The 288,358-nt window shown below is 46.6% G+C and overlaps 1 protein-coding gene across 2 annotated transcripts; it reads left to right on the top strand.

Annotated features, from left to right (window-relative positions):
- Positions 1–1,034: 1,034 nt before the first annotated feature.
- RNASEH2C (ribonuclease H2 subunit C) lies at positions 1,035–150,718 on the top strand. 2 transcript variants are annotated; one of them, XM_069644819.1, is made up of 6 exons: positions 1,046–1,136; positions 54,604–54,700; positions 77,631–77,853; positions 142,465–142,577; positions 147,655–147,774; positions 150,133–150,718. In XM_069644819.1, the coding sequence occupies exons 3-6, from the start codon at positions 77,688–77,690 to the stop codon at positions 150,157–150,159; spliced, it is 426 nt and encodes a 141-aa protein (XP_069500920.1). In that variant the 5' UTR covers positions 1,046–1,136; positions 54,604–54,700; positions 77,631–77,687; the 3' UTR covers positions 150,160–150,718. The 2 variants fall into 2 exon arrangements, with proteins under 2 accessions (XP_069500919.1, XP_069500920.1); XM_069644818.1 differs by lacking the exon at positions 54,604–54,700 and having other exon boundaries at positions 1,035–1,136.
- The last annotated feature ends 137,640 nt before the right edge of the window (positions 150,719–288,358 follow it).

Raw genomic sequence — 288,358 nt, forward strand, 5'->3', positions numbered from 1 at the left:
ATGAAAGATAAAATCAATTATATCACAAAAGAGAAGAAAAAAAGGAATACAAAATAAAATAAAAGAGTATATGGTTAATCATATTCACATCCTGCATTACTTCTCACGTTTCCCATAAATACGTAGGTGCTAAGTGACTATTTCTCATGTTAAATTCAAAGATTTCAAAAATGCAATTGCTCCAAGTCTCACAGATGTCAAATGTCTGCTGTGTATCATTCCCCACAAATGTTCTTGAGTGAGTACTTGGTAGTCCTTTCTAAGATGCTTCAAATGTTGGACTCTCTTATCACTTAAACTGGAACACTCTACCAGTCCATGTCCGGGGGTCTCCTTTTGGGAGTTATTCTTACAATATCTACAAACTCACTTGCAAATATTAATTTGCGTTTTGCTTTCACCTCGTTAGTTGACCATAGGTTAAAGTGCAATTTCATGAAATCTCCTCTATGAGCAGCAAAGGGAGATTTTAAAATATATTGCTCAGGTGTGCTATATTTCTTAATTTGAAAGGGGTTTTCATTGAAATCAGCATACATCTTACATTTTGTCATATTCTTAATCCAATCAGCAGTGCTTTTGAGTTTGTTTGGAAATTACTTTTTCGTATTTAGGTGTAAAATGCACATTTGAACAATAACGTGCCCAATGTTTAATTCCTGCATTCAACAGTGATGTTCCCTTCCTTCCCCAGTGTTGTTCATGGCCCATTGATTCCCTGGTGTGCCTACAGAAAACAAACGGGGTGAGCAAACTGAGCCAGGAAGTATGCAAGTCATGGCTGGGGAAAGGAACATAGGGTAGATTAGGTCATCAAGCCACCAGCTTGCAAAGCTTGGTCAGGCTGACTAGAGGGTTGAAGAGGAAGAGGGGGGGGACAGTGAAAGAAGCGGACTGCTGTTGTATGATATCCGGCTGCCCCACTGCAGATTGCAACCCACACGTCACGACTCCTTAAAGGCATTTCAGAAACTGTCGGCAAACTTTTAAACAGAGACACAATGCTATCGAGTCTCATAGGGACTTTAATTGTGTTTCAATTGATAATGAAAGCAACATAAGGCCTCCCTTCACGAAACGCTCCTTTTTCAATTTCCAGGCAGCATTGGATGAGTGCATGCGATCCAGCTCTTGTAGTGAGTTTTATATTTCTTTTAATATCCATTAACTGAGATCGTTCTGAGCCCTTTTGCAACCTCTGGAAATGCACGTTAAAGTAAGAGGCGGCAGCTGAAGCTGTAATTCGTTGTATTGTACTTATCACATGTTGAAATTAATTGTAAGTACGTGACTTTCTAAACATCTGGTTTTGAAATTACGAAGGGCAGGCAGCCTATTGTTGGTAGCTGCTCCAAATCTCATTTACGGTACAGTTGAGGCTCTGGAATGCTAGCAAAAGTGCAGCTGCTACACAGAACGTGATCTGGTGTGTATATATGTATATACCTGCGCCGGCTAATGATTGCAGACGTGTACTGTATCCAGTTCCAGTGCCTGCTCTGAAAGTAATGACTCCCCAGGGCCAATGGCTGCAGACCGGTACTTTCTCTGGGTCTATTGACGTTTTTGTGGGAAATTGCAGGCACGGTGAAATTGCAAGGCCCATCACATCCTCTGGCTGGAGCGAATCAGTGCAGACACACTACTTGCTCAGGAGCTAATGACTTCTGATACAGCACTTACCTGCTCATCAGCTACATCTGACAATACCTGCCCTGGGGCAAATAATTACAGACACAGTAGCGGATCTGAGATACCGATTCCAAACACAGTACCTGCCCTGGAACTAATGACGTTTGATACAGCACCTGCTGATCCGTTACAAATGACAGAATACCTGAATGATGGCATGCACAGTACGTACTCTGGGGCTAACGATTCCAGTCACAGTATCTGCTCTGGAGCTAATGGTATTTGACACAGTACCTACTCATGAGCAAATCTGGGGTTAATGACTGCAGAAACAGTAAAAACCCCATGCACCCTTTCCTTCTCCTGTGTCCTTTCCCATTCCTAATTCCCTGCTGACACCTCGAACCACACTCTCTGAAATGAACGTACAGCGTAAAGAAGTGATCAGTGGGGATAAACCATCGTGCCATGATTTTCAAAACATGTTTGGTGCAACTGACGGGATGCTCATTCACTTTACATGCGCCAAAAAGGGGGTGAACCGTGCACAAAAGACATTAAATGTGTGCATCATAGCTGTGCACATTGAGGTGCTCTTTTGATATGCTATGATTAGTTATTTATAATGCACTTCATACCCAGAGGTTTCTAAGCACAGACCCAGGGACCGAACTTGTTTTGCTTCCAAGGCGAGCACGTCGCCCCATAGCTATCCTCCGACCAAATGTGCAACAGTGCAAGGCAGAGGGTGGAAAGGGTGTTCTGGGCATTTTCAAGTAAATCCCGATTTTCAAGAGGGGCACTTTTCAAAGCACAGGGAAAAAAACATTTCTTTGTGCCTATTTGGAACAGGTGCAAGGGGATATAGAATGTTTGTTTGTTTTTATTATTTATAATGCGCACATAACCCAAGGGTAAGAAGGCGCAGGAGTAGCAAGAGGATTGTATAGCTTAGTTACACAGGGCATATTGGATATCATCGTCCTATATGGTTACAGAAGAGGACGGGTTATCCAAGACAGTTTGCATGTGGATAGAGTCATTACAGTAATTCGCTATACATATGAGAACATGCAGATATGGGAAGGTCACTTCTGATCCTCTCATGCAATGACTGATCGAATGCTGTGTGTGAATAATAAGCGAGTGAATGTTGAGTCAAAGAATGTGTGTGGGTGTGTGTGCTGGGACAGGATGCTGATTTGGACTGGTGAGGGCAGCACAGTAACAAGGCACTTTTTTTTTAAAAAAAAGGTGCTTTTTATTGGCATTTTCAACAGTAAGAACACATGTAATCCCCCCATCGATCCCAACACATGATGTGTTATGGCATTTATAACGCGCCTATAAACAAGTGGTTCAAGGTGCGACGCGGCAAGGGAGGGGGAACAGAGGGAAGACAGACCACAATCTTACTAGGCCAGGTGGCATTGAGATTACGCAAGTGCGTTGGAGGTGAGAAGGGAAAAGTGCGGGGGGGCGAAGGGGCAGTACATAGCAAGGCATAAATTAGTTTTCAAAAATTGATTAGCAGATTTTGCAAATTAACATTTTTTTGATTAGCAAATGAACTAATTTGATTAGCAATTTTTTACTAATATTGAATGTCATCAGAATTAGTTGCACCCCAAGATGTAGAATTAGCAAGAATGCAGAAATTATTTCTAAGTACCTCTGAAGTATAACATCAGTGCAATGTCTGTAAAATTTAAAGGTTCGCCGCATGAATGACGAAAGAAAGCTCTAAAAACATTTTTCAGTTCAAGGATGTGTGGCTGGGTCATGCAGTCAGTGTTGAAGCACAGTGATGCGTCCTTCATATTGTTAACAAGACATCAAGACATCAATTAAAGACTCAATAGTGTCTGTGCGTAACAATATTTTTCGTACAATGCTATGTGATGCTACGTCCTGTTTTGTCAACGGGTGAAAGGTTGTGTTCCATCGCTTAACAATTAATAACACAGCCTCATACTTGCCAACCCTACAGATTTAGGCAGTCGGCTACTGCTTTTTAAGCAGTCCTACTGCCTACAGATTTGGGTGACAGATCCCACTGCGTTTTACAGTGGCAGGTAATTTATGTGACTCTAAGGCAGGCTGCAGGACAAAGCATGCAACACCTTAATTAGTATGTCTATGCAGTGGGCTGGTAGGTGATTACTTTGATTGGGCTCATACCAATCCACTGACCTGACAGCTACATGACTCTGCCCTGCACTGTTGCCAGTACAACCCTTAGGTGAACCACGTAGCATTTCTCTTCTCTGTATTTTTCTAGTAGTGGAGTGTGTCATGTTCTCTTAAGCGCAGTTATTGTGATAGGTGGGGAAATGCAGCAGTGTGATTCTGCTTGAAGCAATCCACGTGAAAAACATACATGGAAATGCCAGTGTGGCGGCACGTGATTCTCCTATGTGGGCCTACACTAAAATGTCATGCCGCATGAAAACACCCATGTTGCCCTTCATGAAACAGCCCTGTGGCGCCACAAGAAATTCCCATTGTGCGCAACATGACACTGCCTAAGAGCGCCACTTGACAGTACACAATGCCCCCCATAGGTTGCTTCTTGAATCTCCGGGCCCACATGAAGTATCCATGTGAGGCCACATGTAAAACGCCCATGCAGCGGTCAAATTAAAACGCACCTGTGACATTTCAGGAAATGCCCATGTGCCTGTGGCCGAGCTTGGTACCCATGAAAGACCCATGTGTATAATTAAGTGGAACACCTATATAGTTAGAGCTGCACGAAACATTGCGCCTTGAAACACTTGTGTATAGGCGCGTTAAAAGTGCCATATCATAACACCCACGTGGGGCCACATGAAGGAATCACCGATGTGAGGCCACTTGCAAAACATGAAAGACCCCTGTGGCGCTATATAGAAGAACTCCCACACGGCGCTACACATTGAAGAAATTAATGCACGTTTTATTTGCCATGTCATGCATTAGTAAACCCCCCAGTACCGGGAAACGGAAACGGCCGACACCTGCACCACATTCCAATGAAGGAACCCGGGACTGGGCGGGCCACTCCCATCTGATCTCCTAGTATTGCGTGGCGTGCCTCCTGGTGTGCACATTTCTGTCATAACTAGGCGCTATGTGCACCCTTCTGCATACAAAGATTTTTCGCCGCTATTTACCAAGGTAATGTCAGTATTTAAAATGTCCGATCTTGTTTTGTAGTTCCACGTTTTCATTGACGGCACAGTACTACTTCGGTATGTGCAGAACTTTGTTGAGCCGGCAAGAAGCACGGCTGCAGATCTGCTAATAAATGGAGTGTTATAATCGGCAACTTCTACAGAATCACGTGACACACACATACATTGGAAACCGTTTTATTGCTTTAATTGTTTCGGAAATTGTTCTTGGGCCCATCACCATGGGGATGATTGGACATAATTGCTTTTCCGAGTGAACGAGGACCCATAGTTCTCTGCCTGCATGATTCAAATCTTCCACGTCAAAACATTCCACCTGGGCACCTTATCTTTTTCCATATACGTTTGTTTCCCAATTTTTAGTTTAGTTTAATTTGTATTGCAGCAGCGTGCCATCGCTTTTCCTGCATAATGGAATGTGAGGCCTTTTACGAGCAGCGGGGTGCGTTGATTACGGCAGGTGCTGGATGTTAGAGGTGCTCTCTAACATCCATCACCCGTCGTAATAACGCAGCCTGCTGCTCGTAGAAGGCAACAGGCTGTGTTATTACGGCAGCAAGTGCTGGGTGTAAGTGTCTGATGATATTATTTCTCAGCCACTTGCTCACACCCAGCACCCGCCATATTAACGCAGCCTACTGCTCGTACAAGAGGCCTTCTACGAGCAGCAGGCTGCGTTATTACGGCGGGTTCTGGGTGTGAGCAAGTGGCTGAGAATAAGAACCCCCCCCTTAGCCATTGGTTGTATCAACGTTGTGTGGGCTACTCTCACTGGTTCCCCGGCCCATAAAAATTCCAAGATCAGACCCCTCAAGTGCCTAAAGAATCCTCCAGGAAGGAGCAGGGGAACGTTGACGAACAGATGGAGAAGTTTGGGCAATATGATCATTTTAACTATGGAGATGCGCCCCAGGAGCGTAAGTGGGAGGTGTTGCCACTGTTATTGCCCCCCCCCCCAAAGTGTTTCCGTGACTTTTCCATAGTTGTCCCAAGACAGTCCCTTGTGGTCTCTAGAAAGTGATACCCCAAGGTACCGGATCCCAGTGCTCACCCATCGGAGGTCGACTCGTCTCTGGGAATGACCCAGATCCCTTCTTGAGAGGGAACGCAACCGACTTGTTGTGGTTGGTTTTGAGACCCGAGAAATCCCCGAACCTGAGAACCTCCCGCATCACTGGTCTTAGATTGGTTTCTGGGTCACTAATGAAAAGAGCCACATAATCAGCATATAGTGATATAATGAGCTTGTGTGGTCCCAGGCTGAGTTCTCTCTAGATTTGCCTTTCACTCAGCCCTGCGGCGAGTGGTTCGATCGTGAGGGCAAATGGTGCTGACAGAGGGAAGCCATGTCTAGTGCCTCTTTCCATTACAAATTGCGTTGATTGCGCTCTCCCTATTATGATTCTGGCGGCTGGGTTTGTGTATAGGAGAGAGACTAGTTTAATGAAATAGGTTCCAAGTCTCAGTTTCCGCAGTATTGTGACAATGTATGGCCCCTCGACAGAATAGAATGCCTTTTCCGCGTCTAAAAGTAGTGCTACTGCACGTGCCAATGGGTTTAGGGCTTCGATAATTCCAAAGAAACGATGAATACTGAATGATGTGTTTCGTCCGGGAGTGAAGCCCGCTTGACCAGCTAGTACTAATTCAGGCATTAGTGGGAGTAGTCGTTTGGCTAGCATTTGTGCGAATGTTTTGTTATCTATATTTATTAAAGAGATTGGCCTGTAGGAGGCACAATCCTCTGGAGGCTTCCCAGGATTATGTAGTAGTAATACATTGGTCTTCACCCAGCGTGGGGGCCGTGTACCCTGCTCCAGTGTTTCTTCGTACACAAGGAGCAGAAGTGGTGCCAGGTTGTGGGCCAGTGCCTTAAATAATTCTCCTGTGAGGCCATCGGCCCTGGTGATGTGGAACCTGGAAGTTCCTTGATCACCTCCAGTATTTCGTCGAGGGTAAGAAGTTCATTTAGAGACGCCCGCAGGTCTCCCTCCACCCAATATAGTCCTATTTCTTCGAGGTAATCGTGTAGGGATCTGGAGAGTTCTGGGGATCTGGAACTATACAGGTTCTGATAGAAGGCGCAAAATACTTCTGCTATGTCCTCTTCAGAGTGGACTATTTCCCCCTTTGGGTTCGAAATGCTTTCTACGAAAGATGGGCATCTATCCGCTGCTATCAGCCATGCTAGAAGAGCTCCCGGCTTCTGGCCTTCGCCATATTGACAGACTAGGTGTCCACATGCTAGGAATCAAATTTTACGGTCTGAATTTGTTCTAAATATGTGACTGTACCCCCAGTGGAATCCCCCTTCCTGAGACACTAGGAGGTAGTCTAATCTAGAACTTGAGCCATGGGCCCCGAGTGGTAAGTGAAGTCTCAGAGATTTGGGTGGTGGATTTGCCAGGCTTCTATTAAGTTATATGCTGAGCAGATCTCCTGGATCTGGAGTCCAGCCTTGGTCATTGCACCTGGGGTTGCTCTTGATCTATCCCGCAGGGGATCTAGGGCGGTATGCACATCTCCTCCCCAGATGATCGTGACTGTGCGGAATCCGACCAACCAGTTGTGTCATGACCCAATCAAATGCATTAGCACTATCTACATTTGAGCCATATTAGTTTACTAAAATGGTCGTCCCTTCGAGCACATTCCGTGTACCAGAACTGAGCCAAAATGTTACTCTCTTGCCTCAGGTCTGCCACTCCCCTAGCATAGGACGAGTAAGAGAAGTATCTGTGGCACTCCCAGCGTACCCCCACCTCCCTTCAGAGGGTGGAGTGAGATGTGTTTCCTGTATCAGCGCCACATCGACGCAGTGCCTCTTAAGGTATTGCGAAACCCTCCAAATCTTCGCAGGGTTGTTACTTCCCCTTAAGTTCCAGGTTGCTACCTTAAACCCCATTGGACCCTGCTGTTACTATGTAGTGAGGTGCTCAATATCTCCATTATTGGTTTCTCAGTGTGAGTAGAGCCTGCTCGAATCATCAGGTAAGCCAGTGGGATGGGCTGGCAAGAACCGGACTCCCAACTATTACTTTCTCTGAACCACTCCCAACTATCCCTTTAGTCTCCCCTCCCCCACGTGCAACCCCCAACTAGCCCGTCAGTGGTTCCCTCCCCCCCTGACCCATTACCCTGGAACATTGCAGAGCACGGGGCACTAGTGCCCAGCCAATCTCGCAAGCTCCCTTGTTAACTGTGTAATGTGTGCATTTGGGCTGCGAGCGTTATGTAACAATGCCCTAACAAATGTATTAATTGTAAAACTTCCAGTCTTCACCCGTTGTTATGGAGCTGATTCTGTCAGCCCAGGGTCCCCTCTGTCATGTTCTTCCCTTCGGGGGCTTGTTCTGTTTCGGCGCGGTCGGCCGCCAATCTCGTCCAGGAAGGAGCTTACGGCCTCCGGTGAGGTGAAGAACTGTTTTTCTTGCATGCTGGATCCAGAGTTTTGCTGGGAACAACATAGAGTAGGGGATGTTACTGTCTCTCAAATGCCTCTTCACTCCGGTGAAAGAGCAGCGGGATTCCTAGACTACCGCAGAAAAGTCCGGGCACACCTGAATTTTATCTCCATCGTATTGAAGTTCCCCTTTTCCCTTGCCAGTCGGAGGATCGTGTCCCGGTCTTTGTATTTAAGGAGATGTGTGATGATAGGGCGGGGGGGCTGCACCCGGTACTGATGGGTTGCCGGCACACGGTGGGCTCTCTCCACCACAAACGGCAGAGACAGCTCTGTCTCCCCAAATATTTCCCTGCACAGGGTTTCCACAAAGTCCTCCATTTTGGGAAGGTTGTTTCGCTCTCTGATCTCGACGAGCAGGATGTTATTGCAGTGCGCCCTTTCCTCCAGGTCTTCGTTCTTTGCCAACACTGATTTTGACCTGCACTTTGAGTGCTGACACTCTGGCTGCGAGAGGGGAATTCCCATCTTCTATCCCGGATACCCTTTGCTCAACCTCATCCAGGCGGTCGCCATGTTTGTCAAATCTATTCTGTAGCTGATCGACCTTAGAGGATAGGGCGAAAGTGGCAGCAAAGTGGTGTTCGGTGTTGGTACATTATACTGCTGCTGCACCTTTAAATTACCTGGAAGCGGACCTGCTGCTGGACACCGTTACATTGCATAAAACCACTTCCTACTGCGAAAGTGGTAGCAAAGTGGTGTTGGTCGGTGTTTGTCAGTGAGCGTCGGGAGCACGATACCCCATAACATAAAGAGAAATAGGAGAATCTATTCTACTCGTACCGAGAGGCGCTGCACAACGTTGAGAAGACTAAATCTGTAAAAGTCTCAGCTGGTGCCGGGAAACTGAAAATGGAGCTACCGAAGGCGGCCAGAACAAGAAAATGGGTGGGACAGCTTCTCCACCGTGCGATGACAATTTGAAAATGCCACCGCAAACAATTCAGGGAAAGGAGGGTGGAGGCGGTGTGACAGAAAATAGTAATTATCCCCGGCAAGAGATATCAGAAGACTTACCTACTACTCCGCTACTGGTGAGTGACTTGGGCCTGTTAGGGGCGAGTGGGGGCACAGGCGAGTGCCGACTTGAGCCAGAGGGGGAGACGAGTGACTCTGCGAGTGGCGACTCCCAATCTGCCTCCCTGCAAACCAAATTGCATAAACAATTAACCTGTGAGAAAAGGTGCAAAAAGATGGTGGAAACTGGGAAGGAGGGAGTGGTCCCGCTAGACGAGGTGGAGGGGCCATGTGATGGAAAAGATCTCACACGCCCCCTAGAGAGTGACATGGCTACAGCCGAGAATGATTGTGGCGCAATACAAATCCCAAAAAATAACGTCCCACTCGTCACAAATGAACCTATAGATGGTCTTTTGAATGGAACACGAAAAACAGTCCCTGAACAGGAGCTCGAGACAAAAGCAGATCCTAAAGGGCAAGGGGAAGAACCAATTGACATCCTCTGTGGAGGATCCATACAGGTGACAGATAAGGCAGTGGCAGATGACTATGTTGAGCCCGCCCCTTTGTCCCTCTTCTGCCGGTTGTTCCTCATCTCAAATTGATATTAAAAATTGAGTAATGACAGCAATAGAAATGCTGAACACCTCAGTACGAGTAAATAAGGGAAAGTCCAAAGAAGTTAAACTTGCAAGACCGTCGCAACTCCGACTGATGTTCAGAAGATGACGAAGTGGAGTGGGGAAAACCTTGAAGCTAGATTTGCGACTGCCGTAACTGCTGCCTCGATTGAGGAAATGGAGAGCCTAAATAGAGAGGACTTGGATGATTGGGACGATTCAGAAGAGCTAACCTGGAAGACGCACGGGCCAAATGAACCAGAAAAAAGCCAGTTAAGAAAGAATCGGTTTAGCGCTGATCCGACCTCGGTTAACCAAAAAAAAGGTAGTGAGCTGACTACTACCGATTGTCAAAACAGTAAACGGGATGAAGGGGCGTCAACCACCTCTGCCGAACCACAGAAGCTTAATAGTTCGACCCTCCCACCGAGGTTGGCACGGGCACCTGGATATTGACCACAAAGGTAACCACATGGCAGCCAATGGGGGGGGAAGAAGGAAGTTAGGGAGAGGGTGTGGACCGATAAGGGAAAGGTAGCGAAGAAAGATTATGCACATACATATAAACATATACTTCTGAGACTGCTCCAAAACCTGTAATCCTATACCTAACCTCCAAAGCCTGCCATTTCCTGCTTCAGTCTCCGACCTTCAACTTAACGTAACCAATACATCCTATCCGATACTTCCTCAGCATTGTTCAAACACAAATGCACATGTAACACAATTTTGACTCGTATAAACAGGATGCCACATTACGCCCAACATACAAATTATGAAAATCACAAAGAAAGACATATGTTGGACATCAATCTGTATGACACAAACAAGGGAAGCTCCCTGTGATGAAAAAACAGTACATATGGCCCATAGGACTAGAAACATAAAGCCACATAACATTACATTTAACAGCCCTCTTCGTAATCATCCCCAAAAGAGCAGCACTATTCGCATGTAATGTTTCCTGCAATAGCACCGATTACATGTTGCTGAATCTCAGAAGAACATGTGTAGTCCCTTAATGTTCACAAAATGAGAATCGAAGGAGCGTGACCATGATTTTCTTCATGTATGCTTATTAACCTAGTTGATAGGCTCAATAATGCATGGGGCCCATAAGAAACACTCGCCCCAAGTGGTTCATGCTGTAACTTTTCCCAAAATATGCATGAGACAGTCTGCAAAGACCCAAGTTCACATTAGCATAGTGTGCGTACGAGATAAATACTAGCATTGATTAGTAGATAGGAATTATATTAGACACTTATCTGAGTGCCTTGTAACGGCACAGAGGCACAGTGGAAATGAAGCGCGATAGCTGGCAGTGCCATCGCTGTTCACGGCCGGGGAACTGCCTTAGCAAGCCTCCGTTCAGAGAAACAAGAGGCTGGTGCTGCTAACACTCGCTGCCGCAGGCCGGGGCATAAATTCAGCATTCCTCCCGCTTAGGGTGCTGGGAAGTGTAGTTCAAAGGCCACTTGCCACATTTTACTATTCTTTTTTTGCCCCAAATCCTATTACTGACACTGATAATCTAAGGGCTAATGAAAAACAATTTAATCCGAGAGAAGATCTAAGAAAAGCGACCCCTCCCCATTCTACCCTATAGTTGTAAGGAAAAAAGTAGGTGAGACAAGTGAAGAGCTGGACTGTAGCACGTATTCAAATTCGACATTGGCGGAAAAGCTAATCAAAGATATTCCTGCCTTAACTGGGAGGATAGTGAGAGAAACGTAAAAGTCTATCCTTCATCAATGAGAAAATTGCCACATTAGATGACAAAGCATAACAGAGGACGCAAAACTAGGAGAGACAGGAATGGAGATTAGCGGATCATGCCAAAACCCTTGCAAGACAAGCTAGTCACCTTGAAGTAAACAGCCAAAAGGAAATGGAAAATGTAAGGACTGTACTTGATAATGGTGAGAGAAATACTGAAATTCCAAATGGAAAAAAGTAATAGGAAAGGATTCATTACCAAAACAAGAAAAAAGTGATGCAGGGGAAAACCTGGCTCACATGCAGAATACGGTCATGGCAGCATTAGCTATATCAATGGCCCCAAGACATTAAACACCTCCTTGCAAGACCTGCAAACAGGAAATGAAAGGACCCCCGTTCTGCTGCTGGTATTGGAATGCATTGTTAAGAAAATAGAAGTGAGGCTTGACAAAGAAGCTGTATCAACATACTCGTGGCAAAATCGCTTCTGCAATATGGCCAGAAGAGAAACGAACGATAAATCGCAACTAATGCAGACAATTTTAGATGAGGCAATTTTAGATGAAGTGGATGAGGCAGTGCCATTAAAAAAGCTTAGACTGTCAATTTCAAAGTAAAATCTACTGAAAAGCCATAGAATTAACATTAAAAGAGACAACAAAATTAAACTCCAAGACCGCTGCAATATCAATTCCTAGTAGTGAAAATATTGATAATATAGTATTAAACAGAAATCCAGAAGCTATATTAATTGAGGAAAAAGAAGGGTCAATCCACAATCCAACGAAGAAAGAAGTAAAAGAAAAGGAGCGGGGGAATGAAGGAAGTTTCCATGAATCTCAAAACCAAGATGAAGAGGCGAACATTAATTTTCCCATTTTCAAAGGCTTATTAACCAAGGAAACCTCAAAAACAGGAAATAAGAAAAAACCAGAGACAAAAGAAAGTCCATTGAGTACAGAATCAAAAAAGAAATAAAAATAAAAACTGAAAGCCCCCTAAAAAGAAGTCAAATGGATCAAGAACTTTCCTAAGGAATATAAGAACTCCTCCGAAACTAGAACTAACTCAGTGTGCAAAAAAAGACAAGAAGGGAAATGGTTCTAAGAGGATCTAGGGACCATCAATAGACCTAATGCCGCCTTCGTGATAAGGGACGATATGGATGAATATGATTTACACAACACTGAATCAAAAGCAGATTTGAGTGACCTGATTGAGGCTATTGAAAAAAATCAGGTGGAAGATGAGTGGGAAAATCTCAGCTCTGGAGAATGGGAGGAAATTGAGGGAAAAGTATGAGATCTTATGGCAACTCCGAAAGTAAAGGATACCCTCATAAAGGGGAAAGGATAAGACAAATTTAAATAAAGAAGGGGGAAAAAACAAAATTAAAAGTTAAACAGGAAAAAACAAATAAATGAAGATAAGCTTGTCAAGTTTAGAACACTGGAAGACAAACGAAATAACTGCATAAAAGGAAGAATAGCAACACAGAATAGATCGTTAAAAAACTTAAGAAGAGATACTGACGAGGAATATAAGAAAGAGACCAGAATGGATAGTGATGACTGTAAGAATAAATCAACTTATGAACAAAAAAGTAAGAAAAGAAATGAACAGAGAGAAAGGGAAAGAAGTCAAAGTAACCCGCTGAGAGAAGGGGGTGGCAATAAGGTTAGATTGGAGAATACATCATATGCCTTCAAAAGATAATCCTGAACAGAGAATAAATCATGAAGGTTTTTAGACAAATCCGGAAAATTAGAAATATATCATCTGATCTGGTGAAATTTATGAGCGAGTAGAAATCTGACTTAGTAATACTGCACCTGACCATGCCAAAAAATAAAAAAATGCTCCTGGAAGCAAGAAAAGAATTAGCGTATTTTGGATATGAAATGACCGATATCAGTGAATGGAATACACAGTCAGGGTACACTGTTAGGTCCCTGAAGAGGAGGATAAGGTCGAATTGTGAAAAAGATGGATTTACGAGGAGAAAGTCCAGCTTTGAAGAAAATTAAAAAAAAGATGAAGATCTTTATAAAATTCGGGGGAAAATAACGAAAGCAGGAGAGAAGGATATAAGGTGAAAAAACATGAGGAATTGGCAAAAACCTTGCGATTTACTATTGACAATTCCAGTAAAATGGCTAAAACCGAGTGCTCCAGGTAAAGAAAACGATTGGTCATGGATGGCAGGAGCTCTTGCAACAACTAAAACGCAGTAGAATGAGAAGGGAGTATGGGAGGCGAATGACCTGCGGTTCATGGAATACCTTTGTTTTTAAACATCTATACTCAGGAGAGGACATCTTGATCAATATGAAATACGATGTTTACAGGAAACATGGGTAAGGAAAAAACCACTGTGTGAGAAATATGATGTTTATATTAATCCCGCTAAAGGAGAAAAAGGAAGACCCTATGCTGGTTTTAAAACCTTAATAAAAATTGATGCAGGATTAAAGGTAATTGAACATCAAATCCCTAACCCCTTTTGTGCAAATATTAAAACTAAGGAAACCACTAGTAAAATAGCTTATTTAAGTTGCTATGAATAAACACATATCGGAGTGAGAACATTCCTTAACCAGAGGCCTATTTGGCAGACATAAGGAACAAGGTGGACAAATCAATGTTGGAAGGAAAAGATCGGTTAATTATGATCTTGGTGACCTAAATATACAGCTGTTAACAAAAAGCAGGACCCCGATAACTGAGTCTGAACTCAAGGGGAGAGCTTTACGATGGATAACTGAAATGAAAATCAGGGACATGAAGATGTTAAATGCCCAAACCAACTGAGACCTAGACCAAGCTGATACCTGGTCCAGGGGTGCACATCGAGCTTGTTTTAGACTATTGCTTCGTGTCTGAAAAATCAATCCAATGGATTAAGTCTTTTGAGGATCAAGAACAAAAGTGAGTGATCATGATCTGTTGGAAATTAAAATGTTAATACCCGTGCAAGAAACAAGGGTACAGATGATGCAGCAAGTGGAGGTGTCTGGAGGGCTAAACAGATTACGGATAAAACAAAAAGCTACCTAAGCTTGTTAAGAAATATGACAACCACCTGCAGGGAAATCCGGAAGAAGTGGAATATAGGTAGCTGTTTAAAGAATTTGAAATAAAGAAAGGAAATAAGAAGAAATAAGAAACCCCTAATGGAAAGGAAACATGCCTATGGTAAGACTTTAGTCCAAAAAAGAAAAAAGTACAGAAGTGAACTAAAAGTGCTGTCGACAATTGAATGTGGGGATAAACAAGAAAAGATCAGGAAATGTAAACAAAAATATAAGAAATGGCTGCGAGCTACCAGAGAAAGTTGAATCCAACAGGTCGCAGAAAAAAATGTTAGCGGTTAATACAAACAATACCAGAAATCTCTGGGATATCCTCAATCATGTAAATGACTTTCAAGCATCTACAACTATAGCACAGATATCAGAATAATGCTGGGTAGAGCGCTACAGACTTATTTAAGGAAAAGAATGCAAAAAAGGCTGAGTAGGTCAGTAAGGATGCAGAACCATGGAACCTGACCTTTGATAGGGATGACCTTCTAAAAATGATTTAAGATCTTAGTAAATTGAAAGCAGCTGAACCGGACGGTATCTCAAACTATGCCCTCAAGGAGAATGAGGAAAATTGGAGTGACTTAATTACCTCATTGTTTACACAAATATTAAGAACAAAGACTTTACCTGCATCATGGAGAGAAGCATCAATAGTCCCTATTTTAATTACTGTCCGATAGCCCTTTTGGATTTGATGGGGAAACTGTTTGCTTCGCTACTATTAAGAAATTTGAAGAAATGGGCAACAACGACAGGAATATTCGACCCAAGACAGACGGCCTTCATTGCAGGAGTAGGTACTTCATTAAATCTTCTTGAACCTACTTAAACACCGAGCGCTAGCTTCAAACGCAAGGTTTACTTTGGTTTTATAGGCCTTGAACAAGCGTTTGACGGAGTTTGTCGGGAACACCTGTGGATGAAATTTAAGAAGTGGAATTGCCTGAAGAATCTAGTTGAGGCAATACAACCCCTCTACTCTGTTACTACAATACGCTGCGCCTGACACATGAAGGAATTCTGTCAAAGATTCAAACATATAGAGGGATAAAACAAGGCTGCGCCTTGGCTCCATTTCTGTTTGCCCTGTATATGGCAGATACGGAAGAATCTCAAGAGCGTTCGGGCATTCCCGCCGAAAATGAATGATGGAGTAATCCCATGGATCTTGTACGCAGACGATCTGGTCTTCATATACCATCCTGAAATTGGTCTGCAATGATGACTAGATGCCTTCAAAGCCTATCTTGATGAGAAAGAAATGAAGGCGAATGAAAAGAAATAGAAAATCATGATATTGGCTTCAATGAGAGGTGCAAGGAACAAGAGGAAATCATTCAATTGGTCTATTAATAACCAAAAATTGGAACAAGTTGACTCTATATAATCTATCTGGGAATCAGGATAAATAAGAACCTGAATGAAATGGATCAATATAATGTGATCAGAGAAAAACTTGTAAAATTGAAAAATGTGGGCAGTGCACTCCATAACAGATATGGGAAATTTTCCATGAGCCCAATATGGATCTTTTACAAGCAAAAGGAGGTGGCTGTCCTGGCTTACGGATCAGAGTCATTATTAAATCTCGCCTGGAAGATCTGGGGTGTTTGTGAGTCCTACTTTTGGAAAAAGATCCTGAGATTACTAGGATTTATGATAAGGCATGAACTCCGTCTCAAATCGTTGGCATCAATTATCATGTCGAAGATAATCTCCCTCTTTGGTAAATGTGTAATGATCACTCCACCGGCTCCATTTGAAATCTTAAATAACAAAGCAGATCCAAAAAGTATGCATCTGAGGCTGTGGGGCCATCGCTGTAAGGTGTTTTTGAGGGGCTATTGAAATAGAAACATTGATGAACGATACTGCTAAAGTTAAGAAAATCCTCCAAAAAAGGACTGGATAGAAACTTTAGAACTAAAGTTCAATAGTAACTATGGTTTTTACTCAATCTGGGAATTGAAAAAAACTCATCAGTTGCCGAAATATTTAAAGAGATTCCCGTCGCTCTACTATCGGGATGTATTGATGAGATGCAGACTAAACATATTGGGCCTCATTATAACTCCGGTGTTAAGGGTTAACGCTGTCGTTAACCCTTAACGCCTGATTCCGATTTTAACGGCTGCTTTTAGCAGCCGTTAAAATCCATGGCGCTAAACCGCCTTGGTGCTAATTACGCCACCGTAATTTACGGTGGCGTAATTAGCGCCTTCCCCACTCCCATTATGCCCTATGGGGCAAAAATGGGAATGGGGAAGGGTAAAATGGGAAATGGGGATTTACCGCCCCACTCACCTTGGAATGGGGCGGTAAATCCGCCATCCACCATGGTGTAAACGTAGTTTACACCATGGTGGTAAAGTTGGCGTACTTACCGCCTGGGTCGTAATGACCCCCATTACCAACAAAAGAGGTCCAGCTGTACAGAAAACAGATTAAGCCTCAGGAAGCCCTCTGGTGTCTCTGTAAAAATGAGGGGGAAATAGACTATAAAGCACTTTATATTAAATTGCCCAGGAATTACTGCAAGTTTCACTTGGGTGATTACGTAGGGCAGTATGATTTGCTTTCTGACGATGAATGGGGGTAGGGGCTGATGATGGCTGAAAAAACAGGAATGACAATTGCAGCCTTAACTCATAGTTAGCACTGAAGGATCATAAATTGATACAAGAAGGAATGTGAGATTAATTGTCTTGGAATTCTTGTGAATTAAGTTGGTGTTTATGGATGAATTGGTATAATGTTAAAGGTTTAAAAGTATTATAACCAATAAAACATGTATTAAAAAAAAAAAAGTAGGGCGTCCAACTTTGAGTCGAGACCCACAATGCCTGCCTTGAGGCCCAACAGGATCTCCCTGATGTCTGCTTCTGGTGTCCATGCAGAGCACATTTCTACCTCACTCAATGATTTGGTAGGCTCTTCTTGAGGATGAGTCCTGGGTGTCTTGGAGGTGGCACCTCCCCCGAAGTTGAGCTTTCGTCGTAGTTTGTCCACTTTTCCCATATTTCACAGGTAGCTCCTTTGAGATCAGAGCTTTGCCCTGGGACAGGCTGCATCGGGTCCCGGGTGTACATCCCCTCCTGTGACTCAAGAACGGTGCTCTGGCTCCATATATAGTTCAGGGTGGACAAGTGGGTATCGGTGTGCTCATGGGCTATGACTCTAAGGGATCTGTGTTCGCTCTTGGCTGGACCAAATTATCGTGCCGTTCAGTTTCCTGCCGGGTCGTTTTGGATTTTGTGCTAGGCTGCTTTATGGTCGGCTGTGGTGCTATCTGGCCTCGGTCAGTGAAATCTGGTCCAGTCACGTCCTTTCTTCACCATCCCCCACGCTGGTCCCGGCCCCCGACAGCTAGCACCTCAGCCCCAATCAGTTTGTTGGTCAAAGTAGGAGGGTGGGGGGCCCTAACTTTTGTCTTGCATCCGGCCCGGGGTGGGGAGGCAGGCAGTGCCGGTCGGCTTACAAACCCGCCAACGCTGCGTTGCTGCTGTCCAGCTGCTTATATCTGCCTCCCCTGCTCTCCTGTCTATCACGATTAGCAGATGCAGTCCGGGCCACTTTGCCCCGCTCTCCCTCTTTGTCGTCAGGATTCTCTAGGCCTGGTGATACGTGTTCCCAGGTGCCTCCATGCTACCCCTATCCACTGAGTTTGTAAATGCCTGGATTGGCCTCCTGTTGCGTTGGATTGCCATTAATGCAGGGGGCAATCGGCTATCTTTTCTCCTCTCGCTTCGTGCCACGTTCCTCCGGGGGCATGTTGGGGGGGGGGGGGTCACACCTATCTGTTATGCCCACGGAGCCACGGCTATGATTCACTTGGCTCTTGGGGCTGTGCTCTGGGCTTGGATGTCAGGTGAAAGGCTGACACAACCTGCCTCGGGAGCCCAGGCGGGCCCTGCCATGAGATTGCTACGGGTCTTGCTCCTCCCGCTCCCTCCAGTCGGGCCCCTGTTGAGGGTGTGTCTCGCTGCTAGGGGGGCAAGGGTCAAGGCTAATCACCAATCTGGCGGGGGTCTAGTTAGCTGCTTTCAGGGGAGGGCGCAGAGGGACAGAGCAGATCCAGGTGTATGGCCCCTACCTTGCCCGTTCACCATCCTATGGACGCCTCTGGCATTGTCTCCTTCCCAGGCAGTGCTGTGCGGCCGCTGCAGGCTTCTTTCTTGGTCAGCCTCTCCCGCTGACCAACCCAGACAGACCCTCTTCGCTAAGCTGCTGAGTAGGGGGCCTCCTCTGTCTTCACGCCAGCTCCCTCTATCCATGGTGGGCCGCCAGAGTGCCCGGAGGGCGGTCGGCATCCGCTGCTGTTGTGAGAAGCTGCCCGTCGGATATTTTGATGTCTCTGCCCGCGAGGCTACACGCAGGCTCGCAGCGCTTCAGGGTGGGCAGCGTTCGCCGATTCTGGAGCCGGCTGTCTCCAGCTACTACCGAGGGCAGCAGTCGCTGTGCTGTTTTGCCTGGTCCCAACTGCTCGGGAGTGTGTCTCCGGCACTACCGCACCCTCTGACGCTGCAAACGGAGGCCAGGCTCCCTCTGGATCTCCACAGTTGGGTCGCTCGGGTTCTCGCTGTCACTTCAGGGCGTGTGGCGGGCTTATAGGTCTGCCCCCACACGCAGCTCTTGTCACTGCTTCAATGGGTTCCGCTCTCTGTCCGACCATGGGCGGATTACTGGTTGGTGGGCGGGTCTCGCTTATTGTTTTGCCCTATTGCTGGAGTCAAAGGGTCCCCAGACGCTTCTCTTCGTTGTTAGTATTTGTCTATCTTCGCCCAGTATGCAGTTTTTCCAGGATTATTGGGAGCTCAAAGAGGAGCAGCCATCTTGGTTGGGTGCTCTAGCGCCACCAAGAAAGGAAATTGATGAGGCGCGGGAAACCTCTATCAAAGAGAGGTTGGCTTTAGGGCCTTGGACCAAGACGGTACCATTAAAGTAAACCTTAATGATGACCTTAGATGAGTGGAAGGAGCCCAGGAGGGCTTCCCACCGGGTGCCACCATTAATGGAAGAAGAGAAAGGAGAGAGCACAGAGACCATATGTAGAGTCCATAGGTCTGGCGAGGGAACAACAAAGAGAATGTCGGTGAGGGTTTGCCTGGAGGAGGACTGGTATAGGTATCAGCGACAGGGAGGCCTGGGTTGGAGACCAGGATGTCCTTTTTTTAAACTTCTTCCTACCAGATTTAGTAAGGAGAGCAGGATCGTCGATAGAGAAGCAGTTAGAAAAGATAGGAGAGACAGAGCACCATAGAGTAGGTAGGGAGAGTAGAGAAGAGGAAGGGAGTGGCAAGTGTGGGGGGAGAGGGCGTGGAGAGAACTAGGGAAGGACACAGTACATGTAACTAACAACTCACCCAGTCCTGCCCCTGACCCGAGTCCATAAACTCTGTAGATGGCTCCCGGTCCCAAGTTTCTGAGTGGCCAGCTCTCTCGCCAGGCATTGTATGGGCCCTTGCACTGTTTGAGAACCCCCCACCCCCCAATAGTCTTCGCCTCCCTAGAAACTTCAGCCAAATCTTCTCCCAGCTTCCTGTGAAGGTGCCCTCCCCAAGTGGAGAGAGTACTTGCACCAGCCCCAGCAATCTCATTTTCCTCGGGTACCATGTGGTCCGGGAGTCCCGCTGCAGGTAATGCAGGACAATGTCCCAGTCTGAGAGAAACCTTTGGTGATCCCCTTGAATAGAATAGGTCACCCTTTCCAGTGCCTCAAAATTCCAGATTTTACTAACCCATGTGTGTTCTGTGGGGACAGCTTTTTGTTTCCAATTGTGTACCACCACAAGCATTGCTGCCACTATCAGGATGACGTATGTCTTTCTTTGAGCTTTCAAGGGTAGATATTTTCAGAACCCTGCTCATTCCCAGGATGGCCATCCCTATGTTATCCGGCATCTGACTCCCAAAAATACTATTCATTGCTGCACGGATCATGTCCCAATAAGGCTGTATGACTGGGCATTCCCACCAGATATGCTTCCACAATTCCAGTTCCCCACATCCCCTCCAGCAGAGTGCTGACGCAGTTGGATAGAATTTATGTAGTTTTTCTGGGGTGAGATGCCATTGGACCATTATCTTAACCCACATCTCCTGAATCTGGATGGCCTGCGTTAGCTTGGGGATATCTGACCATAACAGATTCCGAAATTCCCCCTCCAGCGGCTGCCCTACTGCAGCTCCCACTGCTCCATATTGTGCCAGGCCTGGCTCCTTGCCCCTTCTGCTATAATCCCATATAACGCTCCTGTCCATTGTTCCGAACCGTTCAAAGGGTGTTGGATCCCTGTTGGCTGCTGCCCTGACATTGGGTTCATAAGCCAGTGTCTCAGTTGAGAGTAGCGATACCTCTCCCCCCTCATCTAGCCCGAAGTCCTGCTTGCACTGTGCAAAGGATTTAATGTCCTGACCCGAGATCATGGCATGTAGTTTACCTTCCACCCATTGAAGGCACCCCTTTCCTGTGGATTCCTAAACAGCGACGTCAGCAGGGAGGGGTAATGTGGCAAATTTCACCCTCTACACCAGCTCATCCCATGAGTCCCCCACTAGGGCTCCTATCCTGCTACGGTACATGTTTACAGGTCTATCCCTCTTGGGTCGCCACAACACTGCATCCATCGGTAAGCCCACCACCGCCTTGTCCATTCGACACCAGACCTTCCACGATCGCCCCTGAAACAATCCTGGGTCATTCTGATTTGAGCCGCAAGAAAATGGTGGAAGTTTGGCGCTCCCTTGCTTCTGGGAGACATTAGCATCTGCACAGCTACCCAGGGTCTCTTGCGTTCCAAATACATGACCCACATGTTTTTGCAGGGTCCTGAACCCCCATTGGCAGGCCTGCGAAATAGTACAGGACTCTTGGCAAAATCAGCATTCCTCCAGCAGCTGGTGCAGCTTTTCCACGAAAGGCAGGTAAAGAGCACCCAGAGAACCAGTAATATGGACCCCCTGTCAGAAGTTGTGCAGGGCACCCAGGTAGGTTTTGGGTGGCTGTGCTGTTGTAAGGGGACAGGTAAGCACATGCAGCAGGAGGCTAAACAAGAAGGAAGAATAGGCAATGTAATTCAGAACAATAGAACAGGAAGAAAGGGCAGACCTCAATGGTGAACAGGAAGGAATGGGAACCAAGCACTGGACAAACGATGAGGAATACCACTAGGGGTGTATACACAGGTGGGACTAGAGATTATTCACAGATATAAGGGAAGCTCAATGCCTCTGTGTAAATTACTTTTACAGGCACCACTCCTTGCAAGCCCGTGGAAGGGGGAAGCAAGAGTAGCTTCTGTGTCTGGACCCTTGGGCACAAACAAGGAGTGTACCTACACGAGACAAACTGGTATGGGTCAAGCTGGAACCTATAGTGGATGCCTTCTGATAGAACAGAAACACACTGTTACATTAAATTCACTATAGACTACAAGTAAAACGAGGCACAGGAAGGGGCAGAGATTGCCGGCTGAGAAACCCAGCAGCCAAACTCTGAACAAAGGAATAACAGAAGCACAAGTTAGGACAAGAACAGTAACATAAATAACTAGGGAAAAGTAAGAGGTTCAGAAAGAGGAAAAACAAGTAGAAAATATCTAATTGCAATGATACAGGAGACTGGAACTGCAGACCAGTAACAAGTAACTGAAAATCTGGACTGGAATAACAAGGTCAGGACTGAAGACAGATAACATCGAAAGGACTGGAAACTAAAGCAAGGTAACACAGACAATGGGCTAAGAAGAAGGAACAGCAGGCAGGGAACAAGATAATAGGTGGTAGAGAGCGAGGGGCTGCAGACAAGGAACATAGACTGCAACAGGGCAGCAGGGATGCAGTGCAGAAAGCTGAGGAGCAGGACAGAAGGCAAAGGAGAGTAGCAGGGCTGCAAGGCAGGGAGCACAGGGCACTGCAACACGAGCAGGATCTGACAGCCCTGTCCTTAGCCCTAGTTCGACTCATTCTTCCCACCCCGACCTCGGAGCTGCTATGCCCCTTGCCACTGCTGGAGCAGGGTCACCGACTGCGGCTGATGCCAGGGATGGTCCCGTGATGTGCCTATGTCGCTTTGCCATCGTGGAATCCTGTCTACGACGAGAGGATCCAAGAAGCTGCCCTACATCTATAAATCGGGGGGGGGGGGGGCTGCATTGAGGTAGCGCTTTACTGAAAAGGCTCCTCTGATGCCCAAAATTTGCTTCAGTCTCCCTGCCACCATTAGCCTCCACGAGGCAGAGACAACTTCCAAGATGGCCGCCCGCAAATTTTGTTTGTAATACTGCAGCCCTTCTGCAGGCCGCTCGCATCGTGATTGGCTAAGTGTATTCCATTTAGCCCACACATGCACGCCGGCAGGCGAACGCCGGCCCGCCCACTAAGGCTGCCCAACAAGGTAGCCCTGTCCTGAGCCTGTCGTGAGCTGTCGGGGCAAGGGGCTACAAACGCTGCGCCAACTGCATGAGACTGTCTGCAAAGCACTCATCTGGGTAAGTGGCAACCCTGCACCATGTTGACCCCAAGCCTTACCACTATCCATGCTCGCAACATTGCCAGAACCCTGAGGCGTGCTAAACACATGTCCTGCACCGCATGTGACTTTCCACCCTCTTGCATCGTTCCCGTATAACTTGTGTATCACCCGCCCATTTAGTACTGCTTATACGGTCTGCTCAGTATTTTGTGTAACTTTTCTAAAGCCTGATAACTGTATAGTGATACACTGCATTTGACTTGCGTACCCTGCATTGTCTATCTATTAGGCTTGCACAGTTAGTCATTGTAGACTTGTTGCACACAGCCACTGCCACTCACTTGTAAGGCACTGCCCCTCTTTTGTGCTCACTTAGTGTGCCGTCGCATAGCGCTTCTTGAATATACTGCCTTATTGCCTGTTAGCATACTTGTAGTTGTATCTAGATTGTGCAATTAGTATTTTCTGCTGCTGCACCTATGTTGTGTACCTTGTATAACCTACTTGCTTTGTCTACACACTTAGCCACTCTAGGTCTGGTGCACATTGCCACGGTTAGTCACCAGTAAGGCATTGCCCCTCCTTGTGCCTTCTTAGGACGCCTGTTCTTGATGTTAGTAAAGTCTATTGCCATTTTGCCTGTTAGCATTCCGTGCACTTGCACTTGTACTTAGTTCGCGCTAATAGAATACGCTGCTTCAGCACCCTATTGTGGTACATTGCACCATCCACTCGCATAACTCATTCACTGCACCACCTCTGATCGCCTTTCTTGTGCATATGTTCCAAGCAAGTCAACTGTAGTGCACAGCGCACCATTCTCACTAAAATGCTCTGCACCTTGGGTACACACCTTCACTACTGTGCATCTTATGAGAGTATCCTAAAGCACATACAGTTGCCCTTCCTACACTTCGCCACTTACGTACTACTCACCGGTCTCATACTGGCCATATCCAGGTCATGGTTCAGCCCCATTATCGCCCAGCACTATGCGCCGACCGCTACTACAACATGCATAACTGCACCTCACGAGCCACCCCCGCCACCCAACATGTCAGATCCCAATCCCTATCTAAACTCACCGGCTCTCTGGCTACGACTCTTCACCACGAAACTCACCCCTAACCAACCTTGTCCTACTTTCATCAGGAATTCCAGGCTCTGTTCGCGCCTGTACCACTTACCAGGCAGCCAAACCATTCTCCATAACTTAACCTCACCCTACAGTCACAACACTTTACTGACACAGCCCCATTTTACCCCTCTGTGGGTTTTCACTCCTCCCCTTTGCAGGCTTGCACAATCGCCTCTAAACCCCTTCCATCTCGACCATCCAAACTGACCCTTCCCAACCTACCTAGTCAACAGTGTGCTACCTCAGTCAGAAACCTTAGACTAGCATCCAGATGTCACCACTGGTCCTATCACCTGAATAACACCTCTACTGACAAAATTACTAACCCTAGCATGATTCTCACCACTGCGCCACCGGCTGACACAGCTCGGTCCGCACAGAAGTCCAACGCTGCCACTAAAGTCAAATGTGCACTCATTAATGCACGCTCTGTCCCTGCTCATGCATTAGACATCTATGATCTCATCTGCCGTGAACATTTTGACTTCCTTGCAATCACCGAAACGTGGCTGCACGGGGCCTCGGGTCCTGCCTTGACCCTGGCTATCCCTAACAATTATTCCATCAGGTGCGACAGGGATACTGTCACGACCCTCAGCCCTGATCCCCACTGGCAAGCCCATTGGCCAGGTGGAATCAGGGCTCGGATCACTAATAAGGCCTGGCATCCACTTCTCGGGCCCTCTTGGGGCCAGTCCTGGCGCCTTTGGCCAGGCTCATCAGTAAGGAAAGACATCTGCTTGAACTACTTTATTTAGGCTTTCAGCCAACATGGAGGCATCCACATAGCTTGATTCCTAGAACCAAGCTATGCGGTCTAGTGTTTTAGGTGTGGTGGCCTAGGGACTACTTTACCTGGACTACTTTACAGTGGCTATTTAAACCACACCCTACAAGACAACACGCTTCGCGTTACTTTGCTTCTAGCAACGTGACGCTCACCGTGTCCAGCTTTCTCACGAGCCTGGTGAATTCCGGACCTGCAGAAAAACCAAGAATATCGTTGGCAGCAGAATCTTACCTGCATTCATCATCCTTCGCTGCTCGCAGCTCCTGGGCAGCTCTGTTGGTGGAGTTCACCGCCCAGATCGAAGGAACTGAGAAAAGGAGAAAGACATCATTAAAGGAGGTAGTGGAGACATTACAACCACAAAGCGCTTAAAGGCTTGCATGGTTGGTTGCTTTTCGGCCAGCATAGCTCCGGAACTACATCTGCGCTGGGAGCTCAGTGCGACCTACGAAAAGAGAAAAGCAAAGGTCAGTGAGGACAAGACATCGCTGCGCTACGCAAAGCGCCTCCTTACTGCATCATAGCGCTGTAGCATGCCATCATCTCCCGGTGAGAACCAGCATATCCAGTTCTCCAAGCGGACACTCCGCGCTCCTAGGGAGATAGAAAGAGACATTTAGAACAGAGAAAAGGCATGTGTAAGAGGATTCAATTCAACACTACAGCTAAGTCAATGCCTAGTCTGGGATACTGAATGGAAACCCTTATTGATATATCTTTATGTCCAGTTCATGCGTTCTGGATGACTACCCCTATATAACACCCCTCTCTTGGAATCCCCCTGACCCCACTGAGCCAAGAAGTAGTTCTGTTTTGCAAGTTAAAAGGTTTATTTGATAATTTAAACAATAGATATATATATCACACTTTATAATAATTTAATAATTGAATATGACACTTAATATGAGCAGTAATCAATAATGGATAGTCTGGCACTGGCACACTTGTGAATAGGAACAGAAGAATAAGGTGGTAGAGAATGCTTTATATAAGTTCAGATGGATGTAATGTTGAATGAAAATGCAATACAGAAAATACTCAATATGATTTCAACAAAACAATGTAATCACTTTTCTCTGGCAATCCCCTTCCCCCTTTATGCAATGCAAGGAAATGGAAGGAAAGCACACAGTTCTCAGAAATGCAATCAAATGTAATTCAGTTCACCCCAGCAAGCTTAGACTACAGAAGTTTGAAACACAGGCCCCAAAATGCTTTTATATGTGATAGCAATATATTGGAAAATGTGCTAAAATTATTTTAATTCCCTCTGGAGGTTCAAGGTGAGTGGTATCTAGTTAATATTAGTCCAGGCTCACTCTAGCAATGATTCAGGGATGTTTCTTAAGAGGCAAACAAATTTTTAGCAAGGAAAGCAAGAACTGCTGTTTTCACACGTGGAAAAAAAATGTGCAAATTGCGGCAAATTCGCGAGTGCATTATTCGCGATTGCGGCGTAAGTGTAGGGAATAGGAATGCGGTTCTAGGTTTGTTGAAAAGCCAGGATTCCCAGCTTTCAGAGGAAAGTTACTGCAAGTTTCTAAGACAAACGGTCACGGAGATATGAGCGATTTTGTGAAGGTTGTTTTTCGGATTTGAAATTTTAAAGTTCAAAGTGACAAGTGACAGCTAGCAACTAGAAATGACAGGTGACAGCTTTACAAATGACAGGTGACAGTTAGGAGGCAGTTCTACTTAGATTAAAATAGATTGAATTATATTATTTTAACTAAGAGATTGGTTCTGCACAGTCTGCTAGGTACTCACAATATATTTTTGAAATAAATGGGCCTCGCCACGGATCTGGTCAGGTTTTAGACTGGACTCTGGTCTGGTCTCTGCACTTCACAGTGATCTGGGTCAGCTCTGCTCTCTCTGGGTACAGCACTGCTTCTGGATCTTTCTGCACAGCTTTCTCTGGAGATTGATGGATTTGAAGTCTGGATCTCTGGATGTGGTATGGTCCGGCAGCATGCTCCGCAGCAAATGGAATTGAATGTCCCTATCTGTCCTGACTGTCTGCTTTTATGTGTTTTGAAAATGGGTGTGTGTGCAGCATCACTAGGCTCTACCCCTCTCCACTTGTCATTGGCCACTTCATCCTCTTCCCTTTGATTGGGGGAATGAAATGAAGTGTCATCATGATGAGGTCTGTTTATGGTACAGAGAACCCACCCCTGTCAAATTACACACAATCTACATTTTGACCAAAAAGACATATTTGCACAGGTACACATTTGTTTAAAATTACATGCACCCATCACATATCACAGGAGGTATACCCTGTCCAAATCTGCTCTTCCTGGGAGCTTGCATTCAGAAATGGCAACATTTGCACTTTTTAACTGATTTCGTAATTCGGACATTACCCCAAATTTACACACATGTGCGCAAGGAGTATGGACATTAATTGATGAAGTGTCAGATTTTTAACATGCATACATTTTAAGTAATACCCTCTTAACTGCTAGCTTGCCCCCAGATCATACCACCGGTTCTAAAAACCTCTTAAAATGTGGGCAGAAAAATCACAAGAATTATGGTATCATTTAAATAATTTTCACAAATCCGTACTATGAGTTATTCATCTTTTTCTAAAACCATATTCTGGCTACCGGGGTGTGGTATCCCCCCAGCACAAGGTTGAATTTCTGGTTTTTCCAGTTCTGCCAAGCCAGCTTGCTCTCACAGGCAGCGCTCCTCCCCTTTCCTTCCAGGAGGAAGCCACTTTTACGGCCCCATAATAAAACATTTGCCTGAGTCAGGACAGGGCTTTGTTCAATTTCCTGCAGAGCCCAGGTAATTCAATCAGAGAAGTGTCATATCCCTTTTGGTGGGAGCAGCAAAAGGGCAGCTAGGCCTGGGAACACAGCTGTTGTGCAAGTCTCATCTCCTGTCGGGGGTAGCTGGTGGGCAGAATTCAGTTCCTTAAGCCAGGCCCCAGCTAATGTCACTTTTAGTTACCCAGTTTTCTGCATTCAAATAAAATTAACCATTTTTACATATGCAGCTAGAATGCTGATTCTAAGTTTAAAACTATGACATTTAAACAATATGTGACACTCAAAAGTAGGTCACTCATTTCTTTTAAACATTTAGATTTTTAGTGTCTTTCAGTCCAAATTTACTTAAACTGCTGAAATCCACAACTCAGCCAGTCTTGTTATAAACCTTCAAGTCACTTCAGAATATAACTTTAGATTGTATCCACCTCTCAGTAAGTCTTTCTTTGGCATGCTTTGGGTTCATTTATTCAGTTTTACACAAAAAAAAAGTCTGGTGTTTTAAAACGCCGGCTTTCTGATAGTGGTGAGTACTGGTAATGCACCCATTTTTGGGATTTAAGAAAATGAATTCCCCACAATTCTAGGTTGCTTTTGGCAATCAGCATTGCCATTCCCAATGGTTTCAGACTACGGTGTGGGTAGTCCAATGGTGGTTTTAGGCAGTGTCCTTCTGTGCCCATAACATCGGCAAAAAGAGTGGCAGCCTATTCTTCATGCATTTCCCTGTACATTTTCTGGGAAGCTCTGGCCATCATGATGTTTTCCATGTCAGTACTGCACAGTTTTGAGGTAGGGCTCGGATGCATGGATAAAAACATCCTACACATGCAAGAAATACAACGCCATCAATCGCAATCAGACCTACCTGAAAGACACTACAAGGGCAGCAGTCAGTGAAGTAACTGGACCGCCCGCGCCCACAAAAAACACGCCCCTGCCCAGAGAGCAGGACGGAGAGCCCCCCAATTCTGACAACCAGGTGAGAAGAGAACCTGGAGAGGCTGGAAACACAAGGGAGGTAGGGGAAAACGTACATTGGTCACCCAGTCCTAATCTAGTCTTCGTTTCCAGGCGGAATCCCATCGACACCAAGACCACACCAGGGAATCATTGGGAAGGGCACCAACGACCAACTGGCTGGGTGGCGTCCCCGTGGATACCGGGTGAGCGTACCAGATACTAATCAAACTAAGGGCGAGGGGGATGTAGCCTTTATATTTAAGAGAAAAGATTGTAGTTTGCTTAATCTCAGAGTTGCCAACAGCCTGAAGTTGCCATCAGCGGAACTCCTCTCTGTTAAAATACCGATCTAACCCAATCGCACCGCTACAGTGCATCTCATATATAGGCCTACCTCTTCCTTCGTGGAGGACATCTCCTCTATCCTTTCCACCAGCACCAAGCCTAGCTCTCAAATCATATTACTGCGTGACTTTAACTTAGGTTATCTAGACACTAATGATGCCAAAACCATTGATCTGGCTAGTGCCCTGACCGACTTTGGCCTTACCCAACCTATTGGAGAACCCACCCATATCAAGGGCCGAACCTTTGACTGGGTCTCTGACATGAACTGCGCGCTCAACATTACCTCTATTTCTCCTTGTGCCTGGTCACCACATAATACCGTTCTCCATCAATTCCAGCCCACCCATTGACAAACCTAACCTTGCACCGCCCACCTTTACACGCAACAAGGATATCTCGGCTGAGAAACTACTCCAACTTATCCTCCCCTTACTGAACTTGGCTACATCTACCTGCTCAGACCCTACTGCACTAGTAGACACCTACAACCGTGTCATGTTAAAAGCTCTCAATACCATTGCCCCTCTTAAACTGCGCAAACAAAAACCTCGGAACCACCTTAATTCCTGGTACACCCCTCACTTAGGTGAACTGCGCAAAGAAAAAAGAAAAGCTGAGGCTCATTGGAAAAGCTCCCCCTCGCTAGTCAATAAAATCAACCTCACCACAGCTTCCCATACTCATAAAGAAACTATCCTATCGGCTAAAAAAGTGTATGACAGGATTATACAAGCCCAATCGAACACCAAGGAACGCTTTAAGATCCTCAAGGAACTCGAGTCTCCAGTTGCCCCACTTGATACGTGTACCCCTGACAACGAGTGGTGCTCCAACATTCAAAAGGCACTATTAGACAAAATTGCCTTGCTTCAAGCCAAAATTAATACCAAAAAAGCCACCTTTCAGACAGTACGGGTTACCCCTCTTCCTACAAAACCTCCTCACTTAAGCACTCCTTCAAACCTTTCAGCTTCACCCACCTGTCCATTAAGGAAGTGGAAAATATCATGCTGAAGCTCAAGCCCTCCAATTGCCAAGGTGATGTTTGCCCCCCTCCGGTCATAAAGGAAGCTGCACATGATCTTGCCCCATTAATTACCTCCTTCATTAATGCCCCTTTCAAATCCGGCTCCGTACCTGACAACCTGAAGGATGCATGGGTCATACCCCTTATCAAAAAACCTAATCTAGATCCTAGCAACCCGGCCAACTACAGGCCTATCACCACGGTGCCTTACCTTCTTAAAATTCTGGATCGAGCAGCTTATCTCCAAATCCAGGACTATCTTGATACCAACAACTTATTAGGGCTCAGACAATCCGGTTTCCGCCCCAGACACGGCACAGAGACTGCCCTGATTGATCTGAAAACCCAAATCGAGGACCTGAAAGACAAAGGCAAACAAGCACTTTTGCTCCTCCTAGATCTTTCAGCTGCCTTTGATTTGGTCGATCATTAAATTCTGTCTTCACCTCAAGATCTCTGCTCACTTCTCTGATACAGCGATATCCTGGATCAGCTCTTTCCTGGCAAACGGGTCCATGAGGGTCTTCTCCCCCCTTGCTGCAGCTGACCCGGCACATGTACCATGTGGAGTTCCCCAAGGCTTTTTGTGTATCTCCTACGCTTTATAACATATTTACTAAACAGCTCTTTGATACTGGGTGTCTCCTACACTAACTATGCAGATGACACCCAGATACTCATCCCTATCACTGGCGATTATGTAACTGATGTCAAAGCATTAAATGCAGTCTATACAGTCATCCAGGCCTGGATGGCTCATCATGGGCTCTGCCTTAATGATGAAAAAACTGAGTTACTCCTCTTAGGCTCTCAGTCCAAACTTGCTAAACTAGACTTCAAATACAAATCTTTCATTATCGATGGTAACATTATCAAAGTTACTAATGTCACCAAAACACTTGTTATCTACCTGGACTCCACTCTCTCTCCCAACAGACAAACTAAGTCAGTTACTTCAGCGTTGGCCTATACTTGTAAACTGATCACAGCGTGCCGTCCTTTCCTGACAACGGGCAACTGCCTAATCCTTGCCAGAACCCTCATTATGTCAAACATCGACTATTGCAACACCCTATATCTAGGTACGAGTCAAAGAAATCCTGATAAACTGCAGGTCACTCAGAACAATGCCATTAGGGCAGCTCTCAATGGCCCTCATTCCGAGTTAGGACTACACCATGGAGTAAATAGCGGCATGGTGAATGGAGTAATTTCCGGTCCATTCCAAGGTTGGATGGACAGGTAATTCCCCATTCACCATAGCCCTTCCCCATCCCCATTTCTGCCCCCATAGGGCTCAATGGGAATGGGGAAGGAGGTAATTTACTCCAAGGTCACTTTGCGGGTCCCGTAATTTACTCCTGCTAAAAGCAGGAGGTAAAGAGGGACCCGCAAAGGGAACTCGGAATACAGAGGTAAGAGATTACCGCCACCGGTGCCCTTACAGGCGCCGGTAATCCCTTACCTCGGAATGACCCCCAATGTCCCTTGGCACTCTCACATCTCAGCCACCAGACGCAACCTGCATTGGCTACCCATTACTCGCCGCATATCCCTCAAAGCACTCACCCTAACTCACAAAGCCCATAATAACGCAGCACCTGCCTACTTGTCCATGCGCTTTACACAACTCACTGCTAACAGACCCTTGCGCTCGGCTCAGGCTCACGCTCTAGCTATTCCCAATTTCAAGATGCAGACAGCCAAGGGCTCGAGCTTCCCAGTCCTCGCGGCAAAGCTGTGGAACTCCCTTCCTAATGCTCTCAGAAATGTTCCTGCCTTCCAATCATTCAATAATAAAACCAAATTGTGGCTTTATGAACAGGATGCCTTGGCCACCACTCTGTAATCTAGGCAACTGTTGGCATGTTCCTGGCTGTTCACTGCATATACTGTATACGCTGGTCTGTTCTGCTTTCTGTTGCAAATGTTTTATCCTCGCTGTAAATCTGTTTATAATGTGTGGTACCTATTACTGTAACTTGTAACTACCTTCTAAACCTGCGCCCAGATACCCCTGGGCAGGGGGCCCATTACAAATAAATAAACTAAACTGGAAACAGCAGCATATCGAGGCTCAAGGCAAAAAGGACAGGAAGCAAACTCGATGAAAGAGCCCTGTGCTCCTGCAGGAAGCTGCTTAAATAATGCCTTGCCCTGTGCTGAAGCAGGCTAATTAGCAGCACCTGGAGCAGCACATCTGAAGGAAATCTGCCTCCTCCCTCTCTAGGGCTTCTGGGGATTGTGCTTCCAAGACTTGATGCATAGCAATAACCAGGGAGTGACAACTGCCATAAGGTGCATTATGGGAATTGAAGTCCATGTTTTCAGATCTACAGATTTCTGAAAGGAAATGTTAAATAATTATGTAGCGTCTTCTCTGAAGATGGTAGAAAACACCCCGTGCGTCCGCAGACAGCGCCACCCAAAGGCAGAAATGCAGAAGCATGACACCCCCAAATATATAATACCGGTTTCCGATCATCGATTGGGTACTATACCCCACAATTCCTGAATCTTTTCTCAGGGGGCAGTCACCGTAAAGACTGGAGGGGGGTGTCTGTACTTCTTCTCTCTATATGGCAGAGGAGAGGCACAGAGGACCCAGCCAAGATTCTCTATAGGGTAGCGCTGGTCGAGCAATCAAGGCCTAGCTTCTCAGGAGGTGTGCAGGCTGGTTCTTAAGTACAGTGTAGTCCCCAAGCCCCCACAAAGGAATGTCCACACACTGTATTAGTTAAAACAGTCTATATAATTAAGTTCAAGGTTATGTACACATCACAATAACTCACTTTGTGCTCAGAAAATCTACAGTGGCAAATATATACAGTTCTAAAGTGGTACCACAATTATTATTAGATCTCATTAAAGTGCATCAACTATACTCTGGTTAAATGTCACACAGATCACTTCATAAAGGTCCCCCACAATAGACATAGGAGGAAAAACAGTTGGTTAGAACAATTGGCAGAATACTGTCCCCTACCACTAGACACAGTTCTGTATGGAGATCCCCCCCACCACCCCCAACTGGGCAACCTGTAAAGTAAATATATATCACAAGCCCAGTCCGTATATTGTTCTAGAAGTCTTCTTTCCTTCTATAATGTTTCTATCACCCTAATGTACCTGGAATAGCAGAGTTCGACGTCGGGTTGTTGATGGATCCTTCTTGAGCGGCTCCTTTTAAAGCAGGAGCCACGGATCGTCGAGATCCCTCGAAGAAAGTGAACTTGGTGTCGAGGCGGCAGCTTCGGTCCCATCGGTGCTTGTCCACGGAGCAAAGACGTCCTGCAAGGAAGAGGCGTGTAGGGCATTTCGATGTCGATGGTTCTGGACCGCAAAGAGATTGTGAAGAACTGTGGCCCAGCAAGGGTGTCGAGTCGTCCGGCGTCTCTCCGGTCGTTGGGTGGCGGAAAACCCACCGGCGGATGCTCCTCGGTGCATCGACAGCCTAGCCTTCTCGGGCGGGATAAGGCGGGCGGCGGTGCGGATGAGCGTGTCCGTGAATCATAAGTCTTGGGCAAAGGAGTGTGTGGCTCCGGTCGTCAGTGGCACGGCGTCAAGTGGTCCCCTCTTCTGGGTAACACGGCTTCGACGGGCCTCCAGCGGTTACAGCAGACTTGTGAACCCTGGTCGACGACGGTGGATGCAATGTCCGGTGCTGATCTTTGTTCTCGGCGGTCCCAGTCTCCTGTCGGCAGCCTTTCGAGGGGATGACTTCCAGGGCGCTTCGGCGAAGGTTAGCGGTGCCCGATGGTCCCTCGGAGCATGGGAAGAGGGTGCCTAACCAGGTCCTCTCTTGGATCAGTCTCGACGGCTTTTGGATTTCGGCAAAGGGAGACAGCAGTCAGCCTTCTTCTTCAGGCTCGGCTTCGAGGTAAAGCGTCAGTTTCAACTTCAGCTTCTGAACAATTTCCAGTGGTGAGAGGTCCCCAAATATACTCTTCTGTCTCTCATCCACACTGCTGGGTCCCACTCGGCAGCCAATCATACAGAAGGGCATTCATGCAGTTAGTCAGCCAATCAGGCATACAGTGCATTCAGACCATTCTCCTCCCTCTCAGACACTCACAACAAGGAATGTGTATTGGGACAAGTACCCGGCCATTCAACACTACACACTGCATTCATACCAGTTTCAGGCAGGGCTGTCTCAGTTATTGTGTCAAACACCAGAAACCAGACATCCACAACAAGAAGTGCATATTGGTCACGCACTCCATTCACCCATGTCCCACCCACAGTGTGTACCCACAACATACAGTCACTGGGAAGGCTCCAGCCAGTCTGGCCTGGACTTCACAACACCACCATATATGGAACTTCCACCCAACAGCCAGTCAGGGGGAAAGGACAGAGTCGGGGCTTCCCAGGACTTTGGTAAAACAAGGTAATGGGATATAGAAAGTGGAGGCCACAGGGGCCATCTTGTTTCCTATCAGGAATCGGCTGATTCCAATGGCAGGGCCTGGGTATCCCAAAATGGAGGATACTCAGAGCACCTGTCAAATTCAGTATGGAGCTGCCACCAGCCCATACCCTGCTCTGTGGCCACACACAGGTGCCCCAAAACATACACTAGAGGCACAGGGTTGCACCCTCACCCATCGGCGCCATAAGGGTATCCCATGGGTCTGTTAACCAAACCAAAAACAGGAAGGGCTGCACTGCCAGGAGTCCCATGTGGACTCCTGGGCAGAAAACAATACAGAACCCAAATGAAAAAGGACTACAGGAAAAGGACAGGGAGGCCCTGTCCCTCCAATGCATTTCCAGCATCACAGTCACGTTTAATAACTCTGACCTGTGGACATTTATTTTTAACCCTGCCACCTCCCCAAAGAAGTTCCAGCGAGATCCCTGGAAATGAAGTTTCTGGTTCTGTGATCAAGAGGAGCATGTCCTCAGCAAACCTTGCAACTCTATGCTCCTCGCCCCCTAAGAGAATCCCCCTAATATCTGGGGAGGCACTATAGCTGGCCATGAGCGGCTCCAGGTGGATGGCGCATAAGAGCGGGATGAGCTGTCAACCCTGCTTAGTGCCTCATGAGACTCTGATCCTCTGGGAAAGTTGCCTGTTGATTGCCAGGCTCAAAGAGGAAGTTCGGTAGTTAGCTCTTACCATGGAAAGGATCTTAGAACCGAATACCGTAAACGTCATGGTATGGGAGAGGAATGGCCATTCGACCCGGTTGAATGCCTTCTCGCCATCCAACGCTAGTATAAGTGCAGGGGTTCTAGCTTTTTGTACTTTTTCAATCGGATGACAGACCCTCCGAATGTTATAGAGGTCTGCCTATGCCTAATAAATCCTAACTGGTCGCGATCATTCAGTTTGGGGAGGAGCTTATCCAGGCGTGATGCCAGAACTTTGGTGTTGATCTTTGTCAAGATTAACCAGGGCAGTCGGCTGGTATGAACTGCATAGTGACATCCTTACTCGGGAGCACTACAACCTTTGCTTCTTCCAATGTCAGGGTGATGCACCCTGCCCCCCAAAAGAGTTGAAGAGCTGGACTAAGAGCAGTACCAGTGCCTCTGTAAAGGTTTTTTAGAAACACGATGGAAAGCCGTCCAGGCTCGGGGCCTTTCCTGATGGCAAGGCAGCTATAGCTGCCCTTACTTCATCGCGAGTAATGTCTCCCTCAAGTTCTTCCCATTCTTGAGGAGTGATCTTGGGGAGAGGGCACTGGGACATGTATTTCCTTTTGGCTCCCCCCTCAGCAGAATCTGTTGTGTACAGGGATGAATAATAATCTGTGAAGACCGAAATTATGTCAGGAAGTGCAGTGCTTTTTTGCCACCCCGCCTTCATTTTAAGGATTGTCCCTGACACTTTTTTCCTAATCAACCTTGCTAAAGACAGGCGATCCGCCTTATTGGCTTTGACATAAAACGTCTGTTGGAGGTAGAGCAATGAACTCTCTGCAGCTCTAGTCTGCAAAACATCTAATTGCCCCCTAATCAGCCGATCTTCCCTTTGCAGCGTACTGCCTGCGTTATTTGCCATTTGAGCCATTATTAAGTTTAGCTTTTAATTCCTCTTGAAAGACACCTAGTTGTTCGTCCCTCTGGCACTTCTTTGCAGTTAGCTCCCCCCTCGAAGTAGCCTTAAATGCGTCCCACACCACTTGGTAGTGTACACCCTATGTTGCCTTAAGTGCAAAGTAATCCAAGATTTTATTCTTTGTCCTCACATAGGACTCCATCCTTAAGGATGTGGCTAGGGAACTTCCACCACCATAGACCTGGTTCATTCTGCCCCATATTTAAGATCGTTATGGGCGCATGGTCTGACAAGGGAATCTCTCCTCGCTTTATCCCTGAGACCCTACCCAATAGTGACCTCGAAATCCAGGCTTAATTTATCCTTGATAATCTGAGTGTGGGAATAAAATGTGTGCCCCCCCACCCCCCACTCCCTCTCAGTTCCCTCCAGCCATCTACCAATGCCAATTGAGCCATGTGTTCCTGTCTTCTCTTGGGTCCCACGCCAGATTAAAGTTGCCTACCAATATTATCTGCCCTTTGGCAAAAGTTTCCAATTTGGTCAGTGTCGCCCGCAAGAACCCATCTTACCCCGTAGTGGGGGGCATAGATTGCAGCCACTGTATAGGTCCCATCCCCGATTGGAAAGAGGCCGCCAGATACCTACTCTGTGTCCCACTCTGCAGCTTTGACCTGGAAGCCTGGGATGTCCCGAATAGCTATTAATACCCCACCCCTGTCTTCCCTGGGTCGTTGGATTGGAACAGATGGTGGTACTCCATGATTTTTAGCTTATATCTCTTGGGGGGCTGCAATTCCTGACTTCCACCGCCCCAAGGACTGTTCCACCTTCCTTCTCTTAACTGGGGAATTAAGCCCCCTGACTTTTAGGGAGGTCACCCGAAGCACTTCCCTCTTTCCCATGGTCGGCTTACTGTGCGGCTCGCACTAATGAGTGGTTGCCGTTGGGATCTCTCCCTTCGCCCCACCCTGCCCTCTCTGGGCAGGCTCATCCAGCCTCTAGCTCCCCCCGATCCAACTCTGGAATTGAGCCCTTGTAAACAACCCAGAATAAACCTGTGAGGGTCCCCCTAGACCCATGTAGATTAACCAAGACATCCCGTACCACCCACATCCCCCGGTACCTTTCCACTAACTATGTCCCTCAGGCGAGCTACAATATTCCTTCCTGTAACCCCCTTTTCCCTCAGCGTGGCACCCCTGTGTCGATGAGCGTGTGGGCACCTTCCACTCCTGCCCCCTCGTCAGGGGGTTTAACCGGGCCCCTTAGACCCCATTTATTTTAGCCCCTTGTCGAAAACATTCACTTCCCTTCGTCCTCAATCTTCAGTTCCGTTGTACCTTCCTCGCAGGAGGTGACCCCATGCTGTTTCCCTTCTCATTCAAACAGTAGTCTAAAGGGAAAGGTCCATTTATAGCGTATGTCTGCTCGCATTAGGGCGTGCACTACCGGGGCCCATCATCCTATGCTTCACCCGGGTGGTTTGGATTAGCTCCTGGAATAGCTGAAGTTTCGAGCCATTGTAGCTGATCGATCTGGCCCTCTTGGCAGCCACCAGCACCTTCTCCTTCTGCCCGTACTCGTGTAAGGCCACCACTACTTCTCTTCGTCTAGCCCCTAGCTCTTCCCTCTTTGGCCCCACTCTGTGTATGTGATCCAGCTCTATTCCCGACCAGTCTTCCACCTCCAGCATGTCCCCGAACGCTTGCTGCGCCACCGTGCCTAGATCCTTGTCTGCCACCGCCTCATTGAGGCCCTTTTATTCTGAATATGCATCTTCTCGAGAGGTTTTCAAGGTCTTTGTTTTGGGTCTCGATGTTCTGCTTGACCCTTGCTAATTGCTCTACCAGCTTGTTGATCTTCCTTGTGTCCTCTGCAACCTCTTGTATGGCGCTCGCTGCTGCATCGGCCCGCTCCTCTAGTTTTGTTATGTCCCCCTTCACCTCTTGCAACGTTTGGGACAGTTCCGCTCGCATCATGCTCAACTGCGATTGAATGGTGTTCGCTATCTTTTCTCCAAAATCCTGAAAGCATTGGCGAAGTACCTTATGGGTGACCACTTAATCTTTTGCAGTGCCAGCCAGCGCCCCCCAAATCCTCTCCTGCCCCGGTCCCCTGATCTCCCCCAGCCGGTACCTTGCTGTTTCTGAGCCAGAATCTCTGCAGATTGCCTTCCCGTGGTTTCTTCATTGACATGGGGGCAGCTTGCATGTCCTTCCTCTTGTTTTTGGACATATTGCATAGGCAGGTCTGATGAGGGGAGCCCTGCCCCCTCCTCTTCTCCCTGATATCGTGTCACAACCTTTGAACCTCTTCTGGCCACTTTTTCAGGGCGTAGAAAACTCCTCTGTCCACCGCTTTGTGGGTCCGCCCTTGACTGTGCGGGGAGGCGGGATTGGAACTCCCCTCTAACTGTCTGCAGGAGAACCACTGTTTGTCGTCCTCCTCGGGTTTCAAATGACCTTCTGGTCTTGGTGCCGGGATCACTCTGCCCTGAGCCCGACCAAATGGCCTCTCCCTTATTCTTCCTTCCCCACCATAGATGTAGATGGACTCTATGGCCCTCCATTCGACCTAAGGATTGGCCCGGGGAGGCCAGACCCCCACTGGTCACTGTCTCCTTGGTGTGGTGCGCCTCTTGCTCCCTTGTCTCTCTGGCTGTGCTTCTGGATGGGAGTGCGCTGACTGAGGCACTATATGCAGCTCCAAAATCCAAAATGTACCACAAATGGGCTTCCAGCCACCCCGTGTATAACACCACATGGCCTCCCTTGGTCTTTGCAAAGTGCTGGCTGCAAAGCTTGAGCAGGGGCCCTCCCGCCACACCCCCCCCCCCACTCCTCACTGTCACTTTGCTCGACGCTGGTGATCACTGCCTGCTGATCAATGCCTGCACTGGCCACCGCTGCCTGCTTGCGCTCTTTCCTTAGGCCAGGGTGCACGCTGACCTGTGATGGTTGAGCCCCTCAAGGTTGCTGGCTTCCTGCCTCTTGACTTGCGCTGTGCAGGGTGATCTGTGCTTTTATGTGGCTGCACTGGCTTTTTGTGGCACGCAGTCTAGCCTTTCTTTGCTGTGGCATGAAATTTCTTTTTTTACTGGGATTCTATGACAAAGCAAGCATGAGGAGTGTCGTTATGTGTCTGTACTGGCATTTAGGGCAGCCAGTGAAGCCATTTCTTACTGTGGTGTGGCTTTTTTCACTGGGCATCAAGGGTAAAGCAAACACGATGAGCTTTATTACACATCTAGACTCGCCTGCATTGTGCAACCAGTTAGGACATGTTTTCTTTTTATGACAAGACATTTTTAAAGGCAAAGCCAACAGGAGTGTGTGGCAGAGCCAGGGTGGGCATGTTTTCGAATAGTATCATTACTGGCATTATGTTAAGTTGTTGATTTGTACCGTGCACCGCTGCCACCCAGGGGCAGTCTCCATGGGCTCACATGGCTCTGCAAAAAAGGGGGCTAGGAGGCTAGTCTAGTAGGGGAAAGGGTAAGAGGATGGGTTCAGAACCAGGAGAATCTGGCGTCTGAGTGTTTTGCATGTGGTCATTTGTGAGCGGCCTCGCACATTGGAGCAGTAAGATCCCATGCCTCGGGTGTGTGGTAGTGTTTTGTGTTGGTGTAAGTGTTGTGTGGTTACTATGGGTTGGTCGTGTGCACTGGTTAGATCGTGTCCATAAGGGATTCAGAGTCACAGTTGGTTGTCGCTGTAAGGTAGTCCGGCATCTTAGTGTGTTGCATTTTAGATGGTATTTGGCTATGTGGGTGCTTCACGCTAGATGTTGGCATAGTAATGGTTCTCTGTATGTTTGTGTGGCTAGTCCAAGAACTGGCGTAGAGGGATCTGTTACGTAGGAGGAGCAGGAAGTAAAGTTAGTCAGTTTGTTGTGGCTGCTTGACGGGATCTAGCCAGGTTCTTGTTTGTGGTTCTTCGGCCCCTCTCGTATCGCCTAGTTTGTCTGCAGTATTGTTGCCAGTGTCCCTTATAGGTTGTAATTGTCTGCTGAATACCCACATTTTGAGAAGTTTTCTGAAGGTGATGTGGTCTTCTGTGGTTCTAATTACTTTGGGCATGTTGTTCCATGTGTGAGCAATTGGAGCGCTGTTACGCCGAATTTCCTTTTTTTTCGTGGTGTTTGCTACTGGATCTTAGTTCCCTTCCTGGGGGATGCCGGCTAATCTTGTCTTGGAGGTATTACCCAAATTGTTTTAACACAATTGTAAGTTTGGGGTGGGTTTCGGGCCCCCCACCCCGCATATATGTAATAATTGACCTTCAAAATTCAGTCAATTGTGCAATGATCAATTGTAATTCAAACAATTGTAGTTCGAACAATTCATATACAACCGTCTTGGAGGCATTCCGGTCCTTGGTCTGTGTAAGGCTTTGTGGGCGATGCAGAGTGCTTTGAATTTGATGCGCTTTTTTACTGGTACCCAGTGTAGGGTTTCCAGTGCTGGAGTGACATGTTCCCTTCTGTTTAGTCTTAGAAGGATCCTGACTGCTGTATTTTGCACACTTTGGGGTTTCTTGGCTAGACTTCTTGGCATTCCTAGGCAGAGGATGTTTGTGTAGTCAATTCTTGTGAGTATCGGGGATATGATTGTGAGGGTTATGTGGGGGAAGGAGAGGTAGTGAGTAATCCTCTGAGAATTTATAGGAGGAGGAAGCTTTATTTGGCGATTGCGTTGACCGTAATAGTCCATTGCCCATGAGTATTCCTAGGTTGTTTACTACATTAGTACTCTGTTGTTGCGTTCCCATGCTGATTGGCCAGTCCAGTTGTGGGTTCCCTCAGTCAAATCCTGCAGGTGAGAGCATGATTTCTGTTTTTGCTGGGTTCAGTTGAGGTTGTTCATTGTCACCCAGTTTTATGTCTGTGAGGCAGTTGTTGAGGTTTTTATTTTGTTTGTGTTCTGTTTGTGAAAACAATCAGTTGTCTGCGTAGTTGTAGGCAGTAAGTCCTTGGAATCAAATGATTTTCATCAGTGGGCACATGTAGAGGGGCGAGGCTGGAACCCTTTGGGACTCTGTAGTATATATTGTTGGTTTTGGACATGAACTGTGGTAGGTTGGTTCTTTCGGTTTGGTTTGTTATGAATGAGCTAAGCCACTTTGGTGCGGATTCCTGTATGCTACATTCCATCAATCTTTTTATTAGTGTTGCGTGGCTGTCTTTGTGTCAAAAGCCGATGATATGTTCAATAGAAGGAAGGCCGATTGGGTGTCGTCTTCTGTGTTTATTTTCAGGTTGTCCCAGATCAATATAAGTGCTGATTCTGTTCCTCATCGGTCAGAAGTCAACTTGTGCTTGGTCAAGTATTCAGTTTGTTTCAATATTTTTAAGATGGATTTTGTAGACGTGGTTCTCCAGGATCTTCGCTGGGTAGGGTAGGTTTGATATTGGTCTGTAGTTGCTTGGGTCGTCTGCGCTTTCTTACCTTTTTTTAATCAGTGGTTTGATGTATGCTGATTTGAAGGAGGGTGGTACTATTCGTCTTTTGTGTGATAGATTTATTAGGTTCGGGAAGTGTGTTGCTGGGGTTCTGTGGTTGAGGATTTCTATGAAGACGTCCGGGGGGCAGGGGTCCCTTGGAGATCCTGCAAGGTTGGTGTGCTTAATCAGTGTGGCGAAAGATTCCTCTGTGATTGGTTCTAGGCAGATTTTCTGTAATCTGTGTTTCGTCTGGTGTCTGTGGTCCAGTGCTCTCAGTTGTATTTGCCCCGGCTAGGTTGATTGTCTCCTGTATTGTCTATTTTTGCTGTCAGATGGTTAGTGACTTTATTAAAAAGTGTTTGTGTAGGGATGATGGAATTTTTGCAGGAAGAGGGTTTTTCATCTTTGATTTTGAAGAGTTCTTTCTGTGGATTGTTTGCTGATTGTTTTCTTCTGGCATAGTAGTTTTTTTGCTTTGAAGACTGTTGCTTTGTACAGTTTGAGTTGTTTTTGGTATTTTATTTTGTCTTGTCTGGTGTATTGTCCTCTCCATTTTTTGTTTTCATTTTGCAGTTTTCTTAGTTCTTTGAACCATTTTGCTGCCAGTTTTTTTGCTGTTGCTTTGAATGTTTTAACTGGTGCTAATTGGTCAAGGGCCTTGGTGATCCAATTGTTGAGTGTATCTTCTGTTGTATCTAGGTTTGTATTGGTTGGATCTATTTTGCTTGGGACGGTTGCGTCTAGGAGGCTTGTTAGGGCCTCTAGGTCCAAGTTCTTCCAGTTTCTTTTTTTGCTGGTGTGGAGTATTTCCTTCCCGGTCGGTAGGCGAGTTTGGTGTGATGCAGAATGGCATCAAGTAGTGGTCACTCCACACGATTGGTGCAGGTGGCGTGGATGCGCATTGTTTGTCGCTGCAGAAAATTGCATCTAGGGTGTGTCCCGCGTCGTGGGTGGATCCATTTACTATTTGCTTGATCTGCAAGGTTTCCAGGAGTGCGCAGAGTCAGTCTGCTTTTTACTTGTTTTCTTTTTTAAACATATGTTGAAATCTCCCTGTATGACTAGGTTGTCATGGTCGGTTGATAGCATGGCGGCCTCGTCTGCTAGTTTTGTTGCAAAGTTTGGGTTGTAAGAAGGTGATATGTAGATCACGAGGAATACTATGTTGGTTTGGTCGTTGAGGTCTACCTTGATGAGGAGGGATTCATAGTTTTCCACGTTTGTTGTGGTGATTCGAGATGCTTGTGCGTGTTCTTTGTGTATAATTGCGATTCCGCCTCCTCTTTGGTTTTCTGTTGGTGTGTATTTATAATTGTCAGGTATTGCTTCGTTCGCAATGGATCTATAATTATCTGATAGCCAGGTTTCTGTGAGGAAGATCTGTAAGGAAGAGCACATCTGTGCCTCCTTTGCTTAGGAGCTAATGGATTTGATTATTTTGCCATGGATGTAACGTTGAGCAGGCTGCAGTGTAGTTGGCTTGATTTCCCTTTCGGTTTGTTGTTAGTATTGTTTGTTCTGACCAGTGTGGTGCTGGTTGGGTTTCCATTCCAGGTGGGGTTTCCCCAAATGAGTCTGTTGGGTGGGGTGGTTCTTTGTTGGTCTTGGTTTATGGCGGGATTGGTTGGTTCTGGTTTGTTCCAGGTGGTCAATAGGGTAGCTAAACTTCTGTTGTTCAGTCTTGGTGATGTAGGGGGTCTAAATGTGATGGATTCCAACTTGTCCCTTGTTCTGTTTGCTGCATTGTCCATGATGGAGAACGGGTTGGGATGGTTTATTAGTTGTGTTCCATTTGGTGTCCTGGTTGGGTTTGTATTTGTGATGCTTGTTGGCTGTCAGTTCACTGTTGTGTGCCATTTTTGTTTACCATGTTGTTGTATGTGGACAGGTAGCGAGCAATGTAGCATGTCTTTGCTCTGTTATTTGTATGTCTCCTTGGGCCATCTGGGATGTTTGTCAAGTTTTTTTTGGGGTTGTGGGATCATGCTGATTGGTGCCTCCCCAAGTGGTTTGGGTTTTCTTATTATTTCTGTTGTCTGTTCTGGCTTCTTTGTCTTTCTTGTGGCAAGGCATGATGTGTGGGTTGTGTTCCTTTGAGTGTGCATCCTCTTTTTTTTTTTTTTTTTATTCGTGTTTTTCCTAGTCTTGTTGCTGCTTGTATTTGGTAGGTTGTAGGTAGTTGTAACCTCTGGTTGATGGGACTTTATGGTTCAGTTTGCTTAGTGCTGCTTTCTTTTTTGGATCCTATGTCTTTTTTGTTTTTCTAATCCTAGAGGTCTTTTTGGTTATGGTTGTTGATTGTTGAATTGATTGTTGGTTTATGCGCAAAGCAAACATGAATACTTTGTGTATGAATACATGTGAATACTGACAAATAATGTATTGATTGGGGGGGTACTGGGTTACTGCTTTTGACTGGTATGGAAAAGGGTTTTCATGCAGGGGGTGCATGCTTTGTTTACGCATCTGCTTCCACGTTGGCCCAACATATTCTCGAGCTTTTACCGTAGCCACATTGGGGATTGTGAGGGTGCTGGGTATCTGCTTTTGACTGGGATGGCAAAGCATGGTCTCTAAAGTCATCCTTTTAGACCAGGGTAATCACATTTTCACTCTTTCCCAGTGTTATTCTTTGGGACCCTGTCACACTGAAACATTACAATCAGTGATTCCAACTAAAAGCTCAGTATAATAGTGAATCTTTAAGGCATTTGATTCTGTAATGTAAAGTGCTTGCATATAGTGCCCTTCTGGCAATGTTTGCCTTGCGGTGTATGACTCTAAGAAAGGAGGGCAGGGTGTGTTAGTGAGATATCAGGAAGGCAGATCCATGCACCCACCTACCCCAGCTCTATCTGAAATGTCATCAGTCCTAGTCCGATAGTCGCTTGTTTTGTTCCTCCCATCCCTTTCTGCACCCCTCTCACTCACCTTTTTGTTTTTCTCCGGCTCTACCAGAAATGTCGTCTGGCCTAGTACGGTAGTCGCCTGTCTGTTTCCATTTCCTTCCCACTCTCCTCCCCCCCCCCTTCCTTATCCATGTCTTCTCTTGCACTGTCTGAAATGTCGTCAGGCTGAGTACGATAGTTAATTTCACATCCTTACTGTTCATTGCCTGTAAGAAAATCATTGCAATTTCCCTTGTTGCCACACTTGCCTTGAAGCGCTTTGAAACATATTGTGTATAGGCGCTATATAAATAAACTATCATATAATTCCGGTCAGATGTACCCGTTAGCTGTGTGTCGATGTGAACATCTCTGTGGTTGGTACAGAAAGGTCAGGTTAGCCTAATGGGCAGTCCCCGAATTGTGAAGTGGAAACATTAACAGCATGGTTGTTGATAGAAGATAGATAGGGTCTGAATCTGTTAAGTACACTGGACCTAAGTGGTCATGTGTAAGAGTGTGGTAGGTGTAAGAGGATGCAAGATTTTAGTAGTGAGTTAGTTGGGGGTAAGTGGGTGGAGAGCGGGGGTAAGGGTGTTGTTACTTCCTGCATCTTGGTGGTAGATTTCACTCATATTAAAGGTGTGGACCAGTGCCACGCAGATGAGTTTTCCATGTGTCAGCTTGGTTCCCACAGCTGGTAGTGTCAAGAGTTTAGAAAAATGCTTGTCTGTAGTTAGCAGACGTTTCAAGTGGTTGGTTGAAAAGCCAAGTCTTGAGCTGTTTCTGTCAGCATAATGCAGTTATCTCTCAAAGACCTCCATCAATCGCAGATTGATTTTCGTCCTGTTTTATTATATAAGTTAGCAGGCTTTGAAGGAAAGGCGGATCAGAAAGACAAGCAATACTGTGGATACCTATGATCTATGGCTAAACAACGGTGCTTAAAGAGAAAAGGTACTGATGAAGTCTCACAAGCCCCACTGAAACATGTTGAAGGACACATGAGCAGATTGGTGTACAGCTGAACGTGAAACCTGATCATCCTAATTGCTCTGCGGACATTTAGTTGTGTAACTTAACTTCGAAGATTTTACTGAGGGCAACATACCATACCTACCAGTGCTCCGGATAAGATTTTGAAATGGGAGTATTTTACTCCCTATTTTTTTAAGTTGTGAGTAAAAAGATATTTTTAGGGAGTAAAAACAAATTCCAATTCCTAATGGGAGTATTTTAGAAGCGAGTAAAAAATGTTTACCTTAAAAACAGAAATGTTTTAATACGTATTCCTTTGCACCTAGTTACTCATACACATTTAAAAGATACATGTGTATTTCTTCCAATCAGGCAGTAAGATCAGTAGATTCTTCTTTTGGTACTACATGCACTCTGGTCGAAAACATTCATGGAGCTGTGTGGGTGAAAGCCGAGGCTCAAGGTCCACTGTGTCCATTTCCTATTTTTTTGCTTGGAGTATTTCTCCTCTATTTCTTTTTTTTTTTAATTTTTTTTTAATTTAATTTTGTTTTTGGGAGTATCTGCCTATTTTTAGGGAGTAAAAGTGGCCAATACACTCCTTATCTGTAGGGCTCATACCTAATTTTTGGTTGGTTGGAAGGTCTTTTTCCCCTTTGCTAATTGCAGAGTATGGCTCTCTTACTCTGGATTGTTAGTACTCCACCAATTAAATTGATTGCTTGCACAAAGCGCAAATGCAAGGAAATTCGGGCGACCTGAATTTCAATGTATTCTTTGCACTTTATAGTGCGATCCTAAATGCCTCCTACTACCAATATGTGCAGTTACATTCCTGTGGAATCCAGTTGCAAAAAGCTGGCTGTATTTTCTTTTTTTTTTTTTCTTTCCCATGTTAATTTTATGCATATCTGCCACTGTCGGACCAGATGCTGCCAGATATGCATTTGTTTTAGAAAGGTGGAAGGATGCAAGTTTTTGTTCTGGAACTAAACCCGAGCTAGTCAAAACTTTGAGAATACCCTTCAGTGGCAAATGATGCAAAAGAAAAACCTATTTAAATCTTTTACATGTGCTCTTTGCAGTTCATTTACTGCTCTGGGAGATTGGAAAATGACCACATCTGCCTCATTGTTAAGGAGTATTTCTTTTCTAACGACTGCCGTTGTTTGCTGTTACCGCACACTAAGATTAATTGATTTGCCCAGGATCACACAGGTTAGTGGTTAAACCAGGATTTAGCCCCAGTCGGGGATTCAAGCACGATTGCTCCCATGCTCAGTTCTTATAAGTATTTAAGGTTTAGGTTTCAAAAGATAAGATAATAGTTTTACAGAAATGTATTTTAAAGTACAGAAATTACATTAGACACTAACCTGACTTATAAATCGTTTTAGAAACAGATAATGCAAAAATAGGATGATATCATTATTTTACCCTTTCTGAATAGGCGATCACAGTAAAAGCCTTCACGTGTTTAACTGAATTTGCAGTGAAAGCAGCAAAGTCTGGACTTTCTGCTGTCCTGGACAGCCTGTATGTGAAACGCAGGCCAACGCCCAAGGATGGCTGGCTTCCTTGATCAAAACACCTTCCTGGTTAGGGTGGGCCCTAACCTGCTTTGGCGAGGGTACAAAGGCTCCACTTTTTGTTGTGATCTTCAGACAGACGACCACAGGGTCAGTAGCTTTGTTACTGATGTAAATATGGAACCCCAAATAACCTTTTTATTGCCGCTCTGTGCCTGGTCGCACAACTTGGAGTATTATTGGTGATTTATATAGTTATTCATGCTGTAATCCTCCAGCTTCTAAGCACTTGACTAGAGATCTAACCTAGACTTTAGCCTCATAAGATGCCCTGCCTTGTTGGTGCATTCGAACAAGCCTCCAGTAGAACAATGTGGGTAAGCCCATTGTCGTTGTTGTAGGCGAGGATGGGAGTACCTGGATCTGGGCAAGAGTAAGGTTGAGGGGAAGAGCCAAAGCACAGCGAGCCTGAGTGACAGATGGTTGTACTAATGTCCCAATGTATTGCAGCTCTTGAGACCGACACGTTTATTTAAAGGAAGTCAGGATAAGGAAGTTTCAACTCTTTTCCTGAACACAAGATCATTGTTGCCACACATTCATTCTGACAGAGAATTCTATTGTGTAGAGACCAGACAATGCATGGACGGCCAAGGCTGTGAGTGCCTTTTTGAATCTAGGAATGTGTTTCTTAAAAAGTGGATGGAGGTGTGCTGTTTAAGACGATCTTTAATATTCAAAGGGAATTTTCCATGTAGATCTTTGAGTAAGAGTGGGAAGTTTAAAATGAATCCTACATTTTCCTCTGCTAACGTAGTTTTCTGAACATTGGATATATATGCATATACCTTGGGGTGTTGGTTACTATGCTTGCCGCAGTGTTCTTAAGTATTTGAAGAAGTTCGAGTAAATGGGGGTGGGAGAGAGGGTGCTGCATACAGGTTATTTCAATAATCAATCTGTGAAAATATGGTAACTCTTGCAATTAAGGCACAAAGTATTTCTGAGAGCAGGTGACACCGTTGTTTTCAGTAACATAAGCTAATACTTGGTGGAGCTGAGGATAACGTGGATTTGGGGCCACATGGAAAGGGTTGAGTCAAATATCACTCGCAATGTTTTTATCTTGTTTTGGGTACTGATTGTGGAACCTGCAAGATATTACTGGGTAGTTGTGGAGGGCTCAATTCAAAGATTTTGCAGTAGAAACCAGCAGCCTTATCAGAGTTCATCTTGCTCCCACAAGGCTTTCTCCTCCAGTGCTCTGTTGTCCCTTGGATCCTGTCCACACAATCACAATCTGCAAAATGGAGCTGAGGGGCATCATCAAGGACGCAGTGAACACCTATTTCAAGTGTGCACCTTCTCCAGCCTCCCCAACCCCCCCTGATCACCCACCCAATGGCCGGACGTTCTAGGAGCGACTGGAAAGAACTCAGAAAGGGTTCATAGACATCCACTGTGGCGAACAGTAGGACAGCATGGACTAGGATACAGAGGAACGCGTTAGGGAGAATTCTCTCTTTAGGCTGAATTTCCTAACCTAGTGAGTCCCCCAGCAGCTTTGCTGGATTTCTGGAGTTTGTTTTTTTCCTCCTGCCAAGAGTGAGACTCTTTTTCTCCCCCTCACATGATTTATGGTGTTCCTTTGACTGGTAATGTGTTTTATGGGCTACGGGCTCCTTTACTCCATAGGGTCTCATGTGTTTTTCCTATGTGTTACACAGCACCCTCCGTGCAGTAACACAGGGGTGTCATAGTGACGCCCCACCATAGACTCCATACCCTGGGACTGGCTACTGTCTCCCAGGGCATAGAAAGTCACCATTGGCTTTACTAGTCCCAGATTATTAACAGAAACCAGTACAAACCATCATATTGTGGACGTACTGGTCGGGGCAATTCGATTGCCCCGGGGTCTGTTAGTCGAGGGGGCACGTCTCCGTCCCCCCTGATCGAGTTTTGACTGGTGGCAGTGAAAACTACTTTTTATATTCGGCCGCAAATATTTTCCTATGGGATTTTCCCATTGTTCGAGGCTACCAACTTTAATTATTTAATTCTCATAGCCTCGAACATACCGCTGGTTTATTTATTTAATATTAATTCGCTGGTTGGTATTTTTTGCCAGGACTCTATTCTAAAATGGCGTTTGTGTTCTCTTCTGTGACTCCAACCCAAGTCGAGCCCTTTGTTCCACTTTTTGGCGGGCTTCTCCACAGAAGCCTCCAAAAGTGGTGCCACTCTGTCTGGGTACCACAGGGTGTGTGGGAGGGGGTTTAGGCACCCTGGACTGAGTTACCTTGGTAACTCAAGTCGCACTCTTGTGCTCACCACTTAGCATGTTTGATTGACAGCTAGGCTGAGTGAATGGGGGTATGCTGCATAAAAGCAGGGCTTTGGGGACTGGAACTTCAGAAGTCGCCACAGGACCTGAGAATCCAACGAGGGAGAAGCTGAGCCGACCTAACCCAACACCACTGGTGGAGCCCTGCGGAACCGACTCGTCACTTCCCGAAGACAGAGAAGATCTCCCGGCTGGAGAGGCTCCTTCCCCTGACTGGTGGGCACAACCAGTTTTACCTTCTTTCTTCGCACCCCAGACCGGTTTGTGGTCGAACTGTCCGTGCCAAGCACCCCGGTGGCCGAATAGCCACTCACCACTGAACCGCGAATCAACGGACCGCTCCTTGTACCTGAGAAACTCTGCGACTGGTTTCTTCCCTGGCAGTGCAACGGAATCCTGTCTTCCTCCACGACGAGATCCTCTCTTCCCCCGGACGAAGCACCGACTGGTATCCGCTGGCAGGAACAACTGCCCCCGCTTGAGTGTTCTCACCACTTTAAGGTACCGTGTCCGCCAGGCCTCCCTTTCTAAAGATTGCTAAAAGGTAATAATAACCCCTTAACCTTCTGGACTGGGCTGGCCGCCTTGACCCTCTAACTGGTCCCTTTCTTTGGTCCAACTCCTTTTTGAACCATTACAAGACTCTTGAGCACTGCAACCGTGTGACCTTGGACACATTTCGTTTCGATCCTCTTAAAACGGATCCGGCCTACTGACTCTGAATTCACGGTGTTACTTTGCCTTCCCCTCTTGTTGTGTTTGTGAAAAAGTGTTGGGATCTGTTTCAATTTATTCTCTGCTTTTCTCTCCCTTTTTAAAACGAATTATTAGAGTGCCATCTATGTTAAGCGCTCACCGCTGTCTGAAAATAAGTGGGGCTTTACTTAAGACTTGTCTAATATTCTTTTAAGGGAGTGTATATCTTTTAGTGACTGTGTTTTTGAATTACTTACTATTAGTGCCTGTGTTTTTCTAGAGGTGTTTTTTAAATAAATAATTATCTCTTTTACACCAAGCCCTGGTCAGTGTTTACTTGTTCTATTGTGGTCTCTTGACCTATTGTGAATACTCTGTATACTGCCTAACTCAGCCACAGCTACCAAGTGAATCTGTGTGGTACAGACTGCTACCAAGTGGGTTTACTGCCAAACACCTGTAGTCTTAAATCTTTTGCAGTGGTCCCAGAGGGAACTGCACAGGTTTCTGCCTAACAGAACGGAATCACAGAGGGTACAGATAGGAGTGTCAGGCAAGTGGGAAAAGGGAAATATCAGACCGGGGGCGCATGGCAGAGTTGGGTAACTTTAAGGAATGTCAGTAATCAAGGGAAGAAGGTTTTTGATAAGCTTTCAAAGAGCTGGTACCACAATAACCAAGCGATGTTCTGCCATTACTACCTGCTTAGGAATTTAAGATGGCGGTTGTTACCTGGAAGAACCCAAACCTCCTATGTCTAATTATTCCAAGATGGAGGAAAGGGGTTATAGAGTAACTCTCCATTGCTTCCAATCAGTTAGGAGTGTTTTCTAGCTCCTAATTTCCATTTCTCGTAGATCATCCAGGATTTCCTCGCTCTCCTTTTGCATATACCTGGCATTGGTGTTGGAGTATCCAAGATGTGATCACAAGGGAATGGAAGGTCGCAGGGAAGTCTTGCATGCCTAGGGGTTGGTCCAAACTCTTATCGCTTCAGAGGTTAAGTCAAACATTCCCAGAGATTTTTCCTGCCCCCGTTCCACTGGGAACCTTTGTGACTACAGATGATGTAGCTCCATCAGATCCTGTGGACAAGAGTGTGCAATCTGAAGAGGGAACATGTGCCTTCCAATTTCACACTGAGAACAGGCACGTATTCCACCTATGTCACCCTATGTCACCCAGTCTCCTCCAAAGACTTCCAGGCCCTTGTACTTGCTCAAAGGGAGGGCAGGGACTGCAAGAAAAGACTATTAGAGCTCATTGAGAAGGAGATCATGCTGGTTTCCATCTTCTGCAGCATGATGGCCATTACATTGGGGGATGCCTCAGTGGTGGTGTTCAGAATACAGTACTGGGTTACACTTTGGAACCGAGAGTCATCTCAAAATATCATCTTGATGGGTCTGCCCTTTCTGGGTCAGAACATTTTGGAACTCGGATCCAAGTAAGGTCCACACTTTAAACAATAAAATAAATGATTAAGGCTGTCCTTGCCCAGCTTGTACCCTCAAAATCTAAACTTCTTACAGGCACCAGTACAGGCAATCCTTTGAGGCTCCATGCCTTTTCCGTTCTGTAGAAGAGGCTACAAGTCTAACCCCTCTCTAGTCTAGTCAGTGTTCTGACTCCTCGAGACAGGGCCTCCATGTCTCTCCTTTAAGGGGTGGATCGCCTCCATTGCTTCAACGAGACCTGAAAGAGAAAATCAAATACGCTTGGGTCTAGGACACTGTGTAGAATTCCCCCCCACCACACCCCCGCCTCCTCAGGTGAGGTTGTCACTGCATGGCCCAGAGACCACAAAAGATGGCTCTTTGGGAGGTGGTCCTGCTATTCCTCAAAGGTCAATTTGTCCATGCCGCAGAGCAGAGCAGAGTGGCGAGAGTGGTATAGCCTATTGTGATGAATCGTGCTGACTCCTCACAAAGACCCAACATAAAGTCTCTTCCAGATGGCCAGGGGAAGGCAGCTGCTACCTGCCGATCACCTGGGAGGAGAAGGTCCCCAAGGGAGCAGGAGGATTCTGTTAGGAGAGATGTATTTGTTCTCAGAGGAGGAAGAATCAGTGGTGCCGGAATATGTAATGGCTTGTTGTCGGAAGAAGCTTTTCTTTCCTAAAGCGAATTATCCTGATGGTGGTGAAAACTGTTAGAACCAGTCATCTATTAGGAATAATAATCCCCCCTTCTAGAAGCATTCACATTTGTAGAGGTGAAGGCGCTGATGATCAGCAGGAGGAGGTTAAAAGTGAATTACTAAATATTGACATTTTAGATTCTGAATATTACATTTTCTGTTAAACAAAACCCTTCATTAGATCCTTATTATAATCCTTTAGAAAAGGTAATTAAGGATCAAAATTAATTTTGTAATCCCATTAACAGAAGTGAGTTGAACATCGGGGACTTCAAGTCCCACAATGCCCAAAGTACTGGAACGAAGAAGAGGGATGTAGAGGCACTTATTTGCACGTCATTAATAGGGTTAATGACCCACAGCTGAGGGAGACTGGGAGGCATAAAAGGCCCCCTCAGGTGCAGGCCATAGAGATCAGCAGCACTCCACTCCGCCTCACGCTGCTGCTCTCTATGGCCTGCAGCTCTCCCTATTGCTCTCTTTCCCCCCCCCCCCCTGCACCCCAAGTTCTTTCATCTTTATATTGTTCATGTTGAATAAAATGGTAAGCATAATATACTAAACCCTTCCTTGTTGGAGTGTTGCCTCTTGCGGGACCCTGATTTGGTTGCACAACACAAAGTCCTCTTATGATGCTGAACTAGTAGTCTAGTCACCCTTTTCTTGGCAGACCTTTTGAGGCTGTCTGGTTAACTTCCAGGACAATCTGACATTACATGATTCAGTGCTTTTTATGTCCAGTGTCCATCCATACCCACTCTTCTATTAAGTAGTCTTTGTCATTATTCATGTTAATGTATTGCTTATTTCATTAAACCAATAGAACGCGTTTCCTTTATAGTCCATACATTTGGTGAACTGAGAATGCAGGAGCTACTAATCTTAATTTGTGAGACAGAATCTTTGTTCCACTAAAAGAACCAGACTCTGTTCTTGTACCAATCCATCATAAAACAAAAGCTCTTGCTAATGTTTAGAAATGTAAAAGGACACAATTTGAGATGAGCTAAAGTCTTAGGAGGAGAATAGAGCACCCAAATGTCCCTTGAAGTAGAGCTTGTTGTGCCGCCAATTCGCATTCCTCGCTTGCACACTGTGGAATCGGATCACTAAGCAGTTGCTCACTGGTGGGGCCCCAGGCATCACTCAGTTGCGCACATGACTGCAAAACAGCCCCCACACAACTATACTTTGGCGAGCACAGCCCAAAAAAGTTAGAGGGAACATTGCCCCAGAGTTGGAACTGTTTGCCTGCAGCCTGGATTTTCTTCTCCCAAACTTAATGTCAAGGTACCGATATTCCTTAATGACCAGCATGGGCACCCTCTTGCCCCTTGGCCGTCAGCCTCCCTCTTTGCTTTTCCCCGGTTTCCTTTTATCCAGAGGGTTTGCTCCGAATAGGGAGGGAACTGGCTTGTGTGATTCTAATGGCTCCCTCTGGCAGAGCGGCACCCTCCTATTTTTCCATTTGAGTCCCAGGCCCTCCAAGGTCCGGTCTAGCTGCCATTCTGCATTGTCTCCAGTTGTCAGGTTGGTTGCTGAAAGGTTAGGGTTGGAGAGGGAAGGTCTCTCTGAAGGTCTGGCACTGGCTATTCAAGGGTTCAGGTGGCCATCCACCCTTAAGCAGGGTTCAGAATTGTTGGGAGCCTCCTGCTTCTAGCTTGAAACGAACTGTGGCCAGAAGCTACTTTTGGCTCCTTGGGCCAACTGGTGCCTGCATATGTTAGGTCAACTTTTAGTATTTTATAATGTGATTTAAAGAACAATTAGGACATATCTAGTATCTGTTAAAACATAATGGATCACACATAATGGGCAAAAAGTTAAAGGGTGTATCTCCTGTGGAGGTTAGATTTGTGGTGCGCTGGGTACTTGCTTCAGGTTCCCCAGCTGCAGCTCCAACCTACTAGGTGATTTCTGGCACCTAGGAGCTGGTCTTATCTCCTGCTACCTGACTCCTAATTTAGAACCCTGCTAAAGGCCTATGCTAGGCATTGGTGGTCATTTCTCACTTGGTGCTTTAGGATTCATCTTCACACCCCTCCACCCCCCACACCCCATTACTTGCTAACCAGTCAAGATGTTGGAGCGCATCCAGAAAGAGCCTGTCCCTTCACCCTGAGAGCTCACCTTGGGGCAATAAGTGCATTTATTTTTGGCTTATTACGCACATTGAAGAGTTAGCATGCCATTTCCTTAGGGGCACCCCAGGGTTCGGGCTCCCTTCCCCACTTAGGATGTTTCTCTGGTCTTGAAGGCTTTGTCTTCTCCTTTCAAGCCCTTGGGGGACCTACCTCGCCTTGTGTCTTACTAATGTTTCTTTCTGGTAGCCATGGCTTCTGCCCACAGGCTGGGCAATCTGACTTGATTTTTTTTTACTTGTACAGCTTATATCACGTGGAACAATGCAGAGTGTTTCTAGGCACAGATGATAAAAGTAGCTGAACAGGGTGCTGAAACACATCAGAGGTGTTCTTCAAAAAGGTATGTTTTAATACTTTAAGAAAAGATATTGAGAGAATTGATTTTTCAGTTGGCAACCTTTTCGAGGTTTGCAGGCCTATAGAGGAGAAACCTTTCTCCCCAGGAGACGGACCTTGATGGTGGAACCACAAAGGGATCCTGTCCCAGAGATTGAAGTGACCGATTTTGATGATGGACTGCTATCTTTGAAGAAATATAGGTGGGACCCAGGCCATGAATGCATTTAAAAACCATGCAGAGGGTCTTAAACAGTACTCTTTGATGCACTGGGAGCCAGTGGAGACTCCTGCGAAACTGGGAAACAGACGATTTCCTGAGCAAAGAAAAAAGAGTCTGCAAAATTCCTGGGCAAATTGTAGTCTGTATTTGTTTTTTTTAATGCCATATACAGGGCTTTGCAATAATCTAACTTCGCGTTACTTAGTGCTCCAACTACCGCTTGACAGTCACTCTGCAATAAGAGGTAGCAGAGGCTTCAACAATTAAGTTGAAAGTAGACCGATTTAACAGTTTGACCTGCAGTTTGCAGTTCAGATTTGACTGCCAAATGCAGCCAAGGTTCTTTACCTTGAGTGCGAACTTTGTTGGCACTTCAAAAAGTGTTGGGCGTGAAACGGCTTGCATACTGTTAGCAAGTTTCTTCTTTGAGCCGAATACAATAACTTCTGTTCTTGAAGGATTTAACTGAAGTTTTTTTCCAGCATCCAATTGTTTTATTTTGCCTTCACAAGATCACGACCAGTGTCAATTAATTACACTGGTTGTTTTAGCCAGACGTAGATTTGTGTGTCATCAGCATAGGAATGATATTGCAGATCAAATTGAGAGAAAATAAATGCTTAACAACGGACGCATATAAACGTTAAATAATAGTGGGGACAAAGAAGAACCCTGGGGCACACCACAATGGGCTGGTAAGGAGTCAGACGAGTGCGAACCCAGCTTAACTTGCTGGTATTGATCAGTTAAGGAGGTTAACCATTTCAGGGAGTCACCAGACACTGAAGCCACCGAAGAGCGTCTGGAAATAAGGATGTCAAAGTCGACCGTGTCGAAGGCTAACAGGTTGAGCATGACCAGCATGCTAATGTCGAGCATGATCAGCATGCTAATGTCATGCTCGAGTCGGCCCTCAAAATATTGTCCCAGACAGAAATGAGCGATATCTCAGTACTGTCTTGGCCTGAATTCTGATTGGTACACATCCAGAAAATCGTACTTTTCTAAGACGCTCTTTGCATTGTTAGAATTTTATCGAATCTTTGCAGGCCATAAAAGACCTGCAATTAGCCGGTAATTTCAGAGCGCTTTATGGTCTAACTTTTTTTATTTTTTATGGTGGCCTGAGGTAGGATTTATTTGGGTCTACTGGCACAGATCCCTGGGCTAGTGAGGCGTTTACCACAGATAGAATAGTCCCACTCATTGCTGACATGTGTTGTCTGGGCAGGTATGCTGGGATAGGGTTGTAGCTGAAATTGGTCCACTTGAGTTTACCAATAAGATCAGAAACTGTCTCTAGATTAACAGGAGAGAATGCAAACCGAGGCAAGAGTTGATTCTGCTACGGATGGTATCTCCATGTTTGGTGTGGTGGCCTGTTGGTCAACTGGCTGGGAGTCCATTTTTGTCCGGATGAAATTAATTTTATCCAGAAAAAAAGCATTGAATTAATTTGCCAGATTAGTGACATAGGCAGAGTGGGGATAGCAATTTTGGGAGAGACAAAGTTTCTTATGGTCGCAAATAATGTTTTGGGTCCATTTTCAGGAAGGTCGGCATGCTGGCTGATATTTCTTTTTTATATGCTTTCAGTGCATAGGAGCTTTTCATTTCCTCTGAGACTAACCTTGGGTACATTCCTGAAAATTGTTTGCTTCAACAGTCTCCTTTTCAGGGCCACCGTCATCGATCACTTTCATCGTCATGAGGATCTAGTCCTCCCAACTCTGAGTTCCCTGGAAGCTCTGATTATCCTTTTGCCCACCCCTTGGATGTTGGGTGTCTGGTGCGATTGTTCCTGGATCGGACGGTGGGTACTTGACAGTTTGAGAAACTGTTTATCACCTTTTGTCAGGGGCAAGTTGGGTTGAAGCTTTCAACTGTTTAGCATGGCTTATGAAGCACCTGGACTGTTTCCACCATGGTGGAAGTTCAGGGTTGTATCATCTGTCGGAGAAACTAAGCTCATACATCAATTTCTGTGGTTGACAGACAGCTTTATTGTTCTCTTGCAAGACCCACAGCAACCTACGTCTATCAGGAACTGACTGCACTAACCTACTCCACCTTTCATACCCTTCACCTTTTATAGGTCATTGGTCACCTGACCGAATCAGAACCTAGGAACACTTCAAAACCGTCACTAGGCTTTTCAGTAGGAGCATCTCGTGTACTGCCAACACAATAACTCCTTTGATTCGTATTTAGTCCCTTCTCGATAGTAACTTTGTTCACCGGGTCACAAGACAACTGTCGAGGGCTTACTGGTGAAGGCCGTAGCCACCCCTCCCATTGATACCAAGGAATTATGAGTAGCAGGATTCAAATTCTACATGTGTGCAACTATATGATAATTAATTTTTAATGTTTGAATGCAACATACAATCCACTAGAAAGACCTGCTGTGATTTATAATGTATACTTTTAATGATCTAATTGTGTGGAAAGTCGCACGCATTTCATGAAAACGAATTCAGTTACATTTTTATTTGTAAATTGCTCAATCATCGTAAATCTTCAGTCCGTTCAATCGAAGCTTGTTTTTAAAAGGTTGAGTCCTCATGAATCTTCAGTTCCACTACAGAATCTTGAATACTTGATCCTTATTGTAAATCCTTAATTTTTAATCCGCTTAAAGGAATGGTTCGGGCAGAAAATATTATTTCCCTATGGGTCGGCCATGTGGTTTTAACCATAAATCGATCGATCGTACAAACATTTCCTATGCACCTTGCCCGAGTTTTCGTCTCTTGAACACAAGCAAAATCAGAGAGCAGGGCGTGGCCATTTTGTGATAATCTAATCACTTTCCGCATCGCCCTGGGTGACCTGCGTTTGCAGCACTAAATCATATCCCCCGTCCCTGATCCTGACATGACTAGACGCGTACCGCCCATTTCACAATGCCAAAGCACGCCTTGTGTCAACATTCTCTGCGCCTCAGCTACTGACGTGTCGCCATGGAAACGGCAGGAAGCCTCTTTCCTGGACAAGTATAAACGGAGCGTTTCACAACACACAACAGCTCTGGTCCGCTACCTTCGTTGCTTGTAGCCCTTGTGAGCAGATACCAGTACCATCGCTATAATTTATTTTGGTTTTTTTGCCTCATTGTGAAAGCCTCAATCTTTATATCTCAATTCTTAATACCCATCCCATTGTGATGAAAACCTTGCTGTATAAGTAGTCCATTGTTCTTACCAGATATAACCAGTTTATGCCATCACATGGGCAGAAAAGCCAGTGAACCGTATTCCTACTAAACCTTAATACTTTGAAAGACTTCTGCAGTTTTGGTTGAATACGACCAATTTTATATGTATATAGATGTATATTTGGGGATGCGTGGGTTACAGGGGACTCCACTTAACAAAACAGTGTCAAATTCATAATGACCAAACTGACCAAAACTGCATGAACCAAGTGCAGACTTTAAGGCTATGAAAGCACTTGGAACCGTGCTAAACCTATCTTGAGCAGGTTTACCCTGAGTGGTACAAATAGCTACTATGACTGGCCCTCTTTTTGAGCGCCACGCATTTAAAAAGTCACTTTCCACGGTTCCGCTCATAATACGACTCCACTTTCTATGCGATCCTGAGAAGGAAGGAAATTGAAAACTGAGATATCGCTGAGTGGTAATGAAAGGGTTTGGGGCACTGCCTCTGTACACACACCCCTCTGACCCATTTGTTAACTCTAAATACCAGAATAGTTTACCAGAGGGTCCCTGTAGCCTTTACCAGACAGTACAGTTACCAGACAAAAACAGAGTGCCAGAAGATTGCTAGACCTTTATCAGTCCAGAACATATATAATAAAATCAATAGCATGCTAATTAACTTGTTTACCACGATTACAAGACCCACAATTGGAAATACATATTAGCATAACCCTGAAAGAAGTCTGTGACCTGTTTGCTCATTTTGAAAACTCTCGGCTCCCCCGATCAGCTATGTAGGCGTACAACCTGCAGTCAGCCTACAGATTACCCAACTCCTTACCACTCGGGGTGTTCAAGAGTAAGCGGTTCGCAAGTCATCTGTGCTCCCATGTTGTGCGACTCGGACCAGGATTGCCAGAGAAACCAAGCTCGCACATAGTTTTGTTTGACAAATCGTGGCAGTGTTATTATTTTCTTGCAAGACAAACACAGCAATTTACATCTTTTGAGAACTGACCAGACTAACCAAAGTTGACCTCGACACCTCACCTTTTTTAAGTCATTGCTCACGTAACCATCTCAACTGAAACACCAAAATCCTATCTAACACTTCATACCCATGGTCAGACCATGACGTCATCTCCTTTACTATCCCTAAGATCCTCCCCTTAGACGCTACCTCCACACAAGCGCCTGCCGCTCTTTCTAAAAACATACGTAACATCACAGCGGAGAATATGCTACCACTGATGCACCCCCATCAAGCAAATACATGCATAACTCCAGCAATGACCCATCTAGTATGGTAGAAATATTCAACCAAACCCTCCTAGCTGCCGTTGACAAAGTAGCACCAATGAGCATGCGTAAAGCAAGACCATTAGCCCACGTAAACTCTTGGTACACCCCTAACCTCAAAACACTGTGTAGCACAAAAAGAACATCCGAAACAAACTTGAAAAAATACCCTACGGATGCTAACAAAAAAAAACTTTACAGTCAACTCCAAAAACTACATACTTGCCATCCTCCAACCTAAAGTTTCTCATACAATGAGAGAAACTCTAAAGCCAACTCCGGCAACAAAGAGCTCTTCTCAATACTATAACTGGAATCACCAGTGCCAACACAATATAGCGATCTCAAAGACAGGCCCTGGTGTTAAAAGTCCTGCTTGATACAATTACTCTATTACAATAAAAAAAAAGCTGAACTTAACCCCTCGCCAAACCATTCATTCTCCTACACCCGCCCCCAGATCCCTAATATACAGTTTGAATTCACCCCTGTTTCAACCTCAGAAGTATGGAAAAATATCACAAGCCTCAAACCCTCTAGGTGCCAAGGTGACATTTGCCAAGCCTCCTTCATTAAAGACTGTGCGACTGAACTTACCCCCTTCATCACATCACAAATCAGTGCCTCATTTGAAACGAGGACTGCCCCTTCCAACCTCAAAGATGTGTGGGTCCTCCCATTGCTCAAGAAACCTACTTTAGATCTCAACATCTATACCAACTACTGCCCTATAACCGTACCTTTCCTTCTCAAAATATTGGACCGGGCAGCCTATCTGCAAATTCAAAACCACTTAGAAACCAACAACCTCCTAGGCCTTCGGCAATCTGGCTTCCGGCCAGGACATGGGACTGAATCTGCCCTTTTGGATCTGTAAATTCAAATGGACGAGATCAAAGGCAATGGCAATTTAGCACTTCTGCTCTTACTAGACCTGTCCGCAGCCTTTGATCTAGTTAACTACAATATTCTCTGCAAACATCTTGCTTCAACTGCCCACTTCTCAACCAAAGCTGTACACTGGATACAGTCCTTCCTTTCTGACAGAACTATGAGGGTATTTGCACCTACCGCAGTAGCACCGTTGCCCCAGTCTCTTGCGGAGTGCCACAAGGATTGTGTTTCCCATTCACTTTACAACATATTTACTAAACCTCTAGTCAACCACTTGGATGACTTGGGTGTCACCTACACTAACTACGCAGTTAACCAAATCCTCATACCCATCATGGGTACATATGACACAGACTTAAAACTACTCCACATAATCTACCAAACTATCCAGGCTTGGATGGCAATACATAGCCTATGCCTAAACGATGAAAAAACAGAGTTAGTACTCAAAGGCTCTCAAAACCGCCTGAACAAACTAGGTAACCTCTTTAAATCATTTGCTATTGACGGCATCACTAGTCATGTCTCCAAGGTAGTAAGAACCTTAGGTGTTTATCTCGACTCAGCTCTCACACTATCCAGACAAGTTGATGCTCCGGCCTCCACCGCAGGTTTCACCTCCAAGCTCATCAATGCCTGCAGACCTTTCTTGCCCTCTGACAGTTACATCACTCTAGCGAGAACCTTATCTTATCCAAACTAGAATATTGTAATGCACTGTACACAGTCACTTACAGCAGCAACCTAAAAAACCTTGAGGTGATTCAAAACAATGCCCTTAGAGCAGCCCTCAACATACCTAAAAACAATCGTATCACCACTGTGAGGCAGAACGCCCATTGGCTGCCAGTGCACAAATGAATCCTATTCAAAACCCTCGCCTTAATGCACAAGTGCCTATCCAACTCGGCTCCGAAGTATCTAGCTATCAAATTCCACAAGAAACAATCCAACAGACCCACGCGCTCCTCCCACGAGCACCTACTCCCCATACCCAGATGCAAATTACAGAAACCGGGCTGGTAGCAGCTTCCCAGTTGTAGCTGCCAAACTCTGGAACACCTTACCTCGGTATCTAAGAACTGAAATTTCCTTCTGGACCTTCCATAAAAAATCTGAAAATCTTGCTCTTAACACAAGCGTTGAACCTCATCCTCTCAACCCGACACAAAATCACCTACTCTACCTAATTGTATTCCCCCTCCCACCACCTGTGTGCCGCTCAAGTGCCTGCTCTCCCACAATTGTACCTACTTATTGTTGCCATGATGCATTTGCCTGTAACCTAACTACTGTGACTACCCCACTATACATTCTTGTACAAATCTATTCCTGTTATTATGTGTCTGTAACCTAACCACTGTGAAAACTCTACTGTACATGTAAAGCAAACCTGCGCCTAGATGCCCCAGGACTTGGTGCGTGATACAAATGTAAAAAATAAATAAATAAATAAACCAAATTGAAACCCGGGAACATTGTTGAAAACTTCAGTAGGCCTTGCAGAAGGAGCATCCCTGCCCAGCCAACACAATACAAGACGTATACTAGCTTAAATTATTTTTGATCATTAGCACCCAATGTTATAGAATGGCAGGCAGATTGTCTGACCAAGGCTACCCTTCCTCACTTACCTGACGGATTAATGGAATCTCTTGAGGTCCCAACTCTACATGTGGAGGTTGAATGGGCCATAAAAACCCATAAGAATAGAACAGCTGACCCTGATGAATGTTTTATATTTTATGAAACGTTTCAACATATTTTAGTTCCCCACATGAGAAACATTTTCAATTTTGTTTTTGGTCACGGGTAGCATAACCCACTCGATGGAAGATTTGGTAACTGTATTAATACCTAAGACAGGGAAAGATCATAAGGACTGTGAATCCTGCAGGCCAATCACTATCATGAATAATGAGGTGAATGTTTACTCCAAGATTCTCAACCAGAGGTTGATTGGAATATTAAAGGTTGTGATTGATCTAGACCAAACAGGGTTCATAGCTGATAGAAATACACAAGATAATGTAAAGAGGGTACTGAACATTATATAAATTGCCAACAATAACATTGAAATGGAGGTCATATCCTTCGATGCGCATAAAACGTTTAATGTAGATTGGGGTTGCATTAAGTTGGTGATGGGCCACTATGGGCTTGGACCTTATTTCAGTAAAAGATTATTAGCGAACTATCAATCCCCCACTACTGTAATTTAGGGTAAATGGGGTTTTAAGGGGAACGATATGGGGCTATCCCCCAACCTAACACAATGCCCTTATGACACCAAATGAAGGGGTCAGTATTTTGCCCGGCAATGGAAGACTTTCCTAATGGAGGGCAGCGGCTGCTGCTTGTGGACTGCTCTCCATTAGTAAAGTCTTTAGTCCTGGCGGCCGGTAAAATAACATGCCAGTCTGCTCTTGACCCGCAGGCCGTATGCTGTGTACTGTGCTCTTTGTAGACGATGTAATGCTTATGATAAGAGTTTGGGGACATCCTTAGGGGGTTTGTGGGGAGTGTGATGGAGGAAATCGGGGATTTTGGTCACGTATCTGGCTTCTCTGTACATTTTGCTCAATCTAGTGCCCTCTGTGCTTCTATTTCAGGACATCCACAATGGGAATTGGGTATACTTCGCCTCTTCCGCCGATGGGTTAGGTCACCTATAAGTTACATTGCGGTGCGGGGGTGGCGCGTATGAATCCTGAGTAATATTACACAGGTCTATTGTTGGAATTTCCCTCGTCTATGTAAGGACCTGGGTAATGACCTAGATCAATGTCTTGGGAGGATAGCTCTGGGGCAAAGTGCTCACATTGGAAGCAAGACGACACGGAGCAACATAGGTTTGATCCCCGGGTCCGTGCTTAGAAACCTCTGGGTATTAAGCGTGCTATAAATAACCTATCATATCAAAAAATTAATTTAATCCCTAGATTAATATATCTTTGCTTGAATCTCCCGGTCTGGGTCCCTGACAATGAGTGGAAGATGCTCCAGGGAAAGACCATGACATTCGTTTGAGGGAGAAAGAAGGCCCCTATATCAAGGAAGGTGATGCTGAGAAGTGGGGTTCTGGAGGACCTGAATGTTCAGATACAATGTGGCAGCACATATATGACACGTTCGGTTGGAATGGGCTAGAAGAGGCGCTCAAATGGAAGCAGATTGAAGAAGCTTAGTCTTCATTCACCCTTTCCCATCTTCCCTATGTACGCGTAACACCACATAAAGCTGATTTCCCAATATTGGGCTCAACCGCAAAAACTATTTACTACTGGAGAAGGGGTGCTAGGAGAATGGAAAATTTCAATATGCACAATTGAGGCATTGGCCCACTCATTCAAATGCTAGGGCTTGTGGTGGAAGGGAGGGGGCTTATGCCATTGGAATTGACATTTGGTTCAGAGTTGCATAAAGGAAAGGTCTCTACCCTATACAGATTACTAGACAAATGTGATGTGACCTCCCGAGAGGGATATTTGAAGAAATGGGACGAGGACTTGGTGGGTGGTATCGTATTTGGGTGTATACTCATGGGGGGGGTCTAGGTGTGTTGCTGATAAAGAATGCTTGGTGAAAGGATGTTCTAGGTAGTGCATGGCCACTGTGATGAATCCTTGCATGTCGTTACTTAGCCCCAAGGAGGACGGAGTCCCTTTCCATGAGGCCAGGGAGGTGAGGCCGCTACCTGATAGTTCCCCTGATGGCGGTACTCCGCTGGAGGATCTTGTGGGGAGAGACTCTTTCCCCCCACCTCCCTAATCCCTGCACCGCCTCTTGGAGATGAGGACGAACATCCAAGGGAGACGCAGTATACGAACCCTCACCCATCACCCTATACACCTCCCTACCTTGTAAATCCCAGTGCTATTTCAAATCCGCCCATGTGGTTATGTAGATCTAGAAACTTGAATCCTACTGAGACAAGGAAGAACATTCACTATTTATTAGAAGTACTGGGAGGAGGCACAGAGGAATAACTATCGAAGGGCCAAAAACACTGAAAAGGGACTTGGTATATTTTGCTAACCAATCAATATAAAAATAGATGACGGACTCCATGAAGGGAGCCAGCCAACTAGCCGGAGAGGCAGTCCGGTCCAGGAAGTTCAACATGTGAACGTCCAGGAAGCCATGAGCAACCCGCTCCCCAAGCCGGAAGGCTGAAAGGGGAGACCCTTATCCCGGTGGTGTGGAGCCACTCCGAAGCAGAGCTGGGGTCAGAAAGATGGCAGCGTGACCCGAAGCAGGTGGACAGGTGTCCAGAGAACAACGCTGTGGCCGCCAGCCGAATCCTGCCGCAGAGCTGCGCAGGATCACCAAAAGCAGAGAAGAGGAGCACAAACGAAGACCTGCTGCCCTGCAGAGATCTGGTGAAGAACGCCCAAGAAACAGGTAATGGGAGAGGAAGAAAGTCTGGATGGGGGACTGTGTGTGAAAGCCAAAGAACTGCATCAGGAATCCTCTTCCTCGGCACAGTGGTTGGTCACAAAGCACTCCCAAAGTAAATGGTGAAAGAGAGCACAGTGAAAGTTGTTTTCTTTGTGGTATTACCTGGCAGGAGAGTGAACCAGGTCTCTATGAATTGTTTTTGGTAGAAGTACGGATCTGGGACCCAAACCTACAAGAAAAGGTTACAAACCCCTTTTCGTGTTGTAGTACTTGGCAGGAGAGTACACCAAATACAACTGGAGAAAGAAGAGAGACCAAGGTAAGAGACACTTATCACAATTGGGTCTTTTTTCTTTTTTTTTTTTTTTAAAGTGCAAAAAATATTTATTGTCCATTGGTTAACGTACCAGAATTAAAGATGAATTATTGCCATGAACTGAACAAGTTTAAAATACCAATAAAAAGGAGTAAAAAATGCAAAATCGTCCGGTTCCTTCCTAGATAATGCTACGGGCCTGTCATGTGCGCGGGAGCCGCATGAAAATCTGTTCTGTTATCAAACGACTGTATGGTAACCAAATGTGCTACTCGGCAGTCATGTTATGCTGTCCTGTTGCAGCGTGAAAAAGTGTTACTCACATTGATACTATCATATTATAGGGTGCCGATAGCCACTCTATAGTTTTTTTTATTTTTTATTATTATTATTTATTTATTGCTTTTCGTCAACAATACAACCAACAGGGCCTTAACCCGGCCCCATACAACACCCTTATAACTCCCTCCCTCCCTCCCACCCTCCCAACTATCGTCCTCCCACCACGTTGCTAAGCTCGGGGCCTGAGGGCGTTTCCAATACATAGCGATGCGTCTTTTTGCTAGTATATACATTAGGTCCTTTAGCCTGTTCAGCGGCTTATTCTTTCTGTTCCTGGGGTATCTTCCCAGGATGCATGCTGTAGGCGTGTGCACCTCCAGGGTGATGTCGGCCTCGGCCACTTTGGTTTTGATTTGTGACCAAAAGGTTTGTATTGCGGGACACCCCCAGAACATATGGGTCATGCCTGCCTGGGGTTCGTTGAGCACTTGCGGCATCCTGTGGTGTTGGCTCCGCTGAATTTAGAGATGATTTCTGGGGTGAGGTATGCTCTGTTCATAATGTAGAATTGTATAAGCTGAAACCTGCCGTTTCTAGATACTTTTTTGTGGTATTGTGTGATGGTTTCCCACTCAGCATCTGCAAATTGCCGTCCAAGTTCTGTTTCCCACTTCGCCTTGCACTTGAGGCTGTGCTGGGTAGCTCTGTCAAGCAATGTTTCGTAGACCCTAGAGGTCTTGTGGCCCCCTTCCGCTGCCGCCAGCAGGCTCTCGATCCTTTTGTGTCCGGTGGCTAGGTTTTCCATTGATGGCCAGCGGGCAGCTAATCTTTTCACTACAGCGTTGTGTAGTAGGAACTGTCCCGTGTGTATTCCTGAGGCCTCCTGTAGCTCAGCGAAGGTCAAGATACCAGGTCCCCCAGGGTGGCAACGCCGCATGGTTCCCATGTGTCCCTTATTATTATTTGACTCCCCGGTCTGTTTGCCATGATTGCGACTATCGGGGATCTGTGGGGAGTAGGGGTCTGTTAAGTCAATAGCCTTGCAGGCTCTTTTCCAAATCTGGGTTCCGAGTTGGACCAAATGTGGATATTGGTGTTTTTGGCATGGCGTGGCCCACTGCAGATCTCTTAGTAGCATTTGGGTGATTCCTGGCTGCAGCAGGCGGGTGTCTGTAGAAGTGTCGTCCGCCATCCACTGGATCACATGTTTCAGCTGTCCAGCCAAATAGTAAAGTTCAAAATTGGGGATCTTTAGGCCGCCTTTGTCATAGGGTCTTTGTATAGTATCCAGGGCAACTTTGTGCCTCCCTTCTTGCCACAGGAATTTCCTGCAGAGCTTATGTGTGTCGTTAAAAAATTGATGTGGTATATTGTATGGCACGTTGGTGAAATAGTAGAGCAGCCTGGGTAATGCTACCATTTTGAGCAGTCCCACTCTGCCAGCCACCGAAAGTGGTAGTCTGTCCCAAAAGTCCATCAATTTCACTAGGCCTTCCTTTGCCCTGACTGTATTAAGAGCGTGCTCCGTCGTGGGGTCTCGATGGATCATGATGCCCAGATATTTAAAGGAGGTGGGTTCCCATTTTAAGGCTAGTGTGGGGAGCTAGTCAGCCTCAAGTCCTCTCAGGGCCGCCAGGGGGAGCAGGCAGGATTTACTATGGTTGATTTGGATCCCAGTGACTCTGTGAAACCCTTCTAAAGTCTCCAATATGTAAGGCAGTATGTGTTCGGGGTTCTTCAGGTAAAGGAGCATGTCATATGCATACATAGAGAGTAAATGGGTTGCCCCGTCTATCGCAATGCCCCCGTCTCAATATTCCTGTCTAAGATATGCTGCAACAGGTTCGATGGCAATAATGTACAGCATGGGGGATAGGGGGCATCCTTGCCTAGTGCCCCGGGATAGCCTCCATTTGTCCGAAAAGGTGGTGTTGGTACGTACTGTAGCCGCAGGATTGGTGTAGATGAGTGTGACCCATTTGATAAAGCTAGGCCCCATTCCCATTTTGGACAAGGTAGCTAGAAGCCATTTCCAGCGAACCGAGTCAAATGCTTTGGAGGCGTCTAGGGACGCCACTGCGCATTTCTCCCATCTACCTTGGGTGCTGTAAATGACGGGGTGCAGTTTACGTAAATTGTCAATGATAGATCTGCCCGGCACATACCCCGTTTGGTCTTGGTGGATTAGGGTTGGGATGGCCCTGCGCAGCCTCATAGCCAGTATTGCCGTCAGAATCTTGCTATCCGCCTTTAGTAGGGACAGGGGTCTATATGAGCCACATTCTGTGATATCTTTGTTGGGCTTCAGCAACGGGATGATGGTTTCTTCCCTCGTGGTATCCGAGAGGTGGCCTAAATCGTATGCCTCATTAAACACCTGGGACAATAACGGGGCCAGTGTGTCCTTGTAGGTCTTGTAGAACTCTCCTGGGAGTCCATCTGGTCCCGGTGCCTTACCGGAGGGTAGCGATCTAATGACGGCCGCCACCTCCTCGGGGGTGATTGGGCCTTCTAGGGACTCTATTTGTTCCTCGAGGTGTGGTAGCCTAACACGTCCTAACTCCATGTCAGTGGGCGGTGAGGAATCGGTGTAGAGGGCTTGATAGTACTTTGCAAAAGTGCGGTTTATTTCTGCTTGTGAGTGTATGTCTAGGCCGTCTGCATCGCATAGCAACTTCCCGGGTTTGTCACCTAGGGCATGGCTTCTTTCAATGTGTTTGGCGTAGCTAAGTTTCCCGAGCGCCTCCCAGTGTTGCAGGCAGGCCTGCTTTAGTTCGACCGTTCAATTGGGTCTTTGTTTGCGAAGAAAGGCCATGGGAGTGGAGTCATGTCCATTGGCGTTGTGAACTGTGAAATGGAGCTTAAAAAGGCCAGGGGAAGGGAGGCATTCACTCTGGTGTTGCGAACTGGAAAAACAAAACTGACCAGGAGAAGGGAGTCATTCTCCTGGCAAACCATCCTGCAAGGAGCATCAAAGCAGGAACCCTAGGGAAGGAAGTCATTCTCCCTGGGATAGAAAGTCTTAAACTTAGTAAGTGTTGAAAGATCTGCATCCTTTTTGTTTGTGAAGTGCTGAAATTGGGGGTGAGGGGGCATTCCCTCTGCTGAAGAACTTTCAGTCACAACTGTGCCACCTAGTCCAGGATGAGGTAGTCATTCTCCTGGACCAATAATTCTGGTACAACCATTTAGTTTAGTTACAAGTGTAAGGGTCAAAGATGGGGACTTTTGACACAGGACTGTGGACTCTTAAGTTGATAAGACATCCTTACAGATTAATACTTTAGTTGAGGCAGGGACACTCCTCATAGATATAGGGAAAAGGAGGTTTTCTCTTTCATTTTCATTGTAAATAAAACTCTTTAGCAAACACTGTGACATGTCAGTCTCCTGCTTCTGCACCCTTACACTAATTTCATTGGATTTATAGAGCACCTTTTGTCAAAGGCGCTGAACAAAATATATTTAAAAAAATATAATCATGATCAAATGTAGATGTAGGTAAAAACAGAAGAGGGGAAAGCCAGAGGATTAAGTAAGAGAAGATAAAAGTTGAGTTTTGAGGTTTGATTGGAAGATAGAGTGATGAGGCGGAACAAAGTGTGAGGGGAAGGGAGTTCAAATGTTTGGGAACCAAGAGAGCAAAAGAACAAACCAGAAGAAGCACACAGAGGATTGGGAACAGTTAAAATAAATACAATCTGTGATCTTCAAGGCCGAGATGGGACGTAAAACGAGAGTAAGGCAGAGAGATAAGGGCAGGTGAGGGCAGACCATGGTGTAATGCTCACCTGACTCCCACGGAGACGCTGGCCTGGTTCGCGCTGCTGTGTCCTCTTCAAAGGTGATGCGCAGGGTTTGGAAGACGGACTGGACCGGGCCCCCAAATCTGGCTTGTCTGGCTCGCAGAAGTATGCTTCTGTAGGCGAAAATAGGGGATTAACTGTCTGTGGGGTAATGCAATCAGCCTCCCACTTTCCCCTCTCACCCTCCTCGAAACCCTTCTGTGATTCCTCGTGGCGTCTCACCTTAGGGTCTGGAAGGACGAGCTCTCCATCCTGCTTCTGATGCAGGGGCGCGTTTGTATCCAGTCACTTCACTGGATTTTCGGATTGGTGAGAAACAAACTTGCTTGGCTTCCAGGTAAGTTTTTTTGATAAGAGGTTCCCCTTGTGTCCATGCATTAATGTACTAATGCTAGTGTCTTTTTCCCCATAGGGGTCGGGGTACGGAATGCCGGGAAACAGGCACCGACCCGAGATGAGAGGTGAAATCCTTGTAGAAATCAGATAAGTCTTTAATGAGCGTTTTTTGGTAATGTCTTTTCATTCGCTCATTAACGCTGATGTCTCTTTTTCCCCTTAGGGGCCGGGGTCCGGAAATGCCAGGATGCGGCGCGGACCCGAAATGAAGAGGGAATGAATCAACAGGTAAGTCTTAACATGGAGAATTAGCTTTCCTTATTCCCTTCTCTCTCTCACCTTTTGTTCTGGTCTTTTTCTCCCTAGGCGCTGGGGCGTGACTGCGAATCCGGATGATCGCTGCTGAACATGGAGGCGCCCTGTAAAGGTGAGTGGAATGCGGCGCTGCAGCGATCGACGCAATGAGCTTTTAAAGAAGTCTTCCTTTTCAGGATTGTCGGCGAGATGTCTCTGGGATGCGGATTTAGCAGGTAAGGACTCTTCCTTCTTCTGTTCTCTTCTTCTCTTCCTTTGCAGGTGATCCAGGATGCTGGCATGCGTGGCAGAAGTCAGGATGCAAGAGCAGACACGGTGAGCGTCCAGCTGCTAGATGCAGAACAACGCGAAGCACGTGTGGCTGTTCGGTTGGGGTTTAAATAGCCTTGGAAGAAGTTCCAGGTATGTATCCTTCCCCGACCACGCCCGGATGGTAAATTGGTCCCACAGGTAAAGTAGTTCCTTTCAGGCCTCAAGGAGGCCGGGATCCTGCAGCATGGTCTGCATCAGGTAAGTGCACCCAAGCACTTCCATAATTAGCCTGGCGCCTATGGCGCCAGGACTGATGTCTTTTATGAGCCTGGCGCCATAGGTGCCAGGACACTGTCCAAAGGGCCCCTATATGGGGTTGCTGGGTCCTTCCTTGGGGACTGGATGTCCGCTTTCGGGGACGCAGAGCTTGAACCGGCTCCCCGGGAGTGGGCATCATGACACATGGGTACATTTGAAAACAATTGAGAGAAAGTGGTAGAGAAGACAAGATTCAAAAGGGAGTAATGAAATGGAAAGTAGGGTGGGTGTAATAGGAGACAGAACGGATAAAGAAAAGGGGAGATGAATCGAGGAATTATAAACTGAGCTAAGAGGAAGAAGATGGAAGACAGGAAGACGAAGCAATAATCCATATGGGAAAAGACCAGAGAGAAAAAGGTTTCGCGGCATGAACAGGAGGATCAGGGCGAGCATGACGGATGTTGAAAGTGCGTAACGACAAGAGCGTGCAATAAAAGAAATGTGAAGAGAAAATTAGAGAAGGATCAAAGATAACGCCCAGGTTACTCGCATATGGTGAGAAAGAAAGCAAAGATGGAGGAAAAGAGACAGAGGGGGAAGACTTGGAGGAATAGTAGAAGCAGGAAAGAACAATCTCAGTTTTAGGAGGGTTGAGATGTAAAATATGAGTACATTCAGTTTTGAACAGCAGAGAACTTTTTAAAACGGTAGAGTGGAGAGCAGAATCAAAAGAAAACGAGATCTGAGTGTCATCGGCGTACAGATGAAAAGAAAATGGAAAGAGGAGCAGTATAAAGAGAGAAGAGGACCAATTACCAAACCTTGAGGGACACCATATAAAAGAGGGAGAGATGGAGAACAGTGCCCAGTCCAAGTTAGAGTAGGACTATTGGGACAGATGGGAACAGAATCAGTCAAGAACAGACCCTGAGGTATCCAAGGTACAAAGAGGAAATAAGAAGAGTGATCAACAGTGTCGAATGCTGCAGACCCGTCAAGAAGAAAAAGAATACAGAAGAGCTTGGAGTGACTTGCAGAGAGGAGAGAAGAGCAGTCCCTGTAGAATGAGTACTCAAGAGGATGGAGGAGAGATTGAAAATTCAGATAGCGGGTTACCTACGCATCGGCAGCCAGCTCAAGAATTTTAGAAAGAAAGAAACCGCAGACAAGAGGATAGAAAATGGCAGGCATAGATGAGTCGAGAGTGGGTTTTTTCCAGAATGGGGAGAATGAGTGCATGCTTAAAAGTGGTAGGAAAGCAAGAATTTGCAAAGGAGGAGTTAATAAGAGAGGTGAGATGAGGAATAAGATGGGGGATATACTTGAAGTGCTGAGGATCAGAAGAAGCAGTAGTGAGTACAAGCTAAAAGAGCAGAGGTGTCCGAGTCAGCAAGGGGAGAGAATGAAGAAAAAGAATGTAGAGGTAGGACAGGACAGAGGGAGGAGGATTGAGCAACGGAAGAAGTGAAAGCTGAACAGAGATTTGCTACTTTAGATGTGAAGTAGTTTAAGTTAGAGGAAGAGATGAAAAAGTAGATGGATCAGGCACTTTAGGAGACAGAACATTGTGAAGAAGCTGATGAGGGTGGTGAGATAAAGTGTGAGTTCCAAAGTAAAGCAGAGTCAAAGGATGAGTGTAAAGTTGAGAGCATGACTAGGTCAAAGGAGGAGCGATAATTTTTCCATTGCTATTCGGCTTTGTGCAAGCTGCGGCTAAGGGCAACCAGATCGGGAGAGCAAGGGCTGGGGAGTTTTAGGAGAAAAAGGGTGCAGAGGAAAAGTTGAGTCAAGCACAGATGGTGCAGAAAAGTAATGGCTGTATCTGGGAGAGGGAAGAGAAAAGTGGGATTGATGGAAGAGGAGTGCGAAGGAGATAGAAAAGCTAGAGAGTCAAATGAAGAAAGATTACGGTGAGTTAAAATAGTCGAAGAAGTAGGTAGATCAGAAGGGGAAACCAAGAAAGGAAGTAGCAGGTGATCGGAGGCATAAAAGGGTCCGAAAGACTGGAGAGGGAGGAGGAAGTGAGGACAAAATTAAAAAGTGAGGAACCGGGGGGAGGTAAGAAAATGCAAGTAAAAGCAGCAAAAGGAATGATGAATTAAAGGGGAGGTTGAAATCCCCAAGAAGAAAAAAGAACCAAAAAAGATGGGATAATTGAACATCAAGATGTTCAATAAAACCAACAAGTGGACCAGGAGGATGATGGACAACAGGAGAGACAGGACAGGATTAGAAAAGGACAAAAACAATATTCAAAGGAAGGAAAGCTTGGAAGGCTAGGAGGAGGTAAGAGTCTAGGAGGAATTATAGAGAATTCTCATGCCCCTACTACGCCTGTGTGGGTAAAATGATGGATCGAAGTGGAAGCAGAATGAAGGGAGTTTTCAGGGGGTGGGGGATCCATGTTTCAGTTGGACAGATGTAGGAAAGGCATGGTATCACAAGCAGAGACTGACGCAATGGGTACACTTTGTGAAACTTTTCCTCAAATGGTTGGGATTGGAAAAACTCCTATTCTGCCCTATAACTAAGATGGGAGTAGTCTCGACCATGAAATAATAAATAGCGCAGTCCTAGTGTAGTTTGTCAAATTCTAATGGCCTATGCTAACAAAAACCTAATGCCTGCCCTATCTCTTGTACAAAAAGCGTGAAAAGGACAAATGTTTACAAAAAGGAAAAATCAGTGTTAAAATGATAATGTGCTCTCCTCTGCATACCCGCAGAGTAAGGTGATCCTTTTATGCAGGATGACACACTTTGGCTCCGTTTTCAATATATATATATATATAGATTTATTTGTGCCGGGCTCAGACCTTTCACTACAGTTTTTTTTTTTTTTAGATCTCCCTCTGTCTGGCTCATATCTCCTACTATAAAGTTCAACGCAAGTTCCAAGGGGGGCTTCCCCAAGCTAATTTCACATTGAGTCTCCCTCTGTCGGGCTCGGACCCCTTTAAGAGTTTGAATGTGTAGTTTATTTGTCGGACCACTGCAGGACCACTTCGACTCAGTTCACTGTGTTACTTTCACTATTCCCTACTCTAGACATTTAGTCCTTTTACTTTTACTGTTCATTCCCTTTGTCGCTTTAAACAAAGTACCTTTCACAGAGACTTTTGAGTGGGTTACTTCCTTACACCGGAACACTCCGTTACTTAGTATTGCTGATTTCCCCACTGTTCTTTACATCCAAGTTCATTCACAGGTCTGCCTTTTTTTCGCATCTCATCCACACGCGTGCAGCCTTCACTTGTGATATGATGTTGCTACTTCATTCACTTTAACACACACTGGTCTCTAAGGTTGCTTGCCAACTCACTGGGCCTCATTACGAGTTTGGAGGAGCCATGCCGTCTTTAGCGGCATGGCTACCCCCAAACTCTGGTCCGGGTCCCGAAAAATGGGAATTACCGGGCCATTCCGACTTTTGTGGGCCCGGTAATTCCCATTTGCGGGACCCGGACCCGGTACGTCCCCATTCCCATTTGAGCCCCCATGGGGCTCAATGGGAATGGGGAGGATGCTAACAACGGTCCTGTTAATGACGGGAGCGTTGCTAGCATCCTGTTCTGCTTGTGGGTGCCGCTCTGCACATCTGGTCTGACCAGGCTTGCAGGGCGGCCCTGCGAGCAGAACTCGTAATGAGGCGGTGAGGCAACAACGGCGCCAGTAGCACTATCAGCACCGTTGTTGCCTTACCACCAGGGTCGTAATGAGGCCAACTGGCTTTGTGCGTTTCTTTTTTGTTTAACTTTTTCTGATTTTTCAAGTCAAGGTTAGTACCACAGGCTTAACTTCTCGCCAACTCTGCCGTTCACCCGCGAGGGTCGCTGGCATCCTTGAAACCCAATGCAATCTTCACTTGTGGGATATGGCCTTTTCGACGCGTCTTTCGCAGCTTGTCAGAGGCAACAACCTCCAATAGAGACGCCTTGGGGTTTTCAGCCGACTGCTCTCGTCCCTTGGTCTGTTGCTCTGCTCCAGTAGGTGTGCCTTTGTCCCAGAAATTCTGCTCGTTCTCTTGTTCCGCCTTGCTCAGTGTGTTTTTGGTTCCTGCCTTTTATTCGTGCGAGTGCGAATTGGTTTCAGGTGTATGCACTTAGGATTAAGTGCCTGACTTTGCCTGACCCGATTAGCAGGACATGGCCAGTATGATGTATGCAAGTCAATGGTCTCCTCAGTCATCCACTTCCTTTGCCCAGTGTTTGTGTAAAAAGGGGCAGGTGCGTTGGGATCTCAGAGCATCCTAGAACATAGGATGGGTTTGATTAACAAAATAAGGGTGAATACTGTGTCTTGCCATCAGCTATCTCATCCTCTCCAAACACCCCTCACCCAGGTGATCCTCCCACACTGGTCTGCTCCTAGGGTCTGCATCCAAAGGCGATGGCCGGTCCCTGGGTGGGGGGGGGGGGCAGAGGAGAGGAGAGGAAGAGATATTCCCCCCCCTCCCTCCCCCGGGGACTAGCGGGTGAGACACCCTCTGGTTTCTCACACAGAGAAAATAAAAGTTAGAGTGAAGAAATAAATCAAGAATAGAATGAGATTTGTTGCAAAGCATTCAGAAGACAAAAATGAAATTGGGGAGACTTTCAGAAGTAATGAAGGGACAGGACATGTTTTAGTTATCGCATGTGTGAGCATAGGATGATGGGGGGGGGGGAAAAGTGTTATCCTCTATGGAATAGGACAGGTCATGAAGACAGAGGAATATAAATAGATAGGTGGCTAGTCTGCACATGATCCGACGCGAGCAGGGGTAAACGGAAATAGTCAAAGCCTTTAAAAGGGTGCCCTTTTACTGGGACGCCCAGGGCTAAAGTTGCCCTAGAGGCCCTTCCTGATATGGTGGTCACGTGACCGCACCAAACTTCAAATTGCTGGAGAGCCTGAGGCGGTGGTGTAGTGGCCTCAGAGGAAGACGGTTCCAAAGATCCCAGACAGGATCACGGCAGAGGCAGCAGATGACAAAAATTTTATAAGATGAAATACTCTTTTACCCCTCCTCCCCACTTCACCCCCACAAACTGAGGAGGTTGTTTTGAGGTGGGATCTCTTCACTTACATGAGGGAAAAAGTAAAAAAATGAGGAAGGAGGTTCTGGCACTGGACTGAACCATCCAGTGGACCTACGGGTTATTCTTCGGGGAGATACCAGGGATGGGGGCCTTTCCTATGACCGAGTCAGTTGCTATTTTGAACAACCCGTTTGCTAACAGCGGCTAAAATCACGATTGCTCGTAATTGGAAAAAGCCGCCAGAAGGGCCCCTGATTCAGATTTGGTGGGTAAAAATGTGGGAAATGGTAGCGGTGGAGAAAATTATAGCCTTGACTATTGGCCTATAGGAGAAATACAGGAATATATGGTGGCTGTTTTTAGAATATGCAGAGGTGGTCACATGCTGGTTAGTAGGCCTCTTCTCTGTTGGTTCCTATTGTGAAGGGGGTGTGGGTCTTCTTGTGGTAAGCAGGATAGTGGGTCTATACTTTTGTCAGGGATGGGATAGGGTACAGAAGATCTCTATTATATCTGATATCTATTGTGATGTTGAAAATGCTGAAACTCTGTCCTTGCACTGGATCAAATAAAAAGATATGGTTGAAAAAGAAAACCTTGCTCCGCCAAAATTGCTAACACATAGTTTGTGGGGATTTGTAATCCAACATGAGTCGCAAATTGGTATAATCCTTCATTTGAATCCGGGCCGGCGCAATACACGTGACCCCCATGTAGCAGCATAGGGCCTAGGACCCTCAAAGATTTGCCTCCACACTAGAGCTATGATGAGGATGCCTTTGTTAGAAATGTTAACCTGGCAAATTCAGTAGGGCTTGCTATTAGGTCCTTGCAAATGGTGTACACTCTCTAAGCATACATGAAATTGAACATTAAGAAATATTGTGGCACAAAATTCTATTGACGCATTTTTGCAGCACATTTTCTATTTCCTGGAGGGTGAGGTCATTATTTAAGCCTTGAAAAAGTATGTGATGAAATTACCAGGATGTGTTATTGTCTGTCTGTGAATGGCACCTGTTACTGGGATGAGGAGCCTGGCCTATAGGAGAAGAGTATGAAACGGAGAGAAAGGAATACTGGTCTCCACCTGGGAAGTCCCAAGGGTATGTTATGAGAGGGGACTAGACTGGAGATTGAGAGAAGGCCTGCAGTTTGAATAAGGATGTCAACTTACACGGCTGAGGGACTGGATGTGCGGCATCCTGTGGTGGCAAGAAAGCAAACAGCAGAGACACACATAGTGTCTGGTAAGTGACGAGGAGAGAGAAACTAAGTCAGACACCTGGTGTCACAATCCAGAGTGGGTAGTATATGGGCATGTAAGGACCAAAAAAGGATGGGAAGGAGGATTGATGTCCTGTGCAGCTCATCTCTTAAAGAAAGAATATGTACAAGAAGTAAAAAAGGTGAATGATGAATGTTTAAAGTCATGGGCCGAACATGACGAGCTGTTGACATGGGTAGAAGATTAATCAGGTCCAGCAAAAAGGTTGAAGGCATGTGGGAGATAACCTAGAATGCAAGATGTTTCCAGTATGGGAGCAGGAACAGCAGTCCTGATTGTGGACAAACATGAAGTTTCCCAAGGATTGGGGAGGAACATGTTCCTTTGTTCCTGTCCATGCTGCAGCATTAGTGATTCTGAATATTGGTGAATTTCCGAAAGCAGATGCCCATTTGAGGAGGAGGAGGAGGAGGAGGAGCAGGAGATCACTTGGATTCCTCAATCGAACCAAGAGGGAGAATTATTTCTCTGCTAAATAAATAGAAGGAATTCCTGCAAACGATGAATGCCACTATGAAGGGATTGAATGCGATCAAGGAGGAATTGAGGGCCTTGATATGATTACAGCAACGGATGGAGGTGTTTGTGCCACAATCAGGCCATCATATTGCACGTTCAAAAAAAAAAGAAAATGCCTACGATTAATGTAATAATGCCTGTGACAGAGCAGTATTTGGATCTTTTGTGTGTTGTCGTCATCTTTCTTGTTACTTGGTCAGACCCGAAGCTGCAGGTCAGTTTTTTATTTTTTTATTTCTTAAACAAAATTCGCACAAGCCGTATCCTTGTTTTTTTTAAAGGATTTTTTGATTTTATTGTTTAAGGATTTTTCTATGGTGTCTGTACAACCATCAACCAACTTGCTGGTAGTCCACTAGACGGCTATTTCTGACAGTGTTATAGCTAATTGATATAAATGATTTAATATCCTCACGACTGTTTCCATTTAAGCAATGTATTGATGGCCTCTGCTGAGAAACGTGTTTCATTGCAAGAAATGAAAAATGAAAAAAACTATTTTTTTTTAAGCTGTCTGAAATTTCAGGTGAATATCTTCACTTGGTTTCCTTTGCAGGTTACTGTGAGCTGCATTCAGAACGGCAAGCAGACACCTACTTACCTACTGAAAGACATGTCAGAGTCTGGGAGTCCACCTCACTCTGTCATTAAAGTGGATATAAGCTCCTTGCGAGAGGCATCTCTGGACCCAGTCCATCTACTGCCCTGTGAGATAGAACACGATGGCAGTGCAAATGTAGACAACTACTTCTCCCCTGCCATCCGGAAGCATCCAACTGGTAGGTAGAAAGCAACAGTGCCCTTGTGATTTATGCAGTGTAAACAATTGTTAGTTTAGCTTATTAGGAAATTGTGTAAATGAGTGTCCTATTCTGTTGGTTTAGAAAATGTTGCTTAGAGGGTGGCATATTGTGAAATAGCTGAGTGCCCAACTTACTAGCTGTGTATTAGTGGTTGCCAAAATATTTGTGTTCTGAAATGATTTATTTCAAGGAAATCTATCTTTTACACTATTTAAATGTGTAATCGAAAATACCCTGAGGACTGGAGCCAGATATGTGACTGAGCCATACATATGTGATTTTCTTCTATGCATCACATGGTAAGCTTTGATTCGGCTGATGGGAAGATTTTTCAAAAGCACTTCTGTAGGGTTTTGAGAAGCCGACCTTGGTGAACGTGCAAGGTTTGCACAAAGTCTAACCAAACTCATACTTGATAGCAGGAAGGCTTATACTAAGTGGCATAGGAGACTGGTGTAAAGTACAGTTAAGATACACAATGGGCTTTTGCTTTCAAGCAGTAGATGTTCCACACAGGTAAAGTACTACATGTAAGTAAATCTACATATGTGTATACACTCAGAACTGTGAGTCATACCAAACATTGTCGATGTTCAACCATGATTGTAAGATCCTGGTGGCCGTACTGGCAGGTGTACTTAATACAGTAATGGGTGCGAGGGGTCAGAAATGTGAGGCAGACAACTTTGAAGTTTTTTCAAAAGGTGCCTTTTTATTAACTCAAAAGGTTAATACCCACCCTGATGAGTATTTCCCCGCCTAAAATAAACGGGAAACACTCTAACAAAAGGGGTTCTGTCCCTCACACTTGTACATACATCCACTCAATAAGGTAATACATGGCAATTCAAAAGCCACAAATTAAACAGTTAACTTCACCTCATGATAATAGCTTCTCGTTATAATGTGAATGAATTCACCTTCCCCATATTTAAGCAGGAGTTTGTTTAGCAGTTTCAAAGCGATAAGGACATTTTGTCTCCCAAGAAAGTTCCACGTTGATAATACAAAATTCTGACTTTAATTCAACCAACAGTTCACGTGTTCTACAAAGTGTTCCTCTTTTCCACTTATAACCAAGATCTTGAAACAACTTCTTTTCATCAGCAATAATAGTTTTGTACTTCATTGGTTTCAACAAAAATGTCTATCAGGATATTTTGCATCATTTCACAAGACCACTTGTTTGTCAGTCTTAAATAATTCTGCAGTAGTTCATAACGCACTTTGTTCAATGATATATAAGTGGTCAGGATGATTCACTATTATTTTGCTTAGACAATTTAGTGATTCTTTGCCTGCTTCTTCAGAAATGTTACCACACCATAGTACTTCAATTAACTTCCACCTGGTCTACTCGTCTGCCAAGCATACTACTACCAAGTTCTCTGTTCTGGTGTACTCTACTGCAAGAACAGAACAACCGCTAACTACAAGTACTCCTGTGGCAATGACCAACGTCCAATAATTTAGCAATAAATCTTGCATTACAACTTCAGGAATTTCTTCAAAGGAAACGAGAACCGCATTGGTGCTGTTTATTATGCTTATGTTACTGATATACGCAATACAGGCTGATCCTCACTCCTCCCGAACATCTTTCAGAAGGGCAGCTCTCTTGCCACTTTTGTTTACACTTATGCTTCACAACTTCAAATATTATTTCTGGGAGAACAAACACATTGGTGCTGTTTGGTACACTCTTGTGATTGCACCATGTAATACAGGTTAAGCTCCACTCCGCTTGAATGTCTTTTCCTGCCACTCTTTTTTTTTTTTTTTTTTTTTTTTCTCCCCTTCCGTACTAACCAAATGCTGATGATGTACTGCTTCATCTAAACGCATCTTTGACTTTAGCAATGTAGGTTTATACAATCCCCACTTATTACCTCCTTTACATATGGGCAATAGTCTTAATAAACATTGATCTTCTCATTTGCCTCCTTTTGGCAGTACAACGTCCTTTCATCGCGGGATGTTTTTTTGCTGGTTTTTTTTACTGTGAATATTTTAATGACAAGAACTTTTATTTTTTTTGGGGGGGGTTTCGAAAATTATATATATGGGCTGTTGGTGTTTGGGAATAGATAAAACTGAAAGGGAATGGGGGTTGGGAGAACCCCCAAAAATAATGTTAAAAAAAATCTGAATGTTTTTTTTCGATAAATTCGCAGTAAGAAACACCACGGAAAAACATCCTGCAATGAAATGACATGGAACCCTTTAGGGTTGGGCAATACTGGTTGTTTATAATTTGCCTTAGTGTAATTATCTTTTGGCTTTAACAAGTGGTTTTTAATTTCTTCTGTTTTATTGCCCTTTCTGGTTGTTACCATTTTATGACCCACTATGTTATAATCGCACCCTTCTGGTTTGATTATTAAGTTCTTGCTTTGCAGTTTAAATCTGCTTGGTATTCAACAGAATAATTAAACTTCTTTACAATAGTTTGGTATTAAAAAATGCCGCCTCTTTAGAGTTACTTTGTTGCCTTTCCGAAATTCAAATCACTGGACTTGGCCAGCGGGCGGGTACAGAGCGCTCCAGGGGTCATAATGTAAACGTGAATTTACAAGCTCTGGCGTGCACGTCCGCTTGCCCTCCTTCCTAATGGCCTGCACGTGAGTGGGCGTTTTGATGCCGTACAGACTCCCTCTGGTGTGGGTCATTATTCTCAATGGGCTGCAACCTGCAGTCCTCTTCTTCCCAGTACTTTGGGAATGTTGGGCCTTGAAGACCCAAGTATAAAATTGAGCTTTATCAACAATTATCATCACCACGTTCAGTTCATATATATATATATATATATATATATATATATATATATATATATAATTTCTGAGGCTTGTGGAATCTGCTTAGATCACATGCTGTGCATAGGCCGACATCTAGTGGAAGCTGCGGAGTATTAGATTGTTTTTCGAAACTCGAAAATGGGCGTCGACCCAGGGCGTGCCAGTAATACTATCCCTAGTGTGACGTCCACTGTACCCAAGATCCCTCACGCGTCTAGGATCCTCAGATTGTTTTTTTTCCGCCATACTGGTCGGAAGCATTTTGGGGAGTCCCCTGGCCTTAGCCATACTTTTGCTAAAATATTTAAAATATTAATTTATTGACATCCTTCCCCACCCCAACGTCGAACTTCGACACTCGACGCCGGCTGGAGAAGAAATCGACCGTCGGCTGCTGCACGACGGATTTGGGCCTCGGAAGGCCTCTGGCCTCGGCCCTGCAAGTAGGGAGAGTGGGGGGTTGTACATACACTACACTCTTGGTATATAGGTACACCTTATACATTTCCTACACTTAACAGCCCGCTGCCTCAAGGTGCGTATGGAGGGTACTCCTTTTCAATTCTGCCCCAAGTGCAATCGCAAATACCCTTGGGTCGACAGGCACGCCACGTGCAATCTCTGCTTGCTGAGGGACCACCGCGAAGCGAACTGCAGAGCGTGTAGTAGGTTTAAACCGAAGACACTTAAGGACCGTTGGACGAAGCGTTGGGCCCACCACGCCAGGCAGGCGGCCATGGCAGCGGAGGGCGCCTTCAGCGACGGCAGTGACGCCGTACTTTCGGACGGCGAGGGCATTACGGCGTCGAAAGACAGCCGAGCACAGGTCCCCGACCTCGGAACGTTGTCCGTCCGGCAGGGCGGCTATGGGGAAGACCCCCGGCGACACAAGCGCTTCACACACTACACACACACACTAAACACACGAAGTCCAACCAAGACTCGACGACGTTGAGTTCTCGGAAAGAGGCACAAACAGGACGGTCCGATTCGGTGTCCTCTGGGCGCTCGCGATCAAGATCGCCGCATGACTCCAGGCAATCATCCACTCTTGCCAAGAGTGCCTCGCTCCCTAGGCTAACAGAAGTTTGATCGTCCGAAGACGACTTCCACCCCCAGGCCGCACTCCAGGAGTCGGAGCCCGCAGTCAAAATCAGCGAACCCCACGCTCTAAGGACAGGGACCCCACCCCCGATCCTCGACGCCAGGCGTCGAAAACCTCGAGCCACTAAAGGACAAGGAAAACATTTTTCCACTCGCGGGGAGGGGGGAAAACAGCAGACGAAGCAGCCTTTGCACTCTTCCACACCTGTGAAACACACCACTCCCCCTAAACAGACAGACAAAACCGGGTCTGCTGAGAGGTCTAAAACCAGCAAATTTACTCAAGATAAATCCCACAGACTTGCTGAGAGTCATTCCCAGTTCCAGGAAATGGTCGAGTGAAGACATAGATAGGGTCATGTCAAGGATGTCGTCTTTGGCTGATTTTTATGATAAAAATCCAGAACATTTCCTCTCGTATGATCCACAAGGGGCGACACCCTCAGGCTCTCATGATCCTATCCCCCCCGAGTAAAAAGTCCCGGTTTGAAACACCGATGAGGTCAGACCCCTTCGAGGTACAACCATACTCAAGACCATACTCACTGTATCAAGGAGAGGCTTCCTTTGGTGAGGACCAAGAATTTGGCATGGTAGAAGAGCAAACCGGGACGGGCTACTATGGGGATGATGAGGACCAGGAAGAGGAAGAGGAAGAGGAAGACCCGGAAACATACAGAGTAGATTCCTCGGTAGAGAACGAAGCCCCGGTTACCGAACCCCTCCTAAACGAGATTCTCGCACGCGCAGCAGAACATTTCCATATTGACACCCACGGTGTCCAGGAGGAGAGGGACTTCGCAGAAGAGTTAGTGGGAGAAAGGAGGCCTGTTGCCCAGACCATCCCTATCCTTAAGTCCATTCAGCGAAGAATAGACCCGTCCCTGGTGAACCCGAACCTCACCAGAGCAGTCAATCAGAATCCCTAGTTGTCACCAACACTCGTAAGAGGGCTGGAACACCCTTGTTATCGTCCGAAGCTCCTCCCGACGAGGAGAGCAAAAAACTATATGGTTTCGGCAGGAAAGTAGCCTCAGCGTCCGCCTATCAAGCAAGGATTGCAAACTCGACCACCCTGTTGGCCAGCTTCAACTGCCATCAGTGGGAAGAAGTCGTGGCACTCATAGCCTCTGCTCCTGAACCTTTAAAGGGCCAGTTAGCTTGGATTTCCGCAGAGGGTAGAGCCGTGTATGGTTGCATTTTGACAACGCAGGCAGATTGATAGCAGAAGGCACTGTTATCAAAAGACATGCGTGGTTACGGCAGTCTGGTTTTAAGGCAGAAACCCAGGCATCATTGTTGGACAAACCGGTGGAAAACGATCTGTTTGGTAAGGCGGTCGAAGATGCACTGAAGAATGCCAAGGACGAATACGAAACACTCAAGTCCCTTGGCCAGTTAACCAATAAACCCCCTAACCAGAGAGGGAATAGTAATTTTCGTCGCCCACGCGGCCAAAATTCCCAGAGAGGATCTAACTATTCCCAGGGGCAGGGTACACAGTGGAGCAACAACCAACAGTCTACCCAGGGTTACGGCAGGGGTAATAGGAGAGGTCATGGTAAAGGCAGAGGCAGCCCCAGCAAGGGAGGCGGCACGCCTCCACCAAAGCAGTGACGCTCAGTTCAGGGTCCCTTCTCACGCAACCCCAGTAGGGGGACGCATTTCCAACTTCACCCAGGCTTGGGAAGGGATCACATAAAACAGATGGGTGCTGTCAACAGTATCCACGGGATATTGTATAGAGCTACTGCAGCGTCCCCGGAACCATCCTCCACGACAAAGGGTACACTCTTTAGAACATCAGAAGATTCTCCTCGAGGAGATCGCCATTGTGCTAGAAAAGGACGCGATAGAACTCGTCCCGGGACACCAGGTAAACAAGGGTATTTATTCAACTTACTTCCTTGTGCCAAAGAAATATTTGACAATGCGCCCAGTATTGGATTTACGGCCTGCCAACAAGTCTGTCAAGCCCCAAAAGGTTCGTATGACCACGCTACAAGAGGTAATCCCCCCTCCTAAAAAAGGGGGATTACATGGCAACCTTGGATATGAAAGATGCTTATTTTCATATTTCCATGTTCCCAGCGCACAAAGTATTTGCGCTTCAAGGTGGACCGTCAACACTACCAATTCAAGGAACTGCCCTTCGGGATAGCTTCGGCACCAACGGTATTCACCAAGGTACTGGCGGTGGCGGCTGCACACCTACGCAGGAAGGCAATCCCAGTGTACCCTTATCTGGACGACTGGCTCATAACGGGGGAAACCCCAGGAATTTGCAGGACAAACCTTCAAAGGACTATCGACCTCCTCCACGAGTTAGGCTTCTCAATCGACGAGAAAAAGTCAAGCCTGGTGCCAAGCACCTCCAAACAATTCCTAGGAGCAATCCTAGATACTCAAGAGGGGTTGACCTTTCCTTCAGAAGAAAGAATTTGGAATATACTACTGCAAATTCCGCATTATCAGTCCGGTCAACAAATAACGGTACGCAAAGCAATGCGTTTACTGGGCATGATGGCGTCATGTATTTACCTGGTCCCCCACGCGCACCTGCGCATGCGTCCCATGCAGGAATGGTTGGCGAAACAGTGGTCTCAGGCAAGTGGTCAGTGGGACGATCTAGTGGTCGTTTCGCCAATACTGGTACAAAGCCTTCACTGGTGGACAAGAGAATCTCGCACAGGGGAAACCCTTTTACGATCCCGAAGTACAGGCAGTAGTCACTACAGATGCATGTCTGCCGGGGTGGGGAGCTCACCATCTCCACCACACAGCTCAGGGTCTCTGGTCTCACTCAGTGGCCAAGAACCACATCAACCTGCTAGAGCTTCTGGCAATATTCAGAGCGCTTCAGGCGTTCGAGCCCCACCTACTAAACCTGTCAGTGCAAATCCGGACGGACAGCACAACAGCCATGTTCTACCTGAACAAGCAAGGAGGGACTCACTCGCCAAATCTGTCCAAGCTTGCCCAGAAAATCTGGATATGGGCACTCAAACATAACATCTTCCTGTCATCGCAACATGTTCCAGGGGAGCTCAATTTCCTAACGGATGCTCTGAGCAGAGACTCCCTCCCAGAGGAACACGAATGGTTTCTACACAGAGAGGTCGTAGAAGAGATCTTCTCTCAGTGGGGTTTCCACACTATAGACTTATTCGCCACAAGCGAAAACAGACAATGCCCAGGATTTGCAACCAGGTTCCCCCAACCAGACTCCCAGGGGGAACGCCCTGTGGATGAACTGGTCAGGGATGTATGCGTACGCTTTTCCACCAACTCCTCATCAGGAAAGTGGTGAACAAGATGAACAGAGAGTCGATGACGCTCGTCCTAGTTGCTCCCATGTGGGCAAGACAACCGTGGTTCCCACACCTACGCAGGATGGCGGTGTGCGAGCCCATCAAACTTCCAGCCTGGTACAACCTACTGTCCCAGCACCAAGGTCAAACAGTGCACCAGCAACCCAACTCAATGAACCTGGCAGCATGGCTCCTGAGGTCATAGTTTGGACATCTCAATTTGCCACAGAGGTGTATGGACATCCTAAAGGAATCTAGGAAACCAAACACAAGGCACTGTTACTTTGACAAGTGGAAGAGGTTCGTTATCTGGTGCCAGAGTAGACAAATCAACCCGGTTGATTGCACTCCTTCCACTATTGTTACATACATGCTCCACCTGCTAAATGCAGGATTGGTTTTTAACTCACTGAAAGTACACCTGGCAGCCCTGTCGGCTTACACCACTTCCCATCGCAAGGTTTTGTGGTGGAAAGTACCAGTAGTTAAAGCCTTCATGGAAGGAGTAAAGAGACTTCACCCTCCTATTTCAAACCCACCACCAGGGTGGGACCTTAATGTGGTGCTAGCCAAGCTCATGGGCCCCCCTTTCGAACCCATGCATAAAAGCAGTCTCAAACACCTGACTTATAAAACGGCCTTCTTAGTAGCTATTACTTCTATAGGAAGGGTCAGTGAAATTCAGGCTCTGTCAGTGCAGGATCCCTTCTTTACTGTCCATAAACACAAACTGGTTTTACGCACACACCCTAGGTTCTCACCTAAATTTATATCACAATTCCATGTAAACCAGTCCATCGAGCTTCCGGCTTTCTTCCAGGACCCGCAAAGCTCGGCTGAGGTGAGACTACACACCCTAGATGTGCGTAGGGCGGTCCTCTACTATGTAAATAAAACCAGACCGCTAAGAAAAACAGATCAACTGTTTGTCTCCGTAGCTACAGGCAGAGAGGGGGGATTGCGTCTCTAAAGGTGCCATCTCGAAGTGGATTATTAACTGTATCCAGCTGTGTTACTCACCCTCTGAAAGAACTCTGCCTTTCACGCCAAGAGCCCACTCTACTAGAGGCATTGGGGCCACTCTGGCTTTCATTGCAAATGTACCCCTTGACACCATTTGCAAAGCAGCTACTTGAAGCTCTATTCACACTTTTACTCAGCATTACTGCATTGACACCCATTCCAAGGCAGATACAAAAGTGGGACAAGCGATTATAAGACACTTATTTGCTCATGACCCTTCTCACATCCCACCTCCTTCAGGTACTGCTCGCTAATCTATGCACAGCATGTGATCTAAGCAGATTCCACAAGCCTCAGAAGGGATACATTACTCACCGTAATCGTATTTCTGATGCTTGTATCTGCTTAGATTCACATGCGACCCACCCTTCCTCCCCTCTGAGAGAAGGCGCATGATTGCTTGTAGTCTTACCTTTCTATCTGCTTGGATTATCTGTACTCGCGCTACTCCTCATGCTACCTCATGTCAGAAAAAATACAATCTGAGGATCCTAGACGCGTGAGGGATCTTGGGTACAGAGGACATCACACTAGGGATAGTATGTAACGCTCACCTGATTCCCACGGAGGCGCAGGTCTGGCTTTGAGTGCTGATGCTTCTTCAATGGTGAAGCGCAGGACTCTGAAGATGGACAGGAAGGGCCCTCTACTCTGGCTTCTCCGGCTCGCAGGAATATTCCCCTGTGCGTGAAAAGGGAGTATTACCTACTGACTGAGTTATGATCAAGCCTCCCACTCTCTTCCAACCCTCCACGATACCCTGCCACGATTCCCCATGAAGTCTTACCTTAGGGTCAGGAAGGATGAGCTCTCCATCCTGCTTCTGATGCAGGGGCGCGTTGAAACCCAGTTACTTCACTGGATTGAGGATTGATGGGAGTTCAGGTAAGCTTGACTATTCAGGTAAAGCTCTGTAAAAGTTCTGTTGCAAGTTCAAAAGTCCAAGCTTAATAATAATGTTCATTGTCTTTTTGCAGCAAGCGCTAATGTTTGTCTTTTTTCCCCTTAGGGGCCGGGGTTCGGAATGCCGGAGATATGGCACCGACCCGAAGTGAAACGTGCAGTTCCAGTTCCAGTAAATGGCAGGTTAGTTCTGGATGAGCGCTCGGGAACTGACTTTGCATACGCTCATTCAATGTCTTTGTCTTTTTTCCCCATAGGGGCCGGGGTCCGGAAAATGCCTGGAAGCGGCAAGACCCGAAATGAAATGAGGTAAGTCTTATTCCCTTCCTTCTCTCACCTCTTATTCTTGTCTTTTTCTCTAGGCTCTGGGAAGTGGCTGTGTATCCGGATGATCGCTGCTGAAGATGGAGGAACCCAGGAAAGGCGAGTGAAATGCAGCGCTGCAGCGATCGTAACGAAATGCTTTTAAAAATAATGCCTTCCCTTTCAGGATCGTCGGTGATGTCTCCGTCGTGCAGATTTAGCTGGTAAGGTCTCTTGTCTCCCTTTGCAGATGACCCAGGATGCTGACGGGCGTGGCTGAAGTCCAGAAGCAGGAGCTGACACGGTGAGCGTCCAGCTGTGAGGAGCAGAACAACGCGAAGCGTGAGTTGCTGATCGGGTGTGGTTTAAATAGCTTTGGAAGAAGTCCCAAGTGTGTATCCTTCCTTTGATCAGGTATGTATCCTTCCCCGACCACACCCGGGTGGAAAGTAGTCCCACAGGTAAAGTAGTTCCATTCAGGCCTCAAGAGGGCCTGGATGTGGCAGCATGGTCTGCATCAGGTAAGTGCACATGAAAACACTTGCACACATGTCTAGCTTTATGAGCCTGGCGCCTAAGGCGCCAGGACAGAGGTCCAACATGAGCCTGGCGCCTAAGGCGCCAGGACTGCGTCCAAAGGGCCCCAGCTTGGGCCCGCTGGCACTCCCCTGGGGGAAATGATGCCTGCCTCTGGGGTTGCTGGATCGGACCTGGCTCCTTGGAGGTAGGCATCATGACATAGTATTACTGGCACACCCTGTGTCGACGCCCATTTTCGAGTTTCGAAAAACAAACTGTAATACTCCGCAGCTTCCACTAGATGTCGGCCTATGCACAGCATGTGACTCTAAGCAGATACAAGCATCAGAAATATGATTACGGTGAGTAATGTAATATATATTCCCCAATCGAGTACCATACGGATTCTATGGAATTATTGGCTTTACAGAAGGGTTTTTTATGGTTTAAATTGGTAACATTTAAGGTCTCCCTCATTATTTCCTTGGTACTCATGGACTTTAAATTTCTCTGGTTGCCATTGACTTTAAAGGGGCTTTTCTTACTCTTGATTAATGACTGGTTATAACTGTCTTCACCTGCATTCTTCGTTTGAGGGAATAACATGTCTTTCTGACAACAGGCCATTACCTATCCTGGCATCGATCATCTTCCCTTCCTTGAGGAAGACCAATGCCGTATCTCATCCCACAAAGTCCCCCTTATCCTCCCAGGTGATCCTCCTGGCTAATACTGCCCTTCACTTGGGAGGAGACTATAGGGGCGGTTTTTGTGAGGAATCTGTAGGATTCATCACATAGGCCAATGAATACATACAGATCAGACTGGGTATGTGCCAGGAGGGACACTTCTATAAATGTGCAGAGGTTACAAGCAGTGATTGACAGGACGAGGAACTGGGAAGGCAGGAGCGCAGTTATCGCTAGATGTGATTATGGCATTTAGCTCAGTTAGATGGGGCTGGCTATACGCCACCCTAGTGTGCTTTGGAGTAGGGGCAGGATTCATCAGGTGGGTGAAGCTACTCTAACAGTCAACCACTGATAGGGTGTGGACAGGCAGGCATGTCTCTGAGCAGTGGAACCTGCAGAGTGTTACGAAACAAGGATGATTGCTGTCTCCACTGTTTTTCATATTAGCACTGGAACCCCTAGCAACGTTCCTGACGAGCAGAATTCAGTGATGCTGGGCTAACGGTGGATGGGGTTAAACATGTGGTCTCGTTATATGCAGATGACATGCCACTGTATGTCAGCAATACGGAAGATTAACCTATTGAATTTCTATGAAGTATTGGACAATTTCGTGAAATCGGGACCACAGAGTTTAGTCATGCATATTTGCGCTGGCTGAATGGATTGGACTGGAGGAATTGTCTGCTGAGTTTGGGGCTCCGTTGGGCGACCAGAACATTCCGATATCTTGGGGTGGATTTTCACCATGCCATCGAGTCCACGCACAAACATAATCCAGTCAAAGCACGTAGCAGCTTAGTACTCTTCCCCACTAATGTTTTTTAAATGATGGGTGAAAATGGTGCATTTTAGAGCACACTTTTTTAGAAAAGTTAGTTCAAAAGCAAAACAGTTTGCAATAGGGTTTTGTCGGTTAACTCATGAAAAAAAATCCAGTTGTTGCAAGTCACCACAGGTGCACAGGAGCATTTCTCCAACACATTTTCATGATGCCTCTTCCCACACTATGGTCCAGTATAAAACATTTTCACACTGGCTGTGCCCATACATAGCCATGCTGACTGCTTCATTATACTCCATTAGTCCCATACAAGAACATACTTGTGTTTTCTTTGTGCATAATGCCAGTAATGATACTAGAAGAAAACATGTCCATGTTTGTTCTGCCAATTTATGGTAGTATCCCAATGTAAGAACATACTCTAGTTGGCTTTACCATTAAAAATGCATGCCAAAGAATGAAAACAATTCCTAACTGGCTGTACTAAAATGCCAGTCCAGCTACATAACCCTTAGAATGCTTGCTTTATCAAAGCTGTCCAATATAAAATGTCATGGCACAATAAGAAATGGCTAGACTGGCTGCATTCTAATGCATGTCTAGCTCATAATAACACTCATCATGCTAGCTGATCAACAAATGCATGGTAAAAAATACTGTGCCTGCTACATGGTGTTTCAGCGCCTTGCAGTCAGACATTAATGATGAATATGATTGTGTGTGTACAAAGCGCTGAGGAGTACCGGGGGTGGAGGGGAGGGGGTGTAAGGCATGTCTTTAAAAAAGAAAAAAAATGCTTATACTGAAACTCTGTCATTGATGTCCAGTAAAAACTTACCATCCCTGTCCCCTGGGCCCCCAGCACCTCTGACGTAGAACTGATTTTGGCTAGTGGGGAGGGGGGTGGGGTTTGTGCAACAAAGGTATTATTTATAGAATGCCCTTGTTGTACAAACCTCCTACTGCCACTTGCCAAAATCATCTCGGACCAGCACACACACACACTTAAACAGCATACACACAGCAAACACTTGCTTTCTCATTCAATCACAAGCACCCATCATACACTTACTCGTAAAACAAGCATACATGCGTCCATACACATTTAAATAATAAATGAACATACTCCCACATTTAAACAACATGCACACCAGCATCCATCATCATACATTCATTCACCTAACACAAGCATGCACGCTTCCATACACATAATTTAAATTGAGAAAACAGAACATAAACTTACCTTCTGCCACAGGTCTTTCCTCGCCAGCGCTCAGGCCCCTGCTAGTATGAACAGGAACTGGGAAGATTCCCGGTTTCTGCTCATGTGTAGAGGGGCCGGAGCGTGGGTGACAAGACTCTCCACTTCAGCCTGCTCTGTCTATGTGCGAGGAGGCGCAGGAGTGCCCCCCCTTGCACATACAGACCTTTAGTTCCCCAGTCAGCATTTCCAATGAGCCATGCGAGGCTGGGGAAGCAAATACCCCCAGCCTTGTATGGCTCATTGAGCTTGCATGGCTAGGGAACTTTAACTCTTAAAGGGAAACAGTGTTTCCCTTTGACAGTTAAGAGCACTCCCTCAGCTGAAAAAAAAAAACAGCTGAGGTGTGCATGTATTTCATTGGGTTGGCTCCTCCACAGTGTGTGAGACGGGGCAAAGACCTGGTGGGTCAATGCCCCTTGATAACACATTTCATATGCAAGGCGGAGGCCTGTTTAGTGGGGATGTTCCTGAGACCAGGAGAGCTAGGCCAACTGTTAAGATGATGGGTGTTGGCATGTAAGCGGGCATAACAGCGGTTTCATATTGCCTGGATGTCCAGTAGCAGTCCACATAGAGACAACTGGTGAAGGGATTTTAGAAAGTGGTCCTTGGCAGAAACCATAGTGTAGTATAGGGCCTTGCAAAGAGGGATAAGGGAAAGTAGCAAAGATGTGGGGGCCTGGAATGTGTTGGTACAATTGATGTTCCATTTACAGGATGACAAACCTCAGATGGGCGGAAGGAGGATAGTGGCGGGTGGTAGGGAGGGAGAATGTCAGAAGGTAGGGACAGGGAGGACCTAGTACGAGAGATTCTGTTTATTAAGCGGAAGCACATAGGCTGGAACTGTGCTGCCACAGGACTGGAAGGGAGAGGGTATGCTGTTTTTCAACGGGTTATGTTATAAGTATTTTTTGCTCCTCCGTATCTACTTCATGAGGACATTACATTGTTAAGGCTGTTTAAAGTGTACGGTTGCACTGTTTTCTAAACTCAAAAAGGGACATTGATGGGGTGTGCCAGTAATACTATCCTATTGTGACGTCTACTGTACCACGTGTCGAGGTCCCTCACATTGTTTTTTTTCTGCCATCAGTCAGTCGCATAAGGCGGAGTTCCTTCTTGGCCATTGTCATTGCTTAGAAAAATTGCAAGTAGAATATTCTTTCTGTCCTTTGTTATCCATCTACCCCAAGATCTTCGGCGACGGCATCAAGGACGAATTGCCATAGTCGACGACTATGAAAACTCGTCTCAACTAACCTTTGCCATAGCCTCGGTAGGCCACAACGGGCCTCAGCCCTCACAGTAGCTGGAGTGGGAGGGGTGGTTCATTCTTTAGTCTGCATATTCCCTTCTCCACCAACTTATTTTCGCCAGGCTGCCTTCCCCATACATAATGGAGAATACATCCTTTAAGTTTTGCCCCTCCTGTAATGAAAAATTCCCTTGGAAAGACTTGCACTGGGTGGGCAATTTGTTTCCCAAGGGATCCTGCTGAAGGACAGTGTAAGTCGTGCAAACTGTTCAGGTCCAAACACTAAAGGACTGCAAAACAAATCGCTGGGCCCACCACACAATGCAGGCCGAGGCTGCCATGAACGTCGGGAGCCTGCATCGATGGCGAAAACAATCGGGAGCCGTCAGATACCCGCGTGCAAGCCCCCGACCACAACAGGCAGACTGGCAGTTCTGCAACGGGGACGACACCTGGTGGCACTAGCACGACCAACACACCTCCCACGGCTGATTGTCTATCACAACGTCAACCGGAAAGCCACTCGCGGCATCAAGGGGGAGGTCTGAAAGTTCCCTATTCTCTGGGCAATCGCGTTCATGGTCGCCACATGACAGGCCCCCGAAATCAGTTTCCGACTCCACGTCTAAAGCAACGAAGCCCTCACACGTCGAGAACCGGGCATCAATGCCCCCTTGCATTGCGACCAACAGCCGTCAAGACGCATCAATGGCCTCTTCGAAGACTACACCAAGCTTGAAAATGAGCAAGCTCATTACGAAACACGTCCCCTACAACCGGGCCAAAAGCCTACCTCCCCCGCCTCTGTTCCCCAGTAATCCCAAGTCATCTCATTGGACAGCAGATCAAATAGATAGTCATGAGGCGTATGTCCTCCCTAGCTAATTTCTTTGACCACCCCCGGGTCTTACAAAACCTTCAGAGTGCCCCACACAGCGGGCCAGTACCTACTCAAGGTGGGTAATGTCGCCCAGCCTTCCACCAAAAGAGCCCGCTCAGACCTCGCAGCAGGACTTGGGGCAGCATGCTTATTGTTACACCATGCAAGACGCCTAGGACCCTGGAACTTCACAGACCCATACGACCAAGGGGACATGGGCGATGTCGACCAAATCTATGATGATGACGACGTTTGTCATCCAGTCCCCAGATCACTCAGACTGACCATTGGATAACCAAATACAGTATGATCACCTGCTCTTAAAGATGGCAGAGCATTTCAAAATTGATACCCAAGAGATGTGTGGATACAGATTTTGAGGACATTGTAGGGGATAACCAGTCAGCTACCCAGCTTAGCCCCCTACTTCAATGTGTACAGAGATGTACCCAACCCTCTCTGATTCCTCCTAATTTGATATGGGCAGTAAACCTGCGTATTGAGAAAGTATTTCCGGTCAGCACCTCAGACCCCCTTTACATCAGGGGACAAACCCGATTCCTTCGTGGTAACAACTACTCGAAAGAGAGCAGGAACACCCCTGGCCTCTTCCGAGGCCCCTCTTGATAAGGAGAGTAAAAAAGATTTATACTTTTGGAAGAAAGGTAGCCTCTTCAGCAGCTTATCAGACTAGAATTGCTAATAACACCACTTTATTAGCTAGTTACAACTGGGATGAGATGGCTGAGCAAATAGCTTCAGTTCCAGAGCCCTTAAAACGCAACTGTCGCTCCCCATTGCAGAGGGTAAACAAATAGCAAGTTGCATCCTCAAAAACAACTTTGATGCAGCAGACAAAGCAGGAAGAATAATAGCAGAGGGCACGTTGATCAATCGCCACATGTGGGTCTGGCTTCAAGCTTGAGACTCAGGCTACCCTCCTTAATATGCCCATAGAGCCCAACGCTCTTAAAAAGCGCAAAGAATGAATATGACGCCCTAAAATCATTGGGACAGCTCACCAATAAACCCTCTGGACAAAGGGGAGGGGGCTATAATTTTCAACACTTTAGAGGGCAAAACTCTTGGCGAGCATCTCGTTACAACCAAGGTCAAAGGTCGTTCAGTGCTTCAACCCAGGGACAGTCCTCCCAACAGGGGTTTCAAAGAGGGCAAAGAAGGTCTCGCAGTGGGTAGACCCCCCCCCCCCCCCCCCCAAGCAATGACCACCCGATACATGTTCCCTTCCAAGCTACTCCAGTAGGAGGCCGCATTTAATACTTTACTCACGTATGGGAGGGATTCACCAGACAAGTGGGTACTTTCAACCGTGGCAGCCAGTTATTGAATAGAACCGATACAGCAACCAACCACCCGCCAAGACAAAGGAACACCTCCCAGGAAGAACAACGTATCCTGTAGAAAGAGGTGAAAGCGCTGCTCTTAAAGGACGGCATAGAAATCATCGCAGCGAACGAGGTAAAGAAGGGTGTTTATTCAATGTACTTCCTTTTACAAAAAAAAGGACCTTACAATGTGCCCTGTCTTAGACCTGTGTCCGGCAAACACCTATGTCAAGCCACAGAAGTTCTGCATGACAACACTACAGGAAGTAATACCAATGTTAAAGTGGGGGGGACTACATGGCAACATTGGATATGAAAGATGCATACTTTCATATGTCAATGTTCCCAGCGCACAGAAGATTCTTGCGTTTCAAAATAGCAAACCAGCACTACCAGTTCAAGGTGCTACCCTTCGGTATAGCCTCCGCTTCAAGGGTATTCACTGGCGGTGGTGGCAGCGCAACTACGCAGGGAGTCCATCCTGGTATACCCTTACCTGGACGACTGGCTGATGAGAACCATCAATCTACTTTTTCAATTGGTTTTCTCAATCAACGAGAAAAGGTCAAGCCTTGTACCAAACAAGACCAAATAGTTCCTAGGAGCTGTCATAAAAACAGACAGGAGAGGGTTTTGTCTTTCCGTCAAACAAAAGGTTACAAAAAATGCTGTTGCAAATACCTCGGTATCTAGTCGGTTGCCAGATAACCATACGCAAAGCGATGTGCCTGCTCGGGATGATTGCATCATACATTTACCTGGTCCCACAAGCACTGTTGCGCATGCGCCCAATGCAGAAGTGGTTGGCGAAACAGTGGTCTCAGGCAAGCGGTCAGTGGTTCGCCAACCCTAGTACAAGCTTTATGCTGGTGGACAAAGGAGAACCTGTTGAAGGGAAAACCCCTTCACGACCCGGCGATGCAGGCGGTTGTAACAGACGCATCACTCACCGGGTGGTGGGGCCCCATTACCTTCATCTCACAGCACATGGTCTGTGGACTCAAGTCACAGTGCAGAAACACATCAACCTTCTGAAGCTTCTAGCAGTGCTCGAGGCATTAAAAGCCTTCCAAGCACACCTGACGGTTCAGACAGTTCAAATACTCAGACCGCACCACTGTTATGTTTTTCATAAACAAGCAGGGGAGGGGGCACACACTCTTCAATTCTATCTATGCTAGCACAAAACATCTGGAAGTGGTCACTCAAGCGTGGAATGTTCCTAACGTTGCAGCATGTTCCAGGGGAACTCCATTCTCTAGCAGACTCACTAAGCAGAGATCCTCTACCAGAAGAGCACGAGTGGCAACTTGAGAAAGATATGGTAGAATGCATCTTCACACAATGGGGCTACCCCCCCCTCTAGACTTCAGGACACGACAAAACAAACAATGCCCAGATTTTGCATCCAGGTTCCCCCAACACAACTCCAAGGGGACCGCTCTGTGGATGAACTGGTCAGGGACATTTGCCTACACTTTTCCCCCAGCTCCTCTGATGAGCAAAGTGGTGAACAAGATGCACAAAGAAAGACATTAATCCTAGTTGCTCCCATGTGTGAGACAACCTTGGTATCCACATCTGCACAAATTGGTGATGTGCGACCCAATCAACCTCCCGTGCCCCTTCAGCATGCTCACACAGCACGGGGGGACATTACACCCGCAACCTCAGTCCATGAACTTGGCAGCTTGGCTCCTGAAGTCATAGTTTGGCCATTTAAATCTACCTCAATGGTGTATGGAGATTCTCAAGGAGGCAGGTAAACCAAACACTAGACTGTTACTTTAAGTGGAAAAGATTTGTAATTTGGTGCCAGTCAAAACAAATAAACCCAATAGAATGTACTCCTTCACACATTCTTCATTACATGCTTCACTTACTAGGCTTGGGGCTAGTATTTACCTCAATCAGAGTTCACCTGGCGACTCTATCCATGTACACCACTTCTAAGTAAGGTTACCTGGTGGAAAATGCCAGTCATTAAGGCTTTCATGGAGGGAGTAAAGAGCCTGTACTCGCGCATTACTTCATGCAACTTCATGTCAGAAACAAAACAATCTGAGGCACCTCCACGCGTGAAGCACCATGGGTATAGTAGATGTCATACTAGGGATAGTGTTACTGGCACACCCTGTCGACGTCCCTTTTTGAGTTTCAAAGACAACAACTGTCATACTCCGCAACTTCCTCTAGATGTTGGCATATGCATAGCATATGAATCTAAGCAGATCCAAGCGTCAGGAATAAAATTACGATGAGTAATGTATCCCTTATATGTGCATATACACATTACAACATAGATGTCCAATCGGGACACTAAACATACTTCAGATGAGAAAATACAGCTAATGAGCAATTCACTGTAACCATGCTAAAGTGGGGAGAAACAGATGATGGGTATTATCAGCCTTAGACAATTATTAGACACCCTAACATTTTGAAAAAAACATTGAACATTCCAACCGTATCCTGAGAACAAATGTCAGACAAGTTCAAAGTAAATGACACATTTTGTACACCAAGGGGAAGTTTAGTATAGTTACTAAAGTTTTCCCATGGAACTCAGTGGGTCTCAGTTCAATAGTCAAGTGTGCTTGTATAGAGGCGATTCATGTGACCATACTTAAAGGTTTCATGTGGATGAAAAGGGCAGCTAACAATCCTTGGTGTCAAGGGGACCTCCAACTGGATTCATATACCCAGGCCGCACCACCAAAGGTAAGACGAGGGTAGTTGCAGGGTTGACTTTACGCCATAATGTATTCACGGGGATAGTGGGGTTTCTTGATCCTACGCCAACTACAGGTAATTCAGGGCTATTTTGGATGACGGCTTTCACTCTCGCAGTCTGCTACAGCATTGGGTTCCCATGGCTCACAGGTGGCGAGGTAGCTTAATTTGATTGCTGGGCTGGGCAAGTTGACCGTTTCGGATTCCTTCAGGCTGGAGCTAAGGCTTACAGTGAAGATGGTACTCTGATACCCATGAAGTTGTTGGACCTCAGGGATGCAGAAGACGAGAGAAACCATCTTGGTGGTCCAGCAGGAAGTTATACAGCACTGGAAGCCTTGCAGATGTCACAGCACAGAAGAGGCCCCACTCTGGATGGTTACAGACATCAGACTTCTGCTTCCTTGAGGTTGGTTAGGACCTTCAGCAACATGCACTACAGAAAACCTGTTCTCACTGGCTCAAGGAAGGGGGGGGGGACCACAATGGATTCCACTGATCTCCGTCCGGGAGTTTGCTTAGGCATCACTTGTCACAGCTGCATTTTCCAGATGTCCCACTGTGGCCTTTCGACTTGTGTGAATTCCGATCCCGTCCTGATCTACAGAAAGATGAGCGTCTTTCCAGAATCTTGGATAGCCAGCTCACCAATAGTCAAGACATCATGCTATTTTGGATGTAGATTAGGGTTTCTAGTACTCCCTAAGAACTCGAAGCTAGTTCCTGGATCAAAAGCTTATATCCCGGGCTGTCGAAAGAGCATGGCCATATTATGGTACCTCCGACCCCTGCCTGGGTGGAAAAATGACCAACAAATTAGCGAGCCAAACAGACTGGGATTAAACAATGTGTTTATCCAGTTTGGCCAATGTAGTGCTAAAATGTCTACCGACCGGTAAAATTTAAGGCTCACCCAAAAAGTATACCAATAAGGTACCCCCACCATTAGCCTTTCTGGGCTACACTGGGTGCAGGGAACAATGCTGCCAACTTCCAGACCAGCCAATAGCTCGGAGACCACTACAGTGGTGATTTGTTGCAATGTAACGCAACATAACATGAAGTAAAAAGAAAAGGGGCAAAAGGTTCCCCTACACTACTGTTCCTAAGGGAGGTGATCGTAATACACAACCGACATCAATGGGGGGGACTGAGGTAGTCCTTAAGGCTGCCAATGTAGGTGTGCCATTACCCCCAAAATGAAATGAGCTACCCAATTGAGTGATGTTAAAATACCTCACTAAAAATAGGTGAGGATCCCAGTTGGGAGATCAGCTTCTCAAGGATCTACTAAAAAGGATGAGTAGAAACCACAAAAAGAACACCTACACTCACTCTGCAAAGATATCGGCTAAATATAGTAGCCCCAGCTCCAGAACAAAATGTTGTTAGACTTCGATTTGGGGTAGATGTTTGTCTCTTTTTACTTGTGGGGATCATCGCTAAATATGATAGAATGTGTGTATATATAACTTGTGAATGATTAAACATATTTAATTTTTATGCATTCTGATGCTGCAGGAGTTGGGAAGTTTCCTTCAATTGTTATGGATTCAAGTATTTTGATTGCTGAAAATGCTTTGAAGTTTTTTATATAAAGACAACTCGAACCTAATGTGCATTTTAATTGTCTATTTGACCTTTTTATAATATAAGTACTCCTACACCCGGTCCCCCTTCCTCCATACTTTTGCAACATTTCATACTACGGGACGGGAGCAGAGTTGTTTTTTTTTGTAGCAGTACAGAAAGTATCCTTTTTTTGTAACCTCAGGCTTTGCCTACGGGCCTATCCGTTCAGTACTTTTCTCCATGCTGTCTGAATCAGACGTGTGGGACACCATCAGGGTTTTGCTACCTTATTTTTCCTTTATACTTTAGACCGGCTCCAAAGAGTCCCCCTCTAGGTAAGCTCTATCCAAATAGATGTTCCCTTACACTTAAATATTTATTTCAGATTTTTGATAATCAAGAAGCTTATCAGATCAAATCTGGATCGCCACAAGCATCTGCTGACTACACGATACCATGTCTAATTGGTAAGAATTTTTGACCATGTGCTATTGCACATTGATATAATAAATACTGGAGACCTATTGTATTTAGAACATACAAGGACAGCATACTTAGGATTTCCTTTTTAATTCACAGGTGTACGTTTATGAATGTGCCCTGAAGTCAGCCAACAGGATGGCAAATCACATATAACCATCACTATCACAGAAGTTTGACCTTCTACCATATCCGGCTACATCTAACCTGATCATCAGGTAACCATTGACATTTTTTCTGTCAATACATTTGAGAAAGTAGAGTAATGTATTTTTCAATTAAAGCATTTCGTTCTACCATTGGGACTTGCACTCAGTCTCTTATTATTTTTTTAGGAATAGCGTTACAGTGCAAACCAAGTTGACATTAGAATTCTTAAACAAAGATCAGCAAAAAACAAGAATCGGGGAATCACTGATGATGAAAGATCCAGTTATGACGATGGATGGAAATCCATGTTGAAATTATTATAATGATATATTTCAATTTATGTAGATGGACTGAAAGAAAAACTCGGGTAGATCTCTTCTGATGAAGGGGCTACATAGTCCCCGAAACGCGTTAAGAGTTCTGTACTTTGTGACATTGGTATTATCATACAACATTGAGATAATTGGTCCAGGATAATGTGCACTGTACAAATGTCTACCTGTTATATATACTAATTGAATTTATATGAATCCTTGAGGGATTGGTCTGTTGAAACTATGAAGTAATAGTGACAATTTGAACCATTAACTGCAAAAGAAAATCTTGTTTATCTTAAATATATACAACTGTCATGTTAAATGATTTTTTCAACTTAGAATCCCTTTTTTTGGGGAACAAAAAACATTCATTGATGACAAGATCATCAATTTATAAAGCTTTATTTTATGAAATCATATGAGCATTTGGTTGTTATTGCAACACTAGGGTGTGCAGGGGACGGGAGTGTTCCGCAAATTTGTGGTCACCCGCTGTTTTCTCATGGTAAGATGTTTTGCCCACAAGGACAGTTCATTATTTTGACAAGACACAGACTGATCTTTAGTTTTAGTTTCCTAGGTAGGGAAAGTCTCTTTAGAATAGTGACAGAATGGCCTTCATCCTACCACTTTCTTTTAATAAATATGTCTGATGTTGAAAACGCTACCACTTTGTGTCCGCCTCTCATTTCTGACCCCTGACAGTGTGGAGTGGTCAGTGACAAATTTGCCATTGGCCCCCATGTCTTCTCGACTATGCTATATGCATGCCTCCAGATAAGGGTTGTACCAAGCCTTTTTTACACATTAAAATATTGTAAATATGACCCCTTTTAATTTTCTGTGCATTTTATTTATGCACTAGTTGAGAGCATAGGGCATTGTAAATGTCAGGTCACTTGACAGAAACCAGAACATCTTGATTTTGATCTGCCTGGATGAAGTTGCATGCTGAAGAGAAGTCTTCTGAAAACAAGACATTTGTTCTCTGATTCTGTGTGTATATTTAGACTTTCCGAAAGAAACCACACACAGTGCGATAATGAAAGGTTTCTTTTTTGTAACTTCTGCTGTGGTTTGTGTCTGCAGATGCATGGAGAGGAGCTTTATGCGCGCATATTTATTTTCCTAGCATGTCATGGTTCCATCACTAATAAGATGGAAAACTTGGGAAGTATCATTTGTAACAAACACCTTATGCTTTAAGTGAATGCATGGTTACATTACATAAGTATTTTCAAAGTTCCTGCGTTGTGTGCATTTATCATCAAGATGCATATTGTGACAAATCCCAGGGTATTGTCACTGCTTCCATAGAGGAGGCCTCTTTCAATGAGCCCAGGAAGGTGAGGCTGCTACCGGATAGTCCCCCCTGGGAGTGGTACTCAGCGGGTGGATCTCAAGGGGAGGGAAATCCTTCATGGGACCAGTGACGATGGCTCGATGAACGTGGTCTTCACCTACCCCTTTGGTACCCACACTCTCCTTAAACCCCACTCAGGCCCCTCTGGTCCCCCATACCTGTTTGTAGAAAGTCTCATTGACAATACTGGGACGAGGAAGAGGGAAACTTAACCAAACTTAAATACCACAGAGGCGAATAAGAGGGAACAAGGAGGCAAAAGCTCTCAACGGAACAGAAGTGGTACAGTTGTCAAGAGGCAGCCCCAATCACAAAAGGGAGTTAAGGATTCAAGGATCTATTGAGCCAGCCCTGGAGGAGCAGGGAATGAGATGCTTGTTCTGTGGCAGGGCATCCGAAGGCTGGAAACCGTGACGGGGAGAGGCAATACATTCAGAGTTCCCAGTGAGGTGGACCTGACCGGTGGCAGAGAGGAAGCTAGACCGGCGAAGGCATACCGAGAAAGAAGACTCGAGCAGCCGAAGACGTGAGTGACAGTCTGGAGCTGAAGAGAAGGAAGGGAATGCAGAGTGCGGCAGCAAGGCAGAAGCTCTGCTCCACCTCCCGAAGAGACCAGAGACTGCCCAGAGACTTCCCAAATGTGAGGAAAGGGTCGTACCAGTTGGTAGGGCTTTGAGGGAGCTGAATGCACTGAAAAGCCTTGTGAATATATCCGTAGAGCACAAGGCGGATAAAAGAGTAAATGTACAACTTGATGCCGACTTTATAACTCTGATAAAACCATCCCAAAGAACACAAGGGGAGAGTAGAAGAATCGTACAAGCAGACACGCAGGTTGAAAATAAGCCTAGGTGGGATTACAGTGCTTACAATAAGCAGTGTCGCATAGCAATTTGCTATGCAATTCTGTAGGTTTGCTAATTAAATTGACACGTGTGTAGCACAGCCAGCTATTTAAATTGCCTTGCTCAATGAAAGCATAGCTTGCCCCGGCATTACTCTCTTGCCCTAAGGGGTCCCCCAACCGCTTTTATCTGCTCACTGCAAGTGCAAAGAGGCTCGTGGGAGATAGTGCAGCAGAAATCATTTCCATTGTTAAAATTGCCAAAGTCCTGTGTGGGAGGGCTAGACAAGAAACATTCTCTCGTCAAATAATTGCAGACCAGAAGTAATTTGGATTACACTTTCATTAAACCAACTCTATCCTGTCTGGCAGAGACCAATATGTGTGATTTCATTTTTTTATTTTAAAAAGACAGTCCTGCAATTCCCTTCCTAAAAAGTTGTTGTTAAATAATGCATAATTACAGTATTGTGACACTGCATCGTCTGCATGTTTCTCAGTTAAGTTTAAGTAATTGTATCCAAATCCCATAGTGTCAACTATGAAAGGGCATTATATTGACTACTGAACACTTTTGAAAATGTACATGATCACATGGCCAAATGCTTTTGATGGCAAACCTAGTTATGTGGCTTGCATGAGCTGATCTCAAATTCCTTGTCATCCTATCGTTTCACCCTGTTGCTTTATGCCAACTTCCCTGAAAAGTAAGATGGCCGTAAAACTACAATATTCCACCTACTTTGCCCAGTTCTCTTCCTGTTACACCATCCACTCTGCTTAGTTGCTTACTTTATTTCCTCTTACATAATGAATACACAAAACTAACTAGAAGTTTACGTAAAGTAGTGATCAGCAATTCCATCCAGTATGAACCGCTACAGACCTACTGCACTGAGTGCTAATAGCGACAAATATCAATTTCATGGATGCGTAGGGCTGGAATGCTGCGCTTGTGCTTACCTGACTCAGGATTAGCCCTCCCCCTGAAAACAGTTGATATCAGTGACCCGCAAGGGCCATCTTGTCTACCTGAAGTTGACAATTACCCTCCCTGCCGCAAAACCATACTATATCTCAGGCTAGGACTTTCTTTAAAATTGTGAATATTTTGGTTTTGTGAAACAATTTGAAGGACACTGCCCTACAACATTGACTGCACCCAGTTGCATGGAGCCTTGCACTGAAAAATGTTTTTCAAAACCTCTTATCATATTTTCTTTGTATCCATTCATGCAGCTAACCTTTACATTTTTACAGACAATCATCACGTTAATGTATTACTTCAGAGGTACATGGAAATGCTATATTCTTGCTATTTTTTTGTCTTGGGTACAAGTAACTTCTGGTGACATTTAAAATATTAGAAAATTGCTAATCAAATAAGTGTGTTTGCTAATCAAGAACATTTTAATTAGCAAATTCTGATAATTATTTTTTTTAAACTAACGTATGCTTTGGGATAGTACCTGGCAGGAGAGTATACCAGGTCTGTCCAAATGAATGCTAGGTGAAGCAGGAACTAGGATCCTGCATGGGCAGACTTACAGGGTCTGCAACCCATATGAAAGCGGGGAAGCCCCGCCAGTGTGTAACAGGGTTTGAGACCCAAATGGAAACTGCCAAAGGCCATCAAAGTATGTTAGGGTCGAAGAGCTATATCAAGGCAAAGATGCGTATAATCAGTGGGCCACAGCCCAGAAGCAGTCCGAGAGACCCGAGAAGACCTAAAAAGATAAAACCGGAAACTAGTGAAAGAGCAAGCATCTTTGGAACTCTAAAGCTATGAAATCCAGTCTGGCAGGTAGTGAACCAGTGTCAGCCCTAGTATGCGCTGGTGTGCTGCCTACAAATGAGGTGTAGAGGTCCTGACCCTTTCCTCTCTAACTACTTTACTAGATTCTAAAAAGTAAGTGCGCTCATAATACGAAAATAAATTCCTTTTTTTTCCAATCTCCAATACATGGAAGTTATGTGTTCCTCTGGCATTTGCAGGTGGCACATACTAGGGCTGGCTTTGACTCTGTAGAAGATTCCTCACACATAGGGCTAACCAAATATTGCTAGGGATCTAGCTGTAGGAATAACTTTTTAATCATTATCCTTCTGTCATTTATGTGTTGTAAAGACTAGGGTATAGACGGGAGGTGATCACCCCTCAACTCCAATTGTCGTTACTCAGGTTAGTGAACCAGGCCTGATAAAGGACTGGAAAGGTTAATTTTTGTTTCAGAGGATTGTTCCAGACTGTTTGGAGAACGGTTTTCTTTTGGGTTATAAGTGGAAGCAAGAACCAAGGAAAAGGTTGCTCCCAGGAGAGTGAGGATCCTTGCTATCTGTAAGTTGGTTTGAACATTCAAACCGAGAGAACAGTACATCTGCTTTCACACAAACTGTGCCTTGGAGTATACATCCTGACTGGGAGGGGCCTCCTTCTGGATTAATGAGGCATCTAGTTTTCTTAGATTTAAAGTGTAAGGGACGAAATAGGTTTAGACACAGGGCGGTGGACACTTTTACTTTATGGACATCCTGACTGGGTCCTTAGTATTTTTGTTGAGGTAGGGCAACCCCTCATAGTACGTAGGGCAAAATAGGCTTTTATTTTACTTTTGTGGTTTTAAATAAAAGTCTATACCAACCAATATGCCACCCCTGTGTCAGGTGCGTACTTCTGAACCCTTACAAACCATGTGATGTGTTCATTCACATTAATGTGTAGAAGGTTTTCTACAAATGTAGTATATTGTTTGAAGCCAGACATCTTTGCAACACAACTCTTTTATTGTTGTGTTCTATTCATTTTCAAGCGTAGACATGTTTTGGTTGCATGTTGCATACATTTTGCACTCTTGTGTAGGCAAATCACTTTTACTCTTACAATTTCATTAACACTTTAATTATAAAAAGGGTCTAAGATACTTGCGCCTCAAAACCATCCATGAGGCACGTATGAGTATGAATTGTCTATTTTAAACATCCACTAACCCTAACTTGGCGACAATGTGGTAAATAGTACTGTAATTGATTAGCTGCAGCAAGGCCCTTGCTCGCACTTGAGTGATTCTCATTACATCAATCACAGGGTTTACAGCATATTTCAATCTTCAAAACTATTCTAAAATTCAAAACCTGACACTCCAGCCAGTGCAAGCGGTGTGCAAAACAAAAGAAATTAAATGGTTTCAGTTGTAACTGAAATGGAAACTACGCAAGACATGTCCTTGTAGAGGTAATCCAGATAGGTATTTAACTTTATGTAGTGGTTCATGCAGACTTCCTTCAACTTCTAGGCGCTGTAATCATTATTGTCTCAGTCGATAATTTACCGATTTCTGAACGATGGAAGGCTAACGGTCCAGCAAACATTTGACCATGAGTGTTAATGCACGTCTGTGCCATTGGTGAGGGGGATGCTACTTCACTCGTTGCTTTATCTGTTACTTATATTGTATATTTATTTAGTGCTTTTTTCCCCCCACTTGTGTGGCCTCGATGTGCTTTTTCCTCAGTTGAACGCCCTTGACCGTAGTCTATGTACAACTCTCCACGACGGCACTTCTCCAGTTCAACCAGCCCACCACTAGGACCCCCGTATTAACGGACGATTGCCTGACTGCCTCTATCTCTGTGCCTCACCCACTGTTCTGCACAAATTTCCTTAGTGTCTATACTCAAGGACTGCGCCTATTTGCCTCTCTCTCCCCACCTGTTCTGCCTACTTCTCGCTCCGCATCTGTTAGCCAACCTGCACCGGAGCTACTACTGCTGGCACCTGACTTTTCCACCATCTCCTGAGGATTTTCACCATCTCCCCTTTACGCAGTTGTCACTGCCTGTACCGGCGCAACTACCATCGACCACCTGATTTATTATTTATTTTTTTCCTCACCATCACCTGAGGATCCTTCTCGCTCCGCATCTGTTGGACTACCACCTTTACCCAGCCTCACCTCCACTCCAGCAGTCTCCCCCAGCCCTGCTCCCACTTCCCTCTCTCCCTGTTCCCTCTTGAGCAACTAACTTTCTCAAAGGCCTGCACTCCGGTATGCTCCACACCTCCCGTCAATCTCTCCCCTTTTCCCTTTCCCCTGCCCGTTCCTCTGCCCACCCCTCCCTCACCACTCTCATCATCATGGCCATCTCCTCCTTTTACTTTCCTTCACCCCCTCACTTCCACCCTGCTTACCACCCCAACACATCTTCCAGATGCCCCAACCTCACATACCCGCAACTAGCTTTCAACCAACCCAACTCTATCGACGTTACCCTTTGGAACGCCAAATCAATCTGCAACAAAACTTCTGCTACCCTTGATCTATTCCTACGCCTCAACTTTCACTTTCTCTGCATCACCGAAACATGGATTCCCCCCCCTCATAACACTTCTGTTCCAGCATCCCTCACTTCTTCCTCCTCCTCTTCCGCCCATGTTTCACGACCCTCAGGCCGTGGTGGTGGCGGCATTGGCGTTCTTTTTCGTCCCAACTGTCTTCCTTCTCCCTGTCCCTCTCCTCTCCCATTCCTCCCCTCCTTTGAGTTCATGTATAAAATCTTTAACTCCCTGCAAGCTATTTCTTTCCTTATTAATAAACCTGGTAAACCCGTCGATGAATGCGACTCATATCGCCCTCTGGCAATGCTGAATTATGACAGCAAAATCTTAACAACCATTCTGGCGAAAAGGCTGTCCAGGGTGATAGGGTCTATAATACACGAGGATCAAAACGGCTTTGTCCCGGGACGCAACACCACAGCCAACCTGAGAAGGCTCCAACATGTCATAGCTCAAACCGCAGAGAGTGAGGAGGAACTGTCAGTACTCTCGCTGGACGCCATAAATGCATTTGACTCAATATTCTGGGAATGGCTGATTGAGACTCTGAGGGAGTTCGGGCTCGGCGAGCTCTTCATCCGGTGGGTCAGGGTGCTCTATAATACTCCAGTGGCGAGGGTAAAGACAGGGGGCATGGTGTCAAAATCCTGGGACATTCAAAGAGGAACGAGGCAAGGATGCCCACTGTCGCCAATGCTGTACGTCCTTGGCCTAGAGCCAGTAGCGATCTATTTTAGGAAGCAGCTCTTCGATGCAGGGATCAGAACGGGTGAGACGGATAACATCATTTCGTTGTACGCAGACGATGTCCTCTTGTACCCGAGTAACCCTCGAATGAATGCACCATTAGCATTAGACATCCTAGACAACTTTGCGAAATACTCCGGGATCAAGTTTAGCAGGCAGAAGTCATGCTCCTTTCCTTTGGCCGGGCTCCTGGGGAAGGGAACGGATGAAATACCTGAGATTGGGATCCAGTGGCAGACAGAAGCGTTCCGCTACCTAGGACTCACCATTATGCACACGCCTGCTTCCACACACGAAAGCAACACGGAGGTAGCAATGCGAGGGGTGCGCAAATCCACCAAATTCTGGTCCAGACTCCCACTCTCTGTGATGGGCAGAGCGGCTATCACTAAAATGATAATACTACCGAGATTCCTGTACTATTTCACCAACATAACGTACTACATTCCTCCCCCCTTCTTCAGGAAATTGGAATCCCTACTCAGAGATTTCCTATGGGGCCCGGCCAGACAGACTTTCGCTGAATACCCTCACACTTCCACACAGGGAGGGTGGAATCCAACTCCCCGATTTCCAGAAATACTACCTCGCAGCACAACTGACACACGTTGTCAAGTGGTTGTCCGATGAACCAACAGCCGAGACAGGCCTCCTTCGCCAACTGATAGCACCAATGTACCCCAAAGAAGTAATATGGAACTCACAGGTAGGGCCCCCCGATCCCCCCCATGCTGGTAAAGCTGGGGAGACAAGTCTGGAACATGGTCCGCTCATCGGTCGGCCCGAGCCTACCATATATGCCCGAAATCCCCTTGCTCGCCGGTGTCTGCAAGACACCCACCGGCAATGAGGAAGTGGGAGAACTCTGGCCTCTACACGTGGGGGCACATGTTTGCGGACGGAATATTCCGGGACTTCGACTCTTTACAGACGGAAGAAGGGCTTGCCGCTGGCCAATTTTTATGGTATCAGAGGGTGAAAAATGTTGCTAAGAAGACCTGGAGCACATGGCCCGAGGAACCGGAAACACACCCTCTTGTGCAGGAGATGCACAACTTGAGCGATGGCTGGAAACCCACGTCGAGACTATATACCCAGCTAAATGATAGACGCAACCCGAGGAGCGAGCACCTGAAAGAAAGGTGGGAGGCAGATCTGGAGACTAACATCACAGAGAACGAGTGGGACAGGGCCCTGATGTTCCCGAAGGAAGTATCCCGCAATGCCAGGTTCAGGCTCATCCAGCTGAATGTCCTCTACAGGACCTACATGACCCCACATAGGGTGTCCACATTCAGTGATAAAACCCCACCAGTGTGCCCGTGGTGCACCAGCGAGCCTGCAGACCTAATCCACATGTTCTGGACCTGCCCTAGAACTAAGAAACTCTGGTTCTCTGTCGAGAGGACTTGCAGGGGGGCCGGAGTGGAAAGATACGAGTGGACGCCCAAGGAATGCCTCCTGGGTACGTATCCCAGACTGAGCAAAATTAAGCATATAGTGAAATTAATGGACATGGCCTGCATTCTAACGAAGAGAACGATAGCAATGGCTTGGAAATCTCCTGGAGGCCCCAGATATGAACCTTGGATCAGGGAAATGGAGAGATGGACCAGCGCTGAAACCAGGGCCTGGGAAGAAGGGAATAACCGGGGAGGTGAGGATGTGAGTGCAGCACTGGAATCCTGGAAGGCCCTCCTGAGAGACATGATCTTCTCGACGGACTTCAAGCCCCCCCTGAGCAAATCCATCGTCATAGACGGTTGCCATGGAAAAGACCTGTGAACTACACCCATGCTCACCCCGGCACTGCGACCCTTCGAGACAGCCAAGCGGTGCCTGGACCGCGGCTCGGAACAGGGCTTACAAGTAACCCTATGGTGGTGGGAGATGGGACGGCCAAGTTAATGTTTGTTTGTTCACTGTTATTGTTTTGCAATGTTTATTGGACAAATCTTGTAACACTCTGGATGCTAAGATGCATTCATGCTTAACTGCCTTTTGTCTATACAAAATGCCAATAAAAACTTTTAAAAATAAATTCTTTCCTTATTAATTACCGTCCTTCCGGCCCCTTTGGTTCCTTCTAAGAGGACATTGATCACCTCCTCAGCCTCATCACCCCCAGTCCTACCCCTTTAATCAGGACGACTTTAATCTGCACCTTTTCTCCCCTCTAATCTATTCTTGATTCCTACCTCCTTACCCCTCTTCCCCCTCCTCCCCCACTCACCTTTCCGTCTCTACACTTGATCTCATCTTTACCTCATTTACTGCTTCCCCCATCTCCTCCAAACCCAGTTATCTCTCCGACCACTCCTTACTCTCTGTATCCCTTTCTCCCCCTCTCTCTCCTCCCTTCCCCCCCATCCACCAACTCCTTTTACTGACATGATCTACGCAACTTTGACCCCTCTCTCTTCCTTGCTTCCTGCTCCTCTTCCCCTCCCCCTTTTTCCCCCATTTCTCCTCTCGACCAACGACACAACTTCTACCCTAACCACTTCCCTCTCTTCTACTCTCTATCTTCTCCTCCCTCCCTCTCTCTCCTTTCCGCCCCTCCCGCAAACCTGCCCAACCTTGGCTTTCTTCTCAACTCACCTCCATGCGTCGCCTCCTCAGACGCCTTGAATGACGCTGGTTAAAACACCCCTCCCCTTCTCATCAATCTTCCTACTACTCCTATCATACCCTCTATGACAGCGGTCTTCACTCTGCCAAGCGTTCCTACTTCTCTGACTCACTCCACTCCCAATCCTCCCACTCCTGCCGAATCTTCCAAACCCTAACTCGTCTTCTCTCTCCCCATACCACTGCTCACTCCATTGCCTCTCCTCTCTGTTCTGACTTTGCCAACTTCTTTTCAGTTAAAGTTCTCAACCTTCGCCAAGACATTCTCGACTCCCCTTCCTACTCTCCCCCTCCCGCTCTCCCGCCCTCCACCATGTCATCCTTTGCCACTGTCACCCACTCAGAAGTGTCCCTCCTTTTATCTAAAACTCACCCTACTGCCTCTCCATCAGACCCCATCCCCACCTCCCTCATTCCTAAAATCTACCCCCTCCTCATTCCCTACCTCCCATCCTTTTTCAACTCTTGTCTATCCAGTTCTACCTTTTCCTCTTCATCCAAGCATGCCACTATCATCCCTATCCTGAAAAAGCCACCTGCCAATCCCCACCTTTTCTCCAACTTTCGTCCCATTTCCCTCTTGCCCTTTCTATCTAAACTCCTCAAAAGTATTGTCTATTCTCAACTCTCTTCCTTCGTTTCTAACCACTCTTCTCCCCCCCCTACTCAATCTGGCTTCTGCCCTCTCCACTCTACAGAAACTGCGCTCATCTCTGTCCTCCACTCACTCCTATCTGCCTGCTACTCAAAGCACTCCTCCATCCTCATTCTTCTCGATCCCTCAGCTGCCTTTTGATACGGTTGATCATCCTCTACTTCTTAACACCCTCTCTTCCTTTTGGCTTCAGAGATTCTGTCCTCAACTGGCTCATCTCCTACCTATCCAACCGCACCTTTTCAGTCTCCTGGGGAGGTTGCACCTCCCCTATCTATCCTCTCAACCACGGAATCCCCCAAGTTTCTGTCCTTGGCCCCTTTCTCTTCTCACTCTTCACTTCCTTATTAGCTCCGATCATCTCCTCTTTCGGTATATCTCACCATTTCTACGCTGATGATAACCAGCTATTCCTCTCCTTTTCTTCCTTCTCCCCGACATCCATCTCAAACACTCCTCCTGTCTTTCCTCTGTCAAATCCTCGATGTCCTCCCACTTTTTGACGCTCAATGCTGATAAAACTGAAGTCCTTTTCTTCCGAGCTAACACTCAACCCCCCCCAGACATTCTCTTTTCCTTTTCCTTTTTCCCCCCATGCCTGTGATCTTGACCTTCACATCGACTCCAACCTATCCCTCTCCCACCACATCTCCGTCACCTCACGCTCTTGCCGCTTCCACCTCTAACATTCGTAAAGTCCGTCCCTTCCTCACCTTCCGTGCTACTAAACTCATTTGCTCCCTCATCTTCTCTAGACTCTTCTACTGCTCCTCTTTACTCTTCGGTCTTCCCTCCTCCCATCTCTCCCCTCTCAAATCTATATACCACTCCGCAATCCGTGTGCTCTGTCTTCTCTCTCCTCATGATCACATCTCCTCTTCTCTCGCCTCCCTAAGCTGGCTCTCCTACTCCCTTCTCAAATTCAACTTCTTGTATTTAAATCCCTCTATGGTCTCGCCCCACCTTACCTTTCCTCTCTCCTCACCTTCCACCCCCCTGTCCACTTTGTTATGCGGTTCTCTGCCTTCTCACCTCTCCTCCCCTACCCTGTGTCCTATCCCGCCTCAAATCTTCAACTTCTCGCCCCTTTCCACTGGAACTGTCTTCCCCTCCCCCATACGCTCCATCTCCTCCTACACCTCCTTCCGCACTTCTCTCAAGTATTACCTCCTCCAATCTCCATCATAATACCTGAGCTATCGCGTTCACGTTGGTCCTACCCCTCTTCCTACATTTTTACTACCTCCCCACCTCGGTCCCGTTCCAGTCATGTAATACCTTACTGTTCATGTAAATTGTTCTAAGTACTGTTTTCTGATACTTGTTTCATTGTTGCTTATGCTTGTTGTGTATTGTTTTGTCCTCATGTAAAGCGCTTTGGATTTAAGCGCTATATAAATCCTAATAAAATACAAAATAAAATACAAATGGTTGTAAGGTTTTAGGGGGTTTCGTTTAGGAGATGCAGGTGTGTATGTTGCCGTTCTAGGACTTGGGTGGCTGGCAAGGTGCGACTAAGCAGCCCAAGAGAGGTCAGACACATTGGTGTGTGCTGGTGAGGGTTAGAGATGGCTTGCTTTGTTGAGTCTCTGTGAGGCCAGCTATACCAAGTTCCTTTCGGGTGGTAGTCGATGTATGCTAGTGGCAGAGGTGTTGAGGTACATCTGTTTCAGTCTGGCCGGCAATGTGTGCACTAGACCGGATGTGCTTAGCCGTAGGCATGTTTGCTTGGCCGTTCCTGCGGCCCATGACCACGCTAGTGGTGTGAGATATACGAACCTTAGGCTGCGATGTTGATCCAGGTCTATACCAGGGGGGCCTGGCTTTCATAAAGAGGTAGGTATCATCCGCATATATTAGGTGTAACTGGGGCTACTCCTGAAATTGTGAGTGAAACCTGCTTTTCTGTCACAATGTGGAATGCTGACACACGAGAATCCTTTCCATACAGTTAGCTTTTTGAATGCATCAGCTGGATGCCACTTTTTTTTTTTTTTTTCCCCTTCGCAAGAGAGTAAAAGGTGTTTACTGTCCTTGAAATTGCATTTACTCTTAAAGTTTAAAAAAAGGGAGTAAAATCCTCGCACCTCAAACTTTTATCTGGAGCACTGGCTATGTGGACTCGTGGTTGGTTAGCCCGATCTGGCATTAGTCATGGTCCAGACCTCCGGTGCAAGCAAAACCAAAAGTTGATGGCTGGAAGGTTTAGAATTAATCTCAACTGCGGGAACAGCTCTGGGCGACCATCCAGAACATCCTTTCTCAGCCTGCCAAGCCACTACAGAAGGGAAAGACCATATAAAAATCAGGCTTGGTCCCACCCCATAAGGGGCAGTCCAGCCTGAACTGGTAGGTTGCATCCTACTGTACGAGGCCACAAGCATCCCCAGACACATTTCGGCCTCATTGGGCATCAGTGAGGAGCAGCTTGTGGTCTCGTGCAGAAGGGATGTGACCAAGCAGTTCGGGCTGGACTGCCTCTTTTGGGGTGGGACCATGCCTGATTGTCTTTCCCCTTTAGTAATGGCTTGGCAGGCGAAGGACAGTGGTCTGGAGGATTGCCCAGAGCAATGAGGTTGACTTTGTTTCTAAACCTTCCAGCCATCGCCTCCTTTTTGTTTTTGCTCCAGACCTTCAGGATGTCAAACGTGACTTGGCCACAAGGTAGGATTCCGACATCAGGAAGACATTCTTCACCAGATTGCACACTCGCCTTGTGCATTCGGAGTCTATGTAAGATCACTTTAACGACCTAATCCCCAAACCACAGGATCCAGCAAAATCTCCTGACATCTGTCATTTCTGCTCTCTAAAATAGCAGTAGCTCCTCCGGTATCACACCCACCCACTACAGACCCGATACTTGACACTAAGGGATCTTCTGGACACCCCACAGAACCCAATGAGGATGAGGCATGACTTTCCTTCCTCAACAAGGGTGTTTGAAAAATAGGCTAATTGGTTTGTTGGGATTCTTTGAAATTCCTCCTCTAAAATCTCCACCAGCGGAAGCGGGGGTCCTAGCTGAGGTGAAAAAGATTTGGACAAAACCTTATTCAATGACTCCTACCAAAAAGACATCCTAAAGCACGAAGATGTATTCTTCGGATCTTGCCCTCAGCCTTCCCCTTTAGTATTGGCAGAAGCCCCAATGTATTCTGAGCTGGCTTATCATTCTCAGCTACCTCTTGTATCTTGAGCAATGACAACCGTGCTCTACAGGCTCTGGAGGGGAAAAGGTAATATCCATTGGATATTACAGTTGTATCAGGCTAACGCTATGGTGCTTTTAGTAGCCGTAAAGCTTCACCGAATTTGAGAGGTTGATTTCAGCTTAACACCTGGAACAGTTTAAGGGAGGCTTTTCAGAGGTCAGGCCGATTGTGCAGGATTACTGAAGGCAGCAGCGCATCAAACGGACACTTCATCAAGTGGGGTTGACCTAGGTACCGACACCTGTAGGCATGGCTCGCACCACTAAATTTGCAAAAGAGGTTTATAGCAATAGCCTTGACCTCCCCTTTTAATGGAGACGATCTGGTTCTTCACACAACAAAGGGATCATAAAATAGAATGCAAGCATCCTAACAATAATTCAGTCTTGGCCAAACCACTGATGATCAAACAACTCAGTGGTTCTAGGATGGACTTGTGGTCCCCTTGTTTTACAGGGTTTTCACGGTTTCCAAGCGCATAAGCCAAGACAACAGGGCAGGTTGCCAAACTTGCAGAGTGAAAAAACAAAAGACCTCTGCTCTAGGGTTTTTCTCTTCGCCCCCAAAGCAGGAGGCTCCTCCGCTGCTGCAACCGAGAAGCCCAGTAAATGATGTTGCAAGTCTGCACCACTGTAGTATGGTGGGAAGGGAGGGAGGGTTTCCCTTCACATCAAGTCCTGGCAGACCATATTCTCCAACCCGTGGGTAATTTCGGTGGCCAACAGCAATTTCAGATTACCACGTTGCACTGTTCTCTCTTCCCGCCCTCCCCTATAGCAGTTTGTATCTGCCTCCTTGAGGGAAGAAAACCCAAAGCTAATTGAAATAAAAGACATAGAGGAGGTGCCATTTCAGGAGTGACCCATTTCAGGGTTTTACTCCCGGCTGTTAATAGTGCCAAGTCCAACCAGGTGGGCCTGCGCACCATTTTGGATTTGGCAGACTTAAAGTGCCTCTTGAAAAATTCAAGCTAATCACTTTGGCCTAGATTCCAGATTCGGTCTGCTGCTCTTCAGGGAAACTGGATCTGTGCAGTAGATCTGAAAGATGCGTAGTGCCGCATCCAGATCTGGCCCCCTCATGCGTCTGCATTTTTTTCCAGGGGAGTTTCGTTTCCAGTATTTGGCCTGAAATCAGCACCCAGATTTTTCACAAAGATGTCAGCAGTTGCGGCCTTCCTGTGCCTCAAGGGCATCCATGTATACCCCTACTTGAATGACTGGTTGGTGCATGCTCGCTGTTTCTAAGCTCTTCCATCATAAGCTCATGATGGTTTCAGAGGCTACTGTGGCTCATGGCCTTTTGTGTTCAGTCAAAGCGTCTGGCCCGATTGTAAATGCGCTGACCTCGGATAGCCCTGAGAAATTAATTCTTGGACCCAAGCTGCGTGTCTGGAATGCTTTCTTCCCTGGCGACTAGGATCCTTCTAGGGGCAGACTCCACACAGGGCCCTGCACTGGCCCCTTCTTGCGGAACGGCAGAGGTCCGGCCCCAACTGATGGAGAGAGGAGGCCATCCTGCATCTTTTCGCGTGGCGGACCGCACCAAGCACCCCTCATCCCCAGCAAAGGGGTGCAAGGCAACCAGGGAGTGCTGTGAGCCAACACGCATTTTTTGGACGCACGCGGGCACAACCATGCTTGTGCAGCGCAGCAAGGAAGGAACCTTGCTATGCCTGCACGTTGGCGTTCATGCGCTGGCGTTGCCCAACACCCAACAGAGGCCATGCCGAGAGGAGTACCTACAGGCGCCAAGAGTAGCAGTCTTGTGCGGCAACGAGCATGAGTGATGCCGTGCTGAGGACACACCTCCCAGTATGGAGGTGAATTGAATCTCGAACAGAGGCGAGGAAGATCCGCACCCGGTCACACAAGGCAGGTGAGAGGGACCGGAGCAGCATTGCTCAGGATAGCTGAAGGTGCATTTGTGAGGCAAGTGTGCACTTTTCCCATTTTTAAGGGGCAAAAGGAACTGCTGGGGTTGAAGCGGACTGGGGTGTTCAGACTGTGTGGGCGCACTCTGCAGTCGGCCAGTGAGGGGGGGGAGGGGTTAAGTGGATTGGGGTGTGCAGACTGTGAAGGCAAGCCCTGCAATCTCCGGTGTGGGCCCCCACCCTGTACTTTTCCCACAGTTTTTTGAGTACTTCCCCCTGCTGGTTTAGTTGCTGTGTACAGCAAGATAAGGCATTCATTTTTAGGTGAAGACAGCCAGCGCTGGGTGCACTTGTTTGGCTGGGTTTTCGTCAGGCGGCATAGATCACCCCCCCACCCCCTGCCAGCACCATGCAGCACTCCAATGTCAGACCCCCACCAGCCTTCTTTAGGGCTCCCGGCGTGCCGACAGCTTCTTTGGACCTGTGGGTAATGCTTACAAAGTGTATTTGAGGGTGGCCGGTGGAGCCAAGTACAGTGACGACGAGGAGGCGGCGCTTTTGAACTGCATCGTTAGAGGGCTTGCAGAAGAGGATGTGTACATGCCTGGAAGAGGGGGGAGAGGGTAGTGAGTGCTTATGAAACTGCCTTGAAGTTGGAGAGATGATTTGGGAAAAGGATTAAAATGGTGCTCGAGCGTTACCACTTCTCCAGGGCTCAAGGACTTGGAGTGCATTGACGCGTACGTCACTGCGCTGCGGACGTTGTTGGCCACATTCAAGTTCACTGGATGCGTACATAAGGGATCAGATAATGATGAAAACAAGCAACCCCAAGGTCAGAGAGAGGCTATGGATTGAGGGCGACACTCCCTTGGAAAAGGTGATAGATTGCTAGGGCCATAGAAGCGTCATGCGCTAGTGTCCAGATTGTCACAGAGAAGGCGGAGAGGCATGTCCAGGGTGAATCCGTGCAGGCGGTTTTACCTTCATACCGGAAGGACAGCAGCGACATCAAGAGAGGAGCTGAAAAAACTGAAGGGCAAGGGCCCATAGGGAACAAGGTAAACTCGGGTAGTAATTCTAGGGAGGCTTGCAAGAAGTGCAGCTGGTCTAGCCATCCATCCGGAGCCAAGGATTGTCCTGCGGGCGCCGTTGAGTGCAGACGGTGCCGGACCAGAGGACATTATGCGAGAATGTGCAGAGCTAACCTGGATCAGAGGAGTGTACAAGGAAAGCAGATTATCTGGATGACTGAGTCTGATGGGAATGTGGTGTGCCAAGATGTGGTTGAAGGCAACAAGTTGAGACGGGGCGTGATTTTGCATGTTGACGTTTCCACAAAGAAAGGGCAAAGTAGATGTTATTGGATTCCGGGTCACAATACACCATGATTTCACCCAAGTTGTATGAAGAGAAGTATGGTTAAAAAAAAGGTGGCTGATCTTTGTCCCCCTGATATCAACCCCAGCGTCTATGGGCAGGTCCCTATTAAAGTCATGGGGTATGAGTGGGCGCACGTTGACTTCAAGGGGCGCTGTACACAAGGTAAACTCTACGTGGCACATAAGGGTGCCAGTGTTTTGGGTTGGGACGAGCAAGTGGCTTTGGACATTGAAATACGTCCAGGAAAGATGATACCGGTTTTGAGTGTGGAGGAGGGACCCGAGACGGGGTTGTCTGCCAAATCTTTGCAGGATAAATACCCTGAAGTGTTCGCTGATAAGCTAGGGATGCTACAGGGGTTTGCCCATCGGATTGTGTTGAAAAAGGGGGCGTTGCATAAGTTCAGGGGAGTTCCCGTGTTGGCTGGGCAGGGTTAAAAGCTGAGTTGGCAAAGTTAAAGGCAGAGGGAGTTATAGAGGAAATTGCGAGTTCAGAAATGGTTGTTCCCGGTGGTGTTGGCCAAAAAACAGGATGGTGGTTTAAGAATGTGTCGATCTGAGGGAACTCGACGCCTGCATTTGGGTGGATCGTCACCCTTTGCCAAACAATGAGTTGTTGCTGACGTTGGGACAGGCAAAATCGTTTTCTACCTTGGACTTATCGTCAGCGTATCACCAGATTGATCTGCACATTGAGTTGCGTCCTTTGACATTCTTTATAACACCTTTTGGAGCGTACAGATTTTGCCGTATGCCTTTTGGTTTGGCTTCGGCCTAGGCTGTTTGTCAGCGACTCATGCAAGAGTTGTTTGGTGAGGTTCCGGGGGTTACTTATTTTCAGGACAGCATTTTGGTCTGGGTCCAGAGTCGGAGCGAGCATGATGAGAGGGTGCACAGGGTCATGAAGGTTCTGCGCCAGAGAGGATTGACTGTGAAAATGTCAGGTGGGGGTGCCTAGTGTATCATACCTGGGGCATACGTTGGGTACTGATGGGGTGAAGCCCAAGGAGGAACTTGTCAGGGTTACGAGAGAAACTCTATCTCCCACAAAAAAGGAGCAACTCTGGTCCTTTTTGGGTCTAACTGAATACTATGTGAAGTTCATTCCTTGTTACACTGAGAAAACTGTTTGCATGAGGGCACTGTTGAAGAAGAATGTTACATTTGAGTGGTCCCGGGGGTGTCAGAATGAGTTTGAGTTGTTGAAGAGGGATGTGGATCAGGCTCTGTCTTTACGATCCTTTGATCCGAGGGAAAAAAAACCCTGCTTCTCCAGCATTGGATCTTTCATGGATTCACATGCTTAGAATATTCCCCGTCGTCAGACTGGGACCCTCGGTACACATATATAGCCTTTTCCTATAGGAAAACTTCCGACACTTTTGTGTCCTATCTGCGTCCTTTTAGGACCCACCTACGCATGCTCCGTAGGCCGTCCCAGTATAAGAGGCCCGCCCCCACGGTTCCCCTTCAGATTTCAAACGTCTCCAAAGTAGTGGGATCTCCTCGCGTCGTCTTACTATTTTGTACAAGGTTGTGTGCCTGGAGTTGGAGTTCAAATTTTTTTTCCCATGGCAGGAAAAGCGCTGTTCCGTCCATGCGCGACGTGCGGCTTGAAAAATGTTTACGAGGGGGACGGACATATGGATTGTATATACTGCCTCCACCCTCATCATTCGGCTGATAACTGCGACATATGCAAAGGGTTTTCTCAAAAGACCCTCAGAGACCGAAATCGTCGGCTGGTGGCATGGCTGAATGATGGAGCGGGGGCATACCCCCTTTCAGAGGTAGGCTACACACAATCGGCAAAGTTATTGTAAGTTATTCCTGTAGCTAGATCCCTAGCCAACAAATAAGTATCCCTATCTGTGAATAATCTCGAACCAATAAGAGGGGTCCCTAGTTAGTGCTGCTGGGCCGACTACAAATGGTATCGAGATCTTCTCCCTGGTCTCTCTAAAACACTTTCCTGGTGTCTAGTATGTGCACACAGGTTGGAGGTCGATTCTTGAATTTTAATATGTCGCCCCCAATTTGTGTGTCTTATCGTTAAAAAACACAACAAGTGCTAATCCCAGAGTATCTGGTTGAGAAGCCAGATAACAATGGCGAAAAATAAAAAGGATTTTATTGTGTTAAAAAATTGTGTGGAAAGTGAAGATATTAATTCTTCATAACTCCCAAAGGTTCAGATTGAACCATAAATTATATGGATAACGAATTAAGTTTCCTTGAAACAAGCCCTTTGTTTTCTTTTAGAAAGGGAATGTGGGTCTGGGTTATCCTCCAGGCCTTTTCTATGGTCAACCGGTTTCAGCGGGATTCTTGAGTTGCCGCTTTCTTCAGGACGAATACTTCAAGTTGAGGTATCCTAAACAGTGTCTTCAACACTGTTTAGATGATAGAGGGTGTCCAGGGTTTGGTAGGGTAATTACTTCCTAGTCCTGTATGGACAACAAAAACAAGAAAAAATGGGGACTATAATCAGTCTCTTGTACCAACAGTTTCTACTTAAAAAAGATTTTTCTTGAAAGAAGGAGATTTTTTAAGGTACTTCTATCAGTACCACCTCTATAGTGGAATCATACCTCTGTGTTGTAATTCCAGGGTAGCTGCTTGGTTTTTCAGCGGTATCCACTTTGCAGCCAGAATACTCGCAAGGTAGGTCTTGTTTCGTCCTTACTTCTGGATATTGTCCCTCTGGGTGCCGGTTTGTTCCTTCCCGAATCGAATCGTATCCAATACTATGTTCCCCTGTGTCTGTTGTGCTTTTATAGCAGTGTGCGTGGTCACGTGACCGTAATATCCGATCACGTGATCACGCGCACGCAATCGCGTCTAAAGCGCGAGATCGGGCAAACATGCCCGATGTGGAACCGTGACTCTTAAAGGGGACTTCGTCAAAAACAGATTGTACGGATTAAGGGCTTAAATGCAAGGTGGAAATTACAAAAATCTGTACCCTAAAATGGGCCATAGTTAGCTAACCCTGTTCATCCAAGGGTCGCCAGAGCCTGCCAGCAGATCTCATCATTAAGGCCAATCACGTGACTGCGTGTTCTGTATATCCACTGTTGTTCCCTCTTTAATAGGAGTGCTGTGATGTTTCCACCTCTTGCTGGTGCTTTCACTTTTTCTATTACGGTCCACATAATATCATCTGCAGTGTGATGGTTCTCGATAAAATGTTCTACTAGAGGAGCCGTCCTTTTGCATGTCCTAATATTGGAACGGTGCTCTCCTATCCGTAGTTTTATTGTTCGAGTCGTCATCCCAATATATTTTTTGTTGCAGGGGCATTGTATGAGGTACACAACATTGGTGGAGTTGCAGTTGGTCAGAGTTCTTTGTTCCCAGGGATATTTCCAGCCTATATCTATTACTGTAGTACGTTTTGTATATTTGCAAATGGTGCAGTTTCCACAAGGTGTATGACCCTGAGCTTTAGGTGTATCCCATAGTGTGTTCGTGTCCATAGCAGGCAGTGATTCTTTGTAAGTGTGCACTAAAGAATCTCTTAAGTTTTTTCTCCTCCTTATGGCGAACAGTGGTTCCGGCAGTTGTTTCTCATTCACATTGAGTATGTGCCATGCTTGTCGAATTTCCTTCTTAAGGCGGTTAATGATCGGGGAATGGCTGAATACTGCAGTAATGGTCGTATCATCCCTTGGTCTTTTCCCATGTTGGTTAAGAGTAGTTTCTCTTTGTATATTCCTTGCCCGTTTTCTTGCCTGTTTGACAATCCTGTACGGATAATTCCTCTCTAGTAGGTTGTTCGAGAGCCTGGTTGCTTGAATGTCATATTCGGCTCCAGAGGTACAATTCCTCCTAAATCGGAGGAACTGCCCAAAGGGTAGATTTTCTTTCAAGGACCTTTGGTGGAAACTATTATAGTCCAGCAAGGAATTCCTATCCGTGGATTTTTGAAAGACCGTTGTTTCTAGTGTATTACCTCTCCTAGTGATCGACAAATCGAGAAACGTTGCAGTCGTTTTACTGGCCTCGTGGGTGAATTTGAGAAAGGGATTCAATCCGTTAAGCCATTCCATGAAGTTATTCAAAGTTGATTCATCCCCACTGAACAGTAGAAAAATATCATCAATGTATCGTCGCCAGCTGATTATATTGGCGGAAAAAGGATTTGTTTCCGTGTAGATATGGGTTTCTTCAAAATTGGCCACATACAGGTTAGCCAAAGTTGGTGCGAATGTCGCACCCATGGCAGTTCCTGCAATCTGTTCATAGAAGGTGTCTCCAATAATGAAATAGTTTTTTGTTAGCGCTATTTCCGCCAGTTGCATGATTAGCGTAACAGGCATATCCAGAGATTTAGCTCGTAGTATGCTTTCGATGACCCTTAGTGTTTCTTCTTGTGGGATTTTAGAATATAATGACTCTATGTCCATAGTTATAATGTAGATCTCATCGTTATTTAGGACCAGCTCGCTTAAATATACTAGAATGGCAGTGGTATCTTTCACATAAGACCGCATTTTGCTGACCTCTTCTTTTAGAAAAAAGTCAGCAAATTGTGAGAGGGGTTCCAAGATTGAGCCAATCCCTGACACAATAGGGCGACCAGGAGTTGGAAGGACGCCTTTATGTATTTTAGGTAATGCGTAAAAGGCCGGGCATCTCGGAAATTTAGGCGCTAGGAAAGCTGCTTCCTTGCTGCTTATATATCCCTCTGCTTCGGCCTCTTCAATTCCACTATAGAGGTGGTACTGATAGAAGTACCTTAAAAAATCTCCTTCTTTCAAGAAAAATCTTTTTTAAGTAGAAACTGTTGGTACAAGAGACTGATTATAGTCCCCATTTTTTCTTGTTTTTGTTGTCCATACAGGACTAGGAAGTAATTACCCTACCAAACCCTGGACACCCTCTATCATCTAAACAGTGTTGAAGACACTGTTTAGGATACCTCAACTTGAAGTATTCGTCCTGAAGAAAGCGGCAACTCAAGAATCCCGCTGAAACCGGTTGACCATAGAAAAGGCCTGGAGGATAACCCAGACCCACATTCCCTTTCTAAAAGAAAACAAAGGGCTTGTTTCAAGGAAACTTAATTCGTTATCCATATAATTTATGGTTCAATCTGAACCTTTGGGAGTTAGGAAGAATTAATATCTTCACTTTCCACACAATTTTTTAACACAATAAAATCCTTTTTATTTTTCGCCATTGTTATCTGGCTTCTCAACCAGATACTCTGGGATTAGCACTTGTTGTGTTTTTTAACGATAAGACACACAAATTGGGGGCGACATATTAAAATTCAAGAATCGACCTCCAACCTGTGTGCACATACTAGACACCAGGAAAGTGTTTTAGAGAGACCAGGGAGAAGATCTCGATACCATTTGTAGTCGGCCCAGCAGCACTAACTAGGGACCCCTCTTATTGGTTCGAGATTATTCACAGATAGGGATACTTATTTGTTGGCTAGGGATCTAGCTACAGGAATAACTTACAATAACTTTACCTTCTGTTGTTTTGAGTGTTATAAGCGATTGGCATAAACAGGAGGGAACCGCCCTATAACTCCTTTTTGTGGTTACTTATCCACACAATCGGCAACAACATCACACCGCGCTGCCTCGTCGGAACCACCGGTGAAGAAATCTCGACCGACAGAAAGAGTCATCTCGGAGTCATTCAGCTAGAGAGTCCTCGTCGAAAAAATCGTCATCTTCATCAAAAAAGTATGATAAGGAAAGGCCGAAATCCTCCTCGGGCGATCACCATAGATCAACTTCGAGTCGAGAGTCCAGTAAAGGCAGGCCAAGTGTGGAAAAGGCGGGACCGCCTAAACCACCTGCTAAGTCACCGTCGTCGACGGCGGTCCAGTCATCGGCCACCCTGCCACTGACACATGTGGTATCCACCGTCCCACCGTCAACGACTGCGACGGTGGCCTCGTCAACGGGGGTTCTACAGGAAGCCTGGAGGCCTGAAGTTTTTGATCCGATCCCCCCCGGATACTTTACTGCAAGAACAGGCTGTGTCGCTGTCCTTGGGGGGGGGGGGGGGGGGGAGGAGGACGAGAGCGGGAGAATAGCTGGCCCGGCAGACCTAGGGCTACGAGTGGTTGACAAGTCGTCGACGAGGGGATCCGGTATACCGGTATCTGCCCATCTTCTCAATCCTCAATCTGTTTTGTCGTTGAAAATTCTGTCCACGCTTCAGTTTTTGGTGCAGTCGTTGGACCAGAGACTACCTCAGGCAAACCTGCCAGTCACCCGTCGACGAGCCGGGCCCGTCCCGTCCACCGACGCACCTACGCACGCCAATCTCAGCATTGGCACCCCAAGAGGAAGGTGAGCTGCCAGATTCGGAGTCTGACAGGGGAGCCATGTCGGATATCTCATCATCCCCCTCCAGGGATCCAACCTGGGAGTCAGAGGTGGAGTTGGAAACCCCAAGAAGCCCAGCTCACCCGTCCCCTCCGGACGACATTGCATCATTCCATTCTATGATGGAGAAGGCGTGTAAGGAATTTGGTTTGTCCCAGGAAGAACATAAAAAGGACTGGTTTTTTTGTTCGATCACATGGGTAAGAGAAGGAGGTCTGTGTTCTCAATACCAATACTAGACCACGTGTGGAAGGAGGGGTTGCAGACAATGCATCACCCCTTTTCGGAACCGGCAGTGAAAGGACGCCTCGAGAAAAAGTTTAAGGCTCCAGAGTCTACCCCCAAGTGTTTATCCTCCCAACCAACGCCGTAATCGGTGGTGTCGGCGGCGATGAAGGCAAAGGCCCAGCACAAGTGCACGACTCCGCCTGAAAACGAAGCAAGACGCCAGGATGCCTTTGGCAAAAAAGTGTTCTCCGTGGGAGCAACCACAGTAAAGGCCGCAAACTCTCTGGCTATTGTAGCCAGGTACGACAGAGATGTGGCACAGGCTAGTGCCGTTGCTGGATCATCTTCCGGAAGAGCATAGGAAGGCAGCGATGTTGCTTGTCCGAGAGGGTGAGGAAGCCTCCAATCACACAAACATCGCGGTGGACCTCGCTGAGTCAGGCTTCAAGCAAGTCAATAATGGGGTTGTATTACGACGACAGTCATGGCTTAAGTGTACCTACTTCAGACCAGAGGTACAATACAAAGTATTAGATATGCCTTTTGAGGGAGACCACCTATTCGGAGAGAAGGTAGACGAGGCCCTAAAGGGAATGAAAGAGGACTCGGACACGGCACGTTCATTGGGTGCCCTCCAGAGTGGCCGAAGCTACAAGTCTTTTCGTCCCTTTAGAGGGGCTTCAGGTAATTCCAGATTCTCTGCGTCTGGAGACAGATCCTTTGGCAGGTCGGCTTACCCCCCCCAGGGATACAGGCGTGCTTCCCAAACGGCAAACCGACGCCCGAACTTCCAGACGTCCAGGAAGAGACCATCCTATCCGTCGTCGAGAGACAAGCAAAATAAAGATCAGCAGTGACAGACAACACACCGTTCTGGGGGGGAAGAGTATCAACATATGTTGACGAATGGGAACGAATAACGACGGATCAATGGGTGCTGGACACTATAAGGAACGGGCACTGTCTACAATTCAAGCACAGCCCTCCGCACATTCCACCTGCGTTCAGCGCTCATTCCCATCTGAGGATACTGCAACAAGAGGTAACTCTCATGTTAGCAAAGGGCGTGATAGAATTAGTTCCAACATCACAAAGAGGTCAAGGAGTCTACTCAAGATACTTCGTCGTGAAAAAGCCGATCGGCAAATGGCGTCCCATTTTAGACTTACGCGATCTCAACAAGTCTTTAAAGAGCCTAAAATTCAAAATGCTCATGCTGCAGGAAGTGATACGCGCCGTTCAGGAAGGGGATTTGCTAGCGTCCATGGATTTACATGACGCGTACTTCCATATTCCAATGTGTCGGAAGCACAGGAAATTCTTAAGGTTTGTAATAGGGCAGACTCACTACCAGTTCATGGTTCTTCCCTTTGGGCTCAAGACCTCCCCCAGAACGTTCACAAAATGCCTGGCCCCAGTAGCGGCCTGGCTAAGGAAGCAAGGCCACCACGTATACCCATACCTCGACGACTGGCTGGTAAGGGGATCCTCCCCAGCGTCGACCAACACAAGTTTGCAAGCCACCATGCAGCTTCTGCAACAGCTGGGATTTGCCATAAACTTCGAAAAATCCTCTCTGCGGCCATCAAGAACATTGGTGTTCCTGGGGGCACAGTTCGAGACCCAGTTAGGGCTAGTGAAACCTTCTCTCGACAGAACCTCAAAACTCAACCAGCTGGCGAGCCGATTACGACAAACCAACAGGCTCTCAGTGAGGAAATACGTTTCGGTCCTAGGGGCCATGGCATCCTGCATCCATCTAGTGGCAAACTGTCGCCTATTCTTGAGGCCAGTCCAGGAATTCCTCACGGACCGATGGACGCAGGCCCAAGGATCGTGGTCAGACAAGATAACCATCGACGACAAACTGCTTCGGACCCTTCAGTGGTGGCAGAGTTTCCACAATCTGAACAACGGTGTACCCCTACAGGAACCGGAGTTTCAGCGAACCATAGTCACGGATGCGTCCCTAACCGGATGGGGAGCTCACATGAGTACTCTTCAAACGCAAGGTCGCTGGTCTCCAACGGAGTCACTCCTACACATAAACGTGTTAGAGCAGTACGATGGGCCTTGAAGGCATTCCTACCACACATTAAGGGATCGCGAGTAAGAGTACTGACCGACAATACGACGGACATGTTTTATTTGAGAAAACAAGGAGGGACGCGATCAAGAACTCTTTCCATAGAGGCCCAGAAAACATGGCATTGGGCATTAAAGCACGAGATTTCCATCGTGGCTCACCATCTCCCGGGAGTGAGGAATTCGCAAGCAGATTCCCTCAGCAGGAGCATGGCCTAGATACACGAATGGGAAATGGACACAGTTCAGCTGATGAAAGTGTTCGAGAAATGGGGTCACCCCCCTTTGGACGCTTTCGCAAGCAAGGACAACAAGAAATGGGAGCAATTTGCAAGCAGATGGCCTCAGGAGGGTTCCATGGGGGAGGCATTCTCCTTCCCATGGACGGACATGTTCCTTTATGCTTTTCCTCCGTTCCCCCTCATACGGAGGACCGTACAGTGGATACGCAGATACAGTTGCCGGGTAATTCTAGTGGCACCGTACTGGCCGCGGCAACCGTGGTTCTCCGACCTGCTTCACCTGTCGCTGGAACATCCAATAACATTTCCGAGAGTCCCGAACCTACTATCCCGGGACAAAGGCACGGTGTGGCATCACGACCCGTACAGTCTCAACCTTGCAGCCTGGCTCCTGACTTTTCGGAGTTCGGTGCGTTAGACATTTCGGAGGATTGTCAAAAAATTCTGCAGACGGCTCGAGCCTCTTCTACCAACAAATCTTATGCCTATAAGTGGCTGAGGTTCTGTGAATGGTGTCGAGGACAGCAAGGCCTACAACCGTTGACGGTAACGCCGGAACAAGTTCTACCTTACCTGCTTCTCTTGGCGGAGAGGGGTTTATCCTTCACATTGATAAAGGTGCACCTGGCGGCCATCTCGAGGTTTACGAGGAAGAGACAGTCGTCTCCTCTATTCAGCGACAGACTTGTGAAACACTTCATGAGGGGTTTATTTCGAACTTTTCCCCCGGTAAAACGTTTCCCTCCAACTTGGAGTCTCAACACCGTGTTGGCAGGCTTAATGAAACCCCCTTTTGAGCCTATGGCCACGTCGGACATGAAATTCATATCGTGGAAGTTGGCATTCTTAATTGCCATCACATCAGCTAGGAGAATCTCAGAACTGCAAGCGCTGGTCGTAGACCCGCCATACTTAAGATTCTTTAAGGACAAGTTGGTCCTGGCAACTAATCCCACGTTCGTCCCTAAAGTTCCGACAGTGTATCACAAACACTCGTCCATTGTTCTACCTACTTTCTTCGCGACCCCGTCATTGGCAGCAGAAAAAGCTCTTCATACCTTGGACGTTAAGAGGGCCCTGAAATTTTACCTACATCGTACACAGGAACTCGGGTCTACTCGACAACTGTTCATCGCATATGGTCCGTCGACGAGGGGAAAAGCGATCTCTAAACAAGGATTGGCTCGATGGGTCTCATCGACGATTGCGTTTTGCCACTCCAAGGCCGGAAGGCCGCTGCAAGGGCATCCTAGAGCCCATTCTACAAGATCAACGTCCTCCTCAGCAGCATTATGGGCAGGAATTCCGCTAACGGATATATGCCAGGCTGCGGCATGGTCGGTGCCCCACACGTTTACCCGCCACTACTGCCTTGCCAGGCAGCATGCGGACAAGGTGCAGATGGGAAGAGCTGTCCTGCGCCATCTGTTTCAGTAAGGTAAGCTCCACGCTGTGGAGAGTCGGTTTTCTGTCTTTTGATGACAGTATACTTTGTGGGAAAGGTTATATGAGTAAACTTATTCCTGCTGTACATATGTATTGTGTATTATGGTGAGGGTATATTACATTACATTCTCACCGCCGTTTCAGGTGTTACTGCTATACAATCTATTCTAAGCATGTGAATCCATGAAAGATCCAATGCTGGAGAAGGGAATAGTTTCTTACCTGTAACTCCATTTCTCCAGCATTGGTATCTTTCATGGATTCACATGCGCCCGCCAACCTCCCCGGAGTGCAATGTATTTGCGTGATAAGTTTAACCCTTCCTACTTTGGAGGGGCCGAAATCTGAAGGGGAACCGCGGGGGCGCGCCTCTTATACTGGGACGGCCTACGGAGCATGCGTAGGCGGGTCCTAAAAGGACGTAGATAGGACACAAAAGTGTCGGAAGTTTTCCTATAGGAAAAGGCTATATGTGTGTACCGAGGGTCCCAGTCTGACGACGGGGAATATTCTAAGCATGTGAATCCATGAAAGATACCAATGCTGGAGAAATGGAGTTACAGGTAAGAAACTATTCCCTTACTGTGGATGATAGCGAGGTGGGTGTGGGTGTAGTAGTGGAGCAGTGGCAAGATGGTGCATGCAAACGCATTGCTTTAGCATCCAGGGCTTTACGGGAGGCCGAGGGGAGGTATTCAGCCATCGAGAGGGAGCCATTGGCGGTCAAGTGGGCCTCTAAGCATTTCAAGAAGTTTTTGTGGGGCATCCCATATGTGATTAGGACAGACCACAAGATTCGCATGTGCTGACCACTAAGGGAACAATGTCCTGGTCTCCCAGGATAGTTAGATGAGTTGTAGACTTGCAGGAATATAACTTCAGGTTAGAGTATTTCCCTGAGAAGAATTTAGTGGCAAATTGTTTTTCACGGCTACCGGTTGCGGTGTGCCGTGAGCAGGAGGTGTGTGAGGTGGGCATGTAGGTGGCGTGTGTTCTTCCGGCTCTTGATAAAGGAGAGTGGGAGGCAGAGGTTGACCAGGATGTGGATCAGGGAAGGGCTTTAGAAGGGTTGCATCGTTGTCAAAGGTAAGAAAGAGCATGAAATAGCTGGCATTCTAAGTTAGTTAACCACGGTCTGGATACACCAGGGAGAGGTTGATTCCTTCTGTGAACAGGAGACCCAAATTGGTTGAGCTGGTTTACGAGGGTCATTTAGGTAGGTTGCCAACCAAGAGAAGGTTGCAGGAGGATTATTGGTGGCCTGCTATGGATGTGGCGGTGAAGGAGTGCGTAGCGTGTGCAGTGAGTGACAACAGCAAGGTGATGTGTTCCCAACCTATTTATCCGGTGGAGATACCGGACGTGGTGTGGTCGAAGGTGGCCCTAGATATTATGGGTCTGATGGACTGATTGCAGGACGGGTCAAGATTTTTGGTTGTTTTGGTGGATTACACTTCACGCTGGATGGAGATGGGTGCATTCGGGAGTGTTACGGCTGAGGTGGTTATTGGCTTCATTAAAAAATAATTTGACCGTGAGGGCGTGCCAGCGAGTATCGTAACCGATAACGGAGTTCAGTTTGTCTCTCAGCAAATTCAGGATTTTCTGAAGTGTTATGGAATCAGGCATCATCGCACTGCTTTGTATAATCCCAGGCGAATAGTTTGGCAGAGGGGGTGAATGGATTTAATAAAGTGGCTATCCAACTGGCGTTGGCGAATGGTGTAGAGTGGCAGTATGTGTTGTCTGAGTCTGTCAGCTTACAGGAGGACTCAGTCTGTAATGACTGGTAAGGCCCCTTTCGAGTTGATGAAGGGTAGGAAGGCGGTGTCAAGATTGAGGACGGTGGCTTTGGGCGGTGACGGCGCCAGTGATTTGGATATGGTTGGCGTGTTACAGAGGGTGCGTGCACGTCAGGACAGGATCAGGTCTCAGCAGAGCGGTGTCAAACCAGTTGTGGTCCGGGTTGGTGTGGGTTATGTGGAGCTGGATAATGGTTTGAGGTGGAGCAATAGAAGAATCGTGGTGTTGGACAAGGGAGTGGTACCTTTGTCTTGTCAGCGACAGCGTTTTGGATGGTGTGGCATGTGATTTCCCGGTGCAGCAGCAGATTCGCCAAAATAGTGAAGAGGGGTTGGCTGCGGATGGAGTGGAGGCCAGTTCCAGTGATGTTGTTGTTGGGTGCGGGTGTGAGTTTCAGTCAGGTGTGGTTAGTAATGGTCGTCCTTCCAGGTTGCATGGGACACCTGCTAAATTGAGAGATTATGTGTGGTAGGTTGGCGAGATCAAGGTGGTTTGGACGTCCTAGTTATTTTTGAGTGTGTGTCTAGTTAGCTGTGTGTGCAGTGTTCATTCCGAAGTTTCTCCCTTGTTTTGTGTGTACTCTTTAGTGGTCTGTTTTGTAATGGGGGAAGATGTGTCATAATGGTGCGTGTCTGGAATGTTTGTTCGGTTTGGGCGATAACATTGCAGTTGGGCACAGTAGGTCTGTTGTGTTGGGCTTACCGGCGGTCCGCTGCGGGGTCTGCTAATAAAGACACTTACCCCTGTACCACGGAGTGTCCTTGTTTTCTTCAGAGTGCCAGAGTCTGAACTTGCTTGTTTAAGCCCTCCCATTGGTTCACCAGGCTCTTGGCAAATTGACAGGCATGGCAGTGCTACCTAATCTTCAAAGCACCCTGGTGGCCAGCTAGGTTCTGGTTCTCGGACCTGGTGAACCCAGTCAAACCACCCTTGGTCTTTCTTAACAGTCTCCTGAACTAGCTGAGTGAGGAGAGAGGCCAGGTCAAACACTCCTTCCCTTGATCGCTGAATTTAGCGGCTTGGTGCCTGGGGTCAGGTCCTTATGGCAGCCAGGCCGTTTGGAAGGCAACACAAAGATTTTTGAAGCTGCAAGAAAAGATTACCAGAGGTCACAATACAAAAGCAAGTGGCTTTGTTCTGTTATTGGAGTTTGGTGAGGGACTGCTTCTCTAGATGCCTTATCTCTCCCATTTAGTCCTGTAGCATCTGGCTATAAATTGGAGACATGCAGGACATACCTGTCTGCCTTGGGTGCACACTTGAACTCAGAGAGTGTGTCGATTTCTAACCCCTTGGTAAGACGTCACTTTGCTGCCCTTTTCCATCAGTTAGACACCCTTCACCACAGATGGGACCTTAATGTAGTGCTCAGTCATGTGTCGCAAACCTTCGTTAAGCCCTTGTCTTCATCGGGTATTAAGCTAATGTACTGGAAGGATGCCTTTCTTATAGCAATAACTGGACATCTAAGCGAAATCCAAGCCCTTTCAGCTGAAGATTTGTTGAGGGTTTTTACGAGACAAAGTGATACTTCTCCGTCCCCCATCATTATTACCAAAAGTGGTTTTGGAGTTCCACATCAATTGGTAAATTTCTCTACCTGTTTTCTTCTCCCAACCTGTTTTCAAAGGCAGAAAGGGCTCTTCACTACATGGGTGCCAGGGAGTCCTTCAAATTCTATTTGGATAGAACCAAAGAATTCAGAATCTTCACAGCTTTTGTGAGGTTTGGAGGTGCCAATAAAGGCTCGCCGGCATCTAACTTGTCCATCTCCCAGATGGATTGTCTCTTGCCAATTAGAACTATGCGATCCAAGTGTCTCCACACTCACCTGTCAAGAGCCAAAACGGCTTCTGTCGCCTTTAAAAAGCATGTCCCCTGGAACTCGATTGAAAAGGTTAGTATGTGGGCCTTACCATCGGCCTTCTATGAGCACGATTGGTTGGATGCCCAGTTTGGACAAGCAGTTCTGAGGAAACTCTTCAGTTGAGATGGAATTAGGACCATCCACAGACAAGTGGATGCATGCTTGTGAATCTCCCAAAAATATGGAGGAAAGGGGACGGGGACATAGGAATTATGAAAAGGTCATCACCATAGTGGCTGTTGTACTCCTAGTCCAGAGTCACCTTTCGTCCATACTTCTGTCCATCACCCACATAAAATGCCTTGGCCTTTCAGTCAGGGGTCGACCTCGGTGGTTGGAAAAGGACTGAAGGGCGAGGCCTGGAGGTAGGGCTTTGGGAGGCGGTATGTTTTATGTGGGTGGGTGTGTTTGCGTTGGGTACCAGCCTAGAACAAGCACACACCTCTGCAGGTTCGTATTTGCTTGAAACCATGAACTCGGAATGAAAGGAATTTCTTTATACGTTGCATTTTATTTTGCAATACTTTGATAACATGGCAAAGAACACTACAAACTACACAGGACTTTATTCTAGCAAATGGGGAAAAATGCAAGTTACAATGAGCACAGTCTTGCGTGCCTTTTGTTATTTTGGTTGCACTAGGGACCCTCTGTGGACAACAGACTGGATAGCTCTCATCCACCCCCGACCCCACAGGCCGGTACACAATGCAACTCGGTAGCCAGAACAGTCGCTTAGAGGCCTTCGGTGCCAGGATGCCCCACATGCACTGCTAGTTCGCTGGTGAATCCCCCCTCCCTCCTGTTTGCACACAGCGTTTACTGAGTGAGCCTGTCCATCACATACTTTGTAAACCCTTCTAGGGTTTGGGAAGTAAATGTACCGTCTTGCACCTGGTTCCAAAATACTCTTCCCCTTCCCTTCCCAGAGGTTGGCCACTTAAGGGTAGCGCCTCTGGAATGTGGTCTTGTCAGTAACCCAGGTCATTCTGAGCCTCTAGTGCAAACGCGTACATGGAACAACATCACTTACGGAAAGCAAAAGCTGAAATGTGCAAGCATTCGGTATGTGTTCCAAAAATCAATTAACCCTATCATAACTCCTGCAGGCCTATGCACTCTTTGTTCGTTACACAACAGTGTCTCAGGCCAGACAAATCTGACATTTCTTTTGTGATCTAAAAAATAAACCGGTCCGATCCGTAGGATAAAATGGCCCAGAAACATACAGGAAAAGAGTTTCTGGACTAGGAGAAGAGTAGCCACCATGGGGAGTAACTTTTACTTATTGCACTATTTATTTTGTTTAATTCTTTCTATGGCTTATTTTGAAACCTTATAAACAAATAGCATTGAATTGAATGAGAGCCCTGGAAAAATAGATGGTGTCTTTTTTCACATCACTGATCTGGTTAATATTTCCACAAAACAAAACTTGTTCCATATTCATATACCTCAATAGATACTGTGCTCCTTTGGCCCCCAGCAGTCCATATAGCTTTATCGGGTTTCTGCCTCCCCAAACATAATGAACGTACATGACAAGTTTCTACGGCAGTAGCAGCCTCGTTATTGGTTGTATGAATACATCTACCCTATTTTCTACTTCCACCATAGAGTCTGACAGCCTTATGTCTGACCTGGTGGTCAGAATCCCAGTTGGGTTAAACATGACCCATGTGTTAGTTTGCTCCAAGAATCGAAAATTACCATTTTTTTTTTTTACCTTTTCATTACAGAATAAAAAAGTTGTGCAATGCCAAATTTATACATACATAAATCCAGGACAGAATAGATACTCAAATCAAATGAGATTCTCTGTGGCTCTGCCACATTCCCACATCCAGTCATTCACATATGCGCACCTATTAAAAATAAAATCGGGCCATTATGGGGGACGGTGTACAGAAAATGTCTTGGTTTCTGTTAGCGCTTGTTAGGGGAGTTTTCCTAAAGTCCTACTGGTAGTAACACTTTTGTAAGCTATCCCAGTGGTTTGTATATCCCCCAACTATTAGTGTCAGTCTGTACTAGCTCAGGACCTTGGTAGTGTGGCAGAGTAGTCAGGCTTATCTGAAGAGGAAGATGTGAGCTGTAGGTAAGTACTCTGAATCTTAGACAGGCACAACAAAGAAGCACTTACATATAGTTATATAAAAGATATATATATATATGTATTATATTTACACAAGAATCACTTTAAATACTTCAGACGTTTACGGTAGAATACTAGGAGTACTAGATAATACACTTCAAAGGGCACTTTCATTTTTGTGTTTGTTCATGGTTACGTTTGTAGCAACCTTAGAAAGGGAAAGGCAAGGTTATCGTATCATCGGTTATTGCACACTCATGCCGTTTTCAACAGGTCATACGGTAATGCATTTACTCTGCAAACTCATAGAAAAGTCACTTAAAGAGAAGAAAATAAGTGGTTGGTGCAACATGAGCTTAGTTCAAGGTTCTACAGACGGTTTCTTTGCCTGGCAGGTCTTAAGTTCAAAAACACAACCCTAGCTAAAGGCAGTTCGAAGATGGCTTGAAGTCTTGACAAACGGCGAATAATGAAGAGCTTGGATTTCTTCCACTGTCTGAAGTTATTGAAGCAGCAAGTTAGCCGCTAACAAAGGAGACCTAAAAACGGACTTGAGAAGGGGACACAAGCAGCAGTTTTGGTCAGAGGTAAGAGGGGGGTTGCCTTGGACACCTCTATGTGAACTCCAACGCTCTGGAGCAACTTCTTGGAATCAGGAAGTAATACCTTTTTTTCCCCAGAGTACCATTGGTTTGAAGAAAGTGTTCGTGTTGGCTGCGATGTGGCAGCTCTGGACCCCACCTCCTGATTCCTTGGTCTGGTGACGAAAGGCAGGACAATGGACGGTGTCTCTCAGCAGCAGTCTCAAGGGAGGACCTGTAGCACGACTCATTAACTTCTTGGCTCACTCTGAGGTATTGGCACCTTTTCAGCAGCATCAACAAAGGACAGCGATTGGCCGGTCAATCTTCTTTGCTTTTTGCAGTCCAACACTCTGATGAGGGAGTCTGGGCAAGTTGGATCGGATCTCTGGAGTGCCCTTACAGGCGCAGCACAGATTTGGACGGATTCTGCCTTTACATGATGATGCACTCAATGGGGAGAAGGTCTCCTAGTATTGGTGTTCCGCAGCTCTTGAAGCTCCTATGACCTCGGGAGATGACTTGTTTCAAAGTTTGTCCCCACCAGCCAAAGGCAAGGAGTCCTCTTCGGAGCTCCCTGTCGCATAGAAAACTGGGTCAGGACCACAGTGGTCACTTCATGGTCTTGCAAAGGGTCTGCAGGCGTCTCTGGTCGTCTTCTTCGGTTACATCTGTTTCCTGTGGCCGACTTGCTTTACACTCCAGAAGCCTCACTTTTTATACAGTTCCAGCACACACTCCTCTGCATTTTCCAGAAAGGGGTGTTTGGCTGTCCAACCAGGACAGCCAGACCCCTGTGGGAGCTGGACCTATTCAGGCGCTGGCAGACAAAGGACAGGGGGTGGAAGACTCCTCACCCACTTCCTACCTGCCCAGACACTCTGGAGCCTAGGCGGGGATACCTACTGGTTCGCGCCCAAGGAAAAATGCAGACATCCCCCCCTCCCAGAATGGTAGAAGGGCAATCATGCTTGTAATGGCGAAAAAAGAAGGGAGGCCCCAAGTTGATACTTGGGTGCCCCTATTGTGCACTACCGAGGCTATGGACATGGCTTCCAATATATAATATACACAATAATTGGTAGAACATGTCCACTGCAACCAGCCGTAACTAGGTGATTGACTATGTGTAAAACGTCACAGGAGCAGAGAGAAGGGGGATACTAAGTATCCCTTTGGATCTTCACTGAAGGTGGCGTGTACCAATCTCGCAGTCTATAGAGTTTTGGGAGAGACACTAAGTATCACTCTAACCTTAGTAACTATAGTTACTTAAGGATATAGAAAAATACCTTAAAGGATGACCCTAAGGGTCCCCAGCAACACTGCCTATAAGGAGCTGAGTGCTGCAGCAGTAAAACACAGATACCGTTTTAAGAGCTATGGAGCAGACAGACTCCATAGTCCAGCTAGATTACAAAGAATAGAGTTCCAAAAGACAGAGCCCATAAGAATGAATGAGTGGGAAAAAGGCTCCACTCATTCAGGATTAAAAGAAAAAGATCCAGAAGTCCAGCAAAAAAGGTGCTGGTGGTCCCACTAGGAGAGGGGGATGATGCACAATGAGCTCCCTACAGCGTTGTCTTCCTATTTCCTGTCCTCCATGTCCTGTAAGATGATACTCTGGGAGGGATATCATAAGGCAAAGGTCACTTGCTACAACATGGAATGGACCCTTTGCAGCAGGCTTGCTTTGGTCCGATCACGGTGGCATTTTGCCTTTAAAAGGTGGGGCGAAACCCCCTCATTTTTTAAAATTAAACTTTGGACCATTATCATAAGGATATCCTTTTAGACATTTTGGGAGTGTGGTCCATTCCGAAGTCCTTTGTCCTAGAGGGGAAGACAGAAGGCATCTAATGCAGAGCAGAGCACTGCCCCTAACCATCTCTGGGGGAAAAGTGGGCTATTTGAAAAATGTGTCCCTTCTTCCCAGAGGGAAGACCCCCCCCCCCACCCTTTTGAGACGAGGAGGTGAGTCCATAAACGTTACACAAGTCCCTCCCTAGGGTTCTGGGCAAGTCGGACCTCGCTGCGAGTGACTCCCTTCTTGGGGACAAGGACTCCCATTCCAGAATGGAATATCCAAACCACCTTGTCTAAATATATGGATATGGGAAAGACTTTTATATCTCCCACAAACTGGATTTCACAAGAATCCTTTACTTCCGTTGGCGGCAGACAATGCTGAACACAACCTGAATGCCCTGGGCAACGAACACCATTTTCTGTCCGTGTGACAGGCATAAGAGGAAGGTCCTAAAGAAGGAGGCAACTCCTATAGGGGCAGGTGAACTGCTACACAGAGGCAAGCCTCCAGTGTTGACGGCCTGGAGGGGCGGAGCCATGTTGGGCCTCAGAGCCAGTGGAAGCAACGAGGAGGAAGACGTGAACCGAACAGCTATGGGTTGGCATTCTTTCCGACCGAAAAGCCCAAGTCGGAACAGTAACAGAGACGGAGAGATCTCGGTCCTGATAGGTGGTGCAACCACAACGGAACTGTGGGGGCCAGGAAGGCCGGCCACGTACGCCGAGACCAGAATGTACGAGGGAGCTCGGACCCCTGAGAGTTCTGCGCATGCAGACTCTGGTTGCAGAGATGCGTAGCCACGGGATAGCTGACTAGATTTCAGAAGCCTGAGCAACATGGCGAAAAACCTACTGATTGCAAGGTATGAACATTGTAAATTATGATTGGAAACCATATTAGGGTTACAGGAGCCTGAGAAAACCGAGAGTGGAAAAGCCCTATGAAAGGTGGATTGAGAGAAATACAAACACTGTAATTAACGACTGGGGTAACTTTACAGGTTACAAGAGCCTAAGCAACCAGAGTGTGCAAGTGAGAGTAAGACAAATACTGTGAAAATATGCTGGAAAAGCTATTGAGAGAAACCGGAGAGTAAAAAAGAAAAACTATGAAAGCAGGACTGAGTGAAGTATCCAAACTGAATAACAGCTGGGCAGCTGTCTAGGTTACAAGAGCCTGAGAAACCCGAGTGAGCAAATACCCATAAAAGGAGGAAGAAAAGGAATCTAAAGGCTTTTTAAGTAAGGGTAAGAAAGCTAGTGCATCAAAGGAGGAAAAGACAAATGCATTTTCTCAAAAGCCCTTGAATGGGATGGTTTGCTTCAAGAAGCAGTTTTGTTAACAAGAAGAGCCTGAAATCCTTTACTCTGTATCCAGGCTGCGAAGAATATCCTGATGTAAAAAAAGGTCATTTCGAAGACTGAGAACAAGTCCAGCCTGAACTGAGCCATACAGAAGCCTTGCTTAGCCCAGCCTCTCCTTTTCACTTTTTTGTTGTGGGTTTTCTAAAGGGGTAGATGGCATTTGGATTAAAGGACTTTATTTTGTACTCTAACATACACCCTGATCTATTTTACTTCTTTTATTCAGTTTATCGCAAACTTTTACCAATATCCCAAAGTAAACCAGTCTCGCCCTCATATTTAAATATGTATACATTTTTCCAAAACAGTGTCAAGAACTTTGTTAAGGCATGAGTCCATCGGGGCATTTCACCGGCGTACAAGGCTTCCCACCATGCTCGGCATCTCGTCCAAATTGAAGTAATAGATGGCTGTATTGATAGAGTTCTTAGGCTTTGCAGCTCTTGACAAAATAAGGTCTGATGTTTTAGTGATTCCTCATCAAAGTTGCAAAGTGTGCACCTAGGATTCGTCATCCGGCAATATCGGCAAAATGTGGTGGTATTGTGAAAAATGTTCAGCCTAAATCTCAAAAACCGATCTCGATGTGTATTGTTGGGGAAACTTTGTTAGATCTGCAGAGGTTTGGTTATAGTAGGCTGTCAAAGTTTTTGTAAGCATGTGCATCCTCGATGGAGATCTTTGTTTCTGTCTCTTGCCATTCATTTGTCCATACGGCCTATGCAAGCCCTGAGGATGGAACTGGGCCTAAGAGCGCTAAAATGTATAGCGATGTGGAAGACCCTAGCGTTCTACAGGAAATGTATCACCAGCCCAGGTCAAAGAGCATTTAAGACGTTCCACAATGCTATGAGTGAAAAGGGCGATGAGATGGTGATAGAATGTCTGTGCATATCTGTTTCCATACTCTGTGATCTGGATGAAACGAAAGACATCTTATTAGGAAAACCAGACAAAATAAAGATCAAACTTATAGAGCAGACCGGTACGCTACACAAGAGGCCAGATACCCACTAAAAGGATATGGAAAAAACTTCGTAGACATTCAAAAATTGAACACTCTGCCAAGGTATTTAGAACAATTTCCCAATTCTTTTTTTGGGATAAATTTCTCGGTTTTAGATTAAATTTGGTTCCAAAAATGCCAATAATAAAACACTGGGGAAAGGAAGAAAAGATCATAGGCTGCCGTTGGTGTGCAGAACCTGAGTTGGAAGAAGATCTGAAGCACTTGGTAATGTTCTGCCCAAGGCTAAAAGACCAATATTGCTTGGTGAAATCACAAAAAAATAATACCGATGGATCATATGATGAATGGTGGCTCGAGATGCTGAGAGGAGAACACATCAGCTGGACTATAGCTCTAGTAAAGCTATTAAGAATAATCTTCGAAACAATTGCGCAAGAAAAATATGAGGCGAGTCCAGACGGTCATCAGTAAAGTGCGATGGTTGTTTAGAAACAAGATGAGTCTCTTATAGTGACATTGTGGTTTTAACAGGTTCTTTTAACATGTTGGTATGATGGAAATTTTGTAAAAAGGATGTGAATATATTGGTTATAAGGTGTTATTTGTGAAAACCAGAAAGAACCAATAAAAAATCCAATTAAAATTTTTAAAAAAAGCTTTTTTCAAATGTGTAGGATTATTACTTAGTTTCTTTTGGAATTCCCATATCTAGTAGGATGTCAAGGCATCTTTTTGACCATCGATCAAGGGTCCAATCAGAGGCGCCTCCAGGTTCTGTGACCAGCAGCGTGATTTGTGTCGGGCAAGGCGATTTGATTTTACTGAAGAGTTGTAAGGTCTTCCATTTTACTATAGCGTACAGAGAAAGTAGCCCGAGTTCATGGCAGATGACAGCTATAGAACTGCGTTCGGCAGGTGCTGACAGAATGCCAAACATATCCCTTCAGACGATCCCATGAGTCCCATGGGATGCCAAGCCAAGATTCAGTTCCACAAGTTAGGGTTGGAACCACTTTTTGGTTATAGTACCGAATAATCCAGACAAGTGAAAACTTAACATATTTGTGTCCTATTAACTTTGCGTGTATAATTAGGTGCGTTGTTTTTCCGTCCAAGTAATCCTTCTAAGGTGTTTCAGTTGCACTTGCACTGATGATGGTTCCAAGGTATTTGATGCTCGGAACTGGGTGTAAACGTTGGTTGTCTAAAACCCAGACAAGGTTTTTTGATTTCCAAAAGCTCCTCTTCTCCATAAGTAAGATTTCAGATTTTTTGGCGTTGATGTGTAGGCCATTTTGCTCGACATATTTTTGTATGATTTCGAGTTTTCGTTGTAGCCCATGAGGGATTCTGTCCAGTATCACCAAATCATCTGAATAAAGCAGCCACCCTGTCATCTGGTTGTTCAATTTTGGCGAACACAAGGGTGATGGGTCCATGATGTATTGTTTGTCCTCTATGAAGAAATTAAACGGAAAAGCTGCAATCGGACATCCTTGCTTTCGACCCTTCGTAGTTGTTATAGGTTCTGTCGGAAGCCCTTCGTCGTTAGTCTGATGTGCATTAAAGTATTGGTGTAGAGATATTTTGTTGCACTAAAAATGTCGAGGGGGCATCCAGCTGCTTCCATCTTTTCCCAAAGCTGGTCCCTCGTGATACTATCAATTGCGCATTTGAGGACTATACATGCCATATACATTTTATGATCTCTGCAAAGGGTATTCATTTTCAATAAGCTCAACAAAAAGAGGTTAAGGTTGCATCCAACAGCCTTAATGAAACCAATTTGTTTACTATTAGGGACCCCAGTTCTGAAGGCCCATTCATTTAGACACCTCAGCAGTACAGACACAAATACCTTCCCCAGGACATCCAGCAGAGCGATTGGCCTATAATTGGCAGGTTTCATACGATCTCCCTTTTTAAATATTGGAATGATGACGCTCTTTTCCCAGGAGTCTGGCACACGGCCTTGTAGAGCAATCCTTTCAAATAACGTGCAACTAAATTGGGTCCATGCTTCAGAGGCTGCCCTTAGGATTACATTTGATCTTTTTATTTGAATAGAAAGCCTTGAATCTTGAGTCGCAACCGTCCAAGCTCTTCTTCTGGTTCACCAGACCTGACTGCTGTTGGACCAAGCCTTCACTGCTGGCTACACTGGAACCGGAACCCTGTTCACCGGAAGTTCAAGATCCCCTGTAGGCGTAAGCCAAAAACCCTGGAGTGGAAGTGCAGAACAGAAGGGCTCACTGTGTACCTGGAGACCCTGGGATGGTTGTCTAACAGCTCTAGAACTGATTCATAAATGTACTCCATTGTGAGCTACACTGACTGAACTTCGTCTGTCAAAAGTTTAAACGTGCCAAGTGCTGTTGCTACTTGGCCCGCATCATGTGTTGGACCCAGTTGAACAGCTCATCAACCCAACACCACCTCAGGAAACTCCTAGAAGTCTGGCTCCATGCGGTCAGCCCAAAGACAGGAATAAGGTATTGTGAAGAGGCCCTATTGCCCTGTTTAAGCCCCGTGTTTCACTTTTGTGACCATAGAAAATCTTAAGCCACCCTTCTATACCCATTTCTTTTAGGACATTCTTGAAATTTGAATTTGTGCCAATTAAGTGTCTCAGCACCCCTTCTCCTTTTTGCTATTGTTTTTAGTTAGTTGTCTGAGTTTTAATTGTTTTATATCTCAATTTTTATAGAACCTTGATTGGATATTTATATTTTGTGGTCTTTACACTATTGTTGTTTGAGTTGCTATGGTTATCGTCTCACACCCCTCCTGAAGATGTAGCCTGCCCTCGTCCTGGGCTAGCACACAATGCAAACTTGGTATACCTTTCAGGCTATGCCGGTTTCACCTTTGTGATTGAGATCAAAGTTGGTTTGGTATTAGTGTGGGGCTCAGTAGGTGGTTTTGTCCCTGTTCTCTTGCAGAGCAGTAGTCATTTCCTCACAGCAGCTGTTTGAGTAGAGGAGGATATCTTTCATATCCCGCCCCCCCGCCCCGCCTCTGTAGCCAAGGCCTTTAACAGCTGTGAGCAACTAGGAATGAGATGTGGACACAAAGGATTCATGTTTGTAGTTACAAACTTTATCAAATAATAAAGGGGGTTGGGGAAATGCCTGACTGTTCCTACTATAGGAGGCATTTCCCTACCTCAACTAAACTTAAGGGTCTGTTCTGTGTCAAGATGTCCAAAGCAAAGGTTTCCTGTGCCTGAAATCCTATCCTAGCCCTCTCATTCTAAAAATAACGATAAAGTGCTAAGGGTACTGTCTTTCTCAAAATGCAAAAATGTACAAGTTCAACAAAAAGGTATACACCCAACAGAGGCTTCAAATTGATAGTGTTCACAGTTGCAGGGTATGGCCCCTTCCCTGGGGTTTTCGCCACCAAAACAAAAGTTCCAAAAGAATCACAAAGTTCTTTGAAGCCCAAAGGATAACCTTTTTTTTTTTTGGTGTTGCAGTTCACTCACAGCAAAATGACTCCCTTCCCATGTCCTTTCCACATGCAGTGCAGTTCAAAATCCTAAGGGCATGATTCTTCCTTTGGATTCTCTTTATCAAAGTACCACAACTTGGGTGTGGGTCCCAGATTTGCAAGACACCTGGTATACTCTCCTTCCAGGTTCTCTGATGTAGTCTCCTTACACAATTTGGGTGTGGGTCCCAGACTGGCAAGACACCTGGTGTAACTCTCGTGCCAGGTTCTCTCATGTAATTCCTTTGCACAATCTAGGTGTGGGTGCCAGACTTTCAGGACGCCTGGTATACTCTCCTGCCAGGTTCTCCCTTCATTCTTGTATTCAGACAGTTCCAGTATCATCTATCGCTTTTATCAAAGTGCTGGTCTCAATCTCACTTTTGTTCAATTTCTTTCTCAAATGTTCCAGTGCCAGTGACCCAACCTCATTGCTCAGGGTCACCCGACTTAAGTGTCTGGCACTAACCGGTACTTGATGGAGCTGCCGAAGCGCCCCGGTGACCCAGCTTCCTTTCTCAGGGCTCAGTGGCTTTCTCCAGACCTCTCGCTGCAAACATACAGAAGTGCCCCAGTGTCCCTACTCCACCTCACGGGCCTACTGGCTTTGGCCCTCCATGTCTTTCGCAGCTACTGCTTCGCTCCTGATCCCTTAGCTATATTCTGGCGGTTTGGTACTGCTTCTCTGTTCCTGTGGTCAGCAGGAAGGGTCCTTCTCTTCTGCTGCGATCCCAGTGCGAACCAGCTCCTGCAGTCCTCCTTCAAGCGCCGTCTCCTGCTCTCCTTTGGACCTCACAGCTCGGCTTTTCCGGCAGTGACTAGCCAGTTGAATCTCCCAGTTACCTTCAGCTGTTCAATCTTCAAACTCCTGCTTCAAGGAAGGGCGTTGCTTGAAGCCAATCAGTTTCCTCGGAGCACTAGGCGGCTTCTTCTGGTTCTTAGTATTTGGTATTACCCAGCTCCTCATTCTCATCTCAGTCTTTATCATCCTGTTTATTACAGAAATTTGAGGAATAAGGTCAGCAGGCTTAATGGGTTGTTGAAGGGGAGCATCACAGTATATCAGGGCATGCAAAATGGAAGGTGTACCCCTAAAAGGGAATGGGGATACCATGTTTCACCCAATGATGTCGCCTTGCCCCCCTGAAGGACGCCTCCCCCATGTGGTCCTCCCTCAAATAGTCGCCACCAGGGTCAGGTAGCGGCTGCTGGCCACATGAGGAGAGGCTACCTCTGGGAAAGGAGTGATGACCCCACCAGGTTCATCACACAGCTCAGAGGTTTCTAAAACTGTTGCTCCATGCAGCTGATATGTTGTCAACTCGGACAGTCTATGCAAATATACAATGATGTTAGGAATTTGCTTGTAATACTCTCTTGTTCTAGGCAAAGAAACAAGGCACAACATAAATAAAAGCCCAACGCGAGTAAAACCAAGTGGACCAGTTCATGGAACAAAACAAACTATCACTAATAACCCAGAACGGTTTTCCTAGCATATCTTTTCGCAAAGTATTATTGGTCCCGGCATTGAGAGTATCAAACAAATCTAGTATACAGAAGACCTGAATCCCTAAAGACAAATGTTTAAATATGTTGTGTATGACAGCCTATTTGGTAACACCGGCCTTATAAGACTTTGTATTTTTATGCACGTTCCTTTTGATTCAGATTCAATGTGTTTAGGCAGAATGATCCAAAGTGGTTGTCAATCTAAAGTTTACTATATCAGTGAGGTATTGAAGTCTACTCTCTTACTCTTGTGCAGAAAAGGTGGTGTCATTCCGTGGGAGGTGTTTGCGAGGGCAAGAAGTGACTGTGCCAGATGGCTATATTGGCCTGGTGTTAAAGGAAGACCACAAGCCATGCTCTGAAGAGGACGTAAGTTTTGAGGAAAGACCTGTGCAAATAGGTTACCAAATATACTAATAAGTAAAAACTGTTAGACTGTGTGCTCAATTACTGACTCAGCAAGAGATGACCGCTGCTATACATTTCAGTTAATGCCCCACAAGTAGAGGTGCCCAAGTTCCCTCTGGGTTAGGTTAACAAATGCCTATTGCGACAAGATCATTTTCAAACGGCACATACCATAGTATATACATCTGTTTACATGAGTTTTTCATCCCATAACACCCATAGTGGGAGCCACTTTATTCCTGATAGTTACTTTGATTGTGCCCTTGAAGTGTGCGATATGGCGGAGAAGAGGAGTTGGCTAAGAAATGCATCATTCATGTCTAAGGAGAGTTGGTGCAATATACAAGTTGTGGCAATTTACGCTATTGCTATTTCTGGCAGTTACTGCTTTGGTGGGAAGGAGAGCACAATTACTGCCTGGTGGTAGAGTGGTCCTTTGAAGCCCTATTGAGGCGCGATTAATTTACTGTCTTTAGCAAGAAAGTAATTTGTAATTTATTTCCCAACAGCCAGTTTGCGCATGATTCCTTTGTGAATTGGCTGGGAGATTATTGCCCTCCCCATAACTATCTGATATTTTGACCATCCATATAGCAGATGAAGAGTGACTTTAGGATTGATTTATTGTGCATTTGTTAGGCACTTATACAGTAAGTCATTTCTGTTTCTAAACACCCACAGGGCAACAGGGAGGGAACGTGGGATAGCACAAAATAAAACAGTGAAAGATAAAGACGGACCTACTATGCCTTGTGAGTATTCAGAATGTGCAGGTGCAGCGAGAATATGGGAAATGGGGCACTGCGGGGGGGTAAGTGCTGGAAAGTCTGTGCTTGTGGGTGAAGCAAATGAAGTGCATAGTATGGTAAGTGCTATTGGGTGGAAAGTGCAAGCCTACAGAAGTGAGGCTGGGGGGTGCCAAGGCAAGTGCTGAGTGGTAGGCCGAGGCTGTGGCGATTGGGTGTGGGAGGCCAGCTCCCTGAGGGAAACCTAAGGGCCCTGGCCACCAATCAGAGCGACTGTGAGATTAGCAGAGGAGGGACGAAGGGAAGTATGAGGTGAAGAGCAAGGTCTTGAGGAGTTTCTGCAACTTGAGGCCCTGCTCATGGCGAAGAGGGAGGCGGAGGCTGATCCATAAGTGGGAGCCAGCTGAAGAAAGTGATGGGCTTCCGGCCCTCTGTTTAGCAAACTCTCTTTACACATAGAGAGTTGGTGGCAGAGGTCTAGAGGGAGAGTATTTAATGAGAGTTGCAGATAGCGTGGTCCCAGGCCCCAGACAGCCTTGTGGATGATGCATAGGTATTTTAATTTAATCTGTGCCGCAACCGGGAGCCAGTGGGGAGTTTTTAGGGCAGGAGAGATGCAGTCCCTGAGTTTAAGGCCAAGGATAAGTCTTGCTGCCCTATTCTGGATTAGCTAGAGGGGTCGTAAAGTGGAAGATGATAGATTCAGGAGAACTCTAATGCAGTAGTCCAGCCATGAGAGAACCAGGGCTCGAGTAACATTGAGTTTCTGGGCAAAAGTGAGAAATGGGAGAATTCCTTTGAGAAGGAAGAGTTGAAAGTGGGACTTGTCCCGGGTGTGAGAGAGGAGTCTAAGGTGACTCCAAGGTTTCTGGCTTTAGAAGAAGGCGTAGGGGAGAGCCCATAGAGGATGGCCAGAGTGGGGGTTGGGGGGTAAAGAGTGAGCAGGGGTCCCAATGGGAATGATCTCAATCTTGCTGGTATTGAGGCAGAGATCATTGGAAGCACACCAGGACTGCATGGCAGATAAGCAGTGAGGGATGATGGAAGATGCAAGAGGGCAAGTTGTGTGTCATCTGCGTAGCACTGGAAGTTGTCAAGAGAAGGAGGAAATGAGGAGTGCTAGCTCAGCAAGGAAAGTGTTGAATATCCAGGGGGAGAGGTTATAGCCCTTCAGGACACCACAGGTGGAGAAGGAAGTAGGTGAGGAGAAGGTGCCCAAAATGACTTGGGATGGACGATCAGTTAGGAAGGAGGTAAGCCAATCCAGTGCCTGCTCCAAGATACCAAGGGTATCATGAAGCTGTTTTATGAGGATAGAGTGGTTAACCGTATCGAAGGCAGAGGAGAGATCGAGTAGGATGAGGACAGCTGGAGTTTAGAGATGCGAGCAGCTCTTCACATGTGTTCAGAAGAGCAGTTTTCGTGCCTCTGGATGCTCGGAATCCAGATTGATGGTCATGGAGACCAGCAACAAGTTCAGTGTGTGAGGTAAGTTGTGGAAAGGCCAGCTTCTGCAGCTGTTTCCCAAGGAAGGGGCCGATCGAAATAGGGCGGTAGTTGGCTGTACAGGTCGGATCTGCTGAAAGTTTTTTCAGAAGGGGGTGCACAAGGGAGTGCTTGAGGGAGGAAGGGAAAGCTCATGTGGCAAAAGTGTGGTTGCAGAGATCTGCGAGTGCAGGAGCAAGAGAGACAATGTTGTCTTTGATGGTTCAGGAGGCGCAAGGGAAACCTGTTTGGAAGAGACCTTCATGGAAGGGAGAACTCTGGTGACTCCTTCAGATGAGACGGGAGAAGGGGAGAGAGGAAGGAGGGTGAGAAGCTGTAGAAGGCAAGGGAGTGCAGGAGTAGCTGGGCAGGCGGGTAGCAAGAGTGCTCGGGATGTCCTGAGTTTTTGTGGTGAAGTGTGTGGCCAGTGCGTTGCAGAGGGTTTGCGACGGAAGAGGGGAGGAGGAGACTGCGGAAGGGTTGGCTAGTTCCCTGCAGAGTTCAGCCGTGTTGTTGGATGCACCAGATACCCAAGCCTAGATGAGGGCCCTCTTCTTGGCATGGATGGAGAGTCTGTATTGCCTTTGGAGCAGGCGGCAGGCCAGTTTGTTAGAGGGTGAGCCTGTGGTTTACTACTTCTGCTCCACAATGCTGCACTTGTGTTTCAGGGCTGCAAATTCAGAGTTATACCAGGTGTTACCTTTTGGAGGCAGGTGTCAGGCGGATCCTCATGACTGGAGCAAGAATATCAAGGGTGTTGGTAATGGCCAAATAGAGGTTGCTTGGAGCAATCTATGGTAGAGTCTGGAGGTGGGGGACATGGGGTTATGAAGGTAGATGCGAAGGCAGCAGCTGACACTCGTTTCATCGGACGGATGTCCGTGAATGAGGTTGGCAGGGCTTTTGGAGGGGTGTTCAAAGGGCAGAGGGGACCTAGGCGCACAGAGATGAGAATGGTCTGACTAAGAGTGGAGTGACCAGAGGGAGTGGGGGGGAGAGGTCAGAATGGATGAGGGTGTCAAGAGTGTGTCCAGCCGAGTGGGTTCAGCCAGAAGGGAGAATGGAGAGGGATAGTGAAGTGCAGAGGTCAAGTAAGGGAGTGGATGCAGTGACACAGGAGTCCAATTGGATGTTGAAATCATCCATGAGGAGGAGGTTGGAGGTGGTTGAGAGTAGGGAATAACAGATATCAGCCCATTTAGAGAGGAACAGGATGGTAGCGCCAGGAGGCCTGTAGATGGTAGCAGTGGTACCAGAGGAGGAGGGAGAGATGGGCGAGTACAGACCAGTCTCACAAAGGAGTGTAGAGCTGGGTAGGTATGACAGGAAGGAACCCACTCAGAGAAGATTAAGGCAACCCCCAATGCCAGCATGGTGAGGTTGTGGCTTGGAGATGATCTTGAAGCCATCACGGAGATGGGAGTCGAAAGCAGTGACTGAGCTGGCATTGAGCCATGTCTCGGTAAGAGCAGGAATGTCAAGCTCAGTGTCTTCAAGAAGGAGGCAGATGTTGGCTGAGCAAGCGTTAAGAGTAGCCAGGTGAAGGATGTCTCCGCCTTTGAAGGTTTTCTGAGGTGGAGTACAGGGATGTCCTACATCAGTCAGAGGGGGAGGGACAGAGGGAGTGGTAGTTGTAGAGGCAGGGGAAGGTAGGAATGAAGGACGTTAAAGAGGGATCGCGGGCGCCAGTCAAGGAGCAGGAGGTTGGTTTGAGGACCCTGAACCAAGATAGTGCCTGTGCGATAGACATTAATGATGCAGAGTGATGAGAAGCCAGCCATGAGGACTTCCCACTTGGTGCCACTGTTAATGGGAGAAGATGTGAAAGGGAGGAGAGTTCAGGTGAGGAGTCCATAGATCTGAGAAGAGACTATCGGTAAAGACCTGTCTGGAAGTTGCACTGATGTAGGTGTCTGCGATGGATAGGCCAGGGTTCGTCGACGGGATGTATTTTTGTGCTTTTTCTTTCCAGACTTCGTGAGAGAGGGAGGATAGGTCATAGTGTAGCAGTTCAAGAAGATTGAGATGGTGAGAGGCATAGTTGCGATAGAGTTTAGCTGAGGGATGAAAGCAGAGGGGCGGCACAGCGCAGTTCTAGCTAAACTCACCAGGTGGCCTAGTAGTTACAAGAAGCACAAATGTAATAAGAACTTCAAATTTCTAAACCGGTGAAAAAATGCAATGCAAAGAGAGCACAGAGATGTAAAAAGCATGCACACCTTAATTCGAATTGCAAACAAAGGTGAACAAAAAAACACGGTGAGAGAAGAAGTAGGTTCGGTAAGGCGAGGAGGGCAGAGAAAATATGGACAGAAGTTAGTTCAGACCGTTGGTGGAGGAGGCAATGGGAGAGTTCAGCCATCACTCACTGGCGGACCTGCAGAGATCGTAGAGGTCCAGGGCCCCAAGTTCATGGGGTAGCAGTATGTAAGTCCGGAGGCCATTTCATAGTTCGGGGAGGGGGGCATAAGAAGGCCCTCCCAGGCCTAGCCAGACAGACATGAGCCTTACTAGGTGGCCTTTTGTGGTGTGGGCTGGCTACTGCCTCCCGTTGGTGTTGATTGAGTAACAATATCCAAGGGCTGGCCAATCAGAGAGGCAGCAGCTTCACTGTGTGATGTTGTCTGCCCATGTGGCAATATTGGGACTCTGACCATGTCTGCTCATAGCAAGTGATTCCAAGCACAGCCCACCACAGTGAGAGAGGTCTGTGATGTGATGAAAATAGTCCTTCCTGGATTTGCACAGACGTGTGATTGTCTTTCATGGTTCCACTATTTTTTTTTTTTTGTCCTTTCCCTGCTTAGGATCGCTGTGTCCGTGTGAAGTCAACCTTTACAGCTTTTACATCCTGGAACTTGGAGACTCCACCTTCATCCGATGATTGTGCAGTGATGTCAATCATGTGGCCTGCGATAGCAGAGGCTGTAAGTTGGTATTTATTTCCTTTTATCTGCTATCCCAATCACTTAACTTGTCTTTAACGTTTCAACTCCATGGAAACGTATTCCTGGACTTTGATTTATGGAAAATATCAAATTCATGATTTTATTTTAATAATTGATTTTTCAGGTGTGCACCTCCTAAAAGATTTTTTTTTTTAAATCTTATTACATTTAATTACTCTATTTTCTGCTCCAATCAACACTCTAGGTTTGTGTGGTGACTTGACCATAGCCTGAAAAGGAGAGAGCATTTTGGGGGAGCAAGAATTGGGAATATAAAAGGGGTACACCGATTAACGAATGGGAAGATTATGAGGGATTTGGGGTAGAGGAAATGTGATTGCAGAAAGAGAGTGCATTTGGCCTGTGGATTGGATGGATAATGCGGATCAGGCAAGGTATGCAGTGGGAAAGGGGATATGGAAAAGGAAGAGTAAACGGCACACCCACATACATACATGGATGGCCTCCCAATAAAGGGGAATTAACCATCGTCGGGGGAAGCATTGGGGAGACTATCTGCTTGATGTGAAGGGGGGGGCTACCTGTTTGAAGCCGAGATTTGTGAGGTCCCTTGGTATAATTGAAAATGTCAAGTGGACCGACTAATCTTGTGAGGTAAGTAATAGAAGAGACAGCGAGATTAAATTGGAGCAGGGGGCGTATGGTCTGACATTTAGTGACATGAGACCAGGAAGTGCCTGCGTTCATACTATTGCCAAATCTCATCTATCAAGCTTAATCAATTTACCACATACATGAACACAGGCATTCATATATATTAATTCAGTCCATTATTCAGACATTATTTATAAATGAACAGAACAAGTTGCTGAACATTTCTTTATTTGATGGCTTCATTCACAAGTAGTTGTATGGATGTGTCATCCCCATCTCCTATCAGTTAGTGCATCAGATAATGCACTTTATTAAGTCATGAATTTATTGACTGACTTAACAAAGGCGCGATTGACTTTTTAATAAATGTGCATCCCTTTTACAATAAAGATAACTAGGGCCTAACTGGCACCTTCTATGTACGTTAGTGATCTCCTCTTCACAGGGCCACCATGTTCTTGTAGCCATGAGCTCTTTAACTCATTCCCATATCCATACCCTCCATCCCACCGAAGCCATGATGCCACATACTGAAGCAGATAGCCAAAGTATTTCAGAACTTTCTCTATAATGCCACATAAAATGTACAGTTTATTGCATAGTCCTTAAGCTTGGAACTTGGATAAAAAGTGCTACAACTTAGTGGGAAGAAGCTTAATGCTGGAGGCATCAGCAAATAAACTAAAAGAAAAATTGGCAAATGTGAGATGTGGCTGATCCTACAAACATGTGAAGTGGAAGTACATTTAAAAAATGTAATTTAACTTAGCGCTGGGAGAAATACCTGTGTGGTCGGGTTGTCCTGCGTCGGAGTCTAATTGGCAGTGATGCTTTGTAGTCCAGGACTGAGGGAGGATGGTTGTCAAAGGGTTGGTTGGCTTTTTGAATCTGCACCATCTGCTTGCAGTGTTTGTTTGGTCAGTAGCCATGTTTGGTAACATTAGTTGTGCTAGTGCTTTATTTATTTTTTTGATGGTCGGTCTTCGGTCTGCCATTTTATCAGTGAATTTTGTCTAAGTGGTGTAGAGATCTGTATATGTATTTGTATGAACAATCGATGCTGCTGAATTGGGGCTTTAGCGTTTCTCCACTGGGGTTTTCTAGCTGAGTGATAAGGATGTACTGTTACTGAGTGAGTGTAGTGTAGGGAGGGTGGAGGTTCTTTCTTGCTCACTGGTTTTGGATGTACCTCACCTTGTGGCCTAGTTGAACAGAGAAAATGCTCTCCTTTGGAGTTTATTCTTACGGAGTTGGGAGGATGTAGGGCTGGTATTCTACTGGGATCTAGGAAGTCCCCACAGGACCCTGGCCTGTCCCCATTCGTAACCTCTAGTAACAGGAAAGAGGACTCCATTGAGCGGTCAATAGTGTCGTAGATACTTAACCTTCCACACATACTGAGATTTTCTCAGTTAAGGCCCAGAGAAAGATTGAATCTTTACGATTACACAATATATTAAGTTGGAGAAGCAGTTCCTTCGATTAGTCCTAATGATAGCCTCTGATCGGAACGGTTAAGCACTTTAAATTGCGAGTCCCTGTAATGTGAAAGGCTCAGTATTAAAGTGGGTCACCATTTACTCTGCATTGCAAGTTGAGAGAATGATTATATGGGGCTGAGAACAGGGAAACTTAATCTAGTCGTCCCAGGCCTTGTGACATTCTTTATTTTAAAGTGAAAAGTGCGGCAAGGCATTAATTTCACATTTATTGCATTTTCAGATCCACGCACCGGTTGATGAAGAATGAAATGGCTGCAATCCAGTGTTGGGGATTTACAGTGTCTGCCAGCATCCCAACCTGGTCCCACTACAGCAAACAGTAGAACATCCCTCGGTGCTGATGTTTTACGCCTGGACACATGATGTATATTGGTGTGAGACACACTCTGTGAAAGTTAGACCTCCCTGTGATTAGACGCATCACAGCGCTAGATATGTGAAAGCTATTCTCACAACTGAAAGCCACAGGCTATCAATTGCTATTATTATTTCATGCTTTTATTCTCTTTTGGTTCCTCTCTGCACAATTCCTGATTTCTCACATGCTTTCGCCATTTTAATATGGCGCTTAACAGCAGTTTGTGTTCATCTATGACCAATTCTTTCTTCCCTCTGTGCACCCTTTTTTAATCCCAGGTCACTCCTTAACCTGTGCCTGTACCCCCCGCCCCCCCAGGCTGAATATCACTTCAGCTGCCTTCTCCAGCCATCCTTCTTCGATGCTTAACTTCAGCCAGTTCATCTTCTACAGAAACTATTTTTTGCAATTCAAAACTATGCTATTAAAGTTCTGTTTTGTAAAATTAGGTGGTTATTGCCTGAAATGTCTTTATCTAGACATATATTTAGTTTTGCATTTAACAGAAAAACGCAGCACGTCTCCACCTGGGCCTCTGCCTACATTGTCTTTTAATTTCCTATTTTGTCTCAGTAGGGAAACTCACTTGGAGTATTTATGGCTGCACGCTCCTTGGGGTGGGGGGTTGCTTCTAAAAAATGTATTCATAATGGGCTTTCGGGTGTGTCATGCAATACACACAACTACACTGACTTTAAAGGTATACATAATACATAAAAGACACAAATGTAAAATAATTCATGTAGAAAATGCAAATTACAAGTAACTTTAGGTCAGGTCAAAAGGGTTTCACCTTAAACTCTGAAGGCCATTTCCAATCCAATGTCTGCTAACACAGAGTATTGAAAGCTTTGTCAAGATGGCACTTTACTTAGATGCTAAGAGAAATTGAAAGCATCTCATGCACTGATACCCCCACACAAATCCTTCCCTGCCTTGGATTGTGTATTGCAGAGCTAACTTGAGGTCCCCAGGGAATAGAGATGGAATGCGCAGCAGCAACAAAGAAACAGAAAATGGGTTAATCCAGAGTACTTCCCCAGATCTGTAATGTCCTCCATTTGAACTGGCGACCCATACACCGGTACCTGAGTGGAAGTAGAGACCACTGCTAGGCTGCTGCAGAGGACTACAAAGCCCACTTAGGAGGTACATAATCACAGACTGCTACAGTTGATCAAAGGAGTATTTTGGAAAATCTTCAAAAAGAAAGTAATAAATGCACCTTCCTGCTTCTGGGATCCTTAAACACTGGAAGAGGTGTAATTAGTTCTAAAGGCCGATTAGAGTGGGTTGATTAGAGTGATGCAAGCAGATTCCATAATGCACATATATAGCAGTCACCATCTGATCTTGTGACATTTATCGGATGGGGAAGTCTGTCAAGTAACTTTTCTTTTCGCCCATAATTGATGCCATTCACTGCACCAGTGTCCCCATCCTACTCAAAACGACTGCAACTGAATACATCGATGCCAGGCCCTTCTAATGTAACGCTGCTGGTACGTTGGGACAATAGTTTTGGCTGAATTCAAAAAGCAGGCCAGGAACTTGTGACAAACCGTACAAGTTATTTCTTTCAGTTAAAAATACATTTCGAAGGGATTTTGTCCTCCGACGTATTCCTTATCTATGATATTTGTAACTCCAGCTTGCTGGCCTCGGAAATTTTTTTTCCCAGTAGAGGGCGATGTGCGTCGACGTCCGTCGAGTAGGTGCTCCTCGACAGCCACCGTATGGACGCCGACGTCATCATGCCTATAAATGGCCATGCGCAGCGTCCGTTGCTCAGTTCCGTTTATCCGCGCTTCGTGTGCCTCGGAATACCGTTGCTCAGTTCATCAGTCGATATATATTCATATTTCCTCGAGAAATCCGACTCGTACTCGATGGCTTCCTCCTCCGACCCGACGACTCCTTGGTCCGGTTTTAAAAAATGCAGAGACTGTGGGAAGAAAATGTCATTGACGGATCCTTGCAGGATCTGTTTGGTGTTCGATTCCCTGACACCACAGTGTTCGGAGTGTGAGGAATGCCTATCCATGACGGCGAAAGCCTTGAAGAAGCGTAAGGGGAAGCTCGAGAGAGGTAAGTCAATTTTAACTTCCTCGAAAGTTTTCGCGGTAGAGTCGAGACATTCGTCTCCTCACCGTCAAAAGCATTCTCGGTCTAGGTCTCGAAGTGGCTCCCACCACTCGTCGAGGTCTAGACACTCGAAAAAAAGACGAAGAAGATCCCCTATATCGTCGTCTTCTAGTTCCCCTGAAAGAGTAAATTGCCCCACTAAACACAGCTCTCAAACTGATTGGGAGGAATTCAGAAAAAAGATGCTAAGCGTCTTCGAGAAAGCGGCCTCGTCCCCCTCGAAGTCAGCTGAGGGTGATACCCTGGGTGACAAGCCCAAAAAATCTAAACGCCGCGAATCGAAGCACCCGGCGAAAGAGTCTACCCCAAAGCGCCATGAGCCATCGGGAAGTAAAGCATCTTCGACACCATCGTCGAAAGCCCCTTCGAAGCATAGATCAGCGCCATCGACGCCGTTATCGAAGAAAGACCCACGGCTACTCCACAGCCAACGGTTACACCGAGAGCCTCCGACACGACGTCGAGAACGACGTCGACATCCTCGAGCAGGATTCCAATCCTCTCGAGTTCTTCGAAGCCTCTTCCAGTTTTCTCGGCGCCTTCGGGGATTTTTTTCATCGGCGTCGACGACATCAACCTTTTCAAGGCCACTGATGATGGCTCCCTCTGTCTTAGAGATGGGTTTTATACCATTTCACAGACCAGAGCATCCCCCCTTAACTTCAATTTTTGAAGAAAGGGAAGATTCTGATCAAGAAAGGCCTTTTGGGCTACAGAGGACCACATTACCTGAACCAGAGACTTTTGCCTCTGAGGAAAGAAGGTTGAAAGACCTTCAGGATGCATTGCAGGAAGCAAGTGGCCTAGACACTTCCCCAGAAGTGGAATTTGTCAAACCAGACCCAGGGGAACATGCTGATACCCCTTACAGAACCCTAATGTCAAGAATTATGGAATTCATGGGTTGGTCTGCGCCTTCACCTGTTTTTCAACAGGATGACCTCACAGATATTCTGGATAAAGGTCCACAGGAGGATCCTGTGGTTCCCTTTCATTCTGCTTTACAAAGAAAGATTTTACCCAACTGGGAAACTCCTGAAGTTGTCCCTGCGGTTAACAAGAAGTTGTCAGCGAAATATAGGGTATCTGCTGCTGACCCTGAATACCTAGCTAAGCACCCTACTCCAGAGAGTCTTGTGGTCCAGGCTGCAACTTCATCAGGCAGTACTTCTGCTTACCCCACTGCTCCTCAGGATAGGGATGATAAAAAATATGATGCCATGGCTAAGAAAGTCTTCTCAGCCTGTAGCATGGCTTTAAAATCTATTAATGCAACATGTACGCTCGCTAGGTTCAGCCACACTCTTTGGGAGTGTGCTTCATCGGCGGCTGACTGCATACCGAAAGGAGAAGAAAGGGACGCATTGTAAAGATGCAATGTGTGAGTCCCTTCAAACTGGCATTGATTCTGCTGACAGTATCAGCAGGGCCATGGCGGCAAGTACCACAATCCGCAGGCATGCGTGGTTGAGAAAGTCCGGCTTTGCTTCTGACGTACAGGCCAGACTTTTAAATATGCCCTTTGACGGTTCTTCCCCATTTGGTAAAAAGGCAGATGACAGTTTGGAAAAACTACAAACATCTAAAGCAGCAGCTAAGTCAATAGGAGCTGCAATCCGACAAACTAATTTTCGTCCCTCAGGATCCTCTTGGAGAGGAAGGTCCTTTCGCTATTATTCTTCATATGGAAGAGGCAGAGGACGGCCGACTCAAAGAGGCCAAGGAAAATGTACCCGTGGTGGACGGGGTAAAGGAAAGAAAGCCGCATCAGCAGGAGCTGCTTTACCTTCGGCAACTGCATCAGCCGCTCCCAAACCACTCTGAGGTCTCCCATCACAAGACACCTGTAGGGGGCAGGTTAACTCACCATCTGACGAAATGGCAGGCTATTACGTCAGATGCTTGGGCATTGGAGACAGTTGCCCAAGGTTACTGCCTGCCTTTTCTACGCATCCCTCAGAGACATCCACCGGGGAACAGCTCTCTGAAAGTGCCGGATCCGCTCCTCTTGCAGGAAGTTGTAGACCTGCTAGAGAAAGGTGCCATAGAACCGGTACCTGTAGCGGACAGGAACAAGGGCTGGTACTCTCCCTACGTTCTCATACCAAAGAAAGACGGAGGACTGAGACCCATCCTGGACTTACGAGAATTGAACAAGTTCCTCAGGAAGGACAGGTTCAAGATGGTAACTCTCTCAGATCCTTCAGGCCTTCCAGCTTCAGGACTGGTTGGTATCTCTGGACCTTCAGGATGCTTATTTCCATGTGCCTATCCACCCCAAGCACAGGAAGTACCTGAGATTCGCAATTGGCAACTCTCATTATCAATTTCGAGTTCTGCCACGGGGTGGGGAGCCCATGCCAACGACTTGACCATCAGCGGTCGTTGGTCTCCATCGGAGTCCAGACTACACATCAACCTGTTGGAGCTGAGAGCCATCAGACTGGCACTGAAGGCTTTTCTGGCGTCTGTATGGGGGAGAAACATCCTGATAATGACGGACAATACAGTGGCCATGCACTACCTCAACACTGTGCAGAGAGGCGATGCAGCTCTGGTTTTGGGCAATTCAGGAAGGAATCTCTCTATCGGCAATTCACCTAGCCGGAGAGAAGAACTTGACAGCGGACGCCCTGAGCAGGAAGAACAGTCTCCCACGAATGGGAGATAGCTCAGGAAGTCCTTCAAGAGATCTTCGCCCTTTGGGGAACCCCTCAAGTGGATCTGTTCGCCACCAGTATCAACAGGAAGTGCGACAGATTTAGCTCAAGGGAATTTCCCCCGAGAGGAGCTGTAGGAGACTCGTTCGTAGTGGACTGGGAGTTCCCACATCTGTACGCGTTTCCTCCGGTCCCTGTCATTCCTCAAATGATCAGGAGGTTGAGAAGGTTTTCGGAAGACCATGATCCTAATTGCCCCGGATTGGGCCAGGAGAACGTGGTACCCGGACCTTCTGGACATGTCCATCTGTCCTCCAATTCGTCTACCGTACAGAGAGGATCTTCTCTCGCAGAAGGGAGGTCAGGGTCTCCATCCAGCCATCAAGACCCTCAATCTTCACGCTTGGTATCTGAAAGGTTGAGGTACAAGGATTGGGACATTCCAGATGACGTCATGGAGGTGTTGCTTTCGGCCAGAAGACCAGCAACTAAGACTCTATACCGCTGCCGTTGGAATAAATTTTGCAGCTGGTGCAGAGAAAAGAATATCGAACCCTTTTCATGTGGTACACCTGCAGTGTTATCCTTCTTACTTTATTTGGCAAATTCAGGCCTTCAAATTGGCACTATTAAGGGCTATCTCGCAGCGCTATCTATCTTTAAGCGCACTGCAGAGGAGCCATCGTATTTCAAAATTCCATTGGTAATACAATACCTGAAAGGTCTAACTAATGTTTACCCTCCAAGACCATTCCAAGTTCCCTTATGGGACTTAAATCTAGTTTTAAACTTCCTAAAAGGTGCTCCTTTTGAACCACTCCACTCTTGTTCATTGAAGTTTCTCACCCTCAAAACTGTTTCATTGGTAGCATTAACATCTGCTAGAAGGGTTAGCGAGATACAAGCCCTGTCTTGTAAACCTCCTCATACAACTTTTCACAAGGACAAAGTAGTGCTACAGGTGAAGCCTAACTTCCTCCCAAAGGTAGTTTCGGAATTTCACATTACTCAGAAGATTACTCTACCTTCATTCTATCCTCCTCCCCATCCGGGGAAAGAGGAAGAGAGACTACACAGGCTGGATCCTAAGCGAGCCTTGAGTTTTTATTTCAGTAGACTTGCTAAAATTAGACAAGCAGACCAACTCTTTGTAGGTTACGCAGGACATAAGTTAGGATTACCAATAACCAAACAAACCATCTCCAGATGGATTATTTTAGCCATTCTGGAATGCTACAAACTGGCAGGGCAAGAGCCCCCTCAAAATCTAAGGGCTCATTCGACCAGGGGTATCGCAGCATCCTCAGCTCTTCAAAGAGGGGTACCAATTAGAGACATATGTGCGGCTGCCACATGGTCCTCCGCACATACCTTTACCAAATTTTATAGCCTGGATTCCTCCTCTAGTCAAGAGACTAGATTTGGCAAAGCTGTGTTACACTCTGTTCATTCTTAAAGGGTAATATGGCATCTCTTACTCCCGCCTCCAATCACATACCACTGCTATGGGAGTCTATCATAGATAAGGAATATGTCAGAGGACACACTCCCTTCGAAGAAGAAGTTACTTCTTACCTTGTAACGTTCTTTCGATGGGATGTTCCTCCGACGTATTCCTTATCGCCCCTCCCATCCATCCCCGCAGTAACATTTCCCTTGTGGTTGCAGCTTACGCTCCTTCAAGGGTAGTAACCATTCATACAATGACTACTTTACTCTACAAAACGGAACTGAGCAACGGAAGCTGCGCGTGGCCATTTATAGGCATGATGATGACGTCGGCGTCGATACGGTGGCCGTCGAGGAGCACCTACTCGACGGACGTCAACGCACAGCGCCCTCTACTGGGGAAAAAATGTTTCCGAGGTCAGCAAGCTGGAGATACAAATATCATAGATGAGGAATACGTCTGAGGAACATCCCATCGAAAGAACGTTACAAGGTAAGAAGTAACTTATTCTTTTTAATAAAAACACTCATGAAACTTTTTAAAGAAATGGGACATACAAAAACAAAGCAGAGCGGGGTAAAGAAGGAGATAACAGAATAGAAAGAATAAAGGGACAACATGCCAATAATAAAAGTGCAAACATATGACTGATTAAAATGGAAAGGAGTGTGAAAGAAACTTTAAAAATAGACAACCGTTCATAATTTTACAAAAATATGAATACAAGTGCTTTACAGAATAATGATTTAAAGGGCTACAAAAGTAACAATGTTTCTAATAGCAAGTAATACATTCATAATATGAAACACAATGTAAACATCTAAATCAGATCTTAGCCTTGTGATGATAACTACTTTGATAATGGTTCCCATGAACTAAACCTCAGATGTTTTTATCTTTTCTTAACCGTACATCACATTGAAACTCTTCTAGAAATGTTTACTCATGCCAAGCATGAATGAATGGACAAAACTGGCTGATTTTCAACAGGAAGTAATTGAGTTTACTCCCTTAAAAATTAAAATATCTAAATTTCTCCTGCAATAGTGTACATGATCCTTAACAGCTGCACATTTGAAAATTAAAATTTCCCATAAAAGATCCTCAGTAAACGGTGATATTAGTTAACATTTTCCAGATCTCCTTCCGAAATGTAAAACCGGTATTGCAATACAAGTATACATGACCTACATTTCTTATCTTCACTTTACGGTGCCAATAGGGGTTTGATTAAATACAGTTCATTTTATCAAGAGTCACAAAGATCCTCTGTAATAAGAAAGCATTTGCTTGAAAGACCAATATATATGTAATTTCTCTGACTGTTTCTTCGTATTCAAAAACGTTGGAACTGTGACACATCTAGTTGAAAAATGGCAATGTATTGAATGTGTCAAGCAGACTAAATTCTGCCGCTACCTCCCTGAACGCGATCTACACTCCTCCACTGCTAATCTTCTTGTTCCAAGATTCAATCGTGTGAGGGTCGGTGGCAGGGCCTTCTCCATAGCAGCTGCTAAACTTTGGAACAATCTCCCCCCGGTATTAAGGACTGATCCTAACCACATTGGTATTAGAAGAGCACTTAAGACCATTCTGTTCTAGCTCCCCACTTTTGTTTGGCTTCTCCTCCTTTCTGAGCAGCTCTCCTCTCTAGCGCCATGATGCCCCTGGGTCGACCGTGCACTCTACAAATACAGATAACATAACAAACACAGTCTGAGAATTTTGTGTACTTTGGCAGCAATGTGACCAGAATCTGCCAATATATAGAAGGTGCTTCTTGCTGTTCGCTTAGATGGAGGAAGATCCTTTTTTGTGAGGAAAGATAGGATTTGCTCCTTTAATAATACATTATGCCAAAAGAGATGTTCCAAGGTAAATATTTTGTGTTTAATCCAATTCTGCAATTAATTTTATTATTCAGAATACCCCGTAAAGCGACATCCCCAGACAAAATAAGATTCCCAGTTTAACATTTTAGAAGAATGAAGCTTGTCATTTTGTTGATTCTAAACACGAAAAGTATTTAGTTTGGGAAGAAAATTGTCAGATAATATTTCACAATTTATATATGTCAGAAATAGCTGCACTTCAACTCTGACCCATATTGGCACACTGTGAAAAACAGAATTTTGAAACCATATTGTGTACCCAGTCTAGTCAAAAAAGCCAAATGCTATGACCTTGACATCAGGAAGTTTCACACTCCTGTTTACTTTACTTGCTTTCAGTTTATAGAGGGACAATCCTGGGTGTTTACTCTTCCAACTAAATGCTGATAAAAATGTCATCAATTTGTTTACAAAAAGACACTGGGAAAGATAATGAAGGAAGGTAAAAAATGTGAGGCACAATAATAATTTGGAGTCAGTTTGACTCCACCAATTGAGAGCTAGAGAAAACATGTGGGTTTTTTTTTTTAATTTCTCAAAATATTCTTCATTTTCAAAAACTGTCAGGTATGGATCTAGCAGGCAATGCTCCCAGATAATTTCAATAAGATGTACAGGTCTGAAACAAACCTGGGCTACAATTAGCATTAAGAGAAGATTTCAGTTTCACATTTATTTGAAAAATAATGTGCTACTAATGAACATTCTTTTACAGAGATAAAGGTAGCTGGAATGAATTCAGTAGGCTAAGGTAAATAACAAACACAAGCTGAAAATTCAGTTTTGCTTTTCAGTCTTTATTCCTTGAATGTCATGATTTAATCAAAAGGAGTGTAATAAAGATTCTAAAGACGGTAAAAGGAAAAAGGGTAGATAAACGATATCTGTGTTTACATCCTCCATTTAAGGGAGGGGTGCTTTGGAATTAAGTATCTGAACCAACGGTCATGATCACCCCAAGGATCAAGGGTTCATTGTGCAGACAATCAAGGACTAAATGTTTAGCAGCATGGCGTGTCAGACATTCCTCTCATTCATCAGTGTTCGAATCCACAGTGGGCCCCCTTAGAGCTTAATGGTAGAAGGTTTCCCACAAGATGGCCGGGCAGAATAGCTTGAAGGAACTAGTAGCTGGGATTGGAGGACTATTTAAGCACTGTTCATGCCTTAGCTCGCACTTCACATTGGTTCCGCTGACAGCGGTGCAACGCTTACCGGCGCTCTGTTCACAGACCTGTCAAAACAAAAGAAAGCATATTATAAACTTATCGAAGTACCAGGATGTTTTAGCAGACCAAAGATCCTACGAACCTGATTAGAATTTTCACAGCAGCAGTTTCAGTCTGGAACAATCTTGCCTCAATACCTACGCGCCCCTGCAAGATAGCAGGACGGAGGGCTCCACAAAACAAAATCACAGGTGAGAAGGGAGGCGGGCACCCAAAATTTATTGTAAGAGTTAACTGAGTGAATGGGATCCCTATTTCTTCTCTTGTTTATACAGGGGGATCCCTTTATCCAGTATCAGCAGCCCAAAGAGTTTTCAGTCCATTTACGATCCTGCAGAGATGAGGTAAGCGTTACAGAACGCAAAGCCATTTACTTAAGATTACTTTGCCCGAGTGTAATGGAGACCACGGATGTAGATAACTTGTCCCAGTTGTTGGGGGAGTTATGTGCCGAAGTCCATTCAGCACGGTCTGAAGGGAATTGGTAGTTAACAGGGATCGCACGGGTGAGTTAGGCTGCCAGCTACTCCAAGCACAGGCAAGCCAGGCACCACTTCCCGGAGGTATTCTACCAGTTTAAATTCCTCATCAAGTAGCCCCTGTTCAGGTGGTGGTTCCAGGAAACATTCCGCTTGCGCCCCCTGAACGGTTATGGGGGATCCTAAGTGTTTTGCAGTATTCCTAAATTAGTGCATTTCCTGTGTAGACCAGGGTTTTTTTCCCATCAGACCAGTCGAAAGTGGCATTTGTACTGTGTTATTTGGGAGGAGATGCAGCGGACTGGTCCATTCCTCTGGTAAACAGGGATGATCCATTGCTATGAAATTTTCCGGGTTCAGCGGTATCTAGAGAAAGTTTTCTCCCGTCACACTCCAGGGCAAGCCTTGGACAATGAGTTATTATCCCTACGACAAGGCAGTCAAGATTTGCTGGCTTATGTGGCCACCTTCAGTTGATTAGTAGCAGAAACTAACTGGCCCGAAGAAAAAAGAACAACACTTTTTTATCAAGGTCTGCGGGGGGGAACTGAAGGATATTCTTGCCCAGGTCATGATTCCTCCCACTGGATGTGCAAAATACATTGATCTTACCATTCAGTTGGACCACCGCTTGCAAGATCGACGAGTGGATCGCTCTTGCTCAGATAACAGATTGTATTGTTTGTCCAAAAGAAAACGTGGCCCGTCATGCATCTGAGGGTCATCCAGAGCCTATGTAATTGGGGGGGATTCGGGGCCCCATCTCCAAGGAGGAAAGGGGGGGAAAAAAGAAGAAAACAGCACTCGTGCTTCTGTTGTGGTTCGGCTCGACATTTCCTTTGGGATTTGTCCAGTGAAGCCCCCCTGGAAACCTGTCGGTTCTGTGGATGAGTCCGAAAAGGAAAATCGGGTGGAAAACTCCAACGCCCGACAAGCATAGAGGTCGGCTTGTTGAGCCAGAAGAAGGAATCTCAGATCGCTCATTTCGTTGTACCGTCATCCCGATTGGTCACCAGCAACCTCCCACACAGCATCCTTTAGAAGAATACGTGGACAGTGGTGCAATGGGCAAACATGGATCACGAACTCGCAAGCAAGATTGGTATTGATGTATACCCTAAGCCAGTGGTTGAAAATGTTACGGCTATAGACGGTACTCAGCTAATATCGGGGAGCAGTGACACAGTGCACAGAGATCTGCACCTTGCTCTGCCAGGATGGACATCAAGAAAAGATTTTGTTTGACCTAATTAGTGCGCTGCAATTCAAAGTTATCTTAGGAATCCCATGGTTCGAGGAGCACAACCCGCACATTGATTGGCGCACCCGGACCTTGACTTTTGCAGAAGAATGCTATAGAAAAGAGATTCTCGGGACACCAGGTACCGGCTATACGAGGAAGAGGCCCTACACTGGGATTGTTGGGCATCCTACCCCTGGAATATTGAGATTTCCAGGACATTTTTGAAAAGGAACAAGCTAGTGTTTTGCCACCGCATCGACCATATGATTGCCAGATTGATTTGCTACCTGGATCCCAAGCTCTGTGCAGTCGGATCTATGCCCTGACTGAACAAGAAAACGTGCATTTGGCGGCATACCTGGATAGGAATCTTGCTAATGGATTCATCCGACCTTCGAAATCACCCGCAGCCTCTCCCCTATTCTTCGTGCCGAAGAAAGAAGGGGACCGTCTCGCATGCATTGATTACCGTGCACTCAATCAGATCACAATAAAGAACAGATGTCCTCTTCGACTCATTCAGGTGTTGTTGGAGCAAGTTAAGCATGCCAACGTTTTCACCAAGTTAGACCTTCAAGGAGCTTACCATCTGGTGCGGGTTACGAAAGGTGACGAGTGGAAGACCGCTTTCTGCACCCGTTATGGACAAGTATCATGTGCAAGTGATGCCCTTTGGCTTGTGCAATGCCCCTGCAGCCTTCCGAAATTTCATGAACGACGTGTTTCGGGAGTTGTTAGATGTGTGTGCTGTGGTATACATTGATGATATATTGATCTGCTCAGCCTCAGTTCAGCTGTACTAAGTTGTGGCAACATCAACTGTACATTAAACTTGAAGTGCTCTTTTCATGTGACCGCTGTAGAATTCCTGGGATTTGTTTTATCACCACAGGGCATTCAAATGGATAGCCGGAAGATGGAAGCAGTCCTAACCTGGCCATCTCCCACATCAGTAAAAGGAGTTCAAAGTTTCCTGGGATTCGCCAACTTTTATCAGCGTTTTGTACCTGGCTTCTCTCAACTGGTCCATCCAATTACATCATTGCTTCGGAAACACAAAAAATGTGATTGGACAGTTGAGGCAGAATAAGCGTTACAGGCGTTAAAAAATAAATTCACTACAGCCCCAGTCTTGTGGCATCCTCAACCAGACCTGCCGTTTGTGGTGGAGACTGATGCGTCAAGTGCTGCTATGGGAGTGGTACTGTCCCAAAAAGATTCTGACACCGGACAGTTGCACCCAGTAGCTTTCTGGTCTAAGAAGTTTTCTGCAGCTGAATTAAACTATGCTATTACAGACAAGGAAATACTAGCTATTAAGAACGCACTCGAGCAATGGAGACATCACTTGCTAGGAGCTCGGCATACTATCACTGGCCTTAAAGATCATCGAAATCTACACTATCTATGATCAGCCAAGGCCCAGTCATCGCGGCAGCTCTGTTGGGCTCTGTTTTTTGCAGATTATGACTTTGTCATCACGTACCGCCCCAGGGCGCGCAATGGCAAGGTGGATGCCTTACCACGCATAGTGGAAGTTGAAAATGTTTTTGTTGCTCCCAGTCCGGTGAATATTATTGCTGAATAAAAAATGTTGGGAGCAGGGAGTGTTACCGACAGCTCCTTTGACGATTTGAAGACAAAGATCCGGCTCTGTATAACAACCACAGCGTTGGAGGCCTGGGGGTCCAAAGGGCCTCGATGTTCAATCCAGGAGAATTCACCATATTTCCAAGGGCGTCTATCTGCTGATGCGGGCCCTGCAAGAGCAGGTTTTAGCATACCATCATGATGTGCTGTTGGAAGGTCATCCGGGCATTGCCAAGACTGCAGCCAATATTAAGAGATTGTTCTGGCAGCCTACATGGCGTAAGGCTATCATCGCTTTTGTTCAAAAGTGTGGAATATGTGCTCAGAATAAAGGTTCTAGGCAAAAACCTGCGGGACTTCTTCAAACTTTACCTGTTCCACCAGCCCCATGGCACACCATCTCAATGGATTTCATTACAGAGTTGCCCCCTTATTCTGGTTGCAATACGATTCTGGTGGTGGTGGATCTGTTTTCCAAAATGGGCCACTTTTTAGCCCTGAAAAGAATTCCATCAGCATCAGTCTTGGCTAAAGTTTTCTTAGAACACATTGGGCCTCATTACGACCCTGGCGGAACAGGTTAAACGGCACCGTAAAAGGCTGCGGCGCCGTTCAACCCGTTCCGCCACATTACGAGGTCCCCTCGCGGGACACGTTAAGCACGCCTGGGAAAACCAGGCGTGCATACCGGGTCCCGCGAGGGGAAGAGGGAGCAAACAACGGGCCATCTCATAATGGCCCGTTGTTTACTCCCTCTCCCATTCAACCCTATGGGGGCTGAAATGGGATTGGGGATGAACCGTGTCTGTGTCCTCGAGTGAGGAATTACCGGGCCATCCGAACTCGGAATGGTCCGGTAAGTCCTCATTCCGAGGACACGGATGCGGTTTACCGGCGTACCTCGTAAAGAGGCCCATTGTACGTTTACATGGTTTTCCATCAGTAGTGGTTTCTGATAGCGGCAGCCAATTTGTATCCCAGTTTTGAAACAGATGCTGTGAGATGGCCAAGATCGAGGCGCGTTTGTCCACCAGTCATCATCCACAAACCGATGGTCAGAGAGAACTGACAAATCGGACCCCAGAGCAATATCTCTGATGTCTCCTCCATGAAATGGACAATACTTGGGTGGATCTGCTTTGGATTGCTGAGTACGCTTCTAACAATTCTGAGCACACCTCTACCGACTTTACCCACTTATACATCTTGAATGGTTGCCATCCATGAACCTCAGCTTTCGATCCACCAGAGCCTTTAGAGATGTCAGCGGTGCAGAATTTACATGAAAACATCACTCGAGCAAAAGAGGAAGCATTGGCACATCTGGCAGCAGCGAAAGAGTCAGAAGAAATGTGCAGATCAGCACAGGAGAGATACTCGACTTCTCAGGTGGGAGATGAGGTGTGGTTAGCCTCCAAGAATATCACTCTTAAGGGGCCGCGAAAGTTCCAACCTAGATTTGTGGGCCCATTTCCAGTGGAAGCAGTCAACCCTGTAGCATTGAAGTTGACCCTCCCACCTCATATGAGGATACATCCTGTGTTCCATGTTTCCCTATTGAAACCCGTGTGCCTGGGACCAGAGTGCAAGAATCCCCAGACCCAGTGATTGTAGCGGGGAAACCTGAGTTTGAAGTGAAAGATGTCTTCGATTCAAAGGTAGTCGGGAGGAAGTTGTTTTACCTAGTAGATTGGAAGGGGTTTGGCCCGCAAGACAGAACATGGGAACCCAGCAAAAATGTTCATGCTCCCTAACTACTTAAAAGGTTTCCTCTAAACCATCCGACTAAGCTATTACTGGAAGGTCCATCCTTAGGAGGGGCGCTGGGGGGGAAACTGTCATGATCACCTCAAGGATCAATTCATTGTAAAAGGTTAGCAGCATGGCAGACATTCCTCTCAATCATCAGTGTTAGAATCCACAGTGGGCTGGAGGGCGCAACAAGATGGCCGCATAAGAGTGGAACTCCTCTCCGGCACACTATCCTTTTGCAAATAAATCCTGAAACTGTCTTCCCCCGAGCTACAAGATCAGCGGAATTGATTGCAGCAGCTGTCCTGCATCCTCTGAGAGAAACAGCGAGCGAAATCGGCGCCCGGCGTGGGAGCGGGCGCGAGGATCCGTGCTGCTCTGAGTGAAGTACGTGGGAGCTGTGGCTCCCGAGGTGTGTGGGCCCTTCTGTGGACGGAGCAGGCCTCGCTGGCAGTGCAGGTGCTGGATCCGGACTCTGGTGACACGCACCCCCTCGGGAGCCGCTGGACAGCTGGGGCCACGCATGCAACAAGGCTGAGCTTCCCCGGTAGGACTGCGCCGCCTGCTCCCCCCACATATGCTGATATCTGCGCGCTCCCGCCCTCCATCCCTAGTTCCAATGTTGAGGGCTTGGAGCGGCGTGGATGTGCGGAACCCCAACTGAAAGCGGCGAGCACCATCGGATGACTGCCGGCCCACGTATGACGTGCGCGGCGGCCCTGGCTCCTCTCCCGAGGGCCCACTGCGTGGGACACTGCATGGGGCACCAGCACAAACACGCGTGGCCTGCCGCCGGCAAGTGCCCAGGGGTAAACTGGCACAACTGACACCTTCACTGGACCGCAGTTTGCATTTTCTTTCTTCATCCAGACATGTGCGTAGAGGATTAACGCAATAGGCATCTGGCGTGCTGAAGTGCGCTCATATGCTCCGGTAATTACTCACTCTCCCTGTGTATGCAACCTACCTCAGACTACCCGGGCCCCTAGGGGCACAATACTATTCCATCAACTCTCCTTGGTAGAGGCGGAGAGAGGTCTGCAAAATCTCCCCCTGTAACGCTCACCTGATTCCCGTAGAGGCGCCAGTCTTGACTGGGCGTATACCGTATCTTCAAAGGTGATGTGTAACACACGGCTGGCTCTTTGGGCTGGACCTCTGTGCACTGTATGTCTGACTCGAAGGGTAAGATGTCTTAGGTAAGTGAACGCCGTGCTCTCCATCTGCCTCGGGGCAGGGTGCTGTAACCAGTTTCTTCACTGGATAAGGGGAGCAGGCCTCTTGCCTTCAGAGGACTGCTGTCCGTCGTTTACTGCACGAACGGTAAGTTTCGAGTAATTCTAATGTCTTTAAAGTCTTTAGTAATGATGTTTCTTGTTTTGCAGGGTTCCGGCGATGGCGGATGACGGGCTGAAGTGAGTTGAAGATGGAGCCCGTGTGATGAATAGAAGCGCCTGGAAGCACGTAAGTAAGCGCTTGTTGCCTGCTTCACGATGCGCTCTAACTGTCTTTTTATTTTGCAGGTACAAGTTCGGAGCGGCTGCAGGGTGCCGGAATACCCACTGGGTTAGATGTGGAAAGAAGTAATGGCACGTGAGTATTAAAGTTCCCCAATGTCTTTAAACGCACCTTGTTTTGTCTTTCAGATGCGGGATGCAGCGCCGAAGGCCTCCGGAGCGTGCGAAGAGTTGGTAAGCTTTTGTCTTTCAGATGCCGGAATGCAGTGTGAAGACCTCCGGAGCGCACGAAGAGTAGGTAAGCCTTTGTCTTTCAGATGCCGGAATGCAGCGCGAGGCGTTGGTGACAGCCGATGGACCAGGTAAGTGAAGAGCTGTCACTGAAGACCGTAATGCTAACCTGTTCTTTCTTGTCTTTATAGGTGTTGCTGAAGACTGGATTCAGGATGGTAAGCCTTTTTCCTTAGGCCCAGGATCAGATGCAGGATCAGATGATCAGATGCAGAAGACACGATGAGCGTTCTGCTGCAGAGGATGCAGAATAACGCAAAGCAAGATTCATCCATCGGGTGTGGTTTAAATAGCCTCCTGTAGTGCTTAGTTGTCTCCTTCCACAGCCACGCCTATGTAAGAAAAGAGTTCCTGCTTTCCATAAGAGTTCCAGTGTTCTGAATCTAGGGAGTGGCTCCTGCCCCACCCAACAGGAAAAGTAGTTCCAAACAGAAGAGGATCAGAGGCTCAACTGGCAGGCAAGTAAGCAGCATGGTCTGCTGCAGGTAAGTCCACCCAAGCATTATGAGCCCGGCGCTTCTAGCGCTGGGACTGGGCATATTTATGAGCCTGGTGCCACTGGCGCCAGGACTGGGTCCAAAAGGTCCCAATTGGGACTGGTTGGCACTCGGAACCTGGGTTATGGGTCTGCTTCCAAGGGAGTTGGGAAAACCCTGACCTTTTGGAAGCAGAGATCATGACACCCCCTCGGTGAGTCTGGACCCAGCGCAACCTAGAACAGAAACTTCAACTAGCGATCTATGCATAGACTCTGGATCGAGTCGCTCTACCCAATCTACAAAGGCAGTGGGACAGAGACCAACACCCATAGCGGATGCCCCTGGAATTAGCCTGCCTCCACCCTCCATATTCAAACCTGGGCAGCTGAAGCTGAGCTCCTTCTCTCGCAATACTGAAACTCTCTCAAGATACTTTTACGTGGGTGGTCACAGTCCATTTCAGTGAACATTGGTTGAGCTGTCACAGACACACCGGACATGGCATCTTCAGCCTTAGCTCAACCACTTCTCAGACCCACCTGTACATGCGCGGACATCAGACCACTCAGCTTCCTTCTGGCTAGATCAGTCATCATTACCTGAGGCGGCAGGGCAAAAGAGGTACCCTGGGAGCCCCTCACATACCCTCCCATCCTGCTTGGCTGCCATCTGGTTGGGGGTGAAGCACCCTTTCAGTGACAGAACCCTCTAGAGCTGGTTATCCTTGACCAGTCTGCCCATCCCCCTGCTGCAGTCCTCACAGGTACAGAGCAGCCTACTCCAGAACCCAGACAGCAGAGAAGGTATTCCGACATCCTAATCAACGCTGCCCTGATAATACGTGGGCACGTGGGAGGACACAGTCCACTTCAGAGACCACTGGTGATACCGCTGACGTGCATGCCCACTACCAACTAGTAAACGTGTGCAGGTACCCCCCAGTACACCCAACTTAGCTGCCCAAATCACCCCCATCATCTATCTACAGCAGTGGTGAGACAAGTGTAATACTAGATCCGGTGGCCTGCGGTGGCTGTCACAGAGATCAATCTACATAGTGAACAGTGTGCTCAATCCTGCCCATAGTCCACATTGTATCCTAATCTTGGCAGCCATTCATTTCCCTCACCACAAGCGATATAATCAAGTGGTCATCCATACGATGCCCAGAAAGAACGTAGTTAAAAGCAGGAAGACTGGGCCGATAGATTCCTTTACGAACTCGCAAACAACCTCAGAGAAGTCGGATCCGTCGTCGGCATCTGAGCCCCCGATCGCAGATCAATTCCTAGCAACGGTCCAAAATGGGTTCCTGTCACCTAATGTCAAATAAGACGACATAGTCTCTACAATAAACTCCCTAAAAACCCGGGTGGACAAAGAAAGTGCCAGAATCACTGATGCCCGAAACAGAATAAGTTCTAATGAAGACTCGACTCACCAAAACACTCACGACATCACCCACTTGAAAGGCGAAATGAACAAACTCTGTGAAAAGTGCGATGATTTGGAGTCGAGGTCTAGAAGGAATAATGTACGCATCGTCGGCCTTTCGGAGTCCTTTTTGCAAAGGTCAGATGGAAACCCAAATTGAAGTCACTCCTGGGTACTGAATCATTCTCCCCTCGATTCCTGGTAGAACGGGCACATTGTTCACTTTCTCCACCACCCAAACCCGGGGCTCCCCCCCCCCGTACAATAATTGTGAAGCTATTGAATTACAGAGACAGAGACGCTGTGCTGAAACTGGCGAGAGAAAAGGGCCCTCTGAAACACGGCAATGACAATATACATATTTATCCTGACTTCTCAGCAGGAGTCCAAACCCAGAGACGTTACTATGAATCCATCAAGTGCCAGCTGAGGGCGAGACAGGTGCCGTACGCCCTCCTGTTTCCAGCAAAATTGAGCATTCAGCATGGTGGACGAGTGCACTTCTTTGACTCTCCGGCAGCAGCATTAGCATATGTGGAATCCGCCATCCCACTTCCACCTGGAAAAAACAAACTCGAGCCAAATCCCCTACAACAGCCAATATAGACCCCTCCACAGCACACCACCGCTCACAGCACCCAAACTCCTTTTCGATTTCGCTGGACCTCCGCTTTGGCAAATAACAGAAAGGGATACACAGTTTTTCAAGTACTCAAGTAAGCCGGATGAGATGTGCTCGGCTACGGAATCAGAGTTGCAGTACTCGTCCCCCTCCACGAGTGAAACCACAGAGTTGGCTCATATCAAGCTGGGCCAGGTGGTGTGGGTGGGGGTGGGTATAGGGAATTTGGGATTGTTTAACCGACCAGCAAAATGGCCGTTTATGTTGATAGCCCCAGTTGGGCAACTTGAGGAAAAGGTTACAGTTATGTTTTATTGTTAAAAACGCAGTCAGTCTCACGCGCTTCTCCTCCCGTTGTGACACTCCCTCCTTCCGAAATTGACCGTAAACCACTGAAATGGCTCAGGGGACACACACCCAATGGGTTGACACTTAAACTGTTAACCTGGAATATCCGGGGTCTGAACAATAGAGCAAAATCCAGCAGGGTGGGGGCATACATCAATAGGCATCGCCCACACATAGTAATGCTACAGGAAACCCATGCGTTACGGGGGACTAATGAGAATGTCTTGAAACAATGGGGCAACTCCAAGTATTGCACCAAATACTCAACACAGAACAGGGGAGTCCTAACGTTGATTCATCCCACTCTGGAGTTTGCCCATGAAAAAAGCAAAACGGACCCGCTGGGCAGATATGTAGTGGTATGGGGCACAGCGGCAGGGGAAACATTAGTACTGATCAACTCCTACGGGCCAAATACAGATGACCCCGAATTTTATGCTCACCTCCTCGACACAATAGGCCCAACTTCCGACGCATGGGTTCTGTGGGGTGGTGACTTTAACACTATCCTTGATGTGCTTTTGGATAGGTCCTCCAACAGACAAAGAACCCTTACCAAATCAGCCACCACTATACATCAAGCCTTGCATGAAATGGCTCTCACAGATGCGTGGAGAGGAACTCGCCCCACAGACCGACAATATACCTTCTACTCATCGGTACATGATACAGCATCCAGAATAGACTATTGGTTCATGTCCTCTGCCCTCCTACACTACACTTCGAAATGGAGGAATTCTTTCAATTAAATGTAGGATCAGTGGGCAAGTGGGCCACAGTATGGGAAACGTTTTAAGTGTGGTTAAAGGGCAACCTAATGTCCAAAACTACCGGGCTCCTCAAGAATGTCAGAGCGAACCTGGACAAAACTGAAACACTCCTCAGAACTCTTAAATGATTATTCCATGACACACGACAAAACCACATTGGCTGACATCAATGCACAACTGCAAATATTTGATGATCTAGCAACCCAAGAGTTACAATACATGTCCACTCCAATCAGGGCACGCAGATACGGCGAGGGAAATGGAGCAGGGAACCACCTGGCACGTATATTACGAAATGAATGCAAACATGCCCCCATCACTAGTATCCTCACTGACAAGGGTGAACCCGTACACACAGAAGAGGAAATTAACGCCGAATTTGCTAAATACTACACCAACCTATATGCAAACCATGATACACGAACACAGGAAAACATCAAGACATATTTAAATGAGATCAAGCTCCCTAGACTTTCTTCAGAGGACGATAGTGTCCTTGAACAGGGAATAACCAAGGAAGAGATCGCTGACGCGATTAAGTCACTAGCTGCTGGTAAAACTCCTGGCCCAGATGGTCTAAACTCTGAACTATACAAGACATTTGCTGCAATAATATCCCCGGTACTTACCAACGTATGGGAGGAAGCCTTGAGCTCCGGCTCCCTTCCAGATACAATTACAGACGCAGTCATAACAGTTTTACTGAAGCCTAGACGCCCAGCCCATGAGCGTTCGTCGTATTGCCCTCTGTCTTTAATAAACACAGACGCTAAGATATATGCAAAAGTACTCGCCAATAGATTACTCCCTAAACTGACTACACTAATTCACCCTGAACAATGTGGCTTCATCCCAACGAGGTCCACGGCCCTAAACTTACGTAGATAATTCAGTATCATGGCACAGATCAAACCGGACACACAAGCAGTGGCCATCTCGGACGCTGAGAAGCGTTTGATTCCGTCTCTTGGAGATACATGTTTGAGGTCCTCCACAAATTCGGCTTCGGGCCATACTTTACACAGTGCGTCAGATTACTCTACACCTCCCCCAAAGCCAGGGTCCTAACAAATCGTACCCTCTCCACTCATCTCACCCTGCACAAAGGCACCAGACAGGGCTGTCCCTTCTCTCCCATCCTTTTCGCCCTCACCATCGAACCAATGGCGGCCGCAAGTAGAAAGGAACAACAAATGAGGGGCATAAAGATGGCAGGCATTTATCAGTCCATCTCACTATGCGCCGACGATGCATTATTATACGTTCGACAGCCAGAGAGGAACTTGGAGCCTACACTGGCAGTGATAAAAGACTTCATTCTGCACTCTGGATATAAAATCAATACCGCCAAATCTGAAATTTTCCGGCTGACACAGGCTACTGTCCTTCACGCACTTATGGCCTGAGGTGGTCGCCAGACCACATCAAATACCTGGGGATCCTAGTATCTAGGGACATAGCTTCACTATACACTATACATAGACCACATTACAGACAATCCATACTAAACTCCAAATTTGGACTAGATTCCCCAATTCACTAGCTGGCCGTCTAGCAGTACTCAAAATGGTAGTCCTTACTAAGCTCTTATACATCTTCAACAACGTCCCCATCTGGCCTGGCAAGCCCTTCTTTGAAAACCTACGCTCCATTGCAACCACCTTCATTTGGAATAGAGGAGCCAACAGCCTTAAATGGGATAAACTGGTAGAACCCTACGATAAGGGGGGGCTTTGCTGCACCTGACTTCGAGCTATATTACCAAGTGTCACAGGCGCAATACGCCAAATATTGGCAGAACCCCACTGCAGAAGCACCGCATGTCCCCATAGAGGGACACTCGGTCCGCCCTATGGAATTAAGATCCATAATTTTTGCGAAATATCATAAAGACGACTGCAAATATGATCCAGCATCCTGTACAGTCGCAGCATGGGCTGCAATCAGTAAGCGACTTCACATCGAAACTCCATATGATTCACATACTCCACTATGGAATTTCCCGGGCATTGCCCCTACCTATGACACCGGTATACAGAAAGCATGGATCCCAAACTATGACATCACTATGAAGGCCATGTTCCCAAACGGCAGATTTGTCACCCTGTAACATTTCGCAGACACTGTGGGGCATGGCCAACTTGTTACTTTACAATATCACTGCATGAAGGCGGCATTTAAGAAACAATGGCCTTCATTCCCGACAGAACCGTCCGAACACCCCTGTTATTAAGCACTACACACACACACACGAACATGGGTGTCTCCATACTATACAGCATAGTCCAAACCCACACAAAATCAACCAACAATATAAAGGCCTCCTGGGAGGAGGACATGGGCACAACAATAGAGATGGGGAAATGGGCCAGATATTGTCCCCTCACAAAGAGGGTTTCCCTGAACGCAGGGTTCAGACTCGTACAGTTTAAAATCCTAAATAAGCTCCACTATACCCCAGTTAAAATGGCAAAATTCCATGAGTCCATAACTACAAATTGTCCCAAATGCAATAACCCCCCCATGCAGACGCATACCATATGTATTGGACCTGCCCTATGAAAACCAGTTTCTGGCGTGATGTAGCGAATGTCTTGGAAGACATCACACAAATTCCTGCACAACTCACCCCCCAAAAACACTTATTTGGCGACATAGGAAAAGTCCCAGAACAAACCAGGAGACTGTTCAATATTGCATGCATAGTGGCCAAGAAATGTATTTTGAAGAAGTGGAAAAGTAACCATGACACGTTTGCTGAACAATTCCTCGCTACATTGTCATATGTCAACGAATGTGAAGAAAGTTACCTAGGACTAGTCCCCTTACCTTGTAGACCCAAAGACCTCTGGGCACCATTAAGATCTTACTTTGAAACTACTTCCTCTCACTCAGAGGAGTCAGAAGACGATTGAACCACATGCGGAGACTCCTACATTGAAAGTCCAATGTGTCAAAATTGCACTATTGTTAAAATCATAGTTATTCTACAAAATGGGAATGGTTGGGAGAAAACCAACATTTTTGTTGTATATAATCTGCATTATTGGAAAGTTGAAGCGATTGTGATGTGACTTGCGAACCGAAATAAAGTTTTCTTTAAAAAAGAATCCACACTGGGCCCCCATAGAGCTTAATGGTAGAAGGTTTCCCCCAAGAGGGATGCCTTGTGGGTTACGGGCAGAATAGTTTGAAGGAAGTAGTAGCTGGGATTGGAGGACTATTTAAGCCCCACCCACGCCTTAGCTCGCACTTCGCGTTGGTTCCGCTGATAGCGGTGCAATGCTTACTGGTGCTCTGTTCAGACCTGTCAAAACAAAAGCAAAAGCATGTTCTAAACTTATCGAAGCACCAGGAGGTTTTCACAGACCAAAGCTCGTACAAACCTGATTAGAATTTTCACAGAAGCAGTTTTTCCCAAGTGATGAGTTTCTTCTTCGAGCTTCGTGTCACAGACGACTACGTTCTTCTTCGACCTCAGACCATTCCGTAAACCTGCAAGACAAGGTATTTTGGTCAAAAGATACATTTACGTGCTTACTTACTGCATTTCTGAAGAACGCTGTTTCTGAGTCCTCCAAGACCCGGCCACCCAGCCAAGTCCTACAGCAGGCCATGAAGCCCAACATCACTGCACGCTTTCCCTCACAAAACGTGCCACCTTACCTCAGGACTACATAGACTTTGTGGTGTTCTTTCTAAACGCCCGTGAATCTTCACGTGTGAATTCATTCTCTCTTCAAACCTGCAAATAAGAGACAGAAAGGTTAGACTTGTTAGAAGAAAAACCCATCCCTCAGACATTGCTGTCACCAGAGACTACCACGCAACTTACAGCAAGATCAGAATTTGCAAGATACTTGCCACTTCAGAAGCTCCTCAGCAATTTCTTTCTGGAACAATCTTGCCTCAATACCAACACACCCCTGCAAGATAGCAGGACGGAGAGCTCGCTAAAACGAAATAGCAGGTGAGAAGGGAGGCGGGCACCCAAAATTAATTGTAAGAGTTAACAACAGGGTGAATGGGAGCCCCTCCCCCTTAGAGTTTAGAATCCACATTAAAATTATCCCTATTTCTTTATTCTCTTGTTTATACAGGGGGATCCCTTTATCGAGTATCAGCAGCCCAAAGAGTTTTCAGGCCATTTACGCTCCTGCAGGGACAAGGTAAGCGTTACACCAACCTAAAGAATTGTCAAACACAAATAAATAAAACCTTTTTAATACTATAAACAAACATTTTTTTGGCATCTAAACACAGAAGACCGAAAGATGTAAGATGTTTTGAGGATGATGAAATAACATTACCTAGAAACCTGGCATTATCGGATGGTAAACGAGAAGGAAGAAAACCCAATTGGTTAGATGGAACCAAATCCAAGCTTTTCAAGATTCTGTCTGCCCAATTTTAGAATTCTCTTATTAACAAGATTGACATGGGGTTATGGTAGCAGAAGCGAAACTGGGAAATTGGTTTATGTACTTCTCCATCTCACTTGTGTTTGCTCAGCGATTTGTGGCTGCCATATGAATTCATTGGGTTACTGCCTTTAAACGCATTGCCCTATGGCAGCTTATGCATTTCTTAGTTGAAAATGCGATTCGAAGTACACAGTGAGATGCAGCTTGCTTCTGTTTTACCCACTTTTCACAAAGTTCCTGTTTGGCATGGGAAAGCGTGTTTTAGACCACCACCTCACAGGGCGAGGTGGCTTCTGAAAGTAGAATTAGCAACATTGGGCGGACTGGCACTGCCTGAGCAGTGTGAGAACTGAAGTTGTAGTAGAAAACCGCTACGTTATTCGAAATGTATCCAAGAATGTGTACTGCTTGTTGCAAAATGTCCTTGCTGAGGTGTGAGAACCTGATCAATGTGTGAGCTGTATTCTGAGAACCTTGTAGTTCACACTGAAACATAGCATACTGTTGCCACTTATGATGCATGGACCATCCCGATTCCATAGAAAAACGTGTGCCTTTCTGTAACCCTGTAGCCCGGGAAAGGGGAGCGTTGCTGCTCACTATACAGTTCAATCGTTGGTTCTGTCTCCGGTCTTAAGGATTTTGTATGCTGCTTTTGCAATATTGGATTTCTGCTGCCCTGCGGTGAAAATCCAAGGGGTCGCCGGATGGGACTCCCAGTGGTCCCAAGGTAAGATGATTTTGTCTGGAAAAGGGGACCGGTGGCAGGTGCGCCCAGGGATTGTGGGGGAAGTAGGCAGAGCTGATGCGGAAGAGCAGCTGATAGAAAAACCTGGGCTGGCGAGCACAGTTATTTGCATTGCTATATGTAATGTTTGTGTTCTGTTGGTGTGTCTGGTAACAGTTGGTGGTAGCGTTCATCTCTGGTGAAACGGGAAATTGAAGCTGTAAATTGTCTGGTAATTCTGGAGGGAAAGTACCCTGCCTACTTCTGTGTTTGTCTGGATAGAGAAATCCGGAAGCGTCTGACCACCGCAGTAAAAAAAGTAACTGATGTCTAAAGCAGTGCATGCATACACAACACTGAATCAGAATAAATTGAACAAAACGACTAACCCCCATCCAATGGATTAATCGTTTTGCTACTAAACCAGTACCTAACAAACTGTGTTCCACTATACTTAGAAATATCAGGCTTGGCTCTAGATTTACCAGCTCCTATTCACAACAATTCAGCCGCCCAGCTAAGCCTTGTCCGTTCACATTATGTAACAACTCCAGCCCCAAAACTAACCACACAAACAAAAATAAAGCTAGACTGAAAAACACTAGTCCCAAGAAGTCCAACACTGTTACACATCTAATTAAAGGTGCTCTAGTAAATGCGAGATCTTTGGTAGCACATGCCACAGATAAATCTGACTGGATCATCGCTGAAAAAATAGATTTCTTAGCAATAACTGAATCCTGGCTTCATGCAGCTGCAGGGCCCTCCCGCTTACTCGCTGTACCAGACAATTATACTATTGTAAGAGCAGATAGAGAAGGTTCCAGAGGTGGTGGCGTTGCCTTTATTGCGAAGACTAGCCTAAGTCTTAGAGTATCCACTTCACTGCAGGTCACGTCCTGTGAACTGCTTACCGTTAAACTACCCATCACTAACTCGCGTACCCTAACCGCTCACCTTATCTATAGACCTCCAGGTCCCATCGGGACCTTTGAGGAAGACATCATTGCAATATTGTCTGCTAACACCAAACCAAATTCGCAAATACTTTTGCTAGGAGGCTGTCATGATGCCTGCCCCCGGGAAGCCAGACCAGGCCCAGCAACCCCGGAAGCAGGCATCATGCCATTTAGAGCATGCCCAAAAACCCCAGTTAGGGGCTGTTTGGGTGCAATCCTGGCGCCTATGGCTCCAGGCTCATAAGGATAAAGTCAGTCCTGGCGCCATGGGCGCCAGGCTCATTTCAGAAAACTTACCTAATGCAGACCATGCTGCATACTCACCTGGTGCAGACCATGCTGCATGAAGCCACAAGCCAAATGGGGCTTAGGAGGGACTATTTACTTAAGGGACTACTATTTTCTCGGGTGGGGGATGGGGAAGAATACTTACCTGGGACTTCTTCCTAGGCTATTTAAACCACGCCCGGACAGCCACACGTGCTTCGCGTTATTCTGCATCCAGCAGCGTAACGCTCACCGTGCCTGCAGCAGCTTCCAGTCTTCTGCCACGCCCGCTTCAAGCCCGGAGCTTCTAGAAATAAGAGGAAAGAAGGAGAAGAGGTTAGAACAGGAGCATCACAGTAATCCTTACCTGAATCCTTGATCCATCACGCACTCGAGCTGGAAGCAAGAAGTCACACGTGCGTCGCCTCGCATCTCGCGGCGCCGCGCTGAACTCGCCGGCCTTCGCTGCATCTCCGCATTCCATCGCGATCTTCAGCATCTCCCGGCGGCTCGCCTACACCTAGGGAAACAAGAACAACAAGGTGAGCTAAGGGAAAACAAAAGGACAAGTAAGCAAGCTACCCCCAAAGACTTACCGGATTACCACGGGGGATACTCACCTCATCTCGGGTCGGCGCAGTTAACTCTGCATCACCGCCGCACCCCGGCCCCTAAAGGGAAACCACTGGACATTACAAGCTACCCCCCCAAAGACTTACCTGATTTACCGCAGGGGGAACTCACCTCATATCGGGTCGGCACAGTTAACTCTGCATCATCGCCGTACCCCGGCCCCTAAGGGGAAAACCACTATAGACTTACCTGACTCTCACCAACTGCCCTTTGGACTCTCCGTGGTGGTTAAGTTGGCAACCTACAAGGAATCGGAAAGAGTGAAGATCAGACATTTGAACTCTTACAAACTATTGGATCCTAGAGTCAATACTGGAATTGAGCAATTCCTCCACGCCAGTGAAGTAACTGGTCATCTACGCGCCCCTGCGCTCGATGCAGGATGGAGAGCCCACCTTTCTAAACCATCAGGTGAGAACAAGAGGGAACATTGGGAATGGTCAGTGGGCAGACAACGGGAGTGGAAGGTGGGTTAACGTTCGAATTACAGGAGGTTAATTCCCTTTCTCCTTTGCAGAAAGATATTCATATGAGCCGACAAACGAAGTAAGTGGGGGTGTCCAGTCAGTCATCTCGGCTCTACGTGGCACCAGGCCGGTCCAGATCGATTTCCCCGTGGGAACCAGGTGAGCGTAACAGAGGCTTTAACCTTGGGCTCAATGACCCCAGTAACCAACATGCACTGGCACTGTCGAACACTATTACTGAAATAGGCCTCACCCAAAGAGTCAATCAGCCCACCCATGATAAAGGTAGAACCCTAGATTGGGTCGCTGATCTTAATTGAGAGACTAAGATCTCCATTGAACTGCAAACATGGACAGATCATCACTTACTGTCCTTCACCATACTAGCTAGTATACCAACCACCAGATCCAACCTAATAGCTCCTCCACTCCTCACTAGGAACAAACTAAATATTACTGTGGACAAGCTACTGCTTAATCTGGTCCCCACCTTTAACGGTATGCCAGCCTCCTCTGACCCATCCCTCCTAGTAGACACATACAATGTGACCATCACGGAAGCATTAGACTCTATTGCCCCGCTTAAAATGTGCAAAGGTAAACCCAGAGCTCACCTGAACTCAAGGTTTACGCCACATCTAAAAGCCTTGCGGTCAGAAAAAAGAAAAATTGAAGGCCTATGGAAACTTCTCCCCACCAAGGAGAACAAAATCAACCTGTTGAAAATCTCAGCTAAATTTAAAAATGAACTTTTATTCACCAAACGTGAGACATATAATGACAGAAATAACAAAGCTAGCTCTAACACCAAGGAGCTATTCGTTATCCTAAAAGAATTGGAAGCCCCTATACTCATTGAGGACAACTGTACTAAAGATAAAACATGGTGCACAAATATCCAAAATGCATTGGCCAACAAAATTGCACTCCTCCAAAACAAAATAGCGGATAAAAAACGGAACCTGCCTAATATAGGCACATACAACAGTGCCCAAAAACACAGCCCTAAACCCTTTCAATGATTCAAATGCTCCCAAGTCTCTACCCTAGAGGTAGAAAATATCATTGCCTCACTCAAACCTTCAGATGCCAGGGAGATATCTGTCCTGCCCAGATAATTAAAGAGGCAGCTAGTGACCTCGTACCCTTTATCACACAAATAATGAATGCCTCATTTTCAACCTATAGTGTACCTACTAACCTAAAGGATTCATGGGTCCGACCACTCTTAAAATAAAATACCTTGACCCTACGATCCCTACGAACTATAGGCTGATCACAACTATCCTGTTCCTACTCAAGATCTTAGATAAAGCAGCCTACGGCCAGATCCAAGCGTACCTGGAGACTAACCACCTATAAGGGCTTTGTCAATCCGGCTTTAGACCACAACACACCACTGAAACTGCTCTGATGGATCTAAAGATTCAGATTGACGAACTTAAAGATAATAGGAAACCAGCTCTCTTATTGCTATTAGATTTATCAGCTGCTTTTGATCTAGTGGACCACAAAGTGATTTGCAATCACCTAGCCACTGCGGCTCACTTCTCCCATGAAGCTGTAGCATGGATTCAATCATTATTGAACAAAAGAACCATGAGAGCCTTCTATCTGTTGGCCTCAGCAGACCTGATTCCAATAACATGTGGAGTACCTCAAGGCTCCTGTGTTTCACCAATTATGTATAATGTCTTCACGAAGCCACTGTTTGATGGCCTTGACCATCTGGGTGCCACCTACACTATATTATGCAGACACCCGGATCCTTATTCCTCTCACGGGAGACTACGAAACAGGCCTGGCTCTAGTGAACAAAATGTATCTAATCATTCAGGCATGGATAGCCTCCCACGGCCTGTGCCTGAATGATGATAAAACAGAACTCTTAATACCAGCACCGGCCAACCTTAACAAACTTGGTAACAACTACGCATAATTCAACATTAACGGTAACATCAATGTGTGAAATGAGGTAAAAACCTTAGGTTTCTACCTAGACTCAGCTCTTAATCTAGGCAAGCAAGTTAACGCCACTGCCTCTGCAACAGCATACACATACAAGCTTGCAAACCTTTCCTCTCCAAAGAGAGTTGTATCACCTTAGCTAGAGCCTTGATCTTCTCAAAACTTGATTATTGCAATGCCCTCTACCTAGGCGCTAGTAATTACATTGTAAATAAACTCCAAATACTTCAAAATGATGCAATGAGAACGCCCTGAACTATACCCAGGAAACAACATATCTCGGAGACGAGGTGAATGAAAAATTACCTTTCAATCAAGGACAGAATCCAATTTAAAATAGTCCTCCTAACTCTCAAATGTCTAAAAGACTTTGCCCCGGAAATGCCTAATGGAGAAAATTGTCTAGAAAACCTCAACACGCCCGAGGAGGACAGCAAATTCATTCTGTCTCGTAGTCCCTAGATTCAAATTTAAAAAAGCAGGAGGGAGTAGTTTCCCTGTCCTGGCTGCCCAGCTCTGGACACCCTCCCCCTTTCGCTGAGATCAGACCTGCCCTTCTCCAGCTTCAGGAAAAACACCATAATTTGTCTCTCCTAAGGACCTATAATACGCCCTAGAATATTCCCTAATTCATGGTCGCATAATACAATTTCTCTTGACTATCCTAACTGATGATCTGTACTTTCATTTTGTACATCTGTATGCTCTTGCTGTATATTTTTGTATATAATGTCTGTAACCATTCCTTGTGCAACTAAAATCTAAATCACTTGTAACGCGCCCAGATACCTTCGGGTTTGGTGCGCCAAATAAATAAATAAACCAACAAAAATAATCTGGTCAGATTAGGGTAGCACAGGACATGATCTTGAGTACCTTGTACAAATGTGACTGAAGGATACTGGGTGTGAGTCTTGTCTGATCCCTCACTCGATCCCCTTATGTACAACACATCTGCGAGAAAAGGTAGGTTTTTTTCTCTCGCTATCCTGGTATGGGATCTGTAACCGACTTTGTTTACTTTTTGTATGTATCTCGTCATCAACACTTCCCTACCCTCCTCTCTGGAAGCTATTACCACTATGTACTCTGGATAGTATAGTGGGGGCATAAACTGTGACAGACTGCCTTAGTACAAAGCACAGTTGATTTGACCAACATAACTGGGAGGAACCAAGCTCATGTGACTCCACTTGAACCTCTACATAGTCGCGCTACAAAGCGATCTGCATGAGCCGAACCGACTCCTGTACTCACTGAAGCGTGATAGCGCTCTGTGCTGACTGAGAACGGCTCGAACCGGGTTCCGTAATAAGTCAAACCTCATCTTCCCTGGTAAAAAATGGGTTCTAGTTCATCTAGGGAAGTGCTGCTTCCTCCTAAAAGAAGTCCAGCCCACATCATGTACAGTCAATATTCGCCCTCAAACATGCAAGTTCCTAGACAAATGGCACTACTACACTCTAGAACAAGGTTGTCCAACATACGGCACGCGGGCCACAATGCGGCCCTCCAAGCCATTTCATGTGGCCCGCGAGGCCGAACAGAAAACATTCAATAAATAAATAAACTCGGCCATGGTGGAGGACTGTTTCTGCCTCTGGTGCTCCCTGAAAGGGTGCACCAGAGGCAGTTACTTACAGGCCACGGCCCAGTTTATTTATTTATTTTCCCAATGTTTGTGGGGTCCGTAGACCTGATTAAATGATTCATTCCTGCAATGTTGGGTCCGACCAACATTGCAGTAATAAATAAATTAATCGGGTCCACAGACACGAAGAACATTGGGTAAATAAATAAACCCTGCCGTGCCAGAGGACTGTTACTGCCACTGGTGCCCACTGGAAGGGTGCACCAGAGACAGTTACTTACAGGCCACAAGCCTGGTTTATTTATTTGCCCAATGTTTGTCGGGTCTGTGGACCCGATTAATTTATTTATGCATTGTCGATCTGACCAACATTGCATAAATAAATAAATTAATCGGGTCCACGGACCTGACAAACATTGACCAAATAAATAACCCGGGCCGTGGCTGCCTCTGGTGTCCCCCGGGAAGGGAGCACCAGAGGCAGTTACTTACAGGCCATGGTCTGGTTTATTTATTTATTTGCCTAATGTTTTTCGGGTCCGTGAGCCCGATTAATTTATTTATGCAATGTTGGGTCTGACCAACATTGCAGAAATAAATAAATTAACCAGGTCCACAGACCCGACAAACATTGACCAAATAAATAAACGGTGCCGTGGCAGAGGACTGTTACTGCCTCTGCGCACCCCATTTCTATACAGCCCTGGAAGTCTAGTTCCTGCACCCCACTGCTCTCTGCAGCCCTGGTAGTCTAGTGCCTGCGCCCCACTGCTCTCTGGAGCCCTTTCCGTGCAGCCCTGGTAGTCTAGTGCCTGTGCCCCACTGCTCTCTGCACCCCCTTTCTCTGCAGCCCTGGAAGTCTAGTTCCTGTGCCCCACTGCTCTCTGGAGCCCTTTCCGTGCAGCCCTGGTAGTCTAGTGCCTGTGCCCCACTGCTCTCTGCACCCCCTTTCTATGCAGCCCTGGAAGTCTAGTTCCTGCGCCCCATTGCGCTCTGCACCCCCTTTCTATACAGCCCTGGTAGTCTAGTGCCTGCGACCCACTGCTCTCTGCAGCCCTTTCCATGCATGCAGCCCTGGAAGTCTAGTGCCTGTGCCCCATAGCGCTCTGCACCCCCCTTTCTATGCAGCCCTGGTAGTCTAGTGCCTCCGACCCACTGCTCTCTGCAGCCCTTTCTGTGCATGCAGCCCTGGCAGTCTAGTTCCTGCACCCCACTGCGCTCTGCACCACCTGGTTTCTAGCTCAGGTAGGAACATGCAAGCAACAGTGTGTGTAGGGGCAATGGCAGAGGGAAAGAGTCTGCAGCTCAGGGGCAATGAAGGAGGAAAGAGTCTGGTTCAGGGGCAATGATGGAGGGAAAGTGTCTGCGGTTCAGGGGCAATGAAGGAGGGAAAGTCTGTGGCTCAGCGACAATGAAGGAGGGAAAGAGTCTGTGGCTCAGGGGCAATGGCGGAGGGAAAGAGTCTGTGGCTCAGCGACAATGAAGGAGGGAAAGAGTCTGTGGCTCAGGGGCAATGGCGGAGGGAAAGAGTCTGTGGCTCAGGAGCAATGAAGGAGGGAAAGAGTCTGTGGTTTGGGGGCAATGATGGAGGGAAAGTGTCTGCGGCTCAGGGGCAATGGAGGAGGGAAACAGTATGTGGCTCAGTGACAATGAAGGAGGGAAAGAGTGTGTGGCTCAGGGGCAATGGCAGAGGGAAAGAGTCTGTGGCTCAGGGGCAATGGTGGAGGGAATGAGTCTGTGTCAATCAGTCTGCGGCTCAGGGGCAATGGGGGAGGGAAAGTGTCTGTGGCTCAGGGGAAATGAAGCAGGGAAAGAGTCGGTGGTTTAGGGGCAATGACGGAGGGAAAGAGTGTGTGGCTCATGCGCAATGAAGGAGGAAAGGGGGCACCAGAGGCAGTTAAAGGCCACAGCCCGATTTATTTATTTATTTGGTCAATGTTGCAGGGTTCAAGACACCTCCAATGCATGTGAAAAAAAATGGCTGATTGAGGTACAAGTCAATATTTTATTTTAGTTCTGTCTTTTCTTATATAACAAAATAGTTTTATGCTTATTTTATTTTCAACAAACTTCAAAAACCGCAGTCGAAACAATGATACTTTGTCATTGTAATTTTGGGGGAGGACCTTCATCCACGACACTTGGTAGCAGACATACATCGAGTAATTGAAAGCACATTGTGGACATATTTATCATTGAAATGTGTTGTGTTCTACTGTGTTCTACAATGTTCTTGTCTGCTGTTGGTGACATGGAATGTACATGTTCCCCTTTGGAACTGATTCTAAACTCGTGGCTTTAAGCTCACATTTCCTACTGTAAAATGCACCATTTCAGCCCCATATTTGGTAAAGAAATCTTGGAGGGGTTGGGGGGGAGGGACCCTCCAAACCCTCCCTATATCGTTATAGCTCCCTCGCTACGCTTGGTCGCCCCCACTGTTTCAGAGAAATATCAACACATACACACTAGAAGAAATCACAAGAAACTAACCTTTGAACACTGCCCCTGACCCCAAAAGCTATCTTTGGGACTGCATGGCTCTGCCTGTGATGTTATTGTTTCAAAGGTCACACACCATCGATTTTGAATATATTGCTTTGGGTGATGGTGTTGACTTTTGGCTCACCGGCCCACCGAGTGACAAAAGTTAATACTTCGGCCCCACATTCAAAAAGGTTGGACAAGCCTGCTCTAGAAGATCCACTTGGACAATTCCCCATCCAATCTAGATGGGATTATAACACTGTGAAAAGCCCAAGAAGAGAAAGGAGCACAGGTGCACCTGCCCTTTTCTAGATTGGTTCTCTGACACCATGAAGAGGCAGTCTGAATCGAAAACCTGTTTTTGAAGAGTTTGTGCTCCGACTGGAAGAGGTTCATGCTAGTTTAACCATGCAAAGATTGTGCATTTTTACACCAGTCTTGTTTTAGCAGCATGTTTTTTACCCTAATGGGTTAATTTACCAGGTCCGTTTTCAAATGACCATACTTCTTGAGCAGTTACTTACAACGTTTAGCGTTGGAACCTGAGTGTTTTCCATAACTTCAGCTAAAGCACTGTATAAAATGTTTTCTGGGGCTTGTAAACATTTCCCATAAAATGACAAAATACGCCATTGTCCTTTCCCTTTCAAGGAGTCTAAGCCCATTTCATGTCTCAAAGCTGAAAATGGAACAGAACTGGAGACGATGAAGACCCTAGGCCTAATCACCCCTTCAAAACAGTTAAGTAATCCAATACCCTTCGAGACTTACAGAGGGCAATCTGAGAGTTTGTATGGCAAGGGCGGAACCCGAGGATAGGGAAGGCCATTCTAACGTTACCTAGGGAGGAGGGTGGTTTCGGGCTGCCAGACTTCCTTCTCTACCACCGGGCCGCCCAGCTAAGGCTCCTGTTGGAGCATATGAGGGAGGGGATGGGCACCTATTGGTCTTATCTGGAGGACATGGATGCCCACCCTCTGAAAGTACGCAACCTTTTGTGGTTGCCGCGTAAACACATCCCAAATAAATTGCAGACCCACCCAACCTTGGGAATACTCTGGTCGAAGGAAGGTCCCACAACTGCATACCTCACTTCATGGCCCTCCCCGATGTCTTCGCTCTGGGGCCACCCGCTCGGACTGGGTAGCAGGGGATTCAGGAATGCCCAGTCCTGGTCGGATGGGGGGCTGGAATGGGCGGGACAACTGTTCAAGGAGGGCGAGTTCCTCGAATACGAGGAGCTGCGAGATGCGCTTCGGCGGGGGTCTCTTTCAGTCTTTGAATACTTGCGCCTGAAGGGCATCCTCTGTGACCAGACATGGGGCCTGAATCTGCGGAGACAGTTGACCCCCTTTGAAAAATTATTAGACACGGCCACAACAAGGAAGGGGGTAGTATCCAAAATGTACCAGATACTGAATACTGTTAACCTGGAATGGAGGAGAGGGTTTTGGGGGTTCTGGAATGACTTGGCAGGAGAGGCTCTCTCGGAGGACGCATGGTCCAGGGTATTTAAAATAGCATTCCATGGGAACCTGTTTACATCGGACATGGAGCACAACTTTAAGATCCTATAGGGATGGCATAGAGACCCATTGAAGTTATCCAAGATGTTCTTGGGGGTGTCCCCCAGATGCCCAAGAGGATGTGGCCAAGTGGGGACGAGGGGTCAAATGTGGTGGTTCTGCCCTAAGGTACAGGGGTTCTGGGAGAAGGTACGGGGATGGATGGCGGAGGTCACCGAGGAACTACTCCCACTCAATCCGTTGATGATGTTGTTGGGCCTCCCGCCGGAGGAAGCGGAAATATACAGGTACCCAAGAATGTGGGAGACCATGTTGCGAGCAGGAAGAGTGGCCTTAGTGCAAAGGTGGAAAAGCCCGGAGACCCCCTCTAAGGAAGATTGGTTAAAAAAACTTATGAACATGTTCCTCATGGGCAAACTGACGGCCATGGTAAACAAGGACCACCTTGCATGCAAATTGGTATGGGGTTTACCAGGCATGGGGGTGGGATGCTCACTGACATTATTCGGACAACATGGGGCGTGAGGGCAATGGAGCCCAGAGAGTACCACTCAAGGACAATGGTGTAACCCACGGCCCGGGAGACATCGGATCCGTCTAGGCCAGCATTTACGGAAACACATAGCACAGCTCCAAGTCACCGAACTATGAGTACTGAGGACGACTCCTGCGACTGGTTTTTCGATGGGACACTGATCTGGGGGGAGGGGCGGACTTGGTGAGGGGGGAGGGAGGGGAAGGAGACCACGGGGGTTTGATGATGATGTTAAATGTGATATTCATATTGCTCCCGGTGTTGTCTTTGTTTCTTTTTCTGAAAAATTACCAATAAAACCAAAGTTTAAAAAAAAAAAAAGTAATCCAATACATAATCTCTGAATAGCTCGATAGCGTATAGTAACTTCGGACACCCCTTACCCTCAAAAAATGTAATTAGGGGTCAAATGAGAATTTTCAATAACGATAATACTTTTCATCTGTGCGATTAGTGAATCTAACTTTGCTCTCAAATAAGTAATGAGGTGTGCTTTATCCAGAGAGCCAGTGAACAGAAATCCAAAATAAATTATATATTGAACCCTACCCAGAATAGCGCCATTCATGGAACAACATAACTTGATCTTCCTTTTTAACAGGGACACAATCTGAGTGTTATGGGGGGTTAAACTTTAAAGAATGTTCCCTGGCAAAACCTTCAAAACCAACCAGGAGTCATTGTAACCCAATTCCTGTACAATCACCAAGACCAAATCGTCTGCGTATGCCAACCAATGTATAGATAGGCAAATTCCCAATTTTAGGCAGACCAATGGATGCACTTTCCAACATTTTACCCACATCGGGCACAAGAGGCAGTGGGCCAAAATGCACCCTTGCCTCAATACATTACCCGTGGGCATCTTTTGTGAGTCATCCCCCCTGATTTAACCTGAACCTCACATTTGAGTCTTCATGCATTTTCATGATCAATTTTAATAACCCGAGCGGTAGTCCTCAGTTCACAAATTTCTGCCATAGGTTTATTTATTTTGACATTCGTATAGCACGCCAAGCCTGGAGGCATCAAGGTCCTTAATACCTCGATACTGTGTCAAAAGCATTAGACAAATCCACTGCTGCTAAATGGATGACACTATACTCCACGCCTCCCCCGATGGCTAAATCTTGAAGACAGCCCAAAATGAACCCATGGAGATTAGTACATGAAAATGGTGAAATCCTGTCTGCTGAGGCTTTGGCCGGGGTGGAGGGGTTTAGGGGGATATAGCCCTATGTCTTTTTGGTTGCAGCCCCAGATAGAAGCTTAGGGGCTACAACCAAAAGACAAGCTAACCCCGAGTGCTAACGGTCCTGACATTAGCATAGCCCCGGCTCTTTTCCAGACTTGGCAACACACATGTGTTAGGGAGAATTCTCTGTAAGGCTAATTTCCCAAACCTAGTGAGTCCCCCAGCAACTTTGCTGGATTTTTGGGGTTTATTTTTTTCTCTCCTGCTAAGAGTGAGATTCTGATTTGTTTCTTTAACTTTCCATGTGTTTTATGGGCTATGGGGTCTTACACTCCATAGGGTCTCATGTGTTTTTTTGATGTGGGTTAAACAGCACCCTCCGTGCCGTAACCCAGGGGTGTCGTAGCGACCCCCGAACATAGACTCCATACCCTGGGACTGACTACTGTCTCCGAGGGCATGTAAAGTCACCATTGGCTTTGCTAGTCCCACATTATGAACAGAAACCAGTACAAACCATCATATTGAGGACGTACTGGTCGGGGCAATTCGATTGCCCCGGGGTCTGTTTTTCGAGTGGGCACGTCTCCGTCCCCCCTGATCGAGTTTTGGCTGGTGGCAGTGGATACTACTTTTTGTATTCGACCGCGAATATATCTCTATGGGATTTTCCCATTGTTCGAGGCTACCAACTTTAATAATTTAATTCTTATAGCCTCGAACATACCGCTGGTTTATTTATTTAATATTAATTCGCCGGTTGGTATTTTTTGCCAGAACTTGATTCTAAAATGGCGCTTGTGTTCTCTTCTGTGACTCCAACCCAAGTTGAGCCCTTTGTTCCACTTTTTGGCGGGCTTCTCCACAGAAGCCTCCAAAAGTGGTGCCACTCTGTCTGGTACCACAGGGGGTGTGGGAGGGGGTTTAGGCACCCTGGACTGAGTTACCTTGGTAACTCAAGTCGCACTCTTGTGTGATTGGCCCAAGTGCTCAGCCGGCCGGCTCACCACTTAGCATGTTTGATTGACAGCTAGGCTAAGTGAATTGGGGTGTGCTGCATAAAAGCACGACTTTGGGGACTGGAACTTCAGACGTCGCCACTGGACCTAAAGAATCCGAGGAGAGAGAAGCTGAGCCGACTTGCAACGACGACATCACCGGTGGAGCCCTGCTGAACCGTCTCACCACTTTTCCCAACGACAGAGGAGATCTCCAGCCCGGAGAGTCTTCTTCCTTCGACTGGTGGGGATAACCAGTCTACCTTCTTTTCGCCTTCCTGGAGCATCTCGTGGCCCGCTTGCCTGTGCCAAGCACCCCGGCAACCGGGATACCACGTTTTCACCACTACCGCGAACCGAAAGGGTAGTACCTTTGTACCGGAGAACTCCGTGGCTGGTTTCTTCCCTGGCAGTGCAACGACCTTCATCTTTCCTCCACGACGAGATCTTCTCTTCCTCTGCACGACGCTGCGACTTGCACCCACTGCCAGGAACAACTGCCCCCGATGGAGGATCCTCTCCATTTAAGGTACCGTGTTCCGCCTGGCTTCCCTTGCAACCGAATGAACAGGGTGTTTTAAATCCTCGTCTCTCGAACCTGGGTTAGCCTGGGACACCTTAGCTAACTTTTCTGAACTGAACTAAACCTTTTTCGAACTACCTCCACAAACTTGAAGACTCTGTAACTGTCTGATCTTGGGCATCTTCCTCCTGGCTCCCTTGAAAGTGGGCCTGGCACCTAAACTTCCTTGCTCACCAGTAGATGGTGCCTTCCTAACTTGCTGTGGTTCTTTAAAAAGTGTTTCGTGTGTGTGTGCTTCCATAATTCTGCTTTTCCCTCCCTTTTTATTTAATTTGTTGGAGTGCCATCGAACGTTAAGCGCTCACCTCTGTCTGGAAATAAGTGGTGTTAACTAAGACTTGTCCAACAAGTAATCAGGGATGTACATATGATAATAGTGATTGTGTTTTGAACTGATCTTACCAATTTAGTGCTAGTGTGTTTTATAAGTGTGTGGTAAATAAATAATTATATACTTTTACACCCAAGCTCTGGTCAGTGTTTGCTTGTGCTACTGTATTTCTGTACCTGTTGTGTATGCTCTGCATACTGCCAAACTCTTCTTGAGGGAAGTCTGACTGCTCAGCCACAGCTACCAAGTGAATCTGTGTGGTACAGACTGCTTCCAAGTGGGTTTACTGCCAAACACCTGTAGTCTTAAATCTTTTGCAGTGGTCCCTAAGGGAACTGCACAGGTTTCTGCCTAACAACCTGCCAGCTCGTCTTCCAACTGAAATCATATTGCAGTGTGTGTGACACAATTAATGACATGCACAGCAATTCATTGGTATTGCATGTGAATTGCGATGCAATACTGGTTATTTGTTTGCCTTGTGTGTGAAAAGGGTAGATCAATGATTTGGTAAAGGTCGTAACGGAGCTGGAAGGGGCACCTGGAAACTTGTCTTCTGGCATAACGCGCAAGTAAGCACGTTTTTCACATCAGCATCGATCCCTGGCAAATAAATACAGCTCAATATTTGTGATTGCGTTTTAGCCATTTCCAAATGACCACCTGTCAAATGGGAGTGTGTAATCTCTAATACTATTTTTTATTTTTTTTTTAACTTTTAGGTAGCGTTATGTGACCTAGGCGTATTTATCAGGACCAATGTCTCCTCTTTATAGTAGTTCAGTTTTTAGGAAAAAATGCCCCCCCCTTTCTCTCTGCCCTCCTCCTCTGGTAACATGTGAAGGAAGGGTTCTGCAAGCAAGGATTCATTCCTTCATGCAAATGCCAAATCCAGGATCATTTCGGCTTCTTCCCCAAGGGCTTTAGGTGGAATGTCTCCGGATGTAGAGGGGAAATGTATGTCTGCCTCCCCAAAGACTTTGCTTCCCTCTCAGTTTTATCAGAATGTTGTACCTCCTTTGTTTTAGGGAATAGAGTGCTCTCCAGAACCCCCTTGGCTATCCTTTCACCTTCCCTTACTTGATATGCCTCCCTCCCACTTTTTTCAATCAAAACCTTTATGTTGCCTTTATAATCGGGATCTATGACGCCTGCTAAAACATCTAAATCATATCGCCAGGCTAGGCCTGGTTTAGAGGCAAGTCTAATGTAAGTTCCGGGTGGGTGTATAAGGACCAAATCAGTTGGTATTAAAACTCTGTCTCCGGGCTGTATCAACTCTCCCTTGCTAATAGATAAATCAAACCCAATGGAATGTTCTGTAACTATTGATGGATCAGAAACTCTTGCTCAGTTTCAAAAATCTAAGGGTCCCCCAGTTTGTGTCAACTGAGCCCGATCCCTCTTCTAGCACCATATGTGAGGAGTAAGGAATGAAACTCTGACACAAGTCAATCATGATTGTGGGTAAAGACCCAAAAACTAAGGATCCTCCTGTGTCAGAATGTTCAAACAAACACTTTCCCATGTCCAAAGTTCTATTCTGACCCTCACACTATAAACTAACTCTAAGGTGAAAAGGAAAATGTCTTTAGCCTTGGGTGGTTTAGAAAAGTGTTCATAGAGGAAGAATGTTAGGAAAGATTTCATTTTGTATGTAATTTCCCCTCCAGTTGTACACCCCCAAACTTTTTGCTGCTGTTTAGACACCATAGACTGACTTTGCCAGAGAAGCACAGCCTTCAGCTGCGCTCCTCTGGGCTTTTGCTCAGTTTTAATGGGGAAACTGACATGCCCTTAAGACAGTCAGTACTGGGAGACTTTGTTTCCTTAGTCCTTTTCCAATGTTGCAACTTTTCTGCAACATTTAACAAGTGCACAATGTACCTTGTACTTGGGTATCATAGTCAATTACAAAGACCATAGAATAGATACTCTCGTAGGATATTTTTTGGAGATGTGCAGATGTGTTATGGACAGGGCTGGTGGCAGCTTATCTTTTCATAAAATGTTAACCCTTTCTTGCAATTTAAACTGTGTTAACCGAGTTTGGCATGAATAGGTGGCCTGGCTCCAAAATGACCATGCCACGAGGTTCTTTGTCCTGCCCCTTTGGCCATCTTGCCCCTTTGCATTCCCCAGGTTGAGTCGACCCGGGTCAGTCCTTATTTGGACATGCAGTTTCTCACAAAACGCCAAGCTTTTGCGAGCTTCTGCATGCCTTGTGTGTGTGCCTCCAGGATGCGGGCGTGGGTGTCTGTCCCCAATACACATCCTGGGTGCCAGAGAGTCTGGAGTGCTGTGAATGCATGGGACCACCGTGGTCTGTGATTGGTCCACGTTTGGAGTGTATTTGTGAGCAGATCTCCCATTGGGTCCTCTCCATTTTGGCGCGAAGGGAACTTTGGATAAGAGGAGACTGAAAACACCCAAAACATGTCGATCTCTGGAGTTCTCACTGAACGAAGGATAGGATCCAAGTATCCTGAAACTAAGAAGCCGAGTCGAGGAACCGCTGGTGAACCGCTGGAGGGTTTGGCACCCTGAGCCTGCTGTCGTCCTGTGGGACCACTCTGCATCTGGTTGTCCAAGAAGGTCTGCGAAGACGCTTTGACGCATTAGAATAGTGGGACCAACTATTCTCAGCACCTTCAACAAAACCTGCAAATAAGCCTTCTCGGAAGTGTCCAAACAGTGGGCTGACCAGCTTACGCAGGACCTTTGCTCTGTCTCTGGCGTCGTTTCGAGGAGGCCCTCGAAACCTGGTATACTGCAAGCTCCGTGTCCCCGGTACCCTCACACTGAATTTTGAACACTTGGCATTCCCAAGTCTGAAGTGAGACGTGTGCGCCAGGACCGGAGTGAACGCAGTTTCTGTGTTGCCCAGACGTGGCAAAGATCTTTGCTGGTGTGCTGCATTTGTGACCCTCTTGCCCCTGAAGCCTGCTTCAGTGAAACTGGCCTTATCCATACACCAGGAGCGGAGAAATCGCCACTGTCCCGTTTGGGAATCCTCTCTGTATCGCCGGAACTGAAAGCCGGGGAGACGTCCTTTTTGTCGCATTTGAACCTGCAGCCACAGTGGACCCAACTGGCGGTTTGGTCCGGAGTGTGCCTAGGGCCGGTGAGTAACTCTAACCTTAATCGGTGGCCCCTAGTGCCTCCATCTGTTTTTACACACGAGTGGCCCCTGGGGGTCCCTCCTTTCCACTGCTAGTGCAAACTAGCGAATCCTTCCCGAACATTGGAATCACCTCTGCCTTCAAGTGGAGGCTCCCCTCGAATAGTGGGAATCTACTCTTCATCGCCTCACCCACCTTCCTGAACTGCTAGAGACCCCTGAAGAGACCCTGTTTTGCCCATTGGAACAACCGCGTGCGCCTGCACTACATGTACTATTAAGCATAAGGCTCCTCTCTTCTTAGGGTTTGGGGTGCCTCTTAGTTAGGTGTGTGTTGGCTGTTGAAGGGGACTACTATCTGTACTGCCTATTTTCCTTCCCCTCTAGGTTGTGAATATTTCAGGCCTTTAATCCTTTAGACCCCAATGGTCTTGTATATATTCTGTATTGATTGTGTTGTGTTGGTTTAGTAGGATTGCTGTGATTCTTTTACTTTGTGTTGAGTTACAAAGGCCTTGTAATAAATGTGTTTATATTTTTGATATATACACCTGTCTGGGAGTAATTTGTAAGCGTCCTTGCTCTGTGTGCTCATTGAGGTGTTTCAGTCACCCACACCCCTCCTGAGACTTAGTCTTGACTGCCTACCATAGCTACCTTGATTCGTCTGGCTTGTCCAGAGGTTACCCTGTTCCAAGAAACTAGGCTGGCCTTCTGAACATCTGCCCACCAGGTCAGAGTTCAGAAATCTGTCTTAACAAATTAATAAATGGCTCCAACAAAAGTTCTTCAAGGGTGAAGGCCCTGGCTACACATGGTAGTTCCCTTTCGCTGGATTCTTCTTTACTCCTTGAGCTGATGAAAGGTTCCCATCTGCTTCCTTCTCGAGGCCGCCTTTACTTCATTCACAGGTCTCCCGCGGGTTCCACTTGACACGTCTGCTTTCCTCTTGGATCAGGTAAATGAAGCGCTACTTTCTTTCACCTGCGAACTCCCAGGAGCATTCGCCAAGCATGTCCTGGTGCAGCAGCTTCTTTCTTCTCTGTCGGTGAGCCGCCTGGCTACACCACAGCGGTCCCAGACTTTCCGGTCTCTGTTCCGCGCAAACAGGTGCAGCTCTCTCCCACCAGTCGCTGCAGCAGTTTCTGATTCTCAGCTCAGGCTGCTTAAATTTCCAAGGCACAGGTGTCTGTCAGAAAACACTAGAGTGCTCGCTGAGCTCATAGTCTTTTGCTCCACATTGCTCAATCCCTTTTCCTTGTCCCAGAATTACAGAGACGCTGTGCTGAAACTGGCGAGAGAAAAAGGCCCTCTGAGACACGGCAATGACAATATACATATTTATCCTGACTTCTCAGCAGGAGTCCAAACCCAGAGACGTTCGTATGAATCCATCAAGCGCCAGCTGAGGGCGAGACAGGTGCCGTACGCCCTCCTGTTTCCAGCAAAATCTGCGCATTCAGCATGGTGGACGAGCGCACTTCTTTGACTCTCCAGCAGCAGCATTAGCATATGTGGAATCCGCCATCCCCCTTCCACCTGGAAAAAAACAACTCGAGCCAAATCCCCTATAACAGCCAATATAGACCCCTCCACAACACACTAACGATCACAGCACCCAAACTCCTTTTCGATTTCGCTGGACCTCAGCTTTGGCAAATAACAAAGGGATACACAGTTTTTCAAGTACTCAAGTAAGCCGGATGAGATGCGCTCGGCTACGGAAGCGGAGTTGCAGCACTCGTCCCCCTCCCCGAGTGAAACCACAGAGTTGTCTCATCAAGTTGGGCCAGATGGTGTGGGTGGGGGTGGGTATAGGGAATTTGGGATTGTTTAACCGACCAGCAAAATGGCCGTTTATGTTGATAGCCCCATTTGGGCAACTTGAGGTAAAGGTTAGTTATGTTTTATTGTTAAAAACACAGTCAGTCTCACACGCTGCTCCTCCCGTTGTGACACTCCCTCCTCCCGAATTTGACCGTAAACCACTGAAATCGCTCACAGGACACCCACACCCAATGGGTTGACACTTAAACTGTTAACTTGGAATATCCGGAGTCTGAACATTAGAGCAAAATCCAGCAGGGTGGGGGCATACATCAATAGGCATCGCCCACACATAGTAATGCTACAGGAAACCCATGCGCTACGGGGGACTAATGAGAATGTCTTGAAACAACGGGGCAACTCCAGGTATTACACCGAATACTTAACACAGAACAGGGGAGTCCTAACTTTGATTCCCCCCACTCTGGAGTTTGCCAATGAAAAAAGCAAAACGGACCCGCTGGGCAGATATGTAGTGGTATGGGTCACAGCGGCAGGAGAAACATTAGTACTGATCAACTCCTATGGGCCAAATACAGATGACCCCGAATTTTATGCTCACCTCCTCGACACAATAGGCCCAACTTCGACGCATTGGTTCTGTGGGGTGGTGACTTTAACACTATCCTTGATGTGCTTTTAGATAGGTCCTCCAACAGACAAAGAACCCTTACCAAATCAGCCACCACTATACATCAAGCCTTGCATGAAATGGCCGTCACGGATGCGTGGAGAGAAACTCGCCCCACAGACCGACAATATACCTTCTACTCATCGGTACATGATACAGAATCCAGAATAGACTATTGGTTCATGTCCTCTGCCCTCCTGAGCTCTGTGGTGTGCTGTGAAATACTTCCCCGCACACTCTCGGACCATTCTCCAGTCACACTCGAGATATCCTTCCAGAACATTAAACGCCCAGCTCAGTGCTGGAGAATGCCCCCAAACATCCTTAAGAATCCTGACGTTGTCGAATCACTACATATCGAAATGGAGGAATTCTTTCAGTTAAATATAGGATCAGTGGGCAAGTGGGCCACAGTATAGGAAACGTTTAAAGTGTGGTTAAGGGGCAACCTAATGTCCAAAACTACAGGGCTCCTCAAGAATGTCAGAGCGTACCAGGACAAAACTGAAACACTCCTTGGAACTCTTGAAAATGATTATTCCATGACACACGACAAAACCACATTGGCTGACATCCATGCACAACTGCAAATATTTAATGATCTAGCAACCCAAGAGTTACAATACATGTCCACTCCAATCAGGGCGCGCAGATACGGCGATGGAAATGGAGCAGGGAACCACCTGGCACGTATATTACGAAATGAATGCAAACATGCCCCCATCACTAGTATCCTCACTGACAAGGGTGAACCCGTACACACAGAAGAGGTAATTAACGCAGAATTTGCTAAATACCACACCAACCTATATGCAAACCATGATACACGAACACGGGAAAACATCAAGACATATTTAAACGAGATCAAGCTCCCTAGACTTTCTTCAGAGGATAATAGTGTCCTTGAACAGGAAATAACCAAGGAAGAGATCGCTGATGCGATTAAGTCACTAGATGCTGGTAAAACTCCTGGCCCAGATGGTCTAAACTCTGACCTATACAAGACATTCGAAGCAATACCATCCCCAGCTCCCTTCCAGATTCAATTACAGACACAGTCATAACAGTCTTACTGAAGCCTAGACGCCCAGCCCATGAGCGTTCGTCGGATCTCCCTCTGTCTTTAATAAACACAGATGCTAAGATATATGCAAAAGTACTCGCCAATAGATTATTCCCTAAACTGACTACACTAATTCACCCTGACCAATGTGGCTTCATCCCAACGAGGCTGAGAAAGCGTTTGATCCCGTCTCTTGGAGATACATGTTTGAGGTCCTCCACAAATTCGGCTTCGGGCCGTACTTTACACAGTGCGTCAGATTACTCTACACCTTCCCCAAAGCCAGGGTCCTAACAAATCGTACCCTCTCCACTCATCTCACCCTGCACAGAGGCACCAGACAGGGCTGTCTCTTCTCTCCTATCCTTTTCTCCCTCACCATCAAACCAATGGCGGCCGCAAGTAGAAAGGAACAACAAATGAAGGGCATAAAGATGGCAGGCATTTATCAGTCCATCTCACTATACGCCGACGATGCATTATTATATGTTCGACAGCCAGAGAGGAACTTGGAGCCTACACTGGCAGTGATAAAAGACTTCACTCTGCACTCTGGATATAAAATCAATACTGCCAAATCTTAAATTTTCCCGCTGACACAGGCTACTGTCTGTCCTTCACGCACTTATGGCCTGAGGTGGTCCCCAGACCACATCAGATACCTGGGGATCCTAGCATCTAGGGACAAAGCGTCACTATACACTAACTATACATAGACCACATTGCAGACAATCGATACTAAATTCCAAATTTGGACTAGATTCCCATATCACTAGCTGGCCGTATAGCAGTACTCAAAATGGTAGTCCTTCCTAAACTCCTATACATCTTCAACAACGTCCCCATCTGGCCTGGCAAGCCCTTCTTTGAAAACCTACGCTCCATTGCAACCACCTTCATTTGGAATGGAGTAGCCAACAGGCTTAAATGGGATAAACTGGTAGAACCCTACGATATCGGGGGCTTCGCTGCACCTGACTTCGAGCTATATTACCAAGTGTCACAGGCACAATACGCCAAATACTGGCAGAACCCCACTGCAGAAGCACCGCATGTCCCCATAGAGAGACACTCAGTCCGCCATACGGAATTAAGATCCATAATCTTTGTGAAATCTCATAAAGACGACTGCAAATATGATCCAGCATCCTGTACAGTCGCAGCATGGGCTGCAATCAGTAAGCGACTTCACATCGAAACTCCATATGATTCACATACTCCACTATGGAATTTCCCGGGCATTGCCCCTACCTATGACACCGGTATACAGAAAGCATGGATCCCGAACTATGACATCACTATGAAGGCCATGTTCCCAAACGGCAGATTTGTCACCCTGGAAGATTTCGCAGACACAGTGGGGCGCGGCCAACTTGTTACTTTACAATATCACTGCATGAAGGCGGCATTTAAGAAACAATGGCCTTCATTCCCGACAGGAATGTCCGAACACCCCTGTTATCAAGCACTACACACACACACGAACATGGGCGTCTCCATATTATACAGCATAGTCCAAACCCACATGAAATCAACCAACAATATAAAGGCCTCCTGGGAGGAGGACATGGGCACAACAATAGAGATGGGGAAATGGGCCAGATACTGTCCCCTCACAAAGAGGGTTTCCCTGAACGCAGGGTTCAGACTCTTACAGTTTAAGATCCTGAATAAGCTCCACTATACCCCAGTTAAAATGGCAAAATTCCATGAGTCCATAGCTACAAATTGTCCCAAATGCAATAACCCCCATGCAGACGCATACCATATGTATTGGACCTCCCCTATGATAACCAGATTCTGGCGTGATGTAGCAAATGTCTTGGAAGACATCACACAAATTCCTGCACAACTCACCCCCCAAAAATACTTATTTGGCGACATAGGAAAAGTCCCAGAACAAACCAGGAGACTGTTCAATATTGCATGCATAGTGGCCAACAAATGTATTTTGCATAAGTGGAAAAGTAACCATGCCCCGTGTGCGGAACAATTCCACGCTACATTGTCCTATGTCAACGAATGTGAAGAAAGTTACCTAGGACTAGTCCCCTTACTTTGTAGACCCAAAGACATCAGGGCACCATTAAGTTCTTACCTTGAAACTACTTCCTCTCACTCAGAGGAGTCAGAAAACGATTGAACCACATGAGGAGACTCCTACATTGAAAGTCCAATGTGTCAAAATTGCACTATTGTTAAAATCACACTGTTATTCTACAAAATGAGACTGGTTGGGAGAAAACCAACATTTTTGTTGTATATAATCTGCATTATTGGAAAGTTGAAGCGATTGTGATGTGACTTGCGAACCAAAATAACGTTTGTTTTAAAAAACGAAACCACAGTGGGCCCCCATAGAGCTTAATGGTAGAAGGTTTCCCCCAAGAGGGACGCCTTGTGGGTTACGGGCAGAATTGTTTGAAGGAACTAGTAGCTGGGATTGGAGGACTATTTAAGCCCCACCCATGCCTTAGCTCGCACTTTGCGTTGGTTCCGCTGATAGCGGTGCAATGCTTACTGGCGCTCTGTTCACAGACCTGTCAAAAGAAAAGAAAAAGCATGTTCTAAACTTATCGAAGTACCAGGAGGTTTTCACAGACCAAAGATCGTACGAAGCTGATTAGAATTTTCACAGCAGCAGTTTTTCCCAAGAAAGAGGAGTTTCTTCTTCGAACTTCTTGTCACAGACGACTACGTTTTTCTTCGACCTCAGACCATTCCATAAACCTGCAAGACGAGGTATTTTGGTCAAAAGACATTTACGTGCTTACTTACTGCATTTCTGAAGAACGCTGTTTCTGAGTCCTCCAAGACCCGGCCACCCAGCCAAGTCCTGCAGCAGTCCACGAAGCCCAACATCACTGCACGCTTTCCCTCACAAAACGTGCCACCTTACCTCAGCACTACATAGACTTCGTGGTGTTCTTTCTAAACGCCCGTGTATGTTCACGGGTGAATTCGTTCTCTCTTCAAACCTGCACATAAAAGAGACAGAAAGGTTAGACTTTTTAGAAGAAAAACCCATCCCTCAGACATTGTTGTCCCCATAGACTACCATACGAAATAAGATTACAGCAAGATCAGAATTTGCAAGATACTTGCCACTTCAGAAGCTCCTCAGCAATTTCTTTCTGGAACAATCTTGCCTCAATACCAACACACCCCTGCAAGATAGCAGGACGGAGAGCTCGCTAAAACAAAATCACAGGTGAGAAGGGAGGCGGGGACCCAAAATTAATTGTAAGAGTTAACAACAGGGTGAATGGGAGCCCCCCTTAGAGTTTAGAATCCACATTAAAATGATCCCTATTTCTTTATTCTCTTGTTTTTACAAGGGGGTCCCTTTATCGAGTATCAGCAGCCCAAAGAGTTTTCAGGCCATTTACGCTCCTGCAGAGACAAGGTAAGCGTTACACCAACCTAAAGAATTGTCAAACACAAATAAATAAAACCTTTTTAATACTATAAAAAAACATTGTTTTGCCATCTAAACACAGAAGACCGAAAGATGTAAGATGTTTTGAGGATGATGAAATAACATTACCTGAAACCTGGCATTATCAAATGGTAAACGAGAAGGAAGAAAACCCAATTGGTTAGATGGAAACAAATCCAAGCTTTTCAAGATTCTGTCTGCACAGTTTTAGAATTCTCTTATTAACAAGATTGACATGGGGTTATGGTAGCAGAAGCGGAACTGGGTAATTGGTTAATGTACTTCTCCATCTCACTTCTGTTTGCTCAGCGATCTGTGGCTGCCATATGAATTCATTGGGTTACTGCCTTTAAACGCATTGCCCTATGGCAGCTTGTGCATTTCTTAGTTGAAAATGCGATTCGAAGTACACAGTGAGATGCAGCTTGCTTCTGTTTTACCCACTTTTCACAAAGTTCCTGTTTGGCATGGGCAAGCGTGTTTTAGACCACCACCTCACAGGGCGAGGTGGCTTCTGAAAGTAGAATTAGCAACATCGGGCGGACTTGCACTGCCTGAGCAGTGTGAGAACTGAAGTTGTAGTAGAAAACCGCTAAGTTATTCGAAATGTATCCAAGAATGTGTACTGCTTGTTGCAAAATGTCCTTTCTGAGGTGTGAGAACCTGATCAATGTGTGAGCTGTATTCTGAGAATCTTGTAGTTCACATTGAAACATAGCATACTGTTGCCACTTATGATGCATGGACCATCCCATTCCATAGAAAAACGTGTGCCTTTCTGTAACCCTGTAGACCGGGAAAGGGGTCCGTTGCTGCTCACTATACAGTTCAATCGGTGGTTCTGTCTCCTGTCTTAAGGATTTTGTATGCTGCTTTGCTGACTATTAAAGATGCTCACCATTTTTCCACGACAAATTGGTGCTGTTGCGATGTTGGATTTCTGCTGCCCTGAAGTGAAAATTCAAAGGGTCGCCGGATTGGACTCTCAGTGGTCCCAAGGTAAGATGATTTTGTCTGGAAAAGGGGACCGTTAGCAGGTGCGCCCAGGGATTGTGGGGGGAAGTAGGCAGAGCAGATGCGGAAGAACAGCTGATAGAAAAACCTGGGCTGGCGAGCACAGTTATTTGCATTGCTATATGTAATGTTTGTGTTCTGTTGGTGTGTCTGGTAACATTTGGTGGTAGTGTTCATCTCAGGTGAAACGGGAAATTGAAGCTGGAAATTGTCTGGTAATTCTGGAGGGAAAGTACCCTGCCTACTTCTGTGTTTGTCTGGATAGAGAAATCCGGAAGCGTCTGACCACCGCAGTATAAAAAGTAGATGATGTCTAAAGCAGTGCATGCATAAACAACACTGAATTAGAATAAATGAAACAAAACTACTAACCCCCATCCAATGGATTAATCGTTTTGCTACTAAACCAGTACCGAACAAACTGTGTTCCACTATACTTCGAAATATCAGGCTTGGCTCTAGATTTACTAGCTCCTATTCACAACAATTCAGCCACCCAGCTAAGTCTTGTCCGCTCACATTATGTAACAACTCCATCCCCACAACTAACCACACAAACAAAAATAAAGCTAGACTGAAAAACACTAGTCACAAGCCGTCCAACACTGATACACCTCTAATTAAAGGTGCACTAGTAAATGTGAGATCTTTGGTAGCACATGACACAGATAGATCTGACTGGATCATCGCTGAAAAAATAGACTTCTTAGCAATAACTGAATCCTGGCTTCATGCAGCTGCAGGGCCCTCCCGCTTACTCGCTGTACCAGACAATTATACTATTGTAAGAGCAGATAGAGAAGGTTCTAGAGGTGGTGGCGTTGCCTTTATTGTGAAGACTAGCCTAAGTCTTAGAGTATCCACTTCACTGCATGTCACGTCCTGTGAACTGCTTACCATTAAACTACCCATCACTAACTCGCGTACCCTAACCGCTCACCTTATCTATAGACCTCCAGGTCCCATCGGGACCTTTGAGGAAGACATCATTACTATATTGTCTGCTAACACCAAACCAAATTCGCAAATACTTTTGTTAGGAGGCTTTAACCTTGGGCTCAATGACCCTAGTAAGCAACATGCACTGGCACTGTCGAACACTATTACTGAACTAGGCCTCACCCAAAGAGTCAATCAGCCCACCCATGATAAAGGTAGAACCCTAGATTGGGTCGCTGATCTTAATTGAGAGACTAAGATCTCCTCCATTGAACTGCAAACATGGACAGATCATCACTTACTGTCCTTCACCATACTAGCTAGTATACCAACCACCAGATCCAACCTAATAGCTCCTCCACTCCTCACTAGGAACAAACTAAATATTACTGTGGACAAGCTACTGCTTAATCTGGTCCCCACCTTTAACAGTATGCCAGCCTCCTCTGACCCATCCCTCCTAGTAGAAAGAATACAATGTGACCATCACGGAAGCATTAGACTCTATTGCCCCGCTTAAAATGTGCAAAGGTAAACCCAGAGCTCACCTGAACTCAAGGTTTACGCCACATCTAAAAGCCTTGCGGTCAGAAAAAAGAAAAATTGAAGGCCTATGGAAACTTCTCCCCACCAAGGAGAACAAAATCAACCTGTTGAAAATCTCAGCTAAATTTAAAAATGAACTTTTATTCACCAAACGTGAGACATATAATGACAGAAATAACAAACCTAGCTCTAACACCAAGGAGCTCTTTGTTATCCTAAAATAATTGGAAGCCCCTATACCCATTGAGGACAACTGTACTAAGGATAAAACATGGTGCACAAATATCCAAAATGCATTGGCCAACAGAATTGCACTCTTCCAAAACAAAATAGCGGATAAAAAAAGGAACCTGCCTAATATAGGCACATACAACGGTGCCCAAAACCACAACCCTAAACCCTTTCAATGATTCAAATGCTCCTAAGTCTCTACACTAGAGGTAGAAAACATCATTGCCTCACTCAAACCTTCAAGATGCCAGGGAGATATCTGTCCTGCCCAGATAATTAAAGAGGCAGCTAGTGACCTCGTACCCTTTATCACAAAAATAATGAATGCCTCATTTTCAACCTGTAGTGTACCTACTAACCTAAAGAATTCATGGGTCCGACCGCTCGTAAAAAAACATCCCTTGACCCTACAATCCTTACTAACTATAGGCTGATCACAACTATCCCGTTCCTACTGAAGATCTTAGTTAAAGCAGCCTACGGCCAGATCCAAGCGTACCTGGAGACTAACCACCTATTAGGGCTTTGTCAATCAGGCTTTAGACCACAACACACCACTGAAACGGCTCTGATGGATCTAAAGATTCAGATTGACGAACTTAAAGATAATAGGAAACCAGCTCTATTATTGCTATTAGATTTATCAGCTGCTTTTGATCTAGTGGACCACAAAGTGATTTGCAATCACCTAGCCACTGCGGCTCACTTCTCCCATGAAGCTGTAGCATGTATTCAATCATTCTTGAACAAAAGAATCATGAGAGCCTTCTATCTGTTGGCCTCAGCAGACCTGATTCCAATAACATGTGGAGTACCTCAAGGCTCCTGTGTTTCACCAATTATGTATAATGTCTTCACAAAGCCACTGTTTGATGACCTTGACCATCTGGGTGCCACCTACACTATATTATGCAGACGACACACAGATCCTTATTCCTCTCACGGGAGACTACGAAACAGACCTGGCTCTAGTGAACAAATGTATCTAATCATTCAGGCATGGATAGCCTCCCACGGCCTGTGCCTGAATGATGATAAAACAGAACTCTTAATACCAGCACCGGCCAACCTTAACAAACTTGGTAACAACTACGCATAATTCAACATTGACGGTAACGTCAATGTGTGAAATGAGGTAAAAACCTTAGGTTTCTACCTAGACTCAGCTCTTAATCTAGGCAAGCAAGTTAACGCCACTGCCTCTGCAACAGCATATACATGCAAGATAAAACAAGCTTGCAAACCTTTCCTCTCCAAAGAGAGTTGTATCACCTTAGCTAGAGCCTTGACCTTCTCAAAACTTGATTATTGCAATGCCCTCTACCTAGGCGCTAGTAATTGCATTGTAAATAAACTCCAAATACTTCAAAATGATGCAATGAGAACGCCCTGAACTATACCCAGGAAACAACATATCTCGGAGACGAGGTGAATGAAAAATTACCTTTCAATCAAGGACAGAATTCAATTTAAAATAGTCCTCCTAACTCACAAATGTCTAAAAGATTTTGCCCTGGAATGCCTAATGGAGAGAATTGTCTAGAAAACCTCAACACGCCCGAGGAGGACAGCAAATTAATTCTGCCTCGTAGTCCCTAGATTCAAATTTAAAAAAGCAGGAGGGAGTAGTTTCCCTGTCCTGGCTGCCCAGCTCTGGAACACCCTCCCCCTTTTGCTGAGATCAGACCTGCCCTTCTCCAGCTTCAGGAAAAACACCATAAATTGTCTCTCCCAAGGACCTATAATACACCCTAGAATATTCCCTAATTCATGGTTGCATAATACAATTTCTCTTGACTATCCTAACTGATGACCTGTACTTTCATTTTGTATAATGTTGTATGCTCTTGCTGTATATTTTTGTATATAATGTCTGTAACCATTCCTTGTGCAACTCAAATCTAAATCACTTGTAACGCGCCTAGATACCTTAGGGTTTGGTGCGCCAAATAAATAAATAAACAAACAAGGATCTGGTCAGATTAGGGTAGCACAGGACATGATCTTGAGTACCTTGTACAAATGTGACTGAAGGATACTGGGTGTGAGTCTTGTCCGATGCCTCACTTGATCCCCTTATGTGCAACACATTTGCGAGAAAAGGTAGTTTTTTTTTCTCTCGCTGTCCTGGTATGCGAGCTGTAACTGACTTTGTTTACTTTGTGTATGTATCTCGTCATCGACACTTCCCTACCCTCATCTCTGGAAGCTATTACCACTATGTACTCTGGATAGTATAGTGGGGGCATAAACTGTGACAGACTGCCTTGGTACAAAGCACAGTTGCAGGTAGATTTGACCAACACTGACGTGTTTCTAAAATTCCTATAACTGGGAGGAACCAAGCTCATGTGACTCCACTTGAACCTCTGCATAGTCGTGCTACAAAGCGATCTGCATGAGCCGAACCGACTCCTGTACTCACTGAAGCGTGATGGCGCTCTGTGCTGACCGAGGACGGCTCGAACCGGGTTCCGTAATAAGTCAAACCTCATCTTCCCTGGTAAAAAATGGGTTCTAGTTCGTCTAGAGAAGTGCTGCTTCCTCCAAAAGAAGTCCAGCCCACATCATGTACAGTCAATATTCGCCCTCAAACGTGCAAGTTCCTAGACAAATGGCACTACCACACTCTAGAAGATCCACTTTGACAATTCCCCATCCAATCTAGATGGGATTATACCACTGTGAAAAGCCCAAGAAGAGAAAGGAGCAAAGGTGCACCTGCCCTTTTCTAGATTGGTTCTCTGAGACCATGAAGAGGCAGTCTGAATCGAAAACCTGTTTTTGAAGAGTTTGTGTTCCGACTAGAAGTGGTTCATGCTAGTATAACCATGCAAAGATTGTGCATTTTTACACCAGTCTTGTTTTAGCAGCATGTTTTTTACCCTAATGGGTTAATTTACCAGGTCACTTTTCAAATTACCATACTTCTTGAGCAGTTACTTACAACGTTCTAGGTATTTATTTAGCGTTGGAACCTGAGTGTTTTCCATAACTTCAGCTAAAGCACTGTATAAAATGTTTTCTGGGGCTTGTAAACATTTCCCATAAAATGACAAAATACGCCATTGTCCTTTCCCTTTCAAGGAGTTTAAGCCCATTTCATGTCTCAAAGCTGAAATTGGAACAGAACTGGGGACAATGAAGACCCTACGCTTAATCACCCCTTCAAAACAGTTAAGTAATCCAATACCCAATCTCTGAATAGCTCGATAGCGTACAGTAACTTCAGACACCCCTTACCCTCAAAAACTTTATTTGGGGGTCAAAGGAGAATTTTCAATAACGATAATACTTTTCATTTGTGCGATTAGTGAATCTAACTTTGCTCTCAAATAAGTAATGAGGTGTGCTTTATCCGGAGAGCCAGTGAACAGAAATCCAAAATAAATTATATATTGAACCCTACCCAGAATAGCGCATTCATGGAACAACATAACTTGATCTTTCTTTTCCTTTTCAACAGGGACACAATCTGAGTTTTATGGGGGTTAATCTTTAAAGAATGTTCCCTGGCAAAACCTTCAAAACCAACCAGGCGTCATTGTAACCCAATTCCTGTACAATCACCAAGATGAAATCGTCTGCGTATGCCAACCTATGTATAGATGGGCAAATTCCCAATTTTAGGCAGACCAATGGATGCAGTTTCCAACATTTTACCCACATCGGGCACAAGAGGCAGTGGGCCAAAATGCACCCTTGCCTCAATACATTACCCATGGGCATCTTTTGTGAGAGTCAACCCCCTGATTTAACCTGACCCTCACATTTGAGTCTTCATGCAGTTTCATGATCAATTTTAATAACCCGAGCGGTAGTCCTCAGTTCACCAATTTCTGCCATAAGTTTATTTATTTTGACATTTGTATAGCACGCCAAGCCTGGATGCATCAAGGTGCTTAATACCTTGATACCATGTCAAAAGCATTAGACAAATCCACTGCTGCTAAATGGATGACACTATACTCCACACCCCCCCACGCCTCTCCCGATGGCTAATTCCTGAAGACAGCCCAAAATGAACCCATGTAGATTAGTACCATGAAAATGATGAAATCCTGTCTGCTGAGGCTTTGGCAGGGGGGGGGGGGTTTAGGAGGATATAGCCATATGTCTTTTTGGTTGTAGCCCCAGATAGAAGCTTGGGGGCTACAACTAAAAGACAAGCTAGCCCCGAGTGCTCACGGTCCTGACATTAGCGTAGCCCCGGATCTTTTCCAGACTTAGCAACACACCTGCCAGCTCGTCTTCCAACTGAAATCATATTGCAGTGTGTGTGACATGATTAATGAAATGAACAGCAATTCATTGGTATTACATGTGAATTGCGATGCAATACTGGTTATTTGTTTGCCTTGTGTGTGAAAAGGGTAGATCAATGATTTGGTAAAGTTTGTAACGGAGCTGGAAGGGGCACCTGGAAACTTCTTCTGGCATAAGGCACAAGTAAGCACGTTTTTCACATCAGCATCTATCCCTGGCAAATAAATACAGTTCAATATTTGTGATTGCGTTTTAGCCATTTCCAAATGACCACCTGTCAAATGGGAGTGTGTAATCTCTAATACTATTTTTTATTTTTTTTAACTTTTAGGTACCGTTATGTGACCTAGGAGTATTCATCAGGACCAATGTCTTCTCTTTATAGTAGCCCAGTTTTTAGGGAAAAAATCCCCCCCCTTTCTCTCTGCCCTCCTCCTCGGGTAACACGTGAAGGAAGGGTTCTGCAAGCAAGGGTTAGTTCCTTCGTGCAAATGCCAAATCCAGGATCATTTTGGCTTCTTCCACAAGGGCTTTAGGTTGAATGTCTCCGGATGTAGAGGGGACATTTATGTCTGCCTCCCCAAAGACTTTGCTTCCCTCTCAGTTTTATCAGAATGTTGTACCTCCTTTGTTTTAAGAAATAGAGTGCTCTCCAGAACCCCCTTGCCTATCCTTTCACCTTCCCTTACTTGATATGCCTCCCTCCCACTTTTTTCAATCAAAACCTTTATGTTGCCTTTATAATTGGGATCTATGATGCCTGCTAAAACATCTAAACCATATCGCCAGGATAGGCCTGATTTAGAGACAAGTCTAATGTAAGTTCCGGGTGGGTGTATGAGGACAAAATCAGTTGGTATTAAAACTCTGTCCCCTGTCTGTATCAACTCTCCCCTGCTAATAGATAAATCAAACCCAATGGAATGTTCTGTAACTATTGATGGATCAGAAACTCTTGCTCAGTTTCTCAAATCTAAGGGTCCCCGAGTTTGTGTCAACTGAGCCCGATCCCACTTCTAGCACCATATGTGAGGAGTAAGGAATGAAACTCTGACACAAGTCAATCATGATTGTGGGTAAAGACTTTTTTGTTGAAAATAAAAGGCTTTGAGGAAAATGTCTCTGACCCTGTCCTAAGAGGAACATTTCTACCTAAACCAAAAACTAAGGATCCTCCTGTGTCAGAATGTTCAAACAAACACTTTCCCATGTCCAAAGTTCTATTCTGACCCTCACACTATAAACTAACTCTAAGGTGAAAAGGAAAATGTCTTTAGCCTTGGGTGGTTTAGAAAAGTGTTCATAGAGGAAGAATGTTAGGAAAGATTTCATTTTGTATGTAATTTTCCCTCCAGTTGTACACCCCCAAACTTTTTGCTGCTGTTTAGACACCATGCCAGAGAAGCACAGCCTTCAGCTGCGCTCCTCTGGGCTTTTGCTCACTTTTAATGGGGAAACTGACAGCCCTTAAGACAGTCAGTACTGGGAGACTTTGTTTCCTTTAGTCCTTTTCCAATGTTGCAACTTTTCTGCAACATTTAACAAGTGCACAATGTACCTTACAGTACCGTGCACTTGGGTCTCATAGTGAATTACAAAGACCCTAGATACTCTCGTAGGATATTTTTTGGAGATGTGCAGATGTGTTATGGACAGGGCTGGTGGCAGCTTATCTTTTCATAAAATGTTAACCCTTTCTTGCAATTTAAACTGTGTTAACCGAGTTTGGCACGAATAGGTGGCCTGGCTCCAAAATGACCATGCCACGAGGTTCTTTGTCCTGCCCCTTTGGCCATCTTGCCCCTTTGCATTCCCCAGGTTGAGTCGACCCGGGTCAGTCCTTATTTGGACATGCAGTTTCTCACAAAACGCCAAGCTTTTGCGAGCTTCTGCATGCCTTGTGTGTGTGCCTCCAGGATGCGGGCGTGGGTGTCTGTCCCCAATACACATCCTGGGTGCCAGAGAGTCTGGAGTGCTGTGAATGCCTGGGACCATCGTGGTCTGTGATTGGTCCACGTATGGAGTGTGTTTGTGAGCAGATCTCCCATTGGGTCCTCTCCGTTTTGGCACGAAGGGAACTTTGGATAAGAAGAGACTGAAAACACCCATAACATGTCGATCTCTGGAGTTCTTACTGAACGAAGGATAGGATCCAAGTATCCAGAAATTAAGAAGCCTAGTCGAGTAACCGCTGGTGAACCTCTGGACGGTTTGGCACCCTGAGCCTGCTGTCGTCCCGTGGGACCCCTCTGCATCTGGTTGTCCAAGAAGGTCTGCAAAGGCGCTTCGACCCATTAGAATAGTGGGACCAACTATTCTCGGCACCTTCAACAAAACCTGCAAGTAAGCCTTCTCGGAAGTGTCCCTGGGCCAACCAGTGGGCTGACCAGCTTACACGGGACCTTTGCTCTGTCTCCGCCGTCGTTTCGATGAGGCCCTCGAAACTTGGTATACTGCAAGCTCTGTGTCCCCGGTACCCTCACACTGAATTTTGAACACTTGGCATTCCCAAGTCTGAAGTGAGACGTGTGCGCCAGGACCGGAGTGAACGCAGTTACTGTGTTGCCCAGACGCGGCAACAATCTTTGCAGGTGCGCTGCATTTGTGACCCTCTTGCCCCTGAAACCTGCTTCAGTGAAACTGGCCTTATCCATACACCAGGAGCGGAGAAATTGCCACTGTTCCGTTTGGGAATCCTCTCTGTATCACCAGAACTGAAAGCTGCAGAGACGTCCTTTTTGTCGCATTTGAACCTGCAGCCACAGTGGACCCAACTGGCGGTTTGGTCCGGAGTGTGCCTAGGGCCGGTGAGTAACTCTAACCTTAACCGGTGGCCCCTAGTGCCTCCATCTGTTTATACACACGAGTGGCCCCTGGGGGTCCCTCTCCTTTCCACTGCTAGTGCAAACTAGCGAATCCTTCCCGAACCTTGGAATCGCCTCTGCCTTCAAGTGGAGGCTCCCCTCGAATAGTAGGAATCTACTCTTCATCGCCTCACCCACCTTCCTGAACTGCTAGAGACCCCTGAAGAGACCCTGTTTTGCGCATTGCAACAACCGCGTGTGCCTGCACTACATGTACTATTGAGCATAAGGCTCCTCTCTTCTTAGGGTTTGGGCTGCCTGTTAGTTAGGTGTGTGTTGGCTGTTGAAGGGGACTACTTTCTGTACTGCCTATTTTCCTTCCCCTCTAGGTTGTGAATATTTCGGGCCTTTAATCCTTTAGACCCCAATGGTCTTGTATATATTCTGTATTGATTGTGTTCTATTGGTTTAGGAGGATTGGTGTGATTCTTTTACTTTGTGTTCAGTTACAAAGGCCTTGTAATAAATGTGTTTATATTTTTGATATATACACCTGTCTGGGAGTAATTTGTAAGTGTCCTTGCTCTGTGTGCTGATTGAGGTCTTTCAGTCACCCTCACCCCTCCTGAGACTGAGGGGCCGATTCATGGAACAAACGTGCGCCGAAAATCTTGGCGCAAGCATGAAAAAACAGGCGCACGCGCATGCATGCGATTCATGGAAGTCCCTGCGCGTGTTTTCCTTGGGAGGTGCGCCAAACCCGAGCGTGGAGCACACGGGCGCACACGTCATTGCAACAGCTCAAATGTCGTGCGCGACGCGCACAGGGAAAGCGCACAACGTCCGCGCACACTCCAAAAAGGGGGCGGGACACGGGGTGTAACACGCGGAATGGGGAACAACGCGTGAAAAAGAAGGCGTAACTGGGGAAGTACTGCTGGGAAGTACACGGAACGCCCACACGCACGCAAACCACACGTATTCATGGAATCGAATAGGGCAAACCCGCGCACGGGCAAAGACATGCACAGGCCTAAACACGCCCGCCACACAAAGGCAGGCGGTAGCGTCCCTGCGCATTACAAAAGTGTGCGCAAATAAAAAGCACGTGTATACAGCTATGATGAATGTCCCATACTGTGGCCCCCTAGGATAAATGACGTGCACGCAACACACAGGCACCCCATAAAAAGAAGAAAAAGAGACAAGCGCCCCCCAGTAGCACACGTGCGTGCAAAAATGACACACGTAGTACGGTGTGGCAGCCAGGAGCCCAAAAAAAACGTACACGATCAACAGGCAGGCCAGTATGGCCGTAAAAAAAAAAAAGGGGTACGCGACAAACACGACACCCGCTGTGTGAAAAATAGCGTGTGCGTGTATTTCGGGGGTGCGTGGGAGGTATTACATGCGAAAGGGCCCTGTGCGAGTGGGGTACGTGTATTCCTGGGGTTCGCAGGAAGTTTCACACGTGATTGGCCCTGTGCGAGTGGGGTACGTGTATTACTGGGGTTCGCGGGATGTTTTACACACAAAAGGGCCCTGTGCGAGTGGGGTACGTGTATTCCTGGGGTTCGCGGGAAGGTTCACACGCGATTGGCCCTGTGCGAGTGGGGTATGTGTATTCCTGGGGTTCGCAGGAAGTTTCACACGTGATTGGCCCTGTGCGAGTGGGGTACGTGTATTACTGGGGTTCGCGGGATGTTTTACACACAAAAGGGCCCTGTGCGAGTGGGGTACGTGTATTCCTGGGGTTCGCGGGAAGGTTCACACGCGATTGGCCCTGTGCGAGTGGGGTACGTGTATTAATGGGGTTCATGGGAAGTTTTACACGCGAAAGGGCCTTGTGCGAGTGGGGTACGTGTATTACTGGGGTTCCCGGGTAGTTTCACACACGATTGGCCCTGGGCGAGCGGGATACCACTCACCTTCTGCCTTGTGTGTAGAAGAACGCGTAGCCAACACCCACCCGATGTGAAGTAATAGCGCGTGAACCCCAACGGCTGGAAAACACACGCCCGCACTCCACAAAAAGCACATACAGAGCAATGGAAAGCCATGTGGGATCTTCAACCGTGCCAGGGCAACGCCCGTGCGCGATACGTCACAGACGTGCTTACACGCCAAGGCCCTTTGGTCCAATGAAATCGCTTACGTTTGCTGACACGCTTACGTGCCAAGGGCCTTTCCTCAGATTTCACACTGACGGGCACTTTTTTCACGTGCCAATTCACTCCGTATCAAGCTGGCCACACAAACACACACGGAAGACCACGCTCCTGCCCTGAAGGCCATTTTCCTGCCCCCCAGAGCCCTGAGCACGCTCCCACCTGCCATCTGCTGCTACTGCCTGCTGCCCACGTGCCCTGCTATTTGGTGCCTGCACGTCAGCCAGGGTTCCAGTTGCTGTGTCCACCCCTGCTGGAACAGAAGACTCCCGACTGGATACCATCGCTCCACAACCCAGCCCCAGGACCCAGTTGCCCATCCACGGCTGCCTTGGGGGTCGCCATGTCGGGGCAAACACCATCTGAGACCACTGGCGACCCCCAGCCAGAGAGGCAGAGGGCCACCAGCTTCAGTGTGAAGGAAGTTGGTGTCCTGGTGAAGCATGTCCTGGGGCATTATGATGCCCTCTTCGGAACATCACACGCCAAAAAGGAAGGACGGGAGAGGATCTGGGACGACGTAGTGGTTGCCATCCACTCGGAGGGGGTAGCAACCCGCAACATCAAGCATGTCAAGAAGCGCTGAGAGGACTTCAGGTCCAGGACCCTCCACAAGGACCGGCACCTTGCAGAGGGGGGCCGGGTCAGCATGAGTGACATCCAGATGAGGGTCCTGGAACACGTATGCCCAGCGCTCCACGCCCAGATCCTTCAGAGGAAGACCCGTCTGGAGATGAGCGGTAAGTGGCCAAGCATTGGTGTGCGAGACAGGGCATGTTGTAGTGTGCTGGTAGTCTGATACTTGCCTGTATGTGTGACATGAGCCATGTATGGATGTGTGTGTGCAGGGACATCATGGTCATGCATGTGAGACCAGTAATGTGCAAACCACATGGTTGGTGCATGAGTTCCAATGCAACATGGGGAGCTGTATGGCAAATGCACACATGAAAGCATCCCAGTGTCTGTTCTTGCACATGGTGGGGGAGTGAGGGATGGGTGCTGCTGTCATGTACATGTATGGTGCACATGTGTGTGTGTCTGAGAAGTGTGTCTGTGACTTCGATACGCCATGGATTCATGACACATGTCCGTGATGATGTGTGGATTCACTCATGCAGTGCGGTCACCGTTGTATGCACTGTGTCTATCCACTGTATCTCTGGTGTACAAGGCATGATGCATGACCCTCCGGTGATGTGTGTGCATGGGATCAGTGTGAGCCAGGATGCATGTGAGTTTGAAAGCAACATTTTGATTAATAGAGGCCCTTGTTACATGGATGCTGATGTTGATTGCAGGCGCCATGCCTGTTTATGCATGTGTGTTGTGTGCATTCAGCCATGTGTTGTGGAGGGACAGGATGGAAGTGATGTTAGACACTGCCACTCATGTGTTATTGCTTCCTGTCTAGGGGAATATTGTACTGTACCCTAAATGCTTGTGTTCTATGTCTCCCTCTACGCAGCGTTAAGTGAAGAAGAGGGCGGAGACGGCACTGTGGAGCCAAGTGGCGGGGATGCCTCCACTGGGCGGCGACGCAAGGCCCAGCTACCCTCCCAGGACTTGCCATCATCTTGGAGCGAGGGGGCTGGTGCCGCGTCTGCCACTAAGGCTGTGGCAGAAGGGCTGGGTGTGCCCCCAGAGGGGCTTGCAATGGCGGAAGACGGGACAGAGACCTCCAGGTTGGTGGTCTCCACAGAGGAGGAGGAGCCCGCTACTGAGCCGCACATGGGGCCTGGTGGGGGTAGTACCACTGGTGCAAGTGGTGCAGTCCAGGGCCAGGGTCAGGAGGCAGCACAGGTCACCGCGGAGGGGCCTGTGCATGTCCCTGTCCTTGACCCTCTGACTGCACCACCGTGCACCAGCAGGGAGGCCCCGTCCCAGGCCCGTCCGCAGGTAGGGGAGAGTGCCATGTCATCTGCCTCTCCACTACCTGCGGACGAGGGGTCCCATGAACATATGGGCTCCGTCCTGATTGGTGTCGCGTTGCGCACCCATGAAATTCGTGATGACGTGCGTTCTTCCTGGGCAGAGAACGCACGCCATAACGAAGAACAGCGTTGCAACATGGCACTGTTGGGAGGGGCCCTGGTTGGTGGGTTCCTACATGTGACGCGCACTCTGGCGGACCTCTCCTCCTCTGTGGAGACTATGCGCCAGTCGTTCTCCCTGCCGTCTTCCGGCCCAGATTCCACCAGGGCCCCCTGTGGACCTGGCCTGACCAACACAGCCAGCTTGGTGGAGATCCCATCCCTGCCACAGTCGGGGGTCGGCGGTCCAGCAGGGGTGGACACCACAACTGGAGACCAGCTGATGGAGGATGTGCAGGTATCATCGGACAGGGCACATGGACAGCAGCAGCAGCAGGCTCTAGGTGGGAGCAATGATGGCTCGGGGCCAACGACATCAGGGGGGCAGGCATCGGCCAGAGGGCAGGAGGACCCTGGAATGGATGCGTCTTCCGTGTGGCTGCGGTTGGGGCAGCGCATAGATGCGGAGCGGCGGCGGGCGGAAGAGACGCAGCTCACCATGGTCAGGGCAGAGTTCTCCATGCGTCGGGCGTTGAGGCGGGCAGAGTGCCTCGAGGCGACTCGCAGGGAGTTGGAACAGGCCAGGGCAGAGGCCCGCCTCCAGGACATCGACATGGAGTTGGATGATGACCTGGCCCGGGACACCACAGAGTGAGCCGCAGGACTTGCCCGCCGCCTTTGTATATAGTTAGATAGTGTTAGGTTTCCTTTCCTTTTCTTTTTTATTTTGGTTGCGCTTGGACAATGCACCACGTTTTTGTATATAGTTTTTTATTAGGTAGTATTTTTGGTAGGTTTCATTTCGTCAGTTGGGCTCATGGACCCTGGATTGTTCATTTGTACATAGTTTACCATTGAATTATTCTCATTTTTTTTTATTTTCACCATGGAGCAATGGATTTCACTTTCTTTTTTCCCTTGGATTTGCTTTGTTGGACTGTGACTTTGGACACCATTTCTTTTGGATTTCTTTGGATTATGATTTCTTGTTTTTTATTCTTTTACGGACATGCAGCATTTCTTTAATTATTCCCATTGTTGTGTGTTTTCTTTTAATTACATTCATGTTGTGTTTAATACATTTTTTTCTTCATACTTCGATGTGTGGTATTATCTCATTGGTTTCATGCATGTCATCATATGGTTTTTCACATTGACTTGCACCCATTGTGTGATACTTGCCTTTGGGGTTATATCATGTAATTGCCTTTTCTATGTGGGTGGATGCAATACTTGGTTGGGTCTTTGGGCTGGGGAGGCTGGCCATAGGGGCCATGATTGAGGATCGTCATGACGTGGGGGCAGAAGGACATGAGTGGGACATGAGTGGGGGCCTGCTGGCAGGTGCCCTGCACTGCTGGGGGTGAGGGTGCAGGGGGACATGAGTAACCTGCTCAAATAGTGTGTGAGACTTCACGCGAACCCCAGTTTTACACGTACCCCGCTCGCACAGGGCCAATCGCGTGTGAAACTTCCAGCGCACCCGCGAAATACATGCACCCGGATCCAATCGCGTGTGAGACTTCACGAGAACCCGAGTTATACACGTACTCCGCTCGCACAGGGCCAATCGTGTGTGAAACTTCCCGCGCACCCCAGAAATACACATACCCGATCCAATCGCGTGTGAGACTTCACGCGAACCCCAGTAATACATGTACCCCACTCGCACAGGCCCTATCGCGTGTGAAACTTCCCGAACCCCAGTAATACATGTACCCCACTCGTACAGGCCCTTTCGCGTGTGAAACTTCCCGCGAACCCCAGTAATACACGTACCCCACTCGCACAGGCCCTTTCGTGTGTGAAACTTCCCGCGAACCCCAGTAATACACGTACCCCACTCACACAGGCCCTTTCGCGTGTGAAACTTCCTGCGAACCCCAGTAATACACATACCCCACTCGCACAGGGCCAATCGCGTGTGAAACTTCCCGCGAAGCCCAGTAATACACGTACCCCACTCGCACAGGGCCTATTGCGTGTGAAACTTCCCGCGAACCCCAGTAATACACGTTCCCCGCTTGCCGTGCTGGTACAGGGTTAGCACAACCCTTTCCGCTGGATTGGGGATTTTGATGGCTTTTCCCTGCGTGAGGGGCGTTCTTGGGGGCGTAACTGGCGCTACTGCACGGTCGCTGCGCCACTGTGCGCCACGGCTGGTTTTGGTAGCTAAAATCCATGAATACGCTGTGCGCGGAAATGGATTTTAGCACACATGGCTGGCACAGGGATACGCACGTGCACACTGTGCACCAGCCGCGTGTGCCACTTGTGCGCTAAATTCTATGAATTACCCCCTAAATCTTGACTGCCTACCATAGCTACCTTGATTGGTCTGGCTTGTCCAGAGGTTGCCCTGTTCCAAGAAACTAGGCTGGCCTTCTGAACATCTGCCCACCAGGTCAGAGTTCAGAAATCTGTCTTAACAAATGAATAAATGGCTCCAAAAAAAGTTCTTCAACGGTGAAGGCCCTGGCTACACAGGGTAGCTCCCTTTCCTGGATTCTTCTTTACTCCTTGAGCTGATGAAAGGTTCCCATCTGCTTCCTTCTCGAGGCCGCCTTTACTTCATTCGCAGGTCTCCTGCGGGTTCCACTTGACACGTCTGCTTTCCTCTTGGATCAGGTAAATGAAGCGCTACTTTCTTTCACCAGCGAACGCCCAGGAGTCCCTCACTGGTTCCCTACATTCTCGCAGCATGTCCTGGTGCAGCAGCTTCTTTCTTCTTTGTCGGTGAGCTACACCGCAGCGGTGCCAGACTTTCCGGTCTCTGTTCCGCACAGAGAGGTGCAGCTCTCTCCCACCAGTCGCTGCAGCAGTTTCTGATTCTCAGCTCAGGCTGCTTAAATTTCCAAGGCACAGGTGTCTGCCAGAAAACACTAGAGTGCTTGCTGAGCTCATAGTCTTTTGCTCCACATTGCTCAATCCCTCTTCCTTGTCCCAGTACTTCGAGAGTTCGGGGAAAAGAAGTCCATTCTCAATTGACTCAAAGAATCTGGATAAGCATTTTTAAAGGGTTTTAATGGCAAGTCAGCTCTGGTTGAGTGACAAGTGGAATTGAAAAAAAGGTGATTTCATCAGATTGGCAAGTCAGACCAAAGTTGGAAGGTTGGTCTGTAGATTTGGTAAAAAGGTTTTCCCTGTTCTTCATAGGAAAGGAAGTAGATGCATGACAATAGGCCATTAGGGTTTCAGATATGGAAGGTCATTTTCAAGGGAAAATGGGGGATACCATGTCTCATCCGATGAAGCCACAACATCTCCCTTGAGACGGTCACCTCCCATGTGATCCTCCCTCATATAGCAGCTCTCCAGGGTCAGGATCAGGTAGTGGCTGCCGTCCCCTGACCACATGAGGTCACCAGGAAATCAGTGATGACTCCACCGGATTTATCACACTGGATTAGAATGTCATTCAGGTATGTGCCGCAGAAGTGGGAAAAAAGTTGCAATACCTTAACCATAAGCCTTTAAAAGGTGGCACGGGGGCCCCATGCAGTACAAAAGGAAGGACGTTAAGTTAATACAACCCCCGGGCAGTAGAAATAGCAGCGTTTTCCATTTTGGAGGAAATTGAGCAGAACCTGCCAATAGCCCCTCATTGGATCAATCGTGGAGATGTATTTAGCCAGCCAGTTTGTCAATTAAACCATCAATCCTAGGCATAGGTTAATTGTCAAACTCAGAGGTGGAATTTAGCTTTCAGAAGTCAATACAGAACCTCCATGACTGATCTGGTTTAGCGAGTCAGGCTATTGGCAAGGACCAAGGGCTCGCCGCAGACGGCTTGATTATATCTGCTTTAACATGCTGTCTACCTCCATGAGGATTGTTTCCTTCCTAGCCTCAGGATGCAAAGGTGCTTTCAATTCAACATCTTTCCTGATGGGGTCCTGATGTAGTGCATAAAGTTTTTAACCCTGCCAGGCTTTTCATGAAAGACTTCGGGAAACTGTGACAACAGATCTTGAATATCCGTCTATTGTTCGGATGTTAAATCAGGGGAGACTAAATTTGGTTCTAAGCTTCCTTCTGTCAGTAGTGGCCATGGTCACAGAAGATGTTTCGACTGCATACACCTTCCACTCTTTTAAAAGTTGTATGTGGTAGATTTGGGTTTTTAATCTTCCATCAGGTTGGGAGATGAGATAATTATAAGGCCCTTTTTTCACACCAGTATTTCATGTGGCCCATACCACTTGGAAAGCATCTTTTGGTCAGAGGTTGGCACAGAACTAACACCTTCTGTCCTATCGAAAAAGAACTACGGAATGCCTTCCAATCATATTGTACTTTCTGTGGTTTTTTTTAGCTTGTCCCAGATATTAAATGACTATTTCCCAGACAATAGTCATATTTTCCTTGAGGCGTTGGGCGGTCTGGGAAATGGTGAGAGTAGCTTCTTCTCTCTCTCCTCCAAGATTTCACAAAGCATGTCTAACACATCCCTCTGTTCCTGACCATAAAGAAGTTCAAAAGGGGAAAACCCCAAAGAAGCCTGTGGGGATAACCGAACCGCAAACAGCGCCCAAGGAATCATGATGTCCCAATTTCAGCCATCTGCTTCAACCATTTTTTTTTATTATATATATTCATTAAAGTCTGGTTGAATCCCTCCACCAAGCTGTCCATTTAGTACACATAGGTATGCAAGGTCTTAATTTGCAATATCTCCTTTACCTCGCCCATCAGTTTGGACATGAAGGTGTACTACCCTGGTCCATCTGAGAGGAAGCCCAACCATAGATAAAAAGGGGATCAGATGTTTTAAGATCTGTTGGGAGGTGTTGTTTTTAAAGGGAAAAGCTTGGGTATCGGGTAGCATAATAAAGTATGACCAGGATATACCCATTTACCAATCTAGAGGGATCTGCGGGCCCTATTATGTCAATTCCAATCTGAGAAAAGGGTAACTCTATAACAGGAAGAGGTTGTGATGGTGCTGGTGCTGGAGACAACATGGGGAGGCAGTCTTCTAACACAGAGCACATGTAGTCGCAGAATTCTTTACATCTGCATGGGCTTTTGGCCAGTAAAACTGTGGGATTTATTTATAGCATTTATAGAACACCCAAACCCAAGGATATCATGGTGTATGTTACAACAGATTCATTCAGTTACATACAAATTCATTCAGTTATATAGGACATCAATCAGATACATTGGCACATATCAATCATATTTGTTATAAAAGACGGCAATCGCGTATATTAGGACATTTTCAATCATATTTGTTAAAACCTAGCCAGGTTTTGACACGTTTTTTAAATGCTAGGTACGACTGTCCATTTCTAATGGGGGCAGGCAGAGAGTTCCATAGAAATGGGGGCAGCAACTATAAAGCTGGAGCCTCCCGCCCTTTGGCTCTTATATCGTGGGATGTCAAGAGATCTGAGTGCACATAATCGTGTTTTTTTGGTGATAATCATTGAGGTATGTTGGTGCTTCATTGTAAATGCACTTGTGGGCCAGGGTAAGAGTCTTAAAGTCAATCCAGGCTTTTATGGGCAGGCAGTGTGCATCTCGTCTGGTGGATGACATGTGGTTGCTGCATTTTACACCGAAGGTGGCTTATAGGGCTTTGTTCTAAAGTAGTTGTACTTTCAATAGGTGGGAAGCTGAGTTGCCCAGGAGGAGCAAATTGCAATAGTCTAATTTGGGAAGGATTAGTGCTTGCGCTGCCAGATAGTTATTTGGTGATAAGAATTGCCTGCTAAGTGAAATGTGTTTGGAGGTGTACGCTGTGGAAGAAGATAGAGCGTTAATGTGCCTGGACATTGAGAGCTCAGCTTCTAGGTAGACACCCAGCGTTTTTACATATTTCAAGACTGGGATGACTGTACCATCAATGCAAATGGAGGCGTAGTTGTTGTCCAGGGATTTGAGACGGGCGGGGGAGCCCACAATGAGGAGCTCAGTTTTCTCATCGTTAAGGCAAAGGCTCTGTGTAGCCATCCAGTTTTGGATAGTGCTATAGACTTTGTTGATTGTGGCATACTCCTGCATGTAGTTGCCAGAGATGGGGATAAGGATTTGGGTGTCTTCAGCACAGTTTGTGTAGGTGATGCCCATGGAGTTTAGGACATCAAAAATGGGTTTTGTGTACGTGTTGTAAAGTGTAGGTGAGAAGCGAGATCCTTGGGGGACTCCAAGTGGTGCAGAGATGGGTTTGGCTGCTTATTCGCCAATGAAAACTCTAGTGATATGTTCAGTGAAGAATTAATGGATCCAACCTTTAGCTGCAGGGGAGAAGTGGAAGTCTTGGTTGAGGCATTGTTTTTCATGGTCGACTAAATCAAAAGCGGCTGAAAGGTCTCAGAGGAGGAAGAGTGGGGATGCTTAGGCTACCTGAGTCATGGATGCTGTCCATCTGGATTTTGAGGTCCAGGAGGGCAGTTTTTGTGCTGTTCTGGGCAGAAGTCCGATTGTCTTGAGCCAAGAAGGTGGTAGCTCTCAAGGAGGGGTTGGAGTTGAGAGTATGCTACACAATCTATTATATTCAGCATAACGGGGACAGTGGTAATGGGACAGTAGTTGGTGGGTGTGGTGGGGTCTAGCGTGTTTTTCCCTGAGTTTTTGTAACACATAGGTGTACTGATGTAAGATGAGTGGGCCATTTCTAAGACCACTTGGCGATTACTGTGAGGGACTACTAACTGGGTTCTTGATGGTCCCTCAGTGGTCATGTCTACTCTGTATAGGAGTCCATGTTTTAAAAAAAAAAGCACTTGTGTCGGGCCCTCAACCTCTGGAACATCTTTTAAGAAAGCTTTCTGCTAAGAGCGGGTCATTATGTTGGGAAAACGCCAAGTCTGGAATGAGTTCTGTCTCTTCTGAGGGAGGTTTAGATTTTTCTGCTATTACTTTATTGCCATGCCCAAAACCTTTACTACCTCTCTCAGTAATATCACGCTCCTGGTATTAGTACAGGAAAGACTGAGCTCTCTAAGATCCCTAGACTAATATTTTCTCCTGTTTTAATATGTAGGCCTGTTTCCCATTGTTTTGGATCAGGAGCTTGATGTCACCTCGGTAATCGGGATCTATTACACCGGCCATGACATCCATACCATGTTTCCAAGCTAGACCTGACTTAGAGACGAGCCCTATATAAGTTCCATCTGGGGGTGGCAGTACAAGGCAGGTAGGAACCAGTTTCTGTTCTCCCACTTCAATAGTAACATCATTACTACTACAAAGATCAAAATAAATAGACTCAGTTGTGGCAACTGTTGGACTTGAGGCTCGAGGCATATGGTTACAAAAGTAAAGGGTACACAGATTTTGCTCAGTTGGGCCGGATCCCACTTCTGACACCATATGCAGTGTTCTGGAGGAACGAGTCGGACAAAGGGGTGGCATGTTTACAGCAATCTTTATTTAAATAATAATGAAAAAGGCCCATCTTCTCACTATCTGTCATGATTCCTGCCCCTCATGTCCCCAGCCCTCCAAGATGTCGGGCTGGAGCCAGGCCACGATCACCTACATGGCCCTCAAGGGCCTCTCCCTCCCATCAAAGACCCACTTGGAGTCAGACTTGGCGCTTGTGGCACCAGACTCACTCAATCCCATAGGATAACATTGGGAATTGGACTTGTAGTGCTTTGATGGGGCCAAGATGGATGCCCCCACATATTTCGGTTCCCAGAACTGCATGTGCAGTCTAGTCCTTTGGGTGTGGTTCAGCCCAGAGACACCTGGGATACCCAGAGACTATTTAAGCCACGCCTAGGCTGTGAAACATGCTTTGTGTTTTCTGCACCTGCAGCGTGACACCGTGTTCGGATCGGTCTCCAGTAGGCCTGCATCTTTCTTCTGCGCTCAGCTCCTGCAAGAACAAGAACACCGTTAGGAACGCCCTTACCTTGCAGCGCTTCTGCCCATCATTCATCGGTTCTTCTGTTCTGCAGGCATCTTTGACGGTGTCATTCCCATCAAGGCACGTCGCATCCAAAGGAAAAGGAAAAAGAACAGAAAAAAGGCATTAGTAAGCATTCAGCAAATCTTCGCTTATTTTTAAAGACTACGTGCTTCAAACGCTTACCTGAATCCCAGCCGCTCTGGGGGAACTCTGTCTCCGGAACTTCTCATCCATCTGTAAGAGGGAAAAGACACTCAAGGTTAGCGTGGAAACATCTAGTGGCGCCGCATACCGTGCTTACTCACCGCATTTCTTCTTCATAACCGGCATCCACGCTGAAAACGTTGCAGCACCTAAAAGACACAGAAAAAGAACTCAGTTCAATACAAATACAAAAGGGTCGCATCGCGCTCTCACTCATCTTCATCGCTACTCATCTCAACAGCACGTCGCCATCCCCGGATGCCGGCCATCATCTAAGGAAGGAAAGGAACGAAGTTAGAGAACTGTTCAAAAGACTCATTAAACTTACATGTCGGACTCTTGCCAGTGAAGTAACTAGGCAGCAACGAGCCCGCATCAATCAACGCGCCCCTGCGCTGAAAGCAGGATGGAGAGCACACGTTCCAAGAAAACAAGGTGAGCTGCGGATCAAAGGGAAGGGTTGGACCCCAGGGAAGAAGGGGTTCAAGCACACAGAGACAATAGGGAGTTAAACTCTACCAATCCTGTTTCAGGCCCAGTCTCCAGTCGAGTAGACTCCAGGGAAGGGTTCAAGGTCGTAAGAGGTCAGAACAAGCTGAGTGACGTCCTCGTAGATACCAGGTGAGCCTAGCAGCTAAACAAGAACTTGGATGCTCGTCAGGGTGGTTGTCCAACTCACCATGTCTGTCCTCTGTCCAAACTAACCTACTCTAGCCCTACCACTAACAAAGAAGCAATAACATAAATGGATCCAGGAGAATGCCTCCCATCTCCTGGTGCAATGGGATCAGCCCTACAGGCATATTTCTATTAGTCTCTATTAATAATTAAAGTTCTGCACTTGTAGAAAATACCAGGAGAAAGACTCCCTTCTCCTGGTCCCACAATTCACCAGCTGCAATTGCCTCCTTGTCGACTTTGTCAGACTCCAGGATGCTGTTTAGTAACCTTTTGCTTTAGTTTCTGATTCAACAATTTAGATGAAAGAACCAGGAGAATGACTCCCATCTCCTGGTTCTGCTTTTCCAGGCTTCTTATGCTTTGTTTAAATGTCAAACACTCCTGTTTTTTCCAACACAAATCTAGTTCTTGTCTTTATTTCCACTCCACTTGTTGGTGATAACAAGGGAAACTGTTCCCGTAGTGTCCTTGATTTCTCCTAACACTCTGACCCAGGCGATTATTCTCATGACACTCTGTAGCCTGAATGCCTCTTTTGATTATAGTTTTGAGGGATATTATATGGTTCTTCTCTTTCAGTCTCTTTGGCACAACTGAGATGAGAAAGATCCCTTATGGTGTAATCTTCACACTGGATACTTCTGTCCCAGCTCTGGATATGCAGGAGATTACCACTGAGGTTTTGTTTTCTTGCAATACTCAACACAATTACTGAGCTGAGGGAGATCACTTCTGATGCTTTCTTTCCTTTCACCTGATGCTTTCTTCCTATTCAATATTCTTGATACAATTAGTGAGACGAGGGAGATTATGCCCAATGTTTTCTTTAGCATCAGCACCCTTTCTCAATCCCCTACCGGGTCTCCCGTGACTCCTGTTACTTCTTCTTTGTTGGAGCCAGGTCGCTGGTTCTTCCTGGGGTGTAGGGTCGGTGTGTTCCCACAGAACATTCTCTCGGCTTCTCTTTCTGCTCCCTGCTGCCATGCTTTGGTTCCGCAGGATCCCCGGCCAGATGGTATCGATGCAGTTAATGGACCGCTCAGTCCACCTCCTTGAGGCCATGCGACCAATGGTCTTTCCAGCTTCCAGTCAGGCCTGCTCTGGGTTGGCCCGTCAAAGACACCTGCAATCTGCTGTCGGTGTCCTCCTGCCTGGAGTTTCGCTTTCCTGATGTAGCTTCTTGCTCCCAGGTTTGAACTTCCCAGTCTGCCAGGCTTCACGCCTGCTTTGCTTCTCATTGGATCCTTTGTTTATTTTATTCAGCTAGTTCCTCCCCAGTGAGGTGTCACAGTCCTTTGTTCATGTCCATTGGGTATTCTTCCTGCCTCCTTGAAGCCACCTCTTGCCAGGACCTTCTGCAATTGCCAGAGGAGTAGTTTATATAACTCCATCAATCTTCTTCACAGTACTCCTAGAAGATGACTTGAGAGCAGATGGTATGTGCATTGTAGTCTTCCTGATCTTGGTGGTATCAATATTTACAGGAAGAAAGGAAGTACTGCAATAGCATACAGTAGTGCTTTCAGATTGTTTCTCAGGAGACTTTATGGACTTCATAGATTCAAGAGCAAGAGGGTCCTTGTCCCCATCCCTGTGAGGTCCTGCATTCCACCACCCCTAGGGGGAATATTGGGTAGCAACCTAGCCTCACAGGGAAGGGCTCCCCCCTCTCGGGAGAAGTGAAGTGATTCCATGAATCGGGCCAGCTGCCAGACGCTGACGAGTCGGCAGAGACTTCCAAAACAGCAAGAACTTGCCTAAGGGAATGTTGGATTGTTGGTGATAGAATTGGAATGGACTGATTAAGAGTAAGCTGTTAACTTTCTGTAGGGCCAATCCTTGGAACATTTTTGTTTTATAGAGTAGGGTAGCCAAAAGGATAAGGACTTGTTAAATCGAAGTATTTGAAAAGTTATTTGGCCTTCCTTTTGTGAGACCTTTGTTTAACAGACTGAAGTACCTGGAGGAAAGACAGAGACTGTTATGATATTGGTGAATAATATACCCATCACAGAGACTGAAATCACATAAGGCGTTCTGAACAGGTAGAAGAGCCCCTCCTTATGTTGACCTTTCCAAAACACTGTTTATCTTGGAGAAGCCTTCATCATTTTTAGCTCATTGACTTAAACCGCACAGGCATTCATCCAACCCATACTTATTAGCGTCTCTTTTGTATCATTGCTCAGTCTACCACAGTAGCCACTTGCTCCCCAAACAGTAACATCATGACTATCGTGTAATTTTAAATCCTACAACCACCGATTTTTCTAATGTCCTTTGCGTGTTTTTTCAACGAGGAACAGCTACATTGACTATTTTGCCTGTGTGAGATGTGCACACAATGCAGAAAGGCATTTCTGTGTGAGTGGAATCCAGTTGAGATTGGATGTCTCAGATGTCTCAATCCAAATCCCTAAATATAAGACGGTGAAAATGGACTTCGGCTAGCCAGTCCTGATTGGAAGGCTGCCAACATTTTGTAAGGTGCATCAATGGTGATTGAAGGGTTTGCCCAAGTCATTGATGTATGTGTATACCTAGGGAGAGCCTGAGAAGTTTTGGAAGTTTTTTTTAATAACACTAACTGGAAAATGATGCTCAGATGAGAAATCTCTGACTATCATTAAGGCTGAGAAATTCTGCTTCTCATTGTGTGGAAATCCTGCTTCCTCTTCTAACTGGTGAGCACAACCAGTGGCACTCAACAGTCCTGAAGTGGGGGCACCTGCTGGGATTATTGCTCCTGCAAAAACCTACATGTTCATTAATGGGATATCCTGCCTTGGACCTCTGCAGCTGCTCCTCCTAACAGGATTGTCCTGCAACCTTCTCTGAAGCCCTTTGTCCTCATCAGAGCAGGCTTATCATTAAATAGTAAGGTCACTATTGAGCTTCCTCGCTGCTGCCAGGTCTTCCACTTTTTGAGTTGCTTTAAGGGCGCGATCTTACATTGTTAACATTGTTTTCTTTGCCCAGCCATCTCCATGGACTATGCTTGCAGACCCTGCAATAGGAAACGGTACAGTAACCAAAACTAAATCCCATATACCAGATTGCACCTTTTCACCAGCAATGCCTGGGCTTCATCTGCCTTTTCCAGCAGCCTAGGTCACATCCCTGAGATTTCTGACCTACAACCTCCCACTGGTCCTCTTCTTGAGAGTCTTAGGCCTTTGTGTGCAGTCCTTCAAGACATGCCTGACCACGACATCCACTGCAAGTGGGTTTCTTTCCATCTCTGCAATTCGTTCTCTCAGGGCCTCTGGTTGTTGAACCTGGGTCTGGAATTCCTTTGATGGGATCCACCATCCTTGCCAGACCATAGGTTGCCTCCTCTGCAACGCTTGTAATATTTACTTTTCAGTATAATTGCCAGCTCCCTACTCACTGTGTGCCATTAGGAAGTATTTTTTAAAATTATTATTAAAGTTTAAAAAAGTAGATGAAATGTTTTGTCAAAGGTCTTAGCATGACTAGTGTGTTATAGAAGGTATTACCCAAATTGTTCGTTTACAACTGTTCGAATGAACAATTGACCGAATTTAAAGGGTCACAATTGACCTTTTCACAATTGACCGTATATATATATATATATATATATATCGGTTTGGTAATATATATATATATATATATAAATATATATATATATAGGTTTTTTGGGGGGTTTGGCGTTGGGTGGGGGGGTTGTGGGGGGTTTCCCCCCACATATATGTTACAATTGACCTTCACAATTCGGTCAATTGTGAAAAGGTCAATTGTAATTCGAACAGTTGTAAAACGAACAATTCGTATACAGCCTTATAGAATGCTTAACTTCACCACAATCATTTTTACTGCAATGTGAGCATCTTCGAGGATTTAAGACCTGAACATTCTTAATTGGGAGTAATGACAACCTATCGTTTTAATCTTATTGCAAAAAAAACATCAAAATAAAAGAAGAGAAAGAGATAGCAATTTCGATCACCTATTTGCATTCTGATCATTTCTTTCCCCGAGGATGTATACTTCAAGCCAGACATCTTTGACAGACAGAAAAATGTACACAGCTGGGAAGCGAATGCCCTTGAAGACAAACTCTTAGCTTGGTTAGTGTAAAGAACAGTTAGTAAGGTTTTCGGTTCTATAGATTTGTTAAGCATTAGAGTGAATAAAGTCCATTAGTGGAGACCAAATTTCGATATATTTGTAAGTTTGATTCATTACATCCTATTTAGTTTGTGTATAGCTAGTTGGGACCATAATTTTTGCCAGAATATTGTTATCGTGGGGGCCTCTAGTGTTTTTCCGCCAGAGGGGCAAGTACCTCAGTTGAAAGGCACTCGCTTCAAGTGCTCACAGGAGGACTTCGACTGGGTTGCAGGGAAGATTTGTATGTGTAACCCTATGAATAAGTATATGCCTCTCCCGAAATGAGCTGGATAATGGGACATGGCCATCAAGTGTGTAACAGTGATCCCACTATCCTGCAAGTACACCAACAATAACGATATACTTCACAGTATATCTTGTGCAAGGGTATGGAGGTCATGTACCATCTTAAAGAAAGTAGAATACATGTTTATGTAATTGAATACAACGCAATTACTGGTAGTTTCACAAATGGTTTCAATTACTTGCTGCCATCCCCTTTCTCACATCTTTGTGGGTTATCTGGTGTTGTAATTGAGAGAAAGCAAATCACTTTCATGCATTCCCAAGGCACTTTGGCAAGAAGTGAAATCCAGTGGGAAAACAAATTGATATATCTGCTCCAATTATAGCAGGCACTCTTCTTGCCATCATGTGAATGAACATCCTGAGGTCCCAGGGGAGAGAAAAGCAGTTTCCCCAAACCAGTGCCAAGCGTAATTTGAGTAGTGATTTTGAAGCAGGGTTTCACTCTTCTGCAATAATAAAGAGCTGTTGCCATAGTGGGGATCATGTCTGGGAAGTCCTATCTAAAGCTTACCACAAGAAACGACAGATCAGTAAGGATGCTCTGCATAACCTCTCGTTTGAGAGTCAACTATAGCTTTTCAGATGATGCAGAGTTCCAAGAACAATTTGTAGCTGAGTTTCAAATGCAAAATGATATATTTGTCAGGAGCAGAAACCCCCTCAATTTCTTGGATGTTGCGCAATTCTCCTTGCCAATCAAGGATATATACATATATCCTTCCATATACATTTATAATACATTTGAAGCAGAATTACATTTGGAACCTTAAAGGGGGGACCTGTAGTACATGTAGTTTCTGATGTTTGCTAATCTGCTTAGAATCACATGCTGTGCATATGGTCCGACATTCAGTGGTAACCACAGAGTATTGAATCTTGTCTTTCGAGAATCGAAAGTTGGAGTTGACATGGGCGTACCTGTAACACTATCCCTACGTGACGTGCAGTGTACCCAAGATCCCTCATGCGTCGAGATCCCTCAGATTGTTTTTTTTTCATCCCAGCATACTGGTCGCCTTGATGTGGAGCTCGTCAAAGCCAGAGGTTGTTGACCTTTCGACAGAACGCTCGCGTTCTGCGTCGTCTGTCCCTGGACCCGCTAGGCATGGCTTAGGCACTGCTATTGGGAACATCCGGCGACAAAGACGAACATGTACACAGCAGAAAGCACACAACCCCAAGTCATTCTTCGGCCAAGTCGAAGAAGACTTCACCACCAACGGGTACACTGGAAGCTCCGGTGGCAACCGCTGACCGTCAGGATCTGCAGCCCTCCCTGCAGCCGCATATGTGCCTAGTGACCGGGCCATCAAAAACAAAGGGCGGAGATTCCAAGATGGCCGCTGGCACTGAGTAGCTGTGCCGACGGTGCTCCCTGGACCCGTCCGTATGTAAGGTGCCCACCACCCACTTCACGGACATCGTTTAAGCATCCAGCGGACCCCTGTGGCCGTTGAGGAGGGAGGAGAGCCCCGGTGGCAAGTGATGCCCCGGGGAAGCTGAGGCGTGCCAGCAGCGCCGGGACCTGTGAGGCGAGGAGGAGCGGCGGAGCTTGTGGCACCGGGCCCACCCGTGAGTCGTAAGGTGTATGGAGAGACGCGAGTCTGGGGAGATCCCTCGCCGCACCGGGGGGAGTAGCCGGTGTCCCGTCCTGCGGTGAGCAGCATTGCAGAAAGCTTTTGGAGGAGGAGAGCTGCCGGCGCCCGGCAACATGGGATGCTGTGGCCGGGGACGGCCTATTCCTGTGGTCGATCCCCGGGCTGCGGGATCCGGCGCCCCGGCCCCCCCTGGAGGAAGCGGCAAGTGGCGGATCCCCGGGCTGCGGGACCCGGTGCCCCAGCCCCCACTGGAGGAAGCGGCCTGTGAGTGGAGGCAGACTGGGAGGACGGAGTCCGCGGCGGGCCCGGCGGAGGGGATACTGAAGTTGGAAGCGGACATCCTAGAGGTGGGTGATCGGGTGCGGCGTGGAGAGGAGCCTTATCTCCGGGGCTTTCCGCAGCGTAGGAGGCAGCCGGCGGCGGAGGACTGGACCTCGCTGACCCGAGAGGAGCGGTTGGACATAGACTTGCCCTGCCCGCTCCGTATTATATGAGAATTGGAGACTTGCTTCCCCCTGACCCTCGGAGGTGAGGAGGGGTATCCAGGGGAATTCAGCCTTCCCGGGGGACGGGAGAGACAACAGGAGGACCCTCTGCGTTCATTGGAGGCGCGTTTGGCGCGTAGTCCCTGCATCAAGCAGCGCTGCGCCAGGCCTGGGGGGTGTGTGAGGAGGCAAGCGGGCAAAGCCCCTGTGATTGCTTTACGGGTCCCCCAGGAACTAGGGGGCGGACGTTGCCTGTGCGGGTGGCTGCCGGGGCCCGCTCCCTGACCCGGGCCCTGCTGCAGGAAGAGGTCGGTGAAGTGCACCTGGGCTGGAGCCGGCCAGCGGAGAGGAGGTGGCCGGAATGACCACGAAATCTAGGGGAAGAGGGGGGGAAGCATCTACAGGCCTCTGGGGATAACACGGGTACCCTCCAGGCCATGTGGTCAGCGCAGAATTCGAGGGAAGGGTCCGAGGCCCTGGGGGGTGCATCAGGGGAGGAACCTGCACCAAGGCGAGCTGAGGCTTTGGCAAATATGCCCAGACACAAGTTCATTGGAGAGCTACATACCTTGCAAGCCAATCTAGCTAAGACTTTCCAGGAACAGTTTCAGTTAATGCGCACAGACCTGAGCGAAGCTGTGGGGGAGTTGAAGCAAGAGATGTGACAACTGTGGGAAGAGGACTGATATCCTGGAGAAAGGCCTCCAAGAAGTAGATAGAGACAATGCAGCAAATAGTGAAGCTATAGAGAGGCTGGATGTTGCCACCAGGAACCTCGAGCTCCAAGTGGAAGACCTGGAAAACCGGTCCCGTAGGGTCAACTCACGGGTTAAAATGCTGCCTGAATCTGTCCCTGGTAAGACTCTGAAGGCGACACTCCAGGGTATCTTTGCAGACATCTTGGGTGAGGGCAGCCCAGAGATGGTGGAGCTGGATCGTGTACATAGAACTGAACGGTTGGCCAGGGGCCAGATGGCGAGGCCAAGGGATGTCCTGGCCGCATTTACTCGGTATGCCCAGAAAGAGGCGGTGCTCAGAGCGGCGAGACTACGAGAACCGATTATGTTCAAGGGCCAGCAGATCGCTCTCTTCCAGGACCTGGCAAGCAGTACACTCCTAAAGAGGCGACAAATGGGTCCGGTGGGGAAGGTCCTTAATGAGAAAGCGATTTGATACAGGTGGACCTTTCCTTTTGGCTTGCTCTTTGAATGGGAGGGATCCCAGAGGCGTATTACATCCCTCCAAGAAGGGGCTGCTCTTCTACACGTTGAGATGGAGGATCCCCCCCCTGGCGCAGACCGCCCGGGCCTGAGTAGTCGCTCGGGCCCCAGGCCCTGGGATTGGACGACAGTACGAGAGAAGAGGAAAAGGGGACCCAGAGCACACGGTCAGCGGAATGATGGAACACCCAGTGAAGCTAGAAGCGGCTCTCCGGGGCAGTCTTGATCTGCCACGGGCTGATAGAGGTGGTGGGCCTCTTTAGGGAGTCTAAGCTCTTAAGGGTCATAGGGGGCGCAACCATGTTGGAAGCAGAAAGGGCGAAGATGCCCGAGGTTAGAGGGTGGTGTGGGCGGGAAGGTATTAGCCTTCAGGGGGGGGGGAGTGGGAAAGGGGAGGGTTTTGGGGGAGTGTGGGGGGATGGCGACGAGCTAAACTTGGAAGGGCGACGGGGTGTGGCACTCCCACTCATCAGTGATTCTCCTCTACTGGGGGTTCCCTTAAGTGGCTAACACATAGTGTGAGGGGGTTGAATACCCCTCTTAAAAGGAAAAAGCTGGAGCACTTCACTCAAAAGGAGAAGCCAGATATTATGGGTCTTCAGGAGATGCACTTGCGCCATAAGGACCAGGGCAGGTTCAAATTGCAAGGTTTTGACCAGATCTTGCACCCCTCGGCCCCCTGTAAGGCAAGGGGGGTAGCCCTGGATTAGAAACACGGCAGACTTCAAGTCCTGCGAAGTCCTTAGGGATAAGAAAGGGAGGTATATTGTAGCAAAAGGGAAGTGCCAAGGGGTCCCTTTGACGATAGCGGTAGTGTATGCTCCCAATTCGGGCCAGGAACCCTTTTTGCAACGGGTTTTGAATTTGTTGGAAGAGCACTCGTGGGGTCATATTGTCCTTCTGGGGGACCTTAACTCAGCTTGGGATAAGAGAAAGGATAGGACAGGAGGCAAGGGGGAAGGAGGAGGAGCGGTAATGTCAGCGGACTTGAAGGAAAACCTGCTAAGGCGTCCCTTAGCAGGTTGGGGCTAAGGGACGCCTGGAGGGAGCTAAGGGGGTATGAGGAGGGGCACACATTCTTGTCGGGCATCCACGGTTCCCAATCAAGAATTGATTACATATGGGTCTCGGTTGCTTTAGTTGGAGCCATTCGGGAGGTATGCACGGGGCCGATGGGGATTGCAGATCACAAAGTAGTCTCCCTGGAGTTGGATGTGGGTCGGAGGAGAAGGGGTTTTGGGGCTAGAAACTCCCAGGGGCCATCTTGAGGGATCCAGTAATCAGAAAAGGCATTGAAGAGAAGATTAAGTTCTTTTTTTAAACCAACAAGAAGGTGGATACTGGGGAGGACACAAGGTGGGACGACTTTAAAGCCACCCTCAGGGGGGAATTGATAGCGATATCAGCCCACCGTGAGAAGCAATTGCAAGCTTTGGAATCGCAATTAAAAGCGGAAGTGGAGGGGGCTAGGCAGGCGGCGGGGGCAGCCCCTCAAGGAGGGCAATGTGGGCATATAGGAAGGCGGTTGGGCAGCTGGAACTCCTATGTGCTAAGAGGGCAGAGTGGGCCTTATTATCTGTGCAACAATATTATGCAAAGGCCAATGCCACTGGCTCCCTTCTTGCGCGTTTGCTCAAAGGTAAAAGGACGAGGAATGTGATAACAGCTTTGAGGTCGGCCAAGGGGGAACGGGTCATGGACCATGGGGGGTTCAGGAGGCCTTTTCTGAGTACTACGAGTCGCTCTACACCTCCCAACATCCTCTGGCCGACAGGCAGGAGGACTTCCTCCAAAAAATCCAGTTGGCGGAAATTAGCAGGGAGACGAGTGAAACCCTAAATCGGGAAATCACTGAGAAGGAGGTGCGGGAGGTGATAAGAGCTCTCCCACCGGGCAAAGCTCCAGGCCCGGACGGCTATACAGCTGCTTTCTACAAGCTGTTCAGTGTGCAGTTGATCCCGCATCTCACCTGTTGTTTAACTCATTCCGCCTGACTGGCAGAATTACACCTTCCATGGAAGAGGCTAAGGTTACCCTAATCCTGAAACCAAATAAAAATCCAGAAGAGAGAGCCTCTTATCGCCCTATAGCGTTGATTAACCTTGACGCCAAGATCTATACCAAGATATTGACCAACAGGCTTGACTCCATCCTCTCGGATCTGATACATCCCGATCAGGCCGGGTTTATTAGGGGCCGACAAACCGCGGACAACATCCGTCGAGTGGCCCATATAATTGAAAAAGTGCAGAAGACACCCCCCCCCCCCCTGCGGTCCTGGTGGCCTTGGATGCGGAAAAGGCTTTCGACCGCGTGGAGTGGTCATTTCTCTTCAGGGTAATGGAGCAGATGGGCTTTGCGGGGGCTTTCTGTCGATGGTCAAGGCTAACTATCAAACTATTCAGGCTTTTCGGGAGACGGGGGAAGTTCGGGGTGTCCCTTTCGGAGAAGAGCAACATAAGGTAGCAGCCTTTGCCGACGATATGCTGCTCATGCTCACGGCTCCACGGGAATCACTACAGGCGAGTGTGGCCCTCTTGGAGGCATTTGGGGTGGCTTCGGGGCTAAAAATGAATGCCAGAAAATCAGAGGTTCTGAGCTTAACACTTGGAGCAGCAGAGAGGGAGAACCTGAGAGCAAATACTAGCTTCCTGTGGAGCCCGAGTGGGAATCGGTACCTGGGAGTGAGAATCACGGCGACATTGGCGGGTTGGTTTTTGGCGAATTTTCCCCCGCTACTTAAAGCAATTAAGAGGGATTTTCAAAGGTGGAGGGATCTAAGAGTGTCTTGGATAGGGCGGATAGCCACTGTTAAAATGGTCACACTCCCGCGGCTTTTGTATCTTTTCCAAGCAGTCCCGGCGAGCAACTTTAGGGAGTTGGGAATGCTAACTAAGGGTTTCATTTGGGAGGGGAAAAGTCCTAGGGTGGGTGTCAGACTTTTGATGGCCCCGAAGGGCGAGGGAGGTCTTGCATTGCCGAATTTCTGGCGATATTACGAGGCAACACAGCTTCGAATCATCGGGAATGGCTGAAGGGGGAGGAAAGGACGCAGGACAAATTATGGGTGCGGATGGACAGGGCCGTAGCGCATCGCAACTTAGCAGAAGTATTGTGGCTCCCGAAACCGCATAGGCTTCGGCACCTAAACGAGAGCTCCATAACTAAACTAATGGCTGAGGTCTGGGACAGGTTGGCGAGCTCCGAGGGGATCACCACATTTCCGTCTCCCTTCACCCCCATCTTTGGTAATGGGGATTTCTCACCGGGTTTGGAGAGGGGAGTCTTCACGAAGTGGCAGGAGGGCGGATGTCGGAAATTATGCGATATGTTTGCTGGAGGGGAACTGTTATCATTTAATGACTGTAAGAGGCTCTTTGCAGTTCAGCAAGGAGAGAGATTAAGGTATGCTCAGATACGCCATTGGGTACTACATCCTGGGGTCAAGAAGGCGGCCACAAGGGTCAAAATATCCTTTGAAAAATGTCTGCTCACTATCTATGGGGCGAGGGGCCTCATCTCCAATATCTATAAGATTCTGGATGGCTCTAGGGCGGGGGTCCAATGGGCCTACATGCGGGAATGGGAGCGGATTTTGGGATGTGAGGTTAGTAGGTTGGACTAGGAAAAGCTGTGGAGGAGGATTCCTAAACTGGTCAAAGCTCCCCACCTGCAAGAGGCATGATACAAGATTATGTTTGGGTGGCATTACACCCCGGCCCGGCTCCATAGAATTTACCCTACAGCGTCGGGGCTCTGCTGGAGGGGCTGTGGGATGGTGGGCTCCGCGGAGCATGTCTGGTGGAAATGTCAAAAAATTGCACTGTTTTGGGGGGGAAGTACGGGAGGCTCAGGAGCAAGCCTTTTTGGCGGGAAGACAAAAGGACCCCAGCGCAAATCCTGCTGGGTGTACTGGAGGGAGTGGAGGCAGGAGAACCTAGAGGAAGGGAAAAAGCTAAAGTTATAATGACTCTTGCTGCAATGCTGTTAATAGCCCAGAGATGGAAGGGCCCGGAGGTCCCCAGGATTCAAGACTGGTTCAGAAAGATGTGGGAGATAGTAGCCCTGGAATGGGCGACTTATGCCATGGACAATAAGATCCAGCGCTTTGCTGCAGATTGGGGGGAATTATTGAACGTTCTTAAAGACGATTTTAAGGTGATGTGGTGCCCACAACGATTGAGAATGTTGGATTTGCACTGACTGTAGAATTTTTGCTTGTGTGGAAGATGGTTGAAGGGGGCAATCTCGTTGCGGGGGGGAGGGCGGAAGGGACTGTTTACTTGTTATCTTGTCAAAATCAATAAAAAAGAGTTTTAAAACAAAACAAAGGGCGCTACCCCTAATATAACAGGTTCCATCGAGACGCATTGCAAGAAGGTGCCCGGCGACGATAGGGTTCCGGTTCCGCCGAAGAAGGCAGTCGCAGAAGACAAGGCCCGGCACCGCCGAAGAAGGCAGCCGCTGTTGACAAGGCACCGCCGAAGAGGACCCCCTCGCAATCGCTGGCTGAAGCTACGTGCCTCCCGACCGCAGAGGATGCGCTGAGGCCTACGGAAAGGGCCAAGGATCTGCAGAGGTCCAAGGATGGCCTAAGGGGGGGTACCGGAAACCCACCCATAAGTCGAAAGAGAAGCACACATACGTCTTACCTCTGTCAGTACTTCAGGAGGAGTTCTCTGAGGGTGAAGAAGGGCTGTTCTCGATGATGAGACAAAAATCTCTATGCTTTTCGACGGATGAACATGTTCAAGACCCTTTTCCACCTCTAGACCATTCTAGGTCCTCTGTTTGGACTAGAGAAAAGTTTGAGAACTGCATGGAAAGGCTGGACAGGTTTGTTTCCCGTTCGGAACAACCCATACCAAGGAGGCCAAGGGATGAGAGCCCTGTGGACCCCAAAGCTAAATTTCTAAGACTTTTTGACCCCTCTTTAGAAGAGGATATATACAACTACGACCTAACTGAGGATGACAATCCTGCTGACACTCATGATGAGGAATGCATGATCCCATAGAGGGCTGGGAGGAGAACCCAGATGTGGGTGACCCTCAACCTTGGCAGTCCCCGGATCCTCAAGATCCTGATGCCCTGTCTCTGGACTCTCCCCAGTCAACCCCCACTAGGCAACAACCCTCGCCAGTAGATGATCAATTGACTTTTACCATGATGTTGCGTAAAGCAGCTGATCACTTTAAAATTGCTACAGATGAAGCGGTCCCCAAAGCTGACTTCGTGGAGGACATCCTCAAGGTGAAACCGCCGGCCAGCCAGGCTATTCCTCTCCTCAATTTAATTAGGAAATGTCTGGCGCCCTCCTTATCAACACCAGGTCTCAGAAGAGGTGTCAACCCACGAATAGAAAAACTCTTTCATCCTTCTTCATCAGACCCGCAGTATATCAGAGGTCATTCCACCCCAGACTCCCTGGTGGTGACTATTACACGAAAGAGGGCAGGGGTCCCTTTGTCAACCGGCGAGCCACCCCCTGATAAGGAAGGTATATGACTTTACGCCCTTGGGAAAAGGATCACGGTCCTAGCAGCGTTCTCAATGCGCATTGCCAACAACACAACCTTGTTGGCCAGCTACGCCGATGTCCAGTGGGCCTTACTACAGGAAGGCATACAGGAGGTTCCTGAACCCCTACATACTCGTCTCCTCACCACTGTCACTGAGGGCAGACAGGTGAACCAAAGCATTCTTAAGAATACTTTGGATTCTGCAGAAACGGATGGTCGATCCCTGGCTCAAGGCACACTCCTGAAGAGACATACGTGGCTACGGAACTCTGGATTCAAGCCAGAGATGCAAGCATCACTAATAAACCCGTGGAAGAATCCAACCTGTTTGGGAAGACGGTCGATGAAGCCTTCGAGACCGCAAAAAAAGAGCATGGCACCCTAAAAACACTGGACAAGATTACACAAAGACCCTCTACAAGACAAGGATCTGGGTCGAAATGACTTTCGTGGCCACCAACAATATTCCTCGGGGAAACAATTGGAATTCTACACAGGGAAATGGTGGATACACCACCCCGTATCCCCAAAGGTGTCAGCGTTGCGGCAAAGGAAGTGGCCGGAACTCTACCCCCAGAGGCTCCCTGGCCTCAGGTTCGAAATGACCTGAAGGTTCGGGTGCCCTCCCATGCCTCTCCATTCGGGGGTCAGCTAACATTGTTTCTTCAGGCATGGGAGGGAAAAACTGCAGACCAGTGGGTGCTAAAGACCGTGGCCCACAGGTACTGTATAGAGTTCAATCAGTCCCCAACATTCAGACCTCCACGAGAAAGACTGACACCACGAGAAAGACGACTGACACCAGACCATCTTCGCATTCTTCTGCGGGAAGTAGAGACACTACAGGAGAAATGAGCCATAGAAATCGTACCTCTGACACAGGTAAAATAAGGTATTTATTGAATGTACTTCTTGTACCCAAAAAGGATCTAACCATGTGCCCTGTTTTAGATCTGCGCCCAGCAAACAAATCTGTAAAGCCACAAAAGTTCTGCATGGTCACACTACAGGAAGTAATTCCACTGCTATCACAGGGGGATTACATGGCAAAATTGGACATGAAAGATGCATACATTCTTATTTCAATGTTGCCAGCGCCCTGAAAATACCTCAGATTTATGATACAAGACAAGCATTATCAGTTCAAAGTACTACCCTTCGGCATAGCATCTGCACCAAGGGTATTTACAAAAGTACTAGTGGTGGCAGCAGCACATCTGCGCAGGCAATCCATCCCAGTCTCACCTTACCTCGACGACTGGCTCATAACAGGGGACTCTTACGAAACATGTCTGTCAAATACCCAAAATACAATAGATCTTTTATTCAGTCTGGGATTCTCTATCAATGGGAAGAAATCCAGCCTAGACCCCAGTCAGGTCAAACAATTCCTAGGGGCTCTAATTCGAACAAAGGACAGCCTCGTCTTCCCCCTCCAATGAGAGGGTCCAAAACATGTTTCATATCCCTCAATATGTAGCCAGTTGAGAGGTGACTGTACGCAAGCATATGCGATTGCTAGGAATGATGGCGTCATGTATCTACCTGGTTCCTCACGCGCGGCTGCGCATGCGCCCAATGCAAGAGTGGCTCAACAGCCAGTGGTGTCAGGCCAGCGGATAGTGGGACGATCTAATGGTCGTCTCACTGGCCTTCGGTCTCTCGCTGCAGTGGTGGTCGAGAGACAACCTCTTGAAAGGGAAATCATTTACCACCCCCGCAGTGGAAGCCACTCTAACCACAGACGCGTCTCTTACAGTGTGGGGGAGCTCACCTGTTTCAACAAACAGCGCACAGAGTTTGGTCGTCAGACATAGCATCCAACCACATAAACCTGTTGGAACTGTTGGCAGTGTTCAAAGCACTGAAAGCTTTCCAGACACAACTGCAGGGGAAGACGATCCTGATTCTCACAGACAGCACCACGGCCATGTACTATCTGAAGAAACAAGGGGGGAACTCATTCTCCAGGTCTATCCAAACTGTCCTAGAACATTTGGAACTGGGCTCTCAAACGCAACATGTTCCAGGGGAACTCAATCAAAGAGCATTAACCTGATTAACTGCTCTCCCACATACATTGTTTTGTACCTAACTCATTTACTTGACTCGGGCCTGGTCTTTAACTCCATAAAAGGTGCACCTAGCTGTACTTTCAGCCTACACTACATCACAACGGAAAGTGTCATGGTATGGTGCAATATACCAGTAATTAAAGCTTTCATGGAGGGAATGAAGAGAATTCACCCTCCCATTTCTAAACCGGCTCCCGGATGGGACCTAAACGTGGTGTTCACTAGGCTTATGGGGGCTCCTTTTGAGCCCATGCACAAGGCAAGTCTTAAAGACCTCACCTATAAGACTGCGTTTTTGATAGCTATTACCGCCATTAGGAGAGTAAGTGAACTAAAAGCACTCTCAGTCCTAGATCCCTTTGTAACAGTTCACAAAGATAAGGTGGTTCTACGCTCTAACCCTACGTTTTGCGCCAAAATTAATTTCCAAGTTCCATGTGAACCAGTCGATTGAACTACCAACGTTCTTTCAAAACCCTTGAAGCCTGGGAGAATGTTGTGCTCACCTGGTCTCTGCAGGGATGGTTGGAGCCCTCCCTTTACTTGGCTCCCTCGGATCAGGCTTCTTCCCCTGATCCTGTAGTGTGGGCTGCGCTGGTTTCTGGCCCTGCCCCTGAGAGACTACGAGAGGCCGTTAGAATGCTGTGGTCGGACTGTGATTTCCCTCAAACCCTTCTTCCCAGAATGTGGTGAACATGCGTTTACCCATATAGTCTCACCTGTTTATGAGGATGAGCTCTCCATCCTGCTTCGCATCTGCAGGGGCGCCTTTAATGTGGACCTAGTTCCTTCACTGGTCCATGTGCGTAGTAGCCAAGACCGGCTCTGACTGATCCACTTCTAGGTACGTGTTTCTCAACAATGATTATTGTCCGTATCCTTTTGCAATGTCGTTTTTCCATGATTATTGTCCGTAACCCTGGTAATGTCTTTCCTTCTCCCCAATAGGTGGTGAAGGGCCCAGCGGAGTCACGGTATTGGAAGTGAGTCCATATGGGGGCCAAAGTAGTTTACGATGTCTCAAGTAGAAGGTAAGTTTGGGTCTGAGGTCAAGCGCGATAAATTTGCGAGAATGTCTTTATGATGATTCCAACCTTGTTTGTCCTTTTCTCCTGCAGGGATGGCCTGCCGAGGTCTGACGAGGGGCTGCTATCCGAAGGTCTGCTGGCAGTCGCTGGATGGATGGATTCGCGGGGATGCTGGATGATAAGAGCTCCCGCGTAGCTTAGACACCCGGAACAGGTGAGGATGCACTCTGACTGCGATGACTGCTGGAATCAGGTAAGATGTGCTGCAGGTGATGAAATTGCGGGAGTCGGGTAAGATGTGCTCAGGCGATGGTATTGCTGGATTCAGGTAAGATGCGCGCTGGAAACGATGTTGCTGGAGTCAGGTAAGCTGCGCTTGAAGCAATGGTATTGCTGAAATCAGGTAAGAGCGCTTCAGGCGGCGGTGAGCGTTACACTGCTATAAGCAGACTAACGCAAAGCACTTGCATGCGGACGGGGCAGGCTTAAATAGCCTGGTCCCAGCCACGCCCCCTTGGCTCTGCCTTGTGGCCCCACCTTGCCACTCCCAAAGGATGCTCCACGTGCAGCCTGATGTTTCTCTATGGCCACGCCCGACCTGGATTCACATGGGGGCCCTGCAGGGAAGGAAATAACACAAGCACCAGAAATAAAGTGTGCAGAGCACACTTTTTCATGAGCCTGGCGGCAAAGTCGCCAGGACTGGGTTCACCTGGACCCTGTATATGATGGAACTAGTGGTCCTTTTCCAGTGGCCATGACAGCACTCCCCCCTCAAGACCCGTCTCACGGGCGCTCTTCCCCCAGGTCCTGGTTTGACAGGATTGTTATGATGGAATTGTCTGATTAGCCGTGGGGCATGGACGAAGTCAACAGGTTCCCATGTGTGGTCTTGAGGTCCATAACCCTCCCAGTCGATCAGGTAGTACAGCTTAGATCGCATTATCTTGGAATCCAGAATGGCTTTGACTTCGTATTCCGGTTCTCCTTCTATGATATCGGGCTCGGGTGGTGCTTTAATCCGAGTATCGGGTTTCATTGCTTTCAGGAGAGAAACATGGAACACTAAATGGATCCACATATTGGCTGGTAAATCCAATTTCATGGCAGCAGGGTTAATGATGGCCTTGATGGGATAAGGTCCCAGGTACCTGGGACGGAAGGCTTGGGGTCCTTTCAATGGAATGTTCTTGGATGCCAACCATACTTTATCTCCGACTTGTTAATGCAGTGCCTCTCTCCGATGTCGGGCTGCAAACTTTTTTCTATTCTTTGGCTCTGGTCAGGTAGGGTTCGAGTAATGGTTTTATGCAATTTGATCATTGCTGGCATTTCCAGTTCGTCAAGTGGATCAAAGGAGGACGTTCGAGGATGCCGACCATGCATGGTGTAGAATGGGGTTTGTCCAGTGCTAGTGTGGATAGTTATTGTAGGCAAATTCGGTTAACGAAAGGATACTTTTCCAGGACTCCTCAGTTTGTTGCAACATACAGCTCAGTTATTGCGCCAGGGTCTGATTGGTCCATTCCGTTTGACCATCGGTTTGGGGATGGTGACTCGTGGATAACCGAAGGTCAATTTTGGCCATTTTACAGCATCTCCTCTAGAGAGAGACGAATTGTGTTCCACGATCTGAAATCAATACGGACGGGAAACCATGTAACTTGACAATTTGCTCCAAAAATACAGTGGCAAGAGGGGAAGAAGCAATGGAATAAAATGTGCCATCTTGCAGAATAAGTCTACAATGACCAGGATTGTGTTAAACCCATCGCAGGGAGGAAGATCAGTAATAAAGTCCATAGACAACTTGTGCCATGGTGTTGGCGGTACAGTCAATGGACGCAGCAACCCTGCGGGACTTAACTTCTGGGATTTGTGTTGCGAGCAGACACCACAAGTCTCAATGAATTGGGCAACATCTTTTCTCCAGGTTGGCCACTGTACCTTCAGGTTCACAGCCACCAATAGCTTTTTTGAATTTTGGCCCGAGTCTTGGCAATTCCTGGATGCCCTTCCACTAATGATTCATGATAGTTTTCTATTTGGTTTTGCATTTTCTTGTCCTGAATATATAGTCTTCCTTGAAAATATGGTAGGTCATCTTTGATGGAGTATTGGTCTCCCTTATCCAACCACTCCTGTTTAGCTGTTTGGTCCACCTGAGATTGGGGATCGGTCTTCAAGTCCTCTCATCTGGTGGTTGCGGCGATCTAGTTTTGGATCCGTTCTTTGGGAGTAATTGCCACTGGCTCAGATGTTGCAAAAGCTTCTTTGTCCACACCCATGCGTGACAGGGCATCTGCTTTCCCATTACGCATTCCAGGTCTGTAAGTAATGACGAAATCGTAATCAGCAAAGAAGAGAGCCGCGCAAAGATTGGGCATTGGCAGTTTTCAAATATTGCAGATTACGGTGATCTGTGATAACTGTGACCCTATGCCTTGCCCCTAGGAGGTAGTGTCTCCAGGTTTTGAAGGCTCCTTTAATCGCTAGTAGTTCCTTGTCAGTGATTGCATAGTTTAATTCTGGCGCAGAAAACCTACGGTACCAGAATGTTATAGGATGTAATTGCCCCATGTCCGGGTCCTTTTGTTATAATACTGCTCCCATGGCTACGCTGGAAGCGTCTGTTTCGACCACATATGGCAGGTCGGTTCGGGTCAGGGATGCCGAAGAACTGGTGCTGTGGGGAAGGCAAGTTTCAATTCCTGGAAGGCATTTTCTGCTTCAGGGGACCAGAAGAATTTCTTATTTTTTTCTCAGTAGAGAAGTGATTGGATGAACTATTTGCGAAAACTTTGGAATAAACAGTCGGTAAAAATTGGCAAATCCGAGCACACTTTGTACTTTTGTGGATGTTGGGGATGGCCACTGAAGGCTAGCATCCACCTTGCGTGTGTCCATGTGAACTCCTCGTGGGGTGAGCATGAAGCCCAAGAATTCAACTTCCATGACATCAAAGAAGCATTTTTCTAATTTGCCAAACAACCGGTGCTGAGAAAGCTTCTCCAGAACTGCCCTTACATGGCCAACATGATCCTCCTTGGACGTTGAGTAGATAAGGATGTCATCAATGTAAACGAGTACGCAAACGTCCAACAATTCATGAAGCACATCGTTCATGAAGAATTGGAACGCTGCGTGTGCATTACATAACCCAAAGGGCATGACCTGATATTTGAAAAGTCTGTATTTGGTTCGGAATGCCGTCTTCCACTCGTCTCCCTTTTTAACTCTCACAAGGTGGTAGGCTCCACGTAGGTCCAGTTTGGTGTAGATTTGAACATTCTTCACCTGGTCTAGCAGCTCCGGGATGAGTGGCAGAGGATATCTGTTCTTTACTGTGATTTGGTTTTGTACTGTATAATCTATACAAGTTCCTAAGTCTCCCTCTTTCTTTGGCATGAAAAAGAGAGCCGAGGGGGCAGGAGACTTAGACGGGTGGATGAATCCGTTAGCTAGGTACTGATCCAGGTAAGACTTCAGATGCTGGTTTTCTTGCTCTGTTAGAGCGTAAATTCGACTGCAGGGGATTTGTGCTCTGGACATCAGATCGATCTGGCAGTCACATTCAGGTAATTCTGATATTTAGGGGGTAGGGAACCAGAGAGCCCCAGGATAGATTTCATCTTGAGTTCTTGGCTGTTCACGCTTTTGTGGTAGCAGCTATTGGCACATTCTTGAAGAAAGGTCAGCACTCGTGTTCGCCTGTCGATCCTGGGGTTATGGGTTTTCAGCCAAGGCATTCCTAAGATCATCTGGAACTGAGGAGCCCCAATAAGATCGAAAGAGATGTCTTCCCGATGACCATCCTGACACATCAGCATGACTTTGTTGGTATGTTGCATCACTGGGCCAGATGACAACTGAGAACCATCCACTAATGTGACGTTTTCCAATTGTAGCTTTTGCTGGAGGGGAACCCCTATGTGTGCACCCAGATCTTGATCAATATAATTTCCCACCGCTCCGCTATCAATATATGCCTCCAAGGCATGTACCTTTGATGATTGTTGGTGGTTGACCAAGAGTACCGGGATGACCAGATATGAGGTCTGTACAGATTCCTTCTTTTCCCTTGACAAGTGGACCCTTACGCTTGTCGGGCATTGGAGTTTTCTGGGTTTTGTTCTTTCTCTTCATTGCCGTTATCCGTTGCACCTACTATTCTCTTGGCGGGTTTTACCGGGCATTCCCGGAGGAAATGTCCTGCTCTTCCGCAGTATAAACAGAGTTGTTGTTGTCTCCTCTTTTCTCTCTGTCTTGGAGATGGGAACCTGTAATCCCCCGATCTGCATAGGCTCGGTTGTTTATGGGCTTTGATTAGATTGTCCCGGGGTTGCATATAGACCGCCCTCTCTTCAGTTCTTGTGCAATACATTTTTCGGTCCTGCAGCCTGTGGGCCAGCTGTACCATCAGATTGATGTACTCCGCACAGCATTCCGGAGGATTGACCACTTGGGCTAGAACATTCTTTAGTTCACCACGCAATCCCCGATAAAACAGTGTGGTCCTCTTCTCTTCTTGCCAATTTGGCTGTGCTACGAGACGATTAAAGGTAGCAATATAAATCAGCAGATCAGGGTTCCCCTGTCTGAGGGACAATAGTTTGTTATCCAGGGCTTGTCCTTGGGTGTGTCTAGCAAAGAATTTCTCCAATTCCTGTTGGAATTGTCCAAAGTTTTGGAGTAGAGGATCATCCTGGTTTACTAATGGTACTAATTGGGCTGCCTCCCAAGTATGAAAGTACAAAAGCGACTCTTGCGCTATCATTAGGAAAGGCCCCAAGACGGCATAAAAAGTGGAGGCGACATTGGTTCATGAATATGGCATACTTGTTAGGTTCACTGGTAAAACCTTCAGGTGGCGCCAGTGGCACTGCCCCTGGGAGCACCACTTGAACTGGTGGTGATGGCTGCAGCATAGGAGTCTGTGCAATTCCAGGGAACGGAACCTGCCCTGCATGTGTCTGAAGCATCTGCCTTGCCAGGTCATCAGTTCGTTCTCGGGCTACAATAAGGTCCCTTCTTAAGGCATTGGTTTCTTGTCTGGAGGCATGTACTTCGGCCCGCAGTTCCCCCAGCAATTGGGCCAACGGGTCAGTTTCCGAGGTCGCCATAAAGCCCAGGCAGAGATTCGGAGAGGCTTTGCGTTCTGTTACGCTCACCTGGTCTCTGCGGGGACGTTGGGGCATGGTTGGAGCCCTCCCTGGACTTGGCTCCCTCGGATCAGGCTTCTTCCCGTAATCCTGTTGTGTGGGCTGTGCTGGTTGCTGGCACTGCCCATGAGAGAATACGAGAGGCCGTGAGAATGCTGTGTCCGGACTGTGATTTCCCTTGAACCCTTCTTCCCAGAATGAGGTGAGCATGCGTTTACCCATATAGTCTCACCTGTTTATTTATGAGGATGGGCTCTCTGTCCTGCTTCTCATCTGCAGGGTCGCCTTTAATGTGGACCTAGTTCCTTCACTGGTTCATGTGCGTGGTAGCCCAGACTGGCTGTGACTGAACCAATTCTAGGTAAGTGTTTCTCAACAATGATTATTGTCCGTATCCTTTTGCAATGTCTTTTTTCCGTGATTATTGTCCGTAACCCTGGTAATGTCTTTCCTTCTCCGCAATAGGTGGTGAAGGGCCCAGCAGAGTCGCGGTATTGGAAGCAAGACCAAATGGGGGCCAGAGGAGTTTACGATGTCTCAAGTAGGAGGTAAGTTTGGTTCTGAGGTGAAGCGCGAGAAATTTGCTGCGCGAGACCTTAGCTTTAAGTCTTTATGATGTTTCTAACCTTGTTTGTCCTTTTCTCCTGCAGGGATGGCCTGGCGACGTCTGACGAGGGGAAGCTATCCGGAGGCCTGCCGGCGGTCGCTGGATGGATGGATTCATGAGGATGCTGGACGAGAAGAGCTCCCACGTAGCTTAGATGCCCGGAACAGGTGAGGATGCGCTCCGACTGTGATTACTGCTGCAATTGGGTAAGATGCGCTGCAGGCGATGGAATTGCAGGATCAGGTAAGATGCGCTTGGGCGATGGTATTGCTGGAATCAGGTAAAATGCGCTCAGGCGATGGTATTGCTGGAATCAGGTAAGATGCGTGCTGGAGATGATGTTGCTGGAGTCAGGCAAGCTGCGCTTCAAGCGATGGTATTGCTGAAATCAGGTAAGAGCGCTTCAGGCGACGGTGAGCGTTACGCTGCTATAAGCAGACTAACGTGAAGCGCTTGCATGCGGGCGGGGCAGGCTTAAATAGCCTGGTCCCAGCCATGCCCCCTTAGCGCCGCCTTGTAGCCCCACCTTGCCACTCCCAAAGGATGCTGCACGTGCAGCCCGATGTTTCCCTATGGCCACGCCCAACCTGGATGCATGTGGGGGCCCTGCAGGGAAGGAAATAACACGAGCACCAGAAATAAAGTGTGCAGAGCACACTTTCTCATGAGCCTGGCGCCAAAGGCATTACTTACCGTAAAAGCATTTCTGATGGTTGTATCTGCTTAGATTCACATGCGCCCACACTCCCTGCCCGCTCAGATGGAAGGAACATAGATGTCTTACCACTTTCTCTCTCTTTTCTGTACTCACTCACGATAGTCAGAAGGCTCCCTCTCGGCAGAAAAAATACAATCGGAGGGACCTCGACACGTGAGGGATCTTGGGTACACTACACGTCATGTAGGGTTAGTGTTACAGGCACACCCATGTCGATGTCCCCTTTCGATTCTCGAAAGACAAGACGCGATACTCTGCGGTTACCACTGGATGTTGGACCATATGCACAGCATGTGAATCTAAGCAGATACAACCATCAGAAAGTAATGCATGTCATGCTAGGCATCAAATACATTTTTTAATTAGTTACCCTAACCATGAGAGATATTTTGAGCTGGGACCATCTTTTCAAATCTTGATGGAGGTATGTCAAAAGGGGGGGATATTATGCAACTGTAATGGATCATATCTTGGGGTGAATTTTGCTCCTAAATAATGGAAATGTTTTTACTCCTAGGAAAACGAACATGAATTTTTTTAAAGCTAGCTGGGCCTTAAGATTTGGTTAAGTTTAAAGCTTTGGCTATATGTTGTTTGTGTACTCTAAGAATGCAATTCTTCTGACATAATTGAGATTGTTGTTTGCTTATCCATGATCAAAAAGAATAGTTCATCAACAAAGAAGTGAGCCCATGTAGTGCCTCAATGTCTTGGATCTTCATTTGTGTAATTATTTGGGCAACATGTTCAATACCTTAAGCAGAGATAAATAACACCTCTCTGTGGGTGCATTCTGGCTGATAAACATGTATGTTGAGCCAGTTGGCGAAATAACCTTAGCCAGTATAAACTTTGTCATGATTAGCCTGAATCCAAGACTTCCTTCAATAAACCAAGTTAAGGTCAACAAATGCCTTCTCTTTCTCCAATGACAGAGACATTGAGATGGACCCATCATCTCTATTGGCAAGTTCAACAACACCAAGTACTCAACATATAATAGCAAATGTTTTTCTGTTGGATAGGAAGCCAGCTTAAACTAAGAGGTATAATCGAGCGAAGGCGGTCAGACAACATTTTGGAACAAATCTCTCCTTTGATTTAAAAGCTCTATACGCTGGTACAAAGCACACTCAAATGGAGGAGCCTTGTTTTTAATAACCGTGAAAGGTTGGCTTCTGCCATCGATAGTGTGACACACCCCATTGGTAGGAGGCTGGTAAGTAAAAGTGGTAAAGGATTTGTCTGGATGTTCTTAAAGGTTTTATGGACCATGAAAACGTGTCCAGCATGGGGCGTTATTAATGGGCCTTGAACTAATTGCAGCTTCAGTTTCTTCTGCTGTAATGGAGATTTCCAAAGCTACCATTTGCTCTACTCTTTGCTCTTCTCAGACATAAGGAGATGAAATGTTTGTAAATATTCAAGAATATCTTTTAGTTCAACTGGATTGTCAGAGTATACTTTTGTGTAGTATTCTTGATAAGCTAGGAATTTATCATGTTCCCTAAAATGGCCCTGACTGTCTTCTGTTTTGATTTGGGCTATGAAATTCTGCCGCCTGATTTTAATTTTGTTGAAAAGCTGCTTCACATATGCATGTCTTGCCCACAATGTTCTCAAGCTGCAGTTCTCCAGCATTTGATCTTTCATGGTTTCACAAGCTCGTGAATATTCCCCATCATCAGGCTGGGAATATATGGTAATATTCAGACAGTGTAGCTTTAATGCTTAAAAAGGCTTGTCACTTATATAGCCTATTGCTGTCACTTTGGGTCATACTGCCCCAGCCGATGACAATAGTCTTCCTTAGCTCAACCCTTGATTATATTATTATGGTATTTATTGAGCGCGGACCTAGCTTCGAGAAGCAACAGAGAGCTTTACAGAGGTATACAACAATACAGATGAATAACAGAGGTAACCAGAGAATAATATAGAGTGGGGGTTGGATACAGAGGAGGGGTTCAATTGTACATGGTGGTGGGGAGCAGACGGTGTCTAGCGAGTCAAGTGGCGTCTAGCGAGTCAGGTGGCGTGGGGGGAGCGAGGTGATGGTCTAGTTGTTGAGGAGGAGAGACTCCTTGAATGGTGGGTCTTGAGTTCTTTTCTGAATTGTAGGACCGTGGGGTCGAGTCTAATGCTGACGGGGAGGAGGTTCCATAGTCTTGCGGTGCAGGCAGAGAAGGCTTGTTTTTTGGTCCATTCCTGGTGGCTGCCATCAGATTTTAACTGCACACCGGCTGCACCCAAGGACATTTTGCTCGATAATTTATTGACCTTGCAGACTTTGGTCATGGAACTACAACCTCTGGCCCCTCAGGGAGCACATAGTAGGAGCTCTGCGGCCTTCAAGAGGGGATTTAGTTATACCTCGACCACCTCAGCCAGTTCCTCATTTCTCCTTTCCAGTCGCTACACTCACTGATACTGCTCCTGATGACACAGCTACGGACACTCAAACAGATAATTATGATTATGACTTAATCCCAGCTGATGGTGAGACATCAGTCCTGCCCTCACATGACTCAACGACACATGAAATGGGCTCTTCTCATGCCCTCTTAACACGTGCTGTTAAGCTATTTGACTTTTCTCCCAAAGAGCAACGGAAAGAGGGTTTCCTATTTCAAAGGCGTGAAGCCTCCAGGAAGTTAGTAGTCACAATTCTTATGCTAGATGACATCTGGGAAGATAGGCTTTTGGTGATGAAAAATCTCTTCTCAGCTCCTCCAAAAAAGGATTGCCTGGAGAAGAAGTATAATGTGACAGAGCTCCTAAGCGCCTTCGTACACAGCCCTGCCCAGACTCAGCGGCTGCTTGGAAGACATCAGGCAACCCTTCTTCACCATACATGGTACCCCCAGACAAGGACAGCAAGCAGCTGGAAGCCTTTGGCAAAAGGGTGATTTTCATGGCCGCTTCTGCCATCAAATTGGCCAACTTATTGGCAATCCTCTCCCAGTACAACTGGTAGTTGTGGTACAAGATTGGTCCCATCTTAGATTTCCTGCCCGATGATAAGAGATGAGGCCCTAGCGATGTTACACAAAGGGGAGCTTGCTTTGAACCACACCATTACTGTTGCATTACACATTGCGGACACCGGATGGGGAACAGAGCAGTGCTCAGATGCCAGGGCTTGTTGAAGGCAACCAATTCTCGTTCTGAGGTGCAATCTAAGGTTGTGTTTATGCCATTTGATGGTGTGGCGCGGTTTGGGAAGAAAGTGGATGAAAGCCTACAGGCCACCAAGGCTGATGGTGATACCGTACGCTCCCTAGGCACTCTGCAACAGGGAAGACAGCCCTTTCGTTCTGGGTGAAGGGAAGTTTCTCCAGGACCTCCAGAGATTACAGGCCCTCCTACTGTCTACCACCAGCTTGCAGGAGGCATACAGGGGATGGTCACACCCGCACAGGGCTACTCTGCGACGAATCAGATCTTCCCCCAGACTGCAAACCCCAAAGCAGGCCTGACTAGTGCCAGGACCCGCACCCCCACTTCAGCACCCCTGTGGGTTGCCGGTTGTTGCAATTTGTCGATCAGTGGAAAAACACACCTTCACGTTTTGAGGAAAATGCCCCTAAATCCTTCCCGTAAAGAAAAGAGCTACAGCTGCCACTTCTACAAGAAGTAAAGTCCCTCCTAAAAAGGGAGCTGTGGAAGCCATACCATCGCACCTCTGGGGCTCCGGATTGTACTCCAGATACTTCCTGGCGAGAAAGAAGCCTGGGGGGTGGGAACGCATCCTGGACCTCGGGCAGCTCAACAAGTACCTAAAATACAGAGGTTTCGCATGGTCACGCTTCAGCACGTTTTCGACCAACTAGAACAAAGAGAGTTCCTCTCCGGACTTGGAGGATGCTTATTTACACATCCCCATACCTCGCAAGCACTGACACTTTCTTTGATTTGTAGTGCAAGACAAACATTATCAATTTATGGCTCTGTCTCAACTCTGCTCCAAGAGTCTTCATCAAATGCTCTTCTGCAGTGGTTGCCCATCTCCGACGAGCAGGCTGTTAAATACCCGTACCTGAACGGCTGGCTAATATGCGCCGCCTCCTGGCTGATGGCCTTGCAACACACAGAAGAGACTATCCAGTGCTTAACTTCTCTGGGGTTCCCCATCAACTTTCCAAAGTCATGCATGTTGCCATCTCAGAATGCTCTGTTACTGGGTTCACGGCTCAACACCTTAACGTTCTTGCTAATCCCTCAGAGGAGAGGGTCAAAGCCATACTCCACAAATTTCAACAACTGTCCACATTACAGATCACAACAGTCTGATCCATCAAATCCCTTCTAGGGATGATGTCCTCTTGCATCCAGTTGGTTCCACACTGAAGGTTTCACATGCAGCCTCTCCAGGAGATTCTAGATGCTTGATGGCAAGTGCCAGGGTCTTGGAATGACAAGATTGGCCTCATGCCATTGTTATGCCAAACTCTCCAGTGGTGAACATCTCACGCACGATGCTCCTTATGTCTCCCAGTTAATCAGGCCACAGTCACCACCGAAGCTCCCCTGGAGGGATGGGGAACCCACATGGGCCAACACCATGCCAGAGGTCGTGGCAGCTTGAAGACAAGCCCTACACATAAATGTCTTGGAGCTCAGAGGAGTCTTTTGGGCCTTGAAATCATTTGAACTGAAACTCCAGAAGATTGTGGTTTGCATCTTCACCGACAACACGACCACCATGTTTTATATCCAGAAACAAGTTAGTACCCGCTCACTGATACTGTCCAAGGAACCTCAAGCTATCTGGTGCTCGGCATTATCCCAGAACATGTGTCTTCTTCCTTTTTTCATTTTTATAATTAACTTTATTAGCAGTCAGTTTGATACAAAACAGTAGACGCAGGTCCGTAGAGACAGTACAAGGATTACTGCTGATTTTAACATTTTATCAGAAATGGTTGAGCAAACAATTCTCCATCCCCCAACCCCCCACACAAAGCACACGATGGTGGCGGCCATATTATGGCAGTTCTGCATCAGCAAATGTGGCTTGCTTTCACCTATGGCAACAGGGGTCCCATCTGTGAGGGCAGTGCTCGGGTGTTTCCCATTTCAGTACACCCACACCCAGGCCCACATTCACTTCCCCGTACACCTACTAGGGTCTTGGGTCCCTGGGGCTATATTTATCAAGGAAGACAGACCATTCTGTTTCCCGTGACGGTCGCTGGTCATGTATTAACTCCCGTAAAAAAATCCATGTCATACATTTCCCTGGCTTTCAAAGCCCACGGCTGCTCTCCTGGGAGCAATGCCCTTTTCCATCCCACAACTAGACATGCACCTGCGGCCCATAGCAGGAAATGCACCATGTACGGGAGTTTCCTTCACCCACCATCTCTTCTAGGCCAAAGAGCCTAAAGACCCCTAACGGGTCCAGGGCCATCTAAACTCCATATCCAGCCCAGGACCTCTTTCCAGAATCTTTGCACCTTCACACATCCCCACCACATATGACAATAGTCTGCCTTCTGGCGCCATCCCCTCCAACATTTGGGGTCCACCCCCCTGGAACATTTTTGAAAGATGCACCAGGTCCCATTGCCATCTATAAAGTAATTTAATACCATGCAGTTTATACTGGCACACTGTAGATGTCTTTTGCGCGCACCTGCACAACAATCCCCATAGTTCGTCATCAACATCCATTCCCAGATCGTCTTTCCCACTTCCTCTTACACATCCCTGTGTCTCCCCCCATTGCCTCCAAGAGGGTCCGGTACAGCTTTGAGATCAGGTCCTTCAAGGACATCTCAGTGCTCAGCACTTTCTCGGTCTTTGTCAGTCCCCGTTGTATCTTCTCCTTTCACTTAGCTGCCATCAACACTCCTTTAAGTTGGAGATATTTAAACACTGACAACCTGCCGATACGCAGACTCTCCTCCATTGTCCCGATGTCCACAAAGACATCTCCTTTCATCACCTACCCCACCCGCTCCAACCCAGCCTCAGCCCAATCCTGAAACCGGGATGGGTCCTCGTTGTCATCCATAATCGGGGGGGTTGGGCATGTGTGGCTTAGGGGAGGAGGCCAAGTCGTGACATCAGTCATTTCTCTTTTCTGCCTGTGTCCACAGTGGACCTAGGATCCTGTGCGCCCGGGCAGACTGGGGTAGCGAACTGTGTGGGGTTCCAAAGCCTCTCGCCCAACGTTACCGGCCTCAACCAGTAGTTCTCTGTGCACCCATTGTTTGTGCCAATCCACCCTCAAATGAGGGACTATCGCCTTGAATTGTGCTGCTCTGAAGTACGTACGGATGTCAGGTAGTCCAACTCCTCTCCCATCCCCCAACCCCCTCTCTTTAGTTGCACCAACGTCTTGTAGTACACCCTCTGCTTCTGCTCTCCCACATATGAATCTCGTAATCCTCTGTTTCACCTCTGCAACGTGGAGGTTTGGCATTGCAATCAACAGTGTTTGGTATAGGTACAGGATTCGCGGGAGCAGGGTCATTTTGACCACATTCAGTCTACCAAGACAGGGTCAGCCGTGACCAGGTACTCCATGTCATCGAAGAACCTTTACACAATCGGGGGGTAATTGATTGAGTACAGGTCGTCCAACTTTCTGGGTAATCCATGCGAGTGGCCAATATTCTTGTAAAATTCTTCTTGTCAATGTTTAATAGCAAGATGGGGCAGTATGAGGGGCACAGCATACGATCCCTGCATTCTTTGGGTATTACTGTGATCAATGCCCTGCTGAATGACTTCGCTACAGTGCCCGTCTCTAAGATGTTATTACATAATTTAGTCATCTTCAAACTGTTTCAAAGAGCTGAGAGTGTATCTGTCCTCCCCAGGTGATTTCCCGTCGGGGAGCCTGCTCATTGCTGTCTGTACCTCCTCCACAGTGATTTGGCTCTCCAGCGTTCCCACCTCAGCCTCCGTGAGACCTGACATATCTATATTGGCCAGGTGTAGCTCAGAGTCCCTGGCTGGCCCTGGACATTCTGTATCATACAGATTTTTGTAAAAAAACACGAAAGCAATCCACAATCTCTTCCAGCTTATTGTTAGGCTGTCAGCTCTCGTCATGCACTGGTGCAACCCATCTTTCCACCCTCTAAGTAAGGCGTTGGCCTTATCTCCTTTCTCGTAACTTTTTTGCTTAAGGTATTTCAGTTTATGCAGTATGTCCCCCACTTAACACCTTCAGCTCTGCTCTCTTCATCTACACATGCACAAGCTCCTCGTCATCATACTCTTTCCCCCTTGTGCTTCTTAAACTCGCATTCTGTGCTCTCCCACCGTGTAGCCTTCCCCACATCCCACCCCACATTAACATCCATTTGCCCCGTATCAATAAATTCAAAGCCCTTGGTTAAGTCCACTGCCAATTGCTCATAAAAGACCAAGTCCCTGTACAGTGAATCTTGCTCTGCTCAGCCCTCCCACATCCATTTCATGTCGTGGTCCGACCAACCAATTGGTCAAATCTTGCATTGTGTAACTCTTCCTCCCTGATCCCTGGGCAGTAGCAAAATAATTAATTCTTGTGTACCTGGTGTGGGGGGGTGAGAAAAAGATGCACACCGCATCTCGAGTGAGCTACCCCGCCACACATCTAGGAGCCCTCTCATCTCCATAGGTCTTCTCAGATGCCCTCCCCTCTCCTGTGCCTCTGAGGGTCTCACTGACACCCTATCCACACTCATCGGCCCATGCATTGAGGTCACCTCTTATAATGAGAAGGTCCCCGGGGAGGGCTAGCACTACATCGAAGGCCTACATGATAAACTGGGCCTGGCCCTGATTAGGAGCATACAGCGCTCTCATCACCATCCGCACTCTGTCGAGAGAGCCCTGTACAACCAACAGACAACCATCAAATTGCTTAGTCATTGTCACATCCTGCAGGCACCTCTGCTTATGCATAAGTATTCCTACTCCTCCACGCTTAGAGGGCCCTCACGCCCCCAGTAAACATGCCCACTCCCGCACCTCGCAACTGCCTTACCTCGCCGGCTGCTAGTTTGGTTTCTTAAAACAAAAAGCACATGCAGCACTGCATTGCGGAACTCGTGCAACAATAAGGGCCTTTTAGTGGGGGGAGTTAAGCCCCTTGACATTGACGGTGTCCACCTTTAATCACTCAACCCACTTCTTAGAACACATCATCCCACCCCCCTGTGTACTTGCATCCACATTGCTCCACCACCCACAAGCCCATATGTAAGCCCATCACTGTTCTACTGCAACACCCATCCCTGTCCCGTCGGACAACGTGTGCTTCCCCAAAACCATTCAACGGAAACATTGATAACATTTTAAACTGCCACTTGCAATTCACGAGAGAAACAAATGTGGAGATGTCCTCCTTTCCACTGAGGGCCACCAGGAGCGAACAGGGGTCATCCTCCCACCGGTTCTTCAAAAGGGGAAACATCTAGCTGCCCAACCCAGAAGCCGGCCATGGAAGATGCTGTGCCAAGCAGCTCATGATGTTCAGGAAAGGCCTATCCCGGGTTCTTCCGAGGGGATAGCCAAGTCTGTCCTCTTTGCCGTTGAGGGGGTGGGCCTGCTCGCAGGGTCAGCTTCTCTCTGGCATGGCGCATACTCCCCTGTTGCTCTCCACCCGCAGCCAATGTCAGGTGACACAAAGCTTGTTCCGCTTCCTCTGCTGATATTATCCGGTAATCTATTGTGTCCACTTCAAATTGAAAAAGCGAAGGGTATGCCCATCTGTACCTGATGCCTTTTTCCATAAGCCACTTTGTGAGCGGCCTACAGTCCCTTCTTCTGGACAGTGTTAGATTGGACAGATCCTGGTAGACCTGTATACGTGAGCCATTGTACTCCAGCACCCTCTGTGCTCGGGCTAAGACTTCTGCTTTGTCCTTGTATCATGAAATTCTGTCAACGACTGATCTCGGGCTGTTGCCATATGGCTTGCCACCTCTGTGCGCCCTTTCTAACTTCGCAACCTTCCCCCCCTTCAGAAAACAGGAAGTTGACTATCCCCTGCACCTTCCACTACACATGTCCCAGTGTCTCTCCGTCGTCCTCTTTCAGCCCCAATATATCATATCATCCATCTTCAGGGTTACGTCCACTTCTCGCATTTCCAGCTCTCTCATTCTGGCGTCGAGACGTATCTCCACATGGTCTGCAATTAAGCTGGTTGCTCTCCAGGCCTGTACTTTACTATATTTATAAGGCGCACCAAGTGACCCTGAGGCTTACAGGCACCGACAAACATACAAAGTCTGGACAACAAAAATGCATAGAACAATACTGTACCAGTTTATATAGATTCATCCCTGGTCATGAACAAGATCTATCTTAACAGGAAGGTCTTTAGCATTTATTGAAACACAGCAGTTGACCTTATTTCCGTCAGGTCTGGTGGGATTGCATTCCGGGCTCTCGGGCGGCTACTGAAAAATCACTGTTCTTAGCTATTGTCAATTAACAGGCTGGCATTGTAAGCTGGTTCGTGTGGTTATATTTCAAACACCTATTGCTGGTTTTACTGATCAAAGCTTCACTGAGATATGACAGACTTTGGCCCGTAAGACACTTATGCGTGATCAATAAAAGTTGAAATTCAATTCTTGCCTCTAAAGGCAAACAGTGTAGACTGCGTCTTACCTCAGACACATGGTCCCTTTTTCTGAGGCCCCTGACAACGCAAAGGGCACTATTTTGCAAAGTTTGTAACCTAGCACATTCTGATTTAAAGATGCCAAACCTTAGACTGCTACAGTAGTAAATGTTTGACCCTGTAATAGTTCTTGCTATGACTTCAGTTTGGTTGAGAAATGTACGGGAGGAGCTGGGCCAGCAATTTGGTATGATAGGAGGTGGAGGAGACTAAGCCACTCACATGAGCCTTCATGGTAAGATGTTGGTCCAGATAAACCCCTAAAGTTTTTACTTCATCTTTGGTCTTGATATGACAACTTGCCATTTGGAACTGACCATAGTGGGTTCTCAGATTCCAGATTCTGCCTCTGGTGCCAATCACCATTAACTCTGTTTTTTCCTTATTCAAGGCTAGACCATCTCTAGTCCTGACTGAGATAGATCTTATTGATAGTTTTTTCATCATCTAGATCAACACCCGATAATGGGATGATATGAGTGTCATTTGCATAGTTCATTAAGCAAACCCCAGGCTCTTCCAGCAGTTCAAAAAAAAGTACTGTAAAAATGCTATATAGGGCTGGTGATACACCATATGCCAATAAAGTGGGTTGTGCTTCCGCATCCTTACTGCATACTCTGCACCAACGATTACTCAGAGGTGAGCCTATCCACTGGGTGGCGTTCTCTGAAAAACCCACCACTTCCCTTAACCTGGCCACCATTAGGTGATGATCCACCAGGTCAAAGGCTGGGTCCAGAAGCATGAGCATTGCAGCCTGCTCCCCTGTCCATAAACCACAAAAGCCTGGACTTAAAATCAATCATGGCTGACTCTGTCCCGCAGCCTTGTCTGAATCCAGACTGCAATTTATTGAGGATCCCATGCTCATTCAAATGGTTAACAACTCGCGTATACGTAACCCAATCCAATATTTTTAACAAAAATGGTGTATTGGTTATGGGATAATTACCTGCCATTGTGGGACACGGGGCTGGTGTTTTCAAAAGAGGAGTGATCCATGTATCTTAAGAATGGTTAGCACAATGTTTTCTTTGAATGATGCATTTACAATCTTGCAGAGTGAGCTTAACATTCGAGTGCATGCTTTTATCACCATAACTGCACATAAATTCCCCCTGCAGCTTTAAATTGTTCTTGTATACTCCTAAGCGTGTAAGTATTTGCATCTAAATGATCTCTAGTGGATTTATTAATTTCTTGGCCCTTCACAATCTTCTCTTTGATTTGACTGAGCTTCCCTATCATAGCATTCTGGATTAACAGTGTCAGGCTTACCAGCGCCAGAGTACTCCCAATTCTTTCAAAATTTTGAAAAGCTCCCTGGTTTCGAATTGTGCTTTGGCAATTCTACTATCACTACTATTTTTCTGCAGTTGTAACAGCTTCTATAAACCTTTTAGCAGCCTTTTTATAATTATCCTTTCTGAGCACCCTGGGAAGATTTCCAGCCATAGAAGCACTTAACTAACTAACTAAATTCTTGTATAGCGCAACACTATCCCAAAGGTGTAAGGTTTATGAAGCACTATCTGCTTGGTATTTTTGGGGGGCTAACATATTAGTGACCTCCGTTAAGATTTATATCCCCAACCAAGGTAAGCTTGGATGTCTTCTCAGCCAATAGTAAGAGTCACAGCTTCATTGCTTCAGGGGTACGTTTTTTTAAAGATTCCTCATGGCTTTGCATCTTGGTCTCCATTGTATCGACCCTCCCGTTGAGATCGGTATGGGACGCCTGCAGGTCTCCTCGGAGTGCCCTTATTTATGCCAGAATTCCTCCAATATCTTCTTTGGTGGCAATGTGTGCCACATCCAAGTCGGCCAGTCTCTTGCCACTCAGCATGGTGCTTCCCATTCTTTTCGAGGGGGTTTCACTCATCAGTGCTGCGCAGGGCCCGTGCTAGAGTTCGTTTTTATATGTCCTCAAATCTGGGAGCCAACATGCACGGCAGTCACTGGCACTTCCTTTTCACTACGCACCTGTTGTTGCTCTCCAGAGGCGTCACCACCAGCCCCATAATGCCTGGAGGAACCGTGTGCCAGCCCTGCACCTGCCTGGGAAGTTCCATTCCTCTGGTCCTCCTCCTCACTGATGCCCACCTCTCCAGGCCATGGGCCGGTGTTCAAATTGACTTTCTGCAGGCCCTCTCCTCCTATAGTGCAGGCTTCTCAACCAGGCCAGCTCACCTCTGTTACCCTACCTTTGGCTCAAAGCAACAGTCCTCGTCAGTCCCTGGGCTGCTGGATCACCATCTGCCTAAGCAAATATCCTAGGGCACACAGGTCTGTAGAACAGGGCCACTTGCTAAGGCTCTGGGCTCATCTCTGCCTGCTGAGCGCTGCTCCACACATTGCTCAAGCGTCAGCAACAGCCTTTGCGCCAACACAGCAATAGATTTGAATGCGAAACAGTTACTGAAATGGCAATCACTGAGTCGCTGTACGAAGTCAATTACTCTGTCTCATGGATGCTGACTCTACAAGATCCAGCTCAAACTAGAGGGAAAGAGTCACGCACCAAGACGTAGTAAGACATTTCTCCCAATTCGAAGCATTCAAAGTGCTTTAGGAAAAGCAGACAGCATGTGTTATTACTCTGCACCTTCCACTGCAACAGTAGAAATCGCCTTTACATAATACGAGCCATCTCGTAGATAAGCCTGCAGCCGTAAGCAGTGCTTATTCCCAAAGGTTTCTGCTTTTATTGCAGAATTAACAAGTGCTTTGACCAATTCGAATTTGGCATCCTTAGAAGAATTGTCTGGGTCCACTTATCTGTCTATGGTGTATCGCACAAATAAATCCAGGACTGTTTAACATCAGCCTCTGGGCCCACAGCTAGTTTGCAATAGCTGTGGTATACTTGGAAATCAGCACACAGATACATCCATATTATCCATGAAGTGATGGCATTGGAGACCAGAGAAACGCTTCAACTACTTTTGTGACCAAGTGTTGCCGGTCTTTGGTTGTTCAGGGCTCCCTGCAGCTTGCTTCAAGCAGGAGCTCTCCCTGAGTTGGGTTGTTATCTGCTGCGGTGGCAGTGGTCCACGTCAGCACCTGCCCACCAAGCTGCCTTGTAGCACACTAAGGGCAATGCCCCTTTTCTGCTCCAGGCCTTCACCAAGGCCTCTGCATCGCGCCTTCTGGGGATGGCGGGGAGCTGGTGGGTGCACTGATCCGCTATTGTTGGAGGGTCGGTGTCGCGTCTAGGGGCACCCCACCATTTCTGCCTCTCCCACCGTCATTTCTGGTGTCGGGGGCCACGCAGATGTGCTTTCTCCTCGCATTAGTCCCGGTGGAATCAGGAGCTACGAACTGGGCAGCCATTTCACTGCATGCCCCCCTGGTGGTCCCCCATCTCCTTCCTTTTCATTTACCAGGAATCCACAACCAGCAACAACAAAAAGAGACTGTGGGCTATTTTAATGACACAGAGGTTCTGCCCATGGAGCATACAAAAAAAGTGTAGACCATTGCGGATTCTCTCAGCAGGGAGCTACGATCATACCATGAATGGGGGCTCCAACAGAGCCAAGTTCTTCACATGTTCTCCCGGTGGGGATGTCCTGAAATCAACTTGTTTACCACAGCACAGAAGTCCTCAGTTTGCCAGTCGATATCCTCAAGAAGGAAGTCTGGGGGATGCCTTATCCATCCCATGGTAAGGTTGGTTCCGCAATGCATTCCCCACTTCCACTTCTACTGCAAATGTTAAACTCTTATCTTGATCGCCATGGCATGGCTACACCAAAATTGGTACTCTGTTCACCTGTCAGTCTCTGCTGGCATCAGCTTGTTCCCCCCTGTCAGATCTCCTTTCCAGAGACAGAGGTTCAGTACTGCATCACAATCCAGCATCCCTAACGTTGAGGGCTTGGCTCCTGCAGCCCAAGAATTTGGACCCTTCCATTGCTTCTAGAATGCAGAACAATTCTTGCAAAGGCTACGACACCCTCTGTATTTTCGTGCTACAAACACAAATGGAAACATTTTACCATATGGTGTCAATCACAACAGCTACATCCTCTTCGGATTAAAGCTGCACATGTTTTGCCATATCTCCTTTCCCTGCCGGACTAGCACAGATATCTATTAAAGTACATTTAGCAACCATTTCTCGATAAACTCTCACTACAGGCCAACCTTCTCTATGGTCTGTGAGAAGCCAGAAGGTGTCTCGCCCCTTAGTCCGCAGGGATCTGTCATCCAGGTGGCCAGGACACAGCCATTGCTTTTGCATCCAGTTCCTGGGGGTAGAGCAGTGCGGGAAGATCACCTGGGTGAGGGGTCTTCATGGAGTGGAACACCGGATGGTGAGAGTCGGTATCCACTTGCCTGTAACACCTTTACCACATCCTACCCAGTAGGATATTTAGGAACTCTACCTCTACCCTTTACAATACAAACATTTTCTCACACAAACAGCATGCTGTGGGAGATAACAGACTAACACCCGAGCAATATACCTGATGACATGTCCCAATACAATGATTGGGCAAGGTCTGGCAATTATTGACCATCACACACACCTAACTTTCATTACGCTTCTCCACACGAATCAAAGGCAGAGCACGAGAGCACACACTGAGTGAGACAAAGCACACACGGAAACAGCGGTTTCGAGACAGCAGTTTAACGAAAGAAGAAAGACGGCAAAACAGAAGGGGATCGCAAGGAGGGAAGTTTCCTTGATCTTTTTGACAAGCAACCGTTATGTTTCTGAAACCTTGAGAATAGAAAGTGTAAGACCAGGAAACTAGGCTGAAGAATCAGAGATACACAGGGTCTTCCTGTGTCAATAATCAAGGTGGGGAGAAGAAGCAGCTGCCATTGTACTGTCCTTGGCTCAAAGAACAAAGCAGCGTCAGTGAAATCAACACAGGCAGTGAGTTGGGGAGACCAATACCAGACCGGTCTTTGTTGAAGCCAAGGTTGCAAGCGGTAACAATGTATGGCGAGCACTGGAATGAACATTGTTAAAATGCGTGTGATAAGAGACGCAAATAAAGTTGCACTGCTGATGAGTGCTTGAACTCTAAAAGCAAGATAAATCTGCGTGGGTGCTCAATCGAAAGTCTCTGTAAGGTATGCAGCTGAGAAGTGGCAAAAGTGAAAGTGAGAAAAAGGTTATATCGAGACGAGAACAAGTAATTGTGAATCGAAGAGGTCCTGCAAAGGGTTGTGTAAAATCCTGCACACAGTCAAAGATCTTCGAGTTTGATGAAGTAGAGAAAGTTTGGAAAAGTCGATGCATTTGGTCAGAGCCCAGCAGAGGGAGACCAATTGAAAGTTTTTTGATAAAGTGGGTCTGAGCCCGACAGAGGGGGACTCGGGTGAACAGAAAATCACCTGAAAAGTTGTACATGAGAAATCCTAAGAGGAACATAACTTTAATGTTTGTTGTGTTGCATCAAGCCCTCTCGATTAAGAGACTTTGAATGACGAAGAGACTTTGGCACAGAAGGCCCTGATGTTGAGGTTTTGAACTGCATCCTCGTGCTACAGAAGCCAGAGACTGTGCTAAGCTTAAGTGCGCCGCCTTATCCTGTTCTGAAAATGTGGGGAAGGGAAGCTAACGGCTTGAATATTGACATATCATTTATTGAACACTTTTATTTTGCATAACATTATTTCCCACACTATTTGTATTTAGAAGTAAGGCTTGGTAATAGGTGCGCAGCCCTTCCAAGCTAATATGACGGGGGAGCCCCTGATTTTGCGGGGGGACCATGTCCCGGATTGATTGTTTATTTATATAGCGCTTATACACAGGTGAAGTGCTTCAAAGCAGGACGGTGACAAGGGAATACAGTAATCATTCTTAGTCCTTGAAGATTCCGAATGATATAAACAGATAAACTAGCATACTAGTTCTGACGACACTTCTCCTAGTGTAAGTGCATGAACTGGTACAGTTGAGACCAAAGCTTGTGGGGGGACGACAGATGAACTAAATGGTCCTAGTACATATAGGTCATGCATAGATACAGACAGGGGTGCAGAAACGGGGTCAAGGGAACAAAGAGTCCGGTCCAGCAGGGCCCTGGGTTAAGTTCAGAGAGTTTGCCCTGCTCAAGGAGCATAAGCTGAAAATGCAGTAATGTTGAACAAAGATCAGCTGCCCGAAGGCAAGTGCAAAAGTCTGGGACCTGCAGGCTCTGGAGGTAAACCAGGCAACCAGTTAGTAGAAATTTAATAGATTTAGGGAGGAGACAGAGGGTTGAGAGAAAAGAAAGGAGGTTAGCAGGGGAGAGCGAGAGAGGAAGAGGAGAATAGGAAGGTCTTGAGGAGTTTACGGAACTTAAGGTGCTCTGGTTCATGACAGAGAGAGGCAGGGAGGCTGTTCCAGAGGGATGCACCTGCAGGGGATAAAGATCTAGCACCAAATCTCTGTCTGTGAAAGCTGCTCACCTGTAGAGAGTTGGAGAACGAGCGGAGGACTCTAGACAGAGAGTATTTAGGAAGCTAGCATTGTAGATAGTGCAGGCCTCAGCCCCAGAAAGCCTTGTGGATTGTGCAGAGGGTCTTGAACTTGATCCTTGCAGCCACAAGGAGCCAGTGGATGGATTTCAGCTCTGGAAAGATGCGGTCCGAGGGCACGAGGCCAAGGATAAGTCTTGCGGTTCTGTTCTGGATGAGTTGAAGAGGAAGGAGAGTAGAAGTAGGAAGATTGACAAAGAGGCTGTTGCAATAGTCCAGCCTAGAGAGAACCAGGGCTTGTGAGGTGGTGAGCCTCTGGGGGAAAGTGAGAATAGTTAGAATACCTCTGAGGAGGTGCAGTTGGTAGTAGGACCTTTTGGAGATGTCTGAGAAGAGAAGGAGAGAGTGGAATCTAAGATGACCAACATTTTCTGCCTTATTGGTAGGTGAGGGCGCACAGCCAAGGGAGGCAGGCAAGTGGGAAAGCGGGAGCAGGGGTCCCAATGAGGACAATCTCTGTCTTACTTGCATTCAGGCAGAGATCATTATCAGCACACCACACCTGAATTGTGGATAGAAAGTCAAAGATGAGCAAGGAGGAGGCCGAGGGAAGCCTGAAAGAGAGCTGTGTGTCATCTGCAGAACACTGAAAGTTAGAGGTGAAGATAGAGATCCTGTAGGCCAAGGGGGCCATGTAGATATTGAAGAACCAGGGGTAAAGGTTAGATCCTTGGGGTATCCCAAGAGTGGTAGGTGAGGGAAAGCGCCCGAGTTCAACCTGGGAGGGCCGATCGGAAAGAAAGGAGGCGAGCCACGCCAGTGCCTGATCTGTGATACCCGGGTATCAGAGAGGAGTGATCAGTATGTTGTGGTTTACCGTATCGAAAGCAAAAGAGCGGTTGAGAAAAATGTGGACAGAGAGAGAGTTAGTCATGATTTGAGAGTAGGACTTCACAGCAGTTCAGAAGAGCAGTTTCTGTGCCTCTGGATGCTCTAAAACCAGACTGATGGTCATGGAGACAACCAACAGATTCAGTATGGAGGGTAAGTTGAGTGACAGTCAGCTTCTCCAGGAGTTTTCCCATGAAAGGGATGAAGGAGATCAGGCGATAGTTTGCCGGAATGGACAGGTTGGCAGAGGGATTTTTTTTAGCAGATGGTGCACATGAGAGTGCTTAAGAGGGGAGGGGAACACTAGTGGCAAAAGAGAGGTTGCAGAGGTCAGCCAAGGCTGGAGCGATAGCGGAGGTGGTGCGAAAGTGGTGTTGCATCAGTGTTGGCGTTGGACCCTGGCTTTTTGGTGTGTTTTGCTGAGTTTTGCCTTCCTACGACTCAGCGGGCGCTCCAGCTGCATATGTGCCTTTAAGCAGCTTGCTTGGAGCATTGGAGGAGGGGCTGAACTTTATTTCACCAAGCACCACTTAAAAACACCCACTTCCGCGATCGGCCCTCCCAGGTTGAACTCGGGCGCTTTCCCTCACCTACCACTCTCTCTACTTGTGGGGTACCCCAAGGACCGACAGCTGAAATCCTGGACGCAGTCCCTGCCCAGAAGAAATTGCCTCAAACTCAGCTGCACGACGCAAGGACTGTACTACAGGTGAGGAAACGCCTAAACACCCTGCCGCCCCAAACCCTGCAGTCCATGCATGAAACATCACCTGGGCGGAACGCGGCACAAAAATTAAAACCGTCCGACTCCCTTTCTGTGTTCGAGACCAAGCCAGAGCGGTCTTGGATAAAACGGGATGCAGAAAGAGGGAGGGTCTCTTTGATTAAACTAATCGAACAACCCTGCAATCCTGATCCGTGCCCTCCCGTTCTCTGAATGCAAAACATGTTATGCCTCATATTGACTTAACTGGTAACGATCAGCTGAATACCCCACCAAAATCCAATGCGGAAGGAAATCAAAATGCTCAACCTGACCGACTTTTACATTCAAATAAGGCACAACTGGTTTTGGGAAATATTTTAAATAAAGGAATGAGCTCTCCCTCTTTTCCTCTGAAAGTGGTGTCTTTTATATCCAGTAGGAAACAAATTCCAATCCTCTACAAACCTAAGCATACCATTGGAAAATGGGCAAACTGAGGCTTTGATCCAAAATGCTACTAACCAAGCTGAGGCAAGTAATTTGGGACCATCAAGCTGCTCTTTTGGAGACGGGGAAACTGGAGGAAACATGAATGGTAATCATCCTCAGGTGGAGGGGGTTTTGGAACTAATGGATGATGTATTTTCCCCGCTATTGTCTGAAGCGCAAATAGACACTGAGATTAAATCAGTGATGGCTGATGGGAATAATGTAGGGTGTGCTACCGAACCCACAGAAATTAGCCTGGTGGCTAATTCTTATTCACAGTCTATTGATTTATGCCTGTTACAAGTCATGGAAGAACTTAACCAGTGTGGTTCCCCAAGAATAACTCTTGGAACCGCTGAGGCTGGGACACGAAACAAAGGAAGTATGTCGGAGGACGAAGGTTGTGATAAAGAGACGGCTCCCACAAAGGAGGTCATCAACAATCAAACACCTGAAAAGTCATCAAAAATCTGGGAAGACGGTATTGGATCAATGGAGTATGTTGAAACTATGAAATATAGTGATTTTATAACTCCGGACCCCCCAAAAGAGATTTCACCAATGCAATGCTGGCAGACCAGCTTATTCAGGACATCTCAGCCTTGACAGGCAAAATAATGAGAGAAAAGAGAAAAAGCCTCTCGTTTGTTAAAGGGAAATTAGCGGTCCTTGACATGGATACTTTATCCAACTTCTGGCAATCATGATGATACAAGGTTAGGACTGGGAGCTGTCCCTCCTATACCAGAACGAAAAAAAGATAAGGTATTGCCAGGGACGGTAGCCTTATTGAATGAAGATGATTTGATACGGAAGGTGAATGATAATGCTAAAAAAGAAAGATCTTAGGATCTGGTGCACACACAGACCATAGTGACAGCGGCTTTAGCAATTGCTTTGGCCCCTTTCGTAAAGTTATTTGAATATATCAATGTAACTTTAAAAGAAGTCTACGAGGTAAACACCAAAACAAAAGAACAAGTAACTGATTTGGATTCATTTACGAAAAGACTGGAGGGCCGCATTGACAAAGAAGCTGAGCTCACTAGTATCTGGCAAAACAGATTAAGTGAATTATCCCGAAGAGACTCAAATGATAAAGCTAATCTCATGGAGGCAGTGATTGAGGATTGTAAATGGATGCGGCCCCTCTATAAAAAGGACATACCTCGGCCTGAGTTAGATCAGCATAAAACCGGCTTAAATGGGCCACCAGAGAAGAAAATGATGGAAGAGGGAGGAAAGCCAATTGGCCCCACCTCACCGCTAAATGAGCATAGGCAGAGGGCAGGTCCTGCGATGGCTGGCACCTTGAAAGGACTACCTAAATGTATTAACAATGAGAACCCCCTACACCCGCTTTTGGTAGATCCGTAGGGAATCAAAAGAGCCAGCCGCATTGGAAGGATGTGGAAAATCGAGCTACTCGATTTTTGTAGGACCAGACAAAAATGAAGTAACCCAAATGGAGGACAATATCCTCAAAATGCCAATAAACAGAATAAAAAAACAAAAAATCAAAGAGGAAAGTGGAAAGCAAATGGCTCTACGGAATATAACTCCACCAATGATGGAGGAAGTTATCAGTGTGCTAAAAGACCGAGAAGAGAAATGGTGATTGCTCCCCTATTGGAAGTCTTGGACTCCCTAGAGGACCCAGAGGTAATAACATCTGGGATTGACAACCAAGATTCCTCGCTAATAGAATCAGCTTGGCGTCTAAGTGACATCATTGAAATCATCGAAAGAAATAAAGAGGACAAGGATTGGGATAATATTAGTTAATCAGAATGGTTGGAAATTGATCGGCAAATGAGTGGGAGATCAACTGAGAGGGGTCTGACATACCCTCCATTGGAGAAAGTCGTACAATCTAAGGTCTCAAGAGAGAAAAGAGGAATACAGTCACAATTGTGGCCAAATGACTATAAATCTGCCGCAGATCCGTCGAAGAATGTAAAGAAACCTCATTCGGAAAGAAGTGAGGATGAACGGAAGAAAAAGCAGGAAAATAAAGAGTGTCACTTGATGACAACCATACTTTGACCCTTCCTAAAACTGCAGAGGCAAAAGATGATGAGGGTGAAGCAAAGGAAAAGAGAGAAGGAAAGGTTTGACCAAAAAACGTCAGAACCAAAAAGGTACAAGTGGATAGAGATAAGCAACATACTTTAAGGAAAGGATACTTTAGAGTGCAAATGGAAAAAATAATGAAAGACTCTAAGGGCCTCATTACGACCTCGACGGTAGCCATGCGGCTATTGGCATGGCTGCCGTTGAAATCGCGTCCGGGTTCCCAGAATGAGGAATTACCGGGCCATTCCGAGTTCAGAGGGCCCGGTAATTCCTCCTTCTAGGAACCCGGACCTCCCCCATTCCCATTCAGCCCCCATAGGGCTGAATAGGAATGGGCGAGGGAGCAAACAACGGGCCGATTACGAGCGGCCCGTTGTTTGCTCCTTCCCCCCTCGCGGGACCCGCTCTGCACGCCTGGTGAAACCAGACGTGCAGAGCGGGTCCCGCGAGGGGACCTTGTAATCAGGCGGGACTGGGTTGACGGCGCTGGCACCTTTACCGGCGCCGTTAACCCCATCCTGCCTGGGTTATAATGAGGGCCTAAGTCTTTTGTATTGAATCGACAGAGATATGACCATCTTCAAGCAAATTCCACTGCTTGGTTTCGTCACTACGGATGATATCTCCATTGTGGAATTTGTGAGTGAAAGGAGGATGGATGTGGAAATTTTACATCTAAAGTCACAATTGATTAAAGACGCAGTGATGGAAATGACTGATAAATTAGCATGAGTGGGATATGAAATTAGTGACTATGGCCAAAGGAAAAGAAACACAAACCCCCTAATAACTCAAGAAGGAAGGCACGAGAGAAAAAGATCCAGTAGCCAAAGATCGTAAAAAATAGTTCCAACTCACAAGGTTGATAAGAAAACATTACCTGCTAATAAAGGGACCGGAATCATTACAAAGGGGCTTCCGGCGTGCACTGAAGCCAAGTCACAAAGAATCTTATAAAAATGGACGGTCCAATTTCAGAGGAGACAATGATCAGGAGGAAATTAGCCTAGTGAGAAAGTTGAAATTTACTCTTGATAATTCAAAAAGCCGGAAAAATCTAATAAGGCTCCCGAGTGTGAAGACCGACAGGATGAAAGATTCTGCGTGGTGGTCAAGGACCAGATCTACAAAAAAGAACCAATAGATTGAAAAGAACAAGGATCCGGTATCACTCCGGTGTGCCTCATGGAACATTCGAGACTTTAAGCACTTGTACACAGGGGAGGACAACTTCCTAGGCCAATATGATCTTATTTGCCTGCAAGAGACATGGCTTAGGACAAAACTTGTTTGTGAAGGCTATGAAGTATATATGAATCCGGCAAAGAAAGGAGAACGAGGCCGCCCATATGCTGGCCTCTTAACTTCGGTCAAAATCAGTTGTAACCTCCAAGTAATAGCCAATCATATGCCAAATCCTTTTGTAAAAGTCTTAAAGAGCAAAACATAAAAAAATTATGGAGGCCTGATCAATGGATCTACTTCTGATCAACACTTACTGGAGCGATAATAACTGCCCAACCAAGAAATATATCTTGGATTTAATGGAAGTGATTGATAATTCAATGTTAGAGGACAAAGATGAACTGTGGCGATTGGAATGTGAAATTACTAAAGAAGGATGGAACTATAAAAAGGGCTGAATACCTGAAAGATAGGGAAAAGCTTTGGAATAAAGAAATGGACCTTAGAGACATGAAAATGTTAAATAGCTCGACAAAGGGTGACCTGCATGGAGCAAATAGATGGTCAAATGGCTCCAGTAATGCCTGTCTGGACTTCTGTTTTATGGCAGCGAACACAATACGATGGATTAAATAATTTGTAGTGAGGAAACAGCGAGTAAGTGAACATTCATTGCTGGAAATTGAAATGGAATGGGAAAGAAAGTTGGACACAAGGTGAAGAATTGCCCCTCTCGAAGTATCGTGGGGGTGAAACAGACTAAGAATAAAGCCCCGGAGTCTCCCTAGATTAGCCGACACATATGGTGCCTATATCCTGGAGAACCCAGAATCAGTAGATTATATATGGCTACTGAAAGAATTTGAAATCCAAGTTGGTAAAGGGCAAAAAGCTAAGGTTTTAAGGAAACACGCCTATTCTAAAAAACTGGTCGAAAGAAGGAAACACTATAGAAGGAAGCTCCTCTGAATAAAAAAATTGGTGAGCACTGATCAAACTGAATTTATAAGGAAATGTAAACAAACCTATAAGAACTGGGTTAGTTCATCGCGAGCAAAGCAATTACAAGCAGATGCCGAAAAAATGTTAGCCGCTGTTCGGGCAAACAACTCTAGAAGCCTTTGAGAAATTATCAATAAGAGTGATGATTTCCAAACTGCTGTCATCACAAATCAAGTCTCAGAGGAGCGTTGGGTTGATCATAATACGACTCTTTTTAAGAAAGCCGATGACTGTAATGACCTAAAGGAAGAGGGAGCCCGAGAGCCTAAAGAATGGGCTATAAGATTTGATTGGGATGATTTATTAACACTAATAAAAAAGCTCAGTTCATCTAGACCTGCCGGCCTTGATGGTGTTACGAACTTTATGCTTAAGCAAAATAATGAGGAGTGGACGGAAAAAATATATCTTCTCTTTAAACTAATGGAAACTAAATCTATACCCCTATCCTGGAAAGAAGCCATAATTGTGCCTATATACAAGAAAGGAGATCATGGAGAACCTGGTAATTCTAGGCTAATTGCTCTTTTAGATTCTATTGGGAAGACTTTCGCATCGCTCCTCTTAAGAGATCCTAAAGTCTGGGCAAAGGAAATTGACATCTTGGACAATCGACAAACTGCCTTCGTAAGTGGTGTAGGCCCCTCACTAAATCTGTTAATTTTGAGTCTCCTAAAACAAAAAGCCCTTGATACTAAAACTAACATCTATCTTGGGTTCATAGATCTCGAAAAAGCCTTTGACGGGATCAGTCAGGAGTTATTATGGCAGAAACTCGAGAAGTGGAAATGCCCCAAAGACTTATTAGAAGCGATACAAGCCTTATATTCAGACACCACCATCGAAGTTCAATTAACAAGGGATGGATCTACAACAAGGAAGATCCCTACCTTCAGAGGAATAAAGCAGGGATGTGAACTGGCTCCATTTTTGTTTGTCCTTTACTCAGCAGATTTAGCTCAATGCCAGATGAATGTCAGAGCCTTTCCTCCAAAGATTGGGACAGCTGCCATATCATGGGTCATCTACGCGGACGATCTGGTCTTTATTGACCAGACCGCAATAGGTCTTCAGAGACGAATCGCTATGTTTAAAAAATACTTGCACTCGAATGGCAGAAAATGAATATTAAAAAAATCGGTGGTACTTGTGATGAAATCAGCGCGGGGAGCCCCCGGTAGGAAGGAGACTTTTAATTGGAAGATCGAGAATCAAAGTCTAGCAGTGGTCGACTCAATTCTTTGTCTTGGAGTAATGATTAATAAAAATGTAAATGAGTCGGGCCATTACCTACTAATCAAGGAGAAACGTTTAAATTTAACAAACCAAGGTAGGGCAATACATTGCCGATACAGAACTTTCTCTATGATTCCCATAATCACTTTTTACAAACAATAAGTGCAGGCAGTGCTAACTTAAGGGACTGGGTCCTTTCCAAACCTTTCCTGGAAGATCTGGGAAGTCTGAAGCTTACTTTTGGAAAAAAATTGTTTGCCAGCCTACTTAATCAAATATGAATTAAGGCTACAATCCATGTCCTCAGTAGTGATGTGGAAAACTATCTCCCTCTTCTGAAAATGTACCATGGTCTCTCCCCCTACACCCTCAGAGATCTTGGGAGAACCAGGATTGTATCCAGATAAAAGTCTCATTGAATGGAAGAAGGAGTGCGAAAATTACTTGAAGTCCTTTGATCTCAAGTTGGAGATGTTAAAATCAAATCCAGAAAAGGCAAAGAAGAGATTGAAAGAGAAAGATTGGGATGTCATTCTGGAGAGAATAAATCTTGTATACATATCATATGGGACCGGAAAGTGGTAAATGTATTGCCATCTTACTTCCAAAAATTTCCCTTGCCATACTTTAGAGATCTGCTCCTCCGATGCAGGTTGAACATCTTGCCATCCAAAGAGGTGCAGCTACTAAGAAAACAGATATCAGGAGAAGAAGCTTTTTGCAGATATTGTAAAGAGCAAAACTCTGTGGAAACAATTTGCCACATGCTGCTAAACTGCCCTGCTCTTGGGGAGGCTAGGGAAAAAACTATGGGTGTTTATCTGCAACCCTGTGATCAAAGTATGGCTGAAGAATGTTGGGAAAGATTAATGACTGTGGACAAAATTGGACGCACAATTGATGCACTGAAATTTATAGTATGGGTATTAAATGATTTAAATCCAAGATCACTTTTCTAGTACGAAGGATATGAAATCGCTTGGAGGTGCGAGATATATCGTCTTGTTGCCCCTTGAATCGAAAACTCTGCTTTTATCTTCTCTTTAGTGTATTTCACTTCATTTCCAAGATTTAGACATGGCTTTTGATGTGCCTAATATGTTAAAGGTTTAAATGTGTTTAACCAATAAAACATAAGAAAATAGTGCCAATATTGTCCTTGATGATTTCAGAGGGGCAGGGGTCCACCTGTTTGGAATAGGCTTTCATAGACTGGACTTGTCTAGAGACCTCATCAGGAGTGACAAGGGGGGGAGCAGTGGGGGCGGCCGAGGGGAGGCGAGACCCAAGAGATGTTTGTGCAGGGGGGGCAGGAGAGGGAGAGGACAGGATGTCCTGTGTTTTGGTGGTGAACTGGTGGCCAGGGCAGAGCAAAGGGCCTGGGTAGGTGTAGTAGAAGATGTGGCTATGGTAGGGCTGGCCAGTTCCTTGCAGACTTTGAAGAGTTTGGCCGTTTTGTTAGACGCTGCAAAGATGCAGGCTTGAATGTAGGCTCTTCTTGGAGTGGATGCTGAATGTATATCGACTTTGAAGAAGGCGGCAGGCCAGTTTGTCAAAGGGTGCACCCGAAGAACCCAATTTCCGTTCAGCTGCTTAGCACTTGCGTTTAAGAGCAGCCAGATCGGAGTCGTACCAAGAGTTGCACTTTTTGGCAGGCTTCAGTTGGATACTCATGACAGAGGCAAGAGTGTTGGTGATGGAACAATGTAAGTTGGAGAGGGCTGTATCAGGGTGGGAGTCAGCTGCAGGAGTAGAAGGAGGAGAGTAGGTGGCAGCAAAGGCAGCCGCTGACACTCTTTTCATGGGTCAGATGACCTTGAAGGCAGGAGGTGGTGTAGGGTGTGCAGTGGCCAAAGGAGACGAGAGCTTCAGATGAGAAGAGAATGATCAGTCCATGAGAGTGAAGTAGTGAAAGGATTAGAGATTGGGATATCTGTTGTGATGAGAGTATCCAAGGTGTGGTCAGCAGTGTGTATTGGACCAGAGGGTAAAATGGAAAGCGAAAGGGAGTCACATTGGTTTCGAAAAGGTCCTGCAGAGTCAGGAGAGTCAAGATGGATGTTATGATCCCCAGAAGGAGGACTTATGAAGAGGAGGAGAGGAGAGAGGAGGCCAGGTCAGCCCATTCTGAGAGGAAGAGGGTGGGCTGACCCGGTGGCTGATAGGTGGCCAGAGTGAGTGAGTGAGTGAGAGAAAGATAGAGAGAAAGAGAGAGAGCGAGAGAGAGAGAGAGACTGAAGACCAGGCATTCAAAAGAGGAGTAGACCTGAGTGGGAATAATGGAAACAGAGATCCACTCAGGAAAGATCAAGGCTACTCTACCTCTTGTCCTGTTGGGCCTGGGCATGGAGAGGATCTTGTAACCTTCAGGGAGGAGTCTGTCAAAACACGTGACAGAGCTTCCATTTAACCATCTTTCAATAAGGTCAAGAACATCAAGGTCCTGGAGTTCCAGGAGGTGGCAGATGTCAGAGGAGTGCTTAGCAGTAGAGCGAGAATTTAGTTTGGCGACATGGAACAGGTTGCTACATTTCAAGGACTTGCATGGGAGATGCAGAGGACAGAGGTACCCCCCCCCCCCGCAAGCGGCAAGAGGGCCTGAGGGATAGAGGTAGGAGGAGGCAAGGGAGCGCCAGATGCTGTGGCAGTGGGTGGCCCCAGGGCAGCAGGGTGGAGGGGGCTGACAAGGTTGTCAGTGTAGTGTGAGTAGGCAATGGAGTTTGTACAGTTGAGAGCGACAATGGAGTTGTTGGGTTGGCAGGAGGCAAGGTAGCCAAGGTGGGCATAGTTGGCAAGGGAGAGTGGATGGCCATAGAGGTAGGTGGCAAGGGAGCCTGTCAAGAGGAAAGTTGATAAGGCGTGGAAGGAGCCTATCAAAGAGCAATAGGTTGTGTTGAGGCCCTTGTACTAGGATGCTACTGTTCTGATAGACATTTATGATGGCCCTGGAGGTAGAAGAGGAGGCAAGAAGGGCCTCCCAGCGGGTGCCACCTTTTATGTGTGAAGAAAAGTAAGGGGAGAGCAAAGCGGCTATATGGAGAGTCCTTAGATCGGGAGAAGGAACGACAAAGAGGATGTTGGTGAGAGTCTCTCTGGCGGAAGCACTGACGTAGGTGTCTGCTATGGGAAGGTCTGGGTTGGAGGCAAGTATGTCCTTCTTGAGTTTCTTCCTGCCAGACTTAGTGAGAGGTGAAGGATAGGAGATGGAGAAACAGAGTAGATGGGGGAGATAGAAAGTGTCCTAGTCAGGGGTGGTACACTTAACCAGGCAGAACAATTGAGGCAGATAAGAGGAGGCAGGCAAGAAGTGAGCAAGCTCATGCAGAGACACACAGGATAGTGAAGAGACAATCGGAGATAACAAGGGTAAGGGAACGGATACTGACGCTCGAGTGGCTGGCACACCGAGCATGAAGTGATTGGCCCCAACGCTCGCCTCTCATGCTGACCGCGCATCCCCATTGGCTGAGTGTCAGCCTCTGGGAACGTTGATATGCACGGAAGCAGGTCCATCCCCCACAGCCACCACTGCTTGCTGAGGACCCCGCACCCACACAAGCATAGGACGCACTGCGGTAAGTTGGGTCACTAGAGGGACCACCACCACTGTTACTTTGAAATACGCTGCATTTCCTTTTAGTCATGAGCTATTCTCACGCACTTTAAAAAAAAGAAAAACAATCGTTTTCAAAAACGATCTTGTTATCCTAGTAGACTTGCAACCATATTAGGCACTGTCACTGAGCCTACCGCTGCACTCAAGGGCTTTTAGGAGGTCCCTAGTGCAGCTCTCAGCGTATTAGGCACCACTGTAGCCTGGCAACCAGCCCTCCTGCTTCACGTGCCGCCTTTATTAACTTCATCACACGTGCCTGCACCAGTCAATGATGCACGAAGCCATGAACTGCATCATTGCATCCCAGATGCCTTTCTACCCACAAGCACTATGGATAACTACAAACTATGCACAGCACTGCCCTACCTGTGCGCCACCACTCACACCTTGTACTGCGGCTGCACAGCCGCTGGACTTTTCCACCTGCGATTTGTGCACTATAGCGCTAGATCAGACTTGGATCACATCAACCCGTAGGGCCACTTCATTCGATTTACCACCTTGGAAACCTCTACGGCTCACTCCACCCCACGTTCCGTGTTCCATGTAGCTTTATGAGCTATATCCCCTCACTCTACGGGTATCCATGGATCACCACCAAGGACTATTGGGGTCACAGACACCAGATTGGATCCATTTACTACCACTGAATCCACCACAAATACATACTTGCCAACATTCTGTGACCAAAAAGATGTAGGATTTGTCAAGTTTCAAAAATAATAATTTGCATAACAATGACATCACAGGAAAATACAAAACATACATTGTTGGCACCGTTGAAGCATTCTAAAATACACAACCCATCAAACAGCACAACATGGAAAGATGTTCAAATGTTAAAACTTTATCATTCTGAATGGTAAATTAACACCAAATTCAATTACACAGAAGTTAATCACACAGCTGGTAGGCAACATTTGTCACTACTCTGTAGCAGCAGCATGGGCAATACATATGTATTCCTGCAGTGCAAATTGAACACTGAATGACATGGAGACTGATAGACCCCTCAGTCTGATAGGCCGATGCTGTGTGATGGTGTTGCGCTCTGCCACTTGCATTCACTGGTGGTTCACCTAAGGGTTGTGTGGGCAAAAGGGCAGGACAGAGTCACGTAGCTGGCAGGTCAGTGGATTGGTATGAGCCTAATCAAAGTAATCACCTACTAGCCCACTGCACAGACAGACTAATGTGTTGCACACTTTGCCCTGCAGCGTGCCTTAGAGTCACATTAATTACCTGCCACTTTAAAAAGCAGTAGGATTTGTCACCCAAATCTGTAGGCGGTAGGACTACTTAAAAAGCAGTAGCCTACTGCCTAAATCTGTAGGGTTGGCTAGTATGCAAATAGACCACCATTACCATTTTGGATCATGTCACATGATCCTCCCTTGTTTCCTCTCAGATACGGGACCCATCCTGGCCCTTCCAGCTTGCGGGACCCTGAGATCCGTCGGCCTACAGGAAACTACGGCCCACTCTAAGTGCATTTCGCACTAGCAATCCAGTTACTCCTCGAGGATTGTCTACAGCATCCCAATATAGCAATTACACGGCAGGTAAGCTGTTTATGGATACACCACGTGATGTATCTTTACGGCACCACTCAGCCACTATTAAGTACTATCATAAATCAGTCAATTATCTTCTGAGATCCTTACAGCTTCTTTTAACCCACAGATTCTACGGACCACACCGCATTGGGTGTCCATCCTGACGAAGGCCAGCATATAGACAGGCTCCAATCAAGTCCTATTTTGGCGGAAACACACCTGTGTCGATCCCCCTTGACACAACTGTACCATCCCCCTCTCGTGTATGTTTTGTAAAAACTGTTGTGTACACCGTGTGTGAACTACGCCTGGGACCACTTTCAGTCTCAGGCGTACCTTCCCTCAAACAGTAGGTCCTTCCTACCTCATTGCTCTTGGGAATGTGCATCCATGTGGAGTTTTGACCTCAATATTTTAGAGGCCGACACTTACCTGTGTTACCACTACTAACAATCACTCTTGTCCATTTGTTCCAAACTTTCGTGCTTAGCGAAAGTACTGTAAAGTAACTGTCAAATTACCCTAAATGTTCTGTGTGATTTTGAAATAAATATAAACATACAGAACCACACTATTGCTTGTAGGATCTTTCATCCTGATTATTCTTTCATATTTATACAGATAGCGGATCGGACAGAACAGAGGGGGCACCTGTCAACACATTGTCATGGAAAGCAGGATGCTAGCACAGCTAAAATCGAATTTTAAACAGCAGCAGACAATCAGGATGTGCACACAGCTAAAAACAAATTTTAAACAGCAGCAGACAATTTTATTAAAAAACGATTATTTTAATTGTGTATATAGTTCAAACAAACATTTACACATCATAAACATATTTCTGAGGCTCGTGGAATCTGCTTAGATTACATGCTGTGCATAGGCCGACATCTAGTGGAAGCTGCGGAGTATTACAGTTTGTTTTTCGAAACTCGAAAATGGGTGTCGACACAGGGCGTGCCAGTGGTACTATCCCTAGTGTGACGTCCACTGTACCCATGATCCCTCACGCGTCTAGGACCCTCAGATTTTTTTTTTCCACCATACTGGTCGGAAGCATTCCGCAGAGTTCCATGGCTTTTAGCCATAATTTTGCAAATATATTTCCCCGTTTTCTCCATCCCCACATTGAGTCACTGAATATCGAAGCTCGACGCCGGCCCGGAGAAGATGACAACTGTCGAGAGTTGCACGACGGACTCTGGGCCTCGGAAGTCCTCTGGCCTCGGCCCGGGCCTTGGAAGGCCCCTCGCCTCGGCCCTACAAGTAGGGAGAGTGGGGGGTGGTACATACTCTACAATCACATATATTTATTATATATTCCTACACACACTAGCCTGCTGGCACAGGGTGCGTATGGAGGGTACCCCTTTCCAATTTTGCCCCAAGTGCAACCGCAAGTACCCTTGGGTTGACAGACAGCCACCTGTAACCTCTGCTTGCTGAGGAACCACCCGAGGCGAACTGCAGAGCGTGTAGCCGGTTCAAGGCTAAGACTCTAAAGGACCGTTCGACAAAACGTTGGGCCCACCACGCCAGGCAATGAGAGGCAATGGAAGCGGAGGGCACCTTTAGTGATGGCAGCAACGCCCTACTATTGGACAGCGAGGGCAACGTGGCATCGAAAGACAGCCAAGCGCAAGTCCCCGACCTCGGAAGGTTGTCTGGCATGGCAGCTATGGGGAGCACACCCGGTGATGAGAGCGCTACCCACACCACTTAAACTAAACACTCGTTTAGACGCACGTGTCGAGTTCTCGGAAAGAGGCACGCAAAGAACGGTCCACCGAATCGGTGTCCTCTGGGCGTTCTCGGTCAAGATCGCTGCATGACACCAGGCAACCATCCACTGTTGCCAAGAGTGCCTCACTCACCAAAGTAATGGAGGTACGATCATCGGAAGACGAAGCCGACCTGCATCCCCAGGCCGCACTCCAGGAGTCGACGTCAGCAGACCGCTCGACGGCGGTTCCCGTTTCCCGACGTCCTCACTCTAAGGAAGGGGACACTACCCCCAAATCTCTGAGAAGGTGAAAACACCAGGGAAGCACTCTTCCACTCATGGGGAGGGGGGAAAACAGCAGAAGAAATCCTCTCAGCCTTCTTCTACTCCTCTGGTACATAAAGTTAGTGCTAGGTCTTCTGATAAACAGCTAACCAAGTCCCCTGCACAAGCCCATAGGTCCAGCCAGGTTATAGCAGGGAAACACTCCCAGGAAAGGGTAATCTCCAGCTCCAAAGAATGGTCCAGTGAGGATATAGACAAGGTTATGTCTAGAATGTCATCCCTAGCGGACTTCTATGCCAAGAACCCAGATGACTTCCTCCCCTGTACCCCTGACGGGGCTACTCCCTCAGGGTCTAGGGACCCGTTACACCCTAGTAAGAAACCTCGAGTTGAGGCACCAACGCAAGGTCGGTCTTCTGACCCTTTCTACGTACAGCCATACACTCTGTATAGTCAGGATCCACTACAAGAAGAGGATCCAGATTTGGCAACGTTGGACGACCAAACTGGAGTGGACTACTATGGGGATGACGAGGACCAAGAGGAAGATGACCCAGCAGTCTACAGAGTAGACTCCCGGGTAGGCAAAGAACCTCAGGTTACCGACTCTCCAGTCGACAACCAACCTCTCCTAAATGAGGTTCTGTCTAGAGCGGCTGAACACTTCCGCATAGACACCCAGGGAGCACAGGAGGAGAGGGACTTTGCCGAGGAACTAGTAGGGGAAAAGGGAGCCATTGCCAAGGCCATCCCTATTCTCAAGTCTATACAGAGGAGAATTGATCCTTCCCTTATCAATCCTAACCTCACCAGAGCAGTTAACCCCAGAATCAAAAAATTGTTCAGGGCAGCCCAATCAGACCCGCTATACATAAAGGGGCAACTGAAACCGGACTCCCTGGTAGTAACTAATACCCGAAAGAGGGCGGGAACACCCCTATCTTTGTCTGAGGCTCCCCCCGACAAAGAGAGCAAGAAGATCTATGGGTTGGGAAGGAAAGTAGCCTCCACTTCCGCCTACCAGGCAAGGATTGCCAACTCCACCACTCTGCTGGCTAGTTACAACTGCCACCAGTGGGAGCAAGTTGCTGCACTTATAGACTCCGCACCAGAACCTTTAAAGGGTCAGTTGGCACAGGTTGTGTCGGAGCGGAGGGCCGTGTCTGGTTGCATCCTTAAGGCAACCTTTGATGCCGCGGATAACGCCGGCAGGCTAATAGCAGAGAGCACTGTCATTAAGAGGCATGCTTGGTTAAGACAGTCGGGTTTAAACCCGAGACACAAGTATCCTTAATCGACATGCCGGTGGAGCCTAATCTACTGTTTGACAAGGCGGTAGGGGACGCATTGAAAAATGCCAAAGAAGAGTATGACACTCTGAAATCCCTGGGACAGTTGACCAACAAGCCCCCAGAGAGGGAATGGCAATTTTCGTCGCCCACCTGGCCAAAATTCACAAAGAGGCTCCAACTATTCTCAGGGGTAGGGTACATCATGGGGTTATAACCAGCAGTCTACCCAAAGTTATAACAGGGGGAACAAGAGGGGCCGTGGTAAGGGAAGAGGCAGCCGCAGCAGAAGCGGCATGCCTCCCGCAAAACAGTGACGCCAAGATCAGGGTCCCTTCCCACGCATCTCCAGTGGGAGGAAGCAATACCAACTTCACCCAAGCTTGGGAAGGGATCACATCAGACAGATGGGTGCTGTCCACAGTGTCCGCAGGATACTGCATAGAACTGCTCGAGCTTCCCCGAAACCACCCCCCACGACAAAAAGTACATTCCTTGGACCACCAGAAGATCCTCCTCGAGGAGATCGTCAATCTTCTAGAAAAGGACACGATAGAACTCGTTCCGGGCAAACAAGTAAACAAGGGTATTTATTCAACTTACTTCCTTGTGCCAAAAAAAGATCTAACAATGCACCTAGTCTTAGACTTGCGCCCTGTAAACAAGTATGTCAAGCCCCAAAAGTTTCGCATGACTGGTCTCCAAGAGGTAATGCCCCTCCTAAAAAAGGGGGATTACATGGCAACATTGGACATGAAAGATGCCTATTTTCATATTTCTATGTTCCCAGCGCACAGAAGATTCTTGCACTTCAAGGTGGACGGTCAGCACTACCAGTTCAAGGTGCTGCCCTTCGGTATAGCCTCAGCTCCAAGGGTATTCACCAAGGTTCTGGCGGTGTTGGCGGCACACCTACGCAAGGAGGCAATCCCAGTGTACCCTTACCTGGACGACTGGCTCATCACGGGGGAGACCCCAGCAATTTGCAGTTTAAACATTCAAAGAATGATCGACCTCCTCTTCGAATTGGGTTTCTCCATAAACGCCATCATGCCTAGCAAAGCGATTCTTTTGCTAGGCAGGATCGCGTCATGTATTTACCTGGTCCTCCACGCGCGTCTGCGCATGAGTCCCATGCAAGAATGGTTGGCGAAACAGTGGTCTCAGGCAAGTGGTCAGTGGGACGATCTAGTGGTCGTTTCGCCAACACTGGTACTAAGTCTTCACTGGTGGACAAGAGAGAACCTGTCAAAGGGGAAACCCTTTTACGATCCAGAAGTACAGGCTGTAGTCACTACAGATGCATCCCTGTCAGGGTGGGGAGCACACCGCCTTCACCACACAGCTCAGGGTCTCTGGTCTCACACAGTGGCCAAGAATCACATCAACCTGCTAGAGCTTCTGGCAGTATTCAGAGCGCTTCGAGCGTTTGAGCCCCACCTGTTAAACCTGTCAGTGCAGATCTTAACAGACAGCACAACAGCGATGTTCTACATAAACAAGCAGGGAGGGACTCGTTCGCCAAATCTGTCCAAGCTTGCCCAACAAATTTGGATATGGGCACTCAGACGGAACATTTACCTGTCATCTCAACATGTTCCAGGGGATCTCAATTCTCTAGCAGACGCCTTGAGCAGAGATCCTCTCTCAAGAGAACACGAGTGGTCTCTACACAGAGAAGTCATAGAAGACATCTTCTCACAGTGGGGTTTCCCCACTATAGACCTATTCGCCACAAGTGAAAACAGACAATGCCCAGACTTCGCATCCAGGTTTCCCCAGCCAGTCTCCAAGGAGAACGCCCTGTGGACGACTGGTCAGGATGTTTGCTTATGCTTTTCCACCAACTCCTCTGATGAGGAAGGTGGTCAAGAAGATGCACAGGGAATCGATGACGCTCATCCTAGTTGCTCCCATGTGGGCGAGACAACCGTGGTTCCCACACCTGCGCAGGCTAGCAACGTGCGAACCAATCAGACTCCTGTGCTGGTACAACCTACTATCCCAGCACCAAGGTCAAACAGTGCATCCTCAACCCAGCTCAATGAACTTGGCAGCATGGCTCCTGAAGTCATAGAGTTTGGACACCTCAACTTACCACAGAGGTGCATGGACATCCTAAAGGAATCTAGGAAGCCCAACACGAGGCACTGTTATTTTGACAAATGGAAAAGATTTGTTATCTGGTGCCAGAATAAGCAAATCAACCCGGTTGATTGCACTCCTTCCACTATTGTCACCTACATGCTCCACCTGCTAGACGCAGGTTTGTTATTTAATTCACTAAAGGTACACTTGGCAGCTCTGTCAGCATACACCACCTCCCATAACAAGGTATCGTGGTGGAAAGTACCAGTGGTTAAAGCCTTCATGGAAGGGGTAAAGAGACTCCACCCTCCAATTTCTAACCCGCCACCAGGATGGGACCTTAATGTGGTGCTGGCTAAACTCATGGGCCCCCCATTCGAGCCGATGCATAAAAGCAGTCTCAAACACCTGACATATAAAACTGCCTTCTTAGTAGCCATTACATCGATAAGAAGGGTCAGTGAAATTCAGGCTCTATCAGTGCAGGTCTGTGACATTTAAATCAAATCTCGCTAGCTACCAGGAATTAGAATCCTGGACGTGGCTTCCTTCCACTCTTTCTACTGAAATGAAAAACAGCGAGCCGGAAGGGGTTCAAGGCTGCCTAGCCTCACCCATGTGTCTTGGAACACAAGAGGCTTTTTCCACCTGATAAGAAATGGGGATATTACATGGAATGATGCAGAATTTCTATTTTCAGGAAATATGGCTCTCTAGAAATCCAGCGCTAGATGGCTTTGTGTCTTTTCTAAATCCAGCAACCGCCGCTTAAGCGGAAGGCCCTCAGCCAGCATGACCCTGATAAAAAAACAGATCAAATTTTGAACCAGTAAAGTCATTGGACCACAGGCCCTTTATCCAGCTCAGCATCTTAAAACAGCGATTCAAAATTTCATCCTCACAAAGAAGATAAACAAGCATCTAGCCTTGATATTGGAACCCGAAGATAAAAGATGAGGATCAAATGTTGCTAGATACGTCAAAGGTCATTGATGAGGCGTATAGTTTGGATAACGCCTCTATAATTTAAACTTGTCTTGTGGTGAAGGCAGGACTGACCACGCTGAAGAGATGATTAACACATTATTTTTGAAGAACCCAAGAGGCCCTCTGTGGGCGTGATTGATGAAATCACGCAATTTATACCTGCTAAATGGTGCTTTTGAAAAGGAGAAGAAATGTAAGCCAACGTTGCATAGAGGGTGGCAATTGTCAGTCATAGACTATATCTTTGTTTCATGAAGCCTGATCAGTGCCATTGAATCTCTAGGGGTATTTCCTACGGATCAAAGCAACCACCACCTACTTAGAGTTCTGTGGCACATGGAAGAGGTCCGACCAAAGAGGATCCACCGGTGCGACATCGAGTTGGAAAACAGGGGCTCGAGCCTCAGACTACATAAACAATGTTACAACCATGGACCTAACTCTGCAAAAATCAACTAAAGTGCCTTGAGCAGCATGACATTTCATACAGGGTCAACTACTTACCACTGCTAGAGGTTTACCGAAAACCCAGTCAGAGAAATCATGCCAAGCAAGATCCTCATAGACGTGGATATGACACTCATATTAACCCCCCAAAGAAAATAAGATCTGAGACGCGAGGTGAGACTATAGCAAGACTGAAGAACACCTACAGGAACTGGGTGAAAGGCCAGAAGCTGGAGTTAATTAAGAGGGATGCCCAACTGATGCTGAGAGCATTGATGAAAAAAAGCAACGCACAGGAAATCTGGTCCATTTATCAATTCCACAGATCTCAACTAAAAACGATCTCTGATAAATGGTGTATCAGAAAAGAAGTGGATGGCTTTCTTCGAGGATCTATATGCAGACCCCAAGGCAAGGACCAGATTCGAAAATGTGGACGTAGCTGTGCTTCCCAGGCAGGCCGCCATGAGATGGAGTGAAGATGTGTTGAAAGCTCTGCGTTCACCAGGTTTCCTTGATAGGGGCTTTCGTACGCTGCAGAGCTGAGAGATTTAACCAATTATACTGCCACCCTGTCATCTAAAATGTCCTATTTCTCACAAGCTGTCCAAAAAAGGTTGTCCTGGTAAAACTCTGCAGAAATTGCTTTTAATTGTGTTTCATGAATGTTTGCCACACCGCTTCCTCAACTCACTAACATGTAAATTACTGGCACAACATATGCAAACGCTATTCACACACAGAAAAGACAAGAAAATACATGCAGAAGAAGTTGAAACTTCTCTGACACACAGGAAAGGTACAATATGCGTATCATAGCATTTAACCCTCACACAAATAACAGGAACCACATGAGGACCAGTATTGAAGCTTCCATCACATACTTTACTAATACAATATGGTCAGCAGCACTGCAAGTTACTGTCACGCACCCAACAGGTACAGCATTGGAAGCCGGAGGTCCACATTCACTCACAAGTACCTATCTGTCACAGTCTAGGCAGCAGTGCTGCACGATTTCCAAAAGTACAGGATCTCCTCACAAATGAAGCACATACCGTTACTCTATGCACAGGACAAGCACAGGCTTCCCTCACAAACGGAACAGACACAGCACAGGCAGGACCCGCACATTAATTCCTCAAAATGGTTCAACATAGACCAGGCATTTACAAGCATTCCTCAAAATCCATCAGGAAACATATGAGAGGTGCAAGTGGATGCTTTCCACAAACTGGTACTGCATGTGAAGAGGGTCACAACAAACTTCCCTAACAACCAAGTGTAAATACAGCATGGAAAGGGCTAATGCAACATTCCATCTCAAAAAGGTACAGAATGTATACATGAAGAAACTTCTCTCACAAAGGGTTCAGCATAGACAAGTTTATATTTATTTATTTTATTTTGCATTTTTTAAGCGCTCACACAGCCCGCGGTCATCGATGCGCTGTTACAGGAATTGTTTGTTTTTTCAGTTGTATAATTTTTTTTTTGTCTTAGTTGCGTATTTATAACGCGCTTAAACACCCAGAGGTTTCTAAGCGTGGACTCGGGGATCTGTTGCTTCGTGTTGTCTTGCTTCCAAGGCGCGCACGTTGCCGTTAAGCTATCCTCCCGGGACAAGTGGAAGTAGCCTCCCAAAAAAGCCAATGCAAACGTCCGTCACAAAAAAGTACGGGTATAGAGATGACTAGCCACTGCATGTTTCCCTCAAAAGTAGGTACAAGTACAGCATGGACAAGTTTATTACATGTTTCTCTAACAAATGGAAACATGGACAGCATGGGTAGGGCCAGGCAAGCTTCTCTCACATACAGACACAGACCAGCATTCTAACATCAGAAGACCAGCATAAAACATTGACAGGTGGAGTACTATGCATTTACCCTTAACGTGTACATCTTCTCCATCAGGAAGCATATTTTGGATTTATAACCTGCACTGGTTATAAATATACTGGCAAATACGACAAGGCTTCACCACTATAGTTCAGTATTGCTTTGAAATCAAATGTAGAGAATAGCAAATTAATTGGGCCTCTTCGTTAACTTTTGAAGAAATGCTAGTTAATACTCAGAGCAGTGAATTCGCCCAAATTCAACTTTCAAATAGCGTGTGTCTCTAAAATAAAGTAAATTCATGCAGTAGTGTTAAAGTTGCATGAATATCTATGCCTTACTTCCACTTGAAAGCAAACACTGCAACAAGTCAGTTGCAAGGTCAATACTGGTGTTACCTGCCTTCTACTGATATTTATCACTAGACCTTCATTCCACATAACTGGAATTCTGATTGACCTACTTGAACTTGTATATTTTGTAATTATTTGTGTGACCCTACTGTAATTTCTAATGTACACTGTGCTATGATGCAACCTTGTGACCCTACTGTAATTTCTAATGTACACTGTGCTATGATGTAACCTTGTAAGTCTCGCATTTTCTTGTCACTGCGCCCTGCTACCCCTGGGTCTGGCGCACAAAAAATGAATAAAACAAACAAACAAACAAACAAAACTTCCAGCATTGTTAAAAAGTGATATCTATGCAGTTGTTCATACTAATGAAAATGCTCCTGAGTAAATGTGCTCCAAGAACAGCACACTTTGACATATTCTGAGATTATGCCTTTAATTCCTTTTTGCTGAACTTGTATGAGCCCCCTACACCCACTCCCATCTCCAACCTGCTTCTACCGCCGAGGTGTACTTTGCCTGGCCCATGCTCTGCCGCCAGGAGTTCAAGGAGGGCTGTACCATTACTTTTGACTTTCCTGCTTTGAATGCCCTGTTTCTGACCACAGTGTTTTATCAACATTTCTTCCTGCTAGGCCACCATGCTATCATTTGAGCCAGAGTATGTTCTGTGCTGTGCAAAAACATCTATCAATGGGCAATGGCATGTTGGAGACTCCCAGAAATGTCAACACTGTCATTTGCAGCAGCAAGGCACCGTCTAATTGTGGAAGGACATTGTGCAGCTACTTTAATTCAGATTGATATACATCTCTTTTGTAATTAATGAAAGCAGAGGGGAAAACCTGCTCTTTGGCGCCCCTTGCTGTCCAGCACCATAGGCAGCCGCCTAGTTTGCGGAGTGCTTGCACCGGCCATGTACGCAGGTCTTTTGACCTGTTCAGGATGAGGTAACTTCATCTGGCCTCTAACATCTGTAAGTTGCCTGATGATTTTAGCAGAACCTGTCTGTTTGACGTTTCTCAAGATCAGTTATTACAGAGGTCAATTTCGCAAGTTGACTTCATGTTGTTTTTTTAAGTGGGGCAGCGAAATGCAGGAATTCACCCCTTGAAACCACTTTGCAAGTGTCCAAGATGTCCTGGATACTAATGTCTTTGGAATTATCGTCCCCAAAAACATATATGTTCAATTTTTCTGATTGTTAACCTGGAGTGCTGTCATGCAGAAGAGAATCAGTCAATCCCCAGGCAAAAATCTATGTTAAAATCTCTTGTTAAAAATTCTTGTTAAAACCTTGCTTCTTAAATTTTGAGTATATTGGTTTATGGTCTGAGATTGTGTTTGGGAGTATACATCCTTTAGATGTGGGGTCTAACATAGAAGGATAGACTGAAGGTCTATACAGATGTTAAGATGAATGTTCATAGACTGCCCTGAGGGAGGATTCTAAGATGCCACGCTATTATAGTGACCGAGAAAAGACATTGAGATCTTGCCATACTTAATCAAGGTAGGTGGCAGATCAGTAAGGCATATCCCTCAGGAATTGCAGGGGTGATGTAATGGTGCAATGAGAAACAGAGGGCTTGAATGAATCAAATTAGACAGCAAGTATATAATACACTGTTAGGCATGAACACACTCTAAGCAATAAAAAGAACAGGTTAGTAGTACTGCCTAACTCTTAATATAGACATATTTAAATTCACAATGGGTGGTCTTACTGGAGAAAACCAGCACTTTACTTTTATGACAGTTGGAAATGATTCAGTTATGAAACATAGAAATGTGTGTGCAGTAAAGCAGGTAAGCAATTAAAAAACAGTTGAAATTCCAGGTATTCTAAAAGCAATGGAAACACTATTACTCTGCGTTATAAAAATAAAGACCCTAACTCTAAAAAAAAGTCCCTCTCTGCTAAGGTGGGTAAGTTTTCCATTAAGAGCCACAAGTCCCAAGAAGAAACCTCTGTAGGGAGTTGTAGCAACAGTTCCTGATGCCTCGCAGCTGGATGCCCCAGACACCCCAAAAAGCAGACAACCATGAAACCCATGATGACAGGTGATCCCCAGGACAAGATGGAAGCGGGCAGCTGTGAAGAACACTGCTAAGGCAGTGACAGGCGACTTACATGGTGAAGACAAAGAAACTGCTCCAAGAGGTCCCCTTACCTGCATGAGGACTACTCTTAGGCCAAATACGGGGGACTGGTGAAATTCTGGACTAATGCACAGCAGATGCCCTGGACAGAAATGGTTCCAGAGGGCAGGATCAGTGTGCAGAGGTCTAGACCGGTTGCTCCCACCAGCCCAAGGGTCAGAGCACAGATGAGGGTCTCCAGGAGTCGATTGAGAGAGACAGGGCTTCATCGGGACTTGGGTGGAGGCAATGCTGGATGTCTTCTTTGTAGGGGGCTTGGCTCCAGTGACAGTCTGTAGAATGCTGCACAAGCCCTCCTTTTACCCTAAATTTGAGCAAGTTTTTCCCCCAGCCCACCAATGAAAAGTATCTGCACTCTTCAAAGTGGTAAGGGCTGCCCAGTCCTGGTCAGCCTCTTGCCCCCACATCTGTCCAGAAACAGACATACCCCTGGCCAAAGTGCAGATCCCAGCCCCCACATCCGGCCAAGTGCTCACACTGACACTTTACCTGGGAAAGTCAAGGCTTTACTTGGGACATGGCTTTTCATATATGGGATTTCTTGACCTGAGAGGGTAGGAAGAAGGCGAAATGACAAGATGGCAGGGCAGGCTGGAAAAACATGTGGTACAGTAGTTTTGAGTATCTGGTACTCAAAAGGGCCTTATGCTTTAAAATGCAAAAGTGCATGCATGAAAAAGGAAAAACATGGTAGAAAAGTACCCACAGCCACCAGCCGATCTTGGACTAATCGTGAACATAACGGGACTACGGGAGGATAGCTCAGGGGCAACGCGCTCGCCTTGGAAGCAAGACACGGAGAAACACATGTTCGATCCTGGGTCCGCGCTTAGAAACCTCTGGGTATTAAGCGCATTACAAATAGCCAATTACAATCAGAAATGATACTAATAGAAGGTATAAGAAAGTACCCCTATTGTTCTTTACTGTAAGGTGATGTTTGGAGCTTAGAAACAAAAAGCAATCTCACAAAAGTAGACCGAGCACACTGCACTGGTCGCCTTAGGTGCTGCCCTGTGCCCGCAATACAGATGAGCTAAGCAAAGGAAGTAAAGCAAAAAGGCTTCACTTACATCCAAACCTCAGGGCAGGAATCAAGCAATAGCAACAATTTGTTATTGTGTTTTTGTAAAGCGGGACCGTGTGCACTTCTGTTGGACAGGACGACCAGTGTCAACAGAACTGAGGAGTTATTACCTTAATTGGCCTAAGAAAATTGTTCTCTTGGGACAAATTTTTCAGGTAGAGATAGAGTTATATTTTCCTACCGTTTTTCATTCCCCTTTTTTGGTATTGAGGGGTAGAGCTAGGTGGAGTAATGTAAACCTGTGATGCCCACATATTGATATGGTTGTGTTGTTTTGTTGCACCCACAGATTTTGGAGTACCATTGTTTGAAACCTAAGAATAGAATTTTGAGTGGAAAGAGACCGCTATTTCAGAGCAGAAGAGATATGGTTGCCCCTGAGGAATGTCCAGTTAACACACAAAATTAAGGACAGAAACTTATATAAGTCGGGCTATGTTGGGCGCAGTGTGTAACAATAACAATTAATTTGGCACTTTTCTCGGTTTTTCAGGTTCTAACTTTTGTTTCCTGTGTCTTTTAAATGTCTAAATTTGTTGTTTTTTGCTTTGTATATATTGTATTGTAACATGTGCATATGCTTTTTAAGTGTTTTAGATCTAACTGTCAGGGTCTTGTAGCTTTGAATGTTTTTGAATTTTTTTGAATATTAAAATATGTTATATGGAACATTTTGTTGAGGACAATACTGACGAGTTTTGAGTGTATGTGGTGATGTCCAGGTATTTACAATTTTTTGTGCAATTCTGACAATATCAATGTATATTAAGGATGATCACTCCTCCTTTGTTTGTAATTTCAATTGATTATATCCCCACTTAGTAGGAGGGGCCAATACCAGATTCGTGTGGGGCAGTACCCCTGTAGAAATATATGGGGTGTAAAGCAAACCAATTGATACTGGGAAATCGTCCATCATCCCTCTAATAACAGCCTCCTTCCTATCTGCATTATTCCGAACCTCTATAAATGTGATAAGAAATTCTGATCAAATGAGTAAGGCTACTCCCTTGCTTTGATAGTGGAAGCTGAAGAGAGGAGGGAATAGTTTAGGAAATAATCATTGCTACTCAACTGTCCAGAGGTAAGCTTCTCGTAAAAGAATAATGTCTGGTGGGCGTGGCTCAGCCCCATTGCTCCTGCTCAATAATGGACTGAAAGAGCCTTGTGGTGCAGAAGCAGCACAGACAACTTACGGTGTCAGTGCATGTGTTCATGGCAAACGGCCGTAGATAACTTCTGATAACGCATTTCAATAATATCCAGAAATGCAAGTATTCGCCGCAGATGGCACTGGTGTGGCCTGTTAACAGTGCTTTGTGCTCTAAAGATACATGGAGGCCGGAAGCCTGAAGATGGAGATGTATTCGGCAAGTGGGAGGCGGCGTTGAGCTAGAGGAGGTGAGTTACAACACACTTTTACATAAGGCGGTATCTCCGCCAAGTGGTGAATAAGGAAAGCTCAATGAAATCGAATGGCTTGACACGGCTGACAGGAATTGCACAGGACGTGGTGACGCTTTACTTACATTGAATAGTGTGTGCTCTGTTTTTCAAGATATACTGAATGGATTAATTTCAGTTTCAGAGGGGATAAGTGGGGTTGCATGTGATTTTAACAAATCACAAAATAACTAATACATTTTCAATGAAGAAAAAACATCTTAAAAAATGCATTTATTTTCTTTGTTTTTGGGGGGTTCCCCACTTAAGGCCCCTTTTTTCTATTCATATTTTCCCCCCAGCGCCAAAACCACTATTCACATTCCAACCCCATATATATAGCTTTTCAAAATTCGTTATTTTTTCCTTTTTAGACTTTTTTGATTCGTTAAAAATTCAATTTGTTGTTTTCAATTAGACATAATCACTGTATAATGATAGGTGGAAATACATATTTTCTTTAACGAAGTACGTTGATATATTGGGAAAACAATACTTTAGAGCTTCATTTTTGTATTCTTTTGGGCACATTCATAATGTGTGGAGACTTCTACGGGCTACTGCAAATCTGCCTAATATCCTTATCCGCATACATATTTAAGAAGGCCAAAACACAACACGGACGGGTGGAGTTTTGATTCACTTCTCTTGGTACAAGTGCAAGTGCAGGTATTCGGTGTAAAGAATGAAATATGGCCTCAAAGGGTAATGTGAGTACAGACTCAATATCGTCTGCTAGTAGTCTTAAGAGGCCAAAAAGCAACCCCCTGCCTCCTAAAGAGGCTGCTGCAGATGCAACTAGGCAGTCGATAATGTTGGAATTGAAATCCTTGCAACAATTTATGGAAATAACCAACCTGAAACTACAGCAGTTTGATGATAGATGGTCGTCATTTGAGTCGATGACAGAACAGGCTGAGAGAAGGATTAGCTGTGCTGAAGATGTATCCAACAGGGTAATACAGTTGGAGATGCCAGTTAAAACTCTCCAAAAACAATCATAAAACTTGGAAAATAGAAATGTGCTAAATAATCTCTGCATTTTTGGTTTGCTGTCGGGAGTAGAGGGGGATGCCCCATCCTCTTTCTGAGGTCTATGATTCCTAAACTATTATCCCTTCCAAAAACTATGAATCTAAGTATCCAAGGAGCTTGCCTCCAATAACTTTTACAAATAAAAATGATTTAGATCATCATGAGCATACTGTAATCAGTTAAACAACCGATTTGGAATAGTCACAAAATGTTCATCTCCCAAGACGCTTCAAATTCAACAGCTTTACGTAGAAAATTGTTTCTATCATTTCAACCAGTTCTAAAGCAGCTGAATGC

Source organism: Ambystoma mexicanum, chromosome 2p (assembly GCF_040938575.1).
Source record: "Ambystoma mexicanum isolate Mex_15411 chromosome 2p, UKY_AmexF1_1, whole genome shotgun sequence".
Taxonomy (NCBI): Eukaryota; Metazoa; Chordata; class Amphibia; order Caudata; family Ambystomatidae; genus Ambystoma; species Ambystoma mexicanum.

Bases quoted from the DNA above. Each gene is read 5' to 3' on its own strand.
- RNASEH2C (XM_069644818.1), top strand. From the start codon at position 1,110: ATGAGTGCATGCGATCCAGCTCTTGTA. The intron at 1,137-77,630 runs GTGAGTTTTATA...TTTCCTTTGCAG, and splicing joins CATGCGATCCAGCTCTTGTA to GTTACTGTGAGCTGCATTCA. The intron at 147,775-150,132 runs GTAAGTTGGTAT...TTGCATTTTCAG, and splicing joins GGCCTGCGATAGCAGAGGCT to ATCCACGCACCGGTTGATGA.